Source organism: Schistocerca cancellata, chromosome 7 (assembly GCF_023864275.1).
Source record: "Schistocerca cancellata isolate TAMUIC-IGC-003103 chromosome 7, iqSchCanc2.1, whole genome shotgun sequence".
Classification (NCBI taxonomy): Eukaryota; Metazoa; Arthropoda; class Insecta; order Orthoptera; family Acrididae; genus Schistocerca; species Schistocerca cancellata.
This window is the reverse complement of record NC_064632.1, coordinates 527,951,610-528,239,967: the sequence shown is the minus strand read 5'-3', so window position 1 is coordinate 528,239,967 and position 288,358 is coordinate 527,951,610.

Sequence of the window (288,358 nt, the reverse complement as noted above, 5' to 3'; positions counted from 1 at the left end):
GTGCATTTCATGCAACTGTTTCAGCGTCATGATCGGCCTCACCTTAATGCGGCTGTTAGGCGCATTAACATGGGGCTGGGGAGGGCGCTGATGGCAGAGGACATGAGTCACATCTCAGTGGCGCCAGTTGGGTCTATCACTAGATCGGGTTTCACTAGCCCTGGCCTGCACCTCAATAGGTATGGGGAGGGAAGCTGGCAAAGCTTGTAGTGACAGTGTAGTGGGTGGTGGTGGGATTACTCATCGAAAAATTCCTGTAGTAGTTCCTGTTAAAGCTGCACCTTTTTTAGATTTAAGTCAGGAAGTCCCTCTAACTAAGGGCTCACCTTCTGAGGATGTAATATTTACGAGTAGAGAAGGAATTAGCATATTTCATCAAAATATAAGAGGTATTAGAGATAAAGTTAGTGAACTGCTTACAGATGTTGACTCTGAAATTATTGGTATATCAGAGCATCACTTAAATAATTTGACAATTCAGAGGCTTCCTTTACCAGGATACAGATTAGCTGGCTGTTTCTCAAGGCGTGCCTTGCGGGGTGCGGGAGTGGCTATGTAGGTAAAAAACAGTATTCCATTTGAGTCCATAGACGTATCACGACACTAAACTGAAGAGGTATTTGAATGTTGTGCAGGGCAGTGGAATTTAGTGAAACTAAACTTCTAATTGTTGTTGTTTATAGGTCTCCTAACTCCGACTTCAGAGCATTTCTGCTCAAGCTAGAAAGGGTTCCTGGTTCACTTTGTAGGAAGTACCAGAAATTAGTTATATGTGGTGACTTCAATGTTAATTTTGTATATGATGGTGCAACGAAAAGGATGTTGGTAGATCTCCAAAATTCATATGATCTGATGCAGACTGTATTTTTTCCAGCTAGGGTGCAGGGGAACAGTAGCACAGTCATAGACAATATTTTTATTCATTCTGCGTTACTAGATGGGCATTCTGTTAGTAAAAGTGTGAATGGCCTTTCAGACCATGATGCACAAATTTTAATACTATAAGGCCTTTGTACTCAAAGAAATGTCATATTTAATTACAAAATATGTAGGAAAGTTAATCAACAGCATTAGAAAGTTTTTTAAACCTTGTCAAGGAACAAGAGTGGCAGAACACAGATGATAAGTACAGTGCTTTCCTTAAGACATTTCTTATGCTGTTTTAGAGCTGCTTCCCATTAGAGCTTTCTAAACGGGGTTGTAGCAGTAATAGGCATCCCGAATGGCTGACTAGTGGGATAAGGATATCTTGCAGAAGAACGTGGGAATTATATCAGAATGTTAGAAGTAGTCACAATCAAGCTACAGTAGCCCATTACATACAGCATTGTAAGGTGCTTAAAAATTTTATTAGAAAGGCAAAGAGTTTGTGGTATGCAAATAGAATAGCTAATTCACAGGATAAAATTGAAACCATACTGTCAGCTGTGAAGGAAGTGTGTGGTCAGCAGAACAAAGTCGACGATATAAAGTCCGTTCGTAGTAAAAATATTTCTGTTACTGATATATGTATTTAACAATCATTTTCTGGGCACTGCTCGTGAATTAAATAAAAATTTACTTTATACAGGGTATCGTATAACTTTCTTGGCAAATGACTTTCCGAGATTGATGTCTGAAATACTCTTCTGTGATGCAGACAAGAGGGGGATTGAGTCAGTAATTAAATCACTGAAGACTAAGGACTCTCATGGTTATGATGGAGTGTCTAGAAGAATATTAAAGTACTGTGCTGCACATGTTAGCCCTGTATTTAGCCATATTTGTAATTTATCCTTTAGGAATGGTCAGTTTCCTGAGCGATTAAAGTACTCAGTAGTAAAGCCGCTTCATAAAAAGGGAGAAAGGGATAATGTAGATAATTTTAGACCTATTTTTATGCCATCAGTGTTTGGAAAAGTTATTGAAAAGGCTGTGTATGTAAGGATAATTGATCATTTCATAGCAAATGTACAGTTTGGCTTTAGAAGTCGTTTAACAACTGAAAATGCTATATTATCTTTTCTCCGTTAGGTACTGGATGGGTTAAACAAAAGGATTCGAACGCTTGGAATATTTTTTTATTTAACTAAGGCATTTGATTGTGTTGATCACAAAATATTTCTCTAGAAATTGGACCATTACGGAATACGGGGAGTAGCTCACAATTGGTTCACCTCTTACTTTAGCAACAGGCAGCAAAAGTCATTATTCACAATGTTGATAACAGCTGTGATGTGGGGCCTGAGTGAGGTACTGTCAAGTGGTGGGATCCCCAGGGATCAGTGTTGGGATCACTACTGTTCCTTATTTATATAAATGATATGCCCTCTAGTATTACCTGTAACTCTACAACATTTCTGTTTGCTGGCAGTTGCTTGGTAGTAAACGATGTTGTTTTAGAAAATAAACTAACGCTAAATCACAGTAAGACTCAGTTTTTACAGTTTATAACAAACAGTTCAACAAAACCCGACGTTTTAATTTCACAGAACGGGCATATGATTAGTGAAACTGAACAGTTCAATTTTCTAGGTGTTCAGATAGATAGTAAGCTGTTGTGGAAAGGCTACGTTCAGGATCTTATTTAAAGACTTAATACTGCCATTTTTACTATTCTAACGGTATCAGAAGCGAGTGATCGTTCGACACAAAAATTAGTCTGCTTTGCTTATTTTCATTCGCTTATGTCGTATGGTATTATATTTTGGAGTAACTCTTCTCATTCTAAAAGGATATGTTTATATCAGAAACGGCGGTTCGGGCAATAAGTGGTGCAAGTTCACGAACCTCTTGTAGACCCCTATTCACGAGTCTGGATATTTTGACATTGACCTCTCAATATATATATTCCTTAGTGTCATTTCTTGTTAACAATATTAGCTTATTCCCAAGAATAAGCAGCTTTCACTCGGTTAATACTCTGCAGAAATCGAACCTGCAGTTGGATCGGACTTCCTTAACTCTTGTGCAGAAAGGTGTGCAGTATACTGCTGCATCCATTTTCAATAAGCAAATCTTAGCAGTAATCCACGCGCTTTCAAATCGAAACTGAAGAGTTTCCTCATGGGTCAGTTCCTTTATTCTGTCGAGGAGTTCCATGAAAAATTAAGCTGATTCTTATTGTATTGTTGACTGCGTTTACTTAAACTTATGGACTGACATTTTTCGTGTTCATAAACATTTTAATTTTATCTGTTATTGATTTAATGTTGCAATTTCATGTACTGACACGTTCCATGACCTTGGAGAATTTCTCCTATGGAGCTTGACGTGTAAATAAAAAAATAAAATAAGAAATATGGTGAACGAAAAAACTGGTCTCGGAAATCGTTGCAAAAGGCTCACAGTTCACAGCACTATCGCTTCCTCCCCACTGACTGTAGAATAAACTAATTTTCTTGTACAGTTTGCACTACGAGACTCAATACTGATGCATGACTTCGAATATATTTATGTGTTTTTCTCGAAATCAGAACGTCTAGATACATAGTGTTTTAGAAATGGCACGTTCAATTCTCGTCCAACACGGATTCTAAAGCTGACCTCAAGTCTTTCTTGCCTCGAGGATTTGACTCAGCCCCCATGTTGTAACTGTTTTTGCTTTCTGTATGAACCCCAGCCTACCTGTAAAGAAAGCACGAACTACGAACTCCTGGTAATATGTTCTCCGCCTTGTACCTGACCGACAAGTAGAGGGTCCGATGTTTCAGATTCTCCATTGTCAACGTGGGCTATATGCCAGTCGTAGCAGCACCTATGTGCTCTCAGTCACGTGCAGTACTGAGTCAGTTAGGTAGTCAGTCACATGTTGTATAGATCATTTGAACGACTGTTTTATCGAAGTGATGTGGAACGAATCAGTTTACAGGCATGCATTTAATTTTAGAGTTAACATTATTTTCAACCCTACTCATACAACTACACTTTAAGAGTTCTATTCCTTTTTTCTTGCGCGCTACCAGTTTTTGAAAAGAAATTCGTCCAAGAATTAGAAAGAATTGTCCAGAAGAAATGATTTCAGGCTCAATTAGAAGATTGCTTTGCTGTCAGACTTTCTATGTTACTGGGCAAATCATCAACGATTTTTGTAGCTGCATATTGCTTTCTGAGAAACTCCTCAAAGAGGAACCTACAGCCCGACTGTGGATTAGCAACACATATTATTCGTACTGTTCGCATTTGTGCAACAAATACTTCCTTCCCAACTGATGAATTACCCTAGAAAATTAATCCGTAATACATTAATGAGTGGAAATATGCAAAATATTTCAGGAGGTTAGTTCGGTTATTCAGAGATTACCAATTAGACAAAGAGCAAAACGAGCTGAATTTAATTGTCTGAGAAGCACTGTAATATGTTTCTTCCAGGTCATGTTTTCATTAATATGTACACCCAAAAATTCAGAACTTTCTACCCTACTTACTGACTACTGTCCATGTGATACATAAATTCTTACTAAGACTCTATTTGTTAAGAACTGAATGTAGTATGTTTTCTTAAAACTAAGGGAGAATTCAGTTTCAGAGATATTCGAAAAATATCACTACCAAGCTCTTTTGTTGCGTCCTCTCTAATGGGTCTTATTAGAACAATAGTGTAGTCTGCAAAATATTCTAATTCTGCTGGTTGAATGTTAAGTGGAATGTTATTTACATATACAGGGTGAGTCACCTAACGTTACCACTGGATATATTTCGTAAAACACATCAAATACTGACGAACCGATTCCACAGACCGAACGTGAGGAGAGGGGCTAGTGTAATTGTTTAATACAAACCATACAAAAATGCACGGAAGTGTGTTTTTTAACACAAACCTACGTTTTTTTAAATGGAACTCCGTTAGTTTTGTTAGCACATCTGAACATATAAACAAATACGTAATCAGTGCCGTTTGTTGCATTGTCAAATGTTAATTACATCCAGAGATATTGTAACCTAAAGTTGACGCTTGAAACCTCCGACGTTCAGTTGCGTGTTGTAACTAACACGGGCCACGGTAAGCGAGCAGCATGTGCATGGACATATTTACGATGACGACCGCGTTTACGAGTGTGGCTGTAGTGCACTGTTGTGGTTTGGTCTAGCTGTCGCAGTGTCCGCATTAGAGTGCTGCAACGCTCCGTGTTTGACCGGTCACGGCTCGCCTGTTGACGGGGGGACCGAGCAGCTCGTGTCCGGCCCCACACGACTCGGCTCGGTCACGTACTCGACCCATGTCTGATGTCCGGATTCCGGACACGCGGATAACTGAGCATGACCGGTCACCGCTGACGTCTCACCTCGCCTAGCCCCGGCTCGCTGCACTGTACTGTACTGTACAAATCCAACGCCTCTCTCTCTCTCTCTCTCTCTCTCTCTCTCTCTCTCTCACACACACACACACACACACACACACACACAGTGTATTTATCTCTCTCTCTCTCTCTCTTTTAACACAAAAGTAACGTTTCCAAGAACGGGTACGTGACACAGCTAAACTCATAAGGCACCTGGAAAGTAAAATGATATTTGTATACAATCGCAGATAGAAGACGAGTCTCATTTCCAAACAAATGATATATTTTTCCTTAAATTTATAGGAAACATTAAATAAGTGCTTTCCCTGTAATCTAGAAGACAACCATCTTCGTAAAGAAAGCATAAAAAGAACATTAAACATTTACAGACGTAGCTTGTCGTACTTTTCAATTGTTTGCAACATAAACAGAACTATAGTTATTGTTGATCAGCAGTAAATCACTAACGCGTTCCGGATTTAATTGGCTGCGGCAATTTGTTAGTAACATGCCGGCTTTACTAAAGCAGCTTTCACTAGGTGCGCTTGTTGCTGGGATGCATAAAATACGTCTTGCAACTGCAGCCAAATCTGGCAGATCTGTTTCATGTCTGCTCCACCACTGTAAGATGTCATCATCATATCCGGGGTGCATTAAAATATACACATCTACTTCATCTGCTGCGGATGATCTGTTGTTCCTCCATTCCTCGAAACGATCTCTCTTTGTGGGTGGTGATGACACAGTACTTGAAGGATCTATGATAAAAAACAAAAGAGACAAGTAATCAGAACTGATATCGAGATCATCGAAACGTCCCGTAAGAGACCGATGACCTCCCTGTTTGGTCTCTCCCCCCAAACAACCCGACCCCCATTCCCATAAAACGAGGTGTTTTACGTTAATGAAAATTATACGAGTCACAACATTCATTCCCGTTTCTCTATAATCACTTTCCACTAATTATTCAAAAAGGATTATGTTAATGACTGCATGTTGTACCTGCGTACGTAGCACACATTTGTCGCACATTGCTAAGAATTTCCTGCTTTTCACTTATTTCAAGCATATTAAGATCACAGAAGGACGGCCAATGAAACGATCTTTGTGAGGTTTCTTGCAATTGTGTTTCTTTAAATGAGTGGTTCCCGACTGGGAAAACAATAAAGTGGAGCAGTTTATGCACGATACGTACCCAGTACACGCACTGTTTTCATCTACAACCAACAGAAATGTACTCCATACTTGGCTTTTTAGACCTTCCCGTTTCTTTAATGTGTAAACATTGGTTTCAATCTTACGTCTTACTACACTGGCTCTCTCGCGCTGCATGATTACAGAGAGAGACACACCACAAATGAGAAGCCCGTACTGGCTGCAGTGTCACACGGATAATATCACGTGTAAATGTGTTTGAAGTTATGTGCTACGTATTCGGTCACGGCTTCTATGCTCGGTCACAAGAACTAGTGCGGGTAGCCTATCCAGTTAGGGTGTGCTCGCCCCACCTCGTATTTTGTGCTCGCTTACTCGGTCATGCAGGACTCTAGTCCGCATGTAGCGCTTGCTGCTATTGTTATTCTGCATTCGTCTCCGCACGCAGACCAACTGTAGTACACCGTGTTACCAGACGTCTGCGATAGTGTAGTGTTGTAGGAACTGTGACCATGGTGTATTCGAACTCTGAAAAGGCGGAGATGATACTCATCTACGGCGAGTGTCGACGAAATGCAGCTGAAGCCTGCAGGGTGTATGCAGAACGGTACCCGGACAGAGAGCATCCAACGTGCCGCACATTGCAAAACATCAACAGCCAACTGTATGCACCAGGTATGGTCGTAGCACGCAAACGGGTCCGTAACAGGCCCGTCACAGGAGAAGCGGGTGCAGTTGGTGTGTTAGCTTCTGTTGCCATGAACCCACACATGAGTACACGGGACATTGCGAGAGCCGGTGGACTGAGTCAAAGTAGTGTCGTGCGCATACTGCATTGTCACCGCTTTCACCCGTTTCATGTGTCGCTACATCAGCAATTATATGGTGATGACTTTAATCATCGAGTGCAATTCTGTCAATGGGCATTAACAGAGAATGCGTTGCAGTTCTACCTGTTTACCGATGAAGCGGTACATTCCGCAATTAACACTAGGCTGACCCTTGACAGGATGTTCGACAGGCGTTTCATAGAACGTGTAGGACACATAAATTGGCCAGCCCGTTCTCCTGATCTTACGCCTCTGGAACTCCTTTCTGTGGGGCACGTTAAAGGAGAATGTGTACCGTGATGTGCCTACAACCCCAGAGGATATGAAACAACGTATTGTGGCAGCCTGCGGCGACATTACACCAGATGTACTGCAGCGTGTACGACATTCATTACACCAGAGATTGCAATTGTGTGCAGCAAATGATGGCCACCACATTGTACATCTATTGGCCTGACATGTCGGGACACACTCTATTCCACTCCGTAATTGAAAACGGAAACCACGTGTGTACGTGTACCTCACCCCTCATGGTAATGTACATGTGCGTCAGTGAAAAAGACCAATAAAAAGGTTTTAGCATGTGGACGTAATGTGCTGTTCCAGTCTATTCTGTACCTAAGGTCCATCACCGTTCCCTTTGGATCCCTACGTAATTCGGTGCTCTCCGATACACACGATCGAACAGTGGAGGAGTGGTACTCAAGCGTCAACTTTAGGTTACAATATCTCCGGATGTAATTAACATTTTACAATCCAACAAACGGCACTGATTACGTATTTGTTTATACATTCAGATGTGCTAACAAAACTAACGGGGTTCCATATAAAAAAAACGTTGGTTTGTGTTAAAAAACATACGTCCGTGCATTTTTTTATAGTTTGTATTAACCAATTACACTATCCCCTCTCCTCACGTTCGGTCTGTGGAATCGATTCGTCAGTATTTGATGCGGTTTACGAAATATATCCAGCGGTAATGTTAGGTGACTCACCCTGTATAAGGAAGAGGAAAGAACACAAAACTGAATTCTTTGGGATTCTCTTTTTGATTTCTCCCGTCACTAAAATTTTCTACCTTTTAAACATTTTAGCATTCTGTTTGTTAAATATGATTCAAATTAGTTTTGTGTGAAGTCAGGAATTCCATTAAACGTAAGTTCTTCATGGGCTCGTATTACACTTACCACTTTTCTGATAATTCTTTCCTGCCAACATCAGGCGTCCTATTGCATAAAGCAAGCGCCCCTTCCCCCTCCAACGTGTAAATAAACACACAATGGTAACAGTTAGCCACGTAAAATAATGTTGTAAACATGAACGAGATGACCACAATGAACAACATGAGTGATCAAGGTCTTTGTAAGAGTACTGTATCTTCCACAGCGATACTCCTTTAAAACATTTGAGAGATGTGCCTGGGCTTTAAGCAAGTTACAAGATATTTAATGAGAGCCTGTGTAAATATTCTGAACATTTATTCAGAACAGCAAATCAGTTGTTGTGTTGACCTGCTCGACGTGACTGATAAAATACATTTATGTGTGCCCACCACAGTACTACTTAGTGAAAACTAGGGTCTCCAATGCCTGGGAAGTCAACAACGGCTGAGAGATCGGTGTGTTGACACATACCTGCTTGTACACACCAGTCTATCCTGTGCACGCTTCTTCACCTCTGAATAACTGCAACAACCTACATCCATTTGAACCTTTTTACAGTATTCCTCTCTTGGTCTCTGTCTATAATTTTTACCTTCATCCCCGCCCTTCCCTCTAACACTAAATATGTGATTCCTTGGTGTCTCAGAAAGTGTCATATTTAGTCACGTTATGCCACAAATTTCTTTTCTCCACACTTCTCTTCAGTATTTCCTCTACCCACCTAATCTCAGCGTTCTTTTGTAGCTCCACATTCCTAAGCTTCTATCTCCTTCTTTCCTAAACTGCTAACTCCCACGTACACTTCCCAACAAGGCTTTACACCAAACAAACTCTTGCGTTCGCTAATTTGTGTGTTTATATTGTTATTGTAGCTATAGTTAACTACAACTTAACTAATGTGTCAACTGTTTTGTTTTACTTCATAACTAATTGCTGTTTTTTATCGTTGTTCTTTTTTTTAATTTATCATTCACTGTCCATCTTAGTCTTACTTCCATCTTCATTTAAACGTTTACTATCAAATTCATCATTTGCGCCATTAATAGTACACTCTGTTTTCGTTCCGTTTATCTTCCTTTCAGTACTGTTGCAAACAGATTATTCTAACTTTGTTTAGCGAGTTTCCTTACCTGTCGCCAGTCATCTTTTAACGACCATTGCAAAGCCCGCTAGCCATGCCCATAATACATCCATCCTCTCCGGAGACAGCTGCCACTTTCACTTCCAGGAATCCATGCTCCCGTTTCTCAGCACTCTTCGCTATTCATCGATCCACCATACGCCACCATACGCTTCAGACTAATATCTACTGGAGACCGTCGCATCACAGCTTAAGTGTCGAAACTTACTATTGAACTACTACTACCCACTGCAACAAACATCTTCAACCACTCCTTAACCACAAGTATTTCCCCTGAAGTCTGGAAACAGAGCAAGTAAAGCCATGACCTAGAAAGTACGTTGCCACAGCACCCATACATTACCGACTTATTTGGGTTCTTCTTGACTGTCCAACGCCTTGGAGTACAATGTCCATGCCAAGTTAACAAAGTATCTAACCACGAACAACGTACTATACGGATACAGCTTTTGCCGGCCGCGGTGGTCTCGCGGTTCTAGGCGCTCAGTCCGGAACCGCGCGACTGCTACGGTCGCAGGTTCGAATCCTGGCACGGGCATGGATGTGTGTGATGTCGTTAGGTTAGTTAGGTTTAAGTAGTTCTGAGTTCTAGGGGACTGATGACCGCAGCTGTTAAGTCCCATAGTGCTCAGAGCCATTTGATACAGGCTTCTGTTGACATCATAGCACAAGCACTGCCTGAATAAAGGCAACAGATGACCTGAAGCTTGCCACGGATGCACAAGAGGCGACTATCATGTGCTTCTTAGACTTCGGCGAAGCCTTCTATTCTCTTCCACTGTACTTCAATGATGTGTTATCATGTTTGTCCTACTGCAGATACCACATGTCCTCTGATGACCTCCAGTTGCACCTAAGAGAAAAACCAATAAACCTAAAGACAGCTGTAGAGAATCTCAGCACCGATATGTGTGCACTTTGAAAATCGGCGTAGAATAAGAACCCCTTTCAAAACGCAGGCTGTACTGGTTGTTTGTTCTAAACTCATAAGCACAAATTGTCGGGAATATTTACCGTCTTTGACCCTAAATGAGACAAATATCAACATCTCTTCTTCAGCGAAAAATCTGGAAGTATTAATAGACGAAAATATATATTGGATTGAGCATGTAACAGCTATGTGCAAGAAGACATCGGCATCTCCATGCCGTACAAAAATATAAAAAAAACTCCTCCCTCTAGACCTGAAAAATAAGCTTGAACAAACATTTGTATTTCGAATTACTGATCACTGTGACGTTATCCCGTCAGTTACTTCTCAGGAAAACTCTCGGCGCTTGTAACTGGTTAGGAATTCCTGTGTTTGATTCTTTGATCATATTTCATCATCATATGCAAAACTACCGTGGCTGCGTGCAGAGAAGCGCAGAGATATCCATACCCTCTGTCATCTCTACTGCTCTATCAACATCCACGGTCCCCCATATCTCTCCTCAAACTTAACGCTCTCGTGCGAACAACATGGCAGAAATAGCTGTTCCCATCATAACAAAATCCCTGTCCCAGTCCGTCTTTAAGTCATTTTCTAGAAGTCCATCTCAGTAGCAGCAACCCCACTCTGGAATAATCTGCCTCATTGCATAGAGAACTGAATAACATCTGCAGCTTCAGAAGATGGTTAGTGACATATCTACCGTAGCACTATTGAGCAATCGGCGGCCCATGGAAAGCATATGTCACCCGATCGGCTTCAATCCGATCCGTGAAACAAATTTCGGGTGATCAAAAACCGCACGTACTCTCAAAAACACGTATATTGAGACACAACTTGCTATTGCGGCGTGTCGGGAAATTGGTGACATTCGAATCGGTCCGTTACCCCACCAAGTAAACCCCCTGACGCTGCATTTTTGACTTTATGTGCTAGGAACGATGTTTTTGCATGACGACGCAACCGGTGAGGTTACGTGAGTATGAGGGGTAACCAAATGAAAGACGAACATCTGCCATAATGAACCGTAGAATGGTTCCATTAAAAAGTAATTACCACACGTGTTGAAACATTTATCCCACTGGGTGAGGAAACAATCAGTTCCTGTCTCGTAGAAAGCGGTCAGCCACTGACGGGTTCACAACCTCATCCACTCTTGCACTCCCTCCTTCGAGTGAGACCGACGGCCACACGTGTCTAACTGAAGGTAGCGAAAGATGTGGAAATCACACGGTCAAAGATCCGGGCTGTACGAAAGTACTTTTAGTGTTTCCCGACCAAATCGCTGTAACGTGGCCTTCGTCTGTGTGTGGTGGTTCCGCGCCCGAGGAACTTTCTGTATGACCACTTGGGTCAGTGTGGCCAGCGGCCGACGAATGCAGACCATGTGTATTGCACTGTTGTCTGGACGATAGTCAAATCGTACGCCTTCACTGAAGGGCCAAAGAAAATGGCATAGGCAAGTGTATTCAAATACAGAGAGATATGTTAACAGACAGAATACGGCGCTGCGATCGGCAACACCTGTATAGGACAACAAGTGTCTGACGCAGGTTATTAGATCGGTTACTATTGCTGCAATGGCAGGTTTTCAATACTTAAGTGAGTTTGTACGTGCTGCTATAGTCGGCGCACGATCGATGGGACACGCACCTCCGAGGTAGCGATGAAATGTAGATTTTCCCGTATGACCGTTTCACGAGTATACCGTGAATACCAGGAATCTGGTGAAACATCAAATCTCCGACATCGCTGCGGCCGGAAAAAGATCTTGCAAGAATGGGACCGACGACGACTGAAGAGAATCGTTCAGCTTGACAGAAGTGCAACCCTTCCGCAGATTGCTGCAGATTTCAGTGCTCTACCATTAACAAGTGTCAGCTTGCGAACCATTCAACGAAACATCATCGATATGGGCATTCGGAGCCGAAGGCCCACTCGTGTGCCCCTGATGACTGCACGACGCAAAACTTTAGCCTCGGCTGGGCCCATCAACACCGACATTAGATTGTTGATGACTAGAAACATTTTGCCTGGTCGGACGAGTCTTGTTTCAAATTGTGTCGAGTGGATACACGTGTATGAGTATGAAGACAACCTCATGACTCCATGCACCCTGCGTGTGAGCAGGGGACTGTTCAAGCTGGTGGAGCCTCTGTAATGGTGTGGGGCGTGTGGAGTTGGAGTGATGTCGGACCCCTGACAGGTCTACATACGACTGACAGGTGACACGTACGTAAGCATTCTGTCTGATCACCTGCACCCATTCATGTCCATTGCGCATTCCGAAGGCTTGGGCAATTTCAGCAGGACAATGCGACACTCCACACGTCCAGAATTGCTACTGAGTTGCTCCAGGAACACTGTTTTATGTTTAAACACTTCCTCTGGCCACCAAACTCCCCAGATATGAGCGTTATTGAGCATATCTGGGATGCCTTACAACGTGCTGTTCAGGATGGATTACAACCCCTCTTTCTCGTACTAATTTGTGGACAGCCCTGCAGGACTCATTGTGTCAATTCCCTCCAGCAGTACGTCAGACATTAGTCGAGTTCATGCCACGTCGTGTTGCGGCACTTACGCATGCTCGCTGGGTGCCTACACGATATTCGGCACGTGTACCACTTTCTTTGGCTCTTCAGTGTAAGACAGTCCGCTAGCAACCAAGAACATAACCCAACAACTGCGTGCACCTACACCGTTCCACTGCCACAGCGGTGATAATACCGAAGCGCAACAACTAAGTGGCGACCTGTCTGGCGGACTGTCAATTGCGACGGTGTTCGATTTTCATTTGACTGCCCCTTATATGTGAATCAGATCCGAGGATCACTAAAGTTTGCCCATGTCTGTGCTAAAGCACAAACAATAATGGTTACCATTGTCACTGCACGCACTTTCTACTCTTGTACATCCTTCTTGCCAACCACATCTTCCTGATTTCCCAGTATTTTTAGGTGGAGGAGTCTTCTCAAATTTCCTTTCCCCAGTATTCGTTCTATCAGGAAACATTTATTTTCTACAACTATAAATTCCTTTTATATTTGCTGCTATCAGCACTGGTACTATTGTCATTAATCTTATTATCACTTTTGTCATTATAACTGTTGTCAGTATTAGTGGCAGCAGTAACAATAGTGCAAGCACTGCCAGTATTAATTTTATTAGTTCATAGTCAGTGTTATTTACTCACTTTGCCGCTATAGACACCAAAATCATTTCAGTACTATCTGCCATATTAAAATTATTATTTCTCAGATAACTATAATGTAAACAAGACACTGTAATTGTAAAATCTTTGTCCAGTGTACCAGGCGGCCTGATGGCCCTATTTAAATTTATATTCGATGCACAATTTTTCTTCTTCAGAAACTTTATCTTTGCCATTGACAGTCTACATTTTATACCTTTTTCGTTCATTCTTCAGCCATCATGAGTTATTTTACAGTCCAGATAGCAAAATTCATCTACGTCTCTCAATGAGTCATCAGTTCGTGGTTTAGTTGCTAGCGTCGCTGCCACTGTGTCGTGGGGTCGCGGATTCGGTTCCCGGCTGAGTTGGGGATTTTCTCCGCCCAGGGATGGGTGTTAGCTGTGTTCTCATCATTCCCTCATCATTCGGGTAAATGGCGAGACTGGGCAGTGAGAAGACTGGGAATTTGTACGGGTCTAATAAACGTGCAGTTAAGCGTCCCACAGACCGAATATCATTACGTTTCAGTGACTCATTTCCTAATCTAATTCCCTTAGCATCGCCTGCTTTAATTCTACTACATTCCATTGCCCTCCTTTTGCTTTTGTTGATATTCGTCATATATCCTCCTTTTAACCGTCCATTCCATTCAACTACTCTTCCAGGTCCTTTGCTGCCTCTGACAGAATTACAATGTCATCAGCAAACCTCAAACGTTTTATTTCTTCTTGCTGATATTTAACTCCTTCTCCAAATTTCTCTTCAGCTGCCTTGACAGCTTGCTCAGTATGCACACTGAAGATCATCGGGGATATGCTACAATCCTGCATCATTCTCTTCTGAACCTCTACTTTCCGTTATGTCCTTCGACACCGTACAAGTTGTAAGTGTCCTTTTGATTCCTATACTCTACCCCTGCTGCCTTCAGAATTTCAAAGAGTGTATTCCAGTCAAAAGATTTCTCGAAGTCTATAAATGCTATAAGAATACATTTGTCCATCAGTAATGTCTGATCTGTCGTAGGGTCAGTATTGCCTCGCGTGTTCCTATATTTCTTTGGAAACCAAACTGATCTTCCCCAAGTTCGGCCTCTACTAGTTTGCCACTTGTCTGTAAATAATTCGCGTCAGCATTTTGCATCCACGATTTATTAAACTGTCAGCACCTGCTAACCTGGAATTGCAATTATGACATTTTTCTTGCAGTGTGAGCGTATTTCCCTATTTCCGCTACCTCATATACCTTGCACACCATGTGGAATTGTTTTTGTCATGACTGGCTCTCCATATCGCATTCAACTGACGCCATAATTCGCAAGGAAGCTGCCGGTCACCACTCAATGGTTCGCGGAAAAGGAATGTGTTTTCACTTCGATCAGTCGCGTGTTAATTCATTTAATGTTGCTATCAGCGCTCACTGTAGCAGTTTACGTAAGAGGTTCCCAATAGAGTCACGATAGATAGGACTATGCAGTTCTTGCTTCTGTTGTGTCCATAGATCGCACAATGTGCCATTCGGCAAATGTTATCTTAATTTTCTCGTACCTCAGTGCATTGAAAAACTCAAACGTGCTTTTGATTTGTTAAAAAGCTTTTCCAATTACGTACATCAACATGTATATCGTTGGTTCCATCACTCTGTCCGTTCTCACTTGTTTCTTTCGCATTTAGTAGCGTGGAGCAGTACCTCTCTGACTTCGTGTCGACGAGAACAATTTACATTCATCTCCAGTTCTTTTTGTTACTGTCGCCATTCTATTTCATAGCCGTCATTCTCTTTCTCTCTCTCTCTCTCTCTCTCTCTCTCTCTCTCTCTCTCTCACACACACACACACACACACACACACACACACACACACAGACACACACACACACTTCAGTGCGTGTATGTGGTGTGTGTGTGTGTGTGTGTGTGTGATGAATAGTGAAAAGTGGTGGTTAATACATGATAATTTGAAAATGATACATCAGATAGCGTTTATATGGTAGCAAGCTTGAGAGAAAACTCTTAGACAGATTCTATAGTCATTAGCAATGAGAAAACAGCCACTGTGGTGGAAGAGCGAGTTCCTGTTGTCGCAGTGAACGGAGTAATTCGGCGTGCCACTCGTCTTCGATGTTGTCGGCTATAACATCTTGTACTGGACGTTGGTGTGAATGTTGAATATTGTATATATGGGACACACAACTTCAACGCATCTCATCACGGCCAGCTCGAAGAATCCTGACCAAGATTTCACTTTCTATCGTGTCAAGAGTATACCATTCAATTTTATTTCATTGCCCTTCGTTCATTGCCTATTTAAAGATCTATTGCGTAATATTTTACAAATGCGTCAATCATGTTACGATTTTCGATATTCTAACGGAAATTATTCATATTACAAGCAAATATTCTTTCCGGTATTAAAAAAAGTAAAAAGCGACAGCAATGAGTTAAAGAGAAAGTAAATTAGTGAAAGGAAGCTGAAATACTAAACACCTTTTTCCAAAGCTGTTTCACAGAGGAAGACCGCACTGCAGTTCCTTCTTTAAATCCTCGCACAAACGAAAAAATGACTGACATCGAAATAAGTGTCCAAGGAATAGAAAAGCAACTGAAATCACTCAACAGAGGAAAGTCCACTGGACCTGGCGGGATACCAGTTCGATTCTACAAAGAGTACGCGAAAGAACTTGCCCCCCTTCTAACAGCCGTGTACCGCAAGTCTCTATAAGAACGGAAGGTTCCAAATGATTGGAAAAGAGCACAGGTAGTCCCAGTCTTCAAGAAGGGTCGTCGAGCAGATGCGCAAAACTATAGACCTATATCTCTGACGTCGATCTGTTGTAGAATTTTAGAACATGTTTTTTGCTCGCGTATCATGTCGTTTTTGGAAACCCAGAATCTACTCTGTAGGAATCAACATGGATTCCGGAAACAGCGATCGTGTGAGACCCAACTCGGTTTATTTGTTCATGAGACCCAGAAAATATTAGATACGGGCTCCCAGGTAGATGCTATTTTCCTTGACTTCCGGAAGGCGTTCGATACAGTTCCGCACTGTCGCCTGATAAACAAAGTAAGAGCCTACGGAATATCATACCAGTAGTGTGGCTGGATTGAAGAGTTTTTAGCAAACAGAACACAGCATGTTGTTCTCAATGGAGAGACGTCTACAGACGTTACAGTAACCTCTGGCGTGCCACAGGGGAGTGTTATGGGACAATTGCTTTCCACAATATGTATAAATGACCTAGTAGATAGTGTCGGAAGTTCCATGCGGCTTTTCGCGGATGATGCTGTAGTATACAGAGAAGTGGCAGCATTAGAAAATTGCAGCGAAATGCAGGAAGATCTGCAGCGGATAGGCACTTGGTGAAGGGACTGACGCTTAACATAGACCAATGTAATGTATTACGAATACATAGAAAAAAGGATCCTTTATTGTATGATTATTTGATAGTGGAACAAACACTGGTAGCGGTTACTTCTGTTAAATGTCTGGGGGTACGCGTGCGGAACGATTTGAAGTGGAATGATCATATAAAATTAATTGTTGGTAAGGCGGGTGCCAGGTTGAGATTCATTGGGAGAGTCCTTAGAAAATGTAGTCCATCAACAAAGGAGGTGGCTTACAAAACACTCGTTCGACTTGTACTTGAGTATTGCTCATCATAGTGGGATCCGTACCAGGTCGGGTTCACAGAGGAGATAGAGAAGATCCAAAGAAGAGCGGCGCGTTTCGTCACAGGGTTATCTGGTAAGCGTGATAGCGTTACGGAGATGTTTAACAAACTCAAGTGGCAGACTCTTCAAGAGAGGCACTCTGCATCGTGGTGTAGCTTGCTGCCCAGGTTTCGAGAGGGTGCGTTTCTGGATGAGGTATCGAATATATTGCTTCCCCCCACTTATAACTCCCTAGGAGATGAAGAATGAATTAGAGAGATTCGAGCGCGCACGGAGGCTTTCCGGCAGTCGTTCTTCCCGCGAACCATACGCGACTGGAACAGGAAAGGGAGGTAATGACACTGGCACGTAAAGTGCCCTCCGCCACACACCGTTGGATGGCTTGTGGAGTATAAATGTAGATGCAGATGAAACAGAGGAGGGTAACAGAATGTTAGTAATTTAGAAGAAAATAGTAGAAATGTGGATAAAGAAATATCGGAAGTTTTTTAGGGTTCCCTACGTTAATTGGTAAAAACAGAGCTGTATGGGATCACCTTGTTGTCCGTCGGGCAGTCCGTCTGCCCAAGCAATACCAAAGCATTTTCCATAACTCTCAACGACACCCTTAAAAAACTTACGAAAATCATTTATATTGTTGTTGACTTATATCAACAACATATTTTTTAAAGAGTTACTGATGTGTTCGTAGGGTCCAGACCCTTAAAGTATCTTTCAACACCGTCTTATCAACGCATTTTCAATAATGTGAACATCCAGGGGGCAGTTACCTTATGCCCACGCTAAAAATGTTCTAAAAACGCGAGTGTCGTTATTTTTAGTTGACTTTTAATTAGAAAATAGTTTCTAAAGAGATATTGATGTGTAAGTATGGTCCTGAACCAGAAAATGTTGAATTTACTACTAATACGAAAATTTTTGGCTTAAGTTTAACTGAAAAATTTAAGACACACATAGAATATGGTAGAAGAATTAATTAAAAACAATTAATAATTAACTACAAATTTTCAGTTGTAGCACAGTTAAATAGATTATAACATTTTCAACAAGTGGGCATAAAGTACTTCCCCTCCCCCCCTCTTGGTATTGTGTGTGTTCCGACCCCTTTTTCTTAGGAGCAGGCAGTGGTGTCAAGTTGAACTTTGTGTCAATTACTAAGGTCTGCGGTTCCTTGACGCTGTAAAAAATTTGAGCAGCTTAGTCAATACAATCGAATGTCATGGTCTTCTGTTAAGAAGTGAAGTGATGATGTACCACCCATTATTATAGTTTGTAGCAGTGGTTTCGAGATGGAGTGTAGGGCGTCATTCGTCAATGATGTAGGGCTTAACTACAACTTCAGAAGAGCAAGTACCCCGCCTTGAACTACGTTCTCTCTATTAGGCACAGAAGCTGACGTGGCACACGTCTAACGTGTACCTTACGTGCTGACACGAAATAATTGGATTAGCGACAGTTACGTTAGACGCTCGAAACAAAGAAAGAGGCTCTGTCTGTTCCCCATCGTCACCTAGTTTAGCGGTGACCTGGGGGAAGCTCTCGCCCTTCCAGTATTTTGTAGAGGCACAGCGGTGTCATTCCTGGTGTCATGGTGTGTACACTAAATTAGTTATTATGAAACTATTCACAGAAGGCAATATTTAGAATCAAACAGTATACCTGTGATAGTATCTTACAATCTTTTTAATTATTCTGTTTTTGCGTGTTTTAGAATTAAAGAACACACTGATGATGGCGATATTATCAGTGAAACTACACTCATGCTCATAAATTAAGGATAACTGCAGGATGTGGTGCCACACAACGTGGCACTACACAAAACTGGCGCTAATAGCATAGGCACCTATGGAACACACATGACACAAATCTGTAAGCCCACGGTATTGGTGATAAGTTGAGAAAACAGTCCCGAAACACATATGCTACAAAACGTCACTGTTTCCTGCGCATGTACCCCGACATCAATATGAGATATAATCACCATGCACACATACACACGCCGCACAACGGGTTGGCATACTCTGGATCAGGTGGTCGAGCAGTTGCTGGGGTACAGCCTCCCATTCTTGCACCACTGCCTGTCGGAGCTACTGAAGTGTCGTAGGGGTTTGAAGACGTGCAGCGATTCGTCGACCGAGAGCCTCCCAGACATGCTCGATTGGGTTTAAGTCTGGAGAACAGGTAGGCCACTCCATTCGACTGATATCTTCTGTATCAAGGTACTCCTCCACGATGGCAGCTCGGTGAGGCCGTGTGTTGTCATCCATCAGGAGGAAGGTGGGACCCACTGCACCCCTGAAAAGGCGGACATACTAGTGCAAAATGACGTCCCGATACACCTGACCTATTACATTTCCTCTGTGAAAGACTTGCAGTGGTGTATGTGCACTAATCATAATCCCACCCCACACCATCAAACCACGACCTCCAGACAGGTCCCTTTGAAGGACATTAAAGGGTTCGTATCTGGTTCCTGGTTCACGCCAGATGAAAACCCGGCGAGGATCACTGTTCAGACTATACCTGGACTCGTCCGTAAACATAACCAGGGACCACTGTTCTATTGACCATGTATTGTGTTCTTGACACCATGCTTTACGGGCTCTCCTGTGACCAGGGGTCAGTGGAATGCACCTTGCAGGTCTCCGGGCGAATAGACCATGTCTGTTCAGTCGTCTGTAGACTGTGTGTCTGGAGACACCTGTTCCACCGGCTGCGGTAAGGTCCCGAGCAAGGCTACCTGCAATACTCCGTGGCCGTCTGAGGGCGCTGATGGTGAGATATCGGTCTTCTTGTGGTGTTTTACACTGTGTACTTCCCGTACTTTACCGCATAGACACGTTTCCTGTATGCTGGAATCGTTGCCATAATCTTGAGATCACACTTTGTGGCACACGGAGGGCCTGTGGTACGACCTGTTGTTTTTGACCAGCCTCCAATCGCCCTAGTATTCTACCCCTTATAACATCATCAATATGTCATCTTTGAGTCATTTTGAACACACAGTCACGTCTGAAAACGTCTGCACACTTACTCGCCGCACCGTACTCTGACATGCACCAACACACCTCTGTGTATGTGGACTGCTGCCAGCGCCACCGTGCGACGACCGCAGGTCAAACGCCCCACATGGTCATACCCCGAGGTGATTTAAACCCACAAACCGCCCACCAGATCGTTGTTTCACCATGTATCAGCATTATCCTTAATTTATGTGCATGGGTGTAGTTTGGGCAGTCCCATATTCTTGTTTTTTGTGAAAACACGGACCAATGGAAGAGCTTCAAGAAAAAATTAGTAAGTCAATCAAATCATATTTTACCTCTCATGCGACCGTATCGTGGCGGATTTTTCAACAGGACAGTGCTTGCTCTCATTGCGCTTGCGTGACGTTGCGGTTCTCCTGTAGCCAGCAATATCCAGAGATCTGTTCCCAACAGAACATATGTGGGACACACCTCCACGTACCAGTATCCAGGATGTCAAGAATCAATTTGAACAGCTCTTTGGCAGTTTGTCTCAGCAGAAGATACAACGGCATTGTGGAATCCTTCCCAACCGCATTATTGCGTGCTTTCTGGTCAGATGTGTGCAGTGTAATACTAATATGTAGGTTCGTATTGCCAAATTCTTTGTAAATTTGACTCGAATTTGTAGTCACTGAAGTAACATCACATACCGCCTCTAACCGTGAAGTTTCCTTTCGTTTCCTCCTCACTTTCAGAGTGCATCACTTTTCTTATCAGACAGTGTGTGTGTCAAAGATCCATTTATCAGACGCCTTTTATGATCCGCATAGCAAGGTAGAATGCGTGAACATGTAAAAGCGTTACATATTCTCGTCAAATGTAACTGAATCGCACTTTCACAGATTCTAGGTGCTTTGTTCAGAGCACCACGGTGCAATACATTAAAAATGAACGATGTAGCTCTTGAAATAATTTTAAAAAGCATTTTCGCAGAAAAATGACTCCGCACATAATGTGTTAATCTGGAGGGTGTAAGAGTGTTGTGAGATGGCTCTCCCACACGACTCTCTTACACCATTATTTTGGCCGAGACTAGATCTTCGTTATAATATGGCAGTATTAAAGAAGTTTTGATGAATATTGGAATCAGTTGTAGCATTAATAGCTTATAATTTTTTATCTTCTTCTGTGCTTACTATGTGAGACGATGTCTCCACTACATTAGTCAATTTATCTGTAGATCATTGAAGATTTTTTGGCGATTCGCAGCTTGTGTGGCGCTGTCTTGTGTGTTGCGAGCTGCGTGACGATCACATTTCGAAGAGTTTGCCGTTTATTGTGATCTTTTGACGCAGCAAAACATTTCCACTGTTAAATGGATTGTTTAGAATTTCCAATCTTGTGTATAACTGCATTTTACGTGGGATTCGTATTAGTACTGTACGGTACAATTTTAGACTAGTTACGCTACGGCTTATCATTCTACTACGGTGGCAGCAGCCTGCTCATTCGTCGCATGGTACTTTTTCAGTCAGCGGTACTTTTTCTATAATTAAATAACTTGTAAGACTTCTGTTAGGTATCTCCAGTTATGGAACACAGTTTTTATAACAGGAACATCAGTTAATTTTAAACCAGCAATTTCGTTTCTCATTTGTAGCTTTATTCTAGGATTATATGGTTTAAACGACCGGACAGCCAATTCTAACTCACCTGCATTTGTAAGGGGACTGATATGAGGAAAGCTCTGTTACTGAAGAAAGCATTCTTTCCTATGTTGCTGCCGGCCTCTGTGGCCGAGCGGTTGTAGGCGCTTCAGTCTGGAACCGCGCGACCGCTACGGTCGCAGGTTCAAATACTGCCTCGAGAATGGATGTGTGTGATGTCCTTAGGTTAGTTAGGTTTAAGTAGTTCTAAGTTCTAGTGGACTGATGACCGCAGAAATTAAGTCCCATAGTGCTCAGAGCCATTTTTGAGCTACGGTCACAGGTTCGAATCCTGCCTCGGTTATGGATTTTATGCAATGTGGGTTAGGTTTAAGTAGTTCCAAGTCTAGCGGACTGATGACCTCAGATGTTAAGTCCCATAGTGCTTAGAGTCATTTGAACCAATTTTCCTATGTTGCTCTGTATTTTATAACTCTCCTTACGTCAGCCATCCTGCGCAAATATAATGGTCCTGTGCCCGTCCATTTTCGTCTTGATTTCTAATGCAGTTGGAAACGTAATTTGTTTTAGCTCTCGGTTTTGACCTTGGAAAGCTATCACGTCTATATCAACCTGCTGGCGGTCTCAGCATAAACATTTACGAGACTGAGGAGAGTGAACATTCGTTACAAGAGAGAAAATCTGTTATTGTAGTGAAATTGCGTGTACTGAAATAAACTTAATGCTTTCACTACGAAGATATTTCGGAATGAAAGATATTTCTGTTTTGATACTTTAATAAATGTCTGTTCACAACGAACAATACGAAAAAAAATATTTCACGCCATTTCGTTTTTCATCGCAGGTAGTGATGGACATAAAGGTTTATTCTTGAGAACCTCCCATATTTCAGAAGACGGTTGCGCTAGCGTTCAGTACATACAGGAAATAGACACGCATCTGTGGATGGAGCATCTCTCCAAATTTGTAACTCATATTACAGCGGCTAAATACGCGCACAATTTGTGACGCGGCAAACGTCAGTAAGTGTGAGCAGTTGTGTGGGAAAGCGCGATGGCAGCCCGCTTTGCAAATCAGTTCATTTGCTTTCATGTATGCGGGCGCGAACTAACACGCTGCGTAAATACTGAACAGAGGGTTAACAATGAAGCTTTAAGAAAGGATAACCTACACGTAATTAATTAATTAGTTCTTAGACAGCAAAGATGAAACTGTATATTGCCACTACAATTAATCTACAGCCATCGTTACTGTGATTTGCGATTTTCAACTTTAAAAATAACTGAGGCACGACTCGCCTCCTACCTTTCGTCTGTCTTCTTCTGTTCGTCAAAAAGTGAGGACGCTTTTCTGTAATAATTTTGCTATTTCAAGTAATAATCTTAACAGTTATATAAATGTGAGCCTTTATTTCATAGCAGTTGCCTGACATTCTATTGTTAATACTTTGCCCAGAAATTAATTGTGTTTTGGTTTTAAGTACGTTGCGAAGGGATTGGTTTGGTGACGTGTCGTTTTGTATGTCATTCGCGCACCATTGTACACCGACGTGTATGTTGAAATGTCGGAATTACGCATTCTGAATTTCTTGCACGAAGTCCGATCATTGTTTTTTGTGTACTGCAACAAATTTTGTCGCACTATAGTTCATATTATCGCGATCCGCCGTCACCAAACTTATTACTCCCCAACAACGATTCTGAACCTGACAAAGACGAAAGCAGATAACGGTAGAATTTTATCTGGCCGTCAGACGGATGTGTCATTTAAACTGAATTCACTATACTATATCTTTCCTTGTTCTGCTCCCAGCCGTGGTAACCGAAATGTGTACCGAATCCATAGCGTTAGTTTTCGGAGGAAATGAGTACACTCATTACTTTTCAGTCACTTTCCGTATTTCTTTTAAATACAATAAATTGAATGTGTAATCTGTTATAAGAATTCTCCAAACTGTTAATGGGATTTATTTTGCCAGCGGGACATTGGTTTGTAGCAATGACATGTAATAACAAGTTTCCATTGGTTTCCTGATGATCTATAGTGGGACACATTCACCCCAGTGGTAGTCAAAGGGCTAATTCCCATAGCAGAGAGGAACCCATACAAATGCACTGATTCTACGTGTACAAAAGAGAGACGGTAACAAAGAAGCCAAGAAGTTAGCTAAGGTAATGAAATATAATGTAGTAACAATTAATTAAAAGCAACAGGCATTACTGTTACACCACTGAAGCTGGGCAGTAGTTACTCAGAGTGGTTTACCCTACATTTGTGTACTTTGGGCGCCGGCTGGTGTGGCCAAGCTGTTCTAGGTGCTTCAGTCTAGAACCGCGCGACCGCTACGGTCGCACCTTCGAATCCTGCCTCGGGCATGGATGTGTGTGATGTCCTTAGGTTGGTTAGATTTAAGTAGTTCTAAGTTCTAGTGGACTGATGACCTCAGAAGTTAAGTCCCATAGTGCTCAGAACCATTTGAACCATTTGTGCTTTGGGCGGATAACTTGAAAATATATCAGAGATCGGAGAAAGCTAAATGGATGAGAGAAAACTCTCACAGACACAACATATACGTCGGCGTACAATGGGACGTGAATGACATGCAAAACGACACGTCACCAAACCAATCTCTTCGCAACGGAATTAAAACCAAGCGTGTTTTTCAGTGACATATTATCACATGGCGTTGTGGATGTCGGATTGCAGCATTTGGTAGCCTGCCGCAAGCTACAGTTGCACTCGTAATCTGTAAATTACATTTCGAGATTCTGTCCGAGGTGATGGACAGTGAGTCTATATCATAACACGATCTCTGTCAGCGTTTTCGTAGTGTACCATCAAACAGTAACCTCTGAAATCTTCGGGAATATAACTCAGGCTGGCGTACAATGAAGTTTTACAACCTCTGAGTGACAATTTTTCGGTAAGCTTCCGACCTCAAAAAATAGGTCTAGTACCAACCGCTGGGAAGAGCTGTGGCCAAAGTCCTGGCTTCTGGAACACAAATGCTAACAGTGCCTTCGACCCATAGATATTGTGGTGTCACCGCCAGACACCACACTTGCTAGGTTGTAGCTTTTAAATCGGCCGCGGTCCGCTAGTATACGACGGACCCGCGTGTCGCCACTGTCAGTAATTGCAGACCGAGCGCCACCACAAGGCAGGTCGAAAGAGACGTACTAGTACTCGCCCCAGTTGTACAGCCGACGTTGCTAGCCATGGTTCACTGAGAATTACGCTCTCATTTGCCGAGACGATAGTTAGCATAGCCTTCAGCTACAATTGCTACGACCTAGCAAGGCGCCGTATTCCATTTATATTGCGAGTCCATTATTGTATCATCAAGAGCAATGTTCTACAAATGTGGATTAAAGTTAAGTATTCCAGAAGCTACGTACTTTTCTTTATAGCATTCATTACGTATCCTGTTTCAGACCTCACGCCAGCCTGTTTAACGCGTGCATTTCGGCCTTCTCTAGCTATACAACAGATATTACTCACCAACCGACCAAAATGTGGTAATTTTTCGTATCACTGCACCTCCTTCAGATGGAACGATTCGAATTTCTAGCGAATTGTAACCGTCGACGCCAGTTTGGCGAAATATGTAAATTCTGTCATACTGGTCGTGTTAGAAAAGCAGACTCCCGAATATTGCTCTCTAATATGTCATAAATCTGTCTCCTTCTTCTCCGATTTTTATTGGCGGTAAATTTGTGTATAAAGATTTACACACTTCGAAATAAAATTAATAGAAAAGGACAGAACAGCCTCTGTCCTCAAATAAGCATGGAGTTAGAGTCGCGCGAAACTCAGTTTGCCTTTGTTCTCTCAAAATATCCTATTTTACACAGGCCCCTACTGCGGACTGTTAACGAAGGTCCGAGCATACGGAATAGGTACTCCGATATGTGAGTTGATTGAAGACTTTTTAAATAACAGAACCCATACGTGGTCCTGCACGGCGAATGTTCATCAGAGACAAAGGTACCGTCAGGAGTGCCTTTAGGAAGTATAGTAGGACAACTTTAATTACCCATATGTATAAATGAACTGACTACAGGGTGAGCCGAAATCTGAGACGCTTTGCTGATGAAGCTGTAAATCACGGTAAAGTTTCTAAGGTCACGCACAACTCTTCCACTCACACTACAGCATCGACGTGCACGTCTCTACTGGTGCCTTCAGAGGATGATTTGGAAGATCGAATGCCACGCCGTTGTCTTCAGCGATGCAAGCAGATGTTACCCTAACGAAAGCGACTATTTGCGAGTACAACGCATATTTGGTGCGCGCTGTCTCGTAGAGTTCGTTCGTCCAACACACACTGGCCTCATCACAGACCTTGTGGTATTCCTAGTGTTTCCGGAAGCGACGCTGACCAGCGCTCGGTACGTGCAGAGTGTTTTTAGACACGTTACTTCGCCGTTCTAGCGACAGGAAGGTAATATGTTGCTCCAACAGGATAATGCTCGCCTACACATTGCCTGTGACACTCAATATGTTCTGCAAGACATGCAGCAACTTTCCTGGCCAGCATGATCTCAAGCCTTGTCTCGGATCGAGGACGTGTGGGATACGATGGCACGAGAAGTATGTTGTGCGACTTGTCAGCTGACAACTCTTAAGGAACAACGTGAACAATTCGAGCAGGCGTGGCATAACGTATCCAAGAACAGTTTTCACCATCTATAAGATCGACTAAATGCCAGAGTTAACGTCTGCATTGACACCCATCAAGGCTACCCCATATTCTTACACTGAAGAGCCAAATAAACTGGTACACCTGCTTACTATGGCGTGGGGCCCCCGCGAGCACATAGAAGTGCCGAAACACGACGTGGAATGGACTCGACTAATGTCTGAAGTAGTGCTGGAGGGAACCATGAATCCTGCAGGTCTGTCTGTAAATTCGTTAGGGTGGAGATCTCTTCTGAACAGCCCATTGCAAGTCATCCCAGATATTCTCAATAATGTTCATGTCTGGGGAGTCTGATGGCCAGCGGAGGTGTTTGAGCTCGGAAGAGTTTTCCTGGAAACACTCTGCAGCAATTATGGAGATGTAGGCTGTTGCATTGTCCTGCTGGAATTGCTTAGGTGCGTCCGAATGCACAATGGACATGAATAGATGCAGGTGATAGGATAGGATGTTTATGTGCGTGTCGCCTGCCAGAGTCGCAACTAGACGTATCAGAGGTCCCATATCACTCCAACTGCACAAGCCCCACACCATTACAGAGCCTCCACCAGCTTGAACAGTCCCCGCTGACATGCAGGGTTCATGGATTGATGAGGTTGTCTCCATACCCGTACATGTTCATCCGCTCGATACAATTAGAAACGAGAATTGTCCGACTAGGCAGCATGTTTCCAGTCATCAGCAGTCGAATGTCAGTGTTGACAGGCCCAGGCGAGGCGCACAGCTTTGTGTCGTGCAGTCAACATGGATAGACGTGTAGGCTCCGGCTCCAAAACCTGCTGTCAATGATGTTTCGTTGAATGGTTCACACGCTGACACTTGTTGATGGTATAGCATTCAAATCTGCAGCAGTTTGCCTGCGTGTTGCACTTCTGTCACATTGAACGAATCTCTTCAATCGTTGTTGGTCCCGTTCTTGCAGGATCTTTTTCCGGCCGCAACGATGTCAGAGATTTGATGTTTTCCCGGATTCCTGATATTCAGGGTACTCTCTTAAAATGGTCGTACGGGAAAATTCCCACTTCATCGCTACCTCGGAGATGCTGTGTCGCATCGCTTGTGCGATGCACAACTTTCAAACTCACTTAAATCTGCCATTGTAGCAGCAGTAACCGATCTAACAATTACGCGAGACACTTGTTATCTTATATAGGCGTTGTCGACCGCAGCGCCGTATTCCGCCTGTTTACATATCTCCGTATTTGAATACGGATGCGTATACCAGATTCTTTGGCGTTCCAGTGTATATAGGTTAGATACCTGGTACCTCTGAACCGCTTGTGCTATTGATCTGTAAATGCAATCATTTCATGTATTTCATATGCACTGTTGGAACAATAAATTTCGAGTGAATCTGGAACCTCTATACGGGTATATTAATTTCTTTTTTGGCAGTGATGTTAGCTGCAAAGAGAGGCCCCAGGTTCTGTACGAATACGTGTTGATTTTTAATTGCTTAGGATCTCTTCCTTTGTTAATGGCCACACTCGGTCGAAAATATACGTGATTAGGCTGCCTGACCTGTTCTGTCAGTTAACAGATAAGGGAATTCCTTCACTCCTTGCTCTAGTGCATTGTACCCAAAGTGTGTTCTCCTCCTTACTTATAAGCAGACAACTCACTGGCATTTCACTTGCGTCTCAGAAGTGAATTCTAAATTTAAAATATCTTTTGACAATCTGTGTCCTATGGATGTCACTCCCTTTTTTGTAAAGAAGCGGGAATATTTTTGAGCGTCGGGAAGCGCTTGCAGCCGGCTGCGCTTGGTATCTCCCAAGGCTGTCATCAAACGTCACCAGCATTTCCTCCCCCCCCCCCCCCCCCCACTCTCCAGCTGCCCGCCGACCATACCCTTCCTCTCGCCACCCCCCCTCATTTCGACACCCCTACCAGACACGGCCCTCGCGCCTGTTAACTACGTTTGACTGCAGTCCCCCCCACTGGTCGTCCGCTACGTCGCAGACGGCGTTCCCGCTAACTTGGCGAAATTGACGTTCAGCACTCAGGTAACTGATAAATTGAATCCAACTGCAAGTCCCTCCCCTAGCCCCAGACCCCCACCCCCTCCATCCCTCATCGCCAACTACTGTAAGGGGTGGGGGGGGGGGTGGCGGTCCGGCAGCCAAAGCCGGCATCAAGGACGCAGTGGCGGGGAAAGTTGATAACAGCGGAAGCGCGGAAACCACAGGGGGCGCGGAACAGAACTCTCTCCGGCAACTTGATGTACTCTCCAAAGTCAAACGGAACCCGTCTGACGCTTCTCGCTATGCAGCGTTTCGAGCGTTCTCCCTACTTGTCCCATTCACTCTGATAGGGAGCAAAAGCTTTTGGGTACATCGGTACTAGTTACCAGCCTTGTACACAGAGTACATGTTAATATCTGTATGCGTGTGAGAGCATGCGCACCTAATATGCTCCAAAACGCATGAAAACGAGATTTTCCGGTGCTCAGCCGGCCGTTGTGGCCGAGTGGTTGTAGGCGCTTCAGTCCGGAACCGCGCTGCTGCTACGGTCGCAGGTTCGAATCCTGCCTCGGGCATGGAGGCGTGTATTGTCCTTAGGTTAGTTAGGTTTAAGTAGTTCTAAGTCTAGGGGACTGACGACCTCAGATGTTAAGTCCTATAGTGCTCAGAGCCATTTGAACCGGTGCTCATATCTCGGATTGTATTGGTATCGAAAATGCAGGCTGAAGTGTCTCGGGTAGCCCTTGGGCTAGAGTCCATTTGTACACCCAACAGAAGGATCGTCTTAGTGTCGCTATCCTACAGTACAGAGTCAAAATACGAATATTTCACACTTCCGCCTACTTAGGTAAATGGAGTAAATCGGTTGGTTCTTTTTGTATTTGGCTTGGTCAATGGTGGGCTTCTTAGGACTTATCGAGACACCATTAGTTCATGGGCAGTTCCTCGGAAAAGCGCAAAAAGTGCTTTTTACTATAATTTTGATGTCACCAGTGGACCAAGACGGCTATGAACAGCAAATGGCTGAATGCTTTCTCAAGATCAAGGTCTAGGACAACCTTGAAAATTTTGTTCATTTCTTTATCGGTTTCGAAGACAAAAAGGTTCAGATTTATTCTGTTCCTACAATCAACATCTGGTATGATATGAAATCTAAATAATAAATAAACGCGGCAAACTGCTCAAATTTTAACGGTATATTCTCTAGGCATTTATGCAGGAGAGCTGTTCTGCCGTTTTCAAAAATCTATATCCGTTATCGAGAAACGTCTCAAAAACCCATATGAAAAGAAATGTATTGGTCTGTAAAATTTAGGTACTTCACTTATTTCTGGCACTGTCTCCAGTATTTTCCTAGCATTGATTTGTTACTGTCAACTATGTCCCACTGCTACTGAGTCTCTATCCTTCTCTCACGCTGCCATTGTCTATTCGCTCTTTCTATTAGATTAGATTAGATTAGATTAATACTTGTTCCATAGATCGTGAATACGACACTTCGCAATGATATGGAGCATCAGCATAAAAAGCACGAAATAGGTCTTTTGGGTACCAAAACCCAATCGTGGATTCGGAGACCTCTATGGACAGTAAATGGCAGTAACATTTACGATGTATTCCTAAGATACCGATCTCAAACAACCTGGAAATTATTTTTCTCATATATTTATCCGTTTGCGAGATACAGGGGTTCAAAATTATCCTACTTGCAAAAAAAAATATTTCTGAGCACTATGGGACTCAACATCTGAGGTCATCAGTTCCCTAGAACTTAGAACTACTTAATTCTAACTAACCTAAGGACATCACACACATCCATGCCCGGGGCAGGATTGGAACCTGCGACCGTAGCAGCACCTACTTGCACATGTAAAATTCTGTGTGAAGCTAAAACATAGTTTATAAAGTGATGTAGCACGGAGAAATATTTTCTAAAGTGTCGTCGTTATCATCTGAGAACCCTAAGTTGTAGTAATGAAGCACATGCAAAATTTGACGTGTAAAATCAGTTTTGTGGTATTTCAATTTTACTTAAGTATCTAAATTTTACTGACCATTACATTTATTTTTCATATGAGTTACATCCCCAACTGCAGCAGTGAAAAGAAGGGAACCAGCTGAAAAATGCTCCTAATGGAGCACAAAGGACTCTGAATGGAAAGTGGGGTACCAGTGGCTGAATCTACGTTAATTAGTACCTTTAAAAAAATTTTGTTTAAATGTTTGCATGAGAACACATTCGCGCTCTTGTGTGAGAAAGAAGACAGTGGGAGTACGAAACAAATACTGGAAGACAGTTGACAAAGGTTGCGTTAAAGAAAGAACGAATAGACAATGGCAGAGTGAGAGAAGGATAGATACTCAGTGGCAGTGTTACATAGTTGATTGCAACAAAACAGTACTAGGAAAACAGTGAAGGAGACAGTGCCAGGAGGGGGAGGAAACAAGAGAAAGTGAAACTGGAAGTGGGTGGCAGCCAGAATATATAAGACAGAGTGTGTGACAATAACGACGCGGAAGAGAAGAGAAGAGACGGCAGTGGTAGGAAGGAAGGAATGAAATATTAGCAGAAAAAGAGGATAAGAGGCAGAGAGTGATAGTGAGAGGAAAGTGTAATACACTCCTGGAAATTGAAATAAGAACACCGTGAATTCATTGTCCCAGGAAGGGGAAACTTTATTGACACATTCCTGGGGTCAGATAGATCACATGATCACACTGACAGAACCACAGGCACATAGACACAGGCAACAGAGCGTGCACAACGTCGGCACTAGTACAGTGTATATCCACCTTTCGCAGCAATGCAGGCTGCTATTCTCCCATGGAGACGATCGTAGAGATGCTGGATGTAGTCCTGTGGAACGGCTTGCCATGCCATTTCTACCTGGCGCCTCAGTTGGACCAGCGTTCGTGCTGGAAGTGCAGACCACGTGAGACGACGCTTCATCCAGTCCCAAACATGCTCACTGGGGGACAGATCCGGAGATATTGCTGGCCAGGGTAGTTGACTTACACCTTCTAGAGCACGTTGGGTGGCACGGGATACATGCGGACGTGCATTGTCCTGTTGGAATAGCAAGTTCCCTTGCCGGTCTAGGAATGGTAGAACGATGGGTTCGATGACGGTTTGGATGTACCGTGCACTATTCAGTGTCCCCTCGACGATCACCAGTGGTGTACGGCCAGTGTAGGAGATCGCTCCCCACACCATGATGCCGGGTGTTGGCCCTGTGTGCCTCGGTCGTATGCAGTCCTGATTGTGGCGCTCACCTGCACGGCGCCAAACACGCATACGACCATCATTGGCACCAAGGCAGAAGCGACTCTCATCGCTGAAGACGACACGTCTCCATTCGTCCCTCCATTCACGCCTGTCGCGACACCACTGGAGGCGGGCTGCACGATGTTGGGGCGTGAGCGGAAGACGGCCTAACGGTGTGCGGGACCGTAGCCCAGCTTCATGGAGACGGTTGCGAATGGTCCTCGCCGATACCCCAGGAGCAACAGTGTCCCTAATTTGCTGGGAAGTGGCGGTGCGGTCCCCTACGGCACTGCGTAGGATCCTACGGTCTTGGCGTGCATCCGTGCGTCGCTGCGGTCCGGTCCCAGGTCGACGGGCACGTGCACCTTCCGCCGACCACTGGCGACAACATCGATGTACTGTGGAGACCTCACGCCCCACGTGTTGAGCAATTCGGCGGTACGTCCACCCGGCCTCCCGCATGCCCACTATACGCCCTCGCTCAAAGTCCGTCAACTGCACATACGGTTCACGTCCACGCTGTCGCGGCATGCTACCAGTGTTAAAGACTGCGATGGAGCTCCGTATGCCACGGCAAACTGGCTGACACTGACGGTGGCGGTGCACAAATGCTGCGCAGCTAGCGCCATTCGACGGCCAACACCGCGGTTCCTGGTGTGTCCGCTGTGCCGTGCGTGTGATCATTGCTTGTACAGCCCTCTCGCAGTGTCCGGAGCAAGTATGGTGGGTCTGACACACCGGTGTCAATGTGTTCTTCTTTCCATTTCCAGGAGTGTAGTAGGACAGAACAAAGAACAGTGTGATTGTGATATAGAAGACACGGACACAGATGCAAAAAGAGATAATGACAATGACTTTGGCTGAATTAGTGAGTGAGACTGGTAAGTGGGAGTGGATGCATATAAGCGACTTACAGCGGTGGTCTAGAGAGTGTGAGCGAGTTACATTTACACAGGCCTGTGAGAGTCAGAGGCGAATTACATGATCAAAAAATCGCGAGTGCGTTCCCATGCCAAAAGTTTTCGGAAAATTTTTAAAGATTCGGAGGAAGGTAGAATGAGGCAGCTGGTATCCCATTTTTTCGTCTCAAAGTCTTTGAAGTAAACAGGAGCATATTTGTATTTATTGTGCTCGGAAAGGAGCATTTTTTCGCTGGTATAACCGTTATTTCAGAATCCTTGAAGCTTGATATTTCAAAGACTTGCTATTTCAAAGATAGGACAGCAACGGGAGCGTAAAGTATAAGCTTGAGTTCTTCATAGTTTGAAGTACCTATTACTTGATTAATAATGGGAGGAAGTAGTCTTTAGAGTCTACATAAGTCCCACTGGAAAAATCGTCACCCACAGACTTTAATTCTCTACTTCCAGCAGCAAGTTGTTATTTCAATTTTTCTATTCTCTGTCCTCCGGAAGATGCAAGAAGGAACCTACGTAGGAAACTGCTGAGCTGGCTACGAATGAGACGCGTCGTAGTATGGTTTAGACTACAGACAAGGTGAACACGGCAAGGTCTATGTTACTCATCGATCTTACGTCTCACAAATTCTTTCCAACCTGGTTTCCAGTTGCCAAACTTGCTTAAGTAGACATATGGATTCACGCAGAACTTACGTAATACTTCAGGACCGAGTCTCAGTGGGTGTCTCAGGACTAATTTACAGCTGTCACCAAGAGAAGCCATACTGGACTTTACAACAGTGATGTTAGTCATCTACCACTGAAACTAGGACTATACCAGTGTTTAATGACGAGTCATTGCACGTGAATGTTGAGCTACATTGCTATTCACGATCTTTATACTCCAGTTAAGTATTTTAAATCGCCTAGTAATAAATGTTTGTAAATTTTTAAACTGTTGCTAATTTGTGTTGCCATATACACTCCTGGAAATTGAAATAAGAACACCGTGAATTCATTGTCGCAGGAAGGGGAAACTTTATTGACACATTCCTGGGGTCAGATACATCACATGATCACACTGAGAGAACCACAGGCACATAGACACAGGCAACAGAGCATGCACAATGTCGGCACTAGTACAGTGTATATCCACCTTTCGCAGCAATGCAGGCTGCTATTCTCCCATGGAGACGATCGTAGAGATGCTGGATGTAGTCCTGTGGAACGGCTAGCCATGCCATTTCCATCTGGCGCCTCAGTTGGACCAGCGTTCGTGCTGGACGTGCAGACCGCGTGAGACGACGCTTCATCCAGTCCCAAACATGCTCAATGGGGGACAGATCCGGAGATCTTGCTGGCCAGGGTAGTTGACTTACACCTTCTAGAGCACGTTGGGTGGCACGGGATACATGCGGACGCGCATTGTCCTGTTGGAACAGCAAGTTCCCTTGCCGGTCTAGGAATGGTAGAACGATGGGTTCGCTGACGGTTTGGATGTACCGTGCACTATTCAGTGTCCCCTCGACGATCACCAGTGGTGTACGGCCAGTGTAGGAGATCGCTCCCCACACCATGATGCCGGGTGTTGGCCCTGTGTGCCTCGGTCGTATGCAGTCCTGATTGTGGCGCTCAGCTGCACGGCGCCAAACACGCATACGACCATCATTGGCACCAAGGCAGAAGCGACTCTCATCGCTGAAGACGACACGTCTCCATTCGTCCCTCCATTCACGCCTGTCGCGACACCACTGGAGGCGGGCTGCACGATGTTGGGGCGTGAGCGGAAGACGGCCTAACGGTGTGCGGGACCGTAGCCCAGCTTCATGGAGACGGTTGCGAATGGTCCTCGCCGATACCCCAGGAGCAACAGTGTCCCTAATTTGCTGGGAAGTGGCGGTGCGGTCCCCTACGGCACTGCGTAGGATCCTACGGTCTTGGCGTGCATCCGTGCGTCGCTGCGGTCCGGTCCCAGGTCGACGGGCACATGCACCTTCCGCCGACCACTGGCGACAACATCGATGTACTGTGGAGACCTCACGCCCCACGTGTTGAGCAATTCGGCGGTCCGTCCACCCGGCCTCCCGCATGCCCACTATACGCCCTCGCTCAAAGTCCGTCAACTGCACATACGGTTCACGTCCACGCTGTCGCGGCATGCTACCAGTGTTAAAGACTGCGATGGAGCTCCGTATGCCACGGCAAACTGGCTGACACTGACGGCGGCGGTGCACAAATGCTGCGCAGCTAGCGCCATTCGACGGCCAACACCGCGGTTCCTGGTGTGTCCGCTGTGCCGTGCGTGTGATCATTGCTTGTACAGCCCTCTCGCACTGTCCGGAGCAAGTATGGTGGGTCTGACACACCGGTGTCAATGTGTTCTTTTTTCCATTTCCAGGAGTGTATTTTTGCCATAGCTGTTTCCTAACCCTTTTTGACACTGTGACTAAGCTCTGGAGTTACTACGTGGAAACAGAACACCTCATAACATGAGTACATTCACTGTTAAAGGATTCTCTTCTTGCCACATTTATGTGTTTGTTGCCAACTGCATTTGGTGAATACAACATCTGTAGGTAACAATAAAAATGATTTTCATTCAAATGGTTCAAATGGCTCTAAGCACTACGGGACTTAACATCTGAGGTCTTCAGTCCCCAAGACTTAGAACTACATATACCTAACTAAACTAAGGACATCACACATATCCATGCCCGAGGCAGGATTCGAACCTGCGACCGTAGCAGCAGCGCCGTTGTGGACTGAAGCGTCTAGAACACCTCGGCCACAACGGCCGGTAAGGTTTTCGTCTTACGGCTATAATGCACCTTAGACGATGACTGTCTGCATTTCAGTAAATGAAATAGTGGTTTGCCACGCATATTTATTCTCAAATTATTGAAGCATTTTCAGTGGTCTGAAACATACAGGTTAATCTCGAACTCCACTGACAAAATTTTGGATGCTGTTCGTGGATATTTTGTCATAATTTCTACGTAAGGGTCCCTCGTTAGCTGGTGATTCACATAGAGTACGACAGGATTATGATTTATTCAATTTGTTACACCATTTACACCAGTTTCTTTGAAAATAACTTTCACAAAAAGTAGAAATCCCGTAAAATGCAGCCACCAAAACTTACAACGCAACCGCGTGGGATAAGCCGAGCGGTCTAGGGCGCTGCAATGATGGGCTGTGCGGCTGGTCCCGGCGGAGGTTCGAGTCCTCTCTCGGGCATGGGTGTCTGTGTTTGTCCTTAGGATAATTTAGGTTAAGTAGTGTGTAAGCTTAGGGACTGATGACCTTAGCAGTTAAGTCCCATAAGATTCACACAATTTCTTTTTACAACGCCATAACTATTAGTTTCTTAAGTACTGTGCCGTGATTGCTCCACGAACGATCCAGCATAATGCCATTACGCATTTCCTCCAACGCGTCAGTGAATGGACGAGTAGCTTCTCAATTCTGTCTTGTGCGGACAAGTGTGTGAATGTCACAGTGCACCTAATGCAGAATTTAAATCTAATTTAGCTCAAGTTAGTCAGCAAACTGCTTGGCGTCTGACAAAACGCCGTGCAGCTCTAGCGGGCTCCGTCTGCAGCCTTCATTGTACACTTCTTCCTCACCCCTGATCCCCACTCACCCTGCACTGAGAGAGCTCAAGCAGCTATCAGATTCTATAGAGCGTCAATATGTCACGTTCAGAACAAGCGACACGCCTTGACTGGCTGAAGAGTGGCGGCACTAACCGAAAGTTCCCTCTGGCAGTTGGCGCTCCTGCTCATCCTGTATGTGCGTAGCTGCAATGAGCACCATATGTCATTACACTAGTACATATTACTATTAGAGTTAACATATTTACCAAACATTTGAAAAGAGGAGGAGGAGAGGGGTAAAAAGTGTGTCACTGAAGTCATATGGTTTATAAAAATCCCACAGACTCTGGTAAATATAGCAGACTCCTTACAAAATGTGTAAACCGCACGAGAAGCAGCTCTGCATGAATGTGCAACCATGCTAAGGGGAATGGTTTTACTGATAAAGCACGCTATATAAAAAAATATAATAAGAGGCGGTGTCGTAAAATAACCATAGAAATAGTTAACGAAGCCTCACTAACAAGTATATGCCTAGAAATCACGATCTTGTAGGTAGAATGAAAATACACTAAAAAATAAAAGGGAAGGAATAGGCTGGAGCGCTCATCCTTAGGTACGCTGTTTGGCCAGGCCTGGCCTGGCCTGCTTGGCAACGCCTGTTCTATAGCACGTTTCTCTGCAGCTTGGGAGACGCTTCTGACTACGAGGTGCATTCAAGTTCTAAGGCCTCCGATTTTTTTTCTCCGGACTGGAAAGAGATAGAAACATGCGCATTGATTTAAAATGAGGCCGCGTTCATTGTCAATACGTCCCAGAGGTGGCAGCACCGTACGGCAGATGGAATTTTACCGCCAGCGGCGAGAATGAGAACTGTTTTAAATACTTAAAATGGCGACGTTTTCCTTACTTGAACAGTGTGCAATCATTCGTTTTCTGAATTTGCGTGGTGTGAAACCAATTGAACCTCATCGACAGTTAAAGGAGACATGTGGTGATGGAGTTATGGATGTGTCGAAAGTGCGTTCGTGGGTGCAACAATTTAATGAAGGCAGAACATCGTGTGACAACAAACCGAAACAACCTTGGGCTCGCACAAGCCGGTCTGACGACATGATCGAGAAAGTGGAGAGAATTGTTTTGGGGGATCGCCGAATGACTATTGAACAGATCGCCTCCAGAGTTGGGCATTTCTGTGGGTTCTGTGCACACAATCCTGCATGACGACCTGAAAATGCGAAAAGTGTCATCCAGGTGGGTGCCACGAATGCTGACGGACGACCACATGGCTGCCCGTGGGGCATGTTGCCAAGCAATGTTGACACACAATGACAGCATGAATGGGACTTTCGTTTCGTCGGTTGTGACAATGGATGAGACGTGGATGCCGTTTTTCAATCCAGAAACAAAGCGCCAGTCAGCCCAATGGAAGCACACAGATTCACCGCCACCAAAGAAATTTCGGGTAACCGCCAGCGCTGAAAAAATGATGGTGTCCATGTTCTGGGACAGCGAGGGCGTAATCCTTACCCATTGCGTTCCAAAGGACACTACGGTAACAGGTGCATCCTACGAAAATGTTTTGAAGAACAAATTACTTCCTGCACTGCAACAAAAACGTCCAGGAAGGGCTGCGCGTGTGCTGTTTCACCAAGACAATGCACCCGCATATCGAGCTGACATTACGCAACAGTTTCTTGGTGATAATAACTTCGAAGTGATTCTTCATACTCCCTACTCACCTGACCTGGCGCCTAGTGACTTTTGGGTTTTTCCAACAATGAAAGACACTCCCCGTGGCAGCACATCCACCAGCCGTGCTGCTGTTGCCTCAGCGATTATCCAGTGGTGAAAACAGACTCCTAAAGAAGCCTTCGCCGCTGCCATGGAATCATGGCGTCAGCGTTGTGAAAAATGTGTACGTCTGCAGTGCGATTACGTCGAGAAGTAACGCCAGTTTCATCGATTTCGGGTGAGTAGTTAATTAGAAAAAAAATCGGAGGCCTTAGAACTTGAACGCACCTCGTATAACGGCCTATGCCGTAGTCACTAATTCCACATGTTACATGAAACACTGTAGCAGCTACTTGCCTTGGTATCTTAGTTATGATTATTTGCGTCATTGGAGTGATATTTTGAAATCAGAGAGCTGTTGATCCTCTTTCATGGATCACTGGAAGCTCACTCCATAAAAGTATCTGTCTCTTTGCATGACTTCTGCAGTGAGTTTCCCATCTCCAGCTGGTAGTACTACTACTTTAACACAAAACTAAAGGCGTATCTAGTGCAGTACCATTGCTCTAATGCAATCAGAAATCTCGAAATTGTAGATGTTCTAAAGGCAAAATAATTTTATTTGATCTTGAAATTTCTCTTCTGTAGAGCCATTTAGTGGAAGGGTACAGGGTCGGTGGGATGGGGGATGGGTGGGGGGTTTATAGAGATCTCTAGGACTTATGTCACCGTCGTCATCATATTTTAGCGATAGATGCTTAGCATGAAACCAAAAGGTATTGACCTGAGTATTCCAGAACATGAGCTTCAGGCATTGCCTGTTTACGTCAGTGGTGCAATAGCACCAGATCATGTTCATTGATTTATCATTCGTCAGGACAACCTACTCCGTTCTCCAGCTAATTCTTACTTGCTAATTCTTACTTCAGTATGTTGTCTGCACATCCTAAAACTGGGCTAATATCACTGTGTTTAGAACCCTGTCATGTTGAGCACTGTGATACAGCCAACTGCTCCTGGTGTATGATGCATAAATTTCTGTATGGTTTATGACTGGCTGTGTGTGTGACTGAGTTAGGCTCAGTAGTACTCACTCGGAGAGGACTCTTTTACTGTGTGGGACTCCAGGTTATATCGCGGGACCTGAGATTTCAAAAAACACTACCTGAGCACACTGCGCCTGTGAGGAGATCCAGGACGCCAACCACTCATTAGGGAGAGTAGGGCTGATAGTCACAAGTTAATGGTTCGCGTGGTCTGAGTAAGGTGTGCACAGTTTGTGGTTGCTGGCGATACGTTTCTGGCAATTTATTTGCATTATTATATTTTTTCAGCTGTAAGTGTTATCTCTCATTATTCATTGTCTATGCACTGAAGTTTTTGTATCCCAATTATTTTCTGTTATTTTATAACAGACGCACAATTTTCTTCTGTGTCACTAAGGTTAGGTGCAAGGTGTCTTTCTCCATATCGGTTTTAGTCAGAAATGTCAAGAATGGTCACAAAAATCTGGGCAGGTGTTTTAGTACTTTGGCAGTGTTTGCTTGTTACAAGTATAGATATTGCGAACTCATAAAAATAGACACAGCGAGAGGAGATTGCTCCACATACCATGCTTACAGAAGTGAAAAAATTTGGAAAAAGGAGAATTATAAGTTCCTAAAAGCGCAGCTGGCTATCATATAGAAGAAAATGGGTGTGTTGGAGATGGTTGTTTCGCTGATTTCTGAAAACCGCATCCAACGTAAATCACAAGGAACCTAGAGGTGATCATTTCAACATGAGTGTCTAACTTCAACGTAAGAAATTGGAATTTATTTTGAGTAACTTCGCAACATTTTAGGAAGTTGGGAACATGGATAAAACAGTCGTTTCAGTGCACAGGCCAGACATAAATGTTGTCAACACGAAATCTATGGAAATATTGTTGCAAGCAAAGTTGCACCGTGTAGAATATTAATGTGCCCGGTTCCCTCACTTGAATCCAAAGGTCTCTGACGCGTCACCTAACTTTACCGCTGGATATATTTCGTAAACCACATCATATACTGACGAATCGATTCCACAGACCGAACGTGAGGAGAGGGGCTAGTGTAATTCGTTAATACAAACCATAAAAAAATGCACGGAAGTATGTTTTTTAACACAAACCTACGTTTTTTTTAATGGAACCCCGTAATCAGTGCCGTTTGTTGCATTGTAAAATGTTAATTACATCCGGAGATATTGTAACCTAAAGTTGACGCTTGAGTACCACTCCTCTGCTGTTCGATCGTGTGTATCGGAGAGCACCGAATTACATAGGGATCCAAAGGGAACGGTGATGGACCTTAGGTACAGAAGAGACTGGAGCGTCACATTACGTCCACATGCTAACACTTTTTTATTGGTCTTTTTCACTTACGTACATGTGCATTACCACCAGAATTAACCAGGGCTTACGTCAACCAGTCGAAGATCAACACTGGGAACCAGGACGTCGTGAGTCTTGTCCTAAATCTTCCCATACCTTGTCACTTTCTCCCCTCAGGTTCAGGCTGAAGGGTGGGAGGACTGTGCCCATGCACGCTTGATGACTTCAAGATCCTAGTGTGGATTGTATCTGTCCTGTGTTTGTCTGTGGTCCATTGTTGGGAGACCAGAGGACACTTGGCCGAAAGAGGCTGCATGTAGCCCCGGAAGTTGTGGATGCAGGGCAGAGCTCATTGATGAGATAAGTGGTTGGCAGCAGTGGCGGGTCAATGTCCACGTTTATCGTGGGCGCGTGAGCTTCGCCCTGCAGAGTGTTGCCGGCGCCACCGCGGCACTCGAGTATTTAACCGTCGGATATTCGACGGTTGACGGAAGCGAGCCAGAGCGGGGAAACTATTGTCTGCACATATTGTGGACTGTGGTCAGATCTTTCGGTAACAGGCACTTTTTATTCAACTACATCCTGGTACTTTTCGCATGGTCTTGATACTTGTGTCATTACTATGGTGTGGTCTTGTGGGCTAAAGGTGCTGATTTGTAAAAGGTGCATTCAAGTTCTAAGGCCTCCGATTTCTTTTCTAATTAACTACTCACCCGAAATCGATGAAACTGGCGTTGCTTCTCGACGCAATCGCCCTGCAGACGTACACATTTTTCACAACGCTGACGCCATGATTCCATGGCAGCGGTGAAGGCTTCTTTGGGAGTCTGTTTTGACCACTGGAAAATCGCTGAGGCAATAGCAGCACGGCTGATGAATGTGCGGCCACGGAGAGTGTCTTTCATTGTTGGGAAAAGCCAAAAGTCACTAGGAGCCAGGTCAGGTGAGTAGGGAGCATGAGGAATCACTTCAAAGTTGTTATCACGATGAAACTGTTGCGTAACGTTAGATCGATGTGCGGGTGCGTTGTCTTGGTGAAACAGCACACGCGCAGCCCTTCCCGGACGTTTTTGTTGCAGTGCAGGAAGGAATTTGTTCTTCAAAACATTTTCGTCAGATGCACCTGTTAACGTAGTGCTCTTTGGAACGCAATGGGTAAGGTTTACGCCCTCGCTGTCCCAGAACATGGACACCATCATTTTTTCAGGACTGGCGGTTACCCGAATTTTTTTTGGTGGAGGTGAATCTGTGTGCTTCCATTGAGCTGACTGGCGCTTTGTTTCTGGATTGAAAAATGGCATCCACGTCTGATCCATTGTCACAACCGACGAAAAGGAAGTCCCATTCATGCTGTCGTTGCACGTCAACATTGCTTGGCAACATGCCACACTGGCAGCCGTGTGATCGTCCGTCAGCAACCCACAGAAATGCCAACTCTGGAGGCGATCTGTTCAACAGTCATTCGGCGATCCCCCAAAACTATTCTCTCCACTCTCTCGATCACGTCGTCAGACTGGCTTGTGCGAGCCCGAGGTTGTTTCGGTTTGTTGTCACACGATGTTCTGCCTTCATTAAACTGTTGCACCCACGAACGCACTTTCGACACATCCATAACTCCATCACCACATGTCTCCTTCAACTGTCGATGAATTTCAATTGGTTTCACACCACGCAAATTCAGAAAACGAATGATTGCACGCTGTTCAAGTAAGGAAAACGTCGCCATTTTAAGTATTTAAAACAGTTCTCATTCTCGACGCTGGCGGTAAAATTCCATCTGCCGTACGGTGCTGCCATCTCTGCGATGTATTGACAATGAACACGGCCTCATTTTAAAACAATGCACATGTTTCTATCTCTTTCCAGTCTGGAGAAAAAAAAATCGGAGGCCTTAGAACTTGAATGAACCTCGTATATTGATGCTACATTTTCGCGAATTGTCGTGAAAGTGCATCAAATTTCAAAATTTGTTTTCTACTCGCGACGCAAATGAACATCCTGGTGAGCTTGCAGTGTGCGTGGCGCAAGCTTTCTTTTATTTCAGTCTGTAGATCACTTGCGTGATCTTTTTATGTCATGCTTGCTAGTCTTTCTTAAAGTGTCTTGTATTTTATGAAAGTAGTTTTAAGGGTTCCCTACCGTTCAGGTTAAAATGTAAATTACCTGCCTCACATATAATCCAATGTCTTGTGTTTCAACGAAAATATTGTTAATTCAGTGTTTGTCAGTCTTTGATCATTTTGGCATTTCGTTCGAATACTGCGCAGAACTTTGTTACTGCCCAGGCGGCTTTAGATTCCGGCTTTCTTTACTTTGTTTCAAACTTTCAGTGCTTGTCATACCAATTTTTGCTACATATTGCTTTATATTTAAGTATAATAATGTTCAATTCTGCCTACATGTCAGTTTTACACGAGATATTAGCCATTATTTAGTGTGTTGTTCGCCAGGGCCTCACAGTATGCCTTAGTGCAACCGCAGACATTTACAAAACAGATTTACGGACTTCGTAACACATTTGTCGAAATGTACTGTTACAGGTGGCTCCACCATAATGGAAAAGGGTGGAGCGATTGACTGTGTATGGATAAACGTAATACTGTAACATTTATTTTAAAATTACACTGTCATACCACACTTGGCTGCTGATCACGCAACAACAGCCAATACAGTTATTCAATATGGCGCATAAACTTCCAATGAAATAGTTTCCTTGGGGAAATAAACCTGTTACAACCACACCACTACAGATAAAAAAAATTACCAATCAACGTTTTAAAAACTGAACGTTGTAGGTATGTCTTTAGAGGTCCAGATCTAGGGGTGGTGGGTGGGGAGGAGAAAGGGGGGTTAACCGGGGTATCTGGCACGGACGGCAATTTCAGGAGGCGCCAAAATCATAATCTTGAAGAATAAAACCTGCTTTCACAAAGCACCTGTGATCAAAATCACACTGTTCTATCGATTATTCATATGATTTTGGAACGCATCCCTGTTGGTTTCTGAACATTTTTGAACACTTTCTAAGTTGATTTCTGAACGAATGATAAGCTGATTTTTGAATGCGTGCCTAGTGTACGTAGAGTGTCAGGGGAATCCACGTCGCATCTAGAAATACAGAACTTCCCCGCAGACAAAAGGGAATGATGCTATACGAGATCAGCCGAATAAGCCGGAACGGGTGAATGCCGATCGCAATTTGTTTATGTGGTTGATTGAGTGTGCGAATGATCAGCGTTCTTATAATTAAGAGCGAAATCCACAGACTCAAATGGAAGTAAGTGACTAACAGGAATAACAGGTATAAAAGGTTGCATATTATCTTTTCGGTGTATTCAAGAAAATGAAAATTTGACAGAAAATTTTTTCCAGGTAGCTACACTAGTAAGGGCCAGTTGTACAGTCCCCGGTTAGCTGCCACTTAAATTCTATTCTCGGAATAGCGCGGAAAACGCTTTGTACGAACACGTAATAAAGCCTAACCGCAGAATAAACGCGGTATAACTGAGCCGGTGATTCTGGCATGGTTAGTGAAGTTAACCGGAGAATAAGTTTTGAGGCTGGCAGGAACTGTATCAGAATTAGTGATGACAATACTGTTTGTCAGCACGAGGAAGGAGAAGAAACGGCGACATCACACAAATCATATGGAAGAATATGGCGGTTACTAATTCATTTAGTATATTTCCATCTCTTGCTTGAAAAACTAGAGCATACTAACTCAATGTGAAACTATTTCATTACATAAAACTTTCTGCTTGTGGTAGGCCTAACAGGCATTTGATACTGGTACTTCGTGACTTATATTCTATCGTATTATAAAAATGACCACTTGTGCTAAAACAGTCTCGCTTATTTAGCGCGTGTTACAATTGCTGCAATGTTAGGGAGGCCTAAATAGACGTAACCAAGTCGAGAAACCAATGCTGATCTTGGATGCTATTCGTATTAACAGCTTTTTTCGTATTAGACATCGGCATTTTGATTTTTCATGTAGCAAAACGTATGACGAACTTTGGTGAGGCAATAGAATCTTTCGCAGAAAGGAAAGCGCGCTGTGTAAAGCTGTAGTAAGATTAGAGAGAAAAAGACGCTGGGACCTAAGGATTGAAAAAATGTGTAGTGCATCTTACTTGTCTTTACTGGTTTTATGTTTCCTATATTTGATTATATGTCACACAAAAGAGAAAGTTATTGGCTAATAGGTGATAAGGAGTGCAAATTTTCTGAAGTCTTATTCTCATGATTACAAACAATCGTAGTATGTCAAACAGGACGACTGGGAGCAAGAGAGGCACCACAGGACATTTCTTTCCACTATCCTAAATATAATTTTGATGACTTCCATTACAAAATATACACGTCTGAATTCGACAGAGCGAGATATAGTGACATGCGATAGAAGAAAGCGATGCGAAGAGGCACTGCAGTTTGGCAGACTTAAGACCAAATAACGTCTTACATTGTCTCGAACTTATATGTTTTATGTATCAAAATCTTCAGGAATATGTGTGCTACAAAATGAAGATAGTTTTTAAAGTCGATTGTTTTAATTTTTTGACTTCGTATCTCAAACGCTCGAGATGGAGGGGCAGAGGGGGGAAGGGGGGAGGAAGGGAAGCGCCACTATCAACTTTTCGCCCTGATTAGGAAATATCGTAGGTACAGGGATGAGTCTTTCAGTTATTGTCCTTCATTGGGAACGTCAGTTACCTTAACATTTTTTAAACCAATAATCAACTGCCTCCTTTCCACACTTCCTCACGAGGCAGAATAATCATAAGCAAATCTACTACCAAATCTTTAAATTTACCAGAATGTAAAACTGCATATACAAGTGAATATACAAAATTTTGTTTAGGACTCAGAGGACTCAGTAGTAACCAAATGATCTTAACGTTCGCTAACATTGGTTCTGATACAATTAGAAATGTAACATTGCTTCCCTTTTAGTAACGTCTGGTTGTGTACCCACTGCTGCTCCGTCACACACCTTGTCCAACGTTATGCTCCCTCCACCTCAGTCCACGTAAATACAAGACAGTGTCAGCTCCTACACTTGGAAATATTTAGTGTCAGAGATCAGAAATAACAACCATTTTTAGAGGGCAAATAGCTTCAACTACAGGCACTTGACACCACAATCCCCGAAATCGCCTTTTACCTGCGTGATGAATAAATAACTAAACACAAACGAGCATTAACGAATTCCATAATTTGTGACAACCCTCACTTCATGCATCTCTGTAGCTCACAACACACAAAACCAACCATTTAGTTCCCAAATAGCAGGCTACACAATGCCCCGTAGACGTGGCTTTAACCACAAGGATGATCAATATGACAGCGACAAGCGATAAGTTAATGTTCGAACAAGATGATGTGCCTATAGTATTAGCGAATAACAGTACGTTTTGCAAACTTTCTGTTAACCCAGCAGCTATATTAAGACTTCATGCGTCTGGTCACTTGAGACACGTGACACGCATCGCTGTCTACCTTTAGTCACCGTGTCTCTTACTACCTCCGTGCACGAGGAAATCCGCTCTTGCCAGTGCAGCTTCCATTAAGTAACATCAGCACACTCGCTCGGCGCCCTGCCTTCCACACATTCCCACGTTACTTCTGTCCCCATGCAACCGTCCTCTCTCCCCTGAACCACCGATTTTCCTCTTAAAAGTCTGTCCGTTCCAGAGATAAACCCCATTTCCTCCTCAGGGGAGTTCCACACACATAGACAGGGCAAACCTACCAACTCAACAGGCTAGTGCCTACCTAAATTATTGTGCGTAACACAGCACAATATCTAGTTTGGTAATGCAGCTGGCCACCTGTCATTTGCTATTTTTCGAACAAATCGCCTATGTGATAATTATTTGACATTTGTTTATTTACCGTGCTGCCCTCCGAGAGCCCATTCTGCCTGTGTACTTGATCGGCTGCTGCCTTTATTTACTTGTCTGAGGTTAATTATTTGCCTCGTTTAATTTTGTTTCAGTTAGTTAAATTGTGTGTGGATTGATGTAACTGGTTTCTGTTGTGTCCCCCCTCCACGTTTTTGAGTAAACCTAAGCAACACCTCTTTGAGACGATCTTTAGTATAAGTTCAGCCTACTGTTTTCCTTGGAAATTATGCTGTGAACATCACTTATGGACTTCCCGCGTATTAAACAAATTTATGCCAAATCCGAATGCACCTTCATCAATTGTAAAGGTTGCATGGCCGCCGGGCGTTAAATTAATTGGCCTGCACACTTTTTTTTATATACTATCGAAGTTCGTTGTATGTAAAGTCTTAGTACTTCAAAATTTTGCTTTGGCCTCATACTCGAATTCACCTAAATAGGACGTAATGCACTCCCAACTATACAAAAAATTGTTCTGACCACGACTAACACTTACAACGTGTCTAGGATATTGTACAATCGCCGTTCGTGGTCAAATAAAACAGCGCCACTTGCAGGTTTGGCTACCATCTGGGTTTATGTTCAGACATGCGTTTCTTGCGGTGTTTCTTTTATTTGTCGAAACCCTGTAGCTCACGTGAGATTAGCACACATAATAATAAAAAAAGCACATTACCAAGCATACATGAGAAAATAGTGTTGGTGGTTTTCTCTGATGTAGGAGATCATACTCTTCATTTAACACCTTGGAATATTAGAAACCAAGTACCTGCGTGACCTTAGAGATGCCCGCCATGTCACATAGCCACGTTCAGTAAAATACATTGCTGTAATGCACCTTTCCGGTCGAACACACGACAGTCACACTGACGGCAAGTGTAAGTGCTGAGAACACACGCTAAAGTGAGGCACCGAACTGTTCCATTTGCCGCCGTCACAGGAGCACACTCTATCAATCACAGCAGCTACTTCTAATTCAGTAGCCCATCAGGGTAGCCTATACGCGAATGTGTTGCCTTGTCAGAAACAAGACACAGGGAGTTCGTGTGTTGACATCCATCCCTTACATGTTTTAGCAATCTGTCTAAGTGCTAGTTCGATCGGTTTGGAGGCGCCCATCCGCGTACATTTGTCTCATGCCCCTGAGTTAAAAATGTGCGTAGAGCGTCACATGGATATTTACAGAAATAGGTGCGTTATCGAAATATGTGCCCCCTGACTGGGCTGCGAGCGTATTGATTAGTGCGAGACAGGTTTTCAAGACAGCATAAACTCTCAGAATATGGTGGTTTGTCGTTTAGCATTGTCCTCTTGATACATTTGTGTTTCATCTACCTAGAGCCACCGCCATATTCGTATATGTAACATTATCATTAGTCCCGTCATATTCTTGCTGCTACGTTTTACATAATGGATGTCGTTCAATCCGCAAACGAGAATTCTTGAACATGATACCTAAGTCAAATAAAAGCTTGACATAGGTTCTGTTACGCGTCTACATATTACTTTCACTGGGTATGAGAACATAGTTCTTCGCGAGGACATTCTTGGGTAAATATCTCACGTCTTTCTTGCTACGCCAGATTTGTATGTATAATCAGGCTTCCGACGACTATCTGTGACGCCATCGTCAGATGTTGTCTGCGTGCTGTGAGTTCTTTATATAGTTGGGTGGATTGTGTCATGAGGACGTCAAGACATGGCAGAACTTCCACAAGTTACCAGAAATTATGTTGATGTCTGTTACGGAGGAACTTTAGTAACGATACTGTTCTTGTTATATGATGGAAAATACAGTTTATTTCTCTGTAGCATTTCAGCATCGAGCACGTATTTCCGTGCACCACTGAGAGTATAACCGCTGACTCGGTTAAAGTTGTTGCGCAGTTTGGTGCTAACAGCCTCCTAGTACGCAGATGCAAGGGATGAGATGGTTCTTCAGATACGATCGAATGTTAATTTTTGAGCCTGTGTTAGAAGCCGTAACATTTAATGTGGCACTGATACTCAGTGGAGCGTTCTGAAAGCGTACCTGGTCACTGTTTCTGCTACCGCATTCGGAGATTAGTAATTTCCAGTAACACTAAGACAAAGTATGTCTTTTACTCAGCACAGGTCTCTTTAATATTCAAGGCTGATCAAGAAATCGAGCCTGCACACACATATGACGTTGAAACCATTCTGTGAAATATTCATCCAAAGATTAAGCTTGTTACTGAAGAAAATGCAATTGGATGACTTTCGCGTACGACTGCGTTAGCTCCACGGCATTTCTATAATCTCATAGCTATCTGCAGCTGGAGTGCTCACCACTACCGTGAACACTCCGATGTAGGCACTTTCACTATTTCGAGTTTCACAACAGTGTCTTTAATAATGTAATCAGACTACCTTTGGCTTGGTCTTCCCCTTGGCCACATTTCATGTATAATTTCTTTCAGAACTTTACTTGTAATTTCCCACTTTCTTCAGATTACATGCCCATAGCGAGTTACTCACTTTTCTGTAACTTTTGCTTCTGTGTGTCTGCAGCGTTAGTTATCCCTTTATAGGCTTACAGCAGCTCCTTCGTCTTTGATAGGTCCAAAAGTCTGTCTGAGGAGGATGTTGTCGGAACCTGTAGGCTACCTCCGTTTGTGGCTTTAAGTTCACGACTATGATCCATATGAAATAGATTAATCTTTCGTACTTCTCTCCACGTTACCACACTCGCCCTAGTAGGGGGCAGATGGTTCTTACCCCTGAAACACTTCTTCCCAGGTTGTATCTAATATGTGTACCAAATTTGACTGAAATCGTTCCAGGGGTTTAGGATGAGATCTTTACCCGTGGCTTTACTCGCATACGCACATGTCTTATATGTTACACATACATGCAGCATGTTTCGCGTGTATTTGGAGACATATTTCATCTCTATGTCTAGCGAATTTCGCCCTGCAGTTTCACTTTCAGGCAGCTATGACATCGCATCTCCTGAACTATCTGCATACAATGATGTATTTTTCTAGGTACATTCAGCGGCTTACCCATATACTGTTTGCGAAATGTGTTGCGATTAGAGTTATTACCAAACAAGTGATAACACAGAACGTCAAGCAAGACGCGGCAGTTGTTTTGTACATTTCTGTATTTGACGTCATATCTCCTGTACTTTGGCGTAGAATGATAAAGTTTTGTAGGTACATCCAGTGTCAAATGTGGATACTGCCCGCAAAAAGTGTTACGAATAGAGGTAGTAGCAACAAAGTAATAAATTTAAACGTTTTGCACGATGCGGTAGATTTTCACGCATTAAATGTTCAGGATGTCATATGTCCTGAACTATGTATCGTACAATGGTGCAATTTTTCAGGTACGTTCAGTAGTATATGTAAAAATTATCTGAAAAATGTGTTACGAATACAGTTAGTAGTAAAGAAGTAATAAATTTAAACCTCATGTTTTATGTGGTGGATTTACTCCTTGAACAGCGAAAGTGTAGGAAGCGATAAATTTTTTTCCCTTTCATCATTGAGTGGGCGTCGTCAGCGAGAAAAAATATTGAGCTTTGACATTATGTGCAAATTTAGTTGCAAGACATTAACACAGGTCACGTGCCATAACCTTATTTCCCACAAACTTCGCTAAGTGGAAGAAGCGTCAAAATAAGTTAACAAGTATCTCGACCTATCCATGTGTACTCCACCGTTTCTCAAAAAATAATGGTCAAAGTTTTCAGGGTGTTTTCCAATTATTGCATGTGCCTTTTCCCGCACGCTACGTTTCCATGACATGGTTGCACAGTGGGTACCGTCTCCGTTTGTTGATTTTGCAACACATGTTCAAAGCCTGATTATTAACTTTATTTTTTTTCATTTATATACCTATGTCTGTAGAAGATTGTTGCATGAATGTTTTCCAGTGTACATTGGTACAACGTAGTCCCTGTGTGATGCACAGGAATAAATTTCACCGAATGTTTCTACGATCGGTGCAATCTACGGAAATGCACCACATCTTGAATGCACCAAATCTTCCTGAAGAATAAACAAATGAATGAAATACAAGAATTAATGTATAAACTGATACGAGAATGAAATATCGGAAAATAAGAATTTAAAAAGATTGCAACCCCCTACATATGGCGCGCACACACACACACACACACACACACACACACACACACAAATTGTATAGTAAATATGTGACACTTACTGTGAAGTTCAGTTGAAATTTTACGATCACTGCAACGCCCTTGTATCCACTAATTTGGTACGAAACATTCATGTAGTAAACTTCTACGGACGTGCGTAGTCAAATAAAAACAATAAAATATATAAAAAGAGTAATGGGATCTCGAACTGAGCGAAAAATTAAGAAGCCACGATGCTAACCACTCTTTTAAAGTGTATCTGTCTTCGTTTTCCGGCCTTGTCCATCGCTGCGCGGGAGCAGTTTCGGCTCAATGACTGCTTCAGTGTTTGTCTTCGAGGGTATTTGTTTACCAGTTTATTTCACTGTCTGTTCATTAAGCATCCGGTGCATCGGTTTCCCGAGGTTTCTTTTCAGAAATTAACTTCTCTTAACTCTGACCAAGCCACTCGCCGAAAGCTCCGTGCAACCATCCGGGCTGCTCCACATGACGACCAAGGTATCGTAGAAGAGTAGAAATCTACTCAATAGCTAGACTTCGCATATGGGTGACCACATTTAACTGTTCCAAATTACGTAGAAATATTTCACACACTGTATCCATGATGCTTGATGCAGTTTTGTTTAACTTCGCGCCGGATGCGAGTTTGTTTTTCATGATGACCTGCAGTGTGTTCTCTGCGTCACTCTGGCTTGTATTCACGAGGCCTACATTATCCGTGTACGATTAACAAGTGATTTTCTGGCACTGTATACTCGGCCCTGTAACAAAATCAACGACATTGAAGAACCTTAGTGCACATAACTGATAAAATTAAGATTCCTGATTATATGACCGTTGACCATAATTTCTGATGAGCAGTTCTGTAGAATCCGACCAATGATGTTGACAAAAGATTGGGGAAAACCGATTCCGGTCATTGTTATGAGAAGGTACTGGTGGCTCTCCTTGTTAAGGCCGTTTCGAAGTCAACCGTCATTATAGTAACTTCATCTACATCTAGCTCTACATTTATTCTCCTCAAGCCACCCAACGGTGTGTGGTGGAGGGAACAGCGAGAATATCTGTTGTCCCTATGATGTCCTTATATCTGCACACAGTTTGATTAATTCATCTATCCCTACTCACATTGCTTTGGTAAATTCAGGTGACTTCATACGTAATCATTTTTAGTCTTCGAGCAATTATGCGTGTCATAATTTTATAGTCACTATTCAACACAGCAATAGGTCGCAGGTTGTTTACTGTCCCACTCTGTGGGTATTTCGGGATTATCACGACAATGCCTTCTAGGAACTGGTTCGAAATTTCTGTGACAGGGTTCATTAATTTGTTACATATGAAGAGCAATTTAGATTTTATTTTCGCCTGGAAAGCCTCGTAAAACTCTGTTAGAATGGTATCTGGACCTGGTGACTTGTCTTTGGGTCTCTGCGCGATGGCAGACACCAGATCGTCATCGTCAATGTTCACTATAAGACTCAGAGATGGCTCAGTGTTAAGTTTCCCTGAAAGTGTTTGTAACAGATCGTCTTGTGCTTCGTCATTAGCAGCACTGCCCGGCATAAGGGTTGCAAGATGTTCATAAATTTGCTTTTTAATTTTGTTCTGAGTTGTGAGAACAGTCCCGTCTGTTCTTTTAATTTCGGTTACTATTTATCCACTCCTCCTGTCTCGGATAACGCGAAATATCGAGGTTCCTTCACGTAAAACAACATCCCGCATTCTCGCACGAATTTGGGAACTTTCCAACTGTTACACTTCAACGCTACAATTTTTGATTTGATTCTCTTAATCGCGACATAATTTTCAACGACTGATGTGTCGAATCTATAGAGGTCCCGCAAGTGTTGGGAACAACATTTGGCTGTTTTCGTGTAACGGATGCAAATTTCTCGCGAATAGTCAATTATCATTTTCCTTAATATCGGCTTCGCGCATTTAAGCCACCAAGTCGTTGCTGAGGCATAGGAAGTGAACTCACTTTCACGTTCCTGGCAGGCAAGTTTTGCTGAAACACAGCATTTGGCATCTTCTAATTGTCACTCGTTTAATTTCGAGTAACCTCTAGCTCGTTATGTGCCCCGATTCTCCACGATAATTGTGCAAACAACTGCAGCATGGTCATTAAAGCTGGTGGGCCGTACTTCCTTCTCTAGGGTTAATTCGTAAAGTTATTAGATACGTCTATGCGATATAAGCGAATTGGCGAGCAATTTCTGATAGATGTCAAACCTGGCGCATCACTGTTTCTGTGCTCCCACATGTCAATTAAAGCTGACTCTTTAATTATGTATCCTAATTCAGCAGAAGAGTTAGAACTTGGGACTTGATCTTTTGGACTCAAGACACAACTAAAACCGACGGATAAAGTAATATTATAATGGTGCACTCCGAAGAGAGGACCAATCTCATGTTTAAAAAAACTCTGTTCTATTGTTACTTTTTCTGCTGCTGGGTGGGACTTACACGTTGATGATCCGGATGTTTTGTATGGTGCAAACGCCCCTCTATTATCTGTAATTTTTTAAACGTGCTGGACTGTTCCACCTTCCTTCGAGAGTATTGACGTCCCGCCACATATGGCGTGTAATAAAATGTCCTTCACTTCTTGAAGTAAAATAATATCAGTATCTGCTGCACATAGGAAGTCCTTCAAGCTATTTCATTTCACTGAACTGCGTATGATGTTTATGTTCAGCGTTGCAATTCTGTAGGCTTGAGACGTGTTCATAATGTATTACGTTATATATGTTCAACTCTTTCATCACACGTATTCAGTATGAAAGCTGCCAATAAGTATAAAATACGTATCCACCTCCTTTTTCTTGATCTGGGAGAGGTAACAGTTCATTAGAGAAAAGTGACAGTGTCCCTCTGAAAGGTAAAGGGTGTTCTATAATCTCCTCATCTTCCACGGTTTCGTCTACGCCATTCTTCTAAAACGAAACTCTAAACGTGTCTTCCGCGGTGGTACGGCGGTTTTCCGCGGCACCTTTGTGCGGAGCTGCACTTGTAACATGGTTTGCTTCTGCAGCGGACGGTTGCAATATTGGCGGATGGCGTACCAGGTGATGTGGGTTGAGTACGATTTGAAAATACCTCTACACTTTCATTTAATTTCTGGGCTGCTTTTTTCACCTTTTCGCACATCAGTGGAACAATCTGCTCAGCAGCATGGTGTATGATCCTTCGTCTCTTATTTTTCTGGGGGATCGGCTTCTCGGCAAGCTTGCAGATTCTTGCGTTGGAGTATCGTGTTCAAATTCAGTGATGTTGTTTCCGTAAGCAGACGGTGAATCCGATTTCGGAATACTTTCCGGAAACGTCTCGTTTAGGGCTCTCTTGAAATGTTCGATCGTCTGGGGTGCAGCGAGAACTACCTCGCTATTTCAGTGGCTTCCATTGGAATAGCGTTACCATTGCCATTACCAGTTTGAGAAGCGACCAGAGTGGGGTTGGCGGGTGGCAGTCCAGTGACAGCCGCCACGTATCTTCTAGGCACAGAGGAGAGAGCTGCATGTCTAACAGCTTCGCCGACCGGCAGCTTGGGCCACGAGCCATTGTATACACTGGGCACGCACGTGACCCGTTGTGCCACATCACGCCCACGTTCTAGGCTGTCCTTCATGACGATAGCCCGGTAGACACAAACGTTAATGTAGGACGAGATATGTTTCTGCAGCTCAACTTCACGCTATGTGTTAGCATTCAGCGCTGGAAAATTTTGCGAGCTTGACCACTTTTCTGAAATATTACTGTGCAGTTTACCACAGCCGGCCGGAGTGGCCGAGCCGTTAAAGGCTCTACAGTCTGGAACCGCACAACCGCTACGGTTGCAGGTTCGAATCCTGCCTCGGGCATGGGTGTGCGTGATGTCCTTAGGTTAGTTAGGTTTAAGTAGTTCTAAGTTCTAGGGGACTTATGACCACAGCAGTTGAGTCCCATAGTGCTCAGAGCCATTTGAGAGCCAAGTTTACCACAAGATGATACTATTGTATTTATTCGTTCGCGTGCGACTCCGAAAAGTAATTCGAATATCCTTGCTGTTCTTATACCGAAACCGGCATGAGTAACACTAATGTCACTCCGTGAGAGTGCTTTAATCTATAGGTTCCTTCACTAGATTGGACAGTTTTATGTGTGGCCGAGCGGTTCTAGGCGTTTCAGTTCGGAACCGCGCTGCTGCTACGGTCGCAGGTTCGAATCTTGCCTCGGACATGGATGTGTGTGGTGTCCTTAGGTTATTTACGTTTAAGTAGTTCTAAGTCTAGGTGACTGATGACCTCAGATGAAGTCCCATAGTGCTTAGAGCCATTTCCACCATTTTTTGACTGTTTTATGACATAGGTGGGCGTTTGTCAGGTTGACATACGCAACAGCACTCACGATCGAGAAATAGAAATCAGGAGATCACACTTGTCGTGTCCTCCTCTTACGTGCTCTCATTCTGAACTACTGGATGACTGAAGTAAGGGTAGCATCGCGTCGCGGCACACATCGCTTTTTCATCCCCAACCCTTTGATAGGTGGGCGTTTCTTATACCGCAGTGATACTTTACAGACAGTGAATTATGTAGGTACCAAGTTTTGCTGAAAACGGTCCATTGTTTTAGGAGGAAGTGTGGAACATATATAAATGTATTTACGCATGCAAGCATACACATATACATGCGTCCCTCCATTTTTGTAATTTGTTTGGATTTCAATTCCTTGCAAGTTGCAGACAACTTTCTGCAATCATCGTTTTTTATAGTAAATAGATATTAATTTACATTCTGGTTCACAGATTAACCCGGCGACGAATAATTCGTAACGTTGGCACAAACATGACTGACGAATAACTGATTAAGCCATATAAATATCGATGGAAGTTCTCAGCATTAGAAAGGCAACTAAGCGTATCTTAAATGGGGATTCTTGGACATCCATATCATACAGAACCTGCGTTTTGACCTTCGATTCCCAAAACAATGCATAAGCCAATACATAATGTAGTGCCAAATACGACCGATTGTAGAAACAGACAATGTTTTAACTGTAATAAATATTACGATATTGAATAGTCAAAATAATTATAAGAAACAGTTTTAAAATGTTGGCAGTAATCATTAGTTGCAGAGTGAAAATTCTTAATTCTCGTCCACGTTCACTGTAGAGGGAATCATAGCTCAATGGTTGAGATTTTGCCAGTGTACAATAAGTAGATAGGGATAAAGCAAACTTCTGCTGAGGGGAACATATCGTACACTGATGCAAAAAATCTAGTAATTCGCAGATCATATGCGGAGATTGGGATGACTGAGTGGCAGATAGAAGACGAGCGAACTTACTCCTGGGTCGAAGATACCCTGCTGTCCATTGCCGAAATGATTTACTCTTGGAATCCACTGCCGCAAATCTTCCCTCCTCCTCCCCCCCCCCCCCTTTCTCTCCCGGCCCCTTCCCAAATATATTATTTTAAAAGTCAGAGGTAAGCAAATATATTTAATATTTCACTATCACATGTAAGGAACCCACAAACTATTTAAAAACATGAAAAACTAGTCGCTGGACATATAAGACAACCCTAGTCACCAAACACGAATTCTATAGACTTATTAGTTACGCAACAGGCAAATGCTAGTATTTTTTATTGATATGTAGAGAAAAAAAACATTATAAGTATTCAGTTAAAGAAAATTTTACAGGTAAACCCGTGCTTTGTAATCTAAATGAGGACAATAAAGAAATTTTTATCGCCATCGCTGTGATTTGTGAGACATGTTTCAAATAGGAATTAAGTATTAATTTGTAAGGGTATCATAGTGTCGTGAAGGAAATCAAGACGTGAAAGGAGGGGTAGCTGTTAATAAGAATCTTTATGGTTTTCGCCTCATAGTATACATATTTTTGCTGCACACATATTTCCAAGCGACAGAATAATAGACATTGATCTGTAAGATTCGCCATTTTTAATATGTGGGACTTTAATTTTCGTAATTCATCGCAGGCCTGTGAAATAAATGAGGTCTATGAAGAAGCCATCCTCGACGTAACGGAAGAATTTAATTTATTCAGATTAAACGATAGGTTTCCTATACTGGTTTAGACGCCACACCAGTGAAAACCAGCTGTCGGTCTGCCTGTACGTTCATCACTAGCTTGTACTTTTGAGTGCGGACTTAAATATTATGGACGGATCCAGCTAAGCTACTACCTCACATATTTACTACACCGTTTGAGATATCGTTCTTCTATTCACACCGAAACTATAACGGTCCAAATACGTCACATACGCGAGCCGCCCAAAGGTGTCAGCACACAGACCGTATTTTCGAACGCTGAGCATTGAGCGCGCCGTGTTTCTGGCGTCATGGCGTGGGAAAGCACGTCTGGGAGAGCAATATCTAGTATGTCAGATATTCTGAACCTGTGTTGGAACGTAGACCAATGAGATGCAAGAACGCCATCTACGTCATATGATGCCATCTGTCTTCCTTGCAGAGAGGCGAGACGCCATATTGGCTGTCAGTTGAAGTCCGTATGCGTATACGTCGTTTCTAAGCTGCAAGAAATTGAGGCTCTCACGAAAACCCATCGTTAATTACACGATTTGTTGTAAGATAATGGTGGGAACCGTCATATTGGTGGCTAAATAATTATTGCAACCTGCGTATTATGAAAGTACGCCATTTCAAGGCAACAACGCACTGAGGATCCATAAATAACGCATCTTTCGTAGTATAAGTTGTTAGAATGAAATATCAGTTAGTAACATATATACGATTCAACGTTTCACGAGATGGTAAGATGCGAAGTGAGTCACTCATGGCTAATGTAGCGTAATGTGTAGACATATAGTATGGTAAAATAACACCTGTTATGTTGCTGGATTGCATTTCTGTACATCTCGACATTTTTTTTACTAACTTTCGCGTTTTGTATTAATTTCTGATACTTTCTTTGTGCAGCCCTAAGACATCGACTGCGCACCTACCAGCGCAGCGTCGCGAAACCGCATCAGTTAAGTGCCGACCCGGGCACCAATGGAAAGAGAGGGCAGCGCCACACTTCCAGAAAGACAGAGTTCAGCGCCCCCTGTCAACACTGACTTAATCAGCTGCCCATCGCTGGTTGGCCCAGTTCGGCCGCAAACTTCGAGAGCTCCAAATGGTTCAAATGGCTCTGAGCACTATGGGACTTAACATCTGTAGTCATAAGTCCCCTAGAACTTAGAACTACTTAAACCTAACCAACCTAAGGACATCACACACATCCATGCCCGAGGCAGGATTCGAACCTGCGACCGTAGCAGTCGCGCGGTTCCGGACTGAGCGCCTAGAACCGCGAGACCACCGCGGCCGGCTCGAGAGCTCCAGTACTGAGTAATAGGAAGACGTAACGTTGCGTTCGTTCTGCGAGTAGTAATAGCGAGTAATATAAGTGCATGTAGGACGCACATGAGGCACGGGAAGCACAGGAACCAAGTTATGTTTCTTCTCTTAACAGAGATAAAGTTTTCTATTAATTAGAAACTGTCATGTACAGATGATTTTAGATTCCTGCGGCCGATCATCGCAACTTCTCTCCGATACAATGATGGCTCCCACTGCAGCCGATACAACCTTCTTATTTGTTTAACAGAAGTGTATTCTTTGATATCCGATCTGACGTAAATATAAGTGCGCTCTTTCTGAGGTAAGAGTCTGTTCTGTTGGGTTTCTCGGCGGCCGGCTCGAGAGCTCCAGTACTGAGTAATAGGAAGACGTAACGTTGCGTTCGTTCTGCGAGTAGTAATAGCGAGTAATATAAGTGCATGTAGGACGCACATGAGGCACGGGAAGCACAGGAACCAAGTTATGTTTCTTCTCTTAACAGAGATAAAGTTTTCTATTAATTAGAAACTGTCATGTACAGATGATTTTAGATTCCTGCGGCCGATCATCGCAACTTCTCTCCTGCCTTGTTTGTGTCAATGATGGCTCCCACTGCAGCCGATACAACCTTCTTATTTGTTTAACAGAAGTGTATTCTTTGATATCCGATCTTACGTAAATATAAGTGCGCTCTTTCTGAGGTAAGAGTCTGTTCTGTTGGGTTTCTCAACAAGACAGCTTGCACTATTTGCAGTAAGATACAGGGTGATTCAAAAAGAATACCACAACTTTAGGAATTTAAAACTCTGCAACGACAAAAGGCAGAGCTAAGCACTATCTGTCGGCGAATTAAGGGAGCTTTCAAGTTTTATTTAGTTGTACATTTGTTCGCTTGAGGCGCTGTTGACTAGGCGTCAGCGTCAGTTGATGCTAAGATGGCGACCGCTCAACAGAAAGCTTTTTGTGTTATTGAGTACGGCAGAACTGAATCGACAGTGCATTTCGAACGAAGTATGGGGCACTGTGAATCCGCGGGAAACAACTCAGTACGAACGTGACTCGCCTAAGGTGAACGTTTTCTGTGCCATTTAAGCCAATAAAGTTTTTGGTCCCTTTTTCTTCGAAGGTGCTACTGTAACTGGACTACAGTATCTGGAGATGTTAGAGAATTGGCTGTTCCCTCAGCTCGAACAAGAAGCACAACAATTCATATTTCATCAGGATGGAGCGCCACCACATTGGCACTTATCTGTCCGTAACTACCTGAACGTCAACTACCCGAGGCGATGGATCGGCCGCCAGGCGGCCCGTGACAGAGCACTTCATCACTGGCCTCGAAGAAGCCCTGATCTTACCCCCTGTGATTTTTTCTTATGGGGGTATGTTAAGGATATGGTGTTTCGGCCACCTCTCCCAGCCACCATTGATGATTTGAAACGAGAAATAACAGCAGCTATCCAAACTGTTACGCCTGATATGCTACAGAGAGTGTGGAACGAGTTGGAGTATCGGGTTGATATTGCTCGAGTGTCTGGAGGGGGCCATATTGAACATCTCTGAACTTGTTTTTGAGTGAAAAAAAACCTTTTTAAATACTCTTTGTAATGATGTATAACAGAAGGTTATATTATGTTTCTTTCATTAAATACACATTTTTAAAGTTGTGGTATTCTTTTTGAATCACCCTGTAATTTGCACTTCGTCGTTTTAAGTTTTGTACTTCACATGTTGTAACGATTCTGCTGCGTTAGAAGCTCTGTGTTCGAGTTAGAATGACCTTAGGATTTTCCTAACAAGTGAGAACCAGGAAATAATTTGCTTAGTAGTTTCTGCCTTCCGAGTTCTCAATTCGTGCCTAGCAGTCAACGACCAATCGTCAGAGAGACGACTTACACTGGACGGGTAAAGTTTGCTGCATCATCCGACACGGCCAGAAGTGGAACCCAACCACGGATTCTCCAGTCAACACCTGATTTTAGGCCCTAGACGTATGTGTTTTGTTTAAGTACACAAAAAGGAAGGGTTATGCAAACTGGTCACAAATCGATATCATACAGTTACCGACAAAAATGCAAATACTCCATTTTGCCAACAAAGGTACGATACTTCACCTTTTTGAAGAAATTGAAATATTTATCTATACAAATATAGCATCTGACTATTTACTCAATGACCAAACTGAACTGAGAAACAAATTTTTACTTCAGAACTTTGAAGATTTACCAGTTCAAAACAAGTAACCATTCAACCACCCCTACACCACCTGCCCACCTCCCCCCTCCCTAACCCGCCCCCACCCCTCTCCTTACATCCTAACTACACTGGTCAATGTAAATATCTTACCACAGAATAAAACCTGTACTATATTTCTAAATCGTAAAGCCCTATACTGTTAAAATAGATCATTACATTTTATACATATTTCGTCTGTTTAACGAACAAAATCTGCCGTTACCAATATTCCAGATTACATTAATGCAAGAACAAAAACAAATCAACAGTTCACTTGGACTTTTGTTCTTGATTTTTAAATATAAAGTGCACAGTCATACAAACAGCTTTAGTCTATCCCAATCACTATAAATATACTTATTACCTTCAGCTAAAATAAGCAGGTTCTACTCTTACTAATACTCCAGATCGTATTAACGTAACAACAGAAATAAATCAACGGTTCATTTGAAGGTTAGTTATTATTTAAAATTTAAATATAAATATAAATATAAATGGTCATACAAATAGCTGTTGTTGTTGTCTTCAGTCCTGAGACTAGTGTGATGCAGCTCTCCATGCTACTCTATTCTGTGCATGCTTCTTCATCTCCCAGTACCTACTGCAACCTACATCCTTCTGTATCTGTTTAGTGTATTCATCTCTTGGTCTCCCTCTACGATTTTTACCCTCCACGCTGCCCTCCAATACTAAATTGGCGATCCGTTGATGACTCAGAACATGTCCTATCAACCGATTCCGTCTTCTAGTCAAGTTGTGCCACAAACTCCTCTTCTTCTCAATTCTGCTCAATACCCCATCATTAGTTATGTGATCTACCCATCTAATCTTCATCATTCTTCTGTAGCACCACATTTCGAAAGCTTCTATGCTCTTCTTGTCCAAACTAGTTATCGTCCATGTTTCACTTCCATACATGGCTACACTCCATACAAATACTTTCAGAAACGACTTCCTGACACTTATATCTATACTCGATGTTAACAAATTTCTGTTCATCGGAAACGCTTTCCTTGCCATTGCCAGTCTACATTTTATATCTTCTCTACTCCGACCATCATCAGTTATTTTGCTCCCCAAATAGCAAAACTCCTTTACTACTTTAAGTGTCTCATTTTCTAATCTAATTCCCTCAGCATCACCCGACTTAATTCAACTACATTCCATTATCCTAGTTTGGTTTTTTTGATGTTCATCTTGTATCCTTCTTTCAAGACACTGTCCATTCCGTTCAACTGCTCTTTCAAGTCGTTTGCTGTCTCTGACAGAATTACAATGTCATCAGCGAACCTCAAAGTTTTTATTTCTGCCCCATGGATTTTAATACGTACTCCGAATTTTTCTTTTGTTTCAGCTGTATCTCCTTGCAAATACGATAACTCTGTATTTTTGACTCCTGGTTATTCATGTTAATGCCAATCTCGATTAAAATAATTGCTATAAACTGATTGTATTATAAGTTAATATACGAACAGAAATAAGATATCAGATCACTTGAAGTTTGTTCTTATAGTAATTCAGTTATTTATTTATTTTCTTTTGTGCTCTCATGTTATCTCCAGTCTGATTAAAATATTTGCCCCTATATCGACTTTAATACATGTAAAACAGAACAAGTTCCTATGCCATATCTTTTTGTCAAGATCTTTGTTACAAGCAACAGTTGTACAGCACATGCTTGCAAAGTTTCATTGTCAGAGTGTAAATTAATATAGACTGTATAAAAGTGTGCGAAGTGATATACCAACTGGCCATCAAAAAGGGAGATGACAGATGGACACTAACATAAAGAAGCCGCCCTTACTGTCGCAGTAAGTAAAAAACTAAATTCACATCCATATCGACAGATAAACTATAGTCATGGCGATACATTAAAGCGTGTTCCATCTTCTTGTCACAGGAATCAACTGAAGATGAACCTCGAAAGGTTCTAAAACCGGTTCATGGAAGGAGACATAATTATTCAAAAAAGTGACTGGTTACAGTTTTATGTGACTTATTTACATTAAATGCAAATTTGTAATCTTTGGCAGCCAATGGATGCATGTATGACACTGTAGCGCTGTTTCATCGCGCAACCAGCAAAGATAGTAAGCGGCGGACATGTCGATAACAGGGCATAAACTTGTTGCTGATTTCATCCTGTGTACTCAGCTGGACTAAATATGCCTGGACACAAGCTGGCGAACAATATAGGTAACTGTCTGGATACGAGAGAGAGGACGTGTAGTTGGGTTCAAAGAAGCCGGTTGGAGTAATCGGCGAGTCGTTCGACATTTGAATAGGAGCAAAGCCACTATTCGATGGGTTTGGCAGGTATGGGTAAGCCGTGGCCGAACACAGTGTCATTTAGAAAGTGATAGACGTTGGGAGACGACAACGTGACAACCGAGGAATCGTCAGAGAGGCACTCAGGGTCCCCGGTTCATCATTAACATTGTTCAATTGGTGATTCAATGACCACAAGGTCCGTTAACAGGCCACTCACACAAAGAGGCCTGAGCTGACGGCCACGCCTCTTGCGCCGACCACCATGGGTCTCTGTACACCACCAGCACCGTTTGCATTGCTGTCAGGCACATGTAGTCTGGAATCTCATTGACTGGTCTTCTACAGTGATGAGTCTCGCTTCGAACTGAGCCCCGATGACCAGCGATGACGTGTCTGGAGGTGCCCCACACAGTGGTGAGATATAAACCTGACATTGACCCGCCATAGGGCCAGACAACAGGGACTGGTGGTCTCAGGTACGGATGCATTTCATAGAAGGAATAGAAGGATCTCTTTGGTTGTCATCTGCGGCTCCCTAACAACACAGCGGTGCGTCGACGATATTCTGCTGTCCGTTTTGTTGCCCTTCACCGCAAGCCATTTTGGGCTTAAATTTTAGCAAAGTGATGCCCGCCCTCACGCGTCGAGAATTTCTATTGTTCTTCGTACTACCTTGGGCAGCAACGTCGCTGGATATGTCCTCAATTGATAATGTTTGGAGCATTATGGCTAAGGCCTCTTAACGGCTTGGTATTTAGAGGATCTAACCCGCCACTTGGTCAGAATTTGGCACGATATCCCTCAGGAGGACATCCAAACTGCGTCAATCAGTGCCAAGCCGAAGAACTGGTTACGTAAGGGTCAGAGCTGGACCAATGAGTTATTGACTTGCTCAATTTGTCGTCTCTTTCTCTTCAATAAGTCATACAATTTTTTCTGAAATTGTAATCAGTTTTTTGTCTGTACACGTACAGCATAGTTACCGATTTCCGTCACATTCGGATAATTTCTTCGTTGTGCGTCGGTTTTTTGGATGGGCGAGTGGGGGGGGGGGGGTATATTCGGATGACAAGAGCGTGGATCGTGCCAAGCAGCACTGGGTTACGGTTGCCGTTGTCTAATCCAACAAGGTAAATGTGGTGTCACCGCCAGACACCACACTTGCTAGGTCGCCACTATCAGTGATTGCAGACCGAGCGCCGCCACACGGGAGGTCTAGTCTAGAGAGACTCCCTAGCACTCGCCCCAGTTGTACAGCAGACTTTGCTAGCGATGGTTCTTGTCTACATACGCTCTCATTTGCAGAGACGACAGTTTAGCATAGCCTTCAGCTACGTCATTTGCTACGACCTAGCAAGGCGCCATATTCAGTTACTATAATTACTATCTTCAAGAATGTATTCTGAACAGATAATATTGTGAATCATGTACCGTCAAGAGTGACGTTCATCATTAATGGATTAAACTTAAGTATCAAACTAATTACGTCCGCTTTCTGAATTCTGATTCCTTGTCATGTTCCAGACCTCACGTCCGTACAGTTCTTCCCTCCTCACGTCAGCCTGCGTGAGCTAAAACGCGTGCTTTTCAGCCTCCACTCGTAACACTGCTAACACAAAAGTAAACTTGTCTACTACAGAACCTAGTTATCCATTTTTAATTGATGTTAAAGGATCTTGTGTTACCAGTGGCCTATTGAATGGGCGTGACTCTGCTTTTTTTTCTTTTTTAAGACCGATTCTCAGTTACTTTTTTGGGGGGTTCTTTTGATTATTATTTATTTTGATTGGAACTTTCATACAAACTAGCGTTTTATCTCACTACTTGTTGGCTAATTTGACGTTCGTTTGCTGTGACTGCTAGCTTTAAATACAAACTATATGGGAGTGTTTGTTAATGTCGACATTTCTAAAGAGATGTAGACAGTACACTGTTTCCTTAGATTCTGTTCTGCTGTTATACCTTCTTACAGGAAATTTGTACAGTTATTGGTCAACCATATAAGTGAAGTTACACTTTTTTTTATAAATTGTATGCACTATGGTCATTACACATTGTCACAATAAATTTTCAGTTGGTGTTTCCTCTCTTTATTGGAAATTTTTTATTGTTGTTTCCCCTCTTTATTGGGTTTCGGTTTTAAACACACGTTTTGCACTGGTATTGAACTACCATCACAGAAATAAATTGTAAATTTTTTATAGTCTTTTTCCATATCTGTGTCAGTTATCAACTCCTCATTTTCAACTGAAACTATACTAATTACACTCCTGGAAATTGAAATAAGAACGCCGTGAATTCATTGTCCCAGGAAGGGGAAACTTTATTGACACATTCCTGGGGTCAGATACATCACATGATCACACTGACAGAACCACAGGCACATAGACACAGGCAACAGAGCATGCACAATGTCGGCACTAGTACAGTGTATATCCACCTTTCGCAGCAATGCAGGCTGCTATTCTCTCATGGAGACGATCGTAGAGATGCTGGATGTAGTCCTGTGGAACGGCTTGCCATGCCATTTCCACCTGGCGCCTCAGTTGGACCAGCGTTCGTGCTGGACGTGCAGACCGCGTGAGACGACGCTTCATCCAGTCCCAAACATGCTCAATGGGGGACAGATCCGGAGATCTTGCTGGCCAGGGTAGTTGACTTACACCTTCTAGAGCACGTTGGGTGGCACGGGATACATGCGGACGTGCATTGTCCTGTTGGAACAGCAAGTGCCCTTGCCGGTCTAGGAATGGTAGAACGATGGGTTCGATGACGGTTTGGATGTACCGTGCACTATTCAGTGTCCCCTCGACGATCACCAGTGGTGTACGGCCAGTGTAGGAGATCGCTCCCCACACCATGATGCCGGGTGTTGGCCCTGTGTGGCTCGGTCGTATGCAGTCCTGATTGTGGCGCTCACCTGCACGGCGCCAAACACGCATACGACTATCATTGGCACCAAGGTAGAAGCGACTCTCATCGCTGAAGACGACATGTCTCCATTCGTCCCTCCATTCACGCCTGTCGCGACACCACTGGAGGCGGGCTGCACGATGTTGGGGCGTGAGCGGAAGACGGCCTAAGGGTGTGCGGGGCCGTAGCCCAGCTTCATGGAGCCGGTTGCGAATGGTCCTCGCCGATACCCCAGGAGCAACAGTGTCCCTAATTTGCTGGGAAGTGGCGGTGCGGTCCCCTACGGCACTGCGTAGGATCCTACGGTCTTGGCGTGCATCCGTGCGTCGCTGCGGTCCGGTCCCAGGTCGACGGGCACGTGCACCTTCCGCCGACCACTGGCGACAACATCGATGTACTGTGGAGACCTCACGCCCCACGTGTTGAGCAATTCGGCGGTCCGTCCACCCGGCCTCCCGCATGCCCACTATACGCCCTCGCTCAAAGTCCGTCAACTGCACATACGGTTCACGTCCACGCTGTCGCGGCATGCTACCAGTGTTAAAGACTGCGATGGAGCTCCGTATGCCACGGCAAACTGGCTGACACTGACGGCGGCGGTGCACAAATGCTAGCGCCATTCGACGGCCAACACCGCGGTTCCTGGTGTGTCCGCTGTGCCGTGCGTGTGATCATTGCTTGTACAGCCCTCTCGCAGTGTCCGGAGCAAGTATGGTTCTTTTTTCCATTTCCAGGAGTGTATTTCCTCTACTAGTATGATAGTTGTAAGAGATCAATTCAATGGCTTTCCACTTCTCAAAATGAGAACAATAGTTTCGGAGGAGTTGCAGTACTTATATATCAGGATTTATCTGTTTTGAACATGAAACCGACTGCTATCCTGAGCGGAAGTTCGTGGTTTTATACGGAACTGTCACGTAAAACCGATGGGTGCTCCGGCTCCACATAACTAAGAAGCCTACTGGCAGAAGCGCAATAATGAAGATATATTTCCTTTAAAGCTGACTAAGCAGTGGTAAAAATTGCTGTTACGAAGAGCGCGCCCCAGTGCGTTGTGTGAAGCAGTCGCCCTCCGTTTCTGGCGGTGGCGCCGCTGTGGCAACCGCAGCTTGGGTGCCCCCTTGGTGGAAAAGGGGAAAGGTAGCCTGTTCACGTGCATTTAAGGGGTGCGATGAGCTCGCTAGGGGCGAGTCTGTTCAGTTGGTCAGCTGGGTCAGTCTGGGGCAGTCAGACGTCCGGAGTGCTAATATGTGTTAGGCCGCCAGCCTGCTCGAGTTTGTTCGGGCAATGGTCATTGGCAGTTGGATCAATCGGTTGGTCGATCGCGCACTGGGACACAAGATGACTTGTCCGTCTTGAGCGTCGGCGTTTGTGAGGTGGCCACGTCAGCCCAGTGGGCCGCGCCGTATAGCGAGGGGTGGTGGCTTCGCGGCCGACCCGAAAGCAACAGGAGTCAACCCACGACATCGGTCTGGCCGGCGCAACCTGCGACGCCGTGAGACGGGAGATCGGCGCGCCTCCCTGCGTCCGTTGAAGCGGCTGGCAGCGGACGGTTCGGGAGAGCGTTTTGGGGGTGCTGAGCCAGGTCTTCGCCAGACATCGCAGTTTATTAGTAGTTAAGTGATTCGTGATATGTTGTTTCATTTACTTGTTAAGTTCTACTTGCTTTCTAGGTCACTCTCTCGTCTCCAGCTTGCTCGTCTGTCTCTCGTCCGCATTTGTTAGGCAGTTAGTGTCTGTCTGTCTGTCTGCCGTACGTTAATAGCTGCCTCTGTCAGGTTTGTCGGATTCAGTGTTAACGAATTTATTCCTTGAAGTGTAATAGCCAAATTCCTGAAATATGTTTTTATCTTGCCTATTACCTTGAGAGGCGGTACATGTGTAATGCATATAGAGCATGCTTGTATATTTTATGTAAGACTGCATTTTATGGGTTTTTTATTTAAATGGTCATTTTAGTATATAAAGTTGCCACCGTTCCACCGTAAGAGCTTTTTCTTAAAAAAAATCAAGTTGCACCTTCGGTGGCAACTTAATTTTTTTTTAATGTTAGTGTTTTGTACCATTTCCATCCCTCCTACGACGTGCATAGTTTATGTGCTTGTGTGAGTTGTTAAACTTTTTAGTTTAAAGTAATCTGGTGTGTTGCAGATTTGCACCAGTGTAGTCTTTCAGAGGTTCTTGTGAGCGGTCGTGACTACGGCCGTGTCAAAAGGAAGCAGCAAGGTTATCAGCCTGAAAGCTCATACTGTCAATATTTGTTCTTTCTGCCTCTGAATAAAATTGTAGCTTTATATTCAGAAGGTGCTTTCTGATTATAATTTTAAATCTGCTTTTTTTTTTTAAAAAAAAGGCTTTTAGGAATAAAATTTACATTTGTTGAAAGAAATTTAATTTGTTTTCATCTGTTAGCCACTGGCAACTACTTCCACGCTCACATGGTGTGATTAAATGTTTTAATGTTCTTGATGAATCGCAAGTAAATAAAGTAAATTGTTAAGAAAAGGTTTTGAAATTAAATTCACGGTTCACTGATATTAATCAGATTTGACTACAAATGGTTGGTCGACGTGCCAAACTGGAAAGCGAAGGACGTGTCGTATAAAGATGATTCAGTAGTTGTTTACGGTTACATTTTTGCTCTAGTTTCTACCACAGCCTACAAAGAAAGGTGCACGTCAGTTGCTGAATGGCCTTGTAAAGTAGGGAATTTAGCTATAAATACTATTAAATAATAACTCCATCTCAACTGCTCTATAAACTGGTCTTATACTGAAGAATAAGAGAACCTGCAGCATATATTCCTTTGCGTCAAATACGAGCTGATACGCCTGTAGACATATATTACACTTGCTTTAAAGAGTCGAACAGACCAGTGGTATACAGAAAACGAAGTTTAAAGCCAAAGAGCAGACACTATCTGCTAAAAAAACAAAATGCTATACTACGGTCGGAGGAGAACTTTGAGCACTAGATTGTAACTGAATGTGACACATAGCTGGAGGTTTCTTTTTTTAACTTTGCAAGAATTGAGAGACAGAGAATAAGAGAATTAAGACATTCAAAGTCTCATGTCAAACGTATTTTTACGATGAATTCCTTACTAAATAACAGTTATTTCAGGACTGAAGAGAACTTTCCATGCCCCTTCCACGTATTCTTTTTATTTATCCATTCATTTCTATTTTTGCTTTATTCAACAAGAAACAGTTTAATTTCTTAATATGATCAATTCGTTATATACGTACAACTTGAAATATTATAGCAATACGTCAAGAACAGAAACTGACAATTATAAGGAGAAAAAGGAACTTACATAGGGAACAGAAATTACAAGACCATTTCCATGGCAGGAAAATTATACGCTGAAGAAGGCGAAGTTCGTGAGCGTAAGGTGGGGCTCTAGAGGGGGATGGAGGGAAAATAAAGTGGACAGCGTGGTTGGCTGTTATATGCAGGAGTCTGGTTCGATTCCCGGTACCGCCAGGAATTCTTCCTTGGTGGGAGGGCTGAGACGAAGTGCGCTCGGCCTCGTCATGCCAGTTGAAGAACTACTTGAATGGGAAGTAACGGTTCTAAGGTCAAGAAAGCCGGTAACGGCCGGGAGAGCGGTGCCATTTCCTTCCATACCGCTTCTGAATGTCATTGGCAGAGGATGACACGGTCGTCGGTGACTCCAGACTGGCCCGCCTGAACCAGAAGGCGGAGCTTTGCTTCTTTTCTCCATAAAGAAGTGGCATGTCTGGTTTCTCTTGGGATGTGAAAGACATATATTTTATCATAGCAACCAGCACTCGACACACATGGAAGACCCGGACAAATAGAAAACTACGTTTCCTCTGTGCTACTTTTACACAGCTGTCAATGCGGTGCAACACTATTTCCTCCTAATGTGGGTATGAGGTCACCAACTTACGCATTAGTCAGCAATCGGATTCGTGTTAACACCAGATATATCCTAAGACCTAATTATTCCGTAACTAGTAATCGGATTTTTAAGAGCAAAACGAGTCGAATGTTTTTATTTTAGGTGTACGAAGTCTTCTGGTCCAGACTGTATACCAATTAGGTTCCTTTCGGAGTGTGCTGATGCATTAGCTCCATACTTAACAATCATATATAACCGTTCGCTCGACGAAAGATCCGTACCCAAAGACTGCAAAGTTGCACAGATCACACCAATATTCAAGAGAGGTAGTAGGAGTAACCCACTAAATTACAGGCCCATATCATTAACGATTCCAATCCCAAAGAAAGCTGGTGTTACAGATGTGAAAATTACCGAACTATCAATTTAATAAGCCATGGCTGCAAAATACTAACACGAATGCTTTACAGACGAATGGAAAAACTGGTAGAAACCGACCTCGGGGAAGATCTATTTCGATTCCGTAGAAATGTTGGTACGCGTGAGGCAATACTGGCCCTACGACCTATCTTAGAAAATAAATTAAGGAAAGGAAAACTTACGTTCCTAGCATTTGTAGACTTAGAGAGAGCTTTTGACAATGTTGACTGGAATACTCTCTTTCAAATTCTGAAGATGGCATGGGAAAATACAGGGAGTGAAAGGCTATTTAGAATTTGTACAGAAACCAGATGGCAGTTATAATATTCGAGGGGCATGAAAGGGAAGCAGTGGTCGGGAAGGGAGTGATGCAGGGTTGTAGGCTATCCCCGATGTTATTCAACTTGGGTATTGAGCAAGCAGTAAGGGAAAGAAAAGAAAAATTCTTAGTAGGAATTAAAATCAATGGAGAAGAAATATGAACTTTGAGGTTCGCCGATGACATTGTAATTTTGTCAGAGACGGCAAAGGACCTGGAGGAGCAGCTGAACGGAATGGACAGTGTCTTGAAAGGAGGATATAAAATTAACATCAAGAAAAGCAAAACGAGGATAATGGAATGTAGTCGAATTAAATCTGGTGACGCTGAGGGAATTAGATTAGGAACTGAGACGCTTGAAGTAGTAAATGAGTTTTGTTATTTGGGCAGCAAAAGAACTGATGATGGTCGAAGTAGCGAGGATATAAAATGTAGACTGGCAATGACAAGGAAAGCGTTTTGTTAACATCGAGTATAGATTTAAGTGTTAGGAAGTCGTTTCTAAATGTATTTGTACGGATTGTAGCCATGTATGGAAGTGAAACGTGGACGGTAAATAGTTTAGACAAGCAGAGAATAGAAGCTTTCGAAATGTGATGCTACAGAAGGTTGGTTGGTTGGTTGGTTGTGTGGGGAAGAAGACCAGACAGCGTGGTCATCGGTCTCATCGGATTAGGGAAGGATGGGGAAGGAAGTCGGCCGTGCCCTTTCAGAGGAACCATCCCGGCATTTGCCTGGAGTGATTTAGGGAAATCACGAAAAACCTAAATCAGGATGGCCGGACGCGGGATTGAACCGTCGTCCTCCCGAATGCGAGTCCAGTGTCTAACCACTGCGCCACCTCGCTCGGTCGCTACAGAAGGATGCTGAAGATTAGAAGAGTAGATGACACAACTAATGAGGAGGTACTGAATAGAGCTGGAGAGAAGAGAAATTTGTGGCACAATTTGACTAGAAGAGGGGATCGGTTGCTAGGACATATTCTGAGGCATCAAGGGATCACCAGTTTAGTATTGGAGGGCAGCGTGGAGGGTAAAAATCGTAGAGGGAGACCAAGAGATGAATATACTAAACAGATTCAGAAGGATGTATGTTGCAGTAGGTACTGCATGGAGAGCTGCATCAAACCAGTCTCTGGACTGAAGACCACAACAACAACATCGTTAACGTCGATATGCAGCAGGATTTTGGAACATATATTGTGTTCAAACATTATGAATTATCTCGAAGAAAACTATCTATTGACACACAGTCAACATGGCTTTAGAAAAGATCGTTCCTGTGAATGACAACTAGCTCCTTATTCACATGAAGTGTTGAGTGCTATTGACAAGGGACTTCAGATCGATTCCGTATTGCTGGATTTCCGTAAGGTTTTTGACACTGTAACACACAAGTGGCTTGTAGTGAAATTGTGTGCTTATGGAATATCGTCTCAGTTATGTGACTAGATTTGTTATTTCCTTCAGAGAGGTCACAGTTCGTAGTAATTGACGGAAAGTCACCGTGTAAAAGAGAAATGATTTCTGGCGTTCCCCAAGGTAGTGTTATAGGCCCTTTGCTGTTCCTTATCTATGTAAACGATTTGGGAGACCATCTGAGGAGCCGTCTTAGGTTGTTTGCAGATGTCGCTGTCGTTTATCGACTAATAAAGTCATCAGAAGAGCAAACCAAATTGCAAGACGATTTAGGAAAGATATCTGAATGGTTCGAAAATTGGTAGTTGACCCTAAATAAAGAAAAGTGTGTGGTCATCCACATGAGTGCTAAAAGGAATTCGTTAAACTTCGGTTATACGATAAGTCAGTCTAATCTAAAACTCAAAAATTCAACTAAATACCTAGGCAATACAATTACGAACAACTTAAATTGGAAGGGACACATAGAAAATGTTGTGGAGAAGGCTAACAAAAGATTGCGTTTTATTGACAGGACACTTAAAAAATGTAACAGACCTACTAAGGAGACTGCCTACACTACGCTTGTCCGTCCTCTTTTAGAATACTGCTGCGCTGTGTTGGATCCTTACCAGATAGGACTGACGGAGTACTTCGAAAAAGTTGAAAGAAGGGCAACACGTTTTGCTTTACCGCGAAATATGGGAGAGAGTGTCACAGAAATGATACAGGATTTGGGCAGGACATCTTTAAAAGAAAGTCGTTTTTCGTTGCGATGGAATCTTCTCACGAAATTCCAATCACCAACTTTCTCCTCCGAATGCGAAAATATTTTGTTGACACCGACCTACATAGGGAGAAACGATCACCATGATAAAATAAGGGAAATCAGAGTTTGTACGGAAAGATATAAGTGTTCGTTCTTTCCGCCCACTATACGGGACTGGAATAATAGAACCCTCTGCCAGACACTTAAATGTGATTTGCAGAGGATCCATGTCGATGTAGATGTAGATTACCTTCCTTAGTGAAGGCTTCCGCAATGGCAGATTCACACTGCCTCAGACTCGGAAGGACCGAAAGTTACCGGTGTTCAGCAAAGATTACGAAACAAGAGTCTGCCAACCTCATGTCTTTTCCTTACGAGTCAGAATGAGTCAAATGTTTATCGTCAATAATGTTGCAATCCAATACTAGAAAAGCAGATTTCTGGATAGAAGATTGCAACGGCAGGCTAACACTTGCAGTGATGACGGTGATCTTTACATGGTGATTATGAGATGTACTAAATGTCCTCCACACCCAATAAACCGTCGGGAAAGCTTTAAAGAATGCGTGTTTCCTTGCCAAATAATATTAAAGTCGTAAAAATAATGAAATTAGTTGGTTAGTTGGATATTAACTGCAGGATGTGGGTATAAATCTCAGACGTAAATTATGAAATATACGTGTATAAAAGTTAATGATATGTCCAAAACTACCCACCACAGGTCTGTATTTCCTGTGTCTGGTGCTACCGTTGGTTCCCGGTTGTCCAGAAGTTTGGTTGTACGGTGACAGCAATGGCGGTTGTGGAGGAAAGAATGAAGTGTTTGCCATCACAGCGTTGTGGTCTCCAGAACGTCACTTATTTCTTTCCATGAATGAATTTTCCAAAGGCAAAATTCTAGACTTTCGTATAATGTTCTTGTGCTATTACAAATATTGCCGAATTTTATTGAACGTCCCAATCGTCATTCAATTCTCGGGTGTTTCCAAATACAACTTGGAGAATAACATGTCGTACTGATGGTTATTCCGACAAAATCATCTAGTTGTACGACGTAGCAAAGACATGTGGACCAGCCTCGCTGTGTCAGCCAACAGTTCTAGCAATAAGTAATGGCCGTCACTGATAAACATTTGTTGCGATCTCGATGGAAATGTCATGTGACTAGGGCCTCCCGTAGGGTAGACCGTTTGACGCCACTTCGGCGACTTGCGCGTCGATGGAGATGAAATGATGATGATTAGGAAAACACAACCCAGTCCCTGAGAGGAGAAAATCTCCGACCCATCCGAGAATCGAACCCGGGCCATTAGGATTGACATTCTGTCGTGCTGACCGCTTTTTCTTTTCTTTTTTGCATTTTGTTCGATGTTGATCGCTGTGTTTGGTCGTTGCGGACGTCACATGACGTCCGTTCAAGTTCGTTGTTGACCCTTACACTTAGTTTTTTTTCTTTATTACAGAGGCCAACCAGCTCTCTGTCCGACCACGCTTTGGTACCGTGCCGCTGCCACTCAGCTACCGGGGGCGGACTGCGATTTTGATGAACTCCTTTGTTATAATATTAAACACGATCGCACTCGTTCCAATATAAATTCAAAAATGATTGATAATAATGTAGTTTACCAAACTAACCAGCGACACAAGAGGGAGAAAAAATATTTGAGTCCATTGATACAATGATAAAACAAGGCGGAAACGGAAACTTACGAACAAAATTCGTAAGTTTATTCAGTGTTACAGGTACGCCCTCGCAGAATAGCTTTTAAACAGCATTATAGAAGAGGAAGTTAGTATTCATACAAATAATTTAGTTCATTTCACCTAGTTTACAATTCAGCTTCAAAAGGCTCGAGTTTCCAGGGAGATTGGCGTACAGTATGACTTCCAACAAAGGAGAAGGGCAAACATTTCACTGTTGGGGAGTGAATTTAAAAGACTGCTGTTTCTGAAAAGGTATCGCGCTCGCGTGTTGGAGCAGCCACAAAGAATACTCATCTCTGCATTTGAAAGAAAAACGCCGTATTTATTTTGTAAGAACAGACTTTGAATGAGTTATTTGCTGTTCAAATGAAACGATTAACCGCATTTTTCGCGAACAGACTTTGAACAAGTTACATGCTGTACAAATGTGATGATTAACAGCGTTTTTATCGCTTCAGAAACAAAAGAGGAAAAAAGACCTAGCGAAACGTTATTTTCTCAGTTAGTATTGTTAGTTAGTTAGTTCTTTAGTGAGTTAGTTTCGTGTGCCAGAGTGAATAATTTTGCACGACAAATCGCAATGATGTGGAACGAGTTATTTTACATTCGTATCCCAAATTAATTTGTAAATACTACTAAATGCTGAACATTTATAACATTTTATTTAACTTTTTGAATTTTCGGTAAATGTGCAAATGGGAGTTCGTAAATCCTACACACCACCTCTTACACATTACAATAACAGAAATTATGTACGCAATGGAGGAATTTGTCAAGGAGGAACTTTTTCTCTTTGTTTTCAAATTTTACTTTGTTGGCTGTCAGCCATTTAAAATCACTGTCTAAGGGATAAATTTTTTTTATTACAACAGTATGCCTCTTTATGTGATACATATTACGTATAATACCTCTATACTTCAGATTTATCTCACTAACCCTATAAACAATACGAAATAACTCTATTGTTTCCAGCATAAAATCAATAATTTCTTTTTTAATTTAATTTAAAGAGTTTACAGTATCAAATGTAAAAGCTGTTAAAAATTTATTGCATTTTATGCTGTTCCCTTTCTTCGTAATTTTGTTATGGTTCAGCTGGAAACAAGCAGAAAATCTGATAAAGGGCCTATAAAGCATCTTGTTCCTGAAAAAGGAGGAGGAAAACTTTTTCTTTTACGCTTCTCTTGATATTTGATTTATCTGTAGTCATTGGCGGATAAGGATGAATGTAATGGTTCTACTAGGCAACAACTGAAAAGTGACAGTTGAAGACAGTTAAAGCCAATCACCTGTCAACATAATTCTGAAGGAGTAAAAAAATAAAAATCGTTCTATAGACTGGATGTTTTAATTATGCTTAATGGCATCATTTCCTATGATTTTTCTTGTACTACTGTGATGCCAAGTTGTTCTTGGAACGTACATTCGTGGAAATCTAGAAAAAAGTTAGGAATGGGATTAGTTTGCAAATTCCAAAGCAAAATATAACACAGCAACTGCAAAACTTAACTACTGTTTATTCGATGGCGTGTTCCTTACAGTTACCATCTTTGGAAATGTTTTAATAAATCTATACAGGTCACAGATAATTTGACAAACGAATGTCGCCGTAACACAGAGACGAATAAACTTCCGTGCAAAAACACGTATTCAGCAGTAACAGTAGGCCGGTAGTGACTAAACATCTACAAATGAGTATCTCCACTTCGCTATGTATTATAACTGCCGAGTGGGCTCAGAAGCACAACGAACTTGGAGATGCAATTTTCTGATCGGCTCTGCAGCGAAGGATTATGGAGGTACAATGCCCCAGAGGACTGCTTCATCATAATATTCGGTAATAACCCGTTGAAAGCGGCTTCCGGCGATAGTAAATGGAGCTGCCCCTCTCATTTATTTCTTTTATCTTCTTTCTAGGCTCATACTCGAAGGCTTCGGAAAATACCCAGAAAATACACAGGACACTCTCATTTCTGACAAGTGTATAAAATAATGAGAACAAACATATTTACTGTAGCAGCGTAGCGAGCAGGGAATATTAACACCAATATAACAAACTGTATCAGTGAATGGAAGCCCACGGAACGAAATTTGTAGTTCACATTGACAAATAAATCAACAAAGGCGTCTTGTAACGTATAATATAATTTAAAATTTAAAAAATTGGTCAAAATGAAGTTCACTTAACAACTTTTAAGAAAATGTTCAGCTGTCGACAGTTGAATCAAGGAAAGAGGGGAAACACATTCCGAGTTTAGGAGTGAAGCTTGCCGAGTAGCGACGTATATTGATATTTTTTCTTGCAAAATGCTGTAAATAGGTGAAAATGTATTATAGTATGAGTTTCACAAACCAGAGACATCGAATTTCAATGAAGGGAACTTTAACAACCAGATAGCAGGCAAACAAATGTACTGTTCTTTTCGAACAGAATAGTACTCATAAAACAAGGAAATGTTTAAATCCATGCCTGAACGAACAGACGTTGTTGACTACCCACAGCTGTGCGGTATCCTTTAGAAATTATTTCGGTGACTGCGAAATCCTTGACATCAGCGATATGAGGTACTCATCTACTACAAGTCGCAACCAAATTTCCAGCGAAATAATTTCGAAAGTACGCTGACGATAAAAATCGCAACACAAAAAATACTTCATGTAGAACGATTAGTTTGGTAAATACGTTTGTCTGGGTAACATATTTAAGCTATGAACACTTAACCATCACAGGTTAATGTAAGTGCGAGATAAGCCATTGAAAATGTGAAATGCAGGTACAGTAATAACCGGCTTAAGCACCAGGATGTTGAATGGAAAAATGCAAACATGGTTGCATTGTGTTATACAGATGACGAAAACCAGTTTGTGGCACGGAGTTCTATGCCTGTTGCCCTAGATTTGTCAATACAGAGGCGGTTAATGCTGTTTGTCGATAACTCTAGAGTTGTCATGCAATAATGTCCCATATGTGCTCCGTGGGAGACATATTTTGCGATCGAGCAGGTCAAGAAAAAAAATGGCTCTAAGCACTATGGGGCTTAACATCTGAGGTCATCTGTCCCCTAGAAATACTTAAACCTAACTAACCTAAGGACAGAACACACACCCATGCCCGAGGCAGGATTCGAATCTGAGACCGTAGCAGCCGCGTGGTTCCTGACTGAAGGGCGTAGAACCTCTCGGCCCCAGCGTCCGGCCTACAACATGTCGACACTCTGTAGTTAATGTTGGGTTACAACAGCGGTGTGTGGGCAACCGTTATCCTGTTGGAAAACACCCTCTGGATTGCTGTTCATGAATGGCAGCGAAAACAGATCTAATCACCACATTGATGTACAGTTTTGCTTTGCGGGGCTAAACACGAGAGTGCTTAAGCTGTCATACGAATTCACACCCCAGATCATAGGTGTAGGTCCAGTATGTCTAGAATGCAAACAAATTGGTTGCAGCATCTCATCTTGTCTGCTACCAATCAAGACACGGCTATCACTTTCACCTAGACACAACAAGATTTCATCATAAAACACAACAGACCACTCTGGTCTCCAATGACGCCACTGAAGTCGAAAATGGTAGTGGAATGTAAGCTACTAGTCGCTGGCTGGAAGCTGTCTGTGAAGTAACCGATTTGCAACAGTACGTTGTCACACTGTGATGCCATCTGCAACACAGCTTGCTGCTGCAGATACAGTACGATCCGCCAGAGGCATGTGCTGAACTCGGTGGTCATACCTTTCACTAGTGCTGCGTTGCCGTCCTGAACCCGGTCTTCTTGCTACTGTACATTCTGGTGACGATAGTAGCCAGCAGTCACGTGCAGTGGCTACATTCCTCCCAAGTCTTTCAGCAGCATCCCAGAAGAAACATCCAGTTTGTTGTAGCAGTATTACGTGACCTCGTTCAAATTCAGTGAGGTATTGATAATGGCGTATTTCTCGTCTTAAAGGCATTCTTGACTAACACCAACCCACCGCGTCGAATCTCAAAGGTAACTAATGCTCACGACCATTACAGCGTGTATTTAAAGCAAACCTGATTTGCGTCCACATAGTGGCACTGCCAGGGCCATTCTTACTTGTTTGGAACAAAATCTGAGTGTAAATCATCTGACATTGTATTTAACACAGCTGTGGATCAACAAACCTGTCTGTTCTGCCGATCGGCTCAAGGCGCTGCAGTCTGGAACCGCGCGAACGCTACGGTCGCAGGTTCGAATCCTGCCTCGGGCATGGATGTGTGTGATGTCCTTAGGTTGGTTAGGTTTAAGTAGTTCTAAGTTCTAGGGGACTGATGACCTCAGAAGTTAAGTCCCATAGTGCTCAGAGCCATTTGAACCATTTGTCTGTTCTACCAGAAATACATGCAGCTATTACAAGCCCAGGCGGGCACACGACGATAAAACACTGGTATCAATTCCTCGTTGTCTCACTCACCTTGTTACGGGTATCCAAGTAACGCTGCGAGCATTAGTGGGTGGTTTCAGTGGGCTACGATGTAAGGATGAACACAGCGTGACGCAAGGAAGTGTGGGTGAGTCCAGTGATTGTGCACGGAAAGTGGTTAAGGCGACCGCTCTCGATCAACGGGAAATCCATGATGGAGAGCTGGTCTAGCACAAATTCTAGTAAGTCACTACAGAAGTGAAAATCAGTATAGAAGTATGGGTATTTGTAGGAAAACTAACAATGTCGGTTGGAACGGCTGTGCACAGTGTATATGCAATAACATTAGATCTGGTATAGTGTCAAATGCAGTAAAATGGTATCACATTTGATGTCGTTAATACAGTACACAACAAGACATTAACAATTCAGTTGACCCAGGATGGAACTCGGCATAAAGGTAGCCGGTTTCGTGCGATGTTAGTGTGGATGTTTGTGCCTTAACCGTAGACAGGAAACGTACACCATTAGTGACAGTGCGTATTGTGAACATAAATGACGACTGTGACAATACATCGCGGAAAACAGATATCATGTGATGAAAAAACAAAAGTCGGTTCGCACAAGGCAATGGGACTCCCTGATCGTCAAATCGTTAAAACGTTCAACCGTTTAAGTACAGTGACATTATTTCGTTAGATTGGGCGCAAGGTACCGACAGAACGGAAAATATAGGCTACGTACAAAATTATCTGAGGCGTCGGGACTGTTACTTCTGTCCAAAGCAAGGGCTACAAACCGTTATTCTTCGCAACTTGTTGCTGATTTGCAGTTTCCAAGAACTGCCAGACGTGCACGATAAATTTTGTCATATGACAAACGTATTGCGTTCAGCAAACAAATGCAGAAACCTGCCCTAACATCTAAACATAAGCAGGCTACATTGGAGCTTATACAGACATATGTCATGGACTTCATAATGGGATAAAGTGATATTCAGTGATGGAAGAAGTTTAATTGAGATGGACAGGATGGATTTCGGTATTACTGGCATGCTCTGAGAACAGAGCAACAGGTAAGAACGAGCAAAAATATTGTTGGTGAAAGTGTTATTATTTGTGCAGCCTTCTGCGCTAAGAGTATATAACGTATTTCTTGCCTGAACACTAAAATTAATTCTAACATGTACACTGAGATGCTAGAGACAGGACTGATTAGAATGAATACCCAGAGGACAAAAGTCTAACTTCTCAACAAGATAACATATCTGTGCATGTTTCTGCCAAGACCAAAAAATAGTTTGAAGATGAAGATATTGATGTGTTGCCCTGACCCACACGTAGCCAGGACTTAAACGATGTAGAAAATCATTGGGGTATGCTGTTCATTGCAGTAGAAGACAATCTGAGGACGTACGTGGGCTGAGAAGAGCGATTCGAGGAGAAGACATAACAATATCACTACTAGAGCTACTTACCCTAACAGAATCAGTGGCGTACAGAATTTCTGAAGTAATTAGGAAGAATGAGGGTTGGACAAAGTACTAACAAAGCAAAACATAACAGGACAGTGACTGCCTTTATACTAGTTTCCATCCAGAAATTGCAAGCAACTTATTTTGTTACTCATGTTATGAAAGATACTATGTAATTGCGTCAGGATTGCTTATGTCTTAAATGTATCTACTACTTTCTTAATTGATCCGACAGAGTTTGCTTCAGACACTGTACTATCACTTTATTAGTATGCCTGCCTACACAGTGATTTCCATTACTGTACTGGGCGGTAGATCTATACCTAATTCAGATGATGTCAAGGGAATAAACTGAAGATGTCTTGCAAAGTAATGAGTTTGGCATCATAAAAGGAGAAAATTATCAGAACACAGTGATGAGTTACGCACAGTTTCTGTTTTAACATATGCCCATTGCTAAGACGAAACGATTTCCTTGGGTATTTGTGGAAAGACTTGAGTCTGAACGCAAGGTAACTGGAACACTCTGTTGCAATTTTGTGATAATTCAGTTTCTTTTTCCTTTCTTGATGAGTCTTTTCAGGTGGTGGAGAGCCCTTTAGGGTAAATCACTTTTATCAGATACGCTTACCGTTTCTTAACATTTGTCTGTGAAGATAATTTATGGATAATTTCTGTATAATCCTCCATTGGCTTAAACACATCGTCAGTTGGTATGTGAACTAAATACTCAACACTTTCTTGGGAAGAAAGAAGTACTCGTTTAAGTTTCATTCACCCCATTAGTTTGAAATTTACGGAACTTTATTTCTAGGTTCAATATACGCTGTTTCCATGAGATGCCTGTTACGTCATCAAGGGATGGCTTTAGTCAACTGTTACAAATACAGTGCCTGATATTCGATGCTCTGGCAACAGGGGAGCCGATTTCAGTGTTAAAGCCTTAAGGCGGTGTTGATAATCTCTCTATAAATCTTTTAGAAATGCCATCTAACGGAGGCTAAGTCAGTTTTGGAATAATACAAGCGCTTCACAGTTTTTGTCATGCGATCCCAGCAGCGCCGGTTTAAGTCCCACGCGACACAAGCCACAGCTTAGGGCATCAAACTCAGCGGGGCGCCTGAGACGCCACAGCTCTATGTTTTCTATACAGGTTGTGTCATAATTTTTTGGGATAACTAATAGGGATGAAAGTAAATGATAGGGGACGCTGAAACCTTTCGGTAAACGTGGGCTCGATAACTACCTATTTACGAAATAATTACTAATATGTGGGGACTTCGAAAAGTCTACATTTCAGTTATGAAGGGCAGTAAGATTAAAACCGAACACTCGCCACACAGAGACCATGAAACGATTATAGTAAAAAATAATCACCACACCTGTTAAGACATATATGAGACATGAGACAATCAATTCTTGTTTCGTAGAAAGCCATTGACCGCTGACGGATACACAACCGCACCTCCTCTTGCAGTTCCTCGTCCGGCTGAAACCGACCTCCACGTATATCTCTTTTCAGGCCACTAAAGACGTGACGATCACTCGGTGAAACACCATGCAATACGGAGGACATAGCATTTTCCCAACGAAATCGCTGAAGCGTAGCCTTCGATTGGCAGTGTGGGGGCGGGGATTGTTGTGCAAAAGTATGTTTCTATCCGACAGCATTAGGACAGCCCGAGGAAAACGGCAAAGCCAACAGTGGAAACATCCCACATCTCCGCCTCCAAAGAAATCCGAAGCTGTTCCGGTAAGGTTGTGACGACCTCCTTCTTCGAGTGAAAGGGCATTATGTTCGTTGAATTCATCGAGCGTGGAGCCACCATCAATGCGCAGCGCCTTGAAAGACACTTTGCAGAAACTGCAACGCGCCATAGAAACAAAACGCCTAGAAATGCTGTCGTACGGAATCATTCTGTTGCGTAACAAAGCCAGCTTCAACATTACCAATCACACGAAGTCTACGTTCAGAGATTTGGTTGAGAAACATCGAAACATCCTCCGTACAACCTGGATTTTTCACCGTGTGATATTTACATCTTTGGCGACTTGAAGAAAGACTTTCGTGGACGTCGGTTTCAGTAGGACGAGGAAGTGAAAGAGTGGGTGCGTCTGTGAATCCGTCAATGGCCGACCGCGTTCCAATAAAGCAGGAATGGATCGTCTCACCTCTCAATGGGATATATGTCTTAAAGTGTGTGGTGTCTGGTGGTCCTGTTTTTTTTTGGGGGGGGGGGGACGGGGAGACGGAGGGTGTTGGATTTTCATTTGATGTCTTTACACGTTTGTACTAACGAGGAGAATGCTTCATATGGTAATGTCAGTGGTTGCTGGTAACCATACTTTGGAAATTGCCTCTTAAACGGCTACTTTGTGGATCCATGCCTGCTGCAACGTTTTGCTTCTGTTACTGTAAACTATCTCACGTGCCAGTTTTCGCTATTAATTGTGATCCACATTGTGAACATGATATTTGGTTTAACTTGGAACAGCTAAATATCTCGAAAAATGCGCATTTTAAATAATGTTGTACATAAACAGTTAATATTTGAAAAGGGGACGTCTGTCGTGCTGAAACTGGACACCCCCTAAATCAGCCCCGCTCCTGCCTGCTCACCGTGAGGGGGTCACCTTTTTGTTTTCATATGGGATCCCTCTTCCCATTTTTATTGCAGATTTCGATTCTACGCCAAAAAATACCTAGAGTTTACCCCTAACATTTTTCCCTTCGAGGTGAAAACTCATTTTTTCTGGTTTTGCAATTAGTAACTGACTCGTACGATGCTACATTTTTTATCAATAAAAATGTAAACCTTCATACACATTTAAAGGTCTTTTTAAAAGTTTAATTGTACAATCAAATTTGTGAAACAAAAATTAATTTTTAACAAAAATGTGAACTGTTTAGAATCGTTCAGAAGTATTTAGAGCAGAAGAACTTTCACGGTTAGGCGTTTCAATTTCTAAATGTAGAAGCTTTTTCTAGGACCAAATTAGCAATATTGATTTAAATTTTTAACAAAAGTATCAATTGTTTTAAACAGTACATAACTGTTTTCACCAATTAAACTGCTACTATTTGACATTTAAATTTCGAAAAAATTTTATATTGTTATTGAAAATGTGATGTACAATCAAATGTGTCGTTTGTTAATTGCAGAAACCGGAAAAACTGAACTTTACAGATGACTCCTTCTCACCTGCTACATTTTTTTTACGAACCAATCATATTTTTCTAGACATTTAGTTGTTCCAAGTTAAAGCAAACTCCCTGTAAAAAGGATGAGTCATAAGAAATGAGGGAAACGCATACAGTTAAAAGTACACGATACTAGAACCAAAAAATTTTCAGTAAACATGGGCTTTAAAACGCGTGCCTTAAGAGCCATGAGCACGTCTTCATCTTTGATACTGTGAAAGAAGTCCCTTCTAGCGCAGTTTCTCTTCTTTCCATATTATGAGATGTGGTAGTATGGACCAAAATAAGAAAAGAGTGTCCATGGGTTCTGAGGGGCATAGAATAAGAGCCACGAGCATTTTCTTCGTGTTTTCGTTGATTCGACCTCCTCCCAAAGTACGGAAGACAGTGTAACAGATTTGTGTAACAACATCGAAGATGAACAAGTGCTCATAGCTCTTACGATGTGTGTTTTAGACCTCATGTTTACTGAGAATTTGTTGCTTCTAGTATAGCGTACTTTCAACTATATGCGCTTAGGTTATTAATTACGATACACCATTTAAAATAAGGACAAGTTTATCATGTTTAAAGATAAATAATGAATGTACTGTGGTTCATTGCCTGGTAAAATTGTTTAATCTGATACAATTTCAGTGACGGACATGTTAGTTCGAAATGGCACTGCCGAACCAGTAAGGGAAGTAGTAGATGAAGATTGTAATAGATATGAAGAGAGTATTAAGGAACAGGAAGAGAAGATAGAGAATATTGTTGATTTTAGTGAGAAGCTGGAGAATAGAGAAAGTTTTGAGAGTCTGAAGCATTACGTAGTGAATACTCAAGTTCTGAGAACTGCAAGTATAGTTATCAGGTAGTAAATGTAGATAAATTAGTAACCACTCCAGTAGAGACTGAAACTGTTGATAAACTGATAGGCGAAGATCTACTAAATAAAGAGAACAATTATCATAGTCTTCTCCTAATGAGCGCAAACAGATTAGAAACTTGTCCTGTAGAAAACGAAAACGTTGATACAGTAATAATTTAGGAGGTTACAACCTATGAAGATTCTGAGAACAGTTGTCAGGTAACGATGGTAAATTAGTTAGTAAACATTCCAGCAGTAAGTGAAAGTGTTAATCCAATACTAAATAATAATTTAGGCACAGGGAAATAATTAATGAAGAAACAAAAATAATACAGGATGAACCCCTATCCGAAACACAAATTTCTCGATAGTTGTGCATAGAGTGGGAAACTGACATAAGTAGTGTAGAGAATAGACCTGAAAACAGGCCAAGCTCATATTCACAGATGGGGATAGAGTGGTACAAAACTCTCACATGGATGTAACGGACATACAAGAAATGGGTAAGATAATGATTTTGTGAAACCTAATAATGCGTTACCATCTGAACAGGAAGATCAGTTAGAATCAGTGAACCAGAAATTAAATTTTCAAGCCCAGATTCTTGAGAACTATTCTGATAATCAAATAGTAAATAATAAAATGCAGTTGAGTAATGTTACAGAAAGATTTAAGATATTGAGCAGCTTGTTACAACTGTCCAAAAATTCTAAATAATATACTGATGGGTGGCATGAGAAATGCTGGTTGTTACAAGTTTATTTTTCATTACTGCACGGCGTACGTTGTGGGCATTAGTGTGGAGAACTGGTGATGCAAGGCTACAAGAAATCTGACGGTAGACTTTGGTGTACAGCAATTATGAATGGTAACTGTGTTCAAAAATGTGGACAGTTTGTGTTTATTAAATTGATAATTAGAGAGGTAATGGAGAATAAAAGTTCCGTTGCACGAAGAAGTGTAGCTAACTTTTTTGAAGTAAAAATGGCACACCTTTGTATAAGGAGGCAATAGCTCTATTTTTTGGTATACGATAGTAGCCCCCATGTGAGTAGAGATATTTTCTCATTTGAAACTCCACTCCTCTTCACTTCTTCTTTCCGGTCTGCAGATAAAGGTAACTGTACTAGGTAGCTTGTAAAACAATTTGAATTATTTTCCAGGAATTTAGTTAATGAACATGAAGTAAGTAATATGGACTTTCCCTCTTTCGCGTTCTAGGCGCTCAGTCCGGAACCGCGCGACTGCTACGGTCGTAGGTTGGAATCCTGCCTCGGGCATGGATGTGTGTGATGTCCTTAGGTTAGTTAGGTTTAAGTAGTTCTAAGTTCTAGGAGACCGATGACCGGAGATGTTAAGTCCCATAGTGCTCAGAGCCATTTGAACCATTTGAACCCTCTTTCGCCGACTATTGCACTGACGACACGCTCTCGGCGTAATGTTTGAATCGCTCTCTGTAGCGTATCCAGTACAAATATTTGTAGCAAAGGTGCTCTACCCTTAGACAGCTGTTTCGTGGCACACTGACTGAAAGAGTGTGACGAGGAAGTATTAATACAAGTATAGTTGTATCACAGTGCATTTTGTATCGTAATCAAGCGATCATTGCTCTCACCTCAGTTGAGAGATATTACGAATCATCTGGCTGTGATACCCTGTGATAGCGCCCTACGTATTTAGAAGGTTAAGGGGCTGCAACTGCTTCTAAATATTCCCTGTATCTTTCAGCTTTTCGATTTTTGCTAAGCAATGGCATGCTACCTGAACTCTCGATGAAATGACACAATTTCAGAGACTTTACTGACCTCATGCAGATATGATTTTATGCATACAGACTGGAGCAGCAAGTGAAAATTTAACTTGTAAATAATAGATTTCAGCAATCAGTCGTCCTTTTTAAATCTTATTGGCAGATCTAGATTTCAGCTAGAAACTAGCCATTCTCAATGCACTATTCAATGAACGGTGGACGAAGCTTTGATCAAAAATGGCTAGTTTGTAGCTGAAATCTATATGTGCCAATAAAATTTAAAAAGGACGGCTGATAGCTGAAATCTATTATTTACAAGTCAATATAACAGTCGCTGCGTGCAACAGATTTCTGAGTGGAAGGTAACGTGTTGAAGTGAAAATTTGCACTACGGCTGGGCATCGAACCAAGGTCTCGAGGGTTACCAGTCAGGTGCGTTAGCCAATAAGCAACTTTGGCACAGCAGTTCACATAACTGCACGGATTACCCTGACATGCCTCCATCCTCGATCCAAATTCTCGCTGCCGCCCCAGTATACTTTAAATTCGTATCTGTGTGAGACTAGTAAAATCTCTGAAATTATGTCATTTCATTTGTAAAGCATGTTCACGTTAGTTTCAGGCTGGATTACCCATTTACGTTTGATGATGAGGTGCTATTCCGGAACATGGACAGCCTCGGCAATTCTGTTCATGTAGAAGGGTGAATTTAAAGTAGACTGGAACGGCAATGAGAATTTGGATGGAGGAGGGAGGCGTGCCAGAGTAATTCGTGCACGCGTCTTAACGGCAGTGCCAAGTTAGCTTAGTGGTTAAAGCACGTGCTTAGTAAGCAGGTGACCTAGGTTCGATTCTTCCCGTTGGTACAAATTTCCACTCGTTGCCTCAGTCTATGTACATGAATTCTAGACATTCATATAGCTGCTTACTTTTTCTCTCTTTAACTTACCTATAGATGGCATCTGTCTTCCCCCTACTTGGGTATGCAGGCTGCTCTTGTGATCAATTTACACACGGAGAGCACTAGCGAAAGGCTTGTCTGAAATTTATGAACTATAAAAGGAGGTTAGCAAACTGATTGGCAGAAACGAATAATTGTGGAGGATGTGTGGTTACATATCAAGAGTCGGAAAACTGAAAGAAGTTCTTGACGGGCTCGATGAGACTGAACATCAAGAACGTGTCAGTGCAGATCGCGACCATAAAATTTGAAGACCAGAGGGGTTTTAAGGCAAGATCTGTGACACAAAGCAATATCATACACACTGAATGTGAGTGCATCTTTTTGAGACTGAGGTACTAAATGGTTCAAATGGCTTTGAGCACTATGGGACTTAACATCGGAGGTCATCAGTACTCTAGAACTTAGAACTACTTAAACCTAACTAACCTAAGGACATCACACACAACCATGCCCGAGGCAGGATTCGAACCTGCGACAGTAGCAGTCCCACGGTTCCGGACTGAAGAGCCTAGAACCGCTCGGCCACCGCGGCAGGCGACTCAGATACACAGAATGAAGGTAGATACTCCTATTTTGGCAGAGACAGGTAGTGAGATTAGTGCATCATCACCGTTAGTGTCACAGGGAACAAAAGTAAACCAATAATGGGTAAAGCTCTAATAACGTTCAAAATCGGAGGCGGTTTTATCTAACGATTATGAAGACTGCGCTAAACGCCTTGCATTTTCCCGCAGGTAAATTTGGGAACACTTTTTCGGGATGGAAATGTTTCACAATAGCAAATAAAAAAAATTCCACTGAAATAGCAAAGTACAGTAGTTAACTACACGTGCTGTAAGTATTCACAAATATCGTTAGACTACTCCCTAAATCTTGCTGACAGTAATACTCATATTAAAGAAAAGCATTTTCATCACGCAAAATTCTTATTCAGTGGTTTAAAAGCATTCTGTAAATAGATACGAACATTAAGATTTACTTTTTCTGTCTGTATTACATTCAGTGTGGGTCAAGTCTCTAAAATAGTTCAGTAAGTAGAATACGTCAGCTAATATTTTCACGTACCCACGCTGCCTTTATTTCTTTTGTATAAACACAAAAGTACTCAATTCGTCTATCTAAAAGCAGTCAGGATTGTTTCATATGTAAAGAAAGTGTTGACTGTCCAAGAGCTAAGCGTTAGTTTTGAGGTGGGAGTCGCTTTCTCACAGAGAAATAATTTAGTCTTGATTTTAGTAAATGGAAGCTGCTCGTCAAAGACGACGAGGAACAATAGAATAATCATAGTTTCAGGAGGTTTGCAGAAAAGCGCAAACAGACTGCTGCTGATACAGGAATGAAGGTAAAGTATGTAATGAGAGAAAGAAGTGTCTCAGGTAATCTTGAGACTAATGCTGCGGAAAGTAGGAAATTGGTTCAAATGGCTCTGAGCTCTATGGGACTTAACATTTGAGGTCATCAGTCCCCTAGAACTTAGAACTACTTAAATCTAACTAACCTAAGGACATCACACACATCCATGCCCCAGGCAGGATTCGAACCTGCGACCGTAGCGGTCACGCGGTTCCAGGCTGAAGCGCTTAGAACTGCACGGCCACACCGGCCGGCTAAAGAAGGTAATTACGATGAGATAACGCCACTAACGAAGTTAATGCACTATCTAATTGAGCAGGAGGTAAAAAACTTGCTGAACTGCCTGAGGTGCAACGATGCGAATTGGTAGAAATTTTGGATGGAAATCAGCCTCTGTTCTGGTACAAATGATTCAAATGGCTCTGAGCACTATGGGACTTAACTTCTGAGGTCATCAGTCCCCTAGAACTTAGAACTACTTAAACCTAACTAACCAAAGGACATCACACATTCGAACCTGCGACAGTAGCAGTCGCGCGGTTCCAGACTGTAGCGCGTAGAACCGCTCGGTCATAGCGGCCGGCAGCCTCTTTTGTACAAGAAAATTGGCAAAGTACTCGGATTTCAAAGTTTTAGACCGTGAATTTCTTCAAATAAAACAAAACCCAATCCAGTTACTGGAGAGTGCATTAGTAGAAGCAGAAACTCAAATGTTGCTGAAAGAACCCATAATTGACAGATCAGTTAGTTGATACTGTAATCCTTGGACGTATTTTCCAATAACGAAGGCATCGTAGGTTTGTGACTGATGTGCGAGCACTAAGTAGAATATTTGTGCCACAAAGGGATGAGCCTGAGAAGTTTGAGAACTAGCTTCAAGGCGTGCGTTACTAAATTAGGCAGCTGGGCCTGGACCGTAGTTGTCGCAAATGCACGGCACTTCTCTTTAACGGCTGATGTTACCAATTTAAAGTGACACCATTCGCATTAAACGCCCTTTAGCTCAAACACTGGGAGAAGAAGTATGAAGGAAGGTGATGTGATGAATTATGTTGACGCTATCAGTTTGTCGATAGTGACATTGGAAAGAATATTTGCCCATCACAGAAGAAGCTTACAACAATTGGAGAATGTGGGAATGACAATGAACTTAGAGAAAACGGAGGCTGCTAGGACAGAAACGACGATTTTAGGGCATAATGCTCACTGTTGCGGTCAGTACAGCTTCTGCCGAGGGAAGTTTCTCAAAGTTAATGTTGAATAAGACATATTTAAGAAGCACGATGTTCCAAGAAAGACTATCTGCGTTGTCAATACTATCAATTGAAGCGGAAATAGCGGCTGGTATTAACTACGACGTAATCTTTAAAAAAAAAAAAAAATCTGTGGGATGAAAAGCCGGAAGTTTCGTTTACTTTAATGTGCATTTCTTTAATGTAATTTTTGTCACTGCAAAAATCCGTGTACGTTATAACAATAAAATTTGTGTATAATTATTGTCAGAGTATAATTCAGCTGATTTAATTAAACATTTTATTTCTGACTGGAAACCGAAAGGGGACTCGCAAAGCTGATTCACTGCCGACGTTTAGTTTTCGCGTAGCGCCGTCACTGAGTTTTCAATGTCAGGGGCGCTGAGGAGGCTACTGGGATCTCAGATTGAACAGCGTTGGAGATCAACTGACCTTGTTCGTGAATATTTCTTTGCCATAACTCACGGATCGCTGCTGGCTCGTCGCCACAAACCCCCTCCTCCTTCACCCAGGCACAATGGTGACGTCATACCTGTGGAATGTGTTCATCACCAACACAGCGGGCAACATTTCCGCACTCAAACGTAACATTCAGACCCACATGTGTCAGAACATCTTTCGTAGCTGCCCTACGTAGCTGCCCTACGTGCTTTTGCTCACAACGACCACAAATAAGCGCCCTGGTCCTTGCCCAGTCTATGAAGTAATAACAATAATACTTCACATAAGCGCAGTGTCTCTTGGCATAATCAGATTACACTATGTAAGGTGTCAGGCAAATCCAACACCTTCCATGAAAACCCTGACATGATAAGCAAATCAAGTAGTATGTCACATAGCTCCGAATAAATCCTGACATTAAATTAACCAAAGTAATACGAGTAACGAGTGAGCAAATGGAATACCACAGACTAACACAAGAATGCCGAAATGCATGTCATACCTTCCCACCGTGAGACAGACGCAGTTACGAGGGGAGAAACGAGAACAGAAGCCGAGAGCAGAACCGTGTTAAGCTGGAAGGCCCTACGATAAGGGACGGACGGACACCCACGTCGCCAGCTAACTGCTAGGACCACACCACCCGCAAGTTTTAGCGTGAGACATTTTCGCGTCTCTGTTACGTTAGGACCACCCCCCGGCCCATGTTAAAAGATAGAGCCCTCCAGAAGAACAGTATAGATCTTACAATAACGCTAAAAGGACCACACCAGCTGCAAGTTTTAGCGTGAGACTTTTTCGCTTCTCCTTTACCTTGCAAACTTTAAAAACATTGCCCCACCACGAAAAGTATAACGTTTCTCATTGGATAGACAGAATTTTTGTAGGCGGAGCTTAAGGTTAACATTCAGACCCTGATTGGTCAGATGAAAACACAGCCAGATAGTTTTTTCAAACCAACTTCGGTAAATAGTAGTAAGGAGAAGTTAGGAGAGAGTTGCTTTCGAGAGGGCGAGCTGGACGGAGCTGCACCGGCCGCTGCCCCCTGACGAACACCGACAAGGTAATGAACGCACGCGATGCCGCATTTTTGAGCGCATAAGGCTTCACTCAGAACTGCAGAAGTCTCGTCTGTTACAACCCCTTTTTGCGTAATACTAGTGTCGATCGTCAATTAAAGTTTATGGTGTTCACATTTGCCACTTGAAGTAAAAATCTGAAACGCGATGATTTTTCTGTTATATAGTTATTGAGAAGCCACATCAGCCACTGTAATTTACGACAAGTTAGATAAGTAATTAAAGATAATTGAGGGTCACTGTAGACCATTTTGTAGTTTTCTCTTTTGTGAAACTTAATTTAAACCTAGATTATAGATGTGATGTGGCATAGGTCATCCTTCGATCCATTGTAGAACTTTGAAACCCATTCAGGGAATATTCGTCCACATTTTTGTTGAACGCAGTTGGTTTTTATCATCCTGTATTAAAACATTTCCTTTTATCAATAGTGCAATTTATAAACGATGTTTTGTGAGTAGAATAAAATTTCCAATGGTAAACTTAACTGCTTTTCCGACGTTATTTTACCAGCTAACTAAAAATAGGAAAACCTTGAACCCCTTCCACTAAATTTAGTTAGTATTAAGATTCTTTTACAGGGAGTGCAGTGGAGCTGACGCTGAAATCATTAAGTATTTGGTTATATCATCGCTAGTCTCACTGAACTCTTCTGAATTCTACATGTCATGTGTGGTCTGGTGTCTCCTTACCAGCACGCAGAATGTTTAGAACTACTAAAAAAGAAATACTGCCCCTTGTAAATGCACAGTCTACAAAATAAGCACTTCTATCCATCACAGCAGCTGAAGCACCCAAACTCTTGCCTTGTGTTAAACGAAAATTTTCTACAGCAAACAACTGGGATATACCCGGTTCAGTTCCTTTTGGTGAGACTTTGTCTTGAGAAATGGAGTAAGCTATCTGCGATGTTGCTTTCGCTGTTAGTCAATTTCCTAGTAAATCGAAATTTATTAAAAGTCTTTTATTTGCATCTTTGGGGTGACTTTCATCAGGTTTCTCTAGGTTTTGTAGGGGACTATTTTGAATTAAATCATGACGCTGCGAATCGGTTACCGGAAATGCCCGCTTTCCCAGATCTAATTCCATAAATGACTCTCTTAAATGTACGGTTTGCTCTTGATTATCATTTTTGAAGTCTTTATTCGGCTCACAGCTCGGATCACAGCAGTTTCACTCAACTCTGATACTATGTCATTAAGAGTATCAGATTGATTCGACCCTGAAATTGGTTCTCTTTCAGAAACTAAAGACGCGTGGATAAGAGCTTCATCGGAGGCCTCTGGAGCAGTTACACCCGCAGTTTTCTTAAGAAATTTCATCATACTCGAGCACACATCTTGGTTGGATAGAATCGTCTCAGCCTTTGTTTTTCTTCTTGATGCTCCGGATTCCCACCATTTTCTCCCTATGTCTCTGTCTCCTGAGGGTCCTCCACACATGTAAAAAGCATTTTGTGCTAAGTTCTTTGATAAGTACTGTAGAGTACTTAATGTACTCAGTGTCATAACCTAGAGTGAACAGGATGTGCGATTATCATACATGACAGAATATTTTTTTTATTCTGTCATGTACGACAGTAGCAAAATAAATACTCCAAGCAATGTATCTGTATATTGATTTACCATAGGATGTGGTTCCTTTAGTATGTGTGACTGAAATTGGTATAACCACACCTTTAGAGATAAAAGACATGTTTACGTGCACCAGTTAAATAACTAGAAAAGAGAGTGAAGTGTCACTTGGTAGGTATGGTTTCATTATTGGCCAAGACAATGTTTATGCATGTATTTTCTCTTCCACAGAGCATAGTCGCATTTGCTTGTTGTTGGATCGAAGTGTCAATTCGGAAAAGCTGTGCGTAACAAGCGGGCTGTAAATATGGTATACAAACAAGTAAGTGTATTTTCCATTTAACATGCATTTTTCTTTAATGTGGCGATCAGCTTCCTCTCTCAGTATATGATTTAATAATTTATTTTACAAATTTTTTAGTCTGTATGAACGACTTTACAACAGTGTGTGTGTGTGTGTGTGTGTGTGTATGTATGTTTCGACTTCAAAGGCGCTCGGCGCCGAGGTTATCAGCGTCATGACACATGTTAACAGAAACGAATGTAGATAAAATCGTGAAATTGTTACACACAGTGAAAATGGAATTTACGGAACGACACTCATGCCCTAAGTCCCACCTCACATGCTCTGACTCACAATCTCAATATCTTACACGCCGTAAGACTATGGAGCAAGGTTGAAAGACACTGTACCAGGGATTAAAACACAAGTAACACGACAGAGGAGCTAAAACAACGGCACGAACATGACCGGCTGACCACTTATAAGAAACTTGTGTGAGCCAGTCAACCCGTTGACACATTAACACGTCTCCCTAAGGTCTTGGAAATAATGTTGGAAAACTCACAGACCTTTAAAAATCTGACAACAGTCGTTGGAAACAGAGGGCAGGTCTGATCAGCAAATCTGCCACTACCTTCTGGTCTGACAATGATACACAGTCTAGTAAAATGTGGCTCAAAATGATCTGTGTGGTACAAGGACTACATACTGGAAGGTCCTCTCTCGGCAAGAAGCCACTCGTAATAGGGGTGTGACCTATGCGCAGACGATTAGAGGCGTCGGCACACGGACTGGGCATCCGAACGTTGAGCGTTGAGCATGCCGAGTTTCTGACGTCACTGCGTAGAATAGCACGCTGGGGAGTCTTTCCGAACTTGCAGAGTAATATCTAACACACGCTGTTTAAGACTTTCCCGACGTAGTAACATCTTCATTGTTTCACGGGCGTCGCGTCGGATAATGTTGTCGAAGCTGCACAATATTTCGACGAGACAATTGCCCGTCATCTTCAGGTGCTTACTGACGTGTTGCTGCAATGGCTCTCCAATATATACTCTGACTCGCTACAAAAGCGCTGGCGCCAAGGGTTGAGACTATGAAGTCATAGAGCACGGCGACATCCAGTGCCCCTGCCGTACAAATGGGCCACAGGCTTCTCATTCGCGACGAACGAAAAGCGCAGTCGGAAATAGCGGCCCAGCGCGCGTGCGGGTTGTAATGGTAAAAATGGCTCTGAGCACTATGCGACTTAACTTCTGAGGTCAGTAGTCGCCTAGAACTTAGAACTAATTAAACCTAACTAACCTAAGGACATCACACACATCCATGTCCGAGGCAGGATTCGAACCTGCGACCGGTTGTAATGGTACTTGAATTACGTAACCATTACGGCACCTCATCTGAACCGCTCGATACCAGTAATATTCTACTGTGTTTCTGTAAAGTAGTTAACATGTTTCTGAGACAACATTCAAATTTGATTTCATTAATGTAGAGGTACTTTGATACGTCGATATGTTTATGTTGCAATGATATTATTCTTATGTGTATTCTTTCTTTTGTCACTTTGATCTTTGACGTACTTGCAACTCCGATTTTTGGGCGCGTAAGCGATTATTAGTTTATTAGAGAGTCGGACCTTGAGAAGGTCAGGTCTTGGACGTCATGTTGGAAAGACGCATAACGTAGTCAGCTTATAAAATGTGAACTTTAACAGTGAGGAAGATGTTTTCAAGTATGTTTTATATTGTGAGGTGATGTTTTGTGTGTTACGTGATATTGCAGCAAAAGTAATAAAGAAGAAGTGTAACTTAAATTCGGAGTGCTGATTACTTTTTTACATCACCATTGTCCTGCAAAAGTGTAATCTTCAAAAATGGTTTGTGAAGCGCATCTACAAAACTTTTGAATATCGCAGAATAAAACCTAGGCCTATTTGCATCCGAGCTTGGAATCATCACCACCTAGATTTTCGACGATTGAGCCATGATTTTACAACGTGACCAGAGTGGGCAACACGAAAAGATGAGTTCCTAGTTTATTCATTATTACATGAAATGACTTTATTAACTGTGCTCTAATGACACCTGCCACATAATAATTTTGTTGTTGCCCGAAAATGGAGTATTTAGCAGCGTGAGCAACACCATAATCGTTATTAAATTTTGACCTTTTTTGTGGTAGGGTTATTAGAGGGTGAAGTGTTGGCACCCAGTTTAAGTGTGCGGACTTTGATTCTCCGTTTGTGTAGACTCGGATTCGTTCGTCTGCGGCCGATGACGCCTCACAAGGGAACCTCCCTTTCAGATTTAGTTATAAGTTGGCACAGTGGATAGGCCTTGAAAAACTGAACACAGATCAATCGAGAAAACAGGAAGAAGTTGTGTGGAACTAAAGTTGTGTGGAACTATGAAAAAAATAAGCAAAGTATACAAACTGAGTAGTCCATGCGCAAGATAGACAACATATATGATAATGTGAGCTCAGGACCGCCGTGGTCTCTTGGTTAGCGTGAGCAGCTGCTCAACGAGAGATCCTTGGATCAAGTCTTCCCTCGAGTAAAAATTTTAATATTTTATATTCAGACAATTTTCAAAGTTCAGGCACTCACGCATAATCAACTTCGCTCTCCAAAATTCCAGGACATGTTAAGATTTGCTTGGACATATGCAGGATTTGACGGTCTACACACGGAAAAATTTGAAAACGTTAAAAACATATGTTTTGACAGAGCACAGGGAAAATTGTGCCACTGTGAAACTGTTGCATTCATTTGTTGCAGTTTATGTCACAAACTCTTACGTTTTCATCACTGTTTTGGGAGTGATTATCACATCCACAAGAAAACCTAAATCGGGCAAAGTAGAAGAGTCTTTTTACCCATTCGCCAAGTGTACAAGTTAGGTGGGTCGACAACATATTCCTGTCATGTGACGCACATGCCGTCTCCAGTGTCATAAAGAATATATCAGAGGTGTTTTCCTGTGGAGGAATCGGTTGACCTATGACCTTGAGATCAAATGTTTTCGGTTCCCATTGGAGAGGCACGTCCTTTCGTCTACTAATCTCACGGTTTTGCGGTGCGGTCGCAAAACACAGACACTAAACTTATTACAGTGAACAGAAACGTCAATGAACGAACGGACAGATCATAACTTTGCGAAAATAAAGTAAACCTTTCACTCGAGGGAAGACTTGAACCAAGGATCTCTAGTTTCGCAGCTGCCCACGCTAACCACGGGACCACGGCGCTCCTGAGCTCACACTCTCAATGATGTTGCCGATCTTGCTCATGGACTACTCAGTTTCTACATTTTGCTTATATTTTTCATAGTTCCACACAACTTCTTCCTGTTTTCTCGATTGATCTGTGTTCAGTTTTTCAAGGCCTATCCACTGTGCCAACTTATAACTAAATCTGAGGGGGGGTTGCGATGGGGAGGTTCCCTTGTCAGTACCGCCAATGCTGGTTCCCATGCGTTTCAGAATTGAAATCGCGTATCTCTACAAACGGGCCGCTGATTTGCGTGAGCGGTAATGCCGCCTGGCAGCGACCCATATGGGTTCCACAGGATTTACATCAGGCAAATTGGTCGCCGCGACATCAGCGTGAGTTCACTATAATGATTCACAAACCATTTTATCACGGTTCTGGCTCCGAGACACGGGCGATTACACTGCTGAAAGGTGACATCGCCGTCGGGGAAGACATCAAGCATTAAGGGCTACAGGTGGTTTACAGCTGTCAGAGCGTCTTCAATAACAACCTCAGGTCCCATGCAAGCGCAGGACAATGTCTTCCAGACCATAATGCTGCTCCCCCCAGCCTGCTACGGAGCCCCATGTTTAACATTGCGCGATGGACGGTGTGCTCCGAAACACTTGTACATGCACCAGATCACCACATACTCTACTTCACAGAGTAGACGAGCTCCAGAGCACCATGCCCTGTCAAGCGTCGTGGACGTCCAACCATTTAGCACCTAGTCGTAGTTTCACTGTACCTATGCCTCTTTCCGTAGATGCTCATGACAGCAGCAAGTTAACTTTCGACCAGCTCCTCCGTTTTCGATATACTCGTTCCCAGGGTCTACGTAATAACAATCTGTCCTTTGTCAAAGTCGCTTATCTCAATGGATTTCACCATTTACAGCCCATATCTTCGCTAGGGCGATCCTCCGTCCGTGTCTGCCCAGCTTACATTCTTTTGCTACTGCGTTACGTGCCAGCGACGTCACCAAGCGGCATCCAACGCCGCGGTTGGCTCTTCATTGTGTTCCTAACGCGCATAGGCAAAGCGGAGGAACTTCATCCACTACGTCAGAACATAGTCACTGAAGAGGATTGTGACGGGACATAAGAGGACGACAGCTGCGAAAGTCTTTGCAGAATTATTCGTGTGAATAAAGAGCTGGTTGTGTTTCACTAGAACTTCCTTACCGTTACCTGAATTTACCATGATCTAGCACGAAGAATGGCGTAAGATTCCCTCTAAAGTCATACAGGACCTGTATGTACTGGTACACGGACTTTGGAATGGCAACGATTTTCCTGCACTGCATTAGGCATGGTAATCTGTTCTGTTTGTGACGTTTTCATATTTTTGTCCATCCCCTGTTTGCATGTATGTATGTCTGTTTCACCGTTCCACCTAAATTATTGCATAGATTTCAGTCACACTAGGTTCACAAATCACTTGCTATCTGGAAAGAAGTCTTGTGAAAGTGAGAAGCACCTTGCTATCAAAGAGGTGAGAATGAGGGTGAAAAAGAAGCGTAATGCACGGCGTGCAAATACACAGGCTCCATCAGTTCAGTATTTTACAATGAGAGCGCTTAAAGGCAGGTGGAAGGTATTCAAAGTTCCACGTTCTGGCCCTAGACGGTCCAGTCGGCCCGACTGACCATCGTGTCATCCTCTGCCAGTGACGTCAACAGATCCGGTATGGAGGATTATGAGGTATGTACACAGCTCTCGCATTCGTTCTTGGGTCTCTTGATCTTGGAACCGCTACTCATCGGTTGAGTAGCTCCTCATTTGGCTTCACGAGGTTTGCTGCATCCCCTAAGAGTCCTCCCACGAAGGAAAAATCCCTGCCAATACCGGGATTCGAACGACGCTCCCTCGCATGGCGGTCAGCCGTCGTGACCACTGAGCTACGATGGGTGACAATGGGAGCACTTAACGACTTGCAACAAACTTTACACATCATTTTAACCTTAATGAAACTTCTTCCTCCTAATATTTCCCACAAAATTATAAAAGGAAAAAAAATATCGCTTACTTAATTTTCGCTGTCCGGGCAATAAAACTGCCTTAAAAGGCATGAGATTTTAATTTATTATTTTTTGCTATTAACTGTACTCGCACACATTTTGGAGAGAGTATCTACATTGAACATTTCAGGATATATGACGTCATAAATACTAGAGGCATCAAAAACTTGGTTTTCCTAAAAAGGAGCGCAAATTAGCCAGACTATAGCCATCCAGTATACGACAATGAGAGCACTTCCAGAGAGCTTTAAATGCGATTTTAAAACTTTTCTTTTCTTTACTTACATACTTAAGGTCAGGGACACTGACAGAACATTATATCCACCTACCTAAGAGCTGGAATGTCCGCCTTTCGTATGGATAATAGTGGCGACGCATCGTGGCATAGAAGCAATGAGTCTCTGGTAGCTCGCTGGAGGGAGTTGGCCCCACATCTGCACACACAGGTCACCCAGTTCCTATAAATTTCGTTGAGGAGGGCGATGAGCTCTAAAGCCACGGTCAATTACAAATCAGATGTGTTCGATCGGGTTCAGATCTGACAAGGTGGGGGGCCGGCACAACTGGAACTCGCCACTGTGTACCTCGAAAAACTCCATCACATTCCTGACTTACGACGTGGCGCAATGCCTCGCTGAAAAGAGCTGCAGCTGTTAGTCATGAAGGGGTGTACGTGGTCTTCCACCAGTGTACGATATCTCTTGGCCGTCACGGTGCCTTGCACGAGCTCCACTGGACCCAAGGACGCGCACGTGAATGTTTCCCAGAGCATAATGGAGCCGTCGCCAGCTTGTCTCCGTCCCGCAGTACAGGTGTCAAGGAGCTGCTGCCCTGGATGACGACTGATTCGTGCCGTCCCATCGGCATTGTGAGGATTGTATCAGGATTCATCAAAACATGCAACGCTCTGTCACTGAGCCAACGTCCAGTGCCGATGTCATGGTGCTGATATTGACACATGCATGGGCCGTCGGCTGCGGAGGCCCACCGTTAGGAGTGTTCGGTGCACTGTGTTCAAACACATTTGTGCCCTGCCCAGCATTAAAGTCTGGTGTTAGTTCCGCCTTAGCTCGCCGCCTGTCATGTTTTACTAGTCTACTCAGCCAGCGGCGTCTGACATCTGTAATGAGGTGTGGCCGCCCAATCCCACGACGTTGGGACGTGACTCTACCTTGGTTTCATCACGTCTTAAAGAAGCCATCACAGCACTCATAGGATACCTGAAAAGTTGCACAGTTTCCGAAATGCTCATGTCGAGCCTCGGGTCCATCACAATCTGCCCTCTGTCAGACTCAGATAGATCGCAAGCCTTTCCCATTCTACACACGTACAGCACGCTCACTGAGACTACATGCACCTTGCATGTGCCTGACTAACAGTCAGTCCTCGCCACGTGACGCTGCTGTCAACTGGACGTCTTTGTATCAATAGTAGGTCGGTGGTCATAATGTTCTAGCTGATCAATGTATTTAACAGATTAATTTAGTTGTAAAATAATCTGAATTTTTAAGTAGTTGTGCAAGAGAGTTGATTCTTTCAGGAATAGGGATTTTACTGTTTCCTTAACATATGGAAAGAAGTGCTATGGGGTAAGAACGACCTGCGTCCCATAGGGATGGGAAAGAAACCGTGTGCAATTGAAGCATAACTTAGGACCACATTGAGCAGTTTCAACTAAACCTGTTAGGTACATAACTTATTATTTGTACAAAAATCTTCTGGGCTTAAGATTCCCCATTCTCACTTGGAGTGCAGTTGTGGATGAGAAGGGATGACGTAAATTTTTCGAAAATAATCTTTTCGTAATGTATTTCTTTCCTGTATTTAGTTGACTTGGAATACATTTCAAAGTATGAAATGGAATTTGTCTGTTGTTTTTGCTGTTCAGTGTGTCTACCGTTTCGCAAGAATGACCATTGCACTGAGCCAAATATTTTGTCGAGTTTCATGATCAAAATGGAGCCATTAGTTTAAATATCACAGATTATTCCAACATCTTCTCTGGTTCGTATGTTATACAGCAGTAGAGAGTCAGATGTATGTGTGTACGATATACATATGTTTCCTCCTAAGGAGATTGATTCCACCCAGACCTCGTACTTGTTTCCGTTACAATCTGGAAACAAGTACGGGGGGGGGGGGGGGGTTGCAGGAAGCATCAGCCTCCCATTGCGGGAAGGTCGGCGTGATAATGAAGTGATGGAAGAAGGAGAAGGGGGAAGTGGAAGGTGGACAGATGTAGGGTTATTGAGTCGGTGGACAGAGAGATATAGGAAAGACATTAGAAATAGTGTGAGGAGATGAGGAAATGTACAGAGAGGAGGGGCAGAAGGAGATGGACAAGGGGGATGGAGAGAGGGAGGTGGAGAGGAGGAGACGAACAGAGAGGGGGAGGAGGACATCAACAGAGAGTGGAAGCAGGTGGACAGAGAGGGAGAGGGAAAGAGGACATTGACAAACAATTGCGAGAGGAGGAGATGGACAGAAGAGATAGGGAGAAGGCTTGGAGGAGATGGACAGAGTGTGTGGTGAGGAAGAGAGAAAAGGGTTAGAGAGATGGACAGAGAGAGGTGGAGGAAAGGATGCAGAAATGGGGTAGAGGCGATAGAGACAGGAGAAGGCTATGAACGTCAGAGAGTTGTTGAAGAAGGAGATGGACGGAGAGGGATTCGAAGGAGATGGGCAGAGAGATAGGGAGGAAGAATTGTGCAGTGAGAAGGAGGGCAGAGGATATGGATAGTGAATGAAGGAGATGGACTGAGAGGAGGAGATGATGGACAAAGGAGGGAGTAGGAGATGGAGGGGAAAGCAGCTGAGGGGTAGAGAGCAGTAATAAGATGGACAAAGAGGGAGGCGAGGAAGAGATCGAGAGAGCAAAGGTGGAAGAAGGGCTGGTGTAGGAGGCAGATGGAAACTGGAGAAGGGTAATGGGCAAGAGAAAACGGAACAGTATTTGAACAGGCTGATTAGAGAGAGAGAGAGACGTATTAAATGAAACAAGGAGACTGTGTATATACTGGATGAGGTACAGAATGTGTTGAGGCAGGTGGAAGAGGAGTAAGGTGTAACGGAGCAGGTGGAATAGGTGAGAGAGAAATAGAAGAGAGAAAGTAGATTAAGCAAGTGATTAAAATTTTTCCTGATTATTCGATATCGATCGATACTGGTAACGAATGGAGACACTGTGTCGTCGATAGGCTCATTGACGGCAGTGGTAATATTACTTTCTACCCGTGTGTGTGTGTGTGTGTGTGTGTGTGTGTGTGTGCGTGTTTGTGCGTATGTGGGAAGAAGAGTGGACTGCGATCTCATTTCGGAAAGCTTGAAGCAGTTTTTAATAAACTTGGCTCATGCATCACTTGCGACCAATGAATTTTATTTAAGATGACATTAATCCTACCGCTGTATTTATTTTGCCGGTGTACTCAAGATATTTTGGTCAAAAAACACTCAGATTTATCTTTTCCAAGAAAGTGTAATTTTAGACATTTCTGCATTAAAATCATAAATAAGGTCATAATTTCAAACTGCAGAAGAGAACCTTACACCAGTACAATTATCGAATATAAAAATGATGTCAGTGCTTTTACTACTCTATGCCTAACTCTTACCAAAAGCTTTTACATTTGTATCACAGAGGTTTCTTGAAAGTGAATCTTTTTTCAATTATCACATATAATTGAACTTTTGTTGTCTGTTGTTCCACATATATGACATTTGCATCTCTCCTTAGTCCTAGCATCATTTTCTTCCGATGTGGAGGGTACAGATTCAAATGATGTACTTATCTCTGCAGCACCTCTTGCTGCATTTCCTCTTGGAAGATGTCTCATCTACTGGAACAAAACATAATGGGACTGCATAGGTCTTAATATCTCTACCCATTTCTCTGACAAATCTCTTATAAGCGGAAACTTATCTTGTTCACAGCTACGTAGTCTTATCTCATGGTCATGAAATCGAATAAACCTTTATATATTTTTTAATGTTTCTAGTGCCATTGTAGTTCTAAAAATTGGGAGACCATTGCATTCATCCAACAAACTTTCAGCTGACCTGTCATGTGACTTATAAACTCCTGCTAATAACAACACAGCATGGAAGCCTCGAGGTCAGGAACATCAGTTTTCTTCCACTTGTCTGCATATAGATGCATTCCTTCACCGTTGGTATAGGTCTTTATCACCTTCTCAACTTTTCGAGGAAGTGAAAATTTGGAAGCTGAGTATTCATTTGTAGTGCGAGAAGCGGCATACATTGTTGGTTCTGGAGTCAAGAACCTGTATTACATTCAGCATGCCTACTTTTGAAATCACAATTACACAGCTTACCATTTGCTGATATGATGTTTGATCTACGTCTTCTGGTAAATTCCGAAACATGATATTCATCCTACTTCATCAATGTCAGTTATGTGCGAAAGCGTGGATATTGTTTCATTGTCTTATTTTGAGAAGAAACATAAAGTATATGAATTCCCTAGGTAGAAAACTAGTGACCTCAACACAAGTGAATAACTCGTTGGTAGAAAACAAGTGACCTGAATACAAGTGAATAACTCTGTAACTACTTTGAACAATGACTTGCACTCCCTCTTCTTTCCATTCCACAAAAATCTACATTCCATTGTTCAAAACAACAATGGCTTCACCTACTTATGCCAGCTTACTGCACACATACGCATTCCATTGTTGACAAACTTAATACTGTCAGAATTTGCTGTAGGAAAGAAGGTTTAAATACTCAGGGTCTAAAAAGACAGGATCACCTTCAGAAGTCAAGGGTCGTTGTAATGAATTTGCTACTTGAGATGGCCCCTAGGGAATGTAGCGCAACAACGAAACTTTGTGGAAAAATTTGTAAGGACCTGCGGAAGAGAATTAAGGAATAAACCGTTGAAATAGACACAATTTTATTTCTACAATATGAAAGGGTAAACTTTTTTAATTGCATACCATTTTTAACTTCGAGACTACAAACGTTGCTCAGTGTGACGACCACTGCGTCCACGGCAGGCTGGCAGTTTGTACGGTTACTGCTTCACAATTTCTCGCAGCACTATCCGAATGGTGGACCATGGAATGCTCAGCTGTCATGACACAGTTCGTGCACTGTTTCAAGATTGCACATTGGGTCCAGCTTTTTCAGCCATGCCAACAGTAACGTCTTCAATAATCCGTGGCGCACTTAGCCGTCGGCTTCTTCCAGGAGCGATGCTAAAATCGCCTGTTAATTCGAACTTTCGAATCGTGTTGTTTTACTCTGGTGCGCAAAGAGGATCTCTCCGTATTCCTTTAATGCGTCGAAACTCGCGAAGAGCAGCATCATTACTGCTGCCTGTTTTGGTAAAACCCATTTTGCGAATAATGGCCTGCTCACCTCCTGCAGACCCATGTTTACTGCGAACAAGTGTTTTGTAAGCCACCTCCTTTGTTGATGGACTACATTTCTTAAGGACTCTCCCAATGAATCTCAACCTGGTACCGGCCTTACCAACAATTAATTTTATATGATCATTCCACTTCAAATCGTTCCGCACGCATACTCCCAGATATTTTACAGAAGTAACTGCTACCAGTGTTTGTTCCGCTATCATATAATCATACAATAAAGGATACTTCTTTCTATGTATTCGCTATGCATTACATTTGTCTATGTTAAGGGTCAGTTGCCACTCCCTGCACCAAGTGCCTATCCGCTGCAGATCTTCCTGCATTTTGCTACAATTTTCTAATGCTGCAACTTTTCTGTATACTACAGCATCATCCGCGAAAAATTCCGACACTATCTACTAGGTCATTTATATATATTGTGAAAAGCAATGGTCCCATAACACTCCCCTGTGGCACGCCAGAGGTTACTTTAACGTCTGTAGACGTTTCTCCATTGATAACAACATGCTGTGTTCTGTTTGATAAAAACTCTTCAATCCAACCACACAGCTGGTCTGACATTCCGTAGGCTCTTACTTTGTTTATCAAGCGACAGTGCGGAACCGTATCGAACGCCTTCCGGAAGTCAAGAAAAATAGCATCCACCTGGGAGCCTGTATCTAATATTTTCTGGGTCTCATGAACAAATAAAGCGAGTTGTGTCTCACACGAGCCGTATGCCTGCAAGAGGGAGTAAAAAGGCGTGACAAAAGCTGTGTAGTTACGGCACAATTACGTACATACACTTGTAATTTTCCCTTAGTCATAGTGCGGGAAGGAGATACCGCTGCTGCCCCTGGGGATGGGGAAGAGTAATGCGTGATAAGGAAAAATATTCTGAAAAAAGCTGTTGTTACACGATTCATGTGTTTAGCTGCCTCGATTACTTAGAGGTATAACGTCAAATTGGTCTCTTATTTATGCTGTTCAGTGTGTAAACATGGTAGCGAGAATCGGCATTGCAGTTAGCCAATATTTTTTTCTGAGACCAAAGATCATGCCACATAAGTGAATTAACATCCTGCCAGGAAGTCTATGAGATATAGTAACAGAGATTCAAACATATACAGGATGTTCACAATCACAGTTACGGGTTAAAAACAGTGTAAAAGAGAACCACTGCTCAGAATGACATTGAATTTGAACAACATATTATTGACACAGGGGGAAACGTCGCGGAATTAAGTAAAAAAAGTTGATGGCGCAGTAGGCGTTTCAACGTAAATGGGGCCGGCTACAAATAACAGGTGGGTCGGAATACGATTTCAATGGCTTAATTTGCGCATTACACTATCCACACTGTTCATTGTGCATGAATGCACAAGTTCGGCAGTCAGCAGCTGAGACACTGTTAATTAGGTAAGCCCACACACCACGGCCAAGTCGTACCTCATCGAAAGGGAAAAATCGGTTTTTAATTGTCCTAAGGCCAAAAAACACATCAAAAACAAAATGATATCGGTTTTTAATTGTCCTGGGGCCAAAATGGCATAACAAACGAAGTGACATCAATTTCAAAATGTCGCGAGATCACCGCAAGACATGTTCGATATGCTTTCAACAGTTTTCTGCCGCAGTATGTTCGAAAACAGATCTGAGAGTCTTTGGGGTCACACTCAGAATACGCTGCGCAAAGAGTGCCTTCAATTCAGCTACGATCGTAACTGTAGCGCTGAACACAACATTTTTCAGTTAACCCCACAGCAGAAAGTCACACGGATTAAGATCACGTGATCTGGACGACCAGGTTGTCGGGAAATGACGGGCAACAATTCTAGCATTTCAGAAATGCATGCGCAGCAGCCGCTTCACGGGTTGTGCAATGTGCGGAGAAGCGCCATCTTGCATAAAAGTGATCCTACCCACACATCCACGTTGTTAAAGGCTAGGAATGGCATCGTTAAGAAAAGGACTCTCGTGGTGTTTACCAGTGACGGTAGAGGTAACCGAACCCGCAAGACAGAACTCCTCGAAAAAATACGGCCCTACGATAAACGATGCCGTTAGCGCCTACCATACAGTCACCTTTGCAGAATAAAATGGTACCAGTTATTGTGCTTGTGGGTTTTCCGTTGCATATTCTGCGATTCTGACATGTGCTTGGAGATGAAAATGGATTTAGTCTGTCCACAGAATGTTCCTTGGCCATTCTCTGTCCATTTTCTTGCTATCAAGAAATTCCAGAGCGAACGACAGTCTTGCTGGGAGCTCAGCAGGAGGCAGATCCTGCGCACGGGTGATGCTGTACGAAGTGCATTCAAGTTCTAAGGCCTCCGATTTTTTTTCTAATTAACTACTCACCCGAAATCGATGAAACTGGCGTTACTTTTCGACGTAATCGCCCTGCAGACGTACACATTTTCACAACGCTGACGCCATGATTCCATGGCAGCGGCGAAGGCTTCTTTAGGAGTCTGTTTTGACCACTGGAAAATCGTTGAGGCAATAGCAGCACGGCTGGTGAATGTGCGGCCACGGAGAGTGTCTTTCATTGTTGGAAAAAGCCAAAAGTCACTACGAGCCAGGTCAGGTGAGTAGGGAGCATGAGGAATCACTTCAAAGTTGTTATCACGAAGAAACTGTTGCGTAACGTTAGCTCGATGTGCGGGTGCGTTGTCTTGGTGAAACAGCACACGCGCAGGCCTTCCCGGACGTTTTTGTTGCAGTGCAGGAAGGAATTTGTTCTTCAGAAAATTTTCGTTGGATGCACCTGTTACCGTAGTGCCCTTTGGAACGCAATGGGTAAGGATTACGCCCTCGCGGCCCCAGAACAGGACACCATCATTTTTTCAGCACTGGCGGTTAGCCGAAATATTTTTGGTGGCGGTGAATCTGTGTGCTTCCATTGAGTTGACTGGCGCTTTGTTTCTGGATTGAAAAATGGCATCCACGTCTCATCCATTGTCACAACCGACGAAAAGAAAGTCCCATTCATGCTGTCGTTGCGTGTCAACATTGCTTGGCAACATGCCACATGGGTAGCCATGTGGTCGTCCGTCAGCATTCGTGGCAGCCACCTGGATGACACTTTTCGCATTTTCAGGTCGTCATGCAGGATTGTGTGCACAGAACCCACAGAAATGCCAACTCTGGAGTCGATCTGTTCAACAGTCATTCGGTGATCCCCCAAAACAATTCTCTCCACTTTCTCGATCATGTCGTCAGACCGGCTTGTGCGAGCCCGAGGTTGTTTCGGTTTGTTGTCACACGCTGTTCTGCCTTCATTAAACTGTCGCACCCACAAATGCACTTTCCACACATCCATAACTCCATCACCACATGTCTCCTTCAACTGTCGATGAATTTAAATTGGTTGCACACCACGCAAATTCAGAAAACGAATGATTGCACGCTGTTCAAGTAAGGAAAACGTCGCCATTTTAAGTATTTAAAACAGTTCTCATTCTCGCCGCTGGCGGTAAAATTCCATCTGCCGTACGGTGCTGCCATCTCTGGGACGTATTGACAATGAACGCGGCCTCATTTTAAAACAATGCGCATGTTTCTATCTCTTTCCAGTACGGAGAAAAAAAATCGGAAGCCTTACAACTTGAGTGTACCTAGTGTAGACAGAAACGAAGCCTGTTTCGCAGAATTTTATGCACAGTACTGGCGCAAGCATGTCCAGCGTTAGGGGAGTACGCCGTGCATTACATGTTTACACAGCACCGGTCCACCACTCCTGCAACTTTGTGCAGAACCTTCGACAGAATTCGAATCAACCGCTTTCTCTGCTACACTGCACTCCAAAAGAACCTGTCTTTTAGACCCATAGGAAACTTCGGAACAATGCTTTTCTTCATACCGTTGAGTGTCCAGAACTTCTGTAGGGCTACTGGAGCACAGTCAGCACTCTTGTAAAAGAGTTTCACGAGCAGTGCGTGATTCATTATGGAGACACCCATGTTAGGCGTCTCGAATGCAAACTCAGGAACAGGTGTGTGCCATTCCTCTGTTGGTGTCCAGTCTGACGTTTACGCATCATCTGGTGGTAAAATTTTGGTTATTTATTTGTTTGTTTGTTTCATGCCGACTCCCCCATGCCTCAATAATATGCTGTTCAAATCTGATGTTATTTTGAGCGGTTCTGAGTTTTGTATAAGTTCACAAAGGACTTGAGCAGTGTGATAACGCATGCTGAAGTGTATGATGATAAACTTGAACCTATGAGTTCAATGACTCTGAAGCAGAGTTCTCCTTTAATCTATATCTATCTGCTCACTGAAGTACAGCTATGAGATTCATTATCAACTGCAAAACTAAAAGCCGGACGTAAGGCTCTTGAGAGTATTAAGTGATGCTGATGAATGTAGCATCATTGTGAAGGAACTAAGTGATGAAGTTTTGAACTTATTATTGGTGGAAGTTCTTCACCATTCTGACCTTCTTATATTACAGAATGCTCTTTTTGGAAGTTCTTCAACATTATGACTTTCTTATATTACAGAAAGCTTTTTTATTGAGATGTTTTACTTGCTTTTTGTAAGCTGTCTTCATGACTTTACATCTGTAGCTAATGGTGACAGAATTTTTCAAGAAGCTGATAAACATATGATTTGGGTCAACATTTTGTCAAGAATGATCGTGGGGACTATAAACTTAGGCACTGAAATCGATAAATTGAAGGAATAATTTCTGGTTCTATTTTGAAAGATGTTTTATGAGCTAAAAACCAGAAAAAAATTCAGTTTAGTGCTTTTTATCCAATGGAAAAATTGTCAATAAATGTAGAAAACAATGGTAGGAAAATATACACGACTCTATTAAGAGAATATCTCTCTCTTGTATGGCACACAGATTTGTGTTTTCTCTTTTGTTGCATACATTAAAGTTAAGACCATGTTTATCAATTTTCAGCGACTTTCATAATAAATTTAGTAAAGTTTAAGTGCTTACTCGTGAGTTTTCTTCACATGTAACACATTACTTAAGCAGTTACACAGTGTTTTGCATGTTTAACACGTCAATACAAAACCTGATCATGTTTTCTTTGTATTTCCTTTCTACTTTTCCTGATGGAAAGCGAAATAAGTGACTCGTAAATTATAAAAGTAATAAACGTAAAAAGTTACTTTTATATTTTTATTATTTGAAGTCAGGTTAATAGACAACAAATTTTTAACGAAGTTAAAAAAATACAATAGGCCTAGTTCTTTACGTTTTAACTAAAACCTTTTAAAGATCTCAGGGTTCAGCTTCAGTGAAAATCAATACTGCCGTTTCTTTCAATATTTAGCACCGGAATAATAATGAGAAATTACTTTTGTGGATGAACGTCTATGCAGCACTTCTTTAAAGGAAAAATCGACTCTGATATTATCTCGTACAACGAAAAAGATAGGATTAGTTCTACAATATACACGCGAAGGTCATTTGTTAATGCTTAAACATTATACGTGCTCCATAATCTCATGCATGCTCCTGTCCTGGTTCGAACTACACTATCTACTGATTACACAGCACTTTTATATTATTACATGTAATAGTTACTTCCACGATCACTACATTTCGATATACTTTTAACGGTGTTACCAAGAGCCCATGGAAAAGCAAACTATAGTCTGATTGGGCGGGGGCTCCAAGAGATACATTGCTTGTTTGTTCCCAAACTGCACTGGGTACTAGGGACTCAATATAGGATACACATAGATTTGACAATAAATATTTATCATAAACTTTTATAGTCGCCACATAGACAAAGAAGTCCATGAGGCTTCTGAGTGAATGCCACACTGTGGCTGACACGCTGCTTGTATTTGGTGTAATAACATTCTGAATCTGCAGCACATCCAAATCGACTCTGATGTTATCTCATACAACCAAAAAGGATTAGTTCTGAAATATACAAGCGAAGCTCAATCGTTAATGCTTAAACATTATATGCGGTTACTAATTTTATGCATACTCTGGCCCTGGTTTGAATCACACCTCCTATTGACTGCACAGCGCTTTTAGATAATTACATGCACCAGTTACTGATACTACATTTGTTGTGTGCCTGGGTAGCGGCGCGCTAGCACGTCGCTTCAGAGATTCAGAAAGGCAGGCCAGAAACTAATCTAAGCCACTTATCGAATTAACGACGAGTGGTGGTGTACCGGCCAGCCTGTATGTGGTTCTCAAGGTTTCCCACATTCGATTATGTGATTTCTGGGCTGGTAAACACTTCCCATCTCAGTTAAACTCTTCACAGATATTTTGAACACGTTCTCACATTTTCACATGGGATAATAGTAGATGCAGACCAATAAAGTAACAAAATTCCGTTCAGAGAGGGAAGTACCGGCGACGGGAAGGCCGTCTGGCCACGACAAAACATTTCGGAAGTTATTTTACCTAATACCATACTGTTGCTTTTTTTTGCCCTTGGAATGGAATGCCATTTTGATGAAGTGTAAGAGGCATTATCTAATTTACTATGACTGAGGACTAGCTGTCTTGCTGCATACATCCCAGTTTAGGAAATTAATCCACCAGTACCTTCCTGGTATTTCATAGGTGTGCTGTATTAAGAGAGGATAAGAAACAATTTGCTCGGCACCGCCGTATCACGATTGGTAATGGGGCGAAAGTTTTTTCCAAATGATTTCTGGCGTACCTAATATGCCGATATGTGGGCATGTAGTCCTTGAACCATAACCAATTGCGACATTGCTGTGCCTTTGTTGTTGAGAATAATGTTGCATTGCCCTTCGGACATGCATGCATGCGCCGGCCGGAGTGGCCAAGCGGTTCTAGGCGCTATAGTCTGGAATCTCACGACAACTACGGTCGCAGGTTCGAATCCTGCCTCGGGCATGCATGTGCGTGATGTCCTTAAGTTAGTTAGGTTTAAGTAGTTCTAGGGGACTGATGACCTCAGCAGTTAAGTCCCATAATGCTCAGAGCCATTTGTATCATGCATGCATGCTTATATAACTGAGTGATGGCAATGAAAATTCTTGCTGGACCGGGACTCAAAACCGGATTTTTCGCTTCACGCGAGCGGTCGCTTCAACTGCTTTCGCTATCCATGCACGACCAGTGGCAGGCCCACACTTCCATATATCGTCGTTCCTGCGTCACAGCCTGTACTCATACACACACTATGTAATTCCCGTGCAGGTGAGCACATTTTGAGTTTTTGTGCGTCCGTCCTTATGACTGATGGCCTGTGAGACTTCAGCCGTTCACTTAGGTAATAAAATAAAAAAAACCATTTCCATACATTCTACAGTTACTTTTGTGGTTTGGTGGCTTACTTCAGGATTTTGCACTTTAATGTACCGTCTAACTGACCAGTTGTTAATCATACAATATTTGTTTAATGATTTTGTAATTACATAGTGCATTGTACAATGCATAGAGTGGAAATTCGTTAGGGTTATTCTATTTTAGTTATGTGACAACGGATGCATCTCTTGGTCTCTATCAGATGACTACTGTAAATTCACTTTTATGGTATGGCCTTTGATTTTTTAATTCTGATTTTAATCTGTCTTTGTATTTGCACGGTTGGTAGGTTGATGATGCTATTTCTATTGTTTATCCATACAGGCCTGAAGATGGTGTACTGTGTCGTTCGCCGAAACTACTTGCAATATAATAAAATAACATCAAATCGACAGCTGTAGATGTTTCATTTTATTCCGTATTTTAATTCAAAATCGCTGCCTAGTAGCAGCGTATAGATACAATATTGCCGTGTATATGTTGCTAAGATGAACGATGTTTTGTAAAACAGAATGACAGCAAAGAAAATCGTGCCGGATGGGTGCTCGAACCTAGATTTCCCTCTTTACGCGAGTGGTTATCTTAACAACTTTGCCTGTCCGTGCACGACCTACGTCCCGACCCAGACACCCAACTGTCGTCGTTCCAGCAACACAACCTGTACTCATACGCACATTATGCAACTTCTAGACAGAGGAGGACATTTTCCCTCAAGGTCGCAGCATGGTGTCGGCGGTTACTGGTGTGCTGTGGTGTTAAGAAGAACGTGTTCGAAGGAACAGTGCAATGTTCTTATTAACACTATAGGCAGTATAATATCATATTTATACGCTGATAGTACGCAGCAACTTTGAATTAAAGTGTCCTGCACTGCACGGGAATTACATAATGCGTGTACGAGTACAGGTTGTGACGTTGTATGTGCATTTTCAACTTCTCGCGGCGTAATGAATAATCCACTAAATTTCGGGCATGCAGCCGCGCAAATAAAATTTTATTTGCGCGGCTGCATGCCCGAAATTTAGTGGATTGTGACGTTGTAGTTTGGGTCTGGCAGTGGGTCGAGTACGGAGAGTTCAAAGGCCGTTAAGGCGACCGCTCATGTACAGCAAGAAATCGGTGTTCGAGTCTGGATCCAGCATAAGTTTTCATAATCGTGGTACTCTGTTGGAATTTTATGTGGAATATCGAGAAGTTTAATTTTGGTAGTTATGATTCAGGTTACATATTTTCGGTATACACAAAAGAGATTCGCGAGGTGCCCGTGTGTATCTGGAAACATAAATAGTGTGCTGTACGCTCGTAGATTCGCACTTAGAGAAGAAAATGTGAACCGAGAGTATCCGTAAAAGGGTTCTGAGCCACGGTCGGCTCGCGTTAATGCCATTTCTCCATTTAGGCATTTTGTCACCGTCGAGTGGCGTCTTATTCCTCCCTCAGTTACCATCTGAACGAGTTGCTCACTTGCCTCCGTCAGTGGCAGCAGCAGCGTTTATCGATACTAGTACTGCTGAAACTTCTTTGGTGTGGCAGTTATATTTCCGTGTCATGGTGTGTGTAGCAGTTGGTCGGTTGTGGCGGAGCAGCGAGGAAGTCTCTGTGGCGTGTGTTCAGGCCGGGGCCGCTGGCGGCGTGCACGCACTGCGGAGTTGTGTGGCAATAGCTGCGGGAGCTGCTAAGTTCGTAGCCCACCGCACCTGCATACTGGAGCTGAGTAATCAGTGAACCTAACATGAAAGTTCAGCCGTTGTGACATCTCACCATTAATTGTTGGTTGTTGCATCCTGGGCTGTCTCCGCAAGCAGCAATGTGATGGTGTGTTGGAGTCGGCAAAATTTTGCAGCCATCTCCCTGTATGGTGTTTAACCTTTGAAATGATTATAATTTATTAGTGAAGTGCACCAGCGGAATCTTCTGCCTTGTGGCCATTAATGTTCCGGTTACCTGCACTGGTCGTTCTCGTAATTTTGTGTCAGTGTGTTTTCGTCGCCGTGTTGATGCTGTCCGGCACGGTGTGTAGTTCGACAGCTTGGTGTTGTTCTCCTTTTCTCGTTAAGTGTTTACTGTGCCTTGACTGTGTTTATACGCCAATTATTAAGACGTAATCCCGCTGCGATCCTCGTCTTCGCTGGTACTTTGTGTTGTCGCGCTTTTGGTCGGGTGGAAGGGAATTGATTAGGCGGTTGGTTCGTTCGTCATCCATCCATAGGTCGTGTTGCAACTAGATTGTTGTGTTATGCTTGGCTGTCTGTCTCGGCTAGAGTTTCCTCCCCAGGCTGACCCTTGGAACACTTCTGAGCACCACTGTTTGTTGTTTGAGATTGTCATTTTATTTGGTTGCGGGTACTGTGCCAGGCCTTCAGCCGTGTATTAATATTGTCTGTTTTATGTTTAGTATATGGCCTTCAGCCGAATTTCATAACAACTTTAAGATTAGGCCTTCAGCCGCGTTTCATTTACAATTCTTGTTGTTCTGCATGTAGGCCTTCAGTGGCGTTTGTGTCAGAATCTGTAGCTTTAATATGTAAATCCTTGTCTGTAAGATTTCTATTTAATTATCTTGAATTCTTGAAACAGCCTTCAGCCGTGTTCTGTAAATGTTTATCTTAATCTTGTCTTTAATTATTCTTGAGTAATTGCTTGGACCTTCAGCCGACAAGATACTCCAAGTTTTCTTAAGATGTTTTTCTGTTGTACTGTGTAAAGGCTTATCTTTAAAGCCTCTCTTTTCTTATGCAAAGAATTTTTTTTTAACTGAGCTTTCAGCCTAGAATTAACTTGAATTTTCCGGCCTTTAGCCGGAATTTGTAAATGCTTGGCTTTTAAAGAATTTCCTTAGCTGATGTGAAGATTATTTCGGCCTTTAGCCAAGAAGATATTGTAATTCTACTTAAGTGAGGCCTTCAGCCATAACTCTAAATCCTGGTGTTTTAAACGCAATCATTTAAACTTCTGGAGAAGTTACATGCGACAACTGTGCATTGGTTATGAGCAATAAAGTTGTGTGTGTTCTTGTATAACTAACAGTAATTGACCTTGGCCCCAATTAATCCGCTCTGTCCTGCGAAACCAGATTTCAGGTTCTTCGTTCTCCAACTTACTCAGTCTCTTAACGGCCCCAGGCAAGCCATGTCTGTTATAAGGCTGATGATAAGCGTGTCAGTGGCTGTAAGAGAAGAAGTATTAGCTGTACTCTGTGTCGACGCTGCACTCAGTTCGTCACGTCTCCTTATACTTAATAGCAGCCAAACAAGGCATACTTCAAAGACGAGAGAAATGTTCAAGACATTGGTGAATTACGTAGACTTTAAGTTATGATACCTTCACTAAACGTTCAGTTGTGACAAACTACCCTGATAACAAAATAATGTGACTCTTTACTGGGTACAGTAAATTAAACATGCTTCGTACCACGTGGGCCTCTACTCATTAAGTTTTGATCCTTGAATAACCATTTAATACAGATAGTACAACTCAACATTTAAATCGCTGATAGCAAAATGGCTCTGAGCACTATGGGACTTAACATCTTAGGTCATCAGTCCCCTAGAACTTAGAACTACTTAAACCTAACTAACCTAAGGACATCACACAACACCCAGCCATCACGAGGCAGAGAAAATCCCTGACCCCGCCGGGCGCTGATAGCACGCAAAATATTAAGTCGGTATTCAGTCTCTTGCCACATATTCTGCAACATGTCTCTTGTGAGTATGGCATGTCTGATCCATTCATGCAGTGTCACAATATCAGAAACTGTTGTTTTCTATGTTTCACATACCCCCTAAGAAAGAAATCTGAGGGGTAGTGTCAGATGATCTTAGGGGCCGTGGAATTGGGCCATTCACCTGTTGGGGAAGATTTCATTAAGAACGACGCGGACTTGTAGAAGTCAGTGGGTGGAAGCAGCATCTTACTAAAAGACGAAAGTGCCTTGCATACTCCTCTGTAGATGGTGAACGGCATAATTCACCAACATACGTAGGTAAACAGAACCATTTACATTGTTGTTAAGGAAGAAAAATTGGCCAGTTACTCATCACGCATCAATACACACCACACTTCAAACTTTGGACTGTCCCGAATGTAGTCTCGTACGACATGAAGATTTTCTGGTCCCCAGATCCGGCCATTTTGACGGTTAACTGAGCTGGTGGTGCTGGTGGTTAGTGTTTAACGTCCCGTCGACAACGAGGTCATTAGAGACGGAGCGCAAGCTCGGGTTAGGGAAGGATTGGGAAGGAAATCGGCCGTGCCCTTTCAAAGGAACCATCCCGGCGTTAACTGAGCAAGAAGCATGAAATGTAGCATCATCGGAAAAGCATAAACGCTTGAAGAAAGAATTGTCGTCATCCAAGAGGTTCAGCATGTCCTTTGCAAATTGTTCACGTTTTGGGCGACCAGCTGGTTGTAAAGCCTGAAGAATTTGAACCTTGTACGCACACAGTTTAAGACTTAGGCACTGTACTCTTTGACACTTGAAGCTACCGCAACGTTTGTATAATCGACTTCTGTGGAGACCTCGTGAAAGCGGTTTGAACCGCCCACACAGTCTCCTCCACAACAAATGGTCAGCCGCTGCTTGTCCGTTTCTGAACCAACTCCTTTGCTAAAACGTTTCCATCCCTGTTCTGATTAACTTGACTTCAGGTGCTTTTTTTCCATAACGGGACAAATTTTCGCTGCACAGTAACTGGTGGTATGGTTTCACCTAGCCCACACAACAAATTAACCTTCCTCCAGGCCGGCCGTAGTGGCCGAGCGGTTCTAGGCGCTTCAGCCCGGAACCGCGCTGCTGCTACGGTCGCAAGTTCGAATCCTGCCTCGGGCATGGATGTGTGTGTTGTCCTTAAGTTAGTTAGGTTTTAGCTGTTCTAAGTCTAGGGGACTGATGACCTCAGATGTTAAGTCCCCTAGTGATTAGGGCCATTTTAACCATTTGAACCTTCCTCCTGGAAAGGGAGGGGGTGGGAGGGGGTTGATATATCTCACACAATGCTCCTTGTGGCGGAAGTGTTGAATGAGAAACTTCATGGGGTTCCTATAACACTTGTTATGAAAAAACAAACGTTACTGTCGAAAGTATGTAAATACTTACTTTTGAAATCAATGTAAACATTTGTGGCCTTTGAGGCAATGGTCCTTGGCTACCTAATTTATGAGGATTCCTTGTCTGTCAAATGAAACATGTCAATAAAAGAAATCTAAATGAGACCTGTGGTTGTTCTACGATATTAATCCAAATTGCTTCTATGCAGTTGCTACCAAGCAGATTAATTTCATCAGAAAACAGAAAACTTCTCAAATACTGACTTCAATGGAGTGTACCCGCTTACACATACAATTCGACACCCTAGGGCCTATACAGTCTGCCATTAAGTAATTACGGGACGCAAGATCGTTAAAGTAAACGATGGTAATGACAGTTTTTCGTCCACCAGTAGTGAAGCCCTTAACTGTGTTTCGGCATCGGTCTAGGGTAGGTGAGTCACCCGACGAGTATGGGAGCCAGCCACCTCCGTAACTTAGTGTTTGGGCACTGACTGCAGCGATATTATTGTGCGTTGTGCAATGCAGCGCTATACTGTAGCGGTGGGGCTGGGCTGCGACGTTCTGTAGCAAAACAAAGTTTCACAGCCAGCTACGTGATGAGAACCAAGCCCCTGTGACAACACTCCCGGTTGGAGCAAGTAACGGGTGGCTATAATTAAAGTGCAGCTGCTCACGGAGGTGCAGCGTGGGCCGTAATTAGCGTATGGCAGTGAAACTTGGTAGCTGTGCTAATGCGTTAAAGCGGAACCGACTTACTATGGAAAAACTTTAGTTCTAGTTATACTACAGACTGTAGCGAATATGCAGAACTGCTGACTTTATGGTACTGTTAAACCACGTGTTGTGCACAAACAGCTACTGCTCTCGCTGTATGTGACTGTGTGGTGTGAATTCACCGGGACCTTTACTCTCCGTCTGTTCTTCTTTGAAGAGAATACTTGGTGAGGTTCTCTTACGTGTACCGTGACGCACGTTATCGAGACCTGCCTGTACAGCAGCGAATTCTGCTTTGGAAGAGCGCTACTCTGTGGAAACCGCAGTTTTCATGCAAGATGAGCAACACCTCATGTCGCTCTCCCAGTGAAAGATCTGCTCAATGCAACCTTCCACGACAGTGCTTTCTCCAGATTTTTTCCTTATGCCTGGCCAGCAAGATCATCTGATATGAATCTATGTGACTTTTGTCTCCAGGGATATCTAAAAGAACGCGTTTACCAATGACTCTTCGATCTTTCCCTGATATAAAGGTCAGTATACAGGAATACGTTCTGCAATTCCACCGGACCTGTTGCGAGCAACTGTTGATCACGTTGTTTTACGAATGCAGCATTTCGTCAACGTCTCTGGTCCTCTTATTGAACAAACTGTGAAAGACCAAGTTAAAAAAAATCAACACTATTCCTTTCTCACTTGTTTAACCTTTTCTGCCACGTCCGGTTCCTAATCCATTACATATGGAAACATTTCTCTTCGTCTTTCTTGCATTCACAGTGCCAGATTTGCACCTGATGGCCAAAACTAGAACTAACTTTTTAAAAGTATAAATCAGCTCCGCACTAAAAATCTGAATATGTACCAAGTTTCGCCGCCGGCCGGAGTGGACGAGAGGTTCTAGGCGCTACAGTCTGGAACCGCGCGGTTCGAATCCTGCCTCGGGCAGGTTAGTTAGGTTTAAGTAGTTCTGAGTTCTAGGGGACTGATGACCTCAGATGTTAAGTCCCATAGTGCTCAGAGCAATTTGCACCAAGTTTCGCACACACTGTACCTCCATGAATAGCTGCGCTTTAATTACAGCTATCCGGTATTTATGCCCCAAGTTCAGCCGTCACCTCATTACATCAGTGGCGTGCCATCTTCTGGCGCAGTTTCCGTCCCAGTCATCAGTCAGTTGTGCATCCAAGCAGCTAACGCTTCACCAAACAGATCGATCAGCTAGGTGAAGCCGCTGGTCTACGACCCGTCAGCTAGCCTTGATGGCCACACGCCTAGCCCTGGTGACACCAGACTTCCTCAGCCGACCGCTGCGGTCGAGAGGTTCTAGGCGCTTCAGTCCAGAACCACGCTGCTGCTACGATCGCAGGTTCGAATCCTGCCTCCTTAGGTTAGTTAGGTTTAAGTAGTTCTAAGTCTATGGGACTGATGACGTCAAATGTTAAGTCCCATAGTGCTTAGATTTGAACCATTTGAACCAGATTTCCTCCAAGGAGACGCGTTTCATTTTGGGCCATTCGGCTGACGTTCTAATCAGTTTTCGAGAGTCTTGGGTTCGATTCGGGGCTTTTGAACTTTCCTGCCAGCCGTCTTCGGCAGCGTGCAGTGTATACCAATCCAACGGCAAGCCCGTTGTACCGTTGAGCTGTCGCCAGATTTACGTCAATAAGGCCTCCGTCACTGTCAGCTGTTGTAATGTTGTTTGAAGGAATTTCGGGCTTGTAGCCGTTCGTCGTCAACAACGAGCCAAGGCATTTCGACTGGGCACCTGTCAGTCATCCACAGGCGAACCATCGATGACTGCCGGATATGTCCTGTGTTCCGCAATACATAGGGCGCCAAAAATGTCGAATGTTTTGCGATATGATAGTATCCATTAAAACGAAAAAAAAAACATTAGCTGCAAAATGCGTTCCTGAAGAGATATGAGCACTTGTTCAGCTTCGATATTATGAAAGGTGCTTCTTCTGTTGCAAACTCTTAAACATTCCATATATTGGTAGAAAGAGGAAGGAAAAGAAAAAGAGAAGGTTGCCAGTAAGCGTGGGCTCTAAAGTGTATAGCTTAAGAGATATGAGCACTTCTTCATCTTTGTTACTGTGATCTCTGCTACTGGACAAATGCTCATAGTCCTTACACGTAGAATCTATATTTACTGGACATTTTTTCTTGTTTTGGTCCATACCACATCTTCCCAAATCATAGAAACCAAAGAGCCTGCAGTAGAAGAGATGTGTTCCACAGGATCGAAGATAAACAAGTGCTCATTGCTCTTAAGCTATGTGCCGGCCGCTGTGGCCGAGCGGTTCTAGGTACTTCAGTCTGGAACCGCGCGACCACTACGGTCGCAGGTTCGAATCCTGCCTCGGGCATGAACGTGTGTGATGTCCTTAGGTTAGTTAGGTTTAAGTAGTTCTAAGTTCTAGGCGACTGATGACCTCAGATGTTAAGACCCATAGTGATCAGAGCCATTTCAACCATGTTTTTCTTAAGCTATGTGTTTTACGGCCTATGTTTACTATATACTTTTTCCTTATTGTGGTGGGTACTACCACCTGCCAAAATATTCTAGACTTTTCCTTAACACCCTGTGTATCACGCTGTGAGTACTCCGAGCTTGTGTCCAAATCAAGTTGACAGACGGAACCCACTACCCTGCGTCAACGCCTTGGCTGTTGGAACAACTGTTCTCGATACTGACGTTCACTGCTGTCGTCTCGGAGCACTGGGCAGTCTCCGACTTGGGCAAATCATGGAGATTATAGATTTCCACACGTTATCAAACTGGTATCCGCTGTCACTGTTCAGCAGATTTTCAGCCGTCGTTATTTCCATGTATTCTATAATAATGAAAGCTGACGGTCTTGCTGTAGTGGTAACACCGGTTCCCGTCAGATCACCGAAGTTCAGCGCTGTCCGGCTGGGCTAGCACTTGGATGGGTGACCATCTGGTCCGTCGAGCGCTGTTGGCAAGAGGGATGCACTCAACCCTTCTGAGGCAAACTGAGGAGCTATTTGATTGAGAAGTAGCGACTCTGGTCACGTAAACTGATATACGGCCGGGAGAGCGGTATGCTGATCACATGACCCTCCATATGCGCATCCCGTGACGCCTGTTGGCTGAGAATGACACGGCGGCCGGTCGGCACCGTTGGGCCTTCGTGGCCTGTTCGGGAGGAGTTTAGTTTAGTTTAGTCCTTAATAATGAAGTCAAAAAAATATGTTACAGTGACCGACAACATTATTTTATCATACTCGATTGAATGGCCGATGGAGATGCAATGTTCACGTGTAACAAACTCAGCATCTTTTGGGTTTTGGTTTGTACTGGACTGCGCCACATGCTGTAATAAGGTAATGGGCTGCTTCTTTCTTATTTTTAGTGTGGGTTGTCAATTCAGGGACCAAAAGGATTACATATTTTTTTAAATGCCTTTCGATCATCCTGTGTTTTATTCTAAATTTATAGAACACCGCGTCGTGTTTTTAAAGGCTTGAAAGAGAGATTTACCTTCTGAGATATTTCTATGTCCGACATCTCATGTACCCATAGATACAAAATACCAGTAAGTTCTTTTATACTTCCTTGGTAATCCAATCTCATTAAGTGGGGTCACGCCACTAATATGAAATTTTGTATTTCTTCCTCAGGCCACTTAGATGAAGCCTAAATAAAGGTTAAACACCTCGTTGGGAAATAATAAAAAGTTTAACATTGGAACCAAGACTACTCGTTTTTTCATGGCACTGCTTCAGTACACCAAATGGTTCTCATTATTCCTAAGGAGAAAAGCGGCTGAAGCCCTATGTAGAATTTTCCTCCTCTGTTGTATCCCTCCGTCAGTAGCTTTCGAAAAGAGGGTCCAGGATACGAAACCCACTAAGCGGACCCCTTATTTCTCCGGGTTGCTCTACCACATATCATAATTTGTAACTAAATAATGGCCTGAATATCTCTATTTTGCCTAGAAAATATTTTTTTATGTGATGTACCAATTTATAATTTCAATGTGCATTATATTCCTATTACTCTACTTGGAAATTGAACACATTAACGATTTGATTTTAAAAAAGAACTATAGTTGTTGTGGATTGGCAAGAGAGCCAACCCGGTATGAGAGGAAGCCGAAAGGCACGCGTTTTAGCTCACGCAGGCTAGCGTGAGGTCTGGAACAGGACAAGGAAATTAGACTAGCAAAAAAGGACGTAGCTGTGGAATACTTAACTTTAATCCATAATTGGTGAACATTGCTCTTGACGGTACATGTTTTACAGCATCAATAGTAACTGGTAATGGCGCCTTGCTAGGTCGTAGCAAATGACGTAGCTGAAGGCTATGCTAACTATCAAAAAAATGGTTCAAATGGCTCTGAGCACTATGGGACTTAACTTCTGTGGTCATCAGAACTTAGAACTACTTAAACCTAACTAACCTAAGGACATCACACACATCCATGCCCGAGGCAGGATTCGAATCTGCGACCGTAGCAGTCCCGCGGTTCCGGACTGCGCGCCTAGAACCACTAGACCACCGCGGCCGGCCTGCTAACTATCGTCTCGGCAAATGAGAGCGTATTTTGTCAGGGAACCATCGCTAGCAAAGTCGGCTATACAACTGGGCGAGTGCTAGGAAGTCTCTCTAGACCTGCCGTGTGGCGGCGCTCGGTCTGCAATCACTGATGGTGGCGACGTATACTAACGGACCGCGGCCGACTTAAAGGCTACCACCTAGCAAGTGTGGTGTCTGGCGGTGACACGGGGGAGGAACCCCGCAAATCGGCGGACGGTTGTGGCATAAGGCTTCCGCCCGCCGTGGGTAGGACCCCATGTTGACGTATGCGACGAGGTGGGGAGCCTAACAACAGGCGAGGCTGTGCCACCCGCACTCTGCCATTCGGACCGTGGGGAGCTAGGAAACGCCTGAAAACCTGCTCCAGGGTGCACGACAACATGTGGTGTATGCGCCCGTAGAGAGACAGGAGGGACCGAAGGGTCGACCTGCGTCCACTGCGGGCGTCGCCGGCGGGAGAACAGGCGGCGGCGGCGGCGGCGCGTCGCCATGGGGCAAAATGGAAGGCAGCGTCGGTAACACCTGGGGTTGAGGCGAGCCAGTAGATGGGTCCCCAGGGCGCTGACCGGACGGCACTGTCGCTGAAAGCAGACGGGGAGCGGCAGATCCCGTGCGACGACAGATGCGCAGCTGATTGAAATGCGGACGCACCTCACCAGAGGCCCCCAAAACCAGATACATAGCGCCGAGGCAGCGAAGATTGCGCCCTTCGAGCCAACGCCGTGAACCTCGATAGTTGCGGTAGTAGACAACGTCGCCTGGGGCAAAAGCTGGAGTCTGCCGTTGCACAGGAACCTGATGCGGCGGATGTAGCAAAGACATCAAGGTGCGATGAGGGCGACCGTGGAGCAACTCAGCCGGCGAGCGACCATCTCGGGGTTGAGAGCGATACGAGGACAAAAAGAGCAATAACGCGTCCTCCCGAGAATGAGACTCTTTCAACTTCAACATCTGGGACTTGAAAGTCCGGACCAAACGTTCAGCGGCACCATTTGACTGTGGCGAAAACGGCGCGGACGTCAGATGTTGAATACCATTGGCCTTGCAGAATGACTGAAATTCTGCGGACATGAATTGTGGGCCATTGTCGGAAACAATAGTCTGTGGAAGACCTTCAATGCAAAAGATAGCAGATAACGCTTGGACGTTGGCAGATGACGTCGTGGAAGACATCCAGACAACAAAAGGAAAATTACTGAATGAATCTACCACAACCAACCATCGAGCATTCCAGAATGGACCAGCAAAATCGATGTGTAGGCGTTGCCAATGGGAAGTGGCTTAAGGCCATGCAAAGAATTTCCGCAGTGGTGCTGATTGTTGTTCAGCACACACCATGCAAGAAGAGCACATATTCGTAATCGCGGCATCGATTCCGAACCAAGTACAGTGCTGACGAGCAAGTTGTTTCGTTCTCACTATACCTCAATGTCCTTGGAGGAGAAGCTGTAAGACAGAGGACTGTAACGAACGTGGGACCACGACCCTGGACTGATCATTATCAGAACGCAACTTCGAAACACCACGTCGTACAAAAAGTCTCTCCTTGCGAGCAAAAAATCGGCGAACCAACGGATCCCCGATCTGTGACTTTGACAAGGGCCATTGCGTAGCAACGAAACGCAGAACCGTAGCAAGGACAGGGTCGGCAGCTGTGGCTGTAGCTACACGACGAAAATCAATCGGAAACGATTCGACCACGTCATCGGTTTCCGAATCAATGGACATGCAAGCAAGTTCGGAGGAATCGAATGCTCTATCTTCAGTAACAGGCAAACGGGACAACGCATCGGCGTTTCCGTGGTTAACAGTGGACCGATACAAGATCGCGTAGCGGTACTGCGAGAGGAAAATAGACCAGCGAATGAATTTCTGTGCTGTACGTGGAGGTACACAGGGTTGGTCGGATGAAAAAGCGATGTCAAAGGTTTGTGGTCTCTGATGATGGTAAAGTGACGACCATACAAGAAATCATGAAACTTTGTAACACCAAATACGAGAGCCAATGCTTCTTTCTCGATCTGTGAATAATTGCTTTGTGCAGACGAGAGCAATTTGGACGCAATGGCAATAGGGCGATCGTGCGAACCATCTTTGTGCGCCAGCACAGCACCGATCCCGAAATCCGATGCATCCACAATCAACAGAAGGGGCTTCCGGGGATCGAATGGCGTAAGGTAAGTATTGTAAATCAACGCCGATTTCAACTGGCGAAAGGCGCGTTCGCATTCCGTCGTCCAGACGAACGGAACACCTTTATGGCGTAAGCGATGAAGCGGAGCTGAAATGGAAGAGGCGTGTGGGATATAACGGTTATAATAATTAATTTTTCCCAGCACACTCTGTAGCTGCTTCAAATTCTGCGGCGAAGGCAGGTCTTCTATGGCACGGAGGTGCTCTGGACTGGGATGCATGCCTTGGGCATTGAGTACATGTCCCAAATAGGGTAAGTCACGAGCAAAAATCACACATTTGTCCTTCCGCAAGCGAAGACCATTTTGTCGCAAGAACTGAAATAAAGTTCTGAGATTGGCTAAATGTACTTCTTCCGTCTTTCCGGAGATCACAATTGTTGTGGCGTAGCAAGACAGCCACGCCACTCGGAAGTAGCCGAAATGCACGCGTTAACTCACGCCGGCTTGCGTGAGGTCTGAAACAGGATACGTTATGAATGCTATAAGGAAAAGTACGTAGCTTCTTTAATACTTAACTTTAATTCATCCTTGTGGTACATCGCTCTTGATAATACAAGTGAGACTCTCAGATATGGTTAATGGCGCCTTGCTAGGTCGTAGCCATGGACTTAGCTGAAGGCGATTCTAACTGTCTCTCGGCAAATGAGAGAAAGGCTTCGTCAGTGTAGTCGCTAGCAAAGTCATCGTACAACTGGGGCGAGTGCTAGTACGTCTCACTAGACCAGCCGTGTGGTGGCGCTCGGTCTGCAGTTACTGACAGTGGCGACACGCAGGTCCGACATGTACTAATGGACCGCGGCCGATTTAAAGCTACCACCTAGCAAGTGTGGTGTCTGGCGGTGACACCACAACAATATCGTCCAGATAGTTTGCTGCAGTAGGGACCGACGCACAAACAGTTTGTAGATGTTGCTGAAACAATCCAGGGGCGGATGCACACCCGAATGGCAGTCGTTTGAATCGATACAAAGCTAGATGCGTGTTAACCACCAAAACGCGCTGGGATTCTTCGTCCACCGGTATTTGCAAGTACGCATCTGCTAGGTCCAACTTCGAAAAATATTTACCCGGGCACAGTTTGCCAAAAAGATCTTCTGGGTGGGGTAAAGGAAAAGTTGCAGTCACTAGTTGTGGATTCACTGTTGCCTTGAAGTCCACACAAAGTCTCAATTTTCCCGAAGGTTTTGGCAAAATTACTAAGGGTGATGCCCAGAGAGAAACATGCACACGTTCAATTACGCCTTGTGATTCCAAATCGTGTAATGTTTTTGCGACCTCATCACGCAATGCGTGGGGCACATTGCGCACTCTGAAAAATTTCGGTTGCGCGTTGACTTTCAGTTCCAAATATGCGTTATAGTTCTTAGCGCAACCGAGGCCCGGTGCAAAAATGTCTGCAAATTCTTCACATAGACGACAAACACTGTCTGAAGGCACAGTCTGGTTCACTGATAGGACCTGATTTACTATAGACAAGATAAGCAACTGAAATAAATCGAAACCAAACAAGTTCACTGCAGAAGCAGAACGAAGGACGTAAAATGACACAAGTTTTGTTTGTCTCTTGTATGTTGCAAGAAGGCTGCACTGTCCTAACACAGGGATCTCTTGACCTAAATTGGTACTTAACTTAACGTTTGCGGCACGCAACGGAGGTGTGCCCAGCTGTTTGTACATGTCTTGATTGATCAGTGAAACTGCAGTTCCGGTGTCGATCTGGAATGGTATCACTTTGCCATTAATGTCCAAACCACAAAAAGTTTATTGTCCAGCTGACGATAAGAGCGACTGTCTCCTGCAGCGTGAACTGACACTGGTACAAAATCACTTGCGACTTGACGGTAGTTCCTGCGATGTCGACGCATACTATTTGTGGGACGAACACAGTCAATGTTAGAGAGAGTGGCACTGGGCGGAGTGGCATGAACTATGTGAATTTCCATCGGCGAAGTGTCGCGAGCCTCAGTATCCCTGGTTGGAATCCGATTCCAGCGCAAAGCAAGGGGCCTGGAATGGTGTTGAGCTTCCAATCTGAGCTTTTTCTGGCAAACACTTTGAACATGTCCTTTTTTCTTACAGTAAAAGCAAATAGCTTGGCGTGACGGGCAATTCTCATGTGAATGTCTAGCAGCACACTGTGGGCATTTGCTTACCGACGCGGTACACGTGGCTGAGGGCCCGGCGTCAGCGGCGCGGTCAGGCGCGAGGACTGTTTACTGTTCCGTGCAGCTCGCCCGGCGGGTCGGTTAACCTGACACACGGGTGGCAAAGTTTCAAATGATTCCTGAGCAAAGTCAAGTGTGTCCTGCCGATCCAATACGTCCATCACTTGTTGAAGGGAGTTATCGACTAGTTTCAAAATCTGTTCTGGATACAAACATCAGAAACGTTCTGTGCAATTGCATCACGTACCATAGTATCTGAATAAGGGAGTCCACATTGACACTCAAAAGCACAATCCCTAGTAAGGCCTTGCAAGGTTGCAACCCACTCCCGATTAGTCTGACCTGCCGTATTTTTGTATGAAAGAAGGTATACCTTTTCGCAACTACATTGACGGATTCCTTGAAATATGCATCTAATGCAGACAAAATTTCGTCGTAGGACAGAGTTGCTACGTCGCGTTGGGGAAATCATTTGACTATCACACGGTACGTGTGCATCCCGACGGAAGCCAATAAGAAAGGCTGCCGCTCGTTACCTTGAATTCTGTAGGCGGCGAGATGGAATCCAAATTGGCGTGACCACTCCGTCCAGCTTTCCAGTGCAGCATCAAAAGGACGAAAAGTTGGTGCAACTGCGTCTTGTGGCTGCGTTAGCGGTGGAGCGGCGGCTGCCGCATCGTTTTGCATGGCTCGTTGACCCTGGACGAGCTGTCCAAGGGCATCAAGTAAGGCCCGCGTCTGCTGATTCTGTAAGCGATAAAATTGGGACAGTACGTCTGGAGATGGTGGCGAAGCCATTACACAAGTAAATTAGGGCAGTATAGTTACGAACGCGGTGTGGCCTCGTCGCCAAACGTTGTGGATTGGCAAGAGAGCCAACCCGGTATGAGAGGAAGTCGAAAGGCACGCGTTTTAGCTCACACAGGCTGGCGTGAGGTCTGGAACAGGACAAGGAAATCAGACTAGCAAAAAAGGACGTAGCTGTGGAATACTTAACTTTAATCCATAAATGGTGAACGTCGCTCTTGAGGGTACATGTTTTACAGCATGAATAGTAACTGGTAATGGTGCCTTGCTAGGTTGTAGCAAATGATGTAGCTGAAGGCTATGCTAACTATCGTCTCGGCAAATGAGAGCGTATTTTGTCAGTGAACCATCGCTAGCAAAGTCGGCTGTACAACTGGGCGAGTGCTAGGAAGTCTCTCTAGACCTGCCGTGTGGCGGCGCTCGGTCTGCAATCACTGATGGTGGCGACACGCGGGTCCGACGTATACTAACGGACCGCGGCCGATTTATAGGCTACCACCCAGCAAGTGTGGTGTCTGGCGGTGACACCACATTTCTCCCCCGCAAATCGGCGGGTCAACTGCAGTGAACAAGTGGTATTTTAAACAAACTGTTACTTGCAACCGTGTGTTGAAAGCTTTACTGAAAACTAAGATCGATCTTTGCTGAAATATATACTAAATCCTTGTCGAGCGTTAATATTATTATTTCTCTTCTTTTCCCACCGTTCGCGGATTCAGTCTTCTGACTTGTTCTGGCATTAGTCCCATCTTTTAACTGGCCGTTCTGCGTCCCTTTTTTCTTTGAGTTTGTATTGGAAGGCCATCTTCGGAATCCTTATTTCTTTGCTTCATTCCAGATGTTGCTTCCAGTCTTTTATAAATTCTTTTTAATTTTTTCGTTTGCAACCTGCCGTATAGTGAACAAGTAAGTCATCGCCTTATGGAATTTCACTTTTATGTCTCTCCGTATATTTTTTATTGTTTAACTGATAATGCCAAACGTGTTCTGTGTCTGTAATTTAGTATCTACACACTTACCATGAAAGTAATATAGCTTCCTACGTAACTGAAGTGCTAAACTTGTTCCAAAATTTGATCTTCTGTTACAGTTTTGTATCATACCGGGTATTTCTCATGTTACGACATTTTTTAAATTTCAGACAATGTAAAATGGTGCAAGATGTTCGAAATTCTGAGGAAAGTAGGGTAAAGTTATACGGAGAGACCGGTAAAATACAACACGTACAAGAGCCGAGAGGCAATAATAAGAGTGGACGACCAAAAATGGAGTGCTCGGAATAAAAAGGGTGTAAGACTGGGATGTAGTCTTTCGGCACTACGGTTCGATCTGTACACCGAAGGAGCCATGACGGAACTAAAAGAAAGGTTCAGGACTGGGATTAAAATTCAAGGTGAAAGGATATCACAGATAGGATTCGCTGATGACATCGCTATCCTGAGTGAAAGTGAAGAAGAATTACATGATGATCTGGATGGAATGGACAGTTTAAAGAGTACAGAATATGGATTGACAGTAAATCGAAAAAACGACGAAAGTAATGAGAAGTAGCAGAAATGAGAACAGCGAGAAACTTAACGTTAGGATTGATGGTCACGAAGTAGTTAAGGAATTCTGTTACCTAGACAACAGAATAACCAATGACAGAGGGAGCAAGGAGGACATCAAAACCAGTGTAGCACTGGAAAAAAGGTCATTCCTGGCCAAGAGAAGTCTACCAGTATCAAATATAAGCCTTAATGTGAGGACGAAATTTCTGAGAATGTACGTTTGGAGCACATTATTGTATGGTAATGAAACATGCACTGTTGGAAAACCGGAACAGAAGAGAATCGAAGCATTTGAGATGTAGTGTTACAGACGAATGTTGAAAATTAGGTGGGCTGATCAGGTAAGGAGTGACATCTGGTAAGACATGAGGGAATGACTTCCATGGCACTAGAGGGAGCTGTGGAGGGCAAAAACTGTAGAGGAAGACAGCGGTTGGAATACATCCTGCAAATAATTGAGGACGTAAGCTGCAAGTGCTACTCTGAGATGAAGAAACTGCACAGGAGAGGAATTCGAGGCGGGTCACATCAAACCAGTGAGAAGACCGATGACCACAAAAAAAAATTCTTCTAGGGAACTAGATTTCGATTTTCGGATAGTCATTTATATGAATATTTAAAAGTCCGCAGCTCGTGGTCGTGCGGTAGCGTTCTGGCTCCACACGCCCGGGTTCCCGGGTTCGATTCCCGGCAGGGTCAGGGATTTTCTCTGCTTCGTGATGACTGGGTGTTGTGTGATGTCCTTAGGTTAGTTAGGTTTAAGTAATTCTAAGTTCTAGGGGACTGATGACAATAGATGTTAAGTCTTATAGTGCTCAGAGCCATTTGAACCATTTTGAATATTTAAAAAAAATTTACCCTTGTCTCCACATGGCTTTATCGAAATCTTTTCCCCAATATTATTGGAGACGTCAGGTGTAAGTTAATTTTCATTATACAGGAGCTTTTTACAGTTCATTACGTGATTTTGGTAGCCAAGTATTGCTGTTATTTATCCAGAGGCTTTCTATGTGCGCCCTGTCAAATGGTTTTTCAAAATCCGTGAAAACCAGGTAGGTTGGTGAACTAAATTCTCTTATTTTCTGTATTATTTATCGCTCGGTAAATATATTATCGCTACCCGACCTTCCACTTTCGGTACACTTAAATGAATATGGTGTTTGTTCTTCCGGACATGTCCGAAAGAACAGACACCATATCCATATCAGTATATAGTTCTGGCAATACCGGCAATGACCTTCTCCATCTGTGCGGATGAACACATATTACCCGAACTCTTACGGGACTTGGTAAGAATGTCTTCCACGAGTAATGAGTGTGCTGGGTAGGGACACTACGAATGTATTGTGTGGACATATAAGGTGAGAATGTGGGTCTCGCGGGAGGCGTGAGCGAGATAGTCCCTGCAGTTACACTGTCCTTTGCGCCCGCCGTGGCTCAGATGGATACAGCATCTGCCATGTAAGCAAGATCCCGTGTTCGAGTCCTGGTCGGGACACACATTTTCACCTGTCGCCATTAATATATATCAACGTCCGTCAGCAGTTGAAGGTATTAATATATGATTCTAATTTCGTTCCTCTTGTGAATTCGCTTTTTGTTCTAGAGGTAATACTTCTGTAACAATCTTTAGTCTACTATTAAATACATCTAAATATATTTTATAGACAATTTTAGCATGTTGAGGCTTCTACACCCTGAAGCTTGGCAGAAAACCCCTATTTTTAAACAGTGACACCACCTTTGTAGTAAACCATACTTTCAAAATTTTAGTGTTTAGTCAACAGGTATTGATCAGATACAAAATTGTAAACTTAAGCAGTAATACACAATAAGCTCTATATTAATCACGTGAGCTTTTGGCGTTTCTTGCATTTTCCTTTTTTAATTACATCTTCCATGTTTTGTATTCAAATTAAATCTGTGTTAAAACAGTCAATTATTTTTTTCCTAATGACTACTTGCCTTGAGTTATACCAAAAAATTCTTCTGTCAATGTTTCATGAATTATTTAATTTACTTGTGCTAAATTTTTCACAGACATATTTAAGTGTCTTTATAATTTGAAAGGGCAGTCTTTTCTGTCATACGCAATGTGCTCTACGTGTTCTACAAATTTATCGCACCGATATAAGTGTGCATTTTTATTAGAGATTTTGCTGTATTTGTCATCAGTATGTGGCTTTCTCTTGTTTGAACATTATGTTATTGCAGAAAATACACGTATGCCCATTGTTAATCTTTAATTCTTTCCCCAGGCTATTTATTTCAAATTTTGAATCTTTTATTGCTTTGCTATTTAATTTGTCTTGCAACGGGTTCATCTTCTGCTTTATTTATACAGTATTCGATCCTAAGTTCATATCATTTTGTGTACATATGTTTGCTAAAAAAAAAACCTTTGTTGCTAGAGCTCTGAAGCTGAAGGATCCTTAACAACAGAACACTAAAATTGTTTGATTTTTCTTTGTCTGTCGGCGATGAAGCCTAGAGTCTTTCGTTAGAAACTGATTATTGCAAAGTGAATCACGTGTAAACCGGTCGGCTTACTATTTCCACGAAGAAAGTAGCAGATAATGACGCCGGCTGGATCGGAGAAAGGAACGTGCGCCAGATCGTCCGCCGTCTAGCTTCGTTTCTTCCGCCTAGCTTACTTGCTGCCGTGGCCCAGGGAATTAAGGCGCTCATCCGAGGAGGCACTGGCCGGGTTGAGGGCTGGAAGGCAAGACCAGAGGAGAGGTCGGAAATCGATGTCTACTGGGGCCGCCGGGCGGATTAATGGCCACTGAGGCACAGCGGGGGGCGTCCGCCTGCCTGCGTCACGGGGCCGGTAATTGTTGCGGAAGGCAGTCGGTCGCCAGCCCTGTGGAAGGCCCTGAGGCCTGCTGAATCCAGGCTCTTCTGCGGGTCAACGGGAGGTCACCGTGATGCCGGCGAGGTGCAGTCGCAGGAACTAAAAAATGAAACCGATGTCATTACCTGAGGAAACCAAGCCACGAGCAGCACGTTGGAGAAATACACTACTGGCCATTAAAATTGCTACTCCACGAAGATGACGTGCTACAGAGGCGAAACTTAACCGACTGGAAGAAGATGCTGCGACATGCAAATGATTAGCTTTTCAGAGTATTCACTCAAGGCTGGCGCCGGTGGCGACACCTACAACGTGCTGACATGAGGAAAGTTTCCAACCGATTTCTCATACACAAACAGCAGTTGACCGGCGTTGCCTGGTGAAACGTTTTTGTGATGCCTCGTGTAAGGACGAGAAATGCGTACCATCACATTTCAGACTTTGATAAAGGTCGGATTGTAGCCTATCGCGATTGCGGTTTATCATATCGCGACATTGCTGCTTGCGTTGGTCAAGATCCAACGATTGTTAGCAGAATATGCAATCAATTGGTTCAGGAGGATAATACGGAACGGGGTGCTCGATCCCAACGGCCTCGTATCACTAGCAGTCGAGATGACAGGCATCTTATCCGTATGGTTCAAATGGCTCTGAGCACTATGGGACTGAACATCTGAGGTCATCAGTCCCCTAGAACTTAGAACTACTTAAACCTAACTAACCTAAGGACATCACACACATCCATGCCCGAGGCAGGATTCGAACTTTCGACCGTAGCAGTCGCGCGGTTCCAGACTGAAGCACCCAGAACCGCTCGGCCATACCGGCTATCCGCATAGCTGTGACGGATCGTCTTGATCCCTAAGTCAACAGATGGAAACTTTTCCAAGACAGCAACCATCTGCACGAACAGTTCGACGTCATTTGCAGCACCATGGACTATCAGCTCGGAGGCCATGGCTGCGGTTACCCTTGACGGTGCATCACAGACAGGAGCGTCTGCGATGGTGCACTCAACGACGAACCTGGGTGCACGAATGGCAAAACGTCATTTTTTCGGATGATTCCAGGTTCTGTTTACAGAATCATGATGTCACATCCGTGTTTGGCGACTTGGCGGTGAACGCACATTGGAAGCGTCTACTCGTCATCGCCCTACTGGCGTATCACCCGGCGTGATGGTATGCGGCGCCATTGGTTACGCGTCTCGGTTATCTCTTGTTCACATTGACGTCACTTTGAACAGTGGACGTTACAATTCAGATGTGTTACGACCCGTGGTTCTACCCTTCATTCTATCCCTGCGAAACCCTACAATTCAGCAGGATAGTGTACGACCGCATGTTGCAGGTTCTGTACGGGCCTTTCTGGATACAGAAAATGTTCGACTGCTGCCCTAGCCAGCACATTCTCCAGATCAGTCACGAATTGAAATCGTCTGGTCAATGGTGGCCGAGCAACTGGCTCGTCACAATACGCCAGTGACTACCCTTGATGAACTGTGGTATCGTGCTGACGCTGCATGGCAGCTGTACCTGTACACCCCATCCAAGCTCTGACTCAATGCCCAGGCGTATCAAGGCCGTTGTTAAGGCCAGAGGTTGTTGTTCTGGGTATTGATTTCTAAGGATCTATCCACCCAAATTGTGTGAAAATTAAGTCACACGTCAGTTCTAATATAATATATTTGTCCAGTGAATACCCACTTATCATCTGCATTTATTCTTGGTGTAGCAATTTTAATGGCCAGTAGTGTACAAGGAAGCGACTGAAAAAATTGGAATTTTGTGGTATGTTCTTATGGGACCAAACTGCTGAGGTCATCGGTCCCTTGGCTTACACACTACTTAATCTTACACTAAGGACAACACATACCATGCCCAAGGGAGGACTCGCCCTCCGACGGGGGAAGCCGCGTGAACCGTGATACCGCGCAGCTACCCCGTGCGGCGAAATGACTGAAATAATGCACAAGAATGACAGCCTTCCCAGAATAGGAAATTGTACTGGATGTACAACATGATCCAGAAGTTCGTTAGCATTTGAAATCGTACTAATTCACGGAGTAACATAGGTAGATAGGTAAAAAGTGGCACACATGACACACCGTTTTAGTTAAACCAACAATGAGTGCAAAAACTGGCCAACAGATGGCGCTGTACAGCAGCACGTTAGTGACACCGCGTAAGATGCTTATATGAAATGAGCTGAAATGAGTCAGATGCGCCAGCAGTCGCAGCGTGTTGACTTTACCAGAAAAAGCACTATTAGTGAAGCTTTACAACCATTATGCGGAATCCACTACTGCATCTTTACGATCCTAACGCCATAACAAGGTTATTCGAATAGGTAAAATGATCAAGAAAGCCGGCCGGGATGGCCGAGCGGTTCTAGGCGCTTCAGTTCTGAATCGCGCTGCTGCTACGGTCGTAGGTTCGAATCCTGCCTCGTGCATGGATGTGTGTTGTATCCTTAGGTTAGTTAGGTTTAATTAGTTCTAAGTTCTAGGGGACGGATGACCTCAGATGTTAAGTCCCATAGTGCTCAGAGCCATTTGAACCATTTTTTTGATCACAGAGTTCGTAACCATGGGTTGTTTAGAGGATCAGCCCCTTAGTGGGCAACCACACACATATCCTACTGTTGCTCGGACACTTCAGGAAGAAATTTAGACTTGGCGGATTCATCTCCGCGTGGTGAAGTTAGCACTCGTTAAGTCGGACGTCGCATCGGCATTTCACAGCATTCTTGGTGTGGGTACTTGAATAAATGGGGTAAGATGACGGATGGTTGTCTAAGGCGTTTTGGACCGATGAAACTCATTTCACCCTTCGAGGGTGTGTCAGCATCCACAACTGCAGGATCTGGGCTACTGAAAATCCTAGAACTGTCGTGAAAATCTCGTTACATGACGACAAATCATGGTGTGGTCGGGATTTACCACATGATTCTTCGAGGAAAAGCGGAGTGTTGCTTTTGAAATTGTCAGCGCGACGGGTGCGAGATACGCCGATATGTTAAAGAATCACATCATCGTTAACCTCGCTGATAAATACCTCCCGGAAGGTACGACATTTACGGAGGATGGCGCTCCACGGCATTTTGCTACACTTACGAAAAATCTCTTGCACATATCGTTTGGTGAGGGTCCCGTGTTGAGCCGCCACTTCCGCGCTTGAGCTCATATATCTTCAAACCTCTATCTGTGTGATTATTCGTTGTGGGAATATTTGAAGTCGCAAGTCTTCCGCGATCGCCTGACGTCATAGGTACGCTAAAAGACCACATCCGGCTGCAGTTTCTCACCATATGTACTGATATGTTGTAAAGTGTTGTTCATAACAGCGTCCCTTGAACAAGAGGTATTGTTGATGAATGACGGCCGACGTGTTGAGAACTTGGTAAAAGATCATAGTCTTAGCTAAAAATCATCTGTTATGGTAACTATCGCTGTTGTATATTGCGAAGAACTATCTGTTAGTTATTTTGTGCACCTTTTTGAACTTCAGTAAAACACAATGAGATTTCAAGCACGCATGTCAATTTGTACCTCTCTACCTAGATTATTCCGTGAAGTATTAGTTTTCTAAATGTTGACAGCGGTGAAGAAGGAAGGTTCCAGTTAACAACAACAGCGAAGAGCCCATTGCGAGCGGACAAACTGAGTGTGTGCGTTCAGAGCAGCGTTTGGCCACGTGTACGATGCCGGCGTCGGTTCCTATGCAAATGTGCGGAAAGGAGGTGAAGTGTGGAGCTATGCGTCGAGCGAAGGAATCGTCGGGTCGCGGGGCGCGGCCAAATGAAGATTGATATGTACCAATTACTATTAAAAACAGTCTTGATCACGATATATTTAACAAGGTGACCGGTTTCGACCACTACTGTGGTCATCTTCAGACCACTGAGTAGGAACCTCTTTCTGTTGGAGAATCACTAAGCTGTTGGAGAATCACTAAGTAGTGATTCTCCAACAGAAAGAGGTTCCTACTCAGTGGTCTGAAGATGACCACAGTAGTGGTCGAAACCGGTCACCTTGTTAAATAAATCGTGATCAAGACTGGTTTTAATAGTAATTATTTACAAGACATTGATCACTGCTGTTCCCGTAATGCATTCAAAAGTAATGATATGTACCAGTTTCCCCTTCGGACAGACCCACTTCCCCAAAATGAACTTAACTCAGAACATTGCCTGTTGCTGCGCGTTGGCGTCACAGAGCTGACTTTAACATACCACACAGCCTATTTAGTGCTCTTTGCCACAACTTCATTTCCCATGGTGCTGCAGTCGTTGTCTTACTTGGTGTATGTTACTGGTTCCGAAAAGCTTGAAAAGAGTTGATTATTCATTTTTTGCTGATAAACTGCTTCCACCACCTAATTTGTTCTTTTTATTGGAATTAACTGTTATCTGCTCTTGGTTTAAGCTGGCTATGTATTCATTGGAGTATTGGGGTTTGTGGGGAGAGTAGACCTGAGAGGTACAGCTGGTATGACGTTGCTCACTAAGTGTGTCCGGTTTTAAGATCGTTATTATGTGAATAATCTAGTTTGCTATAGTCGATGCTACACCTTTGTTTGGTTCTGTTTCGTGAGCCTTCCGTCACCAGCACCGTTTGTTGCAACTTTCATCCTGTTTTTGTTACTCTTGCACTAGGTTTACCAGGATTTGTTGCTGTTGTTGTTGGTGGTTATTACTCAGGAGATAATAGCTATCGGGATTAGATGCAAAAACATTGTTTTAATTTATTCTTATATGTGAAATTTAAATTATTCATTAGTATCTAGAAAGCATTTAAATATACACTCCTGGAAATTGAAATAAGAACACCGTGAATTCATTGTCCCAGGAAGGGGAAACTTTATTGACACATTCCTGGGGTCAGATACATCACATGATCACACTGACAGAACCACAGGCACATAGACACAGGCAACAGAGCATGCACAATGTCGGCACTAGTACAGTGTATATCTACCTTTCGCAGCAATGCAGACTGCTATTCTCCCATGGAGACGATCGTAGAGATGCTGGATGTAGTCCTGTGGAACGGCTTGCCATGCCATTTCCACCTGGCGCCTCAGTTGGACCAGCGTTCGTGCTGGACGTGCAGACCGCGTGAGACGACGCTTCATCCAGTCCCAAACATGCTCAATGGGGGACAGATCCGGAGATCTTGCTGGCCAGGGTAGTTGACTTACACCTTCTAGAGCACGTTGGGTGGCACGGGATACATGCGGACGTGCATTGTCCTGTTGGAACAGCAAGTTCCCTTGCCGGTCTAGGAATGGTAGAACGATGGGTTCGATGACGGTTTGGATGTACCGTGCACTATTCAGTGTCCCCTCGACGATCACCAGTGGTGTACGGCCAGTGTAGGAGATCGCTCCCCACACCATGATGCCGGGTGTTGGCCCTGTGTGCCTCGGTCGTATGCAGTCCTGATTGTGGCGCTCACCTGCACGGCGCCAAACACGCATACGACCATCATTGGCACCAAGGCAGAAGCGACTCTCATCGCTGAAGACGACACGTCTCCATTCGTCCCTCCATTCACGCCTGTCGCGACACCACTGGAGGCGGGCTGCACGATGTTGGGGCGTGAGCGGAAGACGGCCTAACGGTGTGCGGGACCGTAGCCCAGCTTCATGGAGACGGTTGCGAATGGTCCTCGCCGATACCCCAGGAGCAACAGTGTCCCTAATTTGCTGGGAAGTGGCGGTGCGGTCCCCTACGGCACTGCGTAGGATCCTACGGTCTTGGCGTGCATCAGTGCGTCGCTGCGGTCCGGTCCCAGGTCGATGGGCACGTGCACCTTCCGCCGACCACTGGCGACAACATCGATGTACTGTGGAGACCTCACGCCCCACGTGTTGAGCAATTCGGCGGTACGTCCTCCCGGCCTCCCGCATGCCCACTATACGCCCTCGCTCAAAGTCCGTCAACTGCACATACGGTTCACGTCCACGCTGTCGCGGCATGCTACCTGTGTTAAAGACTGCGATGGAGCTCCGTGTGCCACGGCAAACTGGCTGACACTGACGGCGGCGGTGCACAAATGCTGCGCAGCTGGCGCCATTCGACGGCCAACACCGCGGTTCCTGGTGTGTCCGCTGTGCCGTGCGTGTGATCATTGCTTGTACAGCCCTCTCGCAGTGTCCGGAGCAAGTATGGTGGGTCTGACACACCGGTGTCAATGTGTTCTTTTTTCCGTTTCCAGGAGTGTATTTCTGGGCACAGGGAATGAAATGTGTTTGAGGAACTTTGAAGAACCGCCTGCTTTTGTGAACTGTTTACTGTGAATTTGTTAAATTATTCTATTTATATGTTTTAGAAGTACCAGTGAGTGCGCTATTTAGCCAGCGTATTGTAGGACGGCGCGTCTAGTGGCACCCACATTCGGCTGATCGTAAATGGAAGCTCTTTGGACACCTGCGACATTTATAATTGTACTGGTAACCTTCGGGCACCTTTCTGTGTTTTGTTTCTTACGAACACAGTGCTGGGTTATTCTAAAAAAAAAATCTTATTGTGCGAATGATTATCTATTTGACAGCCTAGCCCGACCACTTCAAGCATCTAGCTCACTCGCCATTTCGATTAGTTTTGAACAAAACATCAACTTCAGTCAGTATGTACATACTGAGTGGTTATAATTAAACTTATAGTGTTCCGAGAGCTGCAGTGTGAGCTGCATTCATTGCAGGACGATGTAACTCATTAATCGGTGCTCTCACGGAGTATGCTGGAAAGAAAATAATAGTTCCAGTACCAGTGGAAAATGCACCGCAAAATCTTTTGAACTGTTGACCATGACAGAGACAATTCCCTGCGACACAGCTCGAGCACTGACTGCCAAATTTGAAGCCTGCGCTGTGCAGTCGGCTATAGCTACAGCAACTTCATCAACAACTGCCATGGGAATGGACCGCTTACCTCTACCTGCTGCGCCACCTAATGCATCTGTTACTTCAGACTTCTTGATCATATTCTTTGGCCCATTTATTGACATGAGGCTTCTTCGCAGCTGCTTATGCAGCCGATATTACAGCAATGCAGCGCTGCTGTTGCTGCAGTTGTGATAAAACATCTTTACCAGCAGTGCATGGTCTTTCTTCTCAATAACCACTGAGTTCGTACGGAAAACTTCAGTCTCCTTAATCATTTACACCAACAGTAACATCACAAGCTGAAACAGCATATTGACGTTTAAACAGGAAACGTTTCACATCTTGACTGCCTATAGCGCCATATTTTCACTTGCTGGTAGAAAGTGGAATTATTATTGACTGGTTCCATTTCTTTGTATTTATAGGGTGAATAAACAGTCGCGAGTTTTTACGCATCGGTAATCGATAAGTTAAATCTGTTGCTATAACGCCAAGTAATCAGAAAAATGAAATTTGGGAAACGTAAACTTAATCTGACGAAAACCATCCTTGCAATGACTTAACAAAAAGTGTCTCTCAGAAACCTGTTTCCAAACTACGTCAGAATAAAATTAACGAGTCAAATATGTCGGCTAAGAAGTAAAAGCACAAGGTGAAACTACTAGGTTAAAAACTGAAACAAATCTGTCAGAGCAGATGAGGGCAAGACAGCAGTCTTATATGCATCAGAATATAATAACGAAACTTACGAATTTTCAGAAGTAATAAGACAATGACATCCGTGGACTACGTGAACATTATAGCGTACCCATCCTACGAGGGTGTTCCCGGTCGGCGATATTATCTAAGTTCTCAATTCACAGCTGTTCAGTACGCACCTAGAGCTAAGACATAACCTTATATCTCACCTATTCATGCTTTTTCTAGACTATGTAAATTTATATGTCAACAAGGAACGTACTATCATCTCACTCAGACATGAGAAAACGGTAAGTGGCTGATCTCAAAAACATGCATTGAATTCTCCCAGTGTTTTTTCTCGAGTAGAAAACGCTGAAAGGTGCCTCAGCAGCAGTGAATTAAAGGTGTTAAGCAAAAAACTTAAGCACAATATTGCACCTACACTAAATAAAAAACATTAAAGCTGTAGAAGCAAGCACTAAAATTGGATTCAAAATTTCTAATCTAACAAAATGAAACATAAATGCTGTAGACTATAAGCAGACAACATTATACAAGAAATATATACTAGAACAAAAAGCTCTATGTTGAACATAGGGCATCACGTGGCATAAACAACAAACTTTCAACCGAAAATACCCTCGTCGTCAGAGCAGACAAGGGCAAGACAGCAGTCATATATGAATCAGAATTGAATAACAAAAGGTACGAATTTTTCATAAATAATAACATAAAGGAAATAAGATGTGACACCACCATCATACTGCAAGATAAAAGTAAAACTTTACGTAAAAACAGCAACTTCCTGTAGCAACCAGTAGTGATAATTTTATCAGCACCAAAACTGAAGTCACAAACTAAGATCAGTAAACCAAATTCTCCAATACCTCCCATTGTTAGTTCCATCAACAGTCCAAGCTATTAAATCACTAGGAAACTTAATGATACTGTTGCCGAAGAAGCTGAGTAGCACAGTGCTGTAGTGGTTATGATAATAAACTGTTACATGGAGGGTGGTGAGTTCACAACTCACTTGGACTGTACAGTTTTAATTTCTGTATTCGGTACGAGTACATACTCGAAGTATCCGCAAATCTCAAGAATCATTGTACTGCAATGTTCTATACCTGTATATATACCGTATGTGTTCTGGCCGGAGGCAGTTCGCTCCGTGCTCTTGTATGTGCAAGTGCTGAATGAACCTTCGTCAAGTGAAGTTAGTGTTCGTCATGCATCTAATTACACCTTCTTCTACGTGACATTATTTGGTGGAGGCGCCGGGTATTGGAACTTGTGATAGCGCACATTATCGACGACACAGTGGCTCCCATCAGGCCACGACAGTGCCGCCGTTTACGTGGCGAGAAACCCGAGTTCCAGCCATATTCAACAGATCGCAATCTATCGGAGACAGAAGAAGAAGAGGACGTTACGATGACCGCAACAGTGTGCCACCACATGAGACATCCTTCCGGGTTCTCTGGTGACGATGGCCAAGATCCAAACAAGTGGCTGAAGGTGTATGAGCGTATAGTCAAATTTAACAAATGGGATGACACCGTGTGTTTGGATAACGTACGAGGTGCATTCAAGTTCTAAGGCCTCCGATTTTTTTTTCTAATTAACTACTCACCCGAAATCGATGAAACTGGCGTTACTTCTCGACGTAATCGCCCTGCAAACGTACACATTTTTCACAACGCTGACGCCATGATTCCATGGCAGCGGCGAAGGCTTCTTTAAGAGTCTGTTTCGACCAATGGAAAATCGCTGAGGCAATAGCAGCACGGCTGGTGAATGTGCGGCCACGGAGAATGTCTTTCATTGTTGGAAAAAGCCAAAAGTCACTAGGAGCCAGGTCAGGTAAGTAGGGAGCATGAGGAATCACTTCAAAGTTGTTATCACAAAGAAACTGTTGCGTACGTTAGCTCGACGTGCGGGTGCGTTGTCTTGGTGAAACAGCACACGCGCAGCCCTTCCCGAACGTTTTTGTTGCAGTACAGGAAGGCATTTGTTCTTCAAAACATTTTCGTAGGATGTACCTGTAACCGTAGTGCCCTTTGGAACGCAATGGGTAAGGATTACGCCCTCGCTGTCCCAGAACATGGACGCCATCATTTTTTCAGCACTGGTGGTTACCCGAAATTTTTTTGGTGGCGGTGAATCTGTGTGCTTCCATTGAGCTGACTGGCGCTTTGTTTCTGGATTGAAAAATGGCATCCATGTCTCATCCATTGTCACAACCGACGAAAAGAAAGTCCCATTCATGCTGTCGTTGCGCGTCAACATTGCTTGGCAACATGCCACATGGGCAGCCATGTGGTCGTCTGTCAGCATTCGTGGCACCCACCTGGATGACACTTTTCGCATTTTCAGATCGTCATGCAGGATTGTGTGCACAGAACCCACAGAAATGCCAACTCTGGAGGCGATCTGTTCAACAGTCATTCGGCGATCCCCCAAAACAATCCTCTCCACTTTCTCGATCATGTCGTCAGACCGGCTTGTGCGAGCCCGAGGTTGTTTCGGTTTGTTGTCACACGATGTTCTGCCTTCATTAAACTGTCGCACCCACGAACGCACTTTCGACACATCCATAACTCCATCACCACATGTCTCCTTCAACTATCGATGAATTTCAATTGGTTTCACACCACGCAAATTCAGAAAACGAATGATTGCATGCTGTTCCATTAAGGAAAACGTCACCATTTTATGTATTTAAAACAGTTATCATTCTCGCCACTGGCGGTAAAATTCCATCTGCCGTACGGTGCTGCCATCTCTGGGACGTATTGACAATGAACGCGGCCTCATTTTAAAACAATGCGCATGTTGCTATCTCTTTCCAGTCCGGAGAAAAAAAATCGGAGGCCTTAGAATTTGAATGCACCTCGTATTTTTCTATTTGGTGGGCACTGCAAAGCATTGGTATGAGAACAACGAGGACTAGTTCACAACCTGGGAAGTATTCCAGGCGGAACTGCGCAAGTATTTCGGCGTCACTCAACTACAGAAGCGCAAGGCTGGAGATAAATTAAAGTGCAGGGCACAGCGTCCAGGAGAAACTACAGCATCCTGCATTCAAGACGTCTAGGAGCTGTGTAAAATAGTGGATCCTAGAATGCGGGAGGAAGATAAGGTTACACATCTCATGAAGGGTGTTACTGAGGACATGTATCAAGCCCTAGTCCTGAAGGAGGTTTCGACAGCAGACGACTTCATAAAATGGTGCCAGTATATCGAGACAATGCATCAAAAAAGAATTACGCGCAAGTAATTTGAACGGTTTCCAAACGTCGTATCCATGTCTGTGATGGAGGAAGAAACTGATTTCACAAGTGTTCTTCGTCAGATAGTGAGAGAAGAAGTTCAGAAGGCACTTGGGTTGCACGGCGAGCAAAAAACCGAGACGCTTCAAGAGGTAATAAGGGAGGAAGTGGAACAGACATTGAACCCAATCTCTCGTCATTCATTTCCCTTTAAAACGGCGAAATAGTCGAGACCCAGGCGAATTTACGTTCCTACAACGCCGCATGAGGAACCTGTCTGGGCAACAAGGGAGACTGACGTCTGGAGGACCCAGGATAACCAACCAGTATGTTTCCACTGCGGACGACCAGGACATGTGGTGTGCTGTTGTCGAGAAAGGAGGCGGATGTTTCGTGACGCAGACGCAGACCAATCTTAGCAGACACCAACTCCGGAACGACGAAGATGAACAAGAATATGTGGGTGCAGGACGACGTAGGTCACCATCGCTGCAAGTTAGCTACCGGAGAGGAACCTCCCCAACACGCCGGTCCAGGTCTCCATCGCCGTTTAGAATCTCCAACCGATCACATAGCCGCCGCAACCTGGAGAACTAACGGGTGCGACCTTTCTTGGAGGTGAGGCCGCTGAAGAGAAAAATCCTCCGCCGTCGATCACTACAAATGTGACAGGAAACTATGTCGATTTCCTCATGGATGGCCGACCAGCCAGAGCTCTTGTGGACTCTGGAGCATCATATTCAGCCATTTCGGAGAAATACAGCCAGTTGCAGAAAACCGTATTCCTCGACAACAAAACATCTCTGCTGAATGTGGCTAATGGGAAATATGTAAAACCTACAGGAAGATGTACCATTCGTGTGAGTATGAGAGGCCATACACAATTCTTAGAATCCATCGACTTACAAGAGTGTACTCATGACGCCATCTCGGATGGGAGTTTTTGAAAGCTTCTCAGGCAATTATAGATTGCGATCGCTCAAAGATTGTGATAGACGAGATGAGATACTGTGGACAGGAAGATGCGCATCCGATTGTGTGTGGACAATGTGTGCTGGATGAAGTGATTGTTCCTGCAGTCAGTGCTGGATAGGTAACTGTCACGTTTAATGCCATGCATCAAACCATGGATCTTGTAGTGGAATGTAAGAGAAGTATACCACTGGAGAATAACTTCGTCATCCAAGCCTCTGTCGTCTCGTTTAAGAACGGATTCGGTTACTTGTGGATTGTTAACTGTCGTCGAGAACCGCAGATCCTTTGAAGATGCATGTGCGTAGCAAACACTGAGCCGTTAATTGAAGAACAGCTGAGCGTCACAGAAACCTCCCTTGCCAAGTCTGTGGGCGAAATTAGCGCTACCACTACGAGACAAGGTTTTCTAGCTCGACTATCACCTCTCACTAAGGTACAACAAAAGAAGCTATTTGAAATTCTTCAAGAGTTCTCTGAATGCTTCAATCCACAGGTGAAGAGCTAACTAGACAAATAGATGGTGAAGCACCGGATAAGCCGGCCGGAGTGGCCGTGCGGTTTAGACGCTTCAGTCTGGAACCGCGTGGCCGCTACGGTCGCAGGTTCGAATCCTGCCTCGGGCATGGATGTGTGTGATGTCCTTAGGTTAGTTAGGTTTAATTAGTTCCAAGTTCTAGGTGACTGATGACCTCAGAAGTTAAGTCGCATAGTGCTCAGAACCATTTGAACCATTTTTTGAAGCACCGGATAAGCACTGAAGACCATCAACTATCTGATAATCCAGAGAGCATACCGTGTGTCAACAACGGAACGTCGAATATTTCGCAACGAAGTAGAGAAAATGATGAAGAATGACATCATTCAGCCTTCGCAGAGCCCATGGTCGTCACCAGTGGTAATCGTCAGGAAGAAAGATGGCAGTTGGCGCTTTTGTGTGGATTACAGGGAACTTAATAAGACAACTAGAAAGGACGTCTCCCTTTTCCAGAATTGACGATACACTAGATTGTCTGAAGGGGGCAAAGTTTTTCTCAACCATGGACATGTATCGGGGATACTGGCAAGTAGAAGTAGATAGGCTGATCGTGATAAAACTGCGTTCATCGCTCCTGGGGGCCTGTATGAGTTTAAGGTAATGCCGTTTGGTTTGTATAATGCCCCAGCAACGTTTGAACGGATGATGGGTAATCTTCTAAGGTACCTGAAGTGGACGATGTGCCTTTGTTATATAGGCGACATTATAGTGTTCTCAGAGACATTCGATGGTTCAAATAGTTCAAATGGCTCTGAGCGCTATGGGATTGAGTCATCAGTCCCCTTGAACGTAAGGCTACTTAAACCTAACTAACTTAAGGACATCACACACCTCCATGCCCGAGGCAGGATTCGAACCTGCGACGTTAGCGGTCGCGCGGTTCCAGACTGAGTCGCCTAGAACCACTCGACCACTTAGGCCGGCAGACCTCTGATGAACATTTAAAAACACTGAGGCCCGTTCTTAAGTGTCTCCAACAAAGCGGACTGAAACTTAATCCAAGAAAGTGTCTCTTTGGAGCAAAAGAAATCAAAATACTTGGACACCTTGTGCCAACCGAGGTGTGCGGCCAGAGCCAGGAAAGGTGAGATCTATAACGGAATGTCCTATTCCTAAAAGTGTTAGAGATGTGAGAAGCTTCCTCGGATTATGTTTTTATTACCGTCGTTTAGTTATAGACTTTTCTATGGAAGCCAGGCCACACCAATAGTTGTTAAAAGCTGATGCTAAATTTATCTGGGGTGATGCTCAACAATATTCTTTCGATGAGCTGCGAAAAGCTCTGACGACTGACCCTGTACTTGGTCTGTATTATGAGAGAGCACCTACAGAATTATGCACAAATTGCAGCGGGTATGGGATCGGTGCGGATCTGGTGAAATTTTCGGATGGAAAAGAGAAGGTTATAGCCTGTGCTTCTAGGACACTTACAAAAGCCGAGAAAAGCTACTCAACTGCAGAAAGAGAATGTCTTGCTGTGATCTGGCCCATGCGCAAATTCCGTCAGTATCTCTGTGGAAGGCCATTCACAGTTGTAACAGACCATCATTCACTTCGTTGGTTGACAAGTCTTAAGGATCCAGCAGGACGACTCGCCAGGTGGGCACCACGTCTTCACGAGTATGACATTACCATAGTGTACAAAAGTGGAAGAAAACACCAAGATGCTAACTGTCCCTCAAGAAACCTCGTGCAAGACCATCAAAACTTTGACGAAGATAGTGATTGTCTCGTTGCACTCCAGGATCTCTCCGCTGAGCAGAAGAAGGACTCCATTTTATCTCAAATTATACTTGCCTTAATCGGTCATAGTTTGTGAAAGGACAATTTAAGGTAGTTAATGGATTGCTTTGCAAGAAAACTTTGATCCGTTTGGAAAGAGGTGGCTACCAGTGATTCATTAACACATGCGTGTAGATGTCCTTCAGAAATTCGAAGACACACGTGAGGCCGGACATTTAGGACGTATTAATACATACGATTGAATCCGTAATAGATTTTTCTGGCCAAGTTTATATAGGAGTGTTCGTCACTATGTGTCGCACTGTCGAGAGCACCAGAGGAGAAAGGCATTTCCTCAGAAACCACCTGGCCGACTCATACCAGTTCCACCAGCCGAAACGCCTTTCCAGCGTGTTGGGATTGACTTCCTCGGACGATTTTCAACGTCTGCTGTTGTTGTTGTTGTGGTCTTCAGTCCTGAGACTGGTTTGATGCAGCTCTCCATGCTGCTCTATCCTGTGGAAACTTCATCTCCCAGTACTTACTGCAACCTACATCCTCCTGAATCTGCTTAGTGTATTCATCTCTTGATCTCCCTCTACGATTTGTACCCTTTACGCTACCATCCAATGCTAAATTTGTGATCCCTTGGTGCCTCAGTACAAGCCCTACCAACCGGTCCCTTCTTCTTGTCGTGCCACAAACTCCTCTTCTCCCCTATTGTATTCAATACCTCCTCATCAGTTACATGATCTACCCATCTTCAGCATTCTTCTGTAGCACCACATTTCGAAAGCTTCTATTCTCTTCTTGTCCAAACTATTTATCGTCCATGTTTCGCTTCCATACATGGCTACACTCCATACAAATACTTTCAGAAATGACTTCCTGACAAATCTATACTCGATGTTAACAAGTTCCTCTTCTTCAGAAACGCTTTCCTTGCCATTGCCAGTCTACATTTTATATCATCTCTACTTCGACCATCATCAGTTATTTTGTTCCCCAAATAGCAAAACTCCTTTACTACGTTAAGTGTCTCGTTTCCTAATCTAATTCTCTTAGCATCACCAGACTTAATTCGACTACATTCCATTATCCTCGTTTTACTTTTGTTGATGTTCATCTTATACCCTCCTTCCAAGACACTGTCCATTCCTTCCAACTGCTCTTCCAAGCCCTTTGCTGTCTCTGATAGAATTACAATGTCATCGGCAAACCTCAAAGTTTTTATTTTTTCTCCATGGATTTTAATACCTACTCCAATTTTTCTTTTGTCTCCTTTACTGCTTGCTCAATATACAGATTGAATAACATCGGGGAGAGGCTACAGCCCTGTCTCACTCCCTTCCCCACCACTGCTTACCTTTCATGCCCCTCGACTCTTATAACTGCCATCTGGTTTCGGTACAAATTGTAAATAGCCTTTCGCTCCCTGTATTTTATCCCTGCCACCTATAGAATTTGAAAGAGAGTATTCCAGTCAACATTGTCAAAAGCTTTCTCTAAGTCTACAAATGCTAGAAACGTAGGTTTGCCTTTCCTTAATGTATCTTCTAAGTTAAGGTGTAAGGTCAGTGTTGCCTCACGTGTTCCAACATTTCTACGGAATCCAAACTGATCTTCCCCGAGGTCGGCTTCTACCAGTTTTTCCATTCGTCTGTAAAGAATTCGCGTTAGTATTTTGCAGCTGTGACTTATTAAACTGATAGTTCCGTAATTTTCACATCTGTCAACATCTGCCTTCTTTGGGATTGGAATTATTATATTCTTCTTGAAGTCTGAGGGGATTTCGCCTGTTTCATACATCTTGCTAACCAGATGGTAGGGTCTGCTAGTGGCAATAAATGGATTATTGTTTGCACTGATTGTCTGACACGCTATGCCATTACAAAATCCGTGAAAATAGCCGAAGCATCCGAGGTAACCAAATTCATGGTGGAAGACATTGTATTAAAACACGGTGCCCCAAAGTTGTTAATTAGGGATCGAGGGAAAGTTTTTCAATCGAATCTTGTGACAGTGATAAACCGTCGGTGCTACGTTACTCATCACATGATTACTGCCTACCATCCGCAAATTAACGGGCTTACTGAACGGCTTAATAAGACCTTGGCCGACGTGCTATCAATGTTTGTCATTGCTGAGCGGAGCAAATTGGATTAGGTGCTACCTTTCGTGACGTTTACCTACAACACCGCCAAACAAGACACCACAGGATTTACTCCATTTTTCCTGGTGCATGGGCGTGAGGTGACTACGACGATGGACACTGTGTTTCCGTTACATCCTGATGACGTGGACGACGACTACATCGGCCAGGTGTTAACTAGAGCTGAGGAAGCTCTGCAGTGGGCTCGAATCCGCACGCTGCAGGCTGAAGAAAACGATCGCCGAACGTATGATGCGAGCCACCGTCCTGTTGTATACTCGCCTGGTGACCTCGTCTGGATCTTCACTCCTGTTCGGAAGGTTAGTATCTCTGAGAAGCCCCTCAGGCGCTACTTTGGACCTTATACAGTTGTAAGACAGTTGTCTGATGTTACTTATGATGTTGATTTCGACCCCGACACAAGACGACGAAAGATCAGAGATATGGTCCACGTCTTTCGAATGAAGCCCTATTAGGATCCTACAACCTAGGGTAAATTGGAAGCTCCAGTGACAGGTAACAAGCGGAAAGGTGACGAAGAGCGTAGCGGCAAAAGAAGTTCTAAGAAGATCACCACCAGGACGAGAATCAGTCATAGGGAGTCGGAGTATGCAGGACCGATGACTCGTTCCTGGACTAGGACGACGTAGATTCTGTTCGCTTAAGGAGGGAGAAATGTCGCCAAAGGAACTGACGGGCACCGTGGTGTAGTGGTTATGATACTAAACTGTTGCATGGAGGGTCGTGAGTTCACAAATCATCTGGACTGTACAGTTTTAATTCCTACATTCGGTTCGAGTACATTCTGAAAGTATCTAAAAATGTCAAGAATCACTGTAGTGGAATGTTCTGTAGTTATATATATACCGTATGTGTTCTGGCCGGAGGCAATTCGCTCCGCGCTCTTGTATGTGCAAGTACTGAATAAACCATCATTAAAAGAAGTTAGTGCTCGTCATTCATCTAATCACACCTTCTTCTACGTGGCAATATTATCCATAAACAAGTGTAGCTGAAAATGTGCAATGGGCAGAGCTGAAACATATGGACTCATCCTAGAACGTCTGTTGCCACGCAACTACTTCTTGCTCAACAAATGTTACATTCAGCAAGATGGATTGGCAATGAGTAATAGTCTTGCAAGCGTGCTAGCACACATATATATTGACAACTTTGAAAAAAACTTTTTTTAAATCCCAAACCCAACTGAAGACTGAGCTACTTTACTACGAACCCTATGTTAATGACACTCTTATTCTGTTCAATGGGACTACGAAAAAATAAAAAAACCTAATTAATAAATGAGACCAAACAAATTCATTGTAGAACATGAAACACCAGATGGCATTAACTATTTTATTTGAAAGTCTCCAATAAAAATCAAAAGTACAGCTTCCATTTTTTGAATGAATCAACAACCACAATATTACAAACATAACTCTCCTTGCCATATAGACTAACATAAAAAAGCATTCTTCTTGGCAATGGTTAATCTCTCGTTTTAAATCCCAATGGACACAAGTAAAAGATATAAAGAAATATAAATTATTAAATCCATTGCCTCTAGCAACGGGTACAATCCTGGTGTAATAGATAAACTAATCTATGCAAGAAAATTAAACCAACCAATTGCTGTACAACCATCAACAAGCAACAAGACCTCATTTGTAAGCCTGTCTTTCCTAGGGAAGGTTTTTCGCTAAATAGCCAACATCTTCAAGAGATACAACATAAAAATAAAGTTCCTTACCAACAATGAAAGAAAACTGGCGTTCTACGGATCGGAGCGTGGAATGTCAGATCCCTTAATCGGGCAGGTAAGTTAGAAAATTTAAAAAGGGAAATGGATAGGTTAAAGTTAGATATAGTGGGAATTAGTGAAGTTCGGTGGCAGGAGGAACAAGACTTCTGGTCATGTGACTACAGGGTTATAAACACAAAGTCAAATAGGGGTAATGCAGGAGTAGGTTTAATAATGAATAGGAAAATAGGAATGCGGGTAAGCTACTACAAACAGCGTAGTGAACGCATTATTGTGGCCAAGATAGATACGAAGCCCACACCTACTATAGTAGTACAAGTTTATATGCCAACTAGCTCTGCAGATGACGAAGAAATTGAAGAAATGTATGATGAAATAAAAGAAATTATTCAGATAGTGAAGGGAGACGAAAATTTAATAGTCGTGGGTGACTGGAATTCGAGTGTAGGAAAAGGGAGAGAAGGAAACGTAGTAGGTGAATATGGATTGGGGCTAAGAAATGAAAGAGGAAGCCGCCTGGTGGAATTTTGCACAGAGCACAACTTAATCATAGCTAACACTTGGTTTAAGAATCATGATAGAAGGCTGTATACATGGAAGAACCCTGGAGATACTAAAAGGTATCAGATAGATTATATAATGGTAAGACAGAGATTTAGGAACCAGGTTTTAAATTGTAAGACATTTCCAGGGGCAGATGTGGACTCTGACCACAATCTATTGGTTATGATCTGTAGATTAAAACTGAAGAAACTGCAAAAGTGGGAATTTAAGGAGATGGGACCTGGATAAACTGAAAGAACCAGAGGTTGTAGAGAGTTTCAGGGAAAGCATAAGGGAACAATTGACAGGAATGGGGGAAAGAAATACAGTAGAAGAAGAATGGGTAGCTTTGAGGGATGAAGTAGTGAAGGCAGCAGAGGATCAAGTAGGTAAAAAGACGTGGGCTAGTAGAAATCCTTGGGTAACAGAAGAAATATTGAATTTAATTGATGAAAGGAGAAAATATAAAAATGCAGTAAATGAAGCAGGCAAAAAGGAATACAAACGTCTCAAAAATGAGATCGACAGGAAGTGCAAAATGGCTAAGCAGGGATGGCTAGAGGACAAATGTAAGGATGTAGAGGCTTATCTCACGAGGGGTAAGATAGATACTGCCTACAGGAAAATTAAAGAGACCTTTGGAGATAAGAGAATCACTTGCATGAACATCAAGAGCTCAGATGGAAACCCAGTTCTAAGCAAAGAAGGGAAAGCAGAAAGGTGGAAGGAGTATATAGAGGGTCTATACAAGGGCGATGCACTTGAGGACAATATTATGGAAATGCAAGAGGCGGTAGATGAAGATGAAATGGGAGATACCATACTGCGTGAAGAGTTTGACAGAGCACTGAAAGACCTGAGTCGAAACAAGGCCCCCGGAGTAGGCAACATTCCATTGGAACTACTGACGGCCTTGGGAGAGCCAGTCCTGACAAAACTCTACCATCTGGTGAGCAAGATGTATGAAACAGGCGAAATACCCTCAGACTTCAAGAAGAATATAATAATTCCAATCCCAAAGAAAGCAGGCGTTGACAGATGTGAAAATTACCGAACAATCAGTTTAATAAGCCACAGCTGCAAAATACTAACACGAATTCTTTACAGACGAATGGAAAAACTAGTAGAAGCCGACCTCGGGGAAGATCAGTTTGGATTCCGTAGAAATACTGGAACACGTGAGGCAATACTGACCTTACGACTTATCTTAGAAGAAAGATTAAGGAAAGGCAAACCTACGTTTCTAGCATTTGTAGACTTAGAGAAAGCCTTTGACAATGTTGACTGGAATACTGTCTTTCAAATTCTAAAGGTGGCAGGGGTAAAATACAGGGAGCGAAAGGCTATTTACAATTTGTACAGAAACCAGTTGGCAGTTATAAGAGTCGAGGGGCAGGAAAGGGAAGCAGTGGTTGGGAAGGGAGTAAGACAGGCTTGTAGCCTCTCCCCGATGTTATTCAATCTGTATATTGAGCAAGCAGTGAAGGAAACAAAATAAAAATTCGGAGTAGGTATTAAAATCCATGGAGAAGAAATAAAAACGTTGAGGTTCGCCGATGACATTGTAATTCTGTCAGAGACAGCGAAGGACTTGGAAGAGCAGTTGAACGGAATGGATGGTGTCTTTAAGGGCGGATATAAGATGAAAATCAACAAAAGCAAAACGAGGATAATGGAATGTAGTCGAATCAAGTCGGGTGATGCTGAGGGTATTAGATTAGGAAATGAGACACTTAAAGTAGTAAAGGAGTTTTGCTATTTGGGGAACAAAATAACTGATGATGGTCGAAGTGGAGAGGATATAAAATGTAGACTGGCAATGGCAAGGAAAGCGTTTCTGAAGAAGAGAAATTTTTTAACATCGAGTATAGATTTAAGTGTCAGGAAGACATTTCTGAAAGTATTTGTATGGAGTTTAGCCATGTATGGAAGTGAAACATGGACGGTAAATAGTTTGGACAAGAAGAGAATAGAAGCTTTCGAAATGTGGTGCTACAGAAGAATGCTGAAGATTAGGTGGGTAGATCACATAACTAATGAGGAAGTATTGAATAGGATTGGGGAGAAGAGAAGGTTGTGGCACAACTTGACCAGAAGAAGGGATCGGTTGGTAGGACATGTTCTGAGGCATCAAGGGATCACCAATTTAGTATTGGAGGGCAGCGTGGAGGGTAAAAATCGTAGGGGGAGACCAAGAGATGAATACACTAAGCAGATTCAGAAGGATGTAGGTTGCAGTAGGTACTGGGAGATGAAAAAACTTGCACAGGATAGAGTAGCATGGAGAGCTGCATCAAACTAGTCTCAGGACTGAAGACCACAACCACAACAACAACAACCAACAATGAAATACAGAATAAAATTATCATGATACCAAAATCACTTGACAATGGTATCAAAAGTCAGGTGTCGACAAATTCATTCGCAAGTCATGCCCAAGCTTCTTCATCGGAGAAACTGGTAGAAGCATCACAACAAAGTTAAAAGAGCACACGGTTGCATTCCATGTAAACGACCTGAACAAGTCCAGCTTTGCCACACATCTTGTCCAACACAGTCCTCTGCAAACAGCATAGACCATAATGTAATGATCAGACTGACCTGGGATACAAATTTCTCCTTCAGAGTTTCGAGAACTGACTAGTCCAGAACAGCTAATCGGTCAACCAACACCCCTCACCATCGTCCCCAACGGACTCCCCTCTACCCCTCTCTTTATATCCTAACTACATTGATGTCAAAAGTAAAATCCTAGCATGGCGTAAATCCCGTATTCTATGTCTAAGTCTCCATGCCTTTCAATGTTAAAATAAATCAATACTTATACACACATTACCTTTAGCTGCAATAAACGGAATTTGCCTTTACTAATATTAATGTAAGATCAGAAATGAGTCATCGGTTCATTTGAAGCTTTTTATTGTTGGTTTTAAAGTAAAATTCGTAGCAACAGCTGGAATTCTCTGCAAATACTCTTGCATTATATTGTTTTATTTCTGGGCATTCAGATTAAAGCTAAGTTTTATTAAAGTATTTGCCCATAAATTAACCGTATTATATGTTAATATTAGAACAGAAATAAGATACCAGATCATTTGAAGTATGTTCGTACTCATTTATTTATTGATTTTGTCTTGGGGCATTCATGTTAACGCCAGTTTGATTAAAGTATTTGCCCATACATCGACGTTATTACGTCCAAACAAAAACAAATAATGTTTCTGAACAAAGTAGGCCTGTCTTATATCTTCCTAAGAACATCTTTGCAACAAGCAAAAGTTGTACAGCACATGCTGAATTCTGGCAAAGTTTCGTAACTGTGGTGTATATATAGCGCGAAAAATGAATAATTAGCTACCAACTGTCCATCACAATGGGAACTGAGAGATGTATATTAACAATATACACAGTAAGTACAGAATTCATGTCTGGATCCAAATCGGCAGATAAACAATACTCGTGGCTACGCGTTAAAGCATGTTCCTTCTTCGCGTCACAGAACTCGCACCCAGCATTTCGCTTTCAAATTATCATGTGACCGGTTTATGAAATGCGTAATGACCTCAATAAAGTGAGTAGTTGCAGTCTGCTCCGCAGGTGTATCGATTAATGAACATAACTACGATGTTTGAGTATCCTGCGATGTACACAGCCCCCACAGCAGCACCCGGAATGCCATCAGTTACATTATACTGCCTGGTGAAACATAACCAACACATACAACCAAAACATTATGACTGCCATCCACTTTATTGGACACCAGCAGATTGTGTTCGAGGGACATGTAAAGCATATAAGCGGAGAGAGGAATGGGGAATCACACTATTAATAGGTCACAAATAAGAAAATAGACTGATGTAAGCAAATTTAACAAAGGACGGATTCTTATGAACCAGTGTTTAGGGAGGACGAAGATGGTCAGATGACTGTATGCTGCCGTCGTGAACATTTACGGCCGGCCTCTGTGGCCGAGCGGTTCTAGGCACTTCAGTCCGGAACGGTCGCAGGTTCGAATCCTGTCTCGGGCATGGATGTGTGTGATGTTCTTAGTTAGGTTTAAGTAGTTCTAAGTCTATGGGACTGATGACCTCTGATGTTAGGTCCGGTAGTGCTTGGAGCCATTTGAACCATTTGAACATTTATGGAAAGTGATTTATGGACTGCGAAAGTACGCGAGGGTGACAACACGTTGGACTTCCACGCCTCAACACAGAATGTCATGGCAGGAGAAGCCTGCTATGCGGAATGGGGCAGACGGCCATCTGTCGTAGATCCGACGACAGAGTATGATTCTGGTGCAGACACAAATGATTCACAGCGCCACGCTCAGTGCGCATGGATGAACATGGGGCACCACAGCAGAGGAGTTCTACATGTTCCCATGCTGAACCGACAATCGCGTCCATTGCCACTGCGGTAGGTACGGCATCACCTGGTGTTGACAGTGGATCGATGGATACGTGACGCTTGGTCATATGAGTGACGTTTCTTGTTACACTAAATCGATCGTCGAGTCCTGATAATCTTTGACTCAGGTGAATGGCTGCACGAAACGTGCACTACACCACTGACACCGTCGACATTCACCTGTGCTTCCATGGGAGCTGCGCTAGTAATCGAAGGCACAATGGCCGGCCGCTGTGGCCCAGCGGTTCTATGCGCTTCACTCCGGAACCGCGCTGCTGCTACGGTCACAGGTTCGAATCTTGCTTCGGGCATGGATGTTTGTGATGTCCTTAGGTTAGTTAGGTTTAAGTAGTTCTAAGTCTAGGGGACTGATGACCTCAGATGTTAAGTCTCATAGTGCTCAGAGCCATTTGGACCATTTGGAGGCACAATGACATCTGTGGACTACGTGAACATTATAGCGGACCCATCCTAACAGGGTATTCCCCTCGGCGATGTTATCAACCGGTAGGGTAATTGTCCTGGTGGCTTGAGCGTCTTGGCAGTGAACTCAGTCGAAGACATCCAGGTCTCTATCGGGTGTCAGCTCTTCTCCCAAATCCACAGGCCCGCAATCTACTGGAACTGCGCAACCTATAAGTACCAAACACTATGAAACTACCAAGGGCTTGTCGAACCCATGTCGCGAAGATTCGCTGTTGTATTGTGTTCCAGATGTTGACTGACACTTGTGGAGGAAGAGGAGATTAGTGGTGGTGGTCGTTAGTGTTTAACGTCCCGTCGACAACGAGGTCATTAGAGACGGAGCTCATGCTCGGGTTAGGGAAGGAATGGGAAGGAAATCGGCCGTGCCCTTTCAAAGGAACCATCCCAGCATTTGCCTGAAGCCATTTAGGGAAATCACGGAAAACCTAAATCAGGATGGCTGGAGACGGGATTGAACCGTCGTCCTGCCGAATGCGAGTCCAGTGTGCTAACCACTGCGCCACCTCGCTCGGTGGAGATTAGTGTTTAACGTGCCGTAGACAACGAGGTCATTCGAGAAGGAGCAGAAGCTCGGATTAGGGAAGAATGGGAAGGAGGGTCGCCGTGCCCTTTCGAAGGAACTATTGTGACATTTGCCTTAAGCGATTTATGGAATCTCGGGAAACCTAAATCGGGGTGACCGGACGCAGATTTGAAATGTCGTCTTCCTGAATGCGAGTCCAGTGTCAAAACTATTGAGCCACCTCATTCGGTGACTGGCGCTTTATTCACCAAGTGTTCATGATGTTGTTGCTAATCAAAGTACACGCTACAGTCACATTAACATGATCGCCGCCTATGTTCGACGTCAGCGTGCAGCAACCACTCGCAGACGGCGGGTGACAGCACTGGAATTGGAAGATACATAAGACATGTCCAGGGGACTCAGAAAAGATTCAGTCGAAACCGACGCAATGCGGAAACCGAGCGATTTAAACGACCTGCCTCTGTGGTCAAAGTATACCATGCGTGGATAAAGGGCGTTATTCAAACCAGTGCCGAGGCAATTCTGGTGCAGCAAAAGCCATAGACGGCAGAGGTGAACAACGGCTGCGGGGTATTGTACAGGTGAATATACGAGCACCTCTTGAGTAGCTGACCACCCAGATGAACCAAGGAGCTACCAGCAGTGACTTCTCAACGACACTCCAGCGAACGTTTCCGCATATGGGCCTATGCAGCAGGCATCTGTTCATCAGCGACAAAGGCTGGAATTTGCACGTCAATCGTGCAACTGGACGTCCCACGAATGGCGACAGGTGGCCTTTTCACAAGAATCATATTTTATGCTCCAGAAGACACATGCCCATTGGTGTTTACAGAGTGAAACGTCTGAAAGCAATCACACTGCAACAATCGTCGGAAGAGTGCAGGTCCGAGGCATTCCCCCGGTGATCTCGTCATTCTGGAAGGCGTAATGGATCAACACAAGTATGAATTTATCTTTGGGGCCAAAGCCTACCCCTATATGCAGTTTGTTTTTAGACGGCACGATGGCATGTACCAGCAGGACAAATCGTGTCACACAACTCGTTGTGAAAATGCGTGGTTCGAAGGCCTGCGCGCGGCCTTGAAGAGGTTACGCAATCCCTAAAACGCGGCGTCTTGCCACACGTAATACTAGGTGGCAAGACTTCACTTTCTAATGGGGCTCCCACAGGGTTTTCACTCGCAGCGGGTGACCTCGCAGTTCCGAATAGGTACGCTGGCATGCTCGACAGCGGAACCTCCCATCCGTCGTCAAATTCAGATTGTGAAATGTTCTGATCTGTCCCGTGTTGCGAAGTAGAAGAAGCTGAGTTATGTTGGATACCTTGGGTTTGTTGACTACTACTGGCAATGGTTTCATAATCTCCTCTTCGGTATCCCACAGCGGGACGTAGGTTGCAAACCATCCTGAAATATCCAATAAACAATACACTCTTGCCAACATTTGCCACCTGAAATGTAAACAAAATTCATAACGACATTTACAATGCCAATGCTTCTTTTCATCAGATAACTTGTGCACAAGCCTATACTTGGTTTTACCCTGAATAGGAGACCTCACTACCCGTGAGGCCATTTTCTAGGATGGCCTTCGGCCGTGTGTCTGAGATATGACTTCTGAGGTTTCACTTATTGAGACTCTAATAATTATACCATAATGGCCTATAACGACCTTGTCTAAAATCGTAATACCTATGTGCACATCTTATTCCATTAGGCATAAAAACAAACTCTCTGTATGCATCCCTAAATTGACGTATTAAATCAACCAGATTTGGCTTATAATACCACAGTTCTTCTAATACAATAACAGCAGCAGAGTAATTTATTTTGTTTCCATAAAATGTAATAGCGAGTTTATCAGTCCTCTCTTGGTTGTTAGGAACAAGGAAGGCGAGGCGCAGGTCGTCCGGGTAATTTCTGATATGGTCCCAGTTCGAATAAAAAAACTCCAACGCAGACATTAGCTGTAAACAATAAGCTTTATTCAGAATGTAACAGTACCCTTCCTCTTACAAAAAGTCATGTAAACTCTATTTCTTACAACATATGTTACATATTTAACCTCACTCTGAACATTATCATTTTTGGCAGGTTCATCGCCAGCTATTTGAAGACCAATATAAAATGGATTTACACCTTGAAACAAACGATTTTTAGCTCTACACTGAGTTTCCAAATCAGTCCATGATTTAACTTTAGATATATCAGCGCCTGTCTCAGTCTTTGAACACGTTACAAACTTAAATCTATTTCTTCTACTATACTTACGCCATGGAACGCCTGCAGACCGTTCCGGATTAAGATCAAAGGCACCAATCTTATTAGTACAAGCTATACGAACGTTTTCCAAAGCACCTTGATCCTCAAAAAAATTTTTGTTAGCTCTTTCATCCAAAGTAAGACGCCCAATCCTAACATTAATCCTATACACATACGTAACTACTTTATTTATTATTACTGAAGCATATTTATTAGAAAAAAACTTGTGTGTAATATTGAAACAGTATCAAATAACGTAGTTCATGAAGTAAGTTCGTGGTTTGTGGAAAATAATTTGATGCTAAATCACAGTAAGACTCAGTTTTTACAGTTTCTAACACACAATTCAACTAGAACCGATATTTTGATCAGACAGAATGGGAATATTATAAGCGAGACGGAACAGTTCAAGTTCCTAGGAGTTCGGATAGATAGTAAGCTGTTATGGAAAGCCCATCTTCAGGATCTTGTTCAGAAACTAAATGCTGCTTTATTTACCATTAGAACAGTATTTGAAATAAGTGACACTTCAACACGAAAAGTAGTCTATTTCGCATATTTCCATGCGCTTATGTCGTATGGTATTATTTTTTGGGGTAATTCTTCTGATTCAAAAAGGGTATTTTTGGCTCAAAAACGGGCTGTTCGAGCTATATGTGGTGTAAGTTCGAGAACCTCTTGTCGACCCCTATTCAATAGCCTGGGAATTCTGACATTGCCCTCACAGTATATATTTTCTTTAATGTCGTTTGTTGTTAGCAATATTAGCCTATTCCCAAGAGTTAGCAGCTTTCACTCAGTTAATACTAGGCAGAAATCCAATCTGTCTGCGGAATGCACTTCCTTGACTCTTGTGCAGAAAGGAGTGCAGTATTCTGCTGCATCCATTTTCAATAAACTACCACAAGAACTGAAAAATCTTAACAGTACCCCAAACACTTTTAAGTCTAAACTGAAGAGTATCCTCATGGCTCACTCCTTCTATTCTGTCGAGGAGCTCCTGGAAGAGCTAAAAAATTAAGCAAATTCCAGTATTAGATTGTTGATTTTCTTCATTTAAACTTACGACTTGTCATCTGAATATGTTTTTTTATGTTTCATTTTATCTGTTTCTAATATCGTGTTATAATTTCATGTATTGACTCGTTCCATGACCATGGAGACTTCTCCTTAATTTGGTCCCACGGAACAGTAAATAAATACAAGAGAATAAAAGAACACCAGAATATGTTTAGTGTACTCCCCTGGCTAACAAGCTTCCCGAATCTAAGCCAGATCGCGAATTTGAAGGACCACTTCGATCGGGCTGTTCGCACCGTGCCTAATGCAGCTGACCGTGGCGGTAGAGTCGGCATGACTCCACATCGTTGTCGGCACCTTTCAGAAGCTAATTGACTCTCTTCCTACACGTCCGCAGCAGTCCTCGTAGTAAAATGTGGCAATTATGGTTTTTGACAGGTGGTCATATTAATATGACTGAATGGTGTATATCCCATTAATTTCTTTCTTCAGCAGACCGTACCGATTTTCTCAGCTATAAGTCCCTCCACTGTTGAAGAGATTTGTTATGTGTTTGATGTCTTGGTCTATTTGGTCTTTCTCTTCCACTATTAGATCACTAGCTTTGCGACAGACTTTTCAGTTCCCTTTTAACTATGCTCCATAACGTTTTGATTTTATTTTCAGAATTTTTACTCCCAGATACCACAAGCAAGGCTGTTAATTTTGTTGTAACCATTCTCTATAAAGGTCTATAACTTCAGTAATGTGAAAATAGTACAGTAATGTGAAAATGCTTATCTCGAGTATTACGTATTGTCCTGTATTACTGTGACATGATACTGTAGTGCTTTTTGTTATCGACGTTTTTTTGATGCATCACTGGTGTTGTATTTCATAGTTTTCGTTGGGAAGAAGCTTTTGAAGACTGAGACTAAATTACTTATGAAGGCATTAACTTTAGAATTTACATCCGTTGCTTCATATGCCTTCATGCAGCTGATATGTTTCTAGTTCCTTCTAAAGGGGTCTCTTGTAACTTTATTAACTATTCTGTTTTCCAAGGTAACACATGATTTGTAGCAGCCATATTATCTTCTATGGTTAACTGGCCATCATAGCTTGATTATCAATTTAAAATGAGTGAACATTAACTTTTTTGACTACTTTCTCACAAAAGAAAGTATTACTTTTTGCACAATTCTGGTAGGAAAACATGTAACTTATTTAAACTGTAAGTGTTTAATGAAACTATAATATAGTATTTCTGTTCATACACGTGCAAAAACTGTGTATTTAAATCATCACAAGTTATCATTTGCTCCTTTCGTTAGGGTTTCAAATATTCTAAGTATTCTCGAATATTTCCCAGTACGGATCTATGAAGTGTAGTAATTATTATTGTGTTACCTGGTAGTATGACTTTACAAGAAGATGTTTCCATGTGTGTATTCTGTGCAAAAATTATTTCTGGCTGTAGTTTGGGATTTGCGATTATTTTTCACATATTCGTCCATAAAAACTGCTCTTTTCTCCGCATTGCTTAGCAGTAAGAAGCATCTGATTATAATAATCACTATTTAACATTATTATTCTTTTATTTACGTAATGCATTTGCAGGTGAATTACATCAACTACATTTCCAGTACTTAGTTCAGTTAGGTAAATAAGAAGATTATTTAATTTGTTTCTCATGCCTCTTTTGCATGAAGCGAAACATACTCCCAAATACGTCTATTATTTCAGTATTCAGATTTACATGTATTTCATTTTACTTCAGTACTGCCTGTCTAGGTGAAGTAGTTAACCTAGGAAAGAAGCCCCTATTCCACCGGTAGTTGCAGCAATTTTGTTCAGTGTGGTTCTTCCTTCCCTTATTTCCTCAGTTAACAAACTTGCCAACTTGTCTTTCCCCTCTCTATTAAGATATAAGGTTATTCTTCGCCAGTTCTTATCACCCTATAACATCAGATTGGATAGCACTAATATGCTGTAGAGATTTCTTAAGGTAAGACTATTGAAGCCACTAAATAAGCTCGACAAGACACATTTTTGTGCACATCTGCTGCTCCTAACGTGTCCAAGTCACTGCAAATGCGACGTCTGACAGCGCTGAACAGGCTGTTATCTGCTCACTCAACTGTCGTTACCTGATCCTGTCCACTTAATCCCTAGGTAACACCTTACTGTCATCTATAATCTGTACGAGACCTACAATTGTTTTCATAACATTTGTGATCATTAATTATTCTGCAAATGATCGCCTACATCCCTCACATGCCTGCCCCCAAGCAGCAAAACGTTTGTTTTTCCGTATGATTTTATTTCTGAAGTATTCTTCTTACCAGCCTGCTGCAAACTCTTGCCACCACTGGATAAGACCGTTCATCTCGTACCTTAGGTAGAAACCCATTTTTGTTATTCGTTTGACACTTAGCCATCACTGCAGAGGAACGTCCTATTACTTTTACCACGTCCCAGTGTCTTCCCCGCCGTCCACCTAAACGGTAGTAGTCACAATTTAGTTGTTGCAGTTACATGGTTCTGCTTTACAACACATGTTTAGTGTGTGTTGTGTGCCTGAGTACTATATTTTCCGTTAATTTTGTGTTGTTGAATGTGTTCTGTTGCTGGAGCGGCTGGTGGTCCCGTATTTTACGTGGACTTGGGTGTCCACTCACTTGAAAGGCAATTAGTCTCCCCACTTCCCGTCAGTTATTACTCTTCTTGGAGCCAGCTGTTACGTTCAACCTGTATACGAGGCTGTACAGTATTCCTACAGCGCGTGTGCGCTAGTTATTGGCAAGAGGGTTATGGTATCTACTATGCCTCACGCTCACGTTCCTAATTAGAAAATTTAGTAATTATTATATCCTACGGTGCGTTACAACTCCAAGATCAACCAGGTGGAAATATCACCATAAGGTATAGAATACTGTTGAAAGGTATATGTGTTATGCGTGGGGAACTGGCCTTTCGGGGGACGGGGCGAAATTCAAATCTTTTGCGAGGTAAGAAAAAAAAAGAAAGTCGATTGCAGTTGAACTTGAAGTAAAATTACATTTATTGACTCATCTCTGTTATTACTAATTCTTAATTACAATGCAATGGACACCATTACCTGCATACAGGCGTTGACATAAGGTTTTTTTTTTTATTTTCATCTCATTTTGTTCACTTTCGTTCGTTGCATCTGCTCGGGGCATGACGTCGTGAGACACCCGTTTAAGTTCGTCGTTCATCGATTAACTCAGTTTTTTTTATTGCAGAGGGCAGCTAACCCTCTGACCGAACACGCTGAGCTACCGTGCCGGCATCCATCTGAGCCACCGAGGACACAGAGGAGAGGACAACTGCAGGGACTTATGCTTGGCACGCCTCCCGTGAGACCCACAATCCCAACTTATTGTCCCGCACTATATTAATCGTGCCACTGCCCAGTACTCGCGGCTTTTTGCAGACAGATTCCGATAAGAGTTCGGGTACTGTTTGAGCATCCACACAGAAGAAGATAGTCAAATAGCTTTAACTATATATTTATGAAGATGGTATCGGACATGTCCGAAAGAACAGATACCATCTTCATACATACTGAAACTTCATGGCAGATTAAAAATGTGTGCCCGACCGAGACTCGAACTCGGGACCTTTGCCTTTCGCGGGCAAGTGCTCTACCATCTGTTTTTTTTCTGCAAGGTTCGCAGGAGAGCTTCTGTAAAGTTTGGAAGGTAGGAGACGAGATACTGGCAGAAGTAAAGCTGTGAGTACGGGGCGTGAGTCGTGCTTCGGTAGCTCAGATGGTAGCGCACTTGGCCGCGAAATGCAAACGTCCCGAGTTCGAGTCTCGGTCGGGCACACAGTTTTAATCTGCCAGGAAGTTTCATATCAGCGCACACTCCGCTGCAGAGTGAAAATCTCATTCTGGAAACATCCCCCAGGCTGTGGCTAAGCCATGTCTCCGCTATATCCTTTCTTTCAGGAGTGCTAGTTCTACACGGTTCGCAGGAGAGCTTCTGTAAAGTTTGGAAGGTAGGAGACGAGATACTGGCAGAAGTAAAGCTGTGAGTACCGAGCGTGAGTCGTGCTTCATATATACTAATTCTTAAGTGCATAATATATTGCTATCTAAAATTTGCAAATATAAGCAAGTGGCTATGATGAAATGTCATTCACACCACAGTTTGTTAAACAAATGTGTGTACGATGTTATCTGAAATTCGCACGTCGTCAACTGTCAGCGAACTTATCGCGACAGGCCATTTGGTTGGTGCGGCGCGTAAAGTGTTTCCGCAGAGTTGTCACGTCACTTGTCGCGGATTCATTGATACGTGAGTCGCTCGACGAGCCACAACAACATATAACGTACCCGTTTCACACTGACGTAGCCTTTGAAGTAAATACTGTAAATCCGGGATTGCCGAAATTTCAGCAGCACACATTAAAATAACTTACGGGAATGTATCTGGGTAAAGTCGTCGTCAACATTATATTCGCTGGGAGATAGAAAGATCCCACAAAACACGTTAAGTTAGCCAGTTTTCTTCCCAGATTGAGGCTCCATGAACAAAGGACTGAAACTTCGGAAGTTTCAATGTTCACAGAACTGTCAATGATCCTCAACGCAAACAATGAAGAATTCTCATACACTGAAAAAGCAGTTAACCCTTTGTCATCTCTACTTAAAGCTACCACTAGCAATTTTTCTCATATAGGAATTAGACAAACAATCGCCTTGATCCTAAGACCTTTATAGCTTTATCAATTAATGAAATCTAAGGAAAAAAACATTTTTAACTCCATAAGGCAACACACAGAAAACAGGTTTCTGTAAATTAGGATTGACAAACTTTTCATTAATGGCTGGTGACTAGTATTATCGGAAAAAATCTTATTATAATAGTTCCATTCGCCAGAGCTTACGAACATAAACATGCAGTTCCAACAATATTCACTTGCGTATAGCAAACAGCATGTTAAAAAGACTGTTAAAAACGAGTAGTATCAGCTACTTCTTTGGCTGATTACTTTTTGATTTAATAAAACATCCATAATAAGGTGGCTAATAAGAATTAGAGCCATATGGACTGAAATGAAACGATCGAATGGCATTGTTGGCCGGGAGGCCCATGCGGGGAAGTTCGGCCGCCGTATTGCAAGTCCATTTTTAGTCGACGCCACTTCGGCGACTTGCAAGTTAATGGTGAAGAAATGATGATGGAGAACACACAACACCCAGTCATCACAAGGCAGAAAAAATCCCAGACCCCGCCGGGAATCGAACCCGGGACTCGGCGCGCGGGAAGCGAGAACGCTACCGCAAGACCATGAGCTGCGGACGCAATGACTGTAACGGGGTGCTATTGATATTCTGTAAACGAACGAAACCAGTTATCCTGCGGATAACTTGGTTCGATGCAATAAAAGGCATTAGAATAATTATCTGTGGCAATTCCCTCCATTTGACAATGTCTCGAATGGTCATAGAAAATTAACAAAGTTAATTGTTTTTGTTTGCTTGTAACTTAGATATATATTTTTCTTTTACCATTTTAAAATTAAAACTCTTGTTTTTTCAGTCTAAAGATTTTCTGGGGCCATCATGGCTAGTGGACGCGGCTCACTACAGGCTCCTCTCCTGTGCGAACCTCTTCAGCTCACATTAGCATTTGCTCCCAAATTCCTCTATTATTTGTTAGATATATTCGAATTTTCGCCTCCAGTACATTTTTTTACGATCTACACCTTCGTCAGGTATCATTGATGTTATTCCTCGATATCTTAACACATATCCTACCATCTTTCCTCTACTTCTTTCCAATGTTTCGATCATGTTCCTCTCCTCGTCGATTCTGTGGAGAAACTATTTGTTTCTTATTAGTCAACATAATATTCGACAATTTTCTATAGCAACACATTTCAAACGAATCGATTCTCTTCTCTTCCGGCTGTCCCACAACCTATGACACACTTATAATGTTCTGTTCCAATAGATATTTCCTCTCCAAATCAAATCCAATGTTTGTTACCAGTAATGCCTTTTAGTGCAGGAATGCCCTCTTAGGCTATGCTAGTATGCCCTTTATATCCTCCTTGGTCCGTTGGTCGTGTTTCAGTTTGATCCAAGGTGAAAGAATTCTTCCACTTCCTATACGTTGTGGTCCCCGGTTTAAGTTTGCTGATGTCTTTTTTAAATGCTCAGAAGTCTTAATGACTTTAGACACATTTGGGCACTGAAATGACTCAGTGGTAAAAAATGAAAATTTGTCCCAAACTGGAAATCGAATCCGGATCTCCAGCTTAACATCAGCTGTCGCCTTAATCACCTCCGCCATCTGAATGCAACTGCCTTGCGACGCAAATTCCGAGCCTACGACACACCACTGACGTAGCGTCATCTACACATTAACCCCCTGCTCGCAGTTCCTGATTGCCATAAGAGACGCGGCAGGAGTGCATCTCCGCTGAAAACAGAATCACACTGTTTGTACCAGTAAACAGGTCATGCTTTTCTTTCTCACTATCACTGATTGTAGCAATCTCATCAGAGAGTCTTAACATAGATATCGTTTTAATGCTTCTCATGAAGATTGTTTTTTTTTTACGTCAGTGCTTCATTGGTATATAAATTGAACATTAGGTGTCAGTAAATGTGACAGACTGCGTCACTGCATTATGTACTTCTAATCTACACACTTGTTTTATATGCATTCAGGGTGATTCAGCTACCTCATTGTACTGTGTATTGTGTGGTACACTGGGGATCTAGAAACAATGGAGAGGTTTTGTCCCACGTAGCCCTCAGTGGTCCACAAGCCCACAACAGGTCACAGCAGTACACCCACCCCACGCTGCCCCTCACCAAAACACAGGGTTATTGTACGGTTCGGCCCCCACCAGTGGAACCCCCCCCCCTCCCCCTCGAATCCTCCCACACCAGACGAGTGTTCGCCAAATGTTGGGGGGTAGAGGGGTACAGTAATTATAGTGTATGCGTACATGGAGACAGTGTGACAGTGTTTGCGCAGCACACGCCGACATAGTGTAACTGGGGCGGAGAAGGGGAACCAGCCCGCATTCAGTGAGGTAGATGGAAAAGCGCCTTAAAAACCATCCACAGGCTTGCCGGCACACCGGACCTCGACACTAATCCGCCGGGAGGATTCTTGCCGGGGACTGGCACGCTTTTCCGCTCGGGAAGCAGCGCGATAGACCGCGTGGCTAGCCGGGCGGGCTAGCTACCCCATCCTTAGGGTTTTATGCAATAAGCAACGACTTCAAATACCACCGACGAGACATTCATATCCTCTCGCTCGCTGCCTGCAAGCTATTAGACTTACAGAAAAAATTGATAGAATTTTTTATAGGAAATATAAAGTTGTTAAATTTTGTAACAGGATACGTTTTGACTGGAGGCCACGGTTTACGAGTTATAGGCGTTTGATGGTCATATTTTAGTGGGTTTTTCTTGAATAATTCCAAACTGTGGCCTGTGTCGGAAATGTATCTCAGTACAAATTTAGTTAAATTACATATCCTAAAAAAGATCTTGTCCATTGTTTTCTGTAGGACTAATAATTTGCTAGTAGCGAGCAACAGAATAAGACTGTCTTGCGGGTTTTTGAAGGTGTTGCAGGTTGCATAATACACATAGGTAGGGGTAGCAGAATCACTGTGTGTCCAAAGGTTAGTTAGTTATTAATCTTTCCGTGAATAGTGGCTGAACTTTAACTTCGTTTAGAAATAATAGTCTCAGAAGTGTTTGGAACCACTGTATTAGAATTTTGTGCACAGGTGTAAACCATGTTGATATATTGTACAATGGCTATGTTTTCAGATGTATAGCGCATCACCTGCTGGATGTAAAGGGTGGTACGCAGCGGATGTGAAATTTCTGAGAGGCACACGCAAAATGATGGGTGGCAGGAAGCGCAGGGGGGGGGGGGGGGGGAGTGGGGTAGGAGAGGCACAGGAAGGCGCTTGCAGAGCCAGCCACCTGGAGGCAATATCGCACCCGCGGCACGGAAACCATGAATGAAACATCCAGGCAGAAATACGAGGCACGTGCCCGACCCACAGGAGAGCAACGAACCGCAGCCCGGGACCTGCTGGTCAGGGCACTGCGCGTGTACAGCACTCTGGGGTACCACCGAGAAACAGCACGACAGACGGAATGCTCAAATACGTAATGATACTTCGCGAAGTTCTTTCACTGAGGAAGCACACTTCTCGTTTCAGTCATCGTCATCAGCGAGCTCTAGAATACCAGCCAGCATCACGAATGATGAGTGTTCCCACCAGCGCTGCGTAAAGACACGTAGTCTGTTTTGAAAGCTCTTGTTCCGCGCTGGCAGCCAAGTTCTCAGTGCTTGAATTACGATGTCACTATTTTAAAAGTGTGTCCCACGCAGAAGATCCTTAAGTGGCCCAAACAGGTGGAAATATGTGGGATGTAGTGTTGACGAGGGAATGACGTCCAATCCAATATGGCGATCTGTTCGCTGTTTCTGAGCCCTGTGTGTGAGTGAGCAACGTCGTGTTGGAGCAATATTTGTTTTCACTTCTTGTCAGACCAATCAGGTCGGAAACATCTCTTGTTTCTGTTAAGAGTCTTTGCATATACGTCTGAATCGGTTCTTTTGCCAACACATTCGAGAGGATGAAGCCATACCTAGCCCAAAAGATTGTCATCCTGACTTTGCCAATAGGGATAATTTCTTCGTGTGAGGTAGCAGTGGCACTCCGTGACTACCTTTTTGTTCTTAGCTCGTAGCCAGCTACCAAGGTTTAGTCACAGGTAACAATCGCTGACAGAAAGGCCTCTCCATTGGCTGTATCTGGTCCAACAGTTCAAATGAAAAGGCTTTTATTCGAATCTTGTGGTTTATTGTTTGTACTCGTTGACCTCATCTGCAGCACAGTTTAGAATATCCAAGAATCTCAGCCAACGCACTCGCCCTGACAACGTTCACCGTCAACTATACAGGGTGAGTCGCTAATTATTGCCACCTAGAATAACTCCGAAAGTATGGTAGTAGCTGAAAGGTTTGTGGGACAAATGTTGCAAGGGACAAGGGGGGAAATAATATGTCGTTTTCTTGTTTTGCTAGGTGGGGTCGCGTCAAAGATATGAAGGTCCACTTTGTTTTTTTTTAAGTGGGGTGCTATAGTTTGATACTTATTCTCTGATAGCGGCTATCAAGACGAATCCAGTGTTGTGTGACAGTAAGGTCTTTGAAGGTCAGCGAAGGTCAAAAAAGGTGGCATGGGCGTCCATTTACAGAAGATGTTCGAAGTGATGACCATTGGTATCAATGCAGTGAAGCAATCTTCTTATCATGGATGGAGTGGTTTTCCTTATCGCATCAGCACATCAGCACTTATCGAAGCACATGCTCTGACAATTCTCTCTCGTATGTCGTGCAAATAGTAAATATTCGCCGAATACGGCTTATCCATCTAACATGCCATTGACATGTAAATATCATCCAACGGTTTCGCAATACAACACTAATAGGAACGGTAAGACTAGTGTAGTCGAATCAAGCGAATGTGAATGACGTATTCCTTCGAAGAACAAGTCGATATGCTTCTCATTTACGGAGAATTCAGTGAAAGCTAGAGAGTTATACGCTGAAAGATATCATCAACGTACTCACCCTACCCGTTGCACATTTAAATATGTGTATGATAAGTTGAGTACAACTGGATCGGGAACATATCTGACAAAGGAAAGTTACTAACTAGGAAACGGAAATTAGTACTCTTGCCACTATGGTTCGATATCCTTGTGTTAGTTTGTGTCAAATCGCGAGAGAACCTGGCATGATCCAGAGTAGTGTTGTTCGTGTTCTGCATCGCCATAAATATGATCCTTACCATATCAGTCTCCACCAAGAATTAACTTGTACGGATTGCACGCGTCGCATTGAATGCTGCCGATGGGCTCATCTTCAGATTCAGAGGAATGGCACATTTATTAATTTGATTTTATTTACTGACGAGGCTACATTCAGGAACCATGGAAATGTTAGTTTGCATAATATGAATTATTGGGTAACTGAAAATCCATGTTGGCTGCGGCAAATTGCATACCAGAAACCGTGGTCGCTGAATGTACAGTGTGGGATTCTGGAGGATAAAATTATAGGCCCCTATTTCATCAACGGAAATCTAGCTCTGTTATTGGAAGAAATACCTTTAGGAACAAGGAACAGAATGTGGTATCAACACGACGGGTGTCCGGGACATTTTTCATTGACGGCTAGAAATGAGTTGCAGAGACAGTTCCCAATCGTTGGATTGGACGCGGAGGAGATGTGTCGTAGCCGGCTAGTTTGCCAGACTTGACGAATCTGGATTTTTTTTTTTTTGTGGGCATTAGTAAAAGACATTGTTTAGAAAGACGTTCCAGCTACACCTGAGGATATACGAGAGAGAACTGTCAGAGCATGTCCTTCGTAAGTACCGATGGGATAAGGAATACCACTCAATCCATGATAAGAAGATTGCATTGATAGCAATGGTTATCACTTCGAACAGTTTCTCTAAAAGGACGTTCATGCCACCTTTGTGACCTTCGTTGAACTTCAAAGACCTTACTGTTACGCATCATTGGATTCGCCTCGATAGCCGCTATCAGAAAATAAGTACCAAACTATAGCATTCTATTTAAAAAAACAAAGTTGACCTTCATATCTGTGAAGCGACCCCACAAAGCAACGAAAAACCAACATTAAATTATCGCCCCCATTGTCCCATGCGACTTTTGTCCTACCAACTTTGCAGCTCCTAACATACTTTCGGAGCTATTCTTGGTGGCAGCCAGCCGTTGTGGCCGAGCGGTTCTAGGCGCTTCAGTCTGTGTGCCACAAAGTATGATCTCAAGATTATGGAAACGATTCAGGCAGACAGGAAACGTGTCCAGGCGCTACAGTACAGGACGTCCACAGTGTACAACACCACAAGAAGACCGATATATCACCATCAGTGCACGCAGATGGCCACGGAGTACTGCAGGTAGCCTTGCTCGGGACCTTACCGCATGCAATGGAACAGTTGTTCCCAGACACACACAGTCTACAGACGACTGAACAGACATGGTTTACTCGTCCGTAGACCTGCAAGGGGCAATCCACTGACCCCCTGATCATAGGAGAGCCCGTAAAGCCTGGAGTCAAAAACATATTACATGGTCATTGGAACAGTGGTCCCAGGTTATGTTCACGGACGAGTCCAGTTACAGTCTGAACAGTAATTCTCGACGGGTTTTCATCTGGCGTGAACCAGGAACCAGATACCAACCCCTTAATGTCCTTGAAAGGGACCTGTATGGATGTCGTGGTTTGATGGTGTGGGGTGGGATTATAATTGGTGCACGTACACGCCTGCATGTCTTTGACAGAGGAACTGTAACAGGTAACTAAATTCAATACGAGTTATCAATAGGTGTGAGTGGCGAAGTGTTACATCCGGCGTAGACAATTTGTTCATAGGATTATGCCATATGAAGGTGGCAGTCCTTTCTTAAAGCAGTGTCTGTGATCCAATCAGTGAACATTGTTTCGTAATTCACTCGGTCCGTAATATGATACACATAGCATGCTAGTGTATAGTATTCATAGTTGCCAATTAAAGTACTGATCCCGTAAAAATTAAAGCAAAGAATAGCAGGTATCCAGCGTGACTCCCTAAGAAAGCCAGTGGTTCACTGGTTACAGTGAATTTTAGATGCGCAGTATTTACCGGACGTACAGTGTTGCTCGCATGGGTAGTGATTTATTTGCCTATCTAAAATGCCACAGTACAGTCTACTTCCATTTTATCTACTGTCGTCCGTGTTACAAAAATAATTCAAATGGCGAAGACACTAACTACTGCAGATAGCCTTATAGCGCCCATCTATTTAGTTCTACACTAAGGGATATCGATTTGCACAGACACAGATAACTGTAGTATCGCGTATACAGGGTACGAGAGAGCAGTGCATTGGTGAGTCTGTCATTTGTACACTGGTGATTAATGTGAAACATTTTCCGACGTGAGTGTGGCTGCATGAAGGGATTACCTGATTTTGATAGCTGAACGGTAGTTGGAGTTAGACGCATGGGGTGTTTTGTAAGTAGGCTGTTTATGTTTTCTTTATGTAAGTTTGCTGTTTATGTTTTCTTATTGGCAACGTTACGTAGCGCTCTGTATGCTGTGTGCAGTATGTGGCTAGTTTGCATTGTTGCCTGCCATTGTTGTCATGAACTGCTATAGCTGGATGTGAACAGCGCGTAGCGTTGTGCAGTTGGAGGTGAGCCGCCAGCAGTGGTGGATGTGGGGAGAGAGATGGCGGAGTTTTGATGATTTGTGATACTGGATGTTAATTATGAATATTAAGGTAAATACAGTGTTTGTGCTCTATTAAAATCTTTCATTTGCTAACTATCCCTATCAGTAGTTAGTGCCTTCAGTAGTTTGAATCTTTTATTTAGCTGGCAGTAGTGGCGCTCGCTGTATTGCAGTAGTTCCAGTAATGAAGATTTTTGTGAGGTAAGTTATTTGTAAAAGGTATAGTTTAATGTTACTCAGGGCCATTCCTTTGCAGGGATCTTTGATAGTCAGATTGCGTTGCGCTAAAAACATTGTGTGTCAGGTTAAGCACAGTCTTGTACAATTGTTCTAAGGGGACATTTCATATGGCGACCCTGCCAGGATACCTCACTGGAATCTTCTGATTTTTTTCTTGCAGTTTGTGTATTTAGTGTAGCTTTTGTTTATTGCTTGTGCGTAATTGTAGAGAGAATCTCCTTTGTAGTTGCAGTCTTTCATTGTTGTACAGTAAAACAGTTGTAGCATGCATGTAGCTTTGCGCCAAGTATTTCGCTGCTGCAATTAACTAGATATTATTTTCAGTGCTATGTTAATGTGTTCTCTTATTTTGCTATTCAAATTGTCCTTTTCTGTGTTATCGTGTGAAATATTGTGACAATAATGGCATGTGAAAAACGTAACACTCGGCTCCAAAGCAAACTGAGAAATGAGAGTGAAGACGAAAGCAGTGTGTTGGCCCCACCATGTAATGAATTAACTAATATTCAAAGTAGTAATTTGGTAACTGTGCATAGGGAAATGGAGCGGGCGTCAAACAATGGCGTAAGCAGTGAAACAGGTAGTGAACAGGGAAGCATTATCGATCGATCGGTCGGCAACAGCTCGCCTCAGGAATCCGAAATGACAGAACACAATACTGCAAATACTGTAGACTTCGGTTTTGGGTCCTCACCTTTTTCTCAAATGAGTCAAGACACTTTTTCTGCTTGTCAAAATGTGAATGTTGCCGGTGAAAATGCACTGCCAAAAAGCATAGAGAAACAGATTCCAGACACTAATACATTACTATTGCAATTAATGCAACAAATGGAACAAAATCAGAGACAGATGGGACAAAATCTTCAAAAGTTAGACACAATGGAACAAAAATCTTAAAATGTTAGACACAGTGGAACAAAATCTTCAAAAGTTAGACATAATGGAACAACACCAGAGACAAACACAGCAAAAGTTAGACACAATGGAACAAAATCTTCGGAAGTTAGACACCACACTTGAACAAACACGTGAAGATGTAACTACTGAGTTACATAACATTGAATCGAAATGTCAAAAAGTCTGTAATGACGTAAAAACACAAATTTGTGAGCATTTTCAGCCTATTTTTTCGCGGCATGAAAATGCATTACAGAATCACGAACCAGCCATAAAACAGCTGGAAACCATTGTTCATGAATATCATGAGACCTTGTGGGCTAAAATTGACTCAGTTGCATCTACCGATTCGGTTACGCAACTGGCAAAAACTCAGGAAAACTTAAAGAACACAGTAGATTCGATTTCAACACAAATGGACACTCTGAAACCGGGTTCAGAAAAACACACTGAGGAAATGTGTTCACTATCGGAGAAAGTAGCTGAACTTTCGGATCAGGTCACTAACTTATCTACAAAGGTAGATGATGATCTGAATGACACAAGACCCGTAGCCTTCACTGACACAGAAGAGTATGAACAAATTAGAAAATTCAAACAAAATAAAAATCAAATCAACACACAGTACAAAAGAGAAATCCGGGAAGTACAAGATCAGTTGACGCAGGTAATACAAGAATTACATATTTCAGAGGACACTCGTGCTCCAATACGGGAAGAGGGACATAGAAATACGGAACAGCCACAAAATAATAACACAGGGCATTTCGGAAGTTATGAAAGAAATTGGCAATGGGCACCGAATTTTGAGATCGAGCCGCCGACACGACGTAACAATGACCGACATGCTACTCGCTGACACGATGATTTTGATTATAAGCTGTTCATTACTACACGTAAATTCAAAACATTTAAGAATTCTGCCAACGACATTCATCCACAAGCGTGGCTCCATCAATTCTCTCATTGTTTTCCTCCCAACTGGTCATTGGAGCACAGGTTAGAATTTATGTGTGGCTACTTGGAGAATGAACCAGCTGTAAGAATGCGATCGGTCATTCACGATTGTCACAGTGAAGGAGAATTTTACCACGCCTTCCTCTCAGCATATTGGTCTCAAGCTACACAAGACCGCGTAAAACATAGCATCATGATGATGAAACACTTTGAACAATCTGAATTTTCCAGTCTTGTCAAATATTTTGAAGACATGTTGCACATGAATCAGTACCTGTCAAACCCATACAGCCCCTCAGAACTCATCCGCATTTGCTTAATCAAACTGCCTGAACATTTACGACATATTATTTTGGCAGGACGTTGCAAAGACGACATTGAAGCTTTTCAGGGACTGTTACAAGAACTGGAAATTGACACAGACAGTCGCGGGATGCGAAAACAGGAAAACAATCACTACAGGTCACATCCGTCACAATTCCGTGATGACAGAAACAATAACTGGCCACGACAAACCTATTCTTACAACGTAAATCGTGACCAAAACAGACACCACCCATATGACAACCACTGGCAGAGTAATAGTTACAGGGAAAGATCACCTTTCCGCGGTAATGACTATCACAGAGACAATCAGAGAAACAGACAATAAAGGAACCAAAACAATTATTATCAAGGGAGACAGAATAACTTTAGACACAACGGTCCAACACGCAGTTACGACTCAGGGAGAAATTCTCCACCACTTGACAGACAAGAAAGAAACTATGTAAACTACCGACAAAACGACAGACGTGAATTTCATCAGAACTGGCGGGTTTCTAACAGAGCTGGGCCCTCTGGGCAATGTGAATTTGTGGAAGTTAGGCCTCCTAATCCCAATAACGGCGCGCGCCAACAAAGAGGTAGCTGACAATGACTCACACCGCAGGCAGCCGCGTGTGCCGGCTGGCTCAGGGAAAAATAAAATTGACGCTAACCTTGAGAAAAATTCCGGTACTCTTTACGGACGAATACCGCATGATAATTGCATTGAAGTTGAAACTCTGCATACTAGGAAGAGTAAAGGTTTACACCACATTTCTCATGTAAAACCATTTATTGACAGATAATCTGCTTTTTAACTTAATCTTTGCAATTTTCACTTCACACCACTTGTACAATTTGTCGCACTGAGAAACTTGTAATGTTGTAACTTTAATTTTGTATGCTGAAATCGGTGCTAATTGACAATGAAAGTGGGTTAAAAGCCGTGATTTGTCTGGGGACGTTAACCGTGGATTACTGGGCAACTGTTTCATCAGATATTTAGTCTAGGTTTACCAAGCAGACAAAACCGGTAATATACATATATAAAAAGGAGAATTTAAATAAAAGGAAAGAAATCAGTTTATATTTGGAAATTTATTTTACGATTGTTCATTGAAATTTCAGCATATTACACGTGAGCTATAACTGAGCTGGTGCCTTATTTACAATTAAAAAAAAAAATGTGAGATTGTAATTTTACGGAACACATAAAATATGGAGCCAAGATTGGGAGACTGTATACAACACTGCATTCATAAAATCACACACGAAGAACATTGAAACATAAGCAAGAAGAAATTAACCACAACCAACAGATTCAGTTTTTACCCAAAGAAATTACGTTCATACCACAATCCTGTCCGTCATGTAATTACCACACACTGGCATACTAAATTCATATTAACTCTTTGTGAAGTCTTCGCAAAAAGAATAGCTGAGGGCTACTTTGATGATTACACCACATGCTCCACGTGGTCAACTTGGTTTACGCAAAGCGTACAACTCCACAATAATTTTGATAATTAAAATACATTAGATCGAAAAGCAATTGACAAAAGAAAAACCTTGAACTGGTTACTAACGTCTTACTATTAACCTGATGGGTCAAACAGTTATATAAGCACGTGGTACTGGTCTCGCAAAGTACACCCCATGTGGGTTGAACATAAAGAAAAGCATAAAGAAAAGTTGCTATATTAAAAAAGTATTCTCAAGACGAGACGTTATAATCTCACGCACATTCGGATTTAAGATTGATAAACTTAGTTAGAGTTACTGATCAACACGTGGTTCCACTTTACTCACAAAGTAGTAACAAAGCAACTACCGAAAAATAATCTGAACTTCACACGATAATTACACTGCGCTGCAATTTAAGATAATATCGGATATTTTAGACCTAAACCCGAAATAAAAGTGATTAAATTTTCAGTTAGGCCGAACTTAAGAAATCCATTGTCCTACGGACTTAACAGACACGCGCTTAGCCGGAGATCTTACCACTTCAGACGCTCGCCACGGCCACCCTGCAACTGCTGAGCGTGCTTCCTGAGGGTGGCTCCCAAAGACCAACGGAAGTGGCCAGAGGGGCAGCTTCCTATACTAACATGACAACAGACGGACAGGACCATACTAGGGATAGAAACCTCTTTGCTTTTAGGAAGCGTAGCTACCTGTTCCGACGTTGGTCCTACTGTTCTCTAGCAGACAGCCTTGTCTGCTACCCTCAAGCATGCAACTAGAAATACATGTGCTCATTCATCCTCTCACACAAAAGGGAAGGGGGATGACAGTATCTTATCATATACAGTATATAAAAGAAAGCGGATGTAGGTTCCGTATGAGACTGTGTGACATGAATTACATATAAGAATTACATATAAACTGTGCTTTAAAGTGTAGTAGTGTGACAGATCGTTCTTGTTTATGTGTAAAAGTAACACGTTCCACTGCTCAGTCTCCTCCCAGATAGTCAGAAACGCCACAGTACATTTAGAAGAGGAATTTATTCCATAAATGGCAACAGATTTAAGAAATTAAACATGAAAGGAATCCAACAGAGACCTTTCATAACCCCAACGCTCCAGGAAAAGACTGTGCAGGGAATTTTCTGGCCATGCTAGGACATTCCCAAGCAGGCTTCTCACACCCTACTTAAACCAAAAATGTAAAAGAAAAGGCGAAAGGACACCAGCTACTTGCTAAAACACAATAATTTCAACACATCTTTAGAATCTACCAATTTCAAACAGAAAAAAAAGAACACAATCTGTGACACCTATTTAAAAGGTAGTGTAGACCTAATTCGGTCAGCAAGTAAAAACAATGGTTCCTGTGTCATTAATATGAAAACAATTTCTGGTTGTTACCCTTATGGAGTTCACCAGTATTTGCTCATTGCAAGAGCCAACTGATCACAGGAAAATTTATGACTGTTTATTAACAAGCAAAATTTATGAAAATAGCAAAGGTGCCACAGCAATTAAAAAAAAAACATCAAATAACATCGGTATTAAAAAGCAGAACATTACAATGCACAATCTGCAAAAGCAACAAAATGATAAGAGAAAAAACATGTTTTACAAAGTGGTTATCGCAAAAAAATTCTATATCGTATAAAACTAATAATTTGTAGAATTAAAATAACTATGTGGCACTCATTTAATCACTGTACTATATTTCAATTAGCTAGCAAACAATGAGCACTGTGTCATTATACTGAAACTACAATAATTATGTGATTGTTACCCTTAAGGGGTTCCTCACAGTAAATATGCCCCATGCAAAGGCTAATCGATCACAGTTCAATGAGAATAAACGAAGCAATGCCACAGCAATGAGTTTACGAAACAAAATATCACAAATCTAATACATCACACAAAAACAAACATTGATAAATAAAACAGTACAATAGTCAACATCTAAAACAAAAAAAACACCTATAAATAAAACACCTGCAAAATACAAGAGTCAAAGTCTAAAAAAGATAAATAGAACACCTGCAAAATACAAGAGTCATTCTAATAAACACCAATAAATCGAACTCCTGCAAAACACACGAGTCAGAGTTTCTCTGACAGAAACACACATATATGCACTGGACTAAGAACCGTATAATCACTGTTCACTGACACACTCAGTACTTCCACTGTTCCGAGGCACAATATAGGGGAAAGAGGGGGGGTTCGGCGCCGCAGCTGTCAGTAGGGATTTTTTTGTCCATCTGTTGCGTGCGATCCCGCCGTCTCTGCCCTCTCATGAAGTTTCTCCCGTGTCACGTCATCTCGATTTGGTTCCATGTTTGTGTTGTCAAATTCGTGTGGTATCCTCGTTTGACACGCCAGGTTGATATTCCTGGGCAAGGATGACACTTAATGGCTCTTCTTTTGTGCCACCCTTAGCGACCAGAGAACATCGAACCATGATTTACTGTCGCTTGACAGTAGGCATCCATCAGGAAATGTCGATAGGCGTCGTTGACGTCTGCAAGTTTCTCTGGGCAGTACCTGTCAAAAGGCTCCACGCCCCTTGTGTTGTTTCACCGCGGCCGTCTCGTCACGGTCGCATGCGTGTGGTGCGTTGCCAGCAGATGGGTTTCCGCGCGGTGGACCGCTCGCCCATCTCAGGTCATCGCCTCGAGGAAGGGTCGCCCGGGGCGGCCGCCCATTAGCTCCAGGTACAAGGGAAAGTGTTTGCCGCTTACTCTCCTTTTGTTGTCGGCCGCGCTCCCAAAGTGGCCCGGATGACAGCGTGTCCCGCTGGGAAACCCGCCAGTTTACAACTAGTCCGGCTGCTCCCGCTGTCTCTTAAGAGTTTTGCCGGTTCGCTTTCACGTTCTCAACTGCATTCACAGAAATTTTTCATCATCCTTATGTGATAACACAATGTCATACATAATACCATTTAGTATTGTCTTTCACAATTTTTAAGAACAAAGTGAGACTTAATTTTTTTTTATAAATAAAAAATTAGATGAATCGACAATATAAAATAAAGTTTAAATGACTTGACAATGTAAAAAAAATAAAAGTGAAATGACTTGACAGTATAAAAATAAAATTTAAGTGAACTGACAATATAATATTTAAATCCACATCACTAATGTGGTTCACTTACGTTTTAATAAATCAAATGCTATTTATTAATTCACTAAAATGAATAGGATTATGCCTTGCGCAAGTATAGGTCAGGACAGCATAGGGTTCACATGTTATTTACACACACATACATGCACACCTGTTGTCTATTCTACAAACTAACTACCCATAAACATGCATTACTCAATATTCTACTTCTATCCACTACTAGTTAAGCCCATAAGCTACTTCAATGCTATTTCAACACCGTGTATATACCACTACAACATTGTTCTAATTCGTCCTCTTCTTGACGCTCGCGCCATACGTCTTGTCACATGATAAATATGGAGAACTTTACTTAAACATACACATTAAAAAGAACAATGGTTATTTACACGCCAAAACATTTATACCAGTTCGCACACCTGAAAAGAGACTCGCAATTATACATTTATCATACTCATATATTCACACATAAAACAGTAAGAAAATTTCACCTAAAATTACGTTATCACAACAATTAATCACGCAGATGACTCTGAGAAGGTTAAAAATATTTGCATTATACAGGTTATATTACATTTTCTTACCCATTTTGCTGCGATTTCGTTCCTTCTTTACGTTACCTTTCGCTTCCAAATCAGTTCTTTCGCCTGTGATGGTTATTCTGGATTCATTTCTCATGAATGGCAAAATTGTGGTCACCTCTATTCTGTAAAACAGTATCATCTTAACATATTGAACTTACAACAGACACAAAAGATCCGAATCCTCCTGTAGTTTAAATGACAAATGTTTTGCTTTATCCTTATTACCTTAAACCAAGCTTTCCTTCGTTCCCATAATCAAAATTATTTAATCATCCTCTACCTTCAAGAGGGAAATTTCCTCAGTACAAATCATATAGGCTGCAGTGCATCCCGCACCAGCGAAAACAGTAAGCTGTAATGCTCACAGCATCAGCAAAACACATAAACGTCGCTTTTCTAGGACAAGTATTAACGCAGAATAATTTTTTTAGGCTTTGGCTCAACATCAATCAAGACTACAAAAGGGATCCATATTTCCGGTCCATTCTCCATTTGCTGAAAAGCTGCTCGTATTTGACTACCACAATAATGTTTCAGAGCCACGTAAATTACACAAACCACAATTCTTCTTTCACCTTGAAGGGAATCAATATACTTACGAAATCCACAGACAGCACTTTATGTACTCAGCTATAAAGAACAAAAAAGACATATATCATCAATATTAACATATCATCGCATATTGGAAGCCAATGGTTCAACAATCGTATTATCGCATCCTGTTTTCAAGATTCCAAACTTACTCATTCCTTTCTCAGAGTTCTCCTATCTTAAAATATTCATACAGCACGCATACTATAGTAAGAGATCCTCATTTATACTGACAGATATAGAATAGTAATAGATAGGTAGTAGCACTGAAAGCAGAAAATCGGAAACAAGGCTACTAACAGCTGGGGACCTGGGTTTGCCAGACCCATAATACCCACAGATCGGATATTCCCCTGAGTTTATGCACTAATTCAGCAACGATCTTGCTTTCCTCAGGAGCGACTCTTTTCAATTTACACACAAAAAAAACATAAACAGCATTTTACTCGTTCACAAAGAAACCTTTTATCTTCACTTTTGAATGAAACTAAATCCTAATTGCACAAGGAGAGAAAAAATTAAAACATCACTTCAATCCATCACAAAGAAACATCTTTATCATTAATTTTTACCAACATATTATTCAAAATGCATACGTCACAAATTTAAACTAATCAATTCTTTCTCCTCACCGTCCTCTCTACTTCTCACTGTCCTTTCTAGTCATTTGCCATGTCGCTCATTTGTTGCGATTGGGTGCCTTCTGCGCTGATCGTTTGTCATTGCCGGTTTCGTTCATTTCCATTTGCTGGATTATGTCTAGGGTTAGCTGGCCGAATTTCAACATCATGAGGTGCTCCGCCTATAGTCCTATTCCCTCCGTATTCATCATAGTGTCGATTCTGGTTGCCGTACCTGTAGCGTTCACGATCTTGTCTACGTCCTCGATCATTTCCGTTGTTCCACCTGTGTTCGCGACTGTTACCCCAGTTTCTATACGGCCTGTCCCGATTATTGTTCCGTTCGCGTCGCGACGACCAGTCACGCCGTTGATTAGTAATACGGCCACGACTGCGGTCACGCTGCTGTGCCCCGTAGTAACTTTGTGCCTGATTAGGCGGGCATTCTCCTGTATTGTATTCCAACTCTTGGAGAAGCGTCTTGAACGTTTCCACGTCCTCTTTGCATCGTCCCGCAAGAATGACGTGCCGCAAGTGCATCGGCAATTTGGTGATGCATATCCTAATTAGTTCCGCCGGCCCGTATGGGTCGTATAGGAATTGATTTGCCTGCAGCATGTGGTCGAATAGGCGTGCAGGGCTGCCGAAACCAGACTGGTTCAAATTCGGCAGCATAATTATGCCATGTTTGACCCTATCTTGTGCCGCTTCCGACCAATAGGCGGACAGAAAGGCTTGTCGAAACTCCCGAGTGGAGTTGCAGTGACGCGCTGCCGACCTCATGCGACTCGCCGGTTCGCCTTCCAAATAGCCACACATATATTCTATCTTATGTGTACTTGCCCAGTCGGGAGGAAGACAGAACTCAAATTGCTCGAGCCATGCTCGTGGATGTATTCCTTTTTGCGAATTTCGGAATATCTCAAACTTTCTCACTGTAAGGAAATGTTTGAAATCAAATCCCCGCATTTCCTCCTGGCGAGGCCCTTGAATGTTTCTATTTCTCTCATGTCTGCCCCTTAAATTACATTCTTCCCTGTCGTCAAAATCTCCCTCGTGGCCGGAGTCCCTCTCTGCACTGTTCGTACGGCTATTTTTAGTGCTATTGGCGAGTTCGGAATCACACGCCATGCGGTTTTCCAGATGCGCCACGCGTTCTTGTAATTCGCCTGTTACAGCTTTGTGTTGTCTGTTCACTTCAAACTGTCCCTTCTGAAATCTAAGAAGCGAACGCACTTCTTCGGTCTCTGCGGCCGCTACCGGTGTAGTATTGTTCTCGCTTTCCGTCAGCTTCATCGTGCTAATGCCGCAATCTTATTATCAATTTGTCTCTTGTCCTGCGCCCCAGTCTGCTTCAATTGTTCTATTTGCTGTTCCAACGCGTGGATCGCTAAACTGTTGTCCGCTATTGAGTTGCTAACCGACGTGGGACAATGCGTTTCCGCCTGCTGGACCCTCGAGATTACCTGCTGGTGTTCCCTTTGGCATTCTTCCCTCAGCTCTTGGAAATTCCTAAGTAGCCGTTCTTCGCTTTCTTTAGATTCGGTATCGCCCCTCCGCTTGCTCTGTTCTAAAGCTTGCAGACGATCATCGATTTGTTCAAATGTACGGCCTAATTCTTTCATAATATCACTTCTTATCTCACTTGCCAGATTGTTTATTCTTTGTGAGATATCATCGGACACTCTCTGCATCGACTTGTCGACTTTATTTGTCTGCTGGATTAGTTTTTCGTCTATTTGTTCGCCTAGCTCTCGGATCGATTTTTCAGATTTCTGCGTCATTTGTTCGCCTAGCTCTCGGATCGATTTTTCTGTGTTTTCTTTATTTTGTTGCAATAAGGCTTTCATGAGTTCTGCTAAATCAATTTGGTTAGTTGGAGGCAAATTAATTACTGGCTCTGCTGTGAGCCCGTTCGTGCTGTTTTGCATTTCGTCTGAAGTATTCCCCATTGCATTTTCGGAACCGCCCGACGCATTAATATTGGAAATCAAATTATCCCCTTGGTCCATGTTGCTTAAGTTGTTGGACCGCTTACTTTTAGCTTGGCTACGTGTTTGCATTAGTGCAATTTATACTCAGTACGCAACACACTAATCACAATAAATGTGTCCCCCAAAAATTACGACAGTCACACGAAAGATACCCAACCTAGTACACACTTTTTCACACAAATTTTTTATCTTTGATCGAAACAGTGGAATTTACAAGCGAGAATAAAAAAAAACACACAGACATATAAAACACACAAATATAAAAAACACAAAAAGACAAACAACGCAACGCCGATCAACAACGCCGTGAATCTTTTGAAAGTCTGCTCGGAAACAACGCAGAAGTTGTTTGAGCGCTGTAGGGAAAAAAAATTAAGATTATAACACGCTCGCAATCTAACATTTCAGAGATTCCAGAGTCTAGCGGAATCACAGAACAGGGTCGCCATGTGTAATATTGTTACTTTAATTTGCTATGCTGAAATCGGTGCTAATTGACAATGAAAGTGGGTTAAAAGCCGTGATTTGTCTGGGGACGTTAACCGTGGATTACTGGGCAACTGTTTCATCAGATATTTAGTCTAGGTTTACCAAGCAGACAAAACCGGTAATATACATATATAAAAAGGAGAATTTAAATAAAAGGAAAGAAATCAGTTTATATTTGGAAATTTATTTTACGATTGTTCATTGAAATTTCAGCATATTACAACGTGAGCTATAACTGAGCTGGTGCCTTATGTACGATTAAAAAAAAAAAGTGAGATTGTAATTTTACGGAACACATAAAATATGGAGCCAAGATTGGGAGACTGTATACAACACTGCATTCATAAAATCACACACGAAGAACATTGAAACATAAGCAAGAAGAAATTAACCACAACCAACAGATTCAGTTTTTACCCAAAGAAATTACGTTCATACCACAATCCTGTCTGTCATGTAATTACCACACACTGGCATACTAAATTCATATTAACTCTTTGTGAAGTCTTCGCAAAAAGAATAGCTGAGGGTTACTTTGATGATTACACCACATGCTCCACGTGGTCAACTTGGTTTACACAAAGCGTACAACTCCACAATAATTTTGATAATTAAAATACATTAGATCGAAAAGCAATTGACAAAAGAAAAACCTTGAACTGGTTACTAACGTCTTACTATTAACCTGATGGGTCAAACAGTTATATAAGCACGTGGTACTGGTCTCGCAAAGTACACCCCACGTGGGTTGAACATAAAGAAAAGCATAAAGAAAAGTTGCTATATTAAAAAAATATTCTCAAGACGAGACGTTATAATCTCACGCACATTCGGATTTAAGATTGATGAACTTAGTTAGAGTTACTGATCAACACGTGGTTCCACTTTACTCACAAAGTAGTAACAAAGCAACTACCGAAAAATAATCTGAACTTCACACGATAATTACACTGCGCTGCAATTTAAGATAACATCGGATATTTTAGACCTAAACCCGAAATAAAAGTGATTAAATTTTCAGTTAGGCCGAACTTAAGAAATCCATTGTCCTACGGACTTAACAGACACGCGCTTAGCCGGAGATCTTACCACTTCAGACGCTCGCCACGGTCACCCTGCAACTGCCGAGCGTGCTTCCTGAGGGTGGCTCCCAAAGACCAACAGAAGTGGCCAGAGGGGCAGCTTCCTATACCAACATGACAACGGACGGACAGGACCATACTAGGGATAGAAACCTCTTTGCTTTTAGGAAGCGTAGCTACCTGTTCCGACGTTGGTCCTACTGTTCTCTAGCAGACAGCCTTGTCTGCTACCCTCAAGCATGCAACTAGAAATACATGTGCTTATTCATCCTCTCACACAAAAGGGAAGGGGGATGACAGTATCTTATCATATACAGTATATAAAAGAAAGCGGATGTAGGTTCCGTATGAGACTGTGTGACATGAATTACATATAAGAATTACATATAAACTGTGCTTTAAAGTGTAGTAGTGTGACAGATCGTTCTTGTTTATGTGTAAAAGTAACACGTTCCACTGCTCAGTCTCCTCCCAGATAGTCAGAAACGCCACAGTACATTTAGAAGAGGAATTTATTCCATAAATGGCAACAGATTTAAGAAATTAAACATGAAAGGAATCCAACAGAGACCTTTCAAACTGTTAACATGCAACTATGTTTTAAAGCTAACTAACCATCCAGTCAAGAACATAGGTAACTTAGACAAGTAATTGCGAATGCATTGTTATTGCGAACAGACGACACAGTGTTGTTATTTATACATTCCTCCTTGTTAGTTGCACGATTACGTAACGAATATACGGCTTACATACTTAGAACATATACCACCACTGCTAATGAAATTTTCATGCAACATTTTGGTTTGCTTGCGAGTGCATTCTGGATTTGAGGTGCTTTCTGTGAAATGCCAGATGACACAGTGGTTAGTTTATGTGACAGCTACACGGTTATATTACGACACTACTAATGTGTGACACAATTTACAATGTTGCTTCTGCGGTGTTTCTGTTTTATATCTGCACAGTTTTTTCTGAATTCTTCTATAAAGTGAGACATGTTTTAGTGGTGACTTTTGTGCTATTGCTACAAGGAGACAGCCTTTTCCGTAGGACAATAATACGTTACAGCACAGTACTTTCCTCATCACGGCAATAAGCGTAGTAACTAAGTTATCTATACGCAAAGCATTTCACTTTTGTGTATCATGAGGTAAGTACATTGACTTCTGCAGAACTTAGCTTTCGGAGGACAATAACTACGACACTTCCCAGAGATTATCTTACAGCAAGACGCATATTTAGTGCTACAGGACACGTATTTGAGTGATTAATTTTGTACTTAAAACATTTATTTTTTAAAGATTTTTGAATTACAAAGAAAGTTTTTCGTGATACTTTTCATTCCATTGCTGTAATCTGTAACACCTGAGGGTATAATTACAATAAACCTCAGGGGGGTACACACCTACTTTGTGTACCATGTGTTTGGCAAGCACAAGGAGCCCTAGCTAATATGGTATTTGCTTATACAACTTTACACATCGGTACCATATTTCTCTAATACATAAATTACACAGCTATCTGATCATTTAACAGAGAAACAAACATCTTTTTACTACGTCAGTGACAGATGTTTACGCAATTACACAGTTGGGTAACTTCACACTTAAGAAATTGTATTTTGTCTGTACTGTGTGAACTCTTCATACTTTTTCGGAACCATTGTGATACTATGAGAGCCTTGACTGATGTATTTGGTAAGGGAGTATGATTTTAAAGTACGTTTGAGGCAGATGACACTTTTGACATGAGCAGAGAATTTTTTTAGGTTTTGAAATTATTGGAGGAAGCTACGACGATTTTGAGACGTGACTGAGGTGTTATGATGTTATTTTTACGACGACGATGTGTATTATGCTGTTGAGGTATGTTTATGTCAATAAGATGATGCTACCATATATGAGGAATGTGATTACGTGTTTATATGTATATGAATAATGAATAGAAGTTGGGGACTCTTGACTTGTGAAAAAGGATGTTGGAAACCAAGAATCGTACTTTAAGAGTTATGAAATGTGTGTAAATGCGTGAAGGTATCACAATGCCGGCGAAGAATTTTTTGGATACTGTTATATTCATAAGATTTTGTTTCTACACATTTGCAACGCAAATTCTTGACCTGTGAAATTTTGTATATGAGACTGTCACTGTAGCGGAAACTGCTGTCGTAAATATTTCCGTAAGAAAGTTAAGTGACCACCTGCACATAATGCGTCGTGGGCACCCAGGCGTCAGACGCCTGGAGAACAAGCCATTAGTGTGAGTGCCTCGTCAGAAGCACAGGTAGAAAAAAAGAAAGGGAAGGCCATTGTCTGCGCTATTGACATCTCCTTGTTGAAAGCATACTGTGGAGCTCGTAATTTATGATATTTACTGAAATGCCTAATGAAACGATGAGAAACATTTCACAGCTATTGTCTTGCTAGTTGAGAAAAATGCCATATGGCTTGCTTTATGTATTTATTTACACATTTTGTTTAATATCAAGTTTCTAGCTGCACTGCAGCATTGGTTAAAATAAAATTTAATATATGTACTAATATAAATATTTTATGCCTACAGATCCAGTAAATAATTTTATGATCTATCCAAAAAAAATGAGGGAGCACAAAAAGACATTTCCCTTCACAGGACTTGCATAAATAATTTTTTTACGATTTGGTAACTTATCTACTAGCGTAAGTTTTTGTGATGCATCACTCTAATGTTAAGATGTGACATAGGTATTAGACATGGCCATTTTAGTGTAATATTTTTTCTGCTTGAGCTATGTCATGTTTAGATATAAGTTGCTGCTGCTGTTTGCCAGGCATAGTGCTACTAAATTTCACTTTGTATTACTCTGTTGAGCTAGTTTTACTACTGAATAATATTTATTGTTGCTGCACATTGGCTCATATTAGTTGTAATGTTGCATTGCTTGGTAATTTAGATTTACTGTAGCTTGCTTTGCAATTTTCCATTTTTTTTGCATTGCTGTTTGTGTTAATGTGTTATGTGATGCTGCATTGCCTCGTCCCTTAGTTTAGCATCTGAGCTCAGTAGATTTAAGTTAGCTTAAGAGGGGGTAGACTATATAAGAAACTAACTATGATGACTTGGAAGAAATGTATTGAGAAGCTATATGAAAATGGTTTGGGCGAAAAAGAAGGATACTGTACAGTGGAGAAAAACTATTTTTGACAGAGGATGTGGACAGAATACAGAAAGCAGGCTTAAATAGGACTTTTGGGAATAATGATGAATGAAGGGAGATCTCCATGCAAAATACTGCAGTAAAACAAACCTTGTCCTTTCCTTTTGTGTCATCCCTCTATATGTTTGTGTACCCTTATGTATTTGTGTTTTTCCTGTCTTTATGTGTTTAGCTGATGAGAGCTATGCTGTAGAATTTTTCTATGTTATTTACTTTGTAAAAATGTTGAGACATTATTTATTCTGTTTTGTTTTAATGCTCATGTGTAAAGTTGATGTTTCAAAAGTTATTCTGATCTTTTATGTATGTACTCATGTTATAATTCCTGTAACACTGATGTATATGTCTATTTCTATTCTTTTGTAAAGCCTGTACTACAAATGTTATCTGTATTGTTATGTTCTTTAATGATGTATTTTGTACCTTTGTAATTGTATTCTCATGTTATAATATTGTAATTGACGCCAGTTAATCAAATTAAGTAACTTGTAAGCATTCATTTCACTGCACACATTTCTGTTGGTCATAGTATATGGACAATATGTGAGAAGCAGGGACTGTTAGTGTTTGCACATGTGTTACTAATTCAGCAAGGGACTGGATAACAGCATTGGTGGTTCTAAGGGCAATTTCAAAAACTTTGTGAGTGCACAAGTGGTGGTTATGGACATGCTATATTCTCTGCCAGACTCTTTGATGGTGAATGTGCACCTGCACCGTCGCAGCAGATGGCTGCTGGCCATCTCTACCAGGACTACAGTGGGTCTACACCTTTGATGACCCACCAATACCATTATTTCTACAAGGACTACAGTCGGTCTACACCTTTGCTGACTCACCAGTACCACAATTTCTACCAGGACTACAGTGGGTCTACACCTTTGATGACCCACCAATACCATTATTTCTACAAGGACTACAGTGGGTCTACACCTTTGCTGACTCACCAGTACCACAATTTCTACCAGGACTACAGTGGGTCTACACCTTTGATGACCCACCAATACCATTATTTCTACAAGGACTACAGTGGGTCTACACCTTTGCTGACTCACCAGTACCACAATTTCTACAAGGACTACAGTGGGTCTGCACCTCTGGTGGCCCACCAATACTCTCTACCAGGACTGCAGTGGGTCTGCCCTGTGATGACCTACCTACCAATATTCGTCAGAACTTCGAATGACTCTGCTGTGGGTTTGCTCCATTGTGGCCCATTACCTGTCAGCATGTCAAGAGTCAGCACTGTCTTTCCGTTGGAAGGACACCACTACTTCTTCAAGACTGCATGGAAATCCACTACTTCCGTGTGCAATTTTTTTTACTAGTGAGACTTTGTGAAAAACAAAAACTGTAATTACTATTATGATGAACAATCAGGACTGTCTTTATGGACTGTGAGAAAATTTTAGCTTTTGACCAACATTGTATCAATAAGTGTGTGCATTGGATATCTTTGTTAGTGTAATTATGAAAAATTTTATCAAATCATTATTGGCCACTGGCCAAAAAAAATTTGTAAAATTTTTTTGCGGGGAGCATGAGGGCTATGTAAGTAGGCTGTTTATGTTTTCTTTATGTAAGTTTGCTGTTTATGTTTTCTTATTGGCAACATTACGTAGCGCTCTGTATGCTGTGTGCAGTATGTGGCTAGTTTGCATTGTTGCCTGCCATTGTTGTCATGAACTGCTATAGCTGGATGTGAACAGCGCGTAGCGTTGCGCAGTTGGAGGTGAGCCGCCAGCAGTGGTGGATGTGGGGAGAGAGATGGTGGAGTTTTGATGATTTGTGATACTGGATGTTAATTATGAATATTAAGGTAAATACAGTGTTTGTTCTCTATTAAAATCTTTCATTTGCTAACTATCCCTATCAGTAGTTAGTGCCTTCAGTAGTTTGAATCTTTTGTTTAGCTGGCAGTAGTGGCGCTCGCTGTATTGCAGTAGTTCCAGTAATGAAGATTTTTGTGAGGTAAGTTATTTGTGAAAGGTATAGTTTAATGTTACTCAGGGCCATTCCTTTGCAGGGATCTTTGATAGTCAGATTGCGTTGCGCTAAAAACATTGTGTGTCAGGTTAAGCACAGTCTTGTACAATTGTTCTAAGGGGACGTTTCAGTTTCATTTCCGAAATCGTTAGGGAATTCATTATTTCGAGATCCACAGTGTCAAGAGTGTGCTGACAAAATCAAATTTCAGGCAGGACCTCTCACCACAGACAACGCATCGACTGACAGCTTTCACATAAAGACCGATTGCTAACATAAAAAGACCACTACGTCGAATAACAGCAAAAATCCATGTGGCACGTACGACGAACGTATCCTTCAGGAGAGTGCGCAGAAATTAGGCGTTAATGGGCTGTGGCAGCAGACGACCGACGTAACTGCCTTGCTAACAGCACGACATAGCGTGTAGAGCCTCTTCTAGGCTTGTGACCACATCGGTTGGACCCTAGACGACTGAAAAATCGTGGTCTGAAATGAGTCCCAGATTCAGTTAGTAGGAGCTGATGGTACGGTTGGAGTGTGGCGCAGACCCTAGGAAATCATGGACCCAAGTTGTTAACAAGGCACTGTGCTGGCCGGTGGTGGCTCCGTGTTGGTGTGGGCTGTGTTTTCATGGAACGGACTGGGTCCTCTGAGTTCGAGACCATTTGCCGCCATTCATGGACTTCATGTTCCCAAACATCGATGGAATTTTTATAGATGACAGTGCGTCATGTCAGCGGGGCACAAGTGTTCACAATTGGGCTGAAGAACATTGTGGGCAATTCAAGCGAATGATTTGGCCACACTGGTCGCCTACCATAATCCCATCGAACATTCATGGGACGTAATCTAGAGGTCAGTTTGGGCACAAAATTTTGCGCCGGGAATACTTTGGCAATTATGGACGTCTAAAGAAGCAGCGTGGCTCAACGTTTCTTCACGGGACTCCCATCGACTCCTTGAGTTCATGTTGTGGGGCTGCGAGTTAGTAATGATATTAATAATAATGCCAAAGTTAATCATAAGCTGGAAATATTAGAATCCTGTTCGCCGTCTTTTACGAAAGCCGGAAACTATTTCTGTGCTCAGCCAGAAAGCGATGGAGAACATACTGATAGTAGTTCCCAGTCTGCAAGTCCACATTCTTGTCCATCCCACTGAAAGAAATGTTTCTATTCTCTATTTTCTCAGCGGGATCAGGACTATTATCATAAATGAAGATTTTGAGTTCTAACTGGTAGATACATTTAGTAAAGCTTCACACGCACAACTCTGTAATATTCATTATGTTAATACTAATAATAAATCTCTCTGTCTCAAACAGCACTATGAGAAGTTTTTTCACCTTGACTTCTGATAATCAAAATATTTGCTCGCCACAGAAGTGGAAAATAACTGTCTCCATTTGCCACGCGTATTTGTTAACTTTAGGGACGGCATGCTAACAGTTACTTCCGCGAAATCTAAGCGATCCAGGACCGTGTGCAGTCCTCGCGAGTTCGCATTCTATTATTACAGAAAATATGCGTTTGGTAACAGCCTGTCTCTTACGTCATCCGAGGCAGCGTGTACTGCGGCGTTTGACTGACGCAGACGTTATGGTGGCTGGGTGCGAAGCGAAGACTCGTCTACGCTACGCAAATGCACGGAGCTTCATACTCCGGTGTGTTGTAGGGTGAGCGGATCACGCCTTTCCTACTTCTGCCTGGGTGAGTTTGTAGTAGTCCTCTCTTCGGAATCGTCCTCACGGTTGCGTTTCTTCTTTTTTACTGCATCTGGCTCGTGTTGCGGCGTGCCTTCACTCCAGCAAGACTCGTCTTGCCTCTCAGGCTGTTTTTATGTATGTGGCGCAGCGGACGGGCAAGGGAACATCTGCTGTCATCCGCTCCATGCCCACGGTAGCAGCCTCTACACAGCCACTTTCTCGGACACATTATATTTTATAACACTTCTGTGTACCATTTTGGAATCTTCGTAATTTTTGTATAAATGCAGTTATATTGGATAAAATCACAGAAAAAGCTTTAGCTCACTTGCATTTAAACTTTGCCTTCTAGAATTCTTAGAACAAAACTTACAGTAAAACATGACCTCTCACCTACAACTTTAAGAGGCCTTGTATTTGTTAGTATGTACATACAGGCCTTGAAACTTGTTACAGCTCTGTTATTTAATACGTTTCATCACATGATAAAGTCAGAACTTTCTAGCATTAATGTAGGAGATACTTAATCTACTACAAATAAGGACGTATTTGTTACAACTTTAGTTTACTGCAAATTACTCGAAAACTATTAGAGGTAGCTCAATGGGGTTACATTATTATTATTTTTATGTTGAACTGAGTTTCATGTTTCTCAGTCTAATATTTAGCGCCTTCAATTTTTCTTAAAAACATGGATTCTGACCAAACTACTGCTTTAATCACGTTAAGACTTGTACCCATTAATTTTGACATACATCTGCACATTATCACCAGTTTTTGGCTTCCTATCTTTATTATTTAGAGCCACTTAATTTTTTCTTAAAAAGATGTGTTTAGGGAAAAATGTTCATCTGATGAATCTGAAATTTGACAGTTTAAACATTGATATACTAAAGTACATGCTGACAAAGTTTGGAAAAGTAAGTTTAACTTTTAATTTCATTCTTAATTTATAGTGCAATACTTGTGTGCTACACACAGACGCGTTGTGGCGCTTCTAGCAGTGAACTGGGTTTAGTCCTGCCGTACTCGCTCGCCTCTGTATCTCTCAGATGATACAGCGCTTGTTTAGCCACAACGGCACGTCGAGTTGTTGCACTTTGCCGGGCGAAAGAATGTCCAACACGTTATTGCGAGGTTTCTCGTATTTTTTGTCACCTCAGCGTATGTGCTGTGCATAATGTTGTTCTGTGTTCAGACTTTCTATGTGCTTTACGTGAAGTAGGAGAGATAATGCAGTTGCGCATTGCGGTAGCAAGTTGATGCCTGTGATAGTGCTCTGTCACGAATCAAAGAAATTAATGCTGTTCCAAATAGTAATGCTCTGCTGTGTAACTTGCTTTCCCCACCACACTGCTGAACAAAGATACGGGTAATGAAGTCATTTGTGTCTTCTGGGATTTGGGTTGGTCAGTAATGTCTACACTTCTTTCAGTATGGACTCACTATCGCAGCGCTCTCTTACTCGACTCATTGCTGACACTTCCTGTTGGTGAACCTGTTTCTATTTATCTGCCCACTGTAGCACATTCACACTAAATATTAGCCATTGATGTCTTAACAACACATCCAAATATATTTCCCTATATTTAACTCCTCATCATGTAATATCACGACCGTGGGAAGACAAAACGGTGTACTTAGTTTCCGATTGTAGCATACCTATACAAATATCATACTTGTAATATATTGCTCGCCATTAAAATTACACCAACAGAAAGTGCAGGAAGTAATATATTTTTACGCATTGTGCGTCTACAGTAACGTAGGAAGTATAAACGACCAAATCATCTTAATTTAAAGGTGCACATCGTGCGAAACTATGTGCTCAGAGCTGCTTCCTGTGAGAGAAACGACGGCTCATTCGCACCTGGCCACCGAATGGAATTTTGCTAATTGAAGTGGGTACATCAAATTATGTTGCTTAGACTTTATGTCAGTGTAAATTAACCTTAGTGACTGGCGAGCATTGGCAGACAGATCTGGTTAGCATACTGATCAAGGTAACATTCGAGCACTCTCTGTATCGGCATGGGTCAGGAGATCATGGGCTCTATGTGGTGCTGCGTTATCTCGCTTAAAGATAACACCACAGAAGCTTCGAAGGCAGAGCACAGACATCATCCTTAACACGTCAGAACTGTAACAGTTTCTGTCCAAATTAAAAGCCAAACAAACCAGAGCGTATCGATTGTGTACCCAGTGGCACCCGTACCATCACGCCAGGTGTTGAGACCATTTGACGATGAAAAATAAAGCAATCTGCCAGTCTTCATTCTCCTATGAGATTCCATGCTTAACACTATCCTGATACTGTACGCAGAAGTAGATATCACCAGAAATGAATTAATTGTTCTTGACGTCTGTCGCATGACGGCTGCTACAGTGTTGCCACATCGGATTCCTGTTCCAAGCTGCCGCTCGGTTATAGGTGGCACACCAATATGCCACGTTACTTCACAAGTGCTGTTACCATAACGTGAGGCAATGTTGGCCGTAACCGCCTCGACGTATGACGGAAACGCGAGATGCTATGTCGGTTGCTGATTTTATGTGGCTAAAAACTGAACAGCGGCAGGCGATGTGTTTTGCAGCCACGAATTTCAGCTCATGTCGTAAGATAACCACTCGCCTCATACAGCGCCCTTCAACAACAACAACGTAACCTATTCACCAATTCGTGATGTGAAATGTATCCGAGAAAACGGCAGTCAACAACTACGGCAGAATTATTAATCACCCTCTCTTTGTTCTCATCGAATATAGTCTTTACGAGCAAACTCAACAAAGAAAAATTGCAGTTTTGGCGCTAAAAGCATAATGCAATTTATCGCTTTCTTTAGGTACCTGAAACTATCCTCAGACTGGCCAAAGGGACTGTGTCACCAACAGATGATGGTGAGTCCTGATGGGCTGTCGTTCACAGGCTATAGGCGCCATGTAAAAGCGTACTGTTGAAAAGTAAGGAAATGAAATGATAATTAAATGCACACCCTAGCTGCAAACAGGCGTTGATGTACTTCATTGGGGAATTGTTGAAAATGTGTGCCCCGACCGGGAGATCCCGTGTTCGAGTCCCGGTCGGGGCACACATTTTCAACATGTCCCCAATGAAGTACCTCAACGCCTGATTACAGCTAGGGTGTCCATTTAATTATCATTTCATTTCTAGCAAAGCTGCATGGTCATCCACGGTAACTGTTCTTTCGGGAACAGATACTACCCGTCATATATAGATAAAGTAAGGAAACGTATTCTGTGTACATACCGTACTTCAATCAATTTGTTAGGCAGCTGCAGTGTCTGCTCAGTTTACGATTTACTGGAACTTTCATGAGGGGATGACGAGCTGGATGCAATTATAAGACCCTTCACGCTATCTTCAAGAAACTTCCATTAGTCTATGTTTCGTCATTTACTCGCTCTGTATGCATCACAACAGCCCCCGAGTCCATTTCGGTGACATTTTCAGATTAGTTTCTCAACTTCAGTCGGAGTAGTCTTTTTATTTTCGCCTGCAATGTGCACTTTCACTTATGCCCAAATAAGTTCAATTGCGTTAAAGTGCCAGAGATAAAATGGTAGTCTTATGATTCTGTGTCCGTCTTTATAAAGTACGTCGTCAATAACGTAGTCTGGAATTGTGCCTCATGAAGAGACACGAGTTCTAGTAATCCTACTTTTTTCATTATGTCATCCTCAGTCATTTCGTGTTGTCGTAACCACTGAATAATGCCTTCCTTTCAAGATGACCGGGTTGGAGATTCATGCTTCAGAACAGAGTGGTTTCGAGTATTGTTGACATAATTACTGAAGGAGTTTCTGAACTTGGTAACATAGTATTCTGGAATCAATTAAAAAAAGCTTCAGGTCTCATATCTTCATGGTTTTCTAACGTTTTCTTCGATTTCAAAAGCAGCTGACAGCTGGGATTAAAGCCATGATAGGTAGCAATGTGCCAGTAGGAAGTATATCTTCTTTGTCGTCGTCAGTCCCAACTTTGGTAACAGTATGACTAGCATTCACCCATATTTCGTCAATCCAAACAACGTCTTCGAAATTAATGTTTTTTATGAGTCACCCCGTGGCTATGTCTGCTCGTTCCATCAACATTTACTGCCTCAGATATTTTTTAATTCAAAACCTGGACTCTGCAAAACCATTCGCGACTATTTTTTGCTGCCTTCAAGCAGTTCGGCCTCACCCAACGTTGTTCGGATCTTACCTACAGCAGACTGATCTCTGTGATGATAATAAACTGAAGAACCAAAGAAACTGGTACACCTGCATAATATCATGTACGGCCACCGTGTGCACGCAGAAGTGCCGCAGCGCGACGTGGCATGGACTCTACTAATGTCTGAAGTAGTGCTGGAGGGAAATGACACCATGAATGATGCAGGGTATTCCATGAATCCGTAGGAGTACGAGGGAGCGGAGATCCCTTCTGAACAGCAAATTGCAAGGCACCCCATATATGCTCAATAATGTAGGTGTCTGAGGAGTTTGGTGGCCAGCGGAAGTGTTTAAACTCAGAAGACTGTAGCTGGAGCCACTCTGTACCAATTCTGGACGTGTGGGGTGTCGCATTGTCCTGCTTCAGCTGCCCAAGTCCATCGGAATGCACAATGTACATGAACAGATGCAGGTGATCAGACAGGATGTTTACGTAAGTGTCAACTGTCAGAGTCGTATCGAGACGTATCAGGAGTCCCACATCACTCCAACTACATACACCCCACACCATTACGGAGGCTCCACCAGCTTTAACAGTCCCCTGCTTACATGCACAGCCCATGGCTTCATGAGGTTGTCTCCATATCCGTACACGGCCATCCAGTTGACAAAATTGAAATGAGACTCGTCCGACCAGGCAACATGTTTCCGGTCATCAAAAGTCCAGTGGCTGTGTCGACGAGCCAAGGCTAGGCGTGAAGCTTTGTTTCGTGGAGCCATCAAGGGGAAAGCAGTGGGCCTTCGGCTCCGAAAGTCCATATCGATGACGTTTCATTGAATGGCTCGCACGTTGACACTTGTTGATGGCCCAGCACTGAAATCTGCAGCAGTTTGCGGAAGGTTTGCACTTCTATCACGTCGAACGATTGTCTTCAGTCATCGTTGATCCCGTTCTTGCAGGATCTTTTTTCTGATCGCGGCGGATTGCTGATATTCACGGTACGCTCGTGAAACGGTCGTGCGGAAAAATCCCCATTTCATCGCTACCTCGGAGATGATGTATCCCATCGCTCGTGCGCCGACTATAACACCAGGTTGAAACTCGCTTAAATCTTGCTAACCTGCCATTGTAGCAGCAGTAACCGATCTAACAACTGCGCCAGACGCTTGTGGTCTTACATAGGCTTTGCCGACCAGGCGCCGTATTCTGCATGTTTACATGCATCTGTATTTGAATGTTGTTGTTGTTGTTGTTGTCTTCAGTCCTGAGACTGGTTTGATGCAGCTCTCCATGCTACTCTATCCTGTGCAAGCTTCTTCATCTCCCAGTACCTACTGCAACCTACATCCTTCTGAACCTGCTTAGTGTATTCATCTCTTGGTCTCCCCCTACGATTTTTACCCTCCACGCTGCCTTCCAATACTAAATTGGTGATCCCTTGATGCCTCAGAACATGTCCTACCAAACGATCCCTTCTTCTGGTCAAGTTGTGCCACAAACTTCTCTTCTCCCCAATCCTATTCAATACTTCCTCATTAGTTATGTGATCTACCCATCTAATCTTCAGCATTCTTCTGTAGCACCACATTTCGAAAGCTTCTATTCTCTTCTTGTCCAAACTAATTACCGTCCATGTTTCACTTCCATACATGGCTACACTCCATACAAATACTTTCAGAAATGACTTCCTGACACTTAAATCTATACTCGATGTTAACAAATTTCTCTTCTTCAGAAACGCTTTCCTTGCCATTGCCAATCTACATTTTATATCCTCTCTACTTCGACCATCATCAGTTATTTTGCTCCCCAAATAGCAAAACTCCTTTACTACTTTAAGTGTCTCATTTCCTAATCTAATACCCTCAGCATCACCCGACTTGATTCGACTACATTCCATTATCCTCGTTTTGCTTTTGTTGATGTTCATCTTATATCCTCCCTTCAAGACACCCTCCATTCCGTTCAACTGCTCTTCCAAGTCCTTTGCTGTCTCTGACAGAATTACAATGTCATCAGCGAACCTCAAAGTTTTTATTTCTTCTCCATGAATTTTAATACCTACTCCGAATTTTTCTTTTGTTTCCTTTACTGCTTGCTCAATATACAGATTGAATAACATTGGGGAGAGGCTACAACCCTGTCTCACTCCCTTCCCAACCGCTGCTTCCCTCTCATGCCCCTCGACTCTTATAACTGCCATCTGGTTTCTGTACAAATTGTAAATAGCCTTTCCCTCCCTGTATTTTACCCCTGCCACCTTTAGAATTTGAAAGAGAGTATTCCAGTCAACATTGTCAAAAGCTTTCTCTAAGTCTACAAATGCTAGAAACGTAGGTTTGCCTTTCCTTAATCTTTCTTCTAAGATAAGTCGTAAGGTCAGTATTGCCTCACGTGTTCTAGTATTTCTACGGAATCCAAACTGATCTTCCCCGAGGTCGGCTTCTACTAGTTTTTCCATTCGTCTGTAAAGAATTCGTGTTAGTATTTTGCAGCTGTGGCCTATTAAACTGATTGTTCGATAATTTTCACATCTGTCAACACCTGCTTTCTTTGGGATTGGAATGATTATATTCTTCTTGAAGTCTGAGGGTATTTCGCCTGTTTCATACATCTTCCTCACCAGATGGTAGAGTTTTGTCAGGACTGGCTCTCCCAAGGCCGTCATTAGTTCTACTTGAATGTTGTCTACTCCGGGGGCCTTGTTTCGACTCAAGTCTTTCAGTGCTCTGTCAAACTCTTCACGCAGTATCGTATCTCCCACTTCATCTTCATCTACATCCTCTTCCATTTCCATAATATTGTCCTCAAGTACATCGCCCTTGTATAGACCCTCTATATACTCCTTCCACCTTTCTGCTTTCGATTCTTTGCTTAGAACTGGGTTTCCATCTGAGCTCTTGATGTTCATACAAGTGGTTCTCTTATCTCCAAAGGTCTCTTTAATTTTCCTGTAGGCAGTATCTATCTTACCCCTAGTGAGATAAGCCTCTACATCCTTACATTTGTCCTCTAGCCATCCCTGCTTAGCCATTCTGCACTTCCTGTCGATCTCATTTTTGAGACGTTTGTATTCCTTTTTGCCTGCTTCATTTACTGCATTTTTATATTTTCTCCTTTCATCAATTAAATTCAATATTTCTTCTGTTACCCAAGGATTTCTACTAGCCCTCGTCTTTTTACCTACTTGATCCTCTGCTGCCTTCACTACTTCATCCCTCAAAGCTACCCATTCTTCTTCTACTGTATTTCTTTCCCCCATTCCTGTCAATTGTTCCCTTATGCTCTCCCTGAAACTCTGTACAACCTCTCGTTCTTTCAGTTTATCCAGGTCCCATCTCCTTAAATTCCCACCTTTTTGCAGTTTCTTCAGTTTTAATCAACAGGTCATAACCAATAGATTGTGGTCAGAGTCCACATCTGCCCCTGGAAATGTCTTACAATTTAAAACCTGGTTCCTAAATCTCTGTCTTACCATTATATAATCTACCTGATACCTTTTAGTATCTCCAGGGTTCTTCCATGTATACAACCTTCTATCATGATTCTTAAACCAAGTGTTAGCTATGAGTAAGTTGTGCTCTGTGCAAAATTCTACCAGGCGGATTCCTCTTTCATTTCTTAGCCCCAATCCATATTCACCTACTACGTTTCCTTCTCTCCCTTTTCCTACACTCGAATTCCAGTCACCCATAACTATTAAATTTTCGTCTCCCTTCACTATCTGAATAATTTCTTTTATTTCATCATACATTTCTTCAATTTCTTCGTCATCTGCAGAGCTAGTTGGCATATAAACTTGTACTACTGTAGTAGGTGTGGGCTTCGTATCTATCTTGGCCACAATAATGCGTTCACTGTGCTGTTTGTAGTAGCTTACTCGCATTCCTATTTTCCTATTCATTATTAAACCTACTCCTGCATTACCCCTATTTGACTTTGTGTTTATAACCCTGTAGTCACCTGACCAGAAGTCTTGTTCCTCCTGCCACCGAACTTCACTAATTCCCACTATATCTAACTTTAACCTATCCATTTCCCTTTTTAAATTTTCTAACCTACCTGCCCGATTAAGGGATCTGACATTCCACGCTCCGATCCGTAGAACGCCAGTTTTCTTTCTCCTGATAATGACATCCTCTTGAGTAGTCCCCGCCCGGAGATCCGAATGGGGGACTATTTTACCTCCGGAATATTTTACCCAAGAAGACGCCATCATCATTTAATCATACAGTAAAGCTGCATGCCCTCGGGAAAAATTACGGCCGTAGTTTCCCCTTGCTTTCAGCTGTTCGCAGTACCAGCACAGCAAGGCTAGGGGTAAGATAGATACTGCCTACAGGAAAATTAAAGAGACCTTTGGAGATAAGAGAACCACTTGTATGAACATCAAGAGCTCAGATGGAAACCCAGTTCTAAGCAAAGAAGGGAAAGCAGAAAGGTGGAAGGAGTATATAGAGGGTCTATACAAGGGCGATGTACTTGAGGACAATATTATGGAAATGGAAGAGGATGTAGATGAAGATGAAATGGGAGATACGATACTGCGTGAAGAGTTTGACAGAGCACTGAAAGACCTGTATTTGAATAGGTATGCCTATATCAGTTTTTTTGTCGCTTCAGAGTAGTTGTGCAGTATACGTGGCGCCGAATCGAAACTCGTACGAAAGGAATTAGCTTTGTTACGCGTTTACGAATACTTCTCATTGCCCAGAGCATGAAGAGGCTCTTGGTACATTTTCTTTCTTTTGAATTTTCTTAATCAGTGCGATGTATGATCGTTTCGGAGCTACGGGTCGTGTGAGTATTTAGAAAGTGTTAAGAGAGGTACCCCATTCTCCGTCTCCCTGTCAAAATATTCCCGCAAATTGCACGAATTGTCGTGACTACCACGTACACGCAGTTTCTTGTCGCGCTTGTTCCTGCTATTTCGCATTTCATCAGATATCATAACCACAACAAAAAAGCAAGTGCACAACGATTGTAAAGAAATACACACATTCGATTCACAACCACATTCGAACTATAGAAGTAAACTGAAAATTTTGTGCGGCAGTTTGGCAACAGTGAACAATTCGTGCGTGACGCTGGCGCTGTGATAGGAGCAGAAGAGCTTATAACACTCCTGTCTGCTACTGCTATACCATAACCTCAAAACTGGAGGCAATTTGCAAATCAGAATTATTTTGTTGGAGTAATAATGGTATAAAGCAACAGAGCACTGTTACCCCCTGAGAGGAATTTTGTTATTTTGACCGTGTTGTACCTAACGGAGGTGGCTTATCGGAAGTGAAAGTCAGAATTACGTAAATATTTGAACAGTACGAACAAAATTTTGCCTATCTGCACTGTTCAACGGATAAAGAAAACGGTCGCCAGCCTAATCAGCAAGAGAAAGGTTAACATTCTCGTTCAATAAAATAGTTATTAGTAACTTCAGTGGATGAACACAAGCTATACTTTGTCACACGCGAGTGCAGTGAACTCTGACACATTCATATGTTTACAGTAATATTGAAACTAACAGTTAGAGCAGCAGAAACTATTTGCAAAATTATAACAGATACCGAAACACACTATTACTTTCAGGGCTTATACAAACTGAATTGTCTTTATAACGTTATTATTACTATTCACTGCAGAATCATTAATTGGATATAGGTTAAGTCTCTCTCAGTTAAATACTTTACTATATAAAATGAAAGTTAATTGGAATCCACTAATAGGTTGTTTCTCACTATTATTTGAATAAAGAAATTATGGTTTTCATAATTAGTGGTCTTCCAATTACTTGTTACCTAGCATTACCACAATAAACAAACTGTGGATCCTGTTATATTATTAATATGCACTTCCAATACAAGAGAGAGACAAACACTTAGCAGACATGAGTATATAACGTTTCACACTGCAGTTTTCCACTTTCACTACATTGAGATAGAAAATTAACATATATGTGAGATACTGATTCACCTTCTGCGATTTAAAACAGGCAGTAATGTGATCATTTACTAAGCAAAATTTTATAAGCGTCAGTCTTAAGAACTTTTAACTTGAAGTTGGCAACAACACATTAATAAGCAGTTTTACTAGGAAAATTATATTGAGCAAGCATCATTGACTTTAACTCACCCTCTTGCCACATTAACTTTCTCTTTACTATGTTCAAAAGGCGTTAATTAGAAAAAAACGCTGATTTTAAATGTTCTTTCAGTAGGGACACTCGTTAATCACTTAAGTTCAAACGGAGAGGACCCTGAGAGGTGTTATGATAAGGAAAAAATCAAGGTAGATACTTAAATTCAGATATAAATTACCTTATATTTGAGCACACTAACACATCCATTAAGCTGATCCTTCACTGTACATCATTGTAGTATTCCGATGCAATGATTGCGCAATGTGGTGGCAACTGGATGTTGGTAGGTGGAATTGCAGGTAGAATTGCTGGACTCTGTCATTTCTTGGTGGCGAAGATAGATACAAATTCCAGAATAGTTCCAGCTATTTATCCATTCATCCGAGGCATTGGAAAGTAGCAGAAAAAGCCTCTCTCGGAACCAGCACAATATGCATCTTTTACATGGCAGTGCACAGTTTAGTAGCTCATCCCCGACTCGTAGCTCGTCCCCGACTCGTAGCTCGTCCCCGACTGACTATCAGTTCCACCTTTCCTACATAGGCCAACCACAATTTGCACACGCTACACAGTTCCGTTTTCGTGGGGAACCACTACACTTTTTACATACAAACTAACTAAGAACCATATGTGAAGGTCAGCAGTTTACATAACAGCAAACAAATACATTAAATAAAACAGAACATTTGCACATATTGACATTTCTACAAAATTATTCACACAATTACAATTATATACAGTAAGTTTTGTTCTCTCCAAATGAGACAAAGCATTTAAATGACAGATACACTACTTTGCATTGAATCAAACCATGACATCAAAGTTTTAACAAAGAAAGGAGTACACAATTTTGTGTCATCGAGTCATACATTTACAGATACTCAATGATGTAACATTGAATGAAACAAAAGCAAAATAAATCAGTACAGCAGAAGAGCTATGGTGTTACAAGCTTCAACGCGTGAAATGTCAACCAACAAGCCAAGTTTAATTATACTTCAGTGTAGCTGTTAGGCGCACCAGTGTTGGCGTCTTAGTCTCTACTACCGTGTCAGTGGAAGCTCTGAAGATGGGACACTGGTCTAACGGACAGTACATAATAGTACAGACATTGTTCCACTGTCGGTGTGCGGTGTGGATGCATGGATTTCCACAAAAAAGTTCCTAACTCACAGGAAATGATGATGCTCGTCGAAGTTGCACAGCCGACCGAAGAAGATGCCTTTTCCCTCGGGAACTCGCTATATCAAGGACGTCGCCAGGACTTTGGAAAGGAGGGGCTCAGATTTGTTAAAGAAGACCTTCAGAAGGTTCATGTTTTTCGATTATTCAAAGACATTTCCGTAAATAACGATAAACCATTCTATTCGACAATGATGTCGAAATTTTCTCCAATTGGAGACTTGTAGTGCTGTATTTTGACACACCACTAAGAAGTAGTCATGCTCCAGCCTCCCTTCAACCTCCAAGGTCACTTTCCACTCCTCTTCTTTTGGTGTGGACTTGACCTGAGGAAGTGATCAGAAACGGACGAGCGCTAATTTTTTACGGCACTGTGATTATTACCGACAGGGTTTTGAAACAGAAACCTCTCTGGTCGACAGAGAAGCGAGAACAACTTTTGGTGGTGAAAATGCACAGGATTTGGAATCATTCAAACTTTTAATAAACCAAATTTCCTCATTTAAGTTTACATCTCTCACTGCTTGAAACGTACGCAACATCGTTTTCTGCATTAAAGAATGTTCCTGCAGACAAATACATAAACATAAATTAGGAGAATTTGGATTATTATTTACTGATCATTACGGCTTTAGGGCCAGGAGTTTCCATAGAGTTGCTCGGCTCGCCTTCGATGAAGCTCTTTTCATTTAAGCAGAGGGGCTGCATCTTTAAGGGACTTGGAATCTGTCAGGGAAGAATGGCATTCGAAAGAATCTGGCCGTGGCCTGTAACAAGGGACCAGCCCCGGCATTGGCCTAAACTGAAATTGGGAAACCACAGAAAACCATTTTCAAGTTTGCCGGCGGATGAATTCAAACCACCTAGTCTCCTGATTCGAGGGATTGGTAGTTTAGCTGCCCAACACGCAGAGCTAAGCCAAGTCGGTGGAAAATTTGTCAAAAACTGGATGTTGCACATTGTTTTAAAAGAAAATGAAATGCATCACTGCAAAAGACTTAATGCTGATGTTGTATGTTCTTCCTTTAAATGTACATGTTTAGACATTTGATAGCCCATGAATGAATGCATATTTTAATATTTTTGTGCATGGAATGGCTGGCTGCAGTTATTGTAGTACAGCAAGAGCGAAAATAGATTTTGGACGAAAGGGTTAGGGTCTCGAATGAATTCAAGCAGCCCACTGAAAAAATATTTTAGAAACGAACAAACTGTAGAAAGTGCCGTCATTTTATACCCTTTCTGCTCTCCAAAAAAACTCTCACCATCACTCCGTGCCGGAACTGATTGTTATAAGTTAGTTCCACCTAGGTGACCAGATTTTCCCATTCGGTCTATTAATAATAGAATACTGAGCAAATCTTTTAAAGAAATGCAACCATCCCCGTTGGGGCGATATTTTTGTTGATCCACGGGATTTTTGGGTGACATAGACTGATCGAAACGTACTTTTAAATGACTGATTTTAATTTAGTGTAATTTGTGATGATATTTACCGCTCCGCTGCTTTGGAAGTACTGAAATACTGCAAAATTCTACCAGCCTCCAAATAACGAATCTAGTGCTGACGTTACACTCTTATAGATAGCACACAGCACAAAACAATAAACGGTAGCACTTACTTTAAATTCAACAGGAAGTAAGAACTGGAGTGATTAACAGACGAACAACTGTTCTTAAACAAGACCAACAATTGGTCTAGATTGAAACAGGGATGGGCGATGGCCATTAGTACTACACATGTATATATAGTTTAAATCGATCGTTGCCCTTGCTGACTACTGACAGTGCATATTCCTTTTTCGTTGTATGATTGAAAATCAATACGACTTTCAGTTCCACTACACGGTAACTGGGTAGTGAGTAATTTCATTCACGTGATAGATAGGGAGGGGTGGGGGCACACTCCTTTGATCCCGCCTGCCCCCTTTGGCTACTGCCTCCTTGGCTGTATGAACTTGTGCGTGGCATTGACTATCGTTCTCCTGAACCGATCGTTTCCATATTCGCATGACTTTCATGGTATCTGGACGTTCACGAGCAACAGTATCGGTGAACGATAAGCCACACTCTCGGTAAGGCGCAGTGGTGCCACTGTCTAATTACGACACTTGTTGGAAGAAACTTGTCCATACTGCATGAAGCATAACGTGATATTCTTACAAACGGCCCACACTCAAATGGAATTTCCTTAATGAGAAACTCACTGCTCATACACAGAATGCAGATGGTGTTATTCCTAGCTACTTAATGTGGCTGCATTGCAAGGCTAATTATTTGCATATTCAAGCATTTCGTGACGTTTATTGCATGCCGTATCCACGGTCCATCTTGTTTAATGGCCAGCTGTACATTTCTGCTTATTGTTATGTGTGTACTAATACATTTCCGAGCTGTTCCAAAAATTTATATTCTACTTCATTGGCACCCATCATGTTTCGGACACTAAATTATTTTTAAAAGATCATTGTTATTATCATTACTTCTTAAAACTTTAAAACTTATTTGATAAATAACAAATATTTATATATTTTTTCAAATACTATCATTGACATGTGACACAATGTGATGGCAGTTAAAGCTTGTAAAAATAATGAAAGAAAAATCTTACAATTTACCCACTATACGTATACTCTGTGTTTCGTACTATGCAGCTAAGATACTAACATTAAAACTTATATGCCTCAATATCTCAAGAAAATCCTCTCTTCGCGTTGCTGGTACTTTCCGCAGTGCACCAGAAATTGCTTCAGTATTCGCTTCACAACAATGAACGAGCTACTTGGCTCCACAACACAGCCTTCACTATGCAATTTCTGCCACGACGCTGTAGGGCCTACACGGTATCACACAGTCCAGTCACATGAATGTCAGCACCGCCGATGTTTGACGTCAACGTGCAATAACAGTTCATGTTATCATATATCGTGTGTTGAAAGCTCATTAATATATACATTGGACTGTATTATGTATATGGGACACTGTGAATCAATGTGTAGTTGCCTGTAGTTATTTTTCTTATTATTACAGCAATGGGTAACAGATGGTATTTATAAAATATGCGAAGTATTATTAATAAATAATGTTTTGTATTTCTTTATGTTTAGCTTTCTCATATTTGAATCTGTATAATGGAACAGAATGTATTACTTGATTTTATTTAGTTATTACAATGAGTCACATATGCTATTTACAAATTTAGTACATGTTACACTTCAACACTATACTGAAAATGTGTTTTTATATAAGTTCCTTTTTAATGTACCGGGTGATCAAAAAATCAGTATAAGTTTGAAAACTTAATAAACCACGGAATAATGTAGATGGAGAGGTAAAAATTGACACACATGCTTGAAATGACATGAGGTTTTATTAGAACCAAAGAAACAACAAAGTTCACAAAATGTCCCACACATGGCGCTGGACAGCAAAACGTCAGTAACTGCTACCGTGACTGGTGAGAGGTACGCCGATATGTCACTGAATCGTATCATCCCCAGCCTGGCTGATAAACACCTGCTGGAACGTACGATGTCTATGCAGGATGGCGCTCCACCCCATATTGCTAGACGCGTGAAAGATATCTTTCGTGCGTCGTTCTGTGATGATCGTGTGCTCAGCCGCCACTTTCGTCATACTTGGCCTCCCAAGTCCCCAGACCTCAGTCCGTGCGATTATTAGCTTTTGGGTTACCTGAAGTCGCAAGTGTATCGTGATCGACCGACATCTCTAGGGATGCTAAAAGACAACATCCGACGCCAATGCCTCACCATAAATCCGGAAATGCTTTACAGTGCTGTTCACAACATTATTCCTCGACTACAGCTATTGTTGAGGAATGATGGTGGACATATTGAACATTTTCTGTAAAGAACATCATCTTTGCTTTGTCTTACTTAGTTATGCTAATTATTGCTATTCTGATCAAATGAAGCGGCATCTGTCGGACATTTTTGAACTTTTGTATTTTTTTGGTTATAATAAAACCCCATGGCATTCCACGCATGTGTGTCAATTTGTACCTCTCTCTCTACATTATTCTGTGATTTATTCAGTTTTCAAATTTATACTGACTTTTTTATCACCCGGTATTAATTCAACATAACTCTGAACTTGAATGTATGAAGCAATATAATGTAATATAATATAACGGGCTGTTTGATTTTAACAGGATCTTTCCCGTAGGGTGTTTACAAAATTACTATAATAGCATATTTGTGCAAAAAAGCATAAGAAAGTTGAAACTAATGTATATTAGAATCAAGTGAAAAACTGCAACTAATATATCAGTCACCATTTGTATTGTCAGTGCGCACACACGCTACAAATTAGAGCTTTATGTTCATCACAGATCTCCCTTTTACAATCTTCGCATTACATTTTTGTTTTTCCGTTCCTTTTCCTTGAACACAGTGAACATCTCACTTCGCCAGTTAGAGGTTGTGATCTGTCTGGTGCCACAATATCTCTTTCCAATATTTCTTCTACAGTTCTCTTCACATTCCTCCGTAGTGTAGGTATATTCAATCTAGCCCTTAGGTGAGGCGCAATTATGTACCATGCCAGTTCATGCAGAAATTTCCTTCGTAGCTTCTTTACTTCAGTGCTAGAATATGTAAGCAGAACCATGGCGTTTATCCCACGTTGATCCAAAATACCACAGAAAACACTTGTAGACCATCTTCTTGTTGTATGTGCAGTGGTGAAAGTTTTGCACAGCTGATCAGAAGTGTCAGTACCACTGTTTGTTTTATCGTATGGAATTATCATTTCAGGTTTTATTGTTGTTTCGTAGATGTCGTTTGAGTAGCGCATTGTAGACAGCAAGAGTACAACTTTATTCATCTTTGGCACATATGACAGTTGCGTCTTATTCACATCAAAGGCAAATTGTGTTTTTCGGACATTTTGAGAATACAAAAATGATTGTGATATTTCAGGTTTATTTTTTCTTACAGGTACCGACAATGTCATACGAAAGTTTTCAATCTTTTTTTTTTCTTTTTGATAAAGAGGACATGCTGAAAACCAGTTATCTACAGTCAGGTTCCCGTTAGTGTCATGAATGGATTCTGATAACTTTCTCTCATAATAAGATGGGACAGCTTCATTTCTTTCTGTTACTACCTTGTCAATGTGTGGAATAGCGTGGAATTATTCAACATCAAAATCTCAATTCCCTATTTCTTTGGCTTTGAAGAAATGTATATTCTGAATGGGCAACGGCCACGGAAGCCCATTTGCTGGTCGTCTATTATCCGGTATTCGAGAGGAGTGTATAGGGATTTGCAGTTATCAATAAATTTAGTCCTGATGTCCCGAATAGGTAAAAATTTGTCTTATTGTTTTCTTTGCATACGGGTTTCTTTGTCCTCAGACTAGTCAAAAACCTAAATCACCTATATGACATTGTAGCGCGAAACAGGGCTTTGCCAAATTTAGTAGACCAAAGTTCTTCTAAATTTATGTGAGCAGATTTGTTTACACCGCAGAGATACACGAATGGAAGCTCTGTGGCGTTCGCTGTGTTATTCAGTGGTTTGGTATTTAACTAATTTGTAAATGAAAATGATAATGTTATTTCATTACACTGAGTAATTACAAAATAATGTTTTCTCCCGGCTAAAGATTTGGTCAAGTTGCTAAAGAGATAGAAGTTAACGTTGTGTTAAAGTGTTGTTTGCAAGTTGTGTAAGTGTCACTAAATCACATTTCATACAACAGATTCTATACAACTATTGATTATAATGGAAACAGTTATCTTCAGCAAAATGATCAGTAAAACCACCGAATATCAGCCGCGCACAACACTGACGTATGTTACCTGAAACAATATTCTTCGCAACTGGTACGTAATTAATTTCGGCTCCATACATCAGCAAGGAAAGTTTGTTATATGGATCATGCTAAGAGCACTGTTTTCAAAGAACCAATCTGATTCGAATTATTTTCATTAAAATGAGTTTGGGACCACCGGTGCACATTTATTTTTACACATTTTTATTACCTTCGGCATTTTGTCTGCAGAGATGCATAATTTGAATTTGCCGCTGAGATCATTGTTAAGATGGCGGCAGACAATTGATAAAGACTTTCTATAGTTAGACCAAATTTCCTTTTAACAGGATAAGTTTCTGAATTAATGCTTATTAAACTTTACTTTTATATTGTGCGCTATTTAGACTAATTTTCATCAAGAAAACCTCTGATACTTTCGTAAGAAACACAAATAAAAATGCGATACAAATCGCTATCATCAATGGATGCACTCCTTGCAGCGGAAAGAATTAATTAATACAGATAATGCTTATTGAGAGAGGAATTAAAGTTACAAATTAGTATTCACTCATATTTATCATAATAATGAACTCTATTCTCAAGTAATAATTAACAAATAATTACAATATCTTCGGAGACCTAGCCAACCAAAAAAGGTAAAAACAAAGGAAGACAAACGAAGATCATAAAAGGAATTTACAATTATCATTGTCTTCGTATGATATACATAGATATGTCCAATTAAATCATAAAATATTATATAAATAATTAATATTTATAATCATTTTGTTTTTTTCACTGTTTTTCTATATGTCGTATATATAATGTTTATAACTGTTAGAGGCATAATTTCCTCTCGTCGCACTGCAGCTAAAATTTATCTCGTGGATATTACATCTCTTACCTCTACAATAATTTTATAGTGTTGTAGTAACTTTCCGGATTTCCGATCTAAGAACGTTAGCGGGTAGTGTAAGTGAGAATCATGCCAATATTTCATCTGCCACTAATAATTGCCATGCTTACATTGGATTAGAAATAGAGATCTTGCTTGACCCTTTGATCCTCGGAGGAGAGTAACTAAACTTATGCATTTAGTTCTTCCTCTCTTAGATGGTGTAGGTGAAGACCACTAACAGCCAATCTTACCTAGAAGGATGTCCGTGTTGGAAGAACTACCATGACTATCATCATCGTCTTCTCCACTTTTCTTCAGTACCTGTTGGTTCCTGTATTTCGACGAAATCAGGATCTTCATCAGGATCTAGGTCTGCAAAATGAATCGTCTTCTTGGTTCAGCTCGTCCATAAGTGTATTATACGTATTTATCATCATCTGTTATGAGTCATTTACCCATTGTTGCTGAAAAATAAAATAAAATAATATAGGGCTATATTGAAAGGAAACAGTTATAAGTTGCACACAATATATATTTCACTATTGATTACGTACCAAGTCATTATTTTCAATCTGCATCAATGAGCTACACGGAATGCGTACTGGGGGTAATCAAGACCTCAGAGACTACCGCAACGACAATGTCAATGTTCGAGTTAACATCAATACATGTAGGCAGTGTTACCAACCTAACAAACACTACGTTTCAATAGCCAGCATACTCCTTGCTATACACAATGAAAATTGCGCGGGGTCTCCCTAGGACCCCAGTGTACGGTCCGAAGGCTAGCAGTGAAGGCTATATAGAGTGTTTTATGGTGCCACGGGAAAGAATCCAGTCGTTGCCATAAAGCGGCAAGATCAATGGCTATCGGGTCAGAGGTGGAAGCTACTCTGAAAAGGCTGAGTCTTTAAACTGTTCACGTGCTGCTGTGATTGAAGTATATCGTGCGTGGCGAAATGGCGCCGTACAAAATTGGCACCGTGGCAACTGTGATGCATTACTGACCATATACGACAGGTGTGAATGATCGCTGCACGGGTGAACAGGCGTGCAGCCGGACGGAGTGGCCGAGTGATTCTAGGCGCAACAGTCTGGAACCGCGCGACCGCTACGGTTGCAGGTTCGAATCTCACCTTGGGTATGGATGTTAGTGATGTCCTTAGGTTGGTTAAGGTTTAAGTAGTTCTAAGTTCTAGGGCACTGATGGCCTCAGATATTAAGTCTCATAGTGCTCAGAGCCAACCTTTTTGGAACAGACGTGCAATTTTTGAACAACTTGCTGCCCAGGTGAATCAAGGTGCTGCTAACAGTGTTTCCTTGGGCCGTTCACCGAAGGTGGCTGCGTATGGACCTTTGCAGCAGGAGCCTGATTCATACAATCATGCTAACCGCTGTTTGTCGGCGACGAAGACGGGAATATCCACAACAATGCCACAACTGGATGTCCACTGTGTGGCGGTTAGTGCCATTTTCAGGTGAACCACGTTTTATGCTCCATCGGACAGATGGCCTTTGTTGTGCACCTGAAAACAAACACTTGCAATAATTGTCGGGAGAGACCAGGCTAGCGGGCACTCCCTGGCTGATGTCGTCATTCTGGATGGCACAACTGTTTTCACTTGATGGATTTACTATGGTTATACTGTGTGTTGGTGAAGCAAATATCGATAGGGAAATGAGAGGCACAGAGTAAGCATGTTTTTGGAACAAGTGTCTGCCCTCAATGTGGATAGTTAACAGAGGAGGAGATGTAAGCAACACTTGCAATGTATTGGAATTGCTTCATCATTCTACAATAAAAGACTGTTAGATAGAAGCTGAGGCAATTGTCTCACTAACTCATTACTTCATGGTTTAATAAAGCACCTATGAAAACTAAACATCAGTTTTGTTCGTCCTGTGAAAATTAAATATTTTCAAAGTAAACTATTTTTCATTCTACAGTTTAATTATAGGCAAATGTTGATAGTGGCGGAGAGGAAGTTGTGCTGAGGGGGGGGGGGGGGGAGGTCAAGTAGTAGCTAATGTCACATTAGACCCAGAAACTTTGGGAACCACTGTTATAGTGGATAACAAGTAAGAACAAAAGTAAATTCATCACTGCTCTTACAGCATGTGACCTTTTTTTTAAAATCTTCCTGCTGCTGTCATTGGGAAACAGGAAATTTGTACCATATTACATCTGTGTATGTTTCCTACGTGACGCCCCACTCCTTTCAACTCTCTCCTGCTCTCTCACTCCCTCACCTTTCTCTCTGTCTCTCTCTCTGTGCATCTTTCTTTTTTTCTCTCTGTCTCTGCCTGACACATGAATACATACAAACACACACACACCACATATTTGCCTTTCCCTCTGCTGGAGAGGTCGATAGAGTAGCCCCATGCGAAATTGGTACGTCAGTGATCGGGGAGCTTGTACCGAGTGGAGTCGACCGGCAGTAACACGCAGCTGAAGAAACAGTTGGGCTCACATTACCAGGAGCAGTTAACAAATACTTCAGTTCATTTGTAATCTTCCTAGGCGTTCAAGGAGATGAAATTATGGAAGTGTAAGAGATGCTAATCCCAAAAATATCAACGAATCGGATAACTTGCAACTATGCTATCTTGCGTACTACACTGGACTTGGAATATTATCTTACTGATACCGTTTCATTATTGTATTAGACAACACTTGCTAAATATTTAATGAGTGAGAGCTTGTTTTTTCCAGTTAACAACTTTTCTTGCATATTTTTATTTTAGATGAATAATTCCATTGATTCATACAAGCAACCACACGATACTACTGAAGCAGTATCTCCAAATGCATTTATTTTACATCACAAAATCGGAAAAACAGTCACGCATTGCCATTTTCAGGTTTCATAGCTAAAGGCTTCAATGAGCAAACACATTTTGATTTTCAGCATTTCATATCATTATTGATTGAACTGAAAAGAAGATGCTCATTGGCTGTTTTAATCTTTCATTGTAGGTTTAGCTCAATAAGGGAAGTATTAAAACTACATATTGTGTAACTTCCTGGTAGATTAAAACTGTGGGCCGGACCGAGTCTCGAACTCGGGACCTTCACCTTTCGCGGGCAAGTGCTCTACCAACTGAGCTACCCAAGCACGATTCACGCCCCGTCCTCACAGCTTTACTTCTGGCAGTACCTCGTCTCCTACCTTCCAAACTTTAGAGAAGCTCTCCTGGGAACCTTGAAGAACTAGCTCTCCTGAAAGAAAGAATATTGCGGAAACATGGCTTAGCCACAGCCTGGGGGATGTTTCCAGAATGCGATTTTCACTCTGCAGCGGAGATTGGTAGGGCACTTGCCCTCGAAAGGCAAAGGTCCAGAGTTCGAGTCTCGATCCGGCACACAGTTTTAATGTGCCAGAAAGTTTCATACCAGCGCATCTCCGCTGCAGAGCGAAAATCTCATTCTGGAAACATCCCCAAGGCTGTGGCTAAGCCATGTCTCCGCAATATCCTTTCTTTCAGGAGTGCTAGTTCTGCAAGGTTCGCAGGAGGGCTTCTGTAAAGTTGGAAGGTAGGAGACGAGGTACTGGCAAAAGTAAAGCTGTGAGAACGGGGCGTGAGTCGTGCTTGGGTAGCTCAGTTGGCGCCGGCACGGTAGCTCAGCGTGTTCGGTCAGAGGGCCAGCTGCCGTCTGTAAGAAAATAAACTAATGGATCAACAACAAAGTGAAACGGTTGTCTTTCGACGTCCGCCTAGAAAAGATACAACGAACGAAAACGAACAAAATAAGATAAAAAAAGTCTGTAGAGCACTTGCCCACGAAAGGCAAAGATCCCGAGTTCGAATCTCCATGCGCCATACAGTTTTAATCTGCCAGGAAGTTTCATATCAGCGCACACTCTGCTGCAGAGTGAAAATCTCATTCTACATATTGTGTACACGTCTTGGGGGAGTATACCTCAAGGCGCGCAAATCACCCATACTATATTCACGCAGTATTTGAGAATGAGAGCACTTTGGAACTTCCAACCAACAGTACACGTAATGTTATCGATAACACCATCTGTCCCTACCCCTCCCCTCCACCCCTCGACACACACACACTGAAAGTAATGAAAGCAAGAATGTTAATCCGCGTATTATATTTTCGCTGTTCATGCAATAAAACTTCAGCGTCAAGCATGACTTTAAAATGTTTCCCTTTACTAGTAACTATTTTCGCAACACATTTCTCAGACAGTGAATGTAGACACACAAATAAACCATAAAAATAAGAGAATGGGCCACTGTGAACAAAACACTAGAAAAATCAGACCATTGGGCAATACCAGCATCAAAACCGGGCCTGTCTGTGACGTCAGGGAGACGAAGAGGGTCATCGATTCAGTAAAGGCGAGATATCTGACGCTTACTTAGGATTTCTTACTCTACGGCACAGATTACATATCTGACTGAATGTTCCAATTACAGTGACGGCACCTAGATACCAATAAATGTGCGGTACAGAGGCTACGAATAGTCTAAGAATGGACTTTCATGGGCTCAGTATCTACCATTCAGGCTAACTAAAATGGAAGAGCATTTTTACAAACAAGTGTTTTATTTTATGAAGCTGCTCATATTCGTCTTCTGTAACTTGAAATTATAACTTCGCACTTTTTGAAACGAAGATTAAAGCCAGTAAATTACGTTGTATGAGTACATGGAGTCTTGTGTTCAAAAAGATTACTTTCATAGATGTTGCTCGTGGCGAAAAGGGTATGGATGATATGATAATCTGGAGGTGCCGAGTTCAAAGCTACATGTTCCTTTTCTATCGTTTATGCGAATTTATAGAAAAAAAGGCGGCGGCATTGTAGGGAATGTCTACCGAAATTATGAAATCCATTGGGAGAGAAATGAAATAGCTGCCCTTACGCATATCAACTTCGCTATAGTTCAAATAACTTTCCATATTTAGCAGAAGTCGCGAAAGATGTGATATTTTATTGTGGAGAAAATATAAAACCTAAAAACCAATATTTGGAGAGCTATCTTTAAAGATTAAGTTATGCGGATGAGCAGGAAGAACAAACCTGTAACGTACGGATACAGCATTATTAGTGTCCTGCTTGACACAGTCAAGTCGCTTAAATACGTGGGTGTAACGTTGCAAATCGATTTGAAATGGAACGAGCGTGTGAGAACCGGGACAGGAAAGGCGAGTGGTTTATTAGGAGAATTTGAGGAAATAGTGGTTTACCTGTGAAGGAGACCGCACATAGGACGCTGGTGTGACATATTTGCGGATAATGCTAGGGTCTTTAGGATCCAGTACCGTGTCATACTGAAGGAAGACATCGAAGCATTTCAGGGGGAGGCTGATAGACTTGTTACCGGTAGGGTCAAACAACACTTAAGTGTTACAGAGGTGCTTTGGGAACTCAAATAGAAATCACTGGAGAGAAGGCGACGTTCTTTTCGAGAAACGGTATAGAGGAAATTTAGAGAACCGGCATCTGAAGCTGAATGCCAAATGATTCTACCTACGCCAACATACATCGTGCGTAAGGACTACGAAGATAAGAGACGGCTAATTAGGGCTCATACGGGGGCATATAGACACTAGTTTTTCCCTCGATCTATTAGCGACTGGTTCAAATGGTTCAAATGGCTCTGAGCACTATGGGACTTAACTTCTGAGGTCATCAGTCCCCTAGAACTTAGAACTAATTAAACCTAACTAACCTAAGGACATCACACACATCCATGCCCGAGGCAGGATTCGAACCTGCGACCGTAGCGGTCGCTCGGTTCCAGAGTGTAGCGCCTAGAACCGCACGGCCACTCCGGCCGGCATTTGCGACTGGAACAGAGAAGGATATAACTAATAGCGATACAGGGTAACTTCCGCCACACACCGAACCGTGGCTTGTTTAGTATCGATGTAGATGTAGTAGGCAGAAGATAGAGTAGAAGATGAAACCATTACCAGCTCAGCGTAAGAAATGTTAAAAATTAGTACCGCAACACCTGATACTTTCTATCCTAACTCTTTAAAGCAATGGCTACAATTTTACAATCAATTAGGGACAGAATACTTCGAACAAGAACGAACGAGTGAAAATGTACAAGTACTTGTGAGCCTACATACAGCCATTAGAGCTCTCATGAATCGGCAGAATTGCCAAATTAGTAACACAACGTTAGTCGATCACCTAATTGTCAGAAAATATTAACTATAATCCATTAAGTCTCTTACAGATTACTAGAAAAAGTAAGTGCACAATTAAAAGATTTCTGAGAAGTTTGAACTCAGGCATTCGCATCTCGAACACTGACGTAAATGAAATGAATGAGTTTTGTGACCGTCCCAGTTCCTTAAACACAAACCAAACATCGTTCTAAGGAATGGAAACAGCAAAACTCCTAATTCGCTGTATCTTTTAGTCGCTGGCCTAGTTAGATAAAATATTGCATCACAAAGCTCAATTACATACCAACAAATCTCATCTGTAACATGTGCCGAAATATTATTCCACTTTCCATTATCATGAGTGTGTACGGTCCAATATAATGTCGACACTGTGAAACGCACATCCAGAAACTTTTCTATGGCGAAAAGGTCTCCATTTTTTTGCCTAGGTTTACATTATTTAGGTTTTCGTCATATACATTTTAGTCTTGAAAGCGAATTCTGGGACACTGCATATTCTGCGGGTCCCCTGGTATTACGTACAATTAACTTAACAAGTTTTTTGTACTGGCCATTTTCGCAGCAGCTGCACATTAATTACTGTAGTTCAGAAGAAAAACACCTTTTGCGTGCTGCACATTAAGTTCTTTTATTTATCTTGTGCACCTAGACGCGTTTCGCCTTAATTGCAAGCATCTTCAGTGCTTGTCTTGTAATATTACACGTTTCTTTCGTCTGCATACGCAGTTTGTCGTTTGTACATATAGCTTACAGATTTTAAAACGTTCATAGTGTTTTTTATAATAAAATGCAAAAGTAATTACAGATCAACGCCTACAAAATAATGAAGTAGAACCTGATCTGTAAGTACCTGAATGTACTGTGTTAACTCCATAATCTATATATGCAGACGACATTCTACATATGGAAACGAAAAAATCGTTTAATATTTCAGAACTCCTACTGAAGATGCCATAACTAAACAGAAACTCCTCTGGCTGCACAAGTTAAATAAAAAACTTTATGTGCAGCATGCCAATGGCGTTTTTATTTTGATCTTATAATTTAAATTAACAACAAAGTGCCCTAAAAAAGAACAACAGGAAGGGAAGACGAGGAAGACGATGGCGAGGTGAGCTGCAGTTCTGTGATATACCATCTTGACAACAATAGTACAGGACACTGGGCAGTGGAAGAAGTCGTGGGAGGCCTTTCAACAACAGTGGACCTCTAAATGCTAGTAACAAACATCACAAACAGACATAGATAAACAAACTAATACACCACTGGATGTCATCACTCATTCACTGGGTTCAACTCGAACTGCCGACCTCATCTAAACTGTACTATACTAGTCGCGCTGACTGTGGATGGATGGCTGCGTCTGAGGCGTTTTCAAAGGTGTTTGTGACTTATATTAGACATAGCATGTTGGTCCGATTTGAGTCATCGTTCTTTTCATGATGATGTCGAAGCCTTATAAAAAAAATTTCTTTGAGCATGGGCTGCGTCTTCCAATCCAAGCCTAGCTGCAGTGACACGGGATTCAGTTAACATTCGCAGTATGAATATGGACTGACTTACGACCCGAACGCGTCACACATCTGGCACATTCAAGAGTTTTTAAGCATCCTACATTCACACAGCTAATATGAGACAGTAACACATATTGTTAAAGCTATACAAATTCACTTCAAGGATGACTGTGGGAATGGAAGTTCCCTGTGTATTGGGAACTGTGGATAGAATATCAACTGGTGTGGTGGATGGAATCCTGAAAGGTCAAAAGTCTATTCCTGGACTCGACCCCTGGACACACAAAATGCTTGATATTCACGCCAAAACAAGAAGACCCTGATATACATTACATACACTACGTGATCAAAAGTATCCGGACACCTCCAAAACAAACGTTTTTCACATTTGGTGCATAGTGCTGCTACCTACTGCCAGGTACTCCATATCAGCGACCTCAGTAGTCATTACACATCGTGAGAGAGCAGAATGGGCGGCTCCACGAAACCCACGGCCTTCGAACGTGGTCAGATGATTGGGTGTCACTTATGTCATTCACGCCAGATTTCCACACTCCTGAACGTCCGTAGGTCCACTGTTTCCGACGTGATATTTAATATGTCATTCTAAAGTAAAATTGTCACTCAGTATACAATAATCAGAACAATGAAAATTAGCTTCGCCCTAATAATAATTACAAAACAACCATTACTATTGCATGTCCATAAAAGCGAAAATGTTCAGATGAATAAGTTGTCCACTCGTAATGGGAGAGGGATGGAAACAGCAATAAGAGGTTCACCTAGCAGGGAGTGAGGCACAGTTGCAAAACAATGCCACGTAACCAGTGCAGTAATTACTTAATTTATTGCCTGGTAGTATCATATTAACGACGTCTCTAGTCCTTCACAACATTTATGTGAGATTCATGGAGGAGTAATTCCTAGAACAAGCTGCTGCATTATGAGCCAATCTGCGAAAAATGTGCGCTCGTTGTTTGATCTGAACTCTTGAAGCATTCAACATATCTCAAAAGAGTAATAAGATATCTACGTGATATATAGTTTTAATAACGCCTTCAGAACAGCGCTTCAGCACATTTACTGTCAGCAGATATTAATATTCATCACGTCTATTTTAACTGAAGAAAAAGCGGGTAGTCAACTAGCGTAAAACCAGAACGACCGATAGAAACGGAAACTAGCACCTACCAGATACATACAAGAAAAAGTCCAAAGGAAATAGAAATATAAAACAGAAACATTCTTCGCTTAACATCGTCTAGCATCCTGCAATGTCATTAAAAATTTCGGAACAACACAGTAGCCGGTCAAACAAAAGGATACGTTATTTTTACAGGTCAACGATATTCATAAAGCAAATCAACTCCCGTTATTTGGTCCAACTTTCTCCACTTAACTCCGGAACAGAATACCGCAAAAACTCGAAAAATAAAGGGAAGTTCGACAGGCCAATGTCCAAGCAAGAAAACAAACAAGATCGAACAGTCACAGGAAACAATATAGGTCACAAATGGCTCTGAGCACTATGCCACTTAACTTCTGAGGTCATCAGTCGCCTAGAACTTAGAACTAATTAAACCTAACTAACCTAATGACATCACACACATCCATGCCCGAGGAATATAGATCACACTCATCTGAATAAGCCGCCTACTGTTAGTGATTTTCACGACGTACTGCCTTCGATTAACACAACTAACCTCTTCTGTGTTCCCACATTCCACGTCTCTACTTTGAACTACAAAACTGCCGATTATCCATCACTACTGCGAGCTACTACCGTAAGGTTCGCACCTCTGCACTTCATAAAAACAGGCCAACAGAGGTCTTGATCTGCTGATGAAACTCTACGCTTGGGAAAGAGGACATGAGACTTCTTTGAGTCCTCCTATACTCGTCATGTGGCTTGTCCAGTCTCATAAATCCCAAATAGCCGTGTGCAGAAATTATTTGCTACTGAAATTACTCATTTTGTCCTGCGACTCTCTGGATGTTAAGACCTATCTCCCTCCCTCTCTCTCTCTCTCTCTCTCTGTCTCTCTCTCTCTCTCTCTCTCCCTGCATGTGCATGTGTGTGTAGAAGGGGGGGGGGGGGGGGAGGGAGAGGGAGAGAGAGAGAAAGAAAGAGAGGAGAGAGAGTCTGTGAGTAAGTGTGTGTATGAGGCTATGAGACACTAGGAGGGGAAAAGAAAGAAAGAAAGAGAGAGAGAGAGAGAGATTGGTTGGTTGGTTGTTTCGGGGAAGGAGACCAGACAGCGAGGTCATCGGTCTCATCGGATTAGGGAAGGACGGGGAAGGAAGTCGGTCGTGCCCTTTGAAAGGAACCATCCCGGAATTTGTCTGGAGCGATTTAGGGAAATCACGGAAAACCTAAATCAGGATGGCCGGACGCGGGATTGAACCATCGTCCTCCCGAATGCGAGTCCAGTGTCTAACCACTGCGCCACCTCGCTCGGTAGAGAGAGAGAGAAATGGGTGGTACGAAGGGACGGACGCAAGGTTATGGAATACGGAGGTGGGTAGAAGGCAACAAAGTGGACCATAGAAAAGTATGTCATAGTCCCTTTTATTGTCAGGCAGAGAGAAAAGGGATTAAGCAAGACTGTTTTCAGTTCCAAGGATGAGTAATGAAACATAAGATTTTAAAGGGAAAAGCCGGCCGGAGTGGCCGTGCGGTTCTGGGCGCTACAGTCTGGAACCGAGCGACCGTTACGGTCGCAGGTTCGAATCCTGCCTCGGGCATGGATGTGTATGATGTCCTTAGGTTAGTTAGGTTTAATTAGTTCTAAGTTCTAGGTGACTGATGACCTCAGAAGTTAAGTCGCATAGTGCTCAGAGCTCTCTGAACCATTTTTAAAGGGATATCTCATAGATTTTGAGAGAAATGATAGAGGAGGAAAGTAAGAACGGAGCGATGTGCAGGAAGACATTAAAAGAGAAGGTATTATTTCAAAGAAAACTGCCTGATTTTTTTCATTATTTTTGGGAGGCTGGAATAACAAGCAAGTGAGACCAGAATGAAAGAGAGAGAGGAGGAAGGATAGAGAGAGAGAGAGAGAGAGAGTGAGTGAGAGAGAGGTGGGGGGCGGGGAATTAAGGGTGAATATCATAAGAAACGTTTTACATATTTTTGGGGGAATCTAGCAGGGGGAAATAGAGGAGAAGAGTGACATGAATTTTAAATGACGATAAATAGCTCTAATTATTTAAATTTATTAATTTTTCCCTATGTAGGTAGAGAGAAAATAAAGGTAATATAAAATTCAGAAAATATATTTGAGTTAAAAGGGTAACGTAAAGGAAAGGTAACTCATATTTTCTTACATCATTTTCGATATGTTTCCCTCCCCTCGTCATCTTGCACTGGTTCTCACTGACAGAGTATTGACCCGATGAACATTTCAAGAAAATAAAATGCTTTCAGTGCTCTAATATTTTGTCCAGAATCCCCCAATATTTCTGACATCAGTCATGTTGGAAAGGTGTTGCTGAACAAATGCAGACTTATACACTGTTTAATGGTCTTCTTGTAGTGTGAATTCTCTTCACTACATAGCATTCGCACTCAGGCCGCACACGTTCTTCAATATGTGGGCATACTGCCTGCTATCACTAGTTCCCTTCTTTCTATGAAGCATTCCCGATCTTCTCTCAGAAATCTAACCCCCGCAGGAAACCAGTAGCTGCCACTTCTTCTTGTCGTCACTACGTATTCTCCGCAATGTCTTGCCCTTTGCAGCGGGTAAACTTCTCTTGGATCGTCGTTGATCGTGGGAAGCGCTTTCACGTTAGTGAAAGTTATGTTCTCCCACGCCGCTTTCACACGGAGCTCTGGGAATGTCTGCCAGTATAACATATTTTATTCCACGAGTTTCTGTTTTACAGCGGATCTTCGTAAATATGGTCCAGCTTCCAACAGCCCTCGGCGAACTGTGTCTGCTTTGCTTTTAGGAAGGGAAACTGTTGGCTCCTATACAAAAGCTATGTGTCCTCCTGCTGTGTGCTCAGTTTCTTCCTCCCAAGAGCCAGAAATTGTGCTGGTAGTGCCTCTTTCAACGTAATTCTTCCACCACCTCTTTGTTGTAGTGTGTGGCACGCCATATCTCCTGCCAGCAGTTTTAATCGAAATCGTGCTTTCTTCAGTCAGAGCGATGACTCTTTCTCAAACTGAACGCTCCCCATTGCAACTGACTGCCTGCGATGTTATTTCTGATAACCGCTTATGCTGACGCCGTCAAAAGGAACGCTAAGGTGACAAACTCGCCGCTTCGTGGTTGCACATAAACCTATGTGGCATCAGCCTGTGGAGTACGCGTAGGTCAACACAGAGACGCTTCATCAGGGGCCGTGGGCGATTATGTCTTGAGTTTATGTTCGTCTGTGTTTGTCCCCCACCAAAAATTTGAGAAATAATTCTTAAGAACCTTGCATCAGTTTGAATAAGTAATTGGTCACTGTACTTTGAAGTTGCTAATTGTAGCAGTTAGTGGCTATAACACACATGTGTCTTAGTCTGATGTCTTTAAAAGTTATATAGAAAAAAGTCTATCTAGCCCACCTCTTATTGCATATGGAAATAAGGTGAAAAGAAGGAGGTGTCAAGTTCGAATCTGGTCCAAGGTTGAAGCACTGTAGCACGAGAGTGTCAATCATAGATTTCTTAAGCAAAAGCAAAGAGATTCAGGTGTACTGGAAACAGCTACAGCTGACATATATATAATGCATGTCACGCTGTTGTGGATAGTAAGGCATTTCATCTGGACACGGCATGTGTTCGTTGAATCCTGTGCAGCTGCAGCTATGCTTACATTGGATTACAGGCCTTGTGATCAAATAAAATTTCATTAAATGCCTTCGACATTATAAGCATGACAAAAGAGGTAAATCAAATAGAATCAATTTGCTACGTCTGATACAAGCCATAAACACCTCTGAAAACACTTCAGTTCCAGACATCCATCCACAGTCAACATGACGTGCTTGTTGCACTTAAGCGGAGGTCAATGGTTCGAATTGAACTGAGGGCATCGGTAATGACATCTAGTGGTGTGTTCGTTTGTGCATCTACGTTTATTTGTTATGTTCGTTACTAGAAACTGTAGTTCTGCTATTGTTCAAAGGCTTCCCAAGACTTCTCTCACCATTCTGTGTAACATACTATTGCTGCCATGATGGTGCAGCACAAGTTTGGAGCTCACATCTCCATCGTCTTCCTCGTTTTCCCCTTCTCGTCGTTTCTTTTTGGGGCAGTTATTCTATTCTTAATGTGACTGTAAATAACCGCAGGGGAATCCACACGACATGCAGTGTCCCACAATTCGTGTTCAAGGCATAAACCGTATATGACGAAAACCTGAATAATACTTTAAGCCCCACGAAGGGACTAGAGTCATTACTGCCACGGGAACTTCTGTGGAACTGCATTTGACAATGTCCACTTCGTACTACATCGTAGACAATCATGGACGTAATATTTTGTTTAAATAGGTCCAGGACTGGAAGATACAATGAATTATGGGTTTTACAATTTCATTCTTTTCTGCCACGATGTTTGGTTTGTGTTCGACGATTTTATAACCCATTAACTGCCCTTACGTCTCTAGTCGTGATGTGAAAATCTAAGTTCAAACTCCTCTGAAAGCTCTTAATTTTGGGCAAACCAGATAGACTATAGTTAACATATTCTGACAGTTAGGTGATACTGTAACGTTGTATTACTAATTTGGTAATATGTTGTGTTACTAATTTTGTTAATAATGCCCGTTTGTGAGAACTTTGATGACTATATGTAGATGTACAAGTACTCGTTACACCCTTACTCGTTCGCGCTTGGTCGAAGTATTCCCTCGTTAATTCATTGGGAAATTGCAACCACTGCTTTAAACAGTTAGGGATAGTATGTGTTAGGCGTAGCTGTACTAATTTATAACATTTCTTACGCTGAATTGGTAATGGTTTCATTCTCTGTTCTGTCCTTTAAGATTAGCTCTGCATATGTTTCTTTTGTGGTTTATATATTTTGTCTGCCGTAAGACACCACATCTTTCACTAGTGTTTGAATTATAGAGAATTTGATAGGCAACAAGATCAGCTATTTAATTTCTCCTGCATTGATTGTTGAAACTGGAAGATCAATTAACACCAGGATCAAAGAGAATAAGCGACATTGCAGGTTGGGGCAGGTGGAGAAATTGGCCGTGGCAGAGCACGCACTGAGTGAGACCGACCACGTAATAAAATTCGCCGACACGGAAGTTCTGCCTTTAGAGAAGCACTATCACATGCGCTTGTTCAGAGAAGCTGTAGAAATACAAAAACACGCGAACAGTTTCAACAAGAAAGAGGAAAGCCTTAAGGTAAACGGATCCTGGCTTCCCGTACTGCAGCGAACGACCGTCGCAGGTAGCAAGAGGAGAACCGCAACGGAAATGACCGCGGAGAAGCCCTCGGACGTTGGCGCGCCAGGTGCTTATAGTCTGCGGCCGCGAGCTCGGCTCCAGTTCACCACCGGCAAGGGAGAGTGAAGCTTTGACAATGCCAGCCACTCGTGCTGGCGAAACGTCAGTAAAATCATTAGATGAACGTCTGCCGAAGAACCCGAGACAGGAGCCAATAGGCAGTTTGTCAACAAGTGGCCACGAAAGCCTTAACAATTTTGTATGTCACCAACTGATAAACAGTCTTGATTGGCATTCGCCACGTAGTAATAAAGCTTACTGTTAAAAAGTAAAGAAACTTTTTTTTCTGTTACTTCCACGGATTGATAGGCTGCTGAGTTGCCCGAAAGATGATAGATACAAATCATTTCCGAGTCACTTTCCAAAGTGTACGACCAGCTGGAAGCAATTATAAGTTAAGTCATACTGTCATCGAGAAACATTCATTATTCAGCCCTTCGTCTCTTACTTTGTACACATCAAAGCAGCCCTCTAGCACATTTCGGCGATATTTTCAAGGGCCATCAAAAGCTACTTTCTGGACGTCACTCAGAGTAATCTTTTTACTTTCGCATGCAACGTTTCCTTTCACTTGTACCAAAATTATATCCATAGTGGCGGTAATAAGGTGGTAGTCTTATGGCTCTATGTCCGTATTTATAAACTGCATTGTCGATAAAGTATGTCATGAACTGTGTCTCATGAAGGGACTCCAGTTCTAGTAATTCTACTTTTTTTTCAGTGTATCATTCTCAGTATCTCTGTGATGCCGTATCAGCTGAATAATGCCTTCTTCTCGAGATGACGGGATGGAGCCTTATCCATTACAACGGAGGAGTTTTGAGCATTGTTGAGGTAATTACTGATTTGGTATGTAAACTGGGTATTAGAGTATTTTCGAATCAGTTAAAAATATTTCGTGACTCTTTTCTTCATAGTTCTCCGATGTTTTCCCATGTGAAAATTGGCTGACAGCCAGGAATAAAGCCATGATAGGTACCAGCCTGTAAAAGAACTGTTCTACCATCTTCGTAGTAGGGGAGTGCCAAACCTTCTCATTCGTTATCAGTCCAAACTCACGTAACAGTATAACCTCCATTTACCCAAGTTCTGTCGAAATCTTAAGACGTAGTATACACATGTACATGTTACACTTGTTGCACAGGGCTCTGCACCATTCATAACAACATTTAGAGAAATTTTTCACCTATGCGTATTGGGGAAGGTGATCAATCTAGTCATACTGATTTAGGTTGCTTTGCTGGGATAGAACATTTCTTCTCTTGGGCGTATTATCATCAGATCCAGAACTGTCAGAACTCTCCCATTCAGCCATAGCTAGAGAGCTCATTAGCTCAGTTCAAAATAAATTTTGTTAGGGACTGACTATTACATTTTGGTATTCCTTCTTTCGTACGAAATCTTTAATACATAATCTAAAATTTAACAATAGTTACATCTATATAACGGTTAACCGGCCGCGGTGGCCGTGCGGTTCTAGGCGCTGCAGCCCGGAACCGCGGGACTGCTCCGGTCGCAGGTTCGAATCCTGCCTCGGGCATGGATGTGTGTGATGTCCTTAGATTAGTTAGGTTTAAGTAGTTCTAAGTCCTAGGGGACTGATGACCTAAGATGTTAAGTCCCATAGTGCTCAGAGCCATTTTTTATATAATGGTTAAACAATTAGACGGCCCACCTTTCGTTTCATTATTTGACCTACATTTTTTTGAGCACCTGACCATTACTTACAGGTACCTTGTGGCTTACTTTCAACACAGCAGGATAACATAGTAGCATACTGAAATCACTCTCCTCCAGCATACTACGTATTTATTCATTGCTGATAACTGAAAATAATAACATACATTAAGTGCTGACGCTATGACAGCCTGTTTCTTAAGGTCAAGTTACACTGTGTGATAAAAATATCCGGAGACCCCAAAAACCATACGTTTATCATATTAGGTGCACTGTGCTGCCACCTACTGCCACGTCTCCCGTATCAGCGACCTCAGTAGCCATTAGACATCGTGAGAGAGCAGAATGGGGCGGTCCACGGAACTCACGGACTTCGAACGTGGTTAGGTGAGAGGGTGTCACTTGTCTCATACGTCTGTACGCGAGATTTCCACACCCCTAAACATCCCTAGGTCCACTGTTTTAGGTGTGATAGTGAAATGGAAACGTGAAGGGACACGTACAGCGAGGCCGACCTCGTCTGTTGACTGACAGGTACTGCCGACAGTTGAAGAAGGTCGTAGTGTGTAATAGGCGGACATCAATCCAGACCATCACACAGGAACTCCATCAGGATCCACTACAAGTACTACGACAGTTAGGCGGGAGGTGAGGAAACTTTGATTTCATGGTAGAGCGGCTGTTCATAAGCCACACATCACGCCGGTAAATGTGCTTGGTGTAAGGAGCGTAAACATTGGACGATTGAACAGCGGGAAACGTTGTGCGGAGTGACGAATCAAGGAACACAATGTGGCGATCCGGTGAGAGGGTCTGGGTATGGCGAATAAACGGTGAACGTCATCTGCCAGCGTGTGTAGTGCCAATAGTAAATTTCGGAGGCAGTGGCGTTATGGTGTGGTCGTGTTTTACATCGAGGAGGCTTGCACCCCTTGTTGTTTTGCGTGGCACTATCGCAGCAACAGGCCTACATTGATGTTTTGAGCACCTTCTTGCTTCCCGCACTTGAAGAGCAATTCGGGGATGGCGATTGCATCTTTCAACATGATCGAGCAACTGTTCGTGATGCACGGCCTGTAGCGGAGTGATTACACGACATAAACATCGCTGTAATGGACTAGCCTGCACAGAGTCCCGACCTGAATCCAACAGTACACCTTTGCGATGTTTTGGAACACCGACATCGTGCCAGGCCTCAGCGACCTACATCGATACCTGTGCTCAGTGCAGCACTCCGTGAAAAATGGGTTGCCATTCCCCAAGAAACCTTCCAGCACCTGATTGAACATATGCCTGCGAGAGTGGAAGCTGTCATCAAGGGTAAGGGTGGGCCAGCACCATACTGCATTCCAGCATTACCGATGGAGGGCGCCACGAACTTCTATGTTATTTTCAGCTAGGTGTTCAAAATGTGTGTGAAATCTTCTAGGACTTATCTGCTAACGTCATCAGTGTCTAAGCTTACACACTATTTAACCTAAATCATCCTAAGGCCAAACACACACACACACCCATGCCCGAGGGAGGACTAAAACCTCCACCGGTACCAGCCGCACAGTCCGTGACTGCAGCACGTCAGACCGCTCGGCTAATCCCGCGCGGCGAGCTAGGTGTCGCGACACTTTTGATCACATAGTGTACTTATAGCTAAAGCATTACATAATAGTGAGATTTTCCTTAACCTAAATGAAAGAAGCTACTACTGACGTTGTATAGGAAACGTAGAAAATGCAAGTACACGAATGTGCACTTCGAATACGAAATCTGCTGTAGTCAACATAAGAAATAATTCTAGTGGTAACATATATCAATCAAATATATACGACTTTTAGATTATTAAAAGCAACAAATAAAGCGAATCTGATGTATGATATAATGTATTATTTTGAAATTCATACAGAGTGCGTGCTGTGGGCAGTCACTCGCCTGAACCGTATACTCCAAATATGGTAAGTGGCAGTGTCAACGGATTGTTCAAATGGTTCAAATGGCTCTGAGCACTATGGGACAACACCTGTGGTCATCAGTTCCCTAGAACTTAGAACTACTTAAACCTAAGTAACCTAAGGACATCACACACATCCATCCCCGAGGCAGGATTCGAACCTGCGACCGTAGCGGTCACGCGGTTCCAAACTGAAGCGCCTAGAACCGTACGGCCACACCGGCCGACTCAACGGATTGTAGTGAAATCTATCAGCGCAGTCTGAAACCTACACGAATGTGTCGTAAAAGGTCTTGAGGAGTTGAAAGCCGTTTATTAACATCATTAAGTGAAAACTCGAAGTACACTTACTTGTACCCACTGACTGAAGAGGTTAGACGTGATAGCGACTCGAAAGCAACACATGCACAAAGGCGATAACGAAATACCCGCGTTCTCTGCACAACTCTTGCCAAACATTGGTAGTGAAATGACTATTTATTACGGCAGTCCGGGGACAACGAATTGTTCGAAAGCGACGCTGAGTGCAGTTGACAGGAGGAAACCGGCTCCTACGTGCGAAGTGTTAACCGACAAGTAAGTTAGGCACACCAGTGTTGATGTGCTCTCTACTACCAATTCAATGTCAGCTGCAACAGTCTTCGTCGGGCGGACAGTACGTAATGCTCCAGATATCGTTGCGTTGTTGGCGTTGGTACATAGCTTACTGCAAAAAATCCCGTCTCCGAACTAAAGGTAGTAGAAGAAGCTATATGATCCTGAATAGCCGAGCGACCAACATTCCTGTCTTCTCGGGAGCTAAACGTATGGCATTCTGTATGATGATACGTATGGCCCTCCTGAATCCATCAATTATACATTCGCATGGCAGGAGTGGTATCCTGCCTTTGACCAGCAGCAGAATAGCGGAACGATAAACTGTACTCTCGGTAGGTCCCTACAGTGCCACTGACTAATTCCGACAAGTGCTGGGAGAAGCTTGCCCATCTTAAAGAAGGCTTAACATGATCTTATTACAAACGAACCATACTCAAAGGCGATTTCTGAATAAGAAACCCGCTGTTCATACGCAGAACGTAAATGGTGTTTCTCCTACCTACTTCGTGTGGCTCTACGGCAATGCTGATCACTTGCGTTACCAAGCATGTACGACACAACGTGACGTTTATTGAGTGCCATATCCACGGTGTATCATGTTTAATGGCCAGCTGTCCATTTCCGCTTGTTGTCACCTATGCAATATTAAATTCCCGAGCTACTCCCAGAATTTATATTGTAGTGAGGTGGCTCCCGGCCTGAAGCGATAAAATAATATTTTCTGACAGGTAAAAGCAGAAGGGTGCTGTCATGATTCGGAAACTAAACAAGCCGGCCGCAGTGGCCGTGCGGTTAAAGGCGCTGCAGTCTCGAACCGCAAGACCGCTACGGTCGCAGGTTCGAATCCTGCCTCGGGCATGGATGTATGTGATGTCCTTAGGTTAGTTAGGTTTAACTAGTTCTAAGTTCTAGGGGACTAATGACCTCAGCAGTTGAGTCCCATAGTGCTCAGAGCGATTTGAACCATTTGAAACTAAACAAAATTATTTTAAAAGATCGATACTGTGGCCACTATTTTGTTGCACTATAGTTTTCATTGAATAAGTCACCAATAACTATATTGTCTCGCAAATGCCGTCATTAACATGTTACACAATGGGGTGGAGGCTACAATCGGTGAAACGAATGTATGGACATCTTCTTCACATCTTAACCCACCACACACTTACTTATTACTTCGTACCATGCGTCTATGACACTAAAATTCAGACACAGATGCCTAAACATATCATGAAAGTACTTTCTTCGCGTTCTTAGTTGTTCCCGCAACCGTCCGGATATTGCTTCAATATTCACTTCACAACAAATAAACTAGGTACTTCACAGCACAAGACAACGCTAACTATGCAATTTTACCTCTTTTTTGTAGGGCCCTTACGGTATCACAGGGTTCGCTCACATTAATGTGACTCCTGTTGATGTTAGACGTCAATGTGCAGAGACCACTCAACACAACAGGTGGCAGCATGAGCAACGAAATACGCTGTGGCGTTGCAGGAAGCAGTGTAGTCGTCGTAATGCGGAAATACATCGATTCATCCGATGTCCAACAGGGCGTGATTATTGGCTTTCGGGCCAAGGGTGGCATCATCTCCGAAACGGACTTTTCTGTAAAATGTTCGCGTGCCGACGTGTTTGGAATACGAGTCTACAATGTGTGTTGAATGGCGCTATCGAAAATCTTCGCCGAGGTAACTACGGTGCACCACAGACCACAGCTGCAGAGATGTGCCGTGCGATTAGATGTAAAACTGTTGAGCAACTGAACGCCGATATGAAAGAAGCAGTTACCAATATTGTCTCCTCAGCGACAGTTAGCGAACGTGGCTATACCGGGTGTTACAAAAAGGTACGGTCAAACTTTCAGGAAACATTCCTCACACACAAATAAAGAAAAGATGTTATGTGGACACGTGTCCGGAAACGCTTAATTTCCATGTTAGAGCTTATTTTAGTTTCGTCGGTATGTACTCTACTTCCTCGATTCACCGCCAGTTGGCCCAATTGAAGGAAGGTAATGTTGACTTCGGTGCTTGTGTTGGCATGCGACTCATTGCTCTACAGTGCTAGCATCAACCACATCAGTACGTAGCATCAACAGGTTAGTATTCATCACGAACGTGGTTTTGCAGTCAGTGCAATGTTTACAAATGCGGCGTTGGCAGATGCCCATTTGATGTATGGATTAGCATGGGGCAATAGCCGTGGCCCGGTACGTTCGTATCGAGACAGATTTCCAGAACGAAGGTGTCCCGACAGGAAGACGTTCGAAGCAATTGATCGGCGTCTTAGGGAGCACGGAACATTCCAGCCTATGACTCGCGACTGGGGAAGACCGAGAACGACGAGGACACCTGCAATGGCCGAGGCAATTCTTCGTGCAGTTGACGATAACCCTAATGTCAGCGTCAGAGAAGTTGCTGCTGTACAAGGTAACGTTGACCACGTCACTGTATGGAGAGCGCTAAAGGAGAACCAGTTCTTTCCGTACCATGTACGGCGTGTGCAGGCACTATCAGCGGCTAATTGGCCTCCACGGGTACACTTCTGCGAATGGTTCATCCAACAATGTGTCAATCCTAATTTCATAGCAGATGTTCTCTTTACGGATGAGGCTTTATTCTAACATGATCAAATTGTAAATTTTCACAATCACCATGTGTGAACTGACGAGAATCCGCACGCTGTTGTGCAATCACGTCATCAACACAGATTTTCTGCGAACGTTTGGGCAGGCAATGTTGGTGATGTCTTGATTGGGCCCCATGTTCTTCCACCTACGCTCAATGGAGCACGTTATGATGATTTCATACGGGATACCCTACCTGAGCTGCTAGAACATGTCCCTTTACAAGTACAACACAACATGTGGTTCATGCCCGATGGAGCTCCTGCACATTTCAGTCGAAGTGTTCGTACGCTTCTCAACAACAGATTCGGTGACCGATGGATTGGTAGAGGCGGACCAATTCCATGGCTTCCACGCTCTCCTGACCTCAGCCCTCTTGACTTTCATTTATGGGGGCATTTGAAAGCCCTCGTCTACGCAACCCCGGTACCAAATGCAGAGACTCTTCGTGCTCGTATTGTGGACGGCTGTGATACAATACGCCATTCTCCAGGGCTGCATCAGCGCATCAGGGATTCCATGCGACGGAGGGTGGATGCATGTATCCTCGCTAACGGAGGAAATTTTGAACATTTCCTGTAACAAAGTGTTTGAAGTCACGCTGTTACGTTCTGTTGCTGTGTGTTTCCATTCCATGATTAATGTGATTTGAAGAGAAGTAATAAAATGAGCTCTAACGTGGCAAGTAAGCGTTTCCGGACACATGTCCACATAACATATTTTCTTTCTTTGTGTGTGAAGAATGTTTCCTGAAAGTTTAGCCGTACCTTTTTGTAACACCCTGTATATGGGCCTAAGAAGCAGGTGCCTGGTTAATGCACTCATGCAGACTGCTTGCAGACTGCTGGAGCTTGCACGCCACTACCGGAACCGGAAGTCCACTGAGTCGCAATAGGTACTTCTTTCAGATGATTCGCGTTTTACGAGGGCATTTCAATAAGTAATGCAACACATTTTTTTTCTGAAACAGGGGTTGTTTTATTCAGCATTGAAATACACCAGGTTATTCCCCAATCTTTTAGCTACACAACACTATTTTTCAACGTAATCTCCATTCAATGCTACGGCCTTACGCCACCTTGAAATGAGGGCCTGTATGCCTGCATGGTACCATTCCACTGGTCGATGTCGGAGCCAACGTCGTACTGCATCAATAACTTCTTCATCATCCGCGTAGTGCCTCCCATGGATTGCGTCCTTCATTGGGCCAAACATATGGAAATCCGACGGTGCGAGATCGGGGCTGTAGGGTGCATGAGGAAGAACAGTCCACTGAAGTTTTGTGAGCTCCTCTCGGGTGCGAAGACTTGTGTGAGGTCTTGCGTTGTCATGAAGAAGGAGAAGTTCGTTCAGATTTTTGTGCCTACGAACACGCTGAAGTCGTTTCTTCAATTTCTGAAGAGTAGCACAATACACTTCAGAGTTGATCGTTTGACCATGGGGAAGGACATCGAACAGAGTAACCCCTTCAGCGTCCCAGAAGACTAACCATGACTTTACCGGCTGAGGGTATGGCTTTAAACTTTTTCTTGGTAGGGGAGTGGGTGTGGCGCCACTCCATTGATTGCCGTTTTGTTTCAGGTTCGAAGTGATTAACCCATGTTTCATCGCCTGTAACAATCTTTGACAAGAAATTGTCACCCTCAGCCACATGACGAGCAAGCAATTAAGCACAGATGGTTCTCCTTTGCTCTTTATGGTGTTCGGTTAGACAACGAGGGACCCAGCGGGAACAAAACTATGAATATCGCAACTGGTGAACAATTGTGACAGCACTACCAACAGAGATGTCAAGTTGAGCACTGAGTTGTTTGATGGTGATCCGTCGATCATCTCGAACGAGTGTGTTCGCACGCTCCGCCATTGCAGGAGTCACAGCTGTGCACGGCCGGCCCGCACGCGGGAGATCAGACAGTCTTGCTTGACCTTGCGGCGATGATGACACACGCTTTGCCCAATGACTCACCGTGCTTTTGTCCACTGCCAGATCACCGTAGACATTCTGCAAGTGCCTATGAATATCTGAGATGCCCTGGTTTTCCGCCAAAAGAAACTCGATCACTTGCCGTTGTTTGCAACGCACATCCGTTACAGACGCCATTTTAACAGCTCCGTACAGCGCTGCCACCTGTCGGAAGTCAATGAAACTAAACGAGACGAAGCGGGAATGTTTGAAAATATTCCACAAGAAATTTCCGTTTTTTCCAACCAAAATTGGCCGAGAAAAAAAATGTGTTGCATTACTTATTGAACTGCCTTCGTATGTTCCATGAGAAAATTCGAACTCATTAAGTACAGTGTGGAAAGCCTGAAAGCAAAAGCCCTCGCAAACAGGAGATAGCGTTATGGCTTGGGAATGTTTCTATGACATTACGAGTGTGATCTCGTCATTCTGAAAGGCCCAACTCATCAACACGGGTATCCATCTCTACTAGGGGTCAGGTCCACCGCCACATCCAGTTTTATTCTTCCCTGGCAGGATTGCCTTTAGTGAACAGCCTTGCAGCAGTGATAACGCCTGTTCCCAGATCACCGAAGTTAAGCGGTGTCGGGCTGAGCTAGCATTTGGATGGGGATCATCCGGTCTGCCGAGCGCTGTTGCCAAGCGGGTGCACTCAGCCCTTGTGAGGAAAACTGAGGAGCTACTTGATTGAGAAGTAGCGGCTCCGGTCTCGTAAGCTGACGTACGGCTGGGAGAGCAGTGTGCTGACCTCATGCCCCTCCATATCCTCATCCAGTGACGCCTGTGTCTGAGGATGACACGGCGGCCGGTCGGTGCCGCTGGGCCTTCGTGGCCTGTTCGGACGGAGTTTAGTTTTGGACTTGCTTTTACGAGTAAGGCAATGCATCGTGCATCACAGCTCACAGTGTATGTGCATAGTTCGAAGAGCACCAGGCTGTGTTTACTGTACTCCCCTGAAACTAAGCTGCTGCACTTGAACCCAATCGACGGTCTGTAGGACCACGTCAGTCAGGTTGTTCGCACCAAGGATCCACAAACGAGAAACTTAGTGCAGCTGACCATAGCACTGGACGCGGAGTGGCTGCACATCTCTGTCGGTACCTTCCAGAAACTCGTTGTCAGTCTTCCTTCACGTCTTGCAGTGGACCACTCAGTGGAATGTGGTTATTCAGGCTTTTGATAGATGGTCACGTTAATGTGTCTAGTCAGTATATTATTATATTGTTATTAGTGGTAGTGGTCGAACACAAGGTATTGTCTGGTTGGAAGTTTTCAATTTTTGCCAGTTCAGAAGTAAGGAATCAAGCAATCAAGTGATTCCTAGACAGTAAGTGTAGTGCACGCATTGTCAGCTGATGGACTTACAAATAAGGTGCAGATTGTGGGTGAAGCATGTATCGCTAGGGAGAGTACAGGCAGACAGGAGGTACATATTTGAACAAGTCTCTACCTCAATGTGTGACATGAGGAGGAGACGTACGTGGCACTTGCGATGCACTAAGATCTACTTCGTTTATCTACAATAAACTGTAAGAAATACACTGAAGTGACAAGAGTCAAGGGGTATCTCCTAATACGCTGTCGGACCTACTTTTGCCCCACAGAGTGCAGCAACACGGTGTGACACGCACTCGACAAGTCTTGTGAAGTCCCCTGCGGAAACACCGAGCCATGCTGTCTCTATAGCCGATCATCATTGAGGAAATGTTGCCGATGCAGAATTTGGCACGAACAGACCTCTCGATTTTGTTCCAAAAATGTTCGATGGGATTCATCTCTACCGATCTGGGTATTCAGACCATAAGCTCGAACTGTCCAGAACTTTCTCGTAAGTTGTGGCCTGGTGACATGGGGCATTGTGATCCATAATAATGAAGACCACGAATGTCTGCAAGTAGTCAAATATAACAATGTCCAGTCAATGGTCAATTTAGTTGGACAAGAGAACACAGTCCATTCCTTGTAAACACAACCCACACCAATATGGAGCCAAACAGTATGCACAGTGCCCACTTAACTTGAGTCCATGGCTGCGTGAGGTCTGCGCCACACTCGAACTCTACCATCAGCCCTTACCAACTGAAATCGGGACTAGTCTGACCGGGAGACGGTTTTAAAGACGTCTAGGATCCAACCCATGTGGTCAAGAGCCCAGGAGAGGCTCTGCAGGGATGTCTTGCTATTAGCAACGGCAGTCACGTCGGTCGTCTGCTGTCATGGCCCATTAACGACATATTAAGCCGCACTGTCCTAATGGATACTTTCGACGTGCTACCCATATTGATTTATGCCGTCATTTCACGCAGTGCTGCTGGTCTTTTAGAACTTGCAACTCTTTGAAAACGCCACTGCTCTCGGCCGTTAAGTGAATGTCATCGCCTACTGAACTTCCTGTCGTGAGAAGTAATGACTGATATTCTCGGAACGCTGTTGACACTGTGGGTCACGGAATACTGAATTCCTGAAAGATTTCCGAAATGGAATGCACATGCGTCCAACTTCAAGTACGAGTCAGCTTTCGAAGTCTGTTATTTTCCGCCGTATGACTATAATCACTTTGGAAACCTTTTAACATGAAACAACTGAGTAATAATGACAGCAAAAGCCACTGTGCTCCCCTTTGATACCTTGTGTATGCGATACTACCGCCTTCTGTATATCTGTATATCACTACCGCAAGAGTTTTGTCAGCTCAGTGTGGGCAGTACCAATTGTCTCATTGACTCGTTAATTCGTGGTTTCATAAGACACCTACAAGATAATTTTTTTTCGTCATTTGAAAAGTAAAGTATAGTTGGATGCTAATGTTAGTAAAGTATAGTTAGATGCTAATGTTGATGATGTGGTGATGTGGCGGAAGGGGTGGTGGCGTTGGGGCGGGTGCTATCTAAACTGACACTTCGCCCAGGTAGTTTTGGAACAACTGTTCTAGTGGACAACACACATGAACAAAAGTAAATTCACCATTCCATGTGAAACTTTTTTTTGGTTTAATATATTTCTACTGCTGCCAACAGGAAGCGTCAAATAATTTTTGCCCTACTTCAGCTGTGTATACTTCGTTTGTGACGTCCCGAACGGCTGCCTAGTCTTTCTCTCCCCCCCCCCCCTCTCTCTCTCTCTCTCTCTCTCTCTCTCTCTCTCTCTCTCTCTCTGCCACACACACGCACGCACACACACACACACACACACAATGTCTCTGCTTTTCCCTCTGCTGCAGAGCTCGACAGAGTAGCCCCGTGGGAAATTGGCCCGCCAGCGTTCGGCGAGTTCGCGCCCAGTGGAATCGACCAGCAGTTTCACGCAGCGCAGGAAACGGCTCGTCTCACATTACCAGGAGCAATTAACAAGCACTTCAGTACCACTGCGTTCTTTCTTGGCGTTCGAGGAGATGAGGAGAATATATCATCGTAGTCACGTTAAAGCAATACGAGCTCTTTAAAAACATTAAAACTTGATATTAAGTTTCTGAGGCTCACGAAATAAAGTGAAATAAAACACACCTCATGATGCCACTTCTATTATTTACTTGTTCTGGCGTGAGTTACGGCTGTCTTACCGATGGTTTTGTTGCCCCATCTTCAAGTACCTAGTCTTGTTACATTATTGAATACGTTTTTGTTGGCTCTAAGACGTTTCTGTGAAGCCTTACTGTAAGTAGGCTGTTTAGGTTTTTATATTGGTAACACCACGTAGCGCTCTGTATGAAAATCACTGGCTGTGCTGTGTGCAGCCTATGGCTAGTTGGCATTGTTGAAATATTCGCTATTGTAGTGCGCAGTTGGCTGTTAACAGCTCGTAGCGTTGCGCAGTTGGAGGTGAGCCGCCAGCAGTGGTGGATGTGGGGAGAGAAATGGCGGAGTTTTGAGAGCGGATGATCTGGACGTGTGTCTATCAGAGACAGTAAATTTGCAAGACTGGATGTCATGAACTGCTGTATATTATGACTTTTGAATACTATTACGGTAAATACATTGTTTGTTCTCTGTCAAAATCTTTCATTTGCTAAGTAAGCCTATCAGTAGTTAGTAACTTCAATAGTTTAAATCTTTTATTTAGCTGGCAGTAGTGGCGCTCGCTGAATTGCAGTAGTTCGAGTAATGAAGATTTTTCTGAGGTAAGTGATTTGTGAAAGGTATAGGCTATTGTTAGTCAGGGCCATTCTTTTGTACGTATTATTGAAAGTCAGATTGCGTTGCACTAAAAATATTGTGTGTCAGTTTAGTATTGATCAGAATAGGTAAAGAGCGAAATGTCTGAGTACGTTCAGTTCTGCTCAGCTGTCTGAAAATCAAATAATGTTGGAGGTTTATCAGCACAGTAATTCATTAAATTTTTCAAAGTGGACGTTTCATGCCTTACGTACATTAATGGTAATGATTAATCGAAATTACCTCAGCTGAGCTATTAGACATTTATTGTGTTACAGTCGGTTTTGTTCCTACACCATCTTCAGGTTGCCAAGTTGTGCCAAAGTCTTGACAGAAAATGTTGTGTTGTCGAATTTAATGTTAAAGACCAAATCAAATGTATGTGGTTCTGCTTAAGGTCATTACAAATATCAATGAAATATTTAGAAATCAAGATAAGTGCTGATATTATTTCTCACTAATATCAGCTCCATACAACGTTCCCTGGCAGCACACACACTATTAATAAACTGAAATGACATTTAATTGTACTATGTACGCCGCTATGAAGCAACTCGTATATACTGTAACTGTTTAACAAAAAATATTATTTAATTTTGTATAAAGGACGTTGGTTATTACTGTAATATTTTCTGTAATAATATTCTTGGTGTATTTATGTTAATATTTCTATACTCATAATGTAATTACGAAAAATGTTAATATCTGCAATGAAAAAATGTAAAATATAGCCACAAAGGAAAAAAATGTAAGATTACAAAGAGATATTCATAATCATCAATAGTATAAATAGTACTACATAATGTGCATTCCTTGTCGTCTCCCTCGAGAGCTGAGACAGAGAGGACCTTTGACGTAGCATTATATGAATGAGTAGACTTCTTTTGTCTGTATCTATCTTTAGCCGCCATTAGAGGAGAAATTATAAGGTGTGTAATTTTAATTATTGTTATGGTCTAAATACATTATAATTTATCAAAATTGTGTATTACTAATGTAAATTAGCTTGCCCATGTCATGTATAATATTTCCTTAAAGAATTTTCAGCACTTTTAGCGATTATCGTTGGTGTTGCTAGGCTGTGCCGCGACCGAACGATTTGCAGCGGCGGCACATTTAAAAAATTGTTCCGCTATAAAATTAACCAAACCCTTAAATCGGGAGCAGGTAAAAATAGTAGTGAATTACGAAATATTTTTCTTTTACAGCGATCCTGAGGCTGACTGAATTTGTTACTGGTTTTACATTTATGCATTCGTAGGCGGATAATTAACGTTGAAGTTGTTAATCTGTTGGTTCTTTCAATTTCTAAAGCAAATAACTTAAACGTATAGTGAAGTGTGTTTTGTTAATGATAATTAAACGTTCAGGTTGGCTTGGCAATATTTAACCATTTTATGCTAACAGAGACAGTCTTGTGTTCCATAGCTAACGCCGGGAAAGAATTCAGTAATTATTTAAAAACCCACTGCATCTAGAAAATATGTGCCAAGGCCGAAATACGTAAAAAATTTAATTTAAATACTTTTCAAAGTCATAAATGTTATTAATCAGTTAGTTTGAATTTATCAGCATGAGAGGGTTGCTAAAGTTCACGTTGTTTTAAATGTGCTTAATTCTGTCTAAATGAATTTTTATTACCACACGTAAAAAAAGTTGTTCTACAACAAATATCGTACTGAAAGAGTAAATAACAAAAATATTTAAAGCCCTTTCTTCCCCATTTTCATCCATTCATTTTACATTATATATATATATATATATATATATATATATATATTCATCAAAATACGTATCACGCATCACAGGTTATGTTATCTCTACCATCATAGACACATTTGTACATTTCAGTATCACCATTTTATATCACACATTGATACAGGTAAAGACCAGTCTCACGTACATATTGTGAGAGTCAGCCAATGTTTAGTTTGTAGTGTGAGAAACATATGTGTCTCTCCAAAGGGAATTATGCAAGTTTCAGAGATGCTGATCGCAAAAATACCAACGTATCAGACAGTTTACAACTGCACTATTTTTCACACTGCAATGTACTTTGAATATGCTCTTACTGATACTGTAGCATTATTATATTAGACAAGATATACCAAATATTTAATCAATCAGAGTCTATTCTACAGCTGACGAGGTTTTGTTGCATACTTGTATTTTCCATGATGAATTCTAGTGCTTCATACGTGCTTATTAAGCTCACACTGTGGTACTGAAGCGTTATCTCCAAGTGCGTTTATCCTGTCTCAATAAACGACGAAGACAAATTCCAGGCTGTATTCAGGTTTTGTATCTAACGGCTTCCATGAGCAAAAAAATTTTGATTTTTAGCTTTTCATATAATGATTGACCGAGTTTTAGAAAATTAAAATGGGGTCATAATTTACTCGTTAGCAAGTATAAGCTTCCATTATAGGTTTAACACAGTGAGACAAATATTAAAGCTCATACTGTATGTACGTCTGGAGGCAGCATAACTCAAGAGTGAAAGCTATCCAGACTGCATTCATGCAGTATTTGTGAGTGAGAGCACTTACGGATTTACAACATATAAATATGTTATTTCAACGCTTTTCGAAATTTTTTATACACAACGCCCCCTACCCTCCCGACGCAAAGACACAAACACATTCAAAATAAAGAAAGTAAAAAAGTTAATCGCTTACTACATTTTCGTTGTTTAGGCAACAAAACTTCAGCATCAGTCATCATGATTTTGTTTTTATTTCTTTACTACTAAATCTATTCGCAACACATCTTGCAGACAGTATGCGCTTGCCACTGCATGTACCTACAGTGTTATATCATTGTACAACACATAATACCAGAGATATTACATTAATGTTGGGGTGCAACAAAAGCTTCTGTTCTTTAAATTGGAGTTGTTTCAAACATGGGTGTACAGTTCTTTAATAAACCGGGAACAGGAGATCACTGATGGGCTGCTGGACATCTAACAGTGCTGCTTCCAATTTTCTGATTTTCTAAGCAATGGACTAAAAATCAATAAATCGCATAGTGCTCAGTGCCATTTGACTAAAAATCTATTTAAAAGGGTTTTGGGTAACAGCATTCTGTAACGGAAAAATGCAGATTTCCATTAAATCTTTTTATAATCTGTTTATCAAGATCCTGCGTGTACATCATTGCAGAATTGAATGCACTGTCACTCTTAAGACTGTCACGATAACAGCGAGAATGCAAAAGTTTTGAATTGCGTACTCTTTCCTCCGCAGGCAGATAACAATATGCACTCAGTAGGGCATCAGATCATCATGAAATTCTTCAGCAGTGTTTACCGACGTAACGTTCTACGCATACAAAACCCCATCATTTCTCTCCGCACTATTCTTTACATTTACCACAATGACGTTTTTGAATCAGTTTTTTGAGGAAATTCGACCAGTTTTCACTGATCTAGATGATCTTGTATTCGTTTACCCTCCTCTTCTCTGTTTCCTTCTGATTCTGCTAGAGAGCATTTTTTACCGGTGATGAGTGGGTTTCCAGCGTTTGCTTCCTCACCTTCTCTTTGTTTACCTGTGAACGTTAATTTTATTTATTTCTTTAATAACCCAATCTGATTAAGACCATCAGGCTCCCTCTTACCTCTTACCAGGTTTTCTCATTTACAGTAATTTTTTGCCTTATAGTTACCTAACAATTTTAATATGGCAACTAGTAACAAAATGACTTGAGTGTTCATAAAGACAGTTTCAGCAGATACTGATGAAGAACTAAAAAAGTTAATGGTGGCAGTCTTCTGCTCTTGCTGCTGCTTCTGTCACTACTAATGATAATAATAATAATGACAATAATAACAATAATATTAGTGGCAGATATAAAGAAGTATGATAGGTGTTCGAAATAAATGTTTTTTGATTTAGCGAGTTCTGACGAAGATAAATTTAAGGTGACTGCATCGGATAAGACTACTGAGCAGATTGGAAACAGGGTCGTTTTGGATAAGGACCACATACAGGTATAATTGTCTTCTGAAGCTGATGTTATTCTGTTCTTATTGTAATGCAGAAGGTTACTCCAGAATCGGCTTCCTGCTACTGAGAAGGACTTCGAGAAAGTGGCTGAATAATCGAGTAGAACTGAAAGGATTTTGCTTCGGTGGGACACATGTTTCTGCCATGTTTTTCAGACAAGAGCTTTAAGATCGAGGAGAGATGTGAGAGAAAGCGCAGGTTGATGTAACAGTACAAGAGGCAGTTAGTGTGGAAAACTTTGCGCTTATCTGCAAATAGCCTGGATAGCTCTGCGTATGAAGGTGAAATATGATAAAGGAGTCGATGTCACTGAAATAACGAACACAGGCATTCATAACCAATTTGAGACGCCGTAAGCTTTCCTGAGAAAGACCTTGCAAGATAACATCGCTGCCATTAATAATTTGAAGTGATAATAAGGTTCATTTTTCCAGTCAAGAGGGAAGAGCTTTTTATATTTTTGTAGGGCGTCGAGAGAATCTAATGCCTTCTTGCACACACTAGTTACACGCTTAACCCATCTTAAATTTTCACCTGTTATAACTCCTACAGTGTTTCCTGCGGGAGACAAGTTGAGATTTGTTCCACATAGGATTAGCAGTGGTAGGTATTCCCCATATTTCAGCTAATGAGCCTAGAATGACCAATTGGGTTTTGAATGGGTTTAGCTTTAACTCTATATTCTGTGTCCGTTTTGTCACTACACACAGGTCAGTAAAGAGATTATCAGTAGGTGCCTCCAGGTTTATTGGTTCTACACTTAGATGCAACTCGAGGTCTCAGCTTATATTTTATTTGCAGCAGGACAAAGCAGATGACACATCATTGACATAGAATGAGAGAAGTATGGGATATAATACCGGATTCTGGGAGAAGAACTATTCGAGGTATTAAAGAAAATTTTCCCAGGATACAGTGTCAAATCTTACACGTTCACCGATATACTGTCAAGTAGCTAAGTTTGTTAGGAATCAATATAAGAAATTTTTAATGGAGCCTTAAAAATTTCATTAAAAATATTTTTATCATCAAACTATGCGTGGTGTCCATATCATTGCAGATTTACATAAGCATAATACCGCTGTCGATAAGAGATGAAAATTTCAGAACTTAAACTTAAGTAACCTCTGAGGTGGTGGGAACCATTGGGAAAAAAGTTTGTTTTTCAGAAATCAAACTTGTAAGTTGAAGTTGAAGTTAAAGTAAAAGAAAAGTCATCATTGAAAGAAGATACAGTCTTAATATCTCCCGTATTGTAATCTTCGTCTTCTTGAGGATCAAACAGATGCAGTATCTTTCTGTGTCGGAGGGATCTTGCTGTTTCTTTTGTATTTTTTTTACCGTAATTTCTGCCCTGGAGACGCGTTGTCTATCCGGTTCGTCAAGGACTGCTTCTGCATTATGTCCAGACGTAATTCAGAACTGCTCAAGAACCTTTATTATGTCTGCATTTCCATCATTTAAGGTGATCACAGCATCACTGATCCCAATGTTCAGTGTTCTGAAGTCCACAAATATCATTTTGGGCAGCCTTGTCCATACAGAATTGTTGACAGACTCATATACATTTTGAGTTTTCCCTGTCTGGCAATTCTCCAGAAGATCTGGATGTGCTAGATCCCTATATACTGGCTTCATTAGCCCGCCAAACGCTACGAAGATGGTGTTTCTATGGATATATTGCTTATATTTGGTTCCTGCTACCTCAGGCTTGCAGTATTTGCAGCAGTGAACTGAAAACAAGTTGTGTAGTGGCTTTTTGAGGTCTTGTAGAAAATGGTTGCTCATACTGTCTTACACTCTAGGTTATTCGTATTCTTACTACTGGCTTGGCCATAGCATTCACTTAGGTAATTGATAGATGAGTCAGTCAAACGTCCTCTAATAGTCTTACCATCGTGAGGCACTTTGTTAGGAAAGTTGTGCCTGATATTATGCAGTCGGCTACCCATTTGTTTCGGCACATGACAGACACATTCTAACCTTTGTGATGTTAGATTATTATAGGGCCTGCTGTCAGTTATTGATTTGATGGAACTAGATTCACCGTCACTAATGAATTTAGCATAACAAACCCCACGTTGTTCTTGAGAGCGTCGAAACATCTACACAGCTGAGGCACTACCCATTCCTCCACGGGATCCATTTTCTAACAGTTCTGTTCACGCAGTTGTTTCTTTTCATTATTTGCACTTTTGAGCATGAGTGGCTGCGTTTTGACAGTACTTGAAAACCAAGCACCTTCCCGGTTCCAGTATTTATGGTAGCTGCATGAGAACATTTAGACTGATGGTCCCTTTTCTGCCATGATGCGTCAAATTGTATGTACCTGTCGTTATATTTTTAATTTTATATTTGATACGTTCCGTTGCACCAAATTAAGGAGCATGTCAAGGAACAAGTCAGTACATGAAATTATAACAGAAAAGTAATAATAGATAAAATTGAACGTATATGAATCCTATGCAAACGACAGCTCATAAGTAAACATAATCAACAAAGTAAAACAGGAATTTGCTTAATTTTTTAATTTTCACGTGAGTTCCTCAACAGAGCAGAAAAAGTGAGCCATAAGGAAATTCTTCAATGTGGACATCTAAGTGCTTATATTACTGCTAAGATTTTTGAATTCTTGTGGCAGCATACTTAAAATGGCTACACGCCTTCCTGCACAAGAGCCAAGAAGGTAATAAGCTTATATTTTTAAAAACACACGACAGTAAATGAAATATGTATTGAGAGGCTAGTGTCAGAATTCCCAGACTGCTCAACAGTGTTCGACACGAGGTTAATGAACGAACGTCATATATTACTCGAAATTCCAGTTTCTGAGCAAAAATACCCTTTTTGAAAGAGGAGAGCCTCCTGAAAAAAAAAAATACCACACGTCATAAGCGAATGAAAATAAGCAAAGCTGACTATTTGTCTTGTTTAACTGTCACTTATTTCACACATTGTTGTAATTGCAAATAAGGCAGTATTTAATTTCTGTACTATAACCTAAACATTGGTTGCCAACGACAGCTTACTACCTATCTGAAGCCTAGAAATCTGAACTGTTCTGTTGCACAGATCATATACATTCTGTGTAATCAAAATGACAGTTGTGTTTGAACTGAGTGTTGGAAACTGTAGAGTCCGTCTTACTATGATTTAGTATCAATTTATTTGCTGCAGTCCATGAACTTCTGTCCTGAAGTGCATCATTTGATACTGTGTCAGTGTTGCACACAACATCCTTCACTACCAAGCTGTTGTTTTCAGCAAACAGAAGTATTTTAGGATCACCTGTAATACTAGAAGAAATAAATACAAATAAGAAAAAATAGCTGCGCCACTACCGACCCCTGAGGAAAGCCCTCTCCCCTCCACCCCCACCCCAGACCTAACCCACAAATTTGACTGTGCCCCTTTGGGCCGCAAGCCTGTAACCACTGTCAGTACTGCAGAGAATGACCTTATGCTGTCTGTTCTTAAAATAAGAGTTGAACCAATTTCGTGCCACTCCCCTTGTTCCACAATGGACCAACTTCTGCAGTAATATTTTGATCAACACAATAAAACACTTTACTCAAATCAAAGCGTTGACAACTTTTTATTTGATACGTCGAGAGTATAAAGGAGAAAACACAACATAGGAATTCTCAGCTGGTAAACCACTTCTGAAACCGAACTGTGCATCTGACAGCAAATTATGTGAATTGAAGTGATCAATTACCTTTTGAATAACATTAGGAAACACTGATTGCATAGAAATAGGTCTAAAATCGTGTAAATTATCCCTTTCTCATTTTTATAAAACGGCTTCACTAATGAGTACTTGAATCGGTCAGGAAACTGACCACTCCAAATGGGAGAGTTACAGACGTGGCAAACTATTGGCCTAACATATGCCGAGCAGTACTTTAGTATCCTTATAGATAACCTGTCATTATTGACTCAGTCTCCCTTATGGCAGTACCGTGGAGGAGTATTTCAAATAACAGTCAAAGAAAGCTACTTTATATGAGTGTTGTATGAATTCCTGTAGGAAGTAAGCGTGTATTTGGTTCAATTGCTATATTAAAAAAGTGACTGTTAAATACTGTAAATATATTCGATTTGATCTATTAAGCACATACTTTTTGTCTTCCTGATATCATTTTTAAGCATCCTACAGTACTGTTCGTAATCGGCTGCTGCAGCTAGATTGTGACTGCTTCTGCATTTTGATATAATTCCCACTTTGTGCTAAACGATATTCTTAACTCTCTGGTCAGCCTGTCATATGACTCTTACGTTGCTATGTTTAAGGCCATTTGGAGCCATCAAGGGCACTCCGAGGTAGGAAATCGGAGTCACAATGCAGAGAGCAGGCACAAGTGGCAGCGTTTAGGTTACCGCAGATTAATAGTAGCACTAGAGCCGTGCAAATTGCAGAAGGTCTGTGTAGCTGTCCCAGGAGAGAAGTTTCCCTTCAGGGAATTAAATGGTAATTGCATCCACCGCCTGGACGCTGTGGTAAACCATCAATATAGAAAAGGCACTTCTTAGCAGAGGCAGCAAGCTCGATACTTGCTCCTGAGAACTGCAACGTCAGTGGGTTTACACAGGTTAGGGTGATAATACAGGAGTCTCCACCCACGGAAGAGCAGAGAGTGGTGCCAAGTGACGTAAAATACTGTTGCTGCTGGTCATAATAAGAGCTTTCAGCTGTCAGCTGAACGCTGTTGATACCAAACTTGGAGTTTATTGATATAAAATCCAGAAGCATCCCTGCCTACCGAGTAGGAGTAGGAGAGGAATCTAAATGTGGGCTGCCAGAGGCTCCCTGGAGGTATAGAACGACTCTCCAAATTGGTCAAAGCTTGTTATGTGCCAGTTGATTGCTGGGTCGACTATAGGAAGGGATAAATGGTACGCCCGACGATTCTTTAAGAACCCAAGTTTCTGTATTCAGAGGAAGTTCTCAGTGAGACAGCTGAGGCACCGACTACGTGTTGATCGTTTAGGTTATCGGCACTACAAACATCCTTCCACTCATGTTCCTTAATGAGGTTTATAAAGGTCTCTATTGCAACTGGATTAGCTTTTATAAATAGTTTATAATTACATTTAACTTGTGACTTACAATAAAAACCTTTTAAGATTAAACTTTGTGCATCATGGTCTGAAAGTCCTTCACTATATCGCTAACAGAATGCCCATTTACTAATGAAGAATGTACAAATATGTTTATGGGTGTGTACTGTTCCACTGCACATCGTTGGAAAGAATACAGTTCGCATCAGATTATATGAATTAAAGAGACTTACAAGCATCATCTGTGTTGCACGCTCACTTACATTAGTAGTACTTAAGTCACTACATACATCTAATTTTCTGTACTTCGTATAAAGTGATCCGAGAAGCGTCTCTAGCTCGAGCAGAAATGTTCTGAAGTCAGAATCAGTGGGCCTATAAATAACAACGACTAGAAGATTCGTTCCTCTTAATTTAACCACACTTGCACAACGTTTAAGTACCTGTTCCGTACAGTGATTTAAATCATCAATGGACTCAATTAAAATAATTTTTTTGTGTACATGTTCACTCCCCCATACTGCAAAGAACTCCTGGAAAAACAGCCAGCTAACTGCTATCCTAGTAAAGGAACCATCTAAATTACTGTTACCATAATTTTCTTTTAGTGTTTCCACCGTTACATATTTGATTGATTCTTCAGCAAATTACTTATATTGTTTCCCTAAAGTATCTATGTATCTTGAAAAATAGTAGGAATTCATGACAGATTCACAAGAGCACACAAAGATTCTCCAGCCCTCAGCCTTTTACTGATGCATCGACGACCACAGAAATTTCTGACATACGTCTCAAAAACATTACCATTTGTACAAATGTCCACAAGTCTTTATCACTCTCACAACTGGAACAAGAGACTTACAAACTAAGAAGTAAACTGCTTCTTTAGAAGACATTTACGGAGATTATTATCTCTCCACCATAGAAATTGCAGCATGTAGCTTGATTAAACATTGTTGTAAGTCCACTGAAGTCTTACATTAAACTAATATCTCTGGTAGTGGTTTCATTGTACACCTCGTTGTTCAAAAGCTGCTTTCTGGAAGCACTTGTTTGTCAAGAACTTTTCTCAGTGCTGCTGCCCTAAACTCATCCTCTCGATGTAAACTTCCAACAGGACATGTTCTTTTGAATTTACCTTCCTTATTTCTTCCCCTCTTAAATTTTCACTTTGGTTGAGTCACATTAATGAGAGAAACACAATTCAGTGAGCAACAGGTCCAAATTTACACAACGAAAAGTGTAATGCGCCTTACAAATCTTGGACGATACCATGGATTACAGCACAAACAGGAAGTGATGTAATAGCAATCAGTGTAGATGCCCAATGTATCAGGGTGGTTAATGTAAAGCGACATAAATCACCACCTTCTAGAGAAAATATTTCCCGAGATACCTCGTCGGAATTCAACAAGTACTTATGGCACCTGTAGCAAATTGCTTGTCCACTAAATTATTTAAAAATGAATTAAAAATACATACATTTATCCAAAATCTACGAAAAATACATCATAATTAAGAAAACTCCAAACAATAACCTTCCATAAAAAAATTAAAATCGATGTTTTCTACGAACACCACCTTTTGTACTCACATTAAGGGAGATGCTTGCTCTGCTGTTTACGGGAAGTTGGTTGGTGCGCCTCTTGCGGATTGCTTGTAGTTGAGTAGTTTGTTAGCTGGTTGTCGACTGTATATTCCAAGGCCTTGAACAGTGAAGGAGGAAAGCAAGTGGGCTGGTAATGAGAGCGTACTGTGGCAACAGTCTTTTTAGGTGGTGGCTTAACTAGTCCTCGTCAGCAGGCCTCAGGGGTAACGCTTGAGATTAAGGAGTTTTTGAAGATATCTGCTACAGCTGTCTGTAATGAGTCAGTAATAAATTTTATCATTTGGGCTGTGATGCCATCGTGTCCACTAATGATGATGTGATATGCATGATGACTTTTTTGACGAATTTGCATGTAGAGCACTTTAGATAAAATTCTTCGTGACTACAGTCGTTAACCTATGAATTAATCAATGAAACTTTGCTCCGTTTGCGGATGACAATTTTGGCAGAGAATACATATCAGAAATGGTTCTGTGTGGTTTGACTCTTGCGGCACTGGATTCTAACACTCCTGCAGTAGCTCCTGACTGAACTGCCTTCACTACACTATTCTCTCCAGTCGTGTCTCTATCCTCGATGATCTGACTTGCTTTTTCGTATTCTGGTGTTACATTAAAGGAGAAAAATCCATCATCAAATAAACATTGAGACAGTAAGAGCACTGGTAAATAAAACGCTGCAATGGTGACTGCTTTTATCCCAGTGTCCACTAATTCACAAATGTCTCGTCAAATCTCACCGCATGATAGACAGACACATTTACCGAGTGGGCACGGATATGCATATCATGTAAATCTAACCGCTAATACAGTAAGTTAATATATTAGAATTATTAAAAAGCATTAGAATTATTAAAAGCAGAACAGGTATGATCTGTAAAGCCAACATTAAAGCCACAAGCATAGCAAGTCACTAGGACTGACGTAAGACAGAGGTTTGTGAATTATTGTTTCCTGGAAACAGCACAGTGCGCGCCACCTATGGAGCGCATACAACGCAAAATTAAACAAATTAAGAAAACATTTCATAAATGAAAATTCTTATAACAACACACCAAGCTTAATAACAGCAGTATAATAAAAGCAGTAAATGAAATACACAAGAGCGGCTGCAAAATTAAACAGCAGTTGGTACACGCCATCTGTCCAGGACAGATAGCATTAAACTGCTAAAATGAACAACATTAACATAGTAGGAGCAACACTTATGGAATGCAACAAAAACAAAATGGGCGAAAAACGATGCTTGAGAACTGTGCGTAAAGATCTTCAACCACTGAACGATAATGTGCAAAAAAATCGCGATAGCAGTTTGAAGCTATTAAAGAAATTTTTATTTCGAAGGTGTAGCTGTTCTCTAAGAATGAAACCATCATTAACGAACATATCTTATAAATTCCTAGTTATTTAGTCAATATTGCTAGTAATGACAAATGACAAAAGCAAACAAAATTCTCATTACCGGAGTTAGGAACGATTTTCTAAAGAATTTGTCGTCTGAAGAAAAAAAGACATGAATGCGAAGTCGCTTTTACCACTGATTACACTTTTCAGAAAAATCGAATTCACTATTTGAAATCTTTCGCGTAATTCTGGGGTCTATAAAATAACATGGACACTTGTCCAGTTTGTTAATAGGATAGACCGGGGTAGCGATCAGTAGAGCGTTAATTAGGGAAAAAGGTCAATAATGTGCCTAATTAGTACTTGACGAATCATTCGCTTATTGCAGGCCACAAACCGAAAGAAGTCGATGAAATTATTATCATCCATAAATGGAACTTTTAAGCGCATATATATATCATGGATGGTCTCGTTTCTAATGAACAACTACATTTATAAAATAAAAATTTCTTTGTCGACTTCAAAACTATTTCCAAGTTTTTAACATACTGTCATTCCGTGGCTGTAGACATAATTTTGAAGCATCGTCTTCCGCTTCTTTTAAGCGGACCACACCGTGGTTCAGGTCGAAAATAATCGATTTTCGGTTTTCATCATATTTCGATAGATTAAGGTTTTATTTAAGTACTAAGAAAAGGATTTTGCTGAGAACAAATTTTTTCGAGCATTTAAAGAGCATTGTGTTTATGTGCCACGCCCACTTTTCTGTCACCCACTTTTCTGCAGATATTTTAGATCCTTATATCCCCTACATTGTACGTTAGGAATTTTTTTTTTACTCCCTAGTGTGTTGGCTATCCTTGGAATGCAACGGTCGGTATTATTTTGTTTCTACTGTTTGTAAACAACACGCTTTCAAATATGCGGTTAGTTTTGTACAAGTGTGAGAGCGAGAAGCTGTTATAGGATACTTGCAGGTATACTATGGCCAAGCAATTAGGAGAAATAAAGAAAATCTGGAGGTAATGAAGAGAGATGTTTGGGCTATATTATTCCATAAGTCCTCTACTAGTGATAAGCCATGTCGTGGATTGTGTCCATCAGGAGAAAATTTGTGGTGCAAATACACTCCTGGAAATGGAAAAAAGAACACATTGACACCGGTGTGTCAGACCCACCATACTTGCTCCGGACACTGCGAGAGGGCTGTACAAGCAATGATCACACGCACGGCACAGCGGACACACCAGGAACCGCGGTGTTGGCCGTCGAATGGCGCTAGCTGCGCAGCATTTGTGCACCGCCGCCGTCAGTGTCAGCCAGTTTGCCGTGGCATACGGAGCTCCATCGCAGTCTTTAACACTGGTAGGATGCCGCGACAGCGTGGACGTGAACCGTATGTGCAGTTGACGGACTTTGAGCGAGGGCATATAGTGGGCATGCGGGAGGCCGGGTGGACGTACCGCCGAATTGCTCAACACGTGGGGCGTGAGGTCTCCACAGTACATCGATGTTGTCGCCAGTGGTCGGCGGAAGGTGCACGTGCCCGTCGACCTGGGACCGGACCGCAGCGACGCACGGATGCACGCCAAGACCGTAGGATCCTACGCAGTGCCGTAGGGGACCGCACCGCCACTTCCCAGCAAATTAGGGACACTGTTGCTCCTGGGGTATCGCCGAGAACCATTCGCAACCGTCTCCATGGAGCTGGGCTACGGTCCCGCACACCGTTAGGCCGTCTTCCGCTCACGCCCCAACATCGTGCAGCCCGCCTCCAGTGGTGTCGCGACAGGCGTGAATGGAGGGACGAATGGAGACGTGTCGTCTTCAGCGATGAGAGTCGCTTCTGCCTTGGTGCCAATGATGGTCGTATGCGTGTTTGGCGCCGTGCAGGTGAGCGCCACAATCAGGACTGCATACGACCGAGGCACACAGGGCCAACACCCGGCATCATGGTGTGGGGAGCGATCTCCTACACTGGCCGTACACCACTGGTGATCATCGAGGGGACACTGAATAGTGCACGGTACATCCAAACCGTCATCGAACCCATCGTTCTACCATTCCTAGACCGGCAAGGGAACTTGCTGTTCCAACAGGACAATGCACGTCCGCATGTATCCCGTGCCACCCAACGTGCTCTAGAAGGTGTAAGTCAACTACCCTGGCCAGCAAGATCTCCGGATCTGTCCCCCATTGAGCATGTTTGGGACTGGATGAAGCGTCGTCTCACGCGGTCTGCACGTCCAGCACGAACGCTGGTCCAACTGAGGCGCCAGGTGGAAATGGCATGGCAAGCCGTTCCACAGGACTACATCCAGCATCTCTACAATCGTCTCCATGGGAGAATAGCAGCCTGCATTGCTGCGAAAGGTGGATATACACTGTACTAGTGCCGACATTGTGCATGCTCTGTTGCCTGTGTCTATGTGCCTGTGGTTCTGTCAGTGTGATCATGTGATGTATCTGACCCCAGGAATGTGTCAATAAAGTTTCCCCTTCCTGGGACAATGAATTCACGGTGTTCTTATTTCAATTTCCAGGAGTGTACATTAGGGCTCAGGCAACTGGAGAATCTTATTCTCACCAGCATTCTCTTCCTGCTGCTGTTATTACAGCAATTAAACCTGTTTTCAGAGACTTGGCTCATCCTGAACTTCTAAGGAAATGTCTGCATGGGCAGACACAGAACTCAAATGAATGTTTCAACAGCATAATTTGGAACCACCTTCCTAAAACTGTATTTGTAGGCATGCATACAATGAAACTAGGAGTTCATGATGTTGTTATTACATTCAGTTGTGGTAATAATGGAAAGTGTTGGGTACTGAAAAAGCTGGGAATTAATCCTGGTGAAAATATGATCATTGGGCTGCAACAATGCGATAAAATGAGGGTAGCCGATGCAGACAGGTCTGCATCTAATATGGCCAAGAAAGCAAGACAAACATCCAGGAAGGTGAAGAAGAAGCTGAAAGACCTGCTAGAGGCCAAAGAAGGGCCATCATTTGCAGCAGGACAGTTTTAAATAACTGTAAGTAACAAATTTCAAAAGTTTTTTCTTTAAAGTCAATTTCCCGCAAACTAAAATTTTCAGTACATATGCCCCATTATATCAAAAGCAATCATAGATAAATGAATGAAATTTTCAGAGACTCTGCATAACATAAAAAGTCACTTCTGGTTCGGCATTCATTAATATTCCCCCATTAGGAAGTCCACAAAAAATATTTTCTGCAGAAAAAACTTAATATTTTTTGTTAATAAATTTGAAAAAGTATTTCGTAAAAACTATTAAATGGATAAAGTAGATTTAAGTACAGTTGACTCTATTAGCATCATGTAACATACAGTAAAAATATTAAGGTCCTGCATCAAACATATTTTCAGAGATGGGTCAATTACTTGCCTGAATTAACATGGGTTAGATAGATCTTGCTAAGCCTGTGGCTTTAGTTTTCGCCTTACAGGATAACTCTTACTTATTTGACTTGAGCGTCCCAGCTGGTATCGTTTAATTCTCTCTACATGGAATGTGAACCTGTCTAAGTAATATCTGGTCTGTTTTTAATACTTCCTGTCCTACTGAAGGTTTTATGAAATGTTCGTTGTTCTCCTATGTTGATAAAAATTTTTTAAAACTGACTGTAATTTACACATGTGGCCTGCAACCGAGAAAGTATCCTGATGATCTCTCCGTTGGCAAAAGATTCTCGAACAGTCCCCCATAAGGAACTCCGGGAGGGCACTGACAAGCAACCTTGTTCCTGTTCATAACGAATCTTAGTACCTTTATACTATCTTCTGCTGCTGTTAATATTACCCTACGCTCATTTGACCAGAATTGCCCGTGTTTTTCCATTTCACTTCACCTACCGCCACTTCTCACATTCAAAGCCTCGATTCGTTGAACGTTATCCTTTCGTTGGTGAAATGGAAAAACACGGGCAATTCTGGTCAAATGAGCGTAGGGTAATATTAACAGCAGCAGAAGATAGTATAAAGGTACTAAGATTCGTTATGAACAGGAAGGTCGGACAGCGAGCGTGTTACTACGATGTGGTCAAGGGTAGGGTTTTTCCCATCAGAGTCGACAGTAAACCGGGGCCGAAAATAATAGTTAGGGATAAATGCAAACGTCGCAAGCTGACGATGAAGAGACAGGGAGAGTATTTGAGGTTATTTAAAGGGTAATTCAGTACGTAACGGAAGATGAAAATCTAATATTTTATGGGGACTGGAATGCAACTGTCGCCGAAGAAGAATATGAACTTGGTATTAGAAATGAAAGAAGAGGAAGACTAATTGAGTTCAGCAAAAAATTTCAGCTGGTAACAGCGAATACTCTGTTCATGACTCACAAGAGGAGGAGGTACACTTGGAAAAGGCCGGGAAATACAGAAAAAAAATATCAGTTAGCTTACATTAGTATCAGGCAGAGATTCCGATATCAGGTACTGGATTGTAAGACGTATCCACGAGCAGATGTAGACTCAGATCACAATTTAGTAGCGATGAAGAGTAATGTAAAGTTCAAGAGACTCGCCAGGAAGAATCAATAAGCAAAGAAGTGGGATACAGAAATACTAAGGAATGAAGATCTACTGAGAACAGAACATCGATTGAGAGAAAATCGAAGAAAAACGAAAACAGTGAGAAGCAGAAAAAATGAGAACAGTGAAAAACTTAAGATCAAGATTAATGCTTGTGAAGCAGATGAAGGTAAGGAGTTATCCTTCGCACACAGCAAAAATAACCCATGACAGACGCACTAAGGAGGACATCAAAAAAGAAACTAGCACCGGTAGAAAGGGTATTTCTGGCCAAGAGAAGTCTACTAGTGTCAAACGTAGCCCTTACTCTGAAGAACACATTTCTGAGAATTTACGTTTGGAGCACAGAATTGTATGATAGTGAAACATGGACTGTGGGAAAACAGAAACATAGCAGAATCGAAGCGTTTGTGATGTGGTGATATAGACGGATTACGAAAATTAGGTGGACTGATAAGATAAGAAAATTAACAGCTTCTGCGCAGGATCGGAGAGGAGACTAAAATGTGCAAAGCACTGACAAAAAGAAGGGACACGATGATAGCAAATGTGTTAAGACACCGTGAAATAACTCGGTACTATAGGGAGTTGTACAGTGTAAGAACTGTAGAGGAAAACAGAGATTGGAATATGTCCATCAAATAACTGAGGTGTGATGAAGAGGTTGACACAGGAGAGGAACTCGTGACGGGCCGCATCGAACCATACAGAAGGGAGAAAACTAAAAAAAGAAATAAATAAAAGGCTTAATCTGATGCCGATACCATTACTCGGTATCGAAATCATGTCCATGTCTTTATAATAAAGTTTGTGAAACCTGTGAAAGGCTGCTGAACGTGAGCCACATGCAAGATTATGATTTCCAAACATCGCCCTCTGCGGATCTAGGTAATTCAGGTGATACTACGAACCGCAGTTCAGTAGCACAGGCAATGGAGCTCGATTATGAGCGCATACGGCCTAAAACCGCCAGTCCAGAGCCGTAAGCAGGCCATGGTCACTGCCCGCAGCAGCCGCAGATGCAGACCTGTCGTTACAGTAGCTCGACCCAGTAACCCTTCGCTGTTAAGCCTCTTTAACCTTGACCTCCTTCCGAGTGGCGAAACCTGAACCTAGAACACTCGTCATCTACGAAGGTCGTTCAATAAGTAACGCCCCATATTTCTTTTAAAAAGCCATTAATATACGTATACAAACGCCCATATTGATGGTTCATGTTTTATGTTTGTTCTGTGCGCTGGTGAAGCTTGGCGTCCACATACAACTCACGTTACAAGGATCGTGCTGTTATGGAATTCTATTGTGCAGAAAAAGAAACCTATGTTAACATACCTAAACGTTTGTGTGCAGTGGGTGGTGATGCAGCAGTTGATAGGAGTACAGTTGGGCGACAGTAAAGAAAGTCACAGCCATGATCAGCTACGCTCGGGGCGTTCTGTCACAGCCACTGCTCCAGGCGTGCTGAATCGTGCGGATGCCGTCACTGGTGCCGGCCGGAGCATTACAAGTCAACAATAGGCTCTACAGTTGTCTGTCAGCATTGGAAGCGCGTCTAAAATGATCGAGGCTTTCGGATATTCAAAGAGGTGCTCACGATAGGTTCCACGAGTGCTCACGACGGGCCACAAGATTGAAAGAATGGCCATTTCATCTGAATTGTAGGTGCGTTTTGAGACCGACGGAGAGGACTTTCTGTCACGGATGGTTACGGGGGACGAAATTTCGGTGCACCACTTTGCGCCGGAGTGGCATCTTCCTCATTCACCACAAAATAAGAAATTCAAGACAACCTCCTCTGCCGGAAAAGTCATGGTGACAGTGTTCTGGGATTGTGATGGCGTCATTCACGTGGATGTGATTCCAAGAGGATCGACCATCGATTCAGAGGCATACGTGAAGACTCTGAATAAAGTCAAGAGCCGTTTCCGACGTGTTCGATCGTACAAGAATCCAGAAGAAATCATGCTTGAACACGATAATATACGCCCACACACAAGTCTGAGAAACCGGGAACACATCGCCAAATTGGGTTGGACATCATTGCCTCATCCACCCTACTGTCCAAACTTGGCACCCTCGGACTTCCATCTTTTTGGTCTGCTTAAGGATTCTCTACGGGGAACACACTTTGAAAAAGACGAAAGTCCAGTCATGCAATGAAGACATGGCTACGCCTAGAGGACAAGAGCTTTTACCAGCACCCAATACATACTCTTCCACAACGTTGGCGCACGGCCACAGAACATGATGGAGACTACGCAGAAAAAAAAAGGATTCGGAAAAGACATGTTGTTGTGTATTGTCACCAAATTCTGGCTCTCAGCAATAAATATGTTCTGAAAAAAAAAGGTGAGGCTCTTACTTATTGAACTACCCTCGGTCGTCTCTTCTGCAGTAACATTTGTAAAGTAACCCTTCTGTTTAAGTCACATGTTAAATCCTTATGTTCCAGTCATACAAATTTCTATCGAGTCTGCAGATATCATGTAGCATTCAGTCAATAAAGGAGTACTCCAGAACGCACGCAGTCGGGAGTAAAATTTCAGTTCCCACGCTGGTTGAAGGAGCCCGTACACCAATATGGCGTTGCCAGTGGAGAGTGGTGCGGTGGTGATAGGTGCCATGGCTCGACATGAGAGCTCCCGTTACGTCAACAGCGAGGTATCTAAGAAAACTACAATTATTCTGGCACGACGCAGATAATGCAGGCGAATAAATATTTCGTAATCTAAGTTTTTTTTCCTAATACAGATATTAGGAGAATTCTACCGGTCTTAAGCATTTTCTGGCAACAACATCACAAAGCCAGTAATCCTTCATCTTAATAAATAAATGAATAGCTGTTAATCTAATGAAAACGTACGAAAATATACGAAATACCACGAGTATAACCAATTCATACAGTACAGTGTTTACATACAGAAGTTAAAACTATTAAAATATAAAACTAAATGAAATGTCCGATAGTCCACAGAAGCTGTATTTATTTAAGTCGATTAGAGATTCACACAACGGGCATCACAACTTTTAAGTTTGCTGTATGTAATGCTAAGTCGTATAATTCAGGGATTTATTACAGAATGCCGCAGAGTAAAGGGGGGCGTGGCTAGGCAAAGTTCTCAGCCTTCGTTAACTGATAAGAACTATCATCAATGATGATTCTCCAGTGTGTATTCCAATCACGAACTGGCATCACTTTACCAATTAAAATATGTTCCTGTGGTCCTTTGTCAACTATGTCTCTCGCATGTACGGGATACAGCCTGCGCGTCATAGTCGTGAATCACCGGTAGGATGCTTTCCGATCTTGTTCTGTCGTAGGATCCCGCTCTCTTGAAATTGTTAGTTTTCAATGAATCATTATTAAGTGTGACGAAATTACCAGTTTATGGTGTCTAGTTAATACATACACAGTAATGGCACCCATTTTGATAATATAGCTTCCCGCTTCATAACTTAGAATCGCTGGAAGTAGAAGTGCATTTTACAGAGAACCTGACGGCGCTGTATTGATTCTACGAGGGCCATAAAAACATGTAGGAAGAATCCTACATGATGACACATATTACGTTAATCTCTACAAAACTCTGAAGTACGGCAAGTCATGCTGTACTCGTCTTATACCATCCTGTACGGACTCACTGACCTTAACTGGGATACTTGGGAAGATGCAGTACAAATGGGAGGGGGGGGGGGTCCTTGCACAACCTGGCTTACTATTGCTAGAATGACGTCATCTAGGTTGAGATTGGCATGTACGAAAGCTGCACACAATCAGCCACTGAAGATGGTGAATGTCTACAAAAGCTGGCGTTCTATCTTAGACTTGATCCACCTCGATCACCGAGACGTTTTTATACGTAGTATGAGAACAGATTCATGAATTTTGTTGTTCTGTATCTTTTACATCTCAGTAAATATGTAAAGAGAACCTGAACTGTAATGTACGGTTATCCCTTAACTTCGGACAACGGCTAATAACAGATCAGGTTCACCCAGTATCTTACTGCCTAAGTATGAATTAAGTTCTTCTGTTTTGCTGACCGTGTTACTCTGCAAAACGCTCCGGTATTTTCATTGTAATGTGTTCACACAACCAGAAGCACGTTACTGAATTGCGATGGCTGAACCTGACAGGCAAAGCATTTTGAAACACCGATTACATTGTGTATACGTTTGTGCAAGCTCGATTTAATGTTAAACTAAACCTTTATTTTTTCCTTGGGTTCTAATTCACAGTAAAACTGATTTAGTTTCCGCGCTGTAGAGTTAACTGGTTTATATTTGCGATACATTAAACTCGAACGGCTAGCCAACTAGGAGTATCGTCTACAGGTGGAAAATTCCCTTCACAGAAATTTTATGTAGCTGACAGTACTAACGAAGTTATTGGGAAAATTGCTCTGTCATGGACAGGTTCTGTGCGTTTGCGTGAAATTACCTGCTCACCATCTACACTCGCTACGCCACATCTGCAAACAGTCTTCCACATATTACTACCGATCTCCAAATAACCGTAGAAATAAATACAAAATAAATTCTTGTATCGCATTTAAGTAACTGCTGATATTATTTTCTTGAGTACTACATAAATTGATCGTACATATTGTGCAACTGAAGAGTAGATGTCACTGGGGTCGTCCCCGCTAGTATAAGTAGTGGGGGAGCAAAGTTCGACCCAGTGCACTCTGAATTTTTTCCAGATCTATCAAAAATGGCGGCTCTTCTTGGGTGGTCTCCGCACCTCCTCACCCTGCGGTGTAGATGTGACAACACCACAGTTAAATTGGTACACAAAGTCGTAAATTCGTATGTAATTTAATTAAATTCAGAACGACGGGAAATTTTAAAAAATGCAGGACTTCCAAATTTTGGAGTCCTAGTTCACAATATAACCATTAGAGGGCGTTGTTGGACTACTCCTCCTATTTTCCCTTCCCGCACTCAACTACTTGTGAATCAGCAGGAAAAGGCTTAATCTGTGCTGAGCTACTGGAGACGGAGGTACAGTCTTTATTTATTTATTTATTTTGATGGGAAATGTGGTCATGGTGGTGTTATCCTGTTGAAGGATTGTCCTACAGCTACCTAAGAGCTCCACCGCCCCCGCCCCCATATTCCGCCGCCCCCAGCCACCACTTTCCGCCACACCGCGCCCACACGTTTTCCTGTGACACGCGTGTATCTGTGTATGTTCCGCTCAAATTTTGTAAACCCGACTACTCTTGTCCACAATAACCCCACCACAGGGTGCTCAAAACTATCCTAAAGCCGTTACCCCGCACCCAACTTGTGAATCGTCGGCTGGTCTGCAATATTTTGTCTTTATTTTTGGCAGGAAACGTGTTCAGTTGGTGTTGGATAGAGAGATGTTTACTAAGTGTATTTACCTGCAAGCATACGGTTGCGGACTGTGTTCATAGTCTCGTGTGCGAGGAATGGAAGGACGTGAGAATGGACAAGGGCAGAAAGAATTCTTTTCAGCAAATAATGGCGATGTGGTGGGATGGACTAAAAATCTGAAAAGGGAAATGCAAAGGCTCAATCCAGATACAGTAGGGGTCAGTAAAGTGAAGTGGAAAGAAGACAAGGATCTCTGCGATCTCTGGTCAGATGAGTATAGTGTAATATCAACAGCAGCAGAAAGTGGTATAACCGGAGTAAGATTCGTAATGAATAGGAAGGTAGGGCAGAGAGTGTGTTACTCTGAACACTTCAGTAATAGGGTTATTCTTATCAGAATCGGCAGCAGATCAACACCGACAACGATAATTCAGGTATACATACCGACATCGCAAGCTGAAGAGGAAGATATAGAGAAATTGTAAGAGGATACAGAACCGATAATACAGTATGTAAAGAGGGATGAAAATCTAATAGTAATGGGAGACTGGAATGGAGTTGTAGGGGAAGGCGTAGAAGAACCGGTTACAGGGGAATATTGGATTGGGACGAGGAATGAGAGAGGAGACAGATTAATTGAGTTCTGTAACAAACTTCAGCTAGTAATAGCTAATACTTTGAACTTTCCTGGCAGATTAAAACTGTGTGCCCGACCGAGACTCGAACTCGGGACCTTTGCCTTTCGCGGGCAAGTGCTCTACCATCTTTTTTTATTTTTTATTTTTATTTAATTTAATTTTTTTTTCAATGTCTGGCTTACCAACTTTGCTGACATAAATTTTGTTGTATTACCGCATAGATTATGTCTACAATGTCCATATGTAGACAAATAGTGGCTAATTAGAAAATTAATTAATTAAGGAAATGAATAAACCTGAAAATGCCCAAATGAAAGACATGAAGACATTGCGGATAGTACAAATACAAAAGAAACATGCTCCTGTAGCAATGAAATAAAATTCGTGTCGGGAGCGACACCTGCTCACAACCCGACGTTCGATATAGCAAGAGAGCCATCTATCGACTCGTTCTCCAGACGTTGGTGTAAGACTGGGTCGTCTTCTCGAAACTAACTAAGGGTCCGTAAGTGTGATCGATGTCTATCTCGGCTTATTCGTCTATCTCATCTCTCACCCGTCACACCCCACCTGGCCGGCGGGTCGGTAAATGTAAGTCGCAAGTAATTAGCGAAGTATTGCCCATATTTCTTATGCTGTTGCAGCTTCGTGTGTCCATCCAGGAGAAAATGCCAAAAATCAATTTTGTCCTTTTCCGATTCGTTATACACGTAGCCCACCACCATTCCCCGTACCCATGTCACTGCATTGGTTTTTTGGACCGGAAAATAAGATTCTTGGGGGGAAAAAAGTGTGTCTGATGAAATTGTGTGAGGGGCGGAGCGTAACAGGAACGCCAATATCTGTTGTGCCAAGTGCCACACTGGAGCCGTCCCACTACATGCTAAACGATGTTCATCAGTGTCCACTGTGAAACGTCCCCTTAGAACAAATTATACAAGACTGTGCTTAAACTGACACACAATGTTTTTAGCGCAACGCAATCTGACTATCAAAGATCCCTGCAAAAGAATGGTCCTGAGTAACTTTAACCTATACCTTTCACAAATGACTTACCTCACAAAAATCTTCGTTACTCGAACTACTGCAATACAGCGAGCGCCACTATTGCCAGCTAAATAAAAGATTCAAACTACAGAAGGCACTAACTACTGATAGGGATAGTTAGCAAATGAAAGATATTAATAGAGAACAAACAATGTATTTACCTTAATAGTCATAATATATATAGCAGTTCATGACAAATTACAAAACTCCGCCATCTCTCTCCTCACATCCACCACTGCTGGCGGCTCACCTCCAACTGCACAACGCTACGCGCTGTTCACATCCAGCTGCCGCTGCCTAACACTACAATGGCAGACAACAATGCAAACTAGCCACAGGCTGCACACAGCACAGCCAGTGATTTTCATATTGAGCGCTACGTAACGTTGCCAATAAGAAAATATAAACAGCCTACTTACATAGCCCCCATGCTCCCCCAAAAAAATTTTACAAAATATTTTTGGGCAGTGGCCAATAATGATTTGATAAAATTTTTCATAATTACACTGACAAAGATATCCAATGCACACACTTATTGATACAATGTTGGTCAAAAGCTAAAATTTTCTCACAGTCCATAAAGACTGTCCTGATCATTCATCATAATAGTAATTACAGTTTTTTTTCACAAAGTCTCATTAATAAAAGAAATTGCACACAGAAGTAGTGGATTTCCATGCAGTCTTGAAGAAGTAGTGTTGTCCTTCCAACAGAAAGAAAGTGCTGACTCTTGACATGCAGACAGGTAATGGGCCACAACAGAGCAAACCCACAGCACAGTCATTCGACGTTTTGAAGAATATTGGTAGGTAGGTCATCACAGAGCAGACCCACTGTAGTCCTGGTAGAGATTATGGTATTGGTGGGCCACCAGAGGTGCAGACCCACTGCAGTCCTTGTAGAAATTGTGGACAGGCCCATTGTAGTCCTGATAGAGAGTATGGTATAGGTGAGTCAGCAAAGGTGTAGACCCACTGTAGTCCTTGTAGAAATAATGGTACTGGTGAGTCATCATAGGTGTAGACCCGCTGTAGTCCATGTAGAGACGGTCAGCAGCCATCTGTTGCGACTGTGCAGGTGCACAATCACCATTGAAGAGTCTTGCGGATAATATAGCAAGTCCATAAACCACCACTTGTGCACTCACAACGTTTCTTGGAATTGTCCTTAGGACCAGCAATGCTGTTATCCAGTACCTTGCTGAATTATCAACACACGTGCAAACACTAACAGTCCCTACTTCTCACATTTTGTCCATATAGTATGACCAACAGAAACGTGTGCAGTGAAATGGAACTTACAAGTTACTTAATTTGATTAACTGGTGTCAATTACAATATTATAACATGAGAATACAATTACAAAGGTACAAAATTCATCATTAAAACATAATAATACAGATAACATTTGTAGTACAGGCTTTACAACAGAATAAAATTAACATATACATCAGTGTTACAGGAATTATGACATGAGTACATACATAAAAAATCAGAATAACTTGCGAAACATCAACTTCACACATGAGCATTAAAACAGAATAAATAATGTCTAAACATCTTTACAAAGTAAATAACAGAGTATTAGAAAAAGTCTACAACATTGCTCTCATCAGCTAAACACATAAAGACAGGAAAAACACAAATACACAAGGGTACACAAACATATAGCGGAATAACACAAAAGGAAAGGACAGGGTTTGTTTCACTGCAGTATTTTGCATGGAGATCTCCCTTCGTTGATCATTATTCCCAAAAGTCCTATTTAAGCTTGCTTTCTGTATTCTGTTCACATCCTCTGTCAAAAATAGTTTTTCTCCACTGTACAGTATCCTTTTTTTTTTCCCAAACCATTTTCATATAGCTTCTCAATACATTTCTTCCAAGTCATCATAGTTAGTTTCTTATATAGTCTACCCCTCTTAAGCTAACTTAAATCTACTGAGCTCAGATATATATACCAAGGGACGAGGCAATGCAGCATCACATAAAACAATTAATATAAACAGCAATGAAAAAAAAACGCAGATTTGCGAAGCAAGCAGCATTAAGAAATTAGCAAAGCAATTGTAATATTACAACTAATCTATGGCAATGTGCAGCAAATAATAAAAATAAATCATTAGTAAAACTGGCTTAACAGAATAATACAAAGTCAAATTCAATAACACTATGCCTGGCAAGCAGCAGCAACTTATACCTAAACATGACATAGCTCAAGCAGAAAAAATATTACAGTAAAAACAACAATGCAGATAAGGGAAATGTATATTGACATCTTAATGTCTATGTAATTAAAGTGGTGCACCACAACAACTTACTGTAAAAAAAATATTACCATGTACTTGAAAAGAAAATTATGTGTCCAGTTACTGTTACTAGTCCCTTCTTATTGTTCTTTCCTTTCCAAGTGCTCCTGTGTCTGACACAGCTGTGTGCCGATGACGCACGTGCAGGTGGTCACTTAACTTTCTTACGGAAATATTTACGACAGCAGTTTCTGCTATAGTGACAGTCTCATATAAAAATTTCACAGGTAGAGAATTTACGTTTCAAATGTGTAGAAACAAACTCCTATGAATATAACAGTGTCCAAAAAATTTTCGCCGGCATTGTGATACATTCACGCATTTACACACGTTTGATAACTCTTAAAGTATGATTCTTGGTTTCCAACATCTTTTTTCACAAGTCAAGAGTCCCTAAACACTATTCATTATTCCTTACCTTATTCGTCAACACTTCTTCAATATTTCATCATAACATACGTAGCATAATCAAATAACTCATATAGCATTAGCTTATTGATCATAAACATACCTCAACAGCATAATACACATCGTCGTCGTAAAAATAACATCATAACACCTCAGTCAAATCTCAAAAACGTCGTAGCTTCCTGCAATAATTTCAAAACCTAAGAAAATTCTCTGATCATGTCAAAAGTGTCATCTTCCTCAAACGTACCTTAAATATCATGATCTCATACCAAATACATCATTCACAGCTCTCATAGTATCACAATGGTTCCGAAAAAATGTGAAGAGTTTACACAGTACAGACAAAATACCATTTCGTAAGTGTGAAGTTACCCAATGGTGTAATTACGTAAACATGTGTCACTGACATAGTAAAAAACATGTTTATCTCTCAGTTAAATGATCAGATAGCTATGTAATTTATGTGTTAGAGCAATATGGTACCGATGTGTAAAGTTGTATAAGCAAATACCATATTAGCTAGGGCTCCTTGTGCTTGCCAAACACATGGTACACAAAGTAGGCGTGTACCCCCCTGAGGATTATTGTAATTATACCCTCAGGTGTTACAGATTACAGCAATGGAAAGAAATGTATCACGGAAAATCTTCTTTGTAATTCAAAAATCTTAAAAAATAAATGTTTTAAGTACAAAATTAATCACTCAAATACGTGTCCTGTAGCACTAAATGTGCGTCTTGCTGTAAGATCATCTCTGTGGAAGTCTCGTAGTTATTGTCGTCCGAAAGCTAAGTTCTGCAGAAGTCAATGTACTTACCTCATGATAAACAAAAGTGAAATGCTTTGCGTATAGATTTCGTACTTATTACGCTTATTGTTGTGATGAAGAAATTACTGTGCTGTAACGTATTGTTGTGCTACGGAAAAGGCTGTCTCATTGTAGCTATACCACAAAAGTTACTACTAAAACATGTTTTGCTTTCCAGAAGGATTCAGAAAAAACTGTGCCGATATAAAACAGATACACCGCAAAAGCAACATTGTAAATTGTCACTCATTAGCAACGTCGTCATACAATCGTGTAGCTGTCACATAAACTAACCACTGTGTCATCTGGCATCTCAAAGAAAGCACTTTAAATCCAGAATGTATTTTCAAGTGAACCAAAACATTGCATTAAAATCTCATTAGCAGTACCAGATATGTTCTAAGTATGTGAGCCTTATAGTCGTCACGTAATTGTGCAACCAACAAGCAAGAATGTACACACACAATAACACTGTGTCATCTGTTCGCAATAACAATGCATTCGTAATTTCTGTTTGAATAAGTTCTCTTGGTTCTTGACTGGATATTTAACTTTAAACATTGTTGCATGGTAACAGTTTCTCAGTGTGACAAATTGTACAAGTAGCGTGAAGTGAAAATTGCAAAGACTAAGTTAAAAAGCAGATTATCTTTCAATAAACGGTTTTACATGTGAAATGTGGTTAAAACTTTACTCTTCCTAGTACGCAGAGTTTCAACTTTAACGCAATTATCATGTGGTATACGTCGGTAAGGAGTGCTAAAATTTTTCTCAAGGTTAGCGTCTATGTTATTTTTCTCTGAGCCAGCGGGCGCAGGTGGCTGCCTGCGGTGCGAGTCATTGTCTGTCTCTTTGTTGCTGCGCGTCGTTACTGGAATTAGGAGGCCTAACTTAGACAAATTCGCCTTGCCGAGAGGGCCCAGCTCTGTTTAAAGCTCGCCAGTTCTGATGGAATTCTGGTCTGTCGTTTTGTCGGTAGTTTACACCGTTTCTTTCGTGTCGGTCACGTGGTGGAGAATTTCTCCCTGAATTATCACAGCACGGTGGAACGTTGCATCTGAAGTTATTCTGTCTCCCGTGATAATAATAGTTCTGGTTGCCATATTGTCTGTTTCTATGATTGTCTCTGTCATATTCATTACTACGGAAATGCGATCTTTCTCTGTAACTATTACTCTGACAGTGGTTGTCATACGGGTGGTGTCTGTTTTGGTCACGATTTACGTTATGAGAATAGGCTTGTCGTGTCCAGTTATTGTTTCTTTCATAGCGGAATTGCGACGGATGTGACCTGTAGTTGTTGTGTTCCTGTTTTTGCATCCCGTGACTGTCTGTGTCAATTTCTAATTATTGTAAGAGTCCCTGAAAAGCTTCAATGTCGTCTTTGCAACGTCCTGCCAAAATAATATGCCGTAAATGTTCAGGTAATTTGATTAAGCAAATGCGGATGAGTTCTGAGGGGCTGTATGGGTTTGACAGGTACTGATTCTTGTGCAACATGTCTTCAAAATATTTGACAAGACTGGAAAATTCAGATTGTTCAAAGTGTTTCATCATCATGATGCTATGTTTTACTCGGTCTTGTGTAGCTTGTGACCAATATGCTGAGAGAAACGCATGGTAAAATTCTCCTTCACTGTGACAATCGTGAATGACCGATCGCATTCTTACAGCTGGTTCATTCTCCAAGTAGCCACACATAAATTCTAACCTGTGCTCCAATGACCAGTTGGGAGGGAAACAATGAGAGAATTGATGGAGCCACACTTGTGGATGAAAGCCATTGGCAGAATTCTTAAACGTTTTGAATTTACGTGTAGTAATGAACAGCTTATAGTCAAAATCATCGTGTCGGCGAGTAGCATATCGGTCATTGTTACGTCGTGTCGGCGGTTCCATCTCAAAATTCGGTGCACATTGCCAATTTCTTTCATAACTTCCGAAATGCCCTGTGTTATTATTTTGTGACTGTTCCGTATTTCTATGTCCCTCTTCCCGTATTGGAGCCCGAGTGTCCTCTGAAATACGTAATTCTTGTATTACCTGTGTCAGCTGATCTTGTACTTCCCGGATTTCACTTTGGTGTTGCGTATTAATTTGATTCAGATTTTGTTTCAGTTTCCTAATTTGTTCGCACTCTTCTGTGTCATTAAAGACTACCGGTTTTGTGTCATTCAGATTATCATCTACCTTCGTAGATAAGTTAGTGACCTGATCCGAAAGTTCGGCTACTTTCTCTGATAATGAACTAATTTCCTCCATGTGTCTTTCTGAACCAATTTTCAGAGTATCTACTGTGTCCTTTAAGTTTTCGTGAGTTTTTGCAAGTTGCATAACCGAATCGGTAGATGCAACTAAGTCCATTTTAGCTTGCAAGGTCTCATGATTTTCATGAACAATAGTTTGCAGTTCTTTTATGGCTGCTTCGTGATTCTGTAATGCATTTTCATGACGCGAAAAAATAGGTTGGAAATGCTCACAAATTTGTGTTTTTACGTCATTACAGACTTTTTGACATTTCGATTCAATGTTATGTAACTGAGTAGTTAAATCTTCACGTGTTTGTTCTAGCGTGGTGTCTAACTTTTGAAGCTTTTCCTGTGTTTGTCTCTGATTTTGTTCCATTGTGTGTAACTGTTGCTGTGTTTGTTTCTGTGTTGTTCCATTGTGTCTAACTTTTGAAGATTTTGTTCCATTGTGTCTAACTGTTGCTGTGTTTGTTTCTGATTTTGTTCCATTTTTTGCATTAATTGCAATAATAATGTATTAGTGTCTGGAATCTGTTTCTCTATGCTTTTTGGCAGTGCGTTTTCACCGGCAGCATTCACATTTTGACAAGCAGAAAATGTGTCTTGACTCATTTGAGAAAAGGGTGAGGACGCAAAACCTGAATCTACAGTATTTGCAAGATTGTGTCCTGTCATTTCGGATTCCTGAGGCGAGCTGTTGCCGACCGATCGATCGATAATGCTTCCCTGTTCACTAATTGTTTCATTGTCTACACCATTGTTTGCAGCCCGCTCCATTTCCCTATGTACAATTACCAAATTACTACTTTGAACATTAGTTAATTCATTACATGGTGGCGCTAACACACTACTTTCGTCTTCACTGTCATTTCTCAGTTTACTTTTGAGCCTAGTGTTACGTTTTTCACACGCCATTATTGTGACAATATTTCACACGATAACACAGAAAAACACAATTTGAAGAGCAAAAATAAGAGAACACATTAACATAGCACTGAAAATAATATCTAGTTAATTGCAGCTGCGAAATACTTGGTGCAAATCTACATGCATGCCACAACTGCTTTACTGTGCAACAATGAAAAACCACAACTACCAAGGAAATTCTCTATATAATTACGCAATAGCAATAAACAAAAGGTACACTAAATACACAAACTACAAGAGAAAATCAGAAGATTCCAGTGAGGTTTCCTAGGCTAAGGGTCGCCATATGAAACGTCCCCTTAGAACAATTATACAAGACTGTGCTTAAACTGACACACAATGTTTTTAGCGCAACGCAATCTGACTATCAAAGATCCCTGCAAAAGAATGGCCCTGAGTAACTTTAACCTATACCTTTCACAAATCACTTACCTCACAAAAATCTTCGTTACACGAACTACTGCAATACAGCGAGCGCTACTATTGCCAGCTAAATAAAAGATTCAAACTACAGAAGGCACTAACTACTGATAGGGATAGTTAGCAAATGAAAGATATTAATAGAGAACAAACAATGTATTTACCTTAATAGTCAAAATATATATAGCAGTTCATGACAAATTACAAAACTCCGCCATCTCTCTCCTCACATCCACCACTGCTGGCGGCTCACCTCCAACTGCGCAACGCTACGCACTGTTCACATCCAGCTGCCGCTGCCTAACACTACAATGGCAGACAACAATGCAAACTAGCCACAGACTGCTCACAGCACAGCCAGTGATTTTCATATAGAGCGCTACGTAACGTTGCCAATAAGAAAACATAAACAGTCTACTTACAACTGTTGCGTAGTCTAAACATAGTGGAGTGTCTGCCAAATGAATCGCGTGCCGCCGTTGATTCGTTGCGAACTTCCTATTTACCACCACATACCATGCTGAGCGTACCGACGTTGGAAGGTAAACGTTCCGTATAACGCGCCATATCTGTCGCCAGTTCTTGTCTGGGTACTTCTATTCCAGGGTATTCCTGGGGCACAGGCGCAGTAAGAGTTGGTATACATCTCGCGTCGTCGGTAGTCGTGTTGGTGGGAAGGAATCTCTGACATAGCTAAGCTCCAAAAAAAAAGATTTGAAATGTGACAGCTTCGGTGAGATATGTCCCACATTGACTGGGGGCAACATTGAAGTGGGCGCTAGTACATCGGCCAACGCACCCGAGATATTGCGAAATTGACCGCGCCACTGTCGGAAAATCGTACTGACGAATAACGCCCGTGCCTTTTCATATACGTTCACTACACCAAGTCCGCCCTCTCCAGGTGGTAGCGTAAGCGTTGTGTATTGGATCTTAAACAGGTGTCCCACACTCACGTAGGTTCCGAAAGTTGCTTGTATACGCGATGCCATTGCGCGCGTTAAAGGCAGGACATGCGCTACGTGAGTGAGTCTAGGTGATAGGTATACGTTAACATAGGTCACCCTCTGAATCATATCCAACGTTCTTAATTTCTGTAACAGCACCATTGTCCGCATCAGCTTCAATATGCGTCGGTAGTTACGCGCTGCTGTCCGCTGCACATTCGTGTGGAATGTAACACCTAGACATTTTATGGTCTTAAATAACATGAGCGGGCCTTCCTCCCCCGGTTGTAATCCTCGACCGACATTCATGCAGCGTGATTTCTGTAGATTAAGCACGCTTCCTGCCGCCATCCCATATCGCTGTATCCATACCAACGCCGTACGTACTTCGTCGCCTGTCCTTGCCACCAGCATCACATCGTCAGCATAAGCGCGGCAGTGAAAGGTCAGTTGTGGCAACGGCACTCCCTCCAACCGTCTTCTGAGACCATATAGACAGGGTTTCAAAGCCATTGCATACAAAAATATCGAAAGGGGACAATCCTGACGAACTGACCTTGAAATAACAATGTAGTCCGTGCTCCGCCCATTCACCGAGACCTTCGATCGCACGCCGTGTAACAGACGCATGATCACTAGAGTGAAGGCCTGTGGGATTTCCAATCTGCCCATCACCGCATGCAAAAAGGTATGATCCACTCTGTCGAACGTATGATCGAAGTCCATAGCGACGAGTGCTACACGCACGCGGCATGCCGCTGCTAATGCGATGATATCTCGGTAGTCACCGAGCGCCGTATGTACGTTACTCTTACCGCCGAGGCAAGTTTGATCTATGAGTAGTCTATCAGAGATTGAAGGCCGCAGGCGAGCCCCAAGGATGCGCGCGAAAATCTTATAGTCGCAGTTCAAGAGAGTGAGTGGTCTATAATCTCCTGGCCTTCTGCCACCGCGTGGTTTGGGTATTGGGATGATGATACCCTCCGTGAATTCGGCAGGTATCTCAGTCTGTGGTAACAGGAGTTCGTTGTACATGTGATTCCAGGTCCGTCCCATGAGGTATGCCAAGGCGCGGTAAAATTCAATTGGGAAGCCGTCCTGTCCTGGGGACTTGTTCGGAGCCCCCCTGGCAATTGCATCTGTCAGCTCGTCCTCTGTTATCGCTGTGATGAAAGTCTCTGCATGCAGTGGTGGTCCTCTATCTGGCATTTCCGAGATGACATCATGTAGTGTCTCGTGGTTCACTTGTACATGTCCATATAACTGGCGGAAATAGTCAGTAAACACATGCGCAATATCACGCTGGTTCACAACTGGCTGGCCAGTTTCAGAGATCAGTTCCCTGATCAATGTCCTGCGTCGCCGTTGACGTTCACGTACTAGGTGGTGCATGGAGGGGGTTTCGGCAGTAACTGTGTCCGCCAATCTCGCCCGGACCATTATACCTCCCATTCTTAGTCTCATCAGCTGTAATAACTTGGCTTTTATCCTGCGCATGGCCATGTGCCTTTCCGGCGATGGTTGTTGGGTCATCAGTTCCCTCAGGGCTGTAAAATAAAAACCAGCCGTCGTGCGGTTCCATTGCGAATTGTCCTGCCCGTATCGTATCAACGTTCTCCGTAACGTTGGTTTTGCGCATTTGATCCACCACTGGAGAACCGAGGTGTATGCTCGTTGGCGGCGAACGAAGGTCTCCCAGGCCGCCTCTATCGACCGGCGACATGCAGCGTCACGTAAAAGTGCACAATACATTTTCCAGTGACCCTTACTCCGCGCCATATCTTCTGACGCGTTAGTGAAATCGTACATACGTACGCCATATGATCCGTAAAAGCCGCTAGCCGGATTTCGGCATCCAGTATCGCCGTCCGTAGAGTTCGCGTCACATACACTCTATCAAGTCTACTCGCCGAGTGTCCCGTTACAAACGTATAACCCGGTCTGTCGCCATGCTGCAGTTCCCAGGTATCCAGAAGCGCCATTTCGGTAATCAACGCACGTAGTTCCATGCATGGCACATAATTAGGTACTTGGTCATTTTTGTCGACGACACAATTAAAGTCGCCGCCCACTATTTACACTCCTGGAAATTGAAATAAGAACACCGTGAATTCATTGTCCCAGGAAGGGGAAACTTTATTGACACATTCCTGGGGTCAGACACATCACATGATCACACTGACAGAACCACAGGCACATAGACACAGGCAACAGAGCATGCACAATGTCGGCACTAGTACAGTGTATATCCACCTTTCGCAGCAATGCAGGCTGCCATTCTCCCATGGAGACGATCGTAGAGATGCTGGATGTAGTCCTTCCAGTCCCAAACATGCTCAATGGGGGACAGATCCGGAGATCTTGCTGGCCAGGGTAGTTGACTTACACCTTCTAGAGCACGTTGGGTGGCAAGGGATACATGCGGACGTGCATTGTCCTGTTGGAACAGCACGTTTCCTTGCCGGTCTAGGAATGGTAGAACGATGGGTTCGAAGACGGTTTGGATGTACCGTGCACTATTCAGTGTCCCCTCGACGATCACCAGTGGTGTACGGCCAGTGTAGGAGATCGCTCCCCACACCATGATGCCGGGTGTTGGCCCTGTGTGCCTCGGTCGCATGCAGTCCTGATTGTGGCGCTTACCTGCACGGCGCCAAACACGCATACAACCATCATTGGCACCAAGGCAAAAGCGACTCTCATCGCTGAAGACGACACGTCTCCATTCGTCCCTCCATTCACGCCTGTCGCGACACCACTGGAGGCGGGCTGCACGATGTTGGGGCGTGAGCGGAAGACGGCCTAACGGTGTGCGGGACCGTAGCCCAACTTCATGGAGACGGTTGCGAATGGTCATCGCCGATATCCCAGGAGCAACAGTGTCCCTAATTTGCTGGGAAGTGGCGGTGCGGTCCTCTACGGCACTGCGTAGGATCCTACGGTCTTGGCGTGCATCCGTGCGTCGCTGCGGTCCGGTCCCAGGTCGACGGGCAGTGCACCTTCCGCCGACCACTGGCGACAACATCGATGTACTGTGGAGACCTCACGCCCCACGTGTTGAGCAATTCGGCGGTACGTTCACCCGGCCTCCCGCATGCCCACTATACGCCCTCGCTCAAAGTCCGTCAACTGCACATACGGTTCACGTCCACGCTGTCGCGGCATGCTACCAGTGTTAAAGACTGCGATGGAGCTCCGTATGGCACGGCAAACTGGCTGACACTGACGGCGGCGGTGCACAAATGCTGCGCAGCTAGCGCCATTCGACGGCCAACACCGCGGTTCCTGGTGTGTCCGCTGTGCTGTGCGTGTGATCATTGCTTGTACAGCCCTCTCGCAGTGTCCGGAGCAAGTATGGTGGGTCTGACACACCGGTGTCAATGTGTTCTTTTTTCCATTTCCAGGAGTGTAGTTATCATAGCGTCCAGCGAACAACGGTGTTATCTCTTCGGTGTAAAAGGTCGCCCTTTCTCTTCGATTTGTGGAGGCCAGATGGTGCGTATAAATTGATGAAACGAACGCCGTCGACAGTGATCGCTATGCCACGTGCCGAAGGGAGAGACACGACGTCCTCCAGTCCTATTCCTTCCCTGGTGAGAATCGCCACACTGCATCCACTTTCATCGTGCACTGAATAATGTGCCTCGTAGCCGTAGAACTCTGGCGGCGATGTGAAACGCACTTCTTGTAGGAGTACAATATCCACGTCCGCAGCGCGTAACATATCTTTCAGCATTTGAATTTTAAGCGGTGTCCGAATGCCAGTAATGTTTATCGTTGCAATGCGGTACGCCTGGCGTGTGTTCATCAGTTGTAGGGCGGTGTCATTAAGCGTCTATCTGCACCCCCGGCGCTCCTCACCACACTAAGTTGTTCAACATTTCCCGACCCCTCCCGGCCTCCGGCCAGGACTATCCTCAATCGTCGCGTTCGTATTTTCATTCTGTTCCTGCTGGTCCATTTCTTGCGCCCAGTCCCCCAGCATATTTCCGGAACTGGTCGAAGGATGGGAGGCAACGTTGTCACCGCTCTGATGTTGGACAATTGTCATCTCCACCTCTGCCTTCCGGTCGCCAGAAGGAGAGTTCAAGCTATCGTCGCTGTGCAATTCCTGCATCGTCATCTCGGTATCTGTTGAATCCACTGGTCTCAGGTCGATACTGTCGTTGTCGTCCACTGTCCCCTCGGGACTATGGCTATCGTCTGCAGAAGTGAGTCGACGCTTCTTTCTTCTCTTCGGCGAACGCTGTTTCCGTTGCCTTGCTTCCGCATCAGCTGTTTGGGTTGCGTATCCTCCGTCTTGGGCCTGGCTATCAAGCTCTCGGTGGAAGCACTGGCAGCCACCACGGTTGAGTCTGGAGCGGCCGTCAGCTGCATCTCTTGTGTGGTGTCCTGTGTCTGCTGTGGTGGAACCGGTGGTCGGAGTTCCAGTCCGTTGGTGTCCATGTTCTCTATAGGGGGCAGCTGCTGGTGCCCATCGGAAATCTCCCTCACGTCGCCTCTCAGGGCTTCCACAAAGGTCAACGGTAATACAATCATCTGTTGTGGTGCCCGAACGTCATCCCGTGGGGTTTGCACTAAACGTCGCTGGAGGCATTCAGAGCGGACGTGACCTTCTTTCCCGCACCCCGAGCAAGTGCGAGGTTGACCATCATAGATTACAATCGCTCGACAACCTCCTATGTACAAATAAGAGAGGACGTGCTATCGCAGTTCTATCCGTATTTGTCTCACCCCATTTAAAACGGGGTACGTGGTAAAGCTCGTCCATTTTTCGGCCACATGGGACAGAACTGTACCGTATGGTCGAAAGGCGTCGGTAACAAGTTCAGACGGGACCTCAACGGAAGTTCGAAGACTCGTATAGTGCGGATCCCCATTCCCGCGTGATCGACCGTAACCACACCAACATTCCCGTCGGCACGACAGAAACGATACCCGTTCGGTGATCGTTGTAGAAGTCTTTCGCAAGCAGCCTCGTCAACAAGCTTGACATAAACCACGCTTGAAACGATCGATAAGTTGGTTCCCACGATTTTTTGTGGATCGATTTTTACCTCTTCCCTTAAGAAACGTTCGATCTCGTGTGCCTTTGGTCGTGAATAGTCGTTCGCAAAACTGAACTTCAAGGTCGTGTTTCTGTACGAGTGTGCCATCTCGTTCTAGACTCACAACACCGTACACACGAAGCTGCTCCGGCGTAAACAAACAGGCGCGCGCACCACAGCGCGGCCGGCAGGCAACACGGTCCGCACTGTGTCACTGCCGAAGGCAGACTGCCATCTGAGCTACCGAAGCACGACTCACGCCCGGTTCCCACAGCTTTACTTCTGCCAGTATCTCGTCTCCTACCATCCAAGCTTTACAAAAGCTCTCCTGCCAGATGGTAGAGCACTTGCCTGCGAAAGGCAAACGTCCCGAGTTCGAGTCTCGGTCGGGCACACAGTTTTAATCTGCCAGGAAGTTTCATATCAGCGCACACTCCGCTGCAGAGTGAAAATCTCATTCTGGAAACCTCCCCCAGGCTGTGGCTAAGCCATGTCTCGGCAGTATCCTTTCTATCAGGAGTGCTAGTTCAGCAAGGTTCACAGGAGAGCTTCTGTAAAGTTTGGAAGGAAGGAGACGAGATACTGGCAGACGTAAAGCTGTGGGTACCCGGCGTGAGTCGTGCTTCGGTAGCTCAGATGGTAGAGCACTTGCCCCCGAAAGGCAAAGGTCCCGAGTTCGAGTCTCGGTCGGGCACATAGTTTTAATCTGCCAGTAAGTTTCATATCAGCGCACACTCCGCTGCAGAGTGAAAATCTCATTCTGGAAACCTCCCCCAGGCTGTGGCTAAGCCATATCTCCGCAGTATCCTTTCTTTCAGGAGTGCTAGTTCTGCAAGGTTCGCAGGAGAGCTTCTGTAAAATTTGGAAGGAAGGAGACGAGATACTGGCATACAGTCGTGCTCAGGCACTCGGCCAGTGCACATCGCGCGGTGACGGGCAGTAGCGCGGGCCAGTGTTTACGTCGCGAGCAGTGCTGCGGTGGAGAGCTGAGCAGCGAGTGCGAGCGCTGTTAAAGTTTGTTTCTGTACCACTGTTGTAAGTAACATGTAGACAATTAACAGAGCGAACAGCGTCCAGTGTATTTTCGATCGTGCTGCCTTGCGACCAACGGCTTTTGAAATCCATGAGTGGATTTTTGAGGATCTGAAATTGCCGGAAGATATAGTCGACACGTTCCATTGGACTTTGTGCAGTACTCGTTATTTGTCAAATTTATTTTGAGTGACACTTATGAGAAATTCGTTGAGGAGCATGCTGGTGTGAGACCATTTCGTCGTAATGATGGCAGTATTAATAACGTCCAAATCGTGCCTTCGGGATACGGAGTGAGAACCGTCAGGGTATTTAATGTGCCACCCGAGTGCCCTAATGACCTGATTGCACGTTCTCTGTCACTGTACGGCGCTGTTTTGTCAGTTACCAATGAAAAATGGTGGAGTGCATATCGCTATCAAGTTAACAGCGGGGTGCGAAGTGTACGTGTAGACTTAAAAAAGCATATACCTTCGTATGTTGCCATTGGCGGCTGTCGTGCACAGGTAACTTACATTGGACAACCCCCTACCTGTTCGATCTGCCATTCAACGGAACATCTGCTGATGAACTGTACACGTCGACGTCCATTTCAATTTCCACGGGAACATCCTGCAGACGGTAGTGAAAAGCTTGTTCCACCATTGAGTGAGGTAGTCGCAGGGACGGTACCACCACCTCAGCAGCCGGAACGTGTTAGCGATGCGGAGATGCCACTTCAGGTGGAATGCAGTGCCAAAGACATTCGCGGTAGGACGGACGTCGTTCCGGCACCGTCATCCTCACCGGGGCAGTTATCGCTGGATAGCAACGATGCGCCAGCCACCTCTGAAACTAAGCCGTGTGAGATACAGGAGCGAGTGCAGATCAGTTTGCCTGAACCACCCCTATCGGTAGAGACTGCAGCAGAAACGAAGAAAGGCCGTCGAAGGAGAAGCAAAGGGACTAGTAGCAAAGAGGAAAAGTCGGATGATTTGAGACCCGTACACGTGTCAGAAAGTGGCAGCGAGTCGGAACCTCAATCTTCTTGCTCCGTGCGCTGCGAGGACACCGCGAGACAAGAACGCATTCGTGAACAAACAAAACACCTGAAGGCACTGCTGAGCGCTGAGAGGGAACAGAGCACCGTAACGGCTAAGAGGAAGAGCGAACAGAGTAGCGAGCAGCTTCAGCAGCGCTCCCGCAGGAACTCGCTGACGTCAGTCGCAGCCCCGCGTGGTGGCCAGGCGGACGCGACCACGTTGACAGACTCAGCCGGCGGTGGCGGGCACTCCGGCGCGCGCACCGCGCAGCACCCCGACAGCAATGAGCCGTGGTGGCAGCAGAACGAGGAGATGCAGCAGCAGCTGCTCTCGCGCATGACCATCGCGCTGCGACATTTCCACTCTCTGACCCGTTATTGGTTTTGACATTTCGTTTCGTACTCCAGACGTTCCCAACGAGTTTGATTCAAAGCCGTCGAGAAGGACGATCCAACACAGAGCTCATTGTCCTCTGAACCAACATGTGCGATAGCCAAACCTACAACGTTACCACACTTAACGTCAATAGAATTCAAAGTGCGGTGAAACTCCGTTCGCTAACTGATTTCTTGTATGGTTGACATTGCCCTCCTACAGGAGGTAGTCACAGTCTTAGAAGTGCCCGGTTACGTTCCCATTGATAACATCAATCTCCAGGATGCTGTAGGCACTGCCATACTTCTGCGCGACGGTATACCATTTACGGATGTGCAGCGGCTGCCTAGTGGTCGTGGCATTTCTCTTCGAGTGAATGGTGTGCAGATTGTTAACGTGTACGCCCCCTCACGTAGCATTCATAAGAGAGATCGCTCAACATTTTATAAAAACGAGGTTCCCATTCTTCTTAGCGCTTATCGTGCTCATCTCATCCTCGGTGGTGACTTCAATTGTGTGCTTAACGACAGAGACCAAACTCCTAACACGAACAGATGTATCGACCTTGAACATTTAATTCATGGCATGCGTCTTCACGATACATGGCAACAACTGCACGGTGAACGGGTAGCGTACACCTTCGTAACCAGTCATTCTGCCAGTCGGCTGGATAGGATCTATGTGTCCGAGGCCCTCCAGCGACACGCTGTGAACTGTGACATAGCTCCTGTCAACATCTCCGACCATTGTGCGTATCAGTGTTACCTTAACCTACACCGCCAGCAAATATACCGCGGGAAAGGCTACTGGAAATTGAATGTCAGCCTTCTGCAGGATGCCCAACTTGAAGAGGAGGTGAACATAACGTGGCAACAGCTCCAGCGGCAACGACGTCGTTACGATAGCGTTCTCCAGTGGTGGATTCAGTGTGCCAAGCCTAAATTACGCCTCACCCTCATGAGTTACGCCCGCCAAAAAAAACTTTTGGCAGAAACAGACTATTGAGTTTTATTATCGCTGTTTGAGAGAACTGTACAGTCGCACTAACAATCCTTCTCGCGATATCGACGTAAAGATCAAACGATATAAAGCGAAAATCACGGCGATACAACGCCAACGAATGCAAGGCATCATCGTGCGAGCCCACCCCAAGGACGTTGCCGCCGAAGAACGGGCCTCTCTGTACCACATCCTGACAACGACGAAACGGTGTAAAGCCATGTTGATTGAAGCCGTTGTTGATGACGCTGCGAATGCCATCACGAAGCAACGTGACATCATCTCGCACGTCTACGACTATTATAGTCAACCTTACAAGAAGCAAGCCGTTGATGAACACTCGTGCGACGATTTTCTTGGGACCTTGAGCTGCCGCTTGTCACAACAGGATAATGCAAATTTGGAATCTCTTTTCACAGAGGACGAAATCCGACTGGCGGTCCACAGTGCAAAGAAAGGGAAGTCACCAGGACCCGACGGTCTCAGCGCTGAGTTTTACCAGCGTTACTGGAACCTTCTCGGTCCGACACTCCTCGAGATAGCGAATGAACTCTGGCACCTGGAAGTTATACCCATGGCATTTACGGAAGGTATTATACTGCCCTTACCGAAAAAAGGGAACAGCAGGAAGGTCGAAAACATGTGACCCATCACACTCCTGAATGCCGATTTCACCAGATCTATTAAGCTAAGGATGCAAACCGTTATGTACAAGGTTTTGGGCAGTTACCAGTACAGTGCAGTGCAAGGCCGAAGTGCAATCTCAGCTGCCTGCGATTTGAGGGACATCATCTGTTCATATGCTGAAACCAAAGGACAGGGCGTTCTGATCTTTCTAGATTTTGAGAAGGCTTATGACCGTGTACGTCATGACTTCCTCTTTAAAAGCATGAAGAAACTAGGATTTGGACTTCATCTCATAGAATTAATTCGCAAACTTACTACAAACGCCTCTTCACGGATTCTCATTAATGGCCACTTTACAAAAGAAGTTTCCATTGAGCAATCCATCCACCAAGGATGTCCTCTGTCAGTGATTTTGTACGCCATTGCAGTGGAGCCGCTACTGAACAACTTGGCGCATAGCGGGATCGGACTTAGCGTCGAGTCTGTCACTGTCCCATGTATTGCGTATGCTGACGATGTATGCGTAACTGTGTCATCATCGCAACAACTTCTGTCAGCGGAAACTCTTTTACAAACATTCACGTTTCTTTCAGGAGCAATACTCAATAGAACTAAAACCACAGCTTTGCAGATCGGTGGCGGTATCGGAGACATATCCCATGTTACCTGGTGCAAGGTCAAGGATTATCACACAACCCTCGGTGTTACCTTTGAGGCCAAACCAGACAAATTCCTGACGAAGAACTGGTCACACATGCTTAATAAATTACGTGCTGCTTTGATACTTCACTCCGACCGTGACTTGAACATACTACAGAAAGTTAAGACCATCGAGATCGCCATTACGAGCAAGATGAATTATTTGGCGCAAATTCTCCCACTCTCCGACCATCTAGCCAAGAGTATACAACAAGCGTTATGTTGGTTTCTTTTTAGGGGGCACATTTTCTAAGTTCAATTCGATACCTTAACCTTACCTTCGTTCAAAGGTGGCCTTAACCTCATTAAAGTACACAAAAAATGTGTCACCCTGCTCCTAAATCGCATCAGGAAGGAGTTCCGTACCCAGAGGACCAGTATCATCACAAACCTCATTCAGCGGTGGAAGGCTCGTAGCCTTGACCCACCCGTTAATATCGCCGGCATTCCACTTTCTTACCGACATGTGCGACTGTACTACATGGAAATGAGCTACATTCGATACAACATCGTCGATAACGGAAGCCTGACGAACAGGAAGCTTTATGGCCTTCTCATGACCACAAACCACAGGAATCGTCTCGAAGAAAAACATCCACATACACATTGGAGTATAGTATGGCGGAATGTGCACAGCGACGTGTTACCGTCACGCGTCATAGCCGACTGGTATCTAACAGTCAACGATAAGGTAGCAACGAATGAAAAGCTACATAAAATTTGCCTTCATCCAACGCCCAACTGTGACTCATGCGGAAGGGTCGATACGCTTCTTCATAGGTTCACGTGCGGACATGCAGAAGAAATTACTACATTTCTTCGTCAACGATTGTCGGTGATAGACCGTACGACGCCCTGTGGTGTAGATCTTTTAGAGATCATTCAGCCACAAAAACTGAGATATCCACGAGCAAAAAACAACGCTGCAACGTGGATCATGGGCCACACAGCATCGTTTATTATGCAGAATAGGCATGCTACTTTCCTCGACTATTATTCTTACATAGAAATTGAACACTTTAAAATGAGACAACATTGTGACTACAGGAGGATATTTGGAAATATGCTGAACATCATAATCAACGGTTAAATGCTTCAAATACGATATTTCGGATAGCAGAGGTTTCCAGTGACCTGTATGTATGAATCCCATTTGCTTCTTGGGACTTTAGTACTCGTCGGAATTTTACGATACTATTCAGAGACTCACCAATGCAGAAGGCAATTTTTATTTCCCATTTTCGTTTTCACATTTCCCTTCTCTCGCAGAGCAGCGGAGCAACTTTCCTTCAATTATGAAGTGATAGTCCTTTGTGCACCATAAAAATTTCTGTTTACTACTTGGCTCAAAAAAAAGAAAAAAAAAGTTAGCTCAGTTGGTTAGGGCGTCGTGCTAATAACGCTAAGGTCGTGGGTTCTATCCCCCCACGGGCCACTACGCTTTTACTACTACGAAAAGGCAGCGCCGATTTCAGCTGTAAATAAAAAAAATAATAAAAAAATAAGAAGATGGTAGAGCACTTGCCCGCGAAAGGCAAAGGTCCCGAGTTCGAGTCTCGGTAGGGCACATAGTTTTAATCTGCCAGTAAGTTTCATATCAGCGCACACTCCGCTGCAGAGTGAAAATCTCATTCTAGAAACCTCCCCCAGGCTGTGGCTAAGCCATGTCTCCGCAGTATCCTTTCTTTCAGGAGTGCTAGTTCTGCAAGTGCTCAGAGCCATTTGAACCAAACGAATACTGGGTCGACAGCATCGCAGATAGTGGATATAGTACTAGAATCAGTGAAATCTTCAGCTGAATAAGTGTAAACATTAATATGATATGAAGTTATACATTGTAAGTATAGCATCGAGGTGTGGCATTGCTTCCTATGATTGATTAAAAAAACTACCCTCTTCGACTACCAGCTGGAAATGTCACACTGCACATTGGTTGTGATTACACTGGAACAAGTAGTTGGATCAAGCGCACTTCTTAGACGAGAGCAGAGTGGTGATGACGAGAGTTGGAAACGTTCTATGCACGCAGGAACATTTTGTAGAGGAACTCTTGTTGTGACGGGGTATTCGGCGCGACTTAAATATCGTCAAGTACAGGCAGTATACAGGGCCTCAGCAGTCAGCAGTTGCGTTGGTGTAGAATTGGAATTATTTACCAGAAGAATTTCCTGCCAACTCTGCGAGCAGGATCCAGTGCATCTATCACCATACCACTCTGCCTTTGGTCGTCACTTCTAAGCTTATAGGCAGTGCTGGAAACATTTAGCGACCCGAAGGTACCACCATTATGCGTTCGAAATGTAACCATGCCTAGCACCAACACCACGCTATGGACACCAAACGAAACGTGCACGGCATTCTCATTCCAATGCCGTAATTACCGTTCTGCAAAAATGAACTCCCAACCGAGCAGCACAACCCATGTAAACTGCACATCCGGCGTTCTGATCGGATGAATTTAATGGTGAAGGAGTGCTCCTCAAACGGCAGTCAATTACATTGGTATGTGTGTGTGTGTGTGTGTGTGTGTGTGTGTTTGAGTGTTTATGGATATGTGAAATGCACTGAAAAGTGTCAAAGCGCGATTTATCAACTTGAGCTGGAACGAGCACACACATTTACTGGCCCGGTCTGACTTTATTCATTACTGCAACATGGCGCTGTACTCCTAGTGAAGCAGGAAGAGTAAACTTATTCAGGCTGAGGATGGTGTCATCTGCTGACCCAACATCTTCAAACTGCATCTTTGGAAGAGGGATCCGACGGAAGCTATACTTTCAGCTACCTATTTTTAGATACTTTAGAGAGGGTAAATGTAAGGTTAAATACGCTCTCTGATTACAACGCAGATCAGTTGGTGAAACCAACTTTCTGTCAACTTGAAAACTCTATTACACCCAAAACAGATTATCATGGAGAGGGAGATATCGCTGTTGTCATATTAGACAACCAGTAGACGCAGGGAAATAGTTAAAATGGCTTTGAGCACTATGGGACTTAACATCTGAGGTCATCAGTCCCCTAGAACTTAGAACTACTTAAACCTAACTAACCTAAGGACATCACACACATCCATGCCCGAAGCAGGATTCGAACCTGCGACCGTAGCGGTCGCGCGGTTCCAGACTGAAGCGCCTAGAACCGCTCGGCCACTTCGGCCGACAGACGCAGGGAGTAGCGGATCCGATTCCCTCCCTTTGTTGACGGCCGACGCCGGGGTCCGCTTCGTCCCTGTCGGACTCTGGGAGACCAACACAACGACGACTATTTGGTCTGGTCACCTGTAGAGAATCGGAAGCGGTTGTCTCTACCAGGACCTGACACCAGACAAACGCCGCGTTCTTCGGGCGAGGCAGTGAGCTGACTAGCGCAGTGGTGAGCTGCTTGTTCCGTATTTGCCAACTCCAACGACACAGGCGGGCAGCGGCTGCTCTAACAGTTGGAGACTACGAATGAACTTCTTTCTGTTAGCCATCTGCTTTGAAAGTTGGTCGCAATATTTTTCTTGTATCGCGACACTTTTCCGGTGGTCTGCGACTGCTGGGGCTCTGTGTGTGTGTGTGTGTGTGTGTGTGTGTGTGTGTGTGTGTGCCGACCGGTGTGGCCGAACGGTTCTAGGCGCTTCAGTCCAGAACCGCGCTGCTGCTGTGGTCGCAGGTTAGAATCCTGCCTCGGGCATGGATGTGTGTGACGTCCTTAGGTTAGTTAGGTTTAAGTAGTTCTAACTTCTACGAGACTGATGACCTCAGATGTTAAGTCCCATAGCGCTCAGCGCCATTTGAACCATTTGTGTGTGAGTGTGTGTGTGCACTCACGTGCCGTTAACATTGGATTGCTTCCCACCCTGCACACACACACACACTCACACACACACACACACACACACACACACACACACACATGCTGCATCTGTGAGCTATAACCGACGCACGTCCCTCTGCTAATAAACATGTTTTGAACACCGACGCAATTATGTGCTAAAAGAGATTCATCAGATAACCACTGTATTGAGATTACTTCAAGCAGAAGTATGTAAGTAAGCACACTACATCACTGGTGAATTATACAATTTCCGCTGTTGATCAACGTTATTCTCACTGTTCCTGTAAATTATGATCGAGTGAATTAAATGGTGTAATGGAGTACTCCTCAATCACAAATAGCTCTCACGCTCAGTTAAGTAAGAGAAATTGCACCAGCCCCTAATTGCAGATTCTCCTTATACATGTCAGCAAACGAACTGCACGCTTTTCTTTTCATTGAATTCAACGTCTGCGTCGTTGAAATAAGAATGCATTCTGCAAATCCTGTCTTAAGCCCCCTTGGTGTAATTACGTCACTGAACTAGCAGGGGGAATAATATCATTTAGTATAGCCTCAACTCCCAAAACTGTTTAGTATTATCACTCTAGGTTAGGTGTATGAGGTCTACTGTGCATGTTTTTGATGCATGCACAAACGATTCAGTAAAAGGCAGTCAGTAGCTAAGTACCTGTTCGAATACCTTTGTAAATTTGTTCTAGTTAATGAAGACAAGACTCGTAATCCACATTGTCACTGAATTTCTTTGGCTGGGCGGGGTGGCCGAGCGCTTCTAGGTGCTACAGTCTGGAACCGCGTGGCTACTATGGTCGCAGGTTCGAATCCTGCCTGGGCCATGGATGTGTGTGATGTCCTTGGGTTAGTTAGGTTTAAGTAGTTCCAAGATCTAGGGGATTGATGACCTCAGAAGTTAAGTCCCATAGTGCTCAGAGCCATTTGAACCATTTTTGAACTGTATTTCCTTGTTTAGGACATAGGTTAACCATTCAGGACTATTTCAGCAGACCAGACGTCCTCTACCCACAGCTAGTCGGACGATTCCCGGCCAGATCGTCCAATTGCGATGTATTCATCCTACAACCCTAACTCCACCAACCATTTATCCGTGACTGTCTTGTCAACAGCCCAGTGGCTGAAGCAGTTATCCACGTCGCCGTCGAACATTCACGCCTTAAGTACTTGCTGCACGTATCTCTTTCCCCTTAATTATTAGCTTCAAAGCAATTGTGTGTGTTTATTCATCTACGTACATAGGTAGTTTGAAAGACATTGTATGTGATACGTTCATCTTCTTTTCCAGTACGCTTTGATAACAAAGTAGCAACCGTTTTTATGTTTATGTGGGAAGGGTTGGATGAGGAGGATGGAATATCAAACGCGGATACTGTAGGGTTCCCTGGAGGTTTGTGGTCTAGCTGTAGCAGCTTCCGTCAGTGGTTAAAATTTTAAATAATGAGGTGTGGCGTAATACAAACTTTCATTGTTCTTAATAGGCACAAATGATATTTTAGATGCCGTTGATAAGATATAGGATGAAGAAGAGGACGGGGATGAAGAAGACGAGGAAATGGAAGCTCAAAAAATGGTTCAAATGGCTCAGAGCACTATGCGACTTAATATCTGAGGTCATCAGTCCCCTAGAATTTTGAACTACTTAAACCTAACTAACCTAAGGACATCACACACGTCCATGCCCGAGGCAGGATTCGAACCTGCGACCGTAGCTGTTGCGCGGTTCCAGCCTGAAGCGCCTAGCACCGCTCGGCCACACTGGTCGGCTAAATGGAAGCAGTTGAGATACCACAGATTAAGTACATGATTGTGTTTACTAACGCATTCGTTGATGTTCACCTTGTTTGACGTGTGATACATATACAGCAGTCTCTGGTTGAACTTTGTGTGTTAAACATGGCTACTATGCTGTCTCGCAAGTTCAAGATACTTATTAAGAAAGTCAGTCCTGAAAGTACTTGCTGGAATGTCAGGGCTTATTAAAAGAGCATTACCGCTTTTACAGTCTAATTGATTCTGCCATGTAAACTCATAACTTCATGAGTGGTTAGTGACGTTGGGTTTGAGCCACGTTTAATTCAAAGTAGTTATGAACCTAAGTTCGTAGGAAGTTCATTTTGAAAACACTTGAACGAGCATTCGTCTATTCAACACTAGCACTCATTGTAACCATTTAAGAAAGCACCCGAAATGCTTCGTTATTTGTAAACTTCTGGGTGATTAATCCAGTGGTCTGTGAGTGGCTGTAATAACATTTGGCAGGACCTATTGTATTTATTAGCATATGTCCGATACCTGATAGGTTGATATGCCCTTCTACTTTGCTTGCTTGACAACTCCTCTAAAGGCTATAGTTATTATAGGTGAAGTCAGTTCCCCGTGGTATACCGGATGTCTTAAGCAGAATCATCGTCATGAGTTCTGTTCGACAACTACCTCCACTCATCCTAAGCAGAATCATTGTCATGAAGTCTGTTCGTCAAGAATCTCGCTTAACTGACACACACTCTTTTTCGATTCATCGCCTTCTGTTTATTAAACGAAGATAAATACTTATGCATGACTACTTTTATATATAAGGTAGTTGTACTTACTGCAGAAAACGATTGTTTCAGGTTAATTTTATTATTTCTACTTCATTTTTCATTCTAACACTTTTACTAAACAAATTGCAGCCGGTCGGAGTGGCCGTGCGGTTCTAGGCGCTACAGTCTGGAACCGAGCGACCGCTACGGTCGCGGGTTCGAATCCTGCCTTTGGCATGGATGTGAGTGATGTCCTTAGGTTAGCTCGGTTTAAGTAGTTCTAAGTTCTAGGGGACTCATGACCTCAGAAGTTAAGTCCCATAGTGCTCACAAGGGAACCTCCCCATCGCACCCCCCTCGGATTTAGTTATAAGTTGGCACAGTGGATAGGCCTTGAATAACTGATCACAGATCAGTCGAGACAACAGGAAGAAATTATGTGCAACTATGAAAAAATAAGCAAAATATACAAACTGAGTTGTCCATGTGCAAGATATGCAACATCAAGGACAATGCGTTAACAAGCACCGTGGTCCTGTGGTTAGCTTGAGCGGCTGCGGAACGAGAGGTCCTTGGTTCAAGTCTTCCCTCGACGGGAAATTTTAATTTTTTATTTTCAGTTTATGTGACAATCTCTTATGTTTTCATCACTTTTTTGGGAGTGATAATCACATCCACAAGAAAACCTAAATCGGGCAAGGTAGAAGAATCTTTTTACCCCTTCGCCAAGTGAACAAGTTAGGTGGGTCGACAACATATTCCTGTCATGTGACGCACATGCTGTCACCAGTGTCGTATAGAATATATCAGACGTGTTTTCCTGTGGAGGAATCGGTTGACCTATGACCATGCGATCAAATGTTTTCGGTTTCCACTGGAGGGGCACGTCCTTTCGTCTACTAATCGCACGGTTTTGCGGTGCGGTCGCAAAACACAGACACTAAACTTATTACAGTGAACAGAGACGTCAATGAACGAACGGACAGATCATAACTTTGCGAAAGTAAAGGAAGTAAATTTTTCACTCGAGGGGAGATTTGACCGAAGGACCTCTCGTTGCGCAGCTGCTCACGCTAACCACGGGGCCACGGCGCTCCTATAGTTACGCTATCCTTGATATTCCCTATCTTGCTCATGGACTACTCAGTTTATATATTTTGCTTATTTTTTCATAGTTCCACACAACTTCTTCCTGTTTTCTATATTGATCTGTGTTCAGTTTTTCAAGGCCTATGCACTGTGCCAACTTATAACTAAATCTGAGGGGCGTGCGATGGGGAGGTTCCCTTGTCAGAGCCATTTGAACAATTTTTTTTGAATTGCTACACCTTATTTTCTGACAAAGCAACAATTCGACTGTTAAGCGTACGGTACGTTTCGTTCTCGGCTGCAGTACATGCAACGCTTGCTTCAGTATTTTAGACGGGTATACAGTGTGTAAAGCGTAATGTCAGAGGGGTGGAGTGGAAAGTGAATAATGGTCGGCAGTGAATAATAAATAATAACTATGAAAAAATAAGCAAGATATACAAACTGAGTTGTCCATGTGCAAGATATGCAACATCAAGGACAATGCGTTAACAAGCACCGTGGTCCTGTGGTTAGCTCGAGCAGCTGCGGAACGAGAGGTCCTTGGTTCAAGTCTTCCCTCGACTGGAAATTTTAATTTTTTATTTTCAGTTTATGTGACAATCTCTTATGTTTTCATCACTTTTTTGGGAGTGATTATCACATCCACAAGAAAACCTAAATCGGGCAAGGTAGAAGAATCTTTTTACCCCTTCGCCAAGTGAACAAGTTAGGTGGGTCGACAACATATTCCTGTCATGTGACGCACATGCTGTCACCAGTGTCGTATAGAATATATCAGACGTGTTTTCCTGTGGAGGAATCGGTTGACCTATGACCATGCGATCAAATGTTTTCGGTTTCCACTGGAGGGGCACGTCCTTTCGTCTACTAATCGCACGGTTTTGCGGTGCGGTCGCAAAACACAGACACTAAACTTATTACAGTGAACAGAGACGTCAATGAACGAACGGACAGATCATAACTTTGCGAAAGTAAAGGAAGTAAATTTTTCACTCGAGGGGAGATTTGACCGAAGGACCTCTCGTTGCGCAGCTGCTCACGCTAACCACGGGGCCACGGCGCTCCTATAGTTACGCTATCCTTGATATTCCCTATCTTGCTCATGGACTACTCAGTTTATATATTTTGCTTATTTTTTCATAGTTCCACACAACTTCTTCCTGTTTTCTATATTGATCTGTGTTCAGTTTTTCAAGGCCTATGCACTGTGCCAACTTATAACTAAATCTGAGGGGCGTGCGATGGGGAGGTTCCCTTGTCAGAGCCAGTTGAACAATTTTTTTTGAATTGCTACACCTTATTTTCTGACAAAGCAACAATTCGACTGTTAAGCGTACGGTACGTTTCGTTCTCGGCTGCAGTGCATGCAACGCTTGCTTCAGTATTTTAGACGGGTATACAGTGTGTAAAGCGTAATGTCAGAGGGGTGGAGTGGAAAGTGAATAATGGTCGGCAGTGAATAATGGTTTGTGGCATATGATATTCGGTGTGGAATGATGGTCATCGACACTTCCATTAAATATGACTACACTTGACGATAGACATACGAGAGGACATGTAGGAAACAAGGTCCGCGAGCGACTCCAGCTAGGTGGTCTTGTAAATGCCTCTGCCCCTGTGAGACGTGTGAGCGGCTGCGGTCTGGTATTTCCTCGCCATCTTGAGGCTTACCCTTCGCAAATATCTCGTGCACAAGTGTTTTCCCGTAGACCCTTCTGTCTTGCGGCAGTACTGTGCAGCGGGAAGGTTGAGCGGTATTTGGCGGAATTGTAGCTGCAGCTCACAAGACGGACTTAGCAGTCCAGTTCGCATCTGATAAGCAGAGACCCGCCGACTTCAACCGGGAAACCTTTTGTGTGCATGCGTCTTCTTTGAGATAAATAGTTGATTCGAATCAAAACTGCCAGTTCCCGCTCACATACAGGGTAAATGCATACTTTTAGACTCTTTATAAAAGTTGTCTGACAAGGAGGTAAATTGGAGAGTTCCAGGAAAGTCATCTCCATCATAGCCCCGGCTGTTTTAGTCCACGAGTTCTACCACAGTCTTCATCGGCATTCTGCCCCCCTCCCAGGAGAGAGTTTTGGTATCTGTATCAAAGCAGCCGGCTTTACAATTTTCCTGAGATTCATGTATATCTTTGAAGAATGGAGCGGTTCGTGGAAGCATCGTTCTTTGTCGGTGAGAGCACATTGTCTCCATTATTTTTCCAGGAAGACATTTGAAACTGCAGCTTCAGGTTGAGGCCGTTCATGCTGTCGTCCCCTCACAATTCACCCCCAGTTGCAAGGATGGCTCTGAAGTAGCCGCTGAATGATGAGGCGGTTCTGATGGTTAGCGTCCTTAGTGTATGTTCGGCGCTCTTTCTAGAAGAAGCTTTGAAGCTGCCGTCGCTTTAGAATGAGGCGATTCCGAATTCCTACGCTAAAAAACGATTCCGGTATTTCCAGAATGAAATTTTGACTCTGCAGCGGAGTGTGCGCTGATATGGAACTTCCTGGCAAATTAAAACTGTGAGCCGGACCGAGACTCGAACTCGGGACATTGACTTTGGCGAGCAAGTGGTAGAGCACTAGCCCGAGAAAGACAAAGGTCCAGAGTTCGAGTCACAGTCCAGCACACAGTTTTAATCTGCCAGGAAGTTCCATTCCGCTATTCGCTTAAAACCGTTCAGCTTGTCGGTATTTTACAACTATCAAAGGAAGCCGTATCGTTAGCCCACAAAGCACCCCCCCCCCTCCCCCCCGCGCCCACACTCGCAGAACATCAGGGACACCTCAGCCGAGAGAGCAAACACACCACTCTGCCAGTACATTGCGTTCTTGGTTTCACGTTATATGACTCGCCGAGCGATTCCGTCACCGCCGCTCTGACGCTGGCTCCTTGGACAGCTGGTCACAGGTCACGCCTCTGCGGCCAGCTGCAGCCTCCTGCAGATGGCTAGGGGTTAAGTTACTGTTGCTTAAACATCGATAAACTATCGATTAATTGATGGTATCGGCACTATCGTCACTATCGGTAGTCTGGTTTAACATGTCTGGTTTAACTATTGATAGTCTTGTCGTTTTTAATATAATTCTTTTGTCACTGGCGCCTGAGAAATTGGCGGTTCCAATTACCTCCGTTGCGTTTGGAGTTCAGAAGGAAAGTAGATTGTATGGTGGTACTTAATCAACCCAAATATGGTGGCGCCTAGGCCAGTCTGTGTTGTTTACTAAACTATGTTGTCAACAGATTGGTCTCTGTGGGGAGAGGGGGCATGAGAGACGGAATTTTCTTGTTTGTCTTCCAGTGTTGCCAACTCACGGTCGAGCGCGTCTCGTACCGATCAAATGCTTATGGTAAAGATTACACACGTAAATGTCATGTGTTCGTGAATGCGCATTATACAGATTGTCATCTTCAAATGTGTGAGCTTACTTACCTGTAGCAAGGAATACAAATGTAAATAAGGCTGTTGTAATACAAAGCAGTTAGCAGAGGGAAAAATAAAGATTTTTTTAAAGACTTGTTAACTGTCTGCGATTGTACTATATAATACATTTTGAAATAAATAGAAATATTGTCATTATTCATTAATCACACCTGCTACTGTCCACCATTGTTTCTGAGTTCTCAACGTACTTAGTATAAGTGTTTTCAGTTGTACATGTTAATGTGTCGAAAACAGAAAACACTGACGCACTCCTAATACCCCTGCGTCGTTTCTGCTTTTTCAGAAGTACAAATATCATTCATATGTTAGTTGCTCGTGTTGTGTTCGATTAGCATAGCTTGTTCCTTCAAGGACACACCAGCTCCCGCAAAACTGAATACAGTAAAAGCAAAAAACGTCGAGTGTCCAACTTTTTTATTTGTATGTTGGCTGGGTTTAATAATTAAAATATACAGCAGTATTTACGTGCTATCTGCTTTCACAGCATTGCAGTGGATATTCATAAGTAATTCACGCGAAATGTGAATGCTTCAGTGGATGTGAGACAAAACTAACCTCTTCTTGCCAAGAGTTGGCGGTGAATGACCCGGAACGTTTCTGAAAATCTCCAAATACTGTACATATTTCTTAAGCTTTACCCTGTTAATACTGGAACACCTTGTTTGAAACTTATACTGTGGGTGAATTAGCTCACCATTATTTTTATTTTTTCATTTTTTCGAGTTTACAGCATTCTGCAACCTGATTAACACGAGTAAGAACGCTGTCCCCAAAGCTACTAGCTCTACGGGGTATCGTAGGAGGTGGCCTCAGTGTGCCAACAGTGGCTACTTCGTCAGTCATTTCGTTATTTAAGCGCCACACTACAACAGGATTATTCTTCCTCTAGCAACTATAGTGCCACATCTGTTGAATCGCTGTCATTGGTAGCAGTGAGACAAAGAGCACAGTCGCCACAAAAGTGTTCCAAATGGTCCCGACATGAAACTCTCAGTAGTTTCCGAACGCCACCAATAGTCTATGTTCGCCTAGGAAATTCCGTGCTTCCAAGATTATTTTGTTTTAGTTAGACGAGCGTAAATAGAGTTTGGGCTGTTGTTTTGAAAATGAACCGTCAAATTCAATTATCTGTACGGCAATTTTTCAAGAAAGCGGGGGTAATGGCCAGTTTGTGAAGTGTACCATCTGCATTAAAGATTATAAATATGATCAGAGAACAGGACTAAGTTAAGAGACCACTAAAAAGATATCATGATGAAAAACTAGAGAACCACAGATTATTAATAGAATTGAATGGTGAGAGATCAACATGCGAGCTACATCAAGCGCAAGAGGTGGAACCAAAAGAATCGTGAAGCTATATAAAAAAATTATTATAACAGAAGTCAGTTGTATGATGTCGCTTCAGAAGTAAAAAAGAACTTGATTCTCTTTATTCACAAATATGGGACTTAACTTCTGACGTCATCAGTCCCCTAGAACTTAGAACTACTTAAACCTAACTAATCTAAGCACATCACACACATCCATGCCCGAGGCAGGATTCGAACCTGCGACCGTAGCGGTCGCGCGGTTCCAGACTGTAGCGCCTAGAACCGCTCGGCCACATCGGCCAGCTCCGAACATGTTTATGCCTTAGACAGCAGATATGAATTGCCAAATAAAACCTCACTTAAATGTTTACTGATCTCAAAACCATTGGAAGAGAAAATAAATTAGAAAAAG